General features: G+C 45.9%; 1 protein-coding gene across 2 annotated transcripts; it reads left to right on the forward strand.

Annotated features, from left to right (window-relative positions):
- Positions 1-19,525: 19,525 nt before the first annotated feature.
- Positions 19,526-198,413, forward strand: POLR2I (RNA polymerase II subunit I). Of its 2 annotated transcripts, none has more exons than XM_078661004.1 (6): positions 19,526-19,642; positions 64,039-64,093; positions 117,666-117,739; positions 127,152-127,226; positions 182,444-182,495; positions 198,102-198,413. In XM_078661004.1, the coding sequence occupies exons 1-6, from the start codon at positions 19,584-19,586 to the stop codon at positions 198,162-198,164; spliced, it is 378 nt and encodes a 125-aa protein (XP_078517130.1). In that variant the 5' UTR covers positions 19,526-19,583; the 3' UTR covers positions 198,165-198,413. The 2 variants fall into 2 exon arrangements, with proteins under 2 accessions (XP_078517130.1, XP_078517131.1); XM_078661005.1 differs by having other exon boundaries at positions 19,590-19,704.
- The last annotated feature ends 89,945 nt before the right edge of the window (positions 198,414-288,358 follow it).

Consider the following 288,358-nt stretch of genomic DNA (forward strand, 5'->3'; position numbering starts at 1 on the left):
GGTGGGTCCTAAAACACTTCCTCTGTCAAGAAACCTTATTGCCATGCCTGTAAGCAGCCTGGCCACTGGAAGACTGATAGCAGTTGCCCAAAGAATAACAATAAGGAGAATGTTCCTCCAAGTAATACTCCAACACCTCCTGTTACTGTTAGTAGTAATCCCCCAGGTGGTGGGAGTACCCCCAAGAATTTGGCTGGGTTTACTTTTGGAACTCATTTGAACTCTGGCCTAACCAGGTCCCCTTCTACAGCTACTCTTGTCTGTGAAAATGGCATGGGGTTTGCCAACTTCACTGCTTGCCCAAACACTTTGAGCAAGTACAGACAGGAGCCCCTCATCAATGGTCAGAAAGTTGGGGCCTACAGACACACAGGGGCTAGTATCACTATGGTGACTAAGAATCTAGGGCCAGATGTAGGTAATTCATATTTACCGACTCTTAAATACCGAATTTTACCGATTCAGTATTTAAGAGTCGGTAAATATGAAGGGGGGAGATGTAGGTATTACAGATTCTGTAAATACCGACTAGGTATTGCCCATTGATTCCTATGGGCCTTGAAGCCCATAGGAATCAATGGGCAATACCGATTCTGTAATTACAGAATCTGTAAATACCGAATTTGGCAAGGGTGCAGGGGGTGTCACTTTGACACCCTCTGGCACCCCAAAAATAGGCATGTGGGCCATGTGGCACACAGACATGCCCTAAGGGCATGTCTGTCTGTCACATGGCTAGGTGTGCATGCACACATGTGCATGCACACCTGAATTCGGTATTTTAACACCCAATTGGATTGTGTGTTAAAATACCGAATTTGTAGGGCCTTTGGGACTCAGAAGAGTCCCACCTACATCTGGAAGGTACCGAATCGGTAAAAATACCGATTCGGTATTTTACAGATTCTGTAAATTTACCGATTCTGTAAATATACAGAATCTGTAAAATCTGGCCCCCTACATCTCAAGATGCCAAATACCGGTCGGAAACGGCCGAATTCGGCCGTTTCCGACCGATATTTGCCACCTACATCGGGCCCCTAGTCCCCTCAAGGCAGCTTTTACCTGGTGCCACATACCAGGTGACCAATATTGATGGAGTACAGACAAATCATCCCATGGCAGTAGTAAATCTCAGCTGGGGAGGTGTCACTGGCCCAAAGAGTGGCAGTGTCCCCAACCTTGCCTGTAGATTGTCTACTGGGAAATGATTTAGAAATCTCAGCCTGGGCTGAGGTAGAACAAGAAACCCATTCTAAAATGGTAAATCTCCATGGAAATGTTAGTGGGGCTGTGATGGCCACAGCCCCAATCCAAGATGTCCTTCCTGAACAGGTTGGTAGGGCTGTGCCAGTCTCAGCCCAATCTCAAGCAGATTCCTTCCCTGAACAGGTTAGCAGGGCTGTGATGGTAACAGCCCATACCCAAACTGAGTCCCTTCCTGAAAAGGTTGGTGGGGCTGTGATGGCCACAGCCCAAACTCAAACAGATTCATGTGTTGTGGAGCCTGAAACTATGGATCACTCCACACAAACAGAGCATTGAGGAGGACGAGAAATCTCCCTCCCACCAGACTTTAGGAAAGGGTCAGCCTCCTCAGGGAACTGATCTTACCCCTTGTAAAGAAACTGCCCCAGAGGTAGTCAGGCCTAGCCTGGCAGAGCCCCTGATGTCAGTGGACCCTTTCAAGGTGGGACCCAGTCTGGAGCAGGTAACCTGCCCCTCTCTACCCTGCCTCAGTCAGCCCAGGGCTGCAGAGGTCAAGGAGGCCAGTGGACCCCAAAGGGCCCCCTGTCTAATAAAACACCCCCATCAGCAGATTAGGGGCACCAAAGCTAGCAGCCCTAGCAAAGTGGAAACTTTAAAAACTCCTGAGGGATCTCCCTTACACCCAATTAGGAACCTCCCCCAGATGGACACTGTTGGGCACAGCCAAACATGGGACCCAAAGGCCCCAAACCTGACCTGTCCCTCCAGTAAGCAAACAAAGGGGACCCAGCCTCCAGCTGTAGGCAGCCGGAGGTTGACCCTGAGAGCACAGTGCAACTCATTCATGGAAAGAAAGGTACCCATGGTGGATAGTGATTGGAGGAAGTGGAGCCCTACATTAGTGGAGCCTCACTTCAGGACTCCCTCTCAACACCAGCCTTTTGCTTTGCCAAAACACACTAAAGGTAGTAATTCCCTATGGTGGAGACCCTCTGATACCCCTAGGGTGAGGGATTGCTTAGTGGACCATGAGATAGGGGGTAACCATGCCAGTGCAGGTTCCTCCTTATATGGCCACTCAGGCAATATAGGCTTACCTGGTCAAGGATAGCCTTATCTCCTTTCGTTTGGGGGGGTTATGTAGGAGGATGGATATCTGACAATGGTTACCCCAGATTTTTTGCCTTGTGTTTAGCTGATTTTCGACTTAGTTGGCCTGGGACCCTGCTAATCAGGGCCCCAGGCTATCTGCTCTCTCTGTAAAATGGACTCCATGTACCCTAGGTACATAACTAATTGGGATTGGATCACCTTATGAGCCCCTGTACAGTGTACTATAGGTACCCAGGGCACAGGTGCATCCAAGGCCTACCAGGGGCTGGAGCATATCTTTTGCCACCCCTGGCTGGCCATCCAAACTGACACAACTGGCTGATCACTCAGCTGGGACAAGGTCGTGTAATCACCCCTTGCTTAGATATAGTATACCTATGTCTAAACCCATATCTGGACACATATGCACCTATAAGTCACTCCTGTGGCAGGCCTTAACAATCCTGGAGGCAGAGTGCTTGGTTTTATTTGAGATGGTGCTCTAGCATGAGCTGAGCCTGTCTGCAGCTTTCGGAACAATGTCCTTATAGCTGTTCCAGGGTATTGCCATACCATATAGTCTTAAGTGCATTATAATCCTCGCGGTTATTGCTAACTTTGGTTTGGCTTTATCAAAACATGTTGTGTACGGTGTCATACACTTTGGAATACTACCCCCTCGCCAGTTCTGGTGACAGGGGTAGCATTCCACCCTTCTAGAGGGAGAAGACATGTTACTTTACTTAAACGCTGTTAAATCTAACCAGAGCCTCAGCATCACAAAATGGATGGTGCTGCCACAGACACAAGTCTGGCCTCCTGCTGCTGACCGAAACTCCGGCAGGGGAGGCCTGGACAAATGGTATCCTGTCACAGGGAGGTGCTACACCACCCCAGACAGGAGATAGTGGATATAGGCAGGCAGGGCGAGTGAAACTAGACACTGCCTGGGGCGCACAAGGCTCCCCATGCATAGCCCAATTCAAACCGGTGCTGGGGCACTCCAGCCCCAGCTCTGGCACGAAACTGGACAAAGAGAAAGGGGTGTAACCACCCCCTTCCTGGGTCCCACCCATAGGAGGGACCTAGCAGGTAATCCAGCCCCTTGATTTGGAATAAAGGTAGGAGCTGTATCCATAGACTTTAGATATCCTGACTGAAACTTTGAAACGAAACTCTGGACCCTTCGACATCCCACTCGACGTGGAAGACTGAAGAATCTCCCTTGTGGTCAAGGAGTGACCACCCTGTGCAAACAGGCACCATCCAGCGCCCAATGGTTTGCTGTGTTGCAGCTCCCGCCGGTGCTAGAGCAACAGCGATCATCAAGATCCGGATTCCCAGACATCCAACAGCCCGATACACAGCCACAGCAATGCTGAGACACGTGGAGGCAACGTGAGACGTGGGACCAGTCATGTTGAAAAGACTGTGAAGTGCTTCCAGTGCAGCTCCTGAGAGACCCTCGAAGCTGTGCATTGGGGATTGAGAAGCCCCAGGCCCGAGTAGCTTTTGCACCAAAGATCACCCCTCCACACTCATTGAGTGCTGCGTGGGGCCCTTTTGCATTTTTCTGCTCGACACGTCTGTCCGGTCACTTGCCCGTTGGCTAGTGGTCACTACGATGAAGAATCTTTGAATTTACACTGCTGGTCTGGTTGTTCCAGACTGGCCCTTGCTCCTCTAAAAAGGAGCAGCCTCTCTGACCTTGCTGGTCCGAGTAAGAAGCGATCTTCAAATCCTGTGTGGGTTGCATTTGCCAAGGCCTGTTGACTCCGATCCAGAAGCCGACACCGCCGACAGCGAGAGCCTTCGTGGGACAGTCCGTGATCTACTCCTGGTCTTTGTCGATGCCCCCGAGTCCACATGGCAGCGGAGACAATCTTCTCGACAACCACCTGATTGCGCCAGACATCGCCTGGTTCCTCCCTGGTTCCCTCCTGGTCACTGGCTAGTGACCCAGACTCTGTCCCCTCTGCTTTCAGGTACTCTACCTCTTCGATCCACCCTTGGATCCAACCGTACTCTTCTCTCCTGGCCGCCTGCAGTATCTTCATCTCCAGGCTCATAGAACACCACGACGAAACCCGACACACTTTGACACCTATGCACCTGCTTCCTGTGGGTGAGGTAACGAGAGCACTCCGGTGCTCCTGTAGTGGTTTACACCTCTAGTGTCCTAGTTTAAAGTGGGGAAGTTCTAGTCCAGTGGGAAAACTTCTAAAACAGTATCTTTGTAACTTTTACGCACCATTGACTTTGCATTGATGCATGCGTGTGCTTTAAGCACTGCACCCGAATCCCGCGGGCCTCTCCCGTCCTAACTACTGTTAGACCAGTGTAGCCCCAGCGATTCCCAAGGCCCTAGGCCTTACCATTGTTCGAGACGTGGTACATACACCAATATTTTAGTATATGGTTTTAGTGGCCACCGGGCCTATCCATAATTGTGGAACTTTTGTATCTTTAACTGTGCTTTTGTTTAAACGCTTGTGCCTCTGTCCTCATAAAGAGTACAGAGGATTATTCTAGTAATAAATACATATATTTTTATAATATATAACTTGTGTGGTGTCCTTTCATTTGGTATTAAAAGGATTGCATGTGGTAAAACAGCTGGCTTCACATGCCCTCTGGAGTTAAGCCTAAAACTGCTTAGGCCTATGCTACCCCTAGGATAGCTTGTCTATAAGGTTGACTTACAACCACCACCATAAGGGTTGTTTGGACTGATACAAGGTGCGCACTAGAATAGTGAACATCATACATCAGGCCAACTTCTCACACCGATGTAACTTCTCAGTGCGCCAAGCATCACTGGGTCAGCAGAGCCTGTACTGTAGCTCTGCGTGACAAACTGCGAGTGGGGTGATGGTGCCACCAGCAGGGTTTGGCAGGTAGTGGCCGGCATGCAGGATGAGGACGCACTGCTCAGTAATAAAGGTTGTGGATTATGGTGACTCGTCTTAGAGTTCCTTGTTGCTCAAATGGGCATAATTTCTGAAATGTATTTGTTTGTCTTGTGTTCATTGTTAGATTTTGCTTGCGAGAAAGTGTCCCTCATAGCCGTTGAAATGTCACTCGTAATTACACTGAAATTGAGAAAATGTCACACATGGTAATCTGAAACCTTGGCAGCTATGCATATGGCACCAAGTGGGGTAATGTCTGATCTTTATCTTTACAAGCATTTTTTGCATAGTTTTAATCGCAATTAGGTTTCACACATAAAACATTGAATGTCTTACATAAACAATGGTAACGTAGGGTGACTAGACATCCCCGTTTTCCCAGGACGGTCCCCGTTTTTGGAGAAATGTCCCCGTGTCCTGACATTTTTCTCCAAGTGACTCAAATGTCCCTGTTTTCAAACAGTGTCCTGGTTAAACACAGAAATGTCCCTGTTTTTCATTGTTCCAGTTGAGCATGCACGCACATCCTCTCTTTGCACTGTTTACGGCGTGTGTCGTCACTGAGGTGAGCGCTGTAGCAGGAAGGGAAATCCTTTGAAGAGAGACCTTTTCTCTCGGGATTTCCCTTCTCTTTTTACACGCAGCGCCACCAAGGTCATAGTGCCAGCAATATTTGAACAATTACATATTATCAAAACTGAATCTTCGCTAGAGGAGGAAATAGTGATATTAAGGTGCAAACCCAGTTTATGAACTTTCTGAACTTCTGTGATCTGTTGAGGCTGTGTGTTTGCTGCTCCCCCAGATGTCCCACCTAGAAGTACACGAAACAGAAACTTTAAAGTATTTCTGAATGTTAGGATGAGTGCCCGATAATACATGTGGTGATGACATCCCCAACGTCCTTCTCAAGCTCCAACCATTCATTTCTACCAGTTGCAAGATCAGAAAAGAAATTCTGTGTTCTCCATTTCAAAGCTATGACGTGACCTTTTGACTGACCTTTCAGATCACGGCAAACTGTTTAGCTGGAAAGGACTTAAAGGAGCAGTATGAACGCCTGTGGAAGAGGCGAGCAGCGCTGCTCAAGCTTTTTGCTCAGGTCTTCACACTATTGCACTATGAGATTATACCAATGGCTAGAGTGCACTATATATACCCCAGTAAGGTAACATGACATCTCAGCAGTGACCACGCAAATGTGGGAGGACTGTGTGGTCGGCCAACCTTTGTGACCCTTAAGACCCTAAGGCAGTAATGCTATGATTACTTTAGGTAATCCCCATTACTCTTAGTCCTACTCGTCCTCGACCCAGTAGGACTATTTGACAGCTGTCATAGACATAGAAAAAGGACTACAATGACAGCTCCCTCCACAGACCGAGATGAAGCATTACCGATAGCAAATCTGAGGTCTTTTATTGGCAACCCTCTCCTTTACGCAGCAGCATTATTACTTTTTATTACATTTACACTTTTAAGGACTATAGCATATATTTGCCAAAAATCAATAAAACATTACAGGCTAGCAAACGCCAGATTTACTAGCTTTATCAATGCTCGTTTCTATAGCTGCGCGTCAGCACCACATAAAGCACAACTCACTAATGTTGCTTTGTTGCTCATGACAGAAAAGCATGGGAGGTAAATGCAGAATGCTAAATTGCCAAAGTGCAGCCATGGACCAATGAAAGAAAAACACTTCTCTCCAGGTATTACCTCTATGTCCCTCGTCCTCGACCCAGTCATCACTCATGAGGTATTCCACAAGACAGGAAACAAAACAGGAAACGCTTTTTAGACTCCACCCAACCTCCTGCCAGGTGCTATAATATACCTCACCACTAGAAGCACAACCTGACATACCAAACAACAAAGGCCTGGAAAAGGGAGGGTGGGCGGGAAGCATGACTGGGTCGAGGATGAGTAAGACTAAGAGTAATGGGGACTACCTGAAGTAATCACAACATTACCTCTACGTCCCTCGTCCTCGACCCAGTCATCACTCATGAGGCATACCAAAGCAACCCCCCATGAAGGCCTTTGGCACACCACACACTGAAATAGACCAGACACCAAGGAGTGCAGCAAGTGAAATGTTTAATAACATACAGGCTCAGACAGAGGGGGGAACCCCCACAGCTTGCCAGAACCAAAATTGGTCCGACCAGACAGAGCACAATTCAAGCGATAATGCTTCACAAAGGTGGACTCGGATGCCCAAGTCCCCGCCCGACAAATCTCCTCAAGGGGAACCCCATGGAAAGCAGCCCACGAAGCAGACACACCCCTAGTGGACCTCGCCTGAATCCCAGAGCCCTGATAAGCCAGCAAGATCACAGCTTTAATCCAGCGACCCAAAGTGAGACGGGAGGCAGCCTTACCTCTACCAGCCAAACCAAAGGTCACAAAGAGGGAGTCAGAAGATCGAAACTCAGCAGATCGAGCAACATTAACAGACAAGGCTCACCTCACGTCCAAGGAATGGAGCAAGAGGTCAGAAGGCGAGGAAGGAGAAGGACAGAGAGAAGGAAGAACCAACTCTTGAGAAGAATGGAAACGAGAACGAATCTTAGGCAGAAACCCGGGATCCAAAGAGAGGACCACTGCATCGTCCAGAAAACGCAAAAAGGGGGAAAAGCAATGCAAGGCCGTAAGCTCGCCCAACCTCCTCTCAGAAGTTACAGCAACCAAAAACGCCACCTTGAAAGACAGGAACTTGAGGCCCACAGACTCCAAAGGCTCAAAAGGAGGGAACTGCAAAGCACCCAAAACCAAAGAAAGATCCCAAGGAGGAACCGGAGAGCGGACAGAAGGAGCAGAGAGAGAGAAACTCCAAAACAGATGCGAAACCAACAACCCATCCGAAGGCAGAAGAGAAGCCGGATCCCGAAAAGCCCAAACAGCAGCCCACTGACCCTTCAAAGTGGACAGATCATAGTGTTCCTGAAAGCCATCCCCAAAAAATTTGCAGAACAGAAGAAATAGCACAAGAGGCAGGAGACAGGCCCAGGGCAGCACACCAAGAAAAAAAAGAAGCCCAGTGCTTGGAATAAGAGGCCAAAGTGGACTTCCGACGAGATGTCTGCATCACAGTGATGAGGAACCAGCAGGGAGGGAGACGGGGACCCCAGGGCAGATGGGCAGCGGGGCAGAATCCACGGAGGACCCACCGCCAGACCCACCAGCAGAGGAAACCAGTACCGCTTCTGCCAATAAGGGAGAACAGCCACCACCTGAGCCCCCACCCGCTGAACCTTCAGCAAGAAAGCAGGAATCAGAGGAAAAGGAGGGAAGGCATAAAGGAACCAAGAGGGCCATAGGACCGACAAGGCATCTGTTAGAAAGGCGACCCCGGGGGAGGCAGAAGATGTCTGACTGACCACCCCTAGGTCCACCTCTCCGTCAAGAAGCAGCCGAGCGTTACTGAGAGGCCTCCTGGGTGAGGGCCCTCTCCTAGGATCGCACAGCAGAGTAACCACACACTACAAATGGACACCACACCAGAGGTCGAGTTCGTAAGCTTTATCAGGAAATAAAGGCCGCTGGTTCCCAGCGATATGTACAAGTAGACCGAGGGGTCTGTAAAGTCTCGAAAAAGGGGGGTCAGGGAAGCGGGACAGTCTCGGTTGGGGTGTATGAAGGGATACCCTGCGCACAGCTCTCAATCCTCGAGCCGGGGGTTCCGAGAGGTTGAGCCGCGGCAGCGCCAGCAGGCTCTCAAGATGGTTCGGCAAAAGGTGGGCCGCGGCAGCGCCAGCAGGCTCTCAAGATGGTTCGGCAAAGGTGGGCCGCGGCAGCGCCAGCAGGCTCCCAAGATGGTTCGGCAAAGGTGGGCCGCGGCAGCGCCAGCAGGCTCCCAAGATGGTTCGGCAATGGTGGGCCGCGGCAGCGCCAGCAGGCTCTCAAGATGGTTCGGCAAGGGTGGGCCGCGGCAGCGCCAGCAGGCTCTCAAGATGGGTCGGCAAAGGTGGGCCGCGGCAGCGCCAGCAGGCCCTCAAGTTCTCTTCAGGTTCCAGGAAATGAGTTCTTCTGGGGTCGGCCGTGACAGCGTCAGCAGGGCTTTCCAGTCCAGGATACAACTGCCGTCCTACTCTGGGGCTGGCCCAGATATAGGACTGGAGTCCTTTGATGTCCGGACCCTCGCGCCTGGGGGTCAGAGGGGCCGGGAAGATGGTGTCCAGACACCCAGCAGGGGGGTGGGGCCAGCACCCAGGGATGCCGGGGGCGATCGATACCAGGCGTCCGGGGACGGTTGGAGGGTCATCGAAACTCCCCTCCTCCGGGATCTGTCGAGTGGCCACTCGACCACCTGGGTAGAGCTTGGCGCCTCGATGTCTGGGCTTCGCTGGGCCTGGGCCGGAGCCACGTGGTCGTGACGTGGTGGGCCCAAGATGGAGTCGGGCGCGGCCTCGTGCTTAGGTCGTGAGGGGCCCACGATGGGGCCAGGCCGGCAGGGGGGGGTCCGGGATGGTGACCGGACCAGCAATGTTGGGGCGTGCAGTGTCGGGCAAAAGGGCTGCCCGATGCTGGGTGGAGGGCCGATGTCGTCCTGGGCCCGCCATGCGGGAGGGGTAGGACCACGCCATGAGGCCGGGTCCAACAGCATCCATCCCCAAGCCCCCCTCTCCGGAGACCAGGAGCAGAACAGGGGAAGCAAGGCATTGGACTGGGAGCCAAACAGGTCCAGCACCGAAGTCCCGAACCTCCGGCAGAGCAACCAGGAAATCCGAGGGGCGAGACATAGGGAGAGAGAGGACGGGAACCTCCGACTCAAGGAATCCGCCACCACGTTGTCCACACCCCAAATGTGCAGAGCAGAGTGGGCCAGAAGATGAAGTTCTGCCCAACTCGCAATAACACTGGCCACCAGGTTCAGGGAAAGACAGCGGGTACTGCCCCGGTGGTTGATATAGGCCACTATCACAGTGTTGTCCGATCTAATCAAGACGTTGCACCCCTCAAGACGATCCAGGAAGAAGCGAAGCACCCTCTCCACGGCAGACAGTTCCTTCCAATTGGACAACTGGTGTGACTCCGACAGAAGCCAGCGAGCCTGCACAGCCCAAGGACCCAAAGTCGCACCCCAGCCCAACTCGCTGGCATCCGTGGTAAACACCAAAGGGGGCGGGGATGGATCCACATTTCCTTTGACAGATTCGAAGAATCCAGCCACCACTGTAGAGCAGCCACCAACTCCAGAGACACAGGCACAGGAACCGTGAAGTCCCAGACAGGAAAGCTGACCCAACGTTGAACATGACACAACAGTGGCCGAAGATGAACCCTGGCCCAGGGCACTGCGAAGACAGTGGCAGCCATGTGACCCTGAACCACCAGCCACTGCAGGAGAGGAGCTGTATCCTGGGAAAACAACCTCCTCAGCAACGGCTGAAGACGCAGAATCCTGGACTCCGGGAGAAACACCTTGCCCAGAACGGAGTCGAAAATGGCCCAGATGAAGGCCCTCCGAGTGGCAGGTACCAGGTGACACTTTGGCAAATTGATGAGAAATCCATGATCCTCGAGCGTACGCATGGTCAAGGAAAGATGGTGAGACATGACCTCCGGAGACGGAGCCTGGAGCAGCCAGTCGTCCAGATATGGAAACACAGACACCCCCAGGAGATGGAGGCTGGCGAAAGGACCGGGTATTCGAGAAGGAGGCACCTTTATGAGAAGGATGATGACGGAATGACAAAGAATGCTTCCGCTCTTTAAAAACCTTATGCAGCCTATCCTCCAGAGAGTCCCCAAAAAGACGAGTACCAGAAAATGGCAACCTCAAAGCCATGGAACGCTGAGCCGCATCCTTCTTCCAACCCCGCAGCAGCAAGTTCCGACTGGAAGCAATAGAGGAACCACAAGACAGAGCAGAAGCCCGGACAGAGTCAAAGGCGATGTCTGAAAGGAAATCCGTCTGACGTTCCATAGACTCCATCAAATCCGGACAACTGCCCCCCTCCTGCATCGTGGAAAACAAAGTCTTTAAGTCAGCCAGCAAAGACTGAGCGACATAGGCACCATACACCCCTGAACGAATAGCCTGGTGAGAGCCAGCATAGGATTTTTCAGTGCAGAGTCTATCTTTTTATCCACGCCATCCTTCAGGATAATATCATCCGCCATAGAAGGCCGACCCACCAGACTATCAACAATCGAATCCACCTGCACAGTATCGGGCAAGGCATCCTCCATATCCTGCAAAGGATAGAGCTTCGACATAAACCTGGGCATCGAAATATGGTCCGGGTCCTTCCATTCTTTTAGGAAAACATCCATCACAAAGGGGTGGATAGGCAAAGAAGAAGCAACGGGCTTCCGAAATTGCGGCAGAACAGAGTCCCGGGAAGTGCTGGGGACAGAGTCAACAGGGAAATCCATATTCTCCTGAACATGAGAAAGAAGGTCAGGCAACAGTTCCCTGGAAATATACTTACCCTTGAGATCCACCGCACCCAAGGAAGACTCATCAGAGGAACCAGACGAAGAATTTTCCGAATAAAGGTCAGCAGCAATCTCAGTGCGACCCCCAACACACTTCGCAGACGGAGCAGTCCCCACTGTCCCCACTGTCCGGAGGAGAAGAGGCAGACCGGAAAAGAGAGACATGCTTTCTCTTCCTGTGGTGCTTCCCCACAGTGAAGGAGGAACCTCTGGAACCAGCAATCCGAACAGACGTGGGTCGCACAGTATGCACCCTAAGCACACAACAGGCAATGAACAACTCTCCAAACTACCGCCAAATAAAGAAACTGCACTCACCCATCAGCTGACTCCGTAGCGTCAAACGACGAGGAAGAAGGAGGGGCGGAAACGAATGATAAGCCCCCATCAAGCGGCCGCCGAAGGTGAAACCAGCCTCAAGGCCCAAACTGATGACGTCAAACCAGCAAGACCCCGGGGACGTGAAGCGGCCCCAACAACCAACCAGGAAGACGAGCACGCTGGAGCCCAACCAGGTGCCCGAACATGCGAAAATTAGCAGAGGATCTCACGAAGGCGAAGCATCTGGTTCCGCTGCATCCAGAAAACAAAGCGACGACGGGGAAGAAATCCTAGAAACCCGTCAAGAAGGAGACAAGCGCAACAGGAGCCCAGATGAAACTGCGCCGAAATGTAGGAAGGAACCAGGAACCTCCCAATCCACAGCCCGCGCTGGAAAGAGAGGTCAACACACTTTCAGCAAGAAAAACGGGGGACCCGAGAAGCCCCGCAACCCAGGTCCCCCGCATCCAGGGCAAGTCCAGGAGGACCAGCAGCCCGACTCCCAAAATCCCACGACAGTCCATGAGCACCCCCAGAGCCCGAAAAAGGGGGAAACCACAGGACAAGCTTAGCAGGTAAGTGCCCAGCACTCACCCAAGCGTCTCCCATCAGTATCCACCGACAGGAAACAAAACAGGTTGTGCTTTTAGTGGTGAGGTATATTATAGCACCTGGCAGGAGGGTGAGTGGAGTCTAAAAAGAGTTTCCTGTTTTGTTTCCTGTCTTGTGGAATACCTCATGAGTGATAACTGGGTCGAGGACGAGGGACATAGAGGTAATACCTGGAGAGAAGTGTTTTCTTTCATTGGTCCATGGCTGCACTTTGGCAATTTAGCATTCTGCAGTTTACCTCCCATGCTTTTCTGTCATGAGCAACAAAGCAACATTAGTGAGTTGTGCTTTATGTGGTGCTGACGCGCAGCTATAGACCCAAGCATTGATAAAGCTAGTAAATCTGGCGTTTGCTAGCCTGTAATGTTTTATTGATTTTTGGCAAATATATGCTATAGTCCTTAAAAGTGTAAATGTAATAAAAAGTAATAATGCTGCTGCGTAAAGGAGAGGGTTGCCAATAAAAGACCTCAGATTTGCTATCTGTAATGCTTCATCTCGGTCTGTGGAGGGAGCTGTCATTGTAGTCCTTTTTCTATGTCTATGACAGCTGTCAAATAGTCCTACTTTCATGTCGATGGTTACTGCAAACTGTAGTCCTATTTCTATGTCCTGTCCCCATTTTTTGTTTTGAGAATGAAAAATTTCCTAGCTAACGTAACGGAAAGTTTCAATTCTTTTAAGGACTAGGAGGCGAGGATTATGCAGTCCTTTCTTCTCTTTATTATAACAGCAATTCAAAGAAAAAACCAATCACAATATAATATAGGAACTACAGCTCCCATGAGCACATGGGGCAAAGTGTCCATAGTAACCGCCAGCCAATGATGATGCCGTCCGCCGTATAATTGGCCGTGACGTCCCTTCCGCTTCCTCTTCTTCTCTGTGAGGAAAAATTCCAGGAACATTCATCACTCCTTCTGGTCGTGTCCTAAACCAACACAAGACAACAGTTATCTTGTTCTTCTGTCATGAAGAAAGCAAAGAAGGCAGTATACAGCACTTCCATGAAAAATACAACAGCATTGAAACATTTCAAGGAAAACTCAGTACACATAGATATTCTACAACCTTATTCGACCTTAACTCAATGCAGTAGCATAAACCATCGAAACCAACTGTAAGTCGTTACTTACTGAAGTACGAAGATTTACGGGAGGGTCGAGACCAGCAAGTCTCGGGAGGGATAATCCTCGCCTCCTAGTCCTTAATAGAATTGAAACTTTCCGTTTTTTTTAGAATTTTTCATTCTATGTCAGGACGGAGGCGAGGATTATGCAGTTTTAAAGCCTGTCCACCACCAGTTCTGCCGCACCATAGATGGGTTTGAAGTAAAACTTCTTGAACGTGGATTCGGAGGACCAATCCGCGGCTGCCATAATATCCTCCAGTCTACCGCCCACCTGTACGGCCTTAGAGGCCATTGCTCCTCTCGTGGAATGAGCTCCGAATCTGGTGACATCCACCCCCGCCTCGGTCATGATCCAACGGACCCACCTGGCGATGGATGGAGCGGAAACCGCCTTAAACGGCTTTTGCAAAGCAATAAAGAGCTGACGTTCTCCAGGAGGGCGATATTCCGCCGTCATATCCTCATACGTCTTGAGGCATCACACCACACATAGCTTGGGTTGATCTGGAAACGTATGGTAAGATACCGACCTGATATTAGTCTTGGTCCTCCTAGCAACCGTGAAAGTGACTCCCTCCGGAGTAAACATACGTGCCGTGATATCCAGCGCCCGCACGTCCGAGACGCGCTTGCACGAAACCAGACACAGCAGGATCGCCAGCTAAGCCGACAACTCCTTCCTGTTAAGATACTGATTATCCCGCCAGGAGCAGAGGAACCGCAGTATGATGTTGACGTCCCAGAGATTTTTATACCTGGGTTCCTGGGGTTTGGAAAGTCTGGCACCTCTCATGAGTTTGCAAACCCAAGGGTGTTGCCCGACCGGTTTACCATCAATGTGGGCATGTCCCGCCGAAATGGCGGACCTGAAAGAATTAATAGACCGATAGGCTAGCCCAGACTGAGCCAATTCGGCCAGAAAATTCAAAATGTGGCTAACGTCTGCTCCCACGGGATCGGCGTGTCTTCCCAGACACCAACGACGCCACCGTTGCCAAGCCGATCGGTATCTCTTGACAGTACCTGGAGCCCAGGCTCTACGGATGAAGTCCTTAGCGTTCGCCGAAAGGCGTCCGTCTTGCCAACGTCCCCTGAAATCCTCCACGCCATGAGGTGCAATGTCCCTTGAAGCAACAGCGGGTGAGGCTCCCCCAGAGGACCCGAGAGCAATGAAGGGAACAAGGGCAGTCGAATTGGACAGTCCCACGACAGTTCCAGTAGTGGGGGAAACCACGCCTGAGCCCGCCAGAAGGGGATCACCAGGACCAGGGACGCCTGTTGTCGGCGAACTTGCGCCGCTACTCGCGGAATCATGAGAAAGGGGGGAAACGCGTAAGCTTGCTCCAGTGTCCAATCCTGCAAGAATGCATCGAACGCCAACGCCTCCGGGTCCGGCCTCCAGCTAACGAACCTCGGGAGTGGACGGTTGAGTCGAGATGCGAACAGGTCCACTGAGCACGGCCCCCACCTGTCCATCAAAGCCTGGAAGAGCGCAAAATGCAGTCGCCAATCGCTGAAGTCGTAAAATTTCTGGAATGCCAGTCCGGAATCGAGTTCTGTGTGCCCGGAAGATACTCCGCTGACACCGACATTTGCCTCTCCAGGCAATAGTGCCAGAAGTCCTTCGCCAGGTCCGCCAAGGCCCGAGATCGAGGCCCGCCCAGGCGATTGATATATTGCACCGCTGACACATTGTCCATGCGTAACAGGATGCAACACGACACCTGGTTCTGAGTCAGGGACTTCACCGCAAAGGAGCCCGCCAGGAGTTCCAGGCAATTGATATGAAGCTGAAGCTCCTCCTCCGACAAGCGGCCTCCCATCGTGATGTTGCAGCAACGTGCTCCCCAGCTCGCTCTGCTGGCATCCGATTCGATGATCAGATCCGGGCTGGATCCGAAGATCGCCCTCCCGTTCCACGCACTCATGTGCTCAATCCACCAATGTAGCTCCGTCCTTGTCTCCTCGGTGAGAGAGATGAGTTCGGAGTACGTGAGTCCCTTCCTGAGATGTTGCGCCTTCAGACGCTGAAGGGCCCTGTAGTGCAATGGGCCCGGGAAAATCGCCTGAATCGAGGATGAAAGGAGACCCACAATTCGAGCCAGTTGTCGAAGGGAAATTCTGTCCCTCCGAAGGGTCTGGGAGAGCTCCTTGCGAGTTTTGCTCACCTTCTGTTGAGGAAGGCTGATACAAGCTGATTCCGAATCAATGAGGAACCCCAGAAAGGTGATCTGCCTCGTCGGAAGGAGCTCGGATTTCTGAGCATTCACCACAAACCCCAACTCCTGGAGCAAAGCAATAGTCATGTTCAAGTTGGAACGGAGCCGGTTCGGCGACTGATCCAGAATCAGAATGTCGTCGAGATAGATGATCAATCAAACGCCCCTCTCGCGTAGTGTTTCCACCACCGGCCGCAGGAGCTTCGTAAAGCACCATGGAGCCAACGAGAGGCTGAAGGGCAGTGCCTGAAACTCGAAGACCTCCTCGTTCCACAAGAACTGGAGAAAACGCCGGTGAGGCGGAAAGATGGGCACCGTGAGGTATGCGTCTTTCAAGTCCAGGCGAACCATCCAATCCCCCTGGAGGAGAATATCGCGCAGGAGGTGGATACCCTCCATCTTGAAATGGCGGTAGACCAGCCATTCGTTGAAGTCCCTTAAGTTTATGACCGGGCGAAACCCTTTGTCCTTTTTCTGGACTAGAAAGATGTTGCTCAAGAACCCCGAAGGGTGAAGGCAGGTCCTGTGGATCGCGCCTTTCCTGAGGAGTTCCGCCACCTCGTTGTCGATCAGAATCCTGTCCTCCGTGGAAAAAATCAATGGGCGAGGGCGTGTTCTCTGACGGGGAGTACCGTAAAACTCTATTCGGAAGCCCCTGACAGTTTGGAGAACCCAAGGGTCTGAAGAGATTTTGCACCAGTTGTGGAGATGGTCCCGTAACCGCCCCCCAGGACGGACGGGGAAAAAAGGGTAACACTCACCGGATGGACCTCCTGGTGCGTTGGCTCCACCATGATAGCCTTTGCCGCGCCCTTTGCCGGCGCCTCTACTGGGGTAGAAATTTCCCTGGCGGCCGTCGTTCCAGCCATTATTACGACGCTGCTGGTTCTTGTTATTAGGGCCTTGCTGGTACTGGCGGCCGGAGGAGCGACCCTGTCCTCTTCCGGCCCCCGCAAAAACCCGTCCGGGAAATATCTTTTTGATGGACGTCTGTGCTCTGTCTAAAGCGGAAAATGTAGTGACAAACTTATTTAGTTCCTTAATAAAGGGTTCGCCAAACAACTTGTCCTGTGTAATAGGCCCTGCTTCCGAAGTGGCCAGATCCCCAAGCCGATCTTGATGAGGAGTGACCTCCTCCGCTCAGCCGCCAACGCACAGTTCGCATTGCCCAAGAAGCATAGGGCTCGCTGTGCCCAACCTGCCACGACCACCGTGGACATCGCTGTCCCCGATTCCTTGGCCCTCTCGGCTAACTGGATGATCTGTGTCATGGGACCCACGGCGTCCAGGAGCTTATCCTGGCAGTTGCGCCAGGAACGATCTATGCCCTTTCTAGGGTCCTTCATGAACTTAGCGAAGAACGCACAGAGCTTCTCATCAATGTCTGGGGTGGCCGCCACTCTGCCCTCCAGTTTCGGACGAGGGCACTGACCCCGCATGCGGGTCCTAACCTCCTTCTCTAGGGGTTGACGCACTTTACCCGCCACATAAGCCGCTACTTTGGGGTCAGGGGTCCATTCCGACGATCTAGGGTGGTAGATTCTCGTCGGATCAAACATATCGGAGGCCTTGTCATCCACCTCCAGGGACCCCGAAGAATGAGACGCCGGGCGCCAGGGCCGACCCGTGTACTCATCTTCCTCCTCCGAGGAGACATCATCCTCTGTAACACCCTCTCCCTCCATGGGGAAACCATCCTCTTGGTCAGTCTCCGGGGCGACCTCGTCGCCATCCTCTCCAGGGTTAAAACCCTCCCAGCAGGGTACAGGTTTAAGCGTCCGCGCACTCTTGCGAAAGGAGTCCCTCAAGCGTTCGAACTCCTCCAGGTGCCCCGCGTGACGCTTAGCTGACTTCTTACCTCCCCCCTGCGCACCTTTGGGTCCGCGGTCAACAGGCACTGCATTACCAAACACCCCGGGGATGCTTTGGGCGAGGGCGTCCACTCTCTCCCGCAGGGGCGCTAGCACCGCGTCCAGGGCCTGAGAAAGCGCGCGACTAACCGCCGGCGGCAAGGGTTGGGTGCAGCATAACTCTTCCGCCTCCTGAATGGGGGGTTTGACTGTTCAGCAGAATGCATTCTACGAGGGTGTGAGCACTAAACACCTTAAACCTAAAATCCAAAAAGGGAGCCCCCTCGCCGGTGCTCCGACAGCTTAGCTGTCAAAATCTAGGTGTAGTACCTGATTTCCGCCACTAGATAGCGTCGCACACCACTGCGCGCTCGTTATCACCGAGCCGGTGTCAAAGGCGAGGGTTGGTGAGGCCGGGCAAAATTCCGCCTCAGCGCGCCACACAAATGGACAGAACGCCGCGAGCGCAGCCTTTTCCCCAGCGGTGGTGCCCCACAGATCCGGGGAAGCGCGAGGACGCGCTTCACACAGTCCGCGTTAAAGCGGCAGTGACGGCGCAAGCAGCGCCTGTCGCACGGCGCACTGCCGAAGCCCAGAAATGAGAAAGCGCACCACTGAAGCTAGCGCTATTGCACAGGCACAAAACGCTCAACAATTATAACGAAATATACACAGTACGTCAGAAAAATAGTAAAGTGACTTATCTGACGAGCAGAGAAGAAAGAGGAAGCGGAAGGGACGTCACGGCCAATTATACGGCGGACGGCATCATCATTGGCTGGCGGTTACTATGGACACTTTGCCCCATGTGCTCATGGGAGCTGTAGTTCCTATATTATATTGTGATTGTTTTTTTTCTTTGAATTGCTGTTAAAATAAAGAGAAGAAAGGACTGCATAATCCTCGCCTCCGTCCTGACATAGAATCTGGTCACCCTATGGTAACGTCACATATTAATTAGTGATCTGAAACTTGGCAGCTACGTGTAGTATAGTTACTAATGCAGTCAGAACAAGTTTACGGAGAAATCAGCTTTTCCGAAAATTACATTTAACCATTGCTGTGTGAATTTGTCATCACTCTGTTCTTATGAAAACACTTGTAAATATGGCGACCAACTCGGTAAAGTTTCCTGTCTTTAAAAGAAACTAACTTTTTTTCCTCCAAAATAGCATCACTGCAACGACTTTGCGAAATGAATGGCCAAAGTAAAACAAGAAATCATGTCTACTCGCTATTTTGTTAAATACATACAACGCATCCTACTGTCAGTAAATGTTACACGACAAATTAAAGCATCGCCCTTCCAAGATGTCGGTCGCAATTGAGCTTATATCTCTAGTTAAAAGGGAAAAATGACTAAAGGTGTAAATTAAACACGGAAGTCTCAAACTGAGAGAGCATTTGAGTGGTGTTATTAATTTTTACTAACGATACTCGTACTCACAAAAGTTCGGTGTTGAACATTGTTCTTTATATTCTGAAACACAATCATAAAAACGTGGATAGTTTGTACAAGAGTAGTACAGTCCAGTTTTCATAATGTGTTACTAAATTGCAAACCGTGCTTAACTATTTAATATAGGATAGGCGTGCTATATGAGATTCTTAAAAACAAGTCGGATTTTGTGAATCTCCCTGTCCCAGCAACAGTAATTGCACATCTCCAAGATGGCCGCTTTGCTATAGTCTCTCGGGCGAATCCCATGAAACGCCTGCTTCCCGAAACCTCTCCTACGAGTGCAGTTTCTAGTTGATAACTTCCGGTGCTCTGTGAAAACTCGAAAAGATGGAAGTCGAAGGTACTTACGAACCTGGCTTCGTGGGCATCCGCTTCTGTCAGGAGTGGTGAGTGTTACTGGTGTGCACAGGCCCTCCGATTTTACATCTGAAACTCAATTTTAATATTGGTGGGTTTCTAGAGCTGTACTCGCAAATTGTTTTATGTCAGGCGTGAAAATCTATCCTTCGTTCCATCCCTGTCCCTGCAGTTCGCCTTTTACGCATTTTAAAAGCTGACTTCAAATCTGTTCTGGCAGACTTGGTGGATAATAGACATGCTGCATTTATAATATATTTTGGACTTAGGGAGGCTGCTGTGGAGATCTTTGATTACGCAGCAATTCCCAGAGTATGGTAACCCAAAGATAACCATGGTGGAGACTGCACTTGATTGAGAGCTCTGCAAGCTTTCTTTTTTATGACAGGTGTGACTCATGAAATAGCATAGCGGACTTAGCGGTGATAACATAACGTGTAACCTGCAAATCACTGATGTGTATTCTATATTGGGAGCTTAGTGGGTTACGTATTGCTTTTGTCACAGAGACACCATGCTACCGGCAGCTCATACATTGTAACTCTTGTTGTCATAACACAGCGTGTATAAAACGCTATCTAAGAACCGCTTGCAAATTTATACTAAAACATAGACGTTCAGCATTCCAAAACAATGTCTCTGTAGCTGAACAATTGGACATCGCGTGTTTATCAACCAACCTCCGTACCCCATGAGTTTTTTTTAAAGACGAATACAAAATATGTAAACTTTAAAACATTTGTGTTTTGGTCGTTTGTAGTATGGACCTATCTGGTAGCATCCAACAACAAGCAATGGCTTAGCCAATGTGTATCACCTTTGGGACATTATAAGTGTTTAGCCAGAGCAGCGGGCGTACAGCATGTTGTAGAGAAGCGTGGCTGCTGTGCAGCATGTTTGAAAGTTATAATAAAAAATGGTCATAAGTATTTTTGTTACTATATATACAACAAAGAAGACATTATGTTCAACTGAACAACCCTATTAAAAAAAAAAACCTAGTTTTCTTCTTTCCAATGTTGGCAACTTCTTCCTGCCTGTTCTAATGCATGTTTGTTATAACTTGTTTTATGTGGGGGGAAATATAAACAATTGGAGGGTGGGGATTGGTAAATAGTACCTGAATTACAACATGAGCAGCTAGGGGAGAAACAACAGATGCCAGATTCCGAGGGCAGGCTGAGGTGGAGCTAAGTGATTATGAGGTAGTGATGTGCTGGTGATGCTGAGTGATACTGAGGTGGTGTTGTGCTAGTGCAGAGATGATGCTCAGTGATGCTTCTGAGCTGGTGCTGTGGTGGTACCGAGTTGCTGAGGTGGGGCTGCACTGATGCAGTGTGTGGTGCTGTGCTTTATGTAGAGGTGGTGCTGTACTGGTGGTGGTGAACTTATGAGGAGGTGGTGCTGTGCTGATGCTGAGAGGGTGCTGTGATGATGCTGCGCTGATGCTGAGGTGGTGGTGCTGCGCTGAGGTGATGCTGCAGTTGTGCGGATTGGCAATGAGGTGGTGCTGAGGTGGTAGTGTGCTTGTGCGGAGATGGTGCTGAGGGGGTGCTGAGTGGTGCTGTGCTGGTGCAGAGGTGATGCACTGGTGCTGGGCTAATGCTGAAGTGGTGCTTCCCTGATGCTGTGGTAGGGCTGCGCTGGTGGAGGCACACTTATGAGGAGGTGGTGCTGTGCTGATATTGAGATGTGTAGGAAGGGGGAGTCTCTGGTTGGCGCAGTGCAACACTGGCGACAAGCAGGGCCTCTCTCTTCCTCGTCAGGGCTGAGGGTTACCTTCAAGACAACCTCTGCTTACCCTCTAGGTAGTGTGGCTTAAGCAGTCTTAGGCTAATCTCTGGGGCATGTAGGGTTAAACATTTGCAATATTCCACCGTCACAACCAACCCACCACACAATGACACCAAACTGTATTTGTAAAAATATATTCTCTTTATATAAATTTCAAGCAGGCTTGTAAATACAGTCTTGGTTATTTCAAATGCAGATTCCAGTTACTCTTTATAAATGTCACAGTTCTTTCTCAGCTTGTCTTTCTTATTCCTCACATACGATATTGGGTGAGGCTTTCCTGTTCAAGTTTAGCAAAAACAAAGGTGGGGTTGCCTGCTGGGGGCCTTGGTGCACCTCCGATGACTGACTGGTCCCGACCGGCCCGGGCTCACGCGTCTAGCGGGAGCGGCGGCAGGTTGGGTCGAGTCCGCCTCTCTGTGCGAGCCGCACGGCTGTGCGCGACTGGCGGGGGAGAGGGCGGGGGCCCTGGGAGCGCTCTCCACGCGGCTCCGAGGACTTGGCGGATCAGAGGGCGGTGCGAGCGGGCAGGCCAGATGCTCGCACCGCGGGGGCAACAACAGTACCTTTGTCTTTCTTGAGCAGGATCGAGGCAGTCCGAGCGCAGGTCAGCGCGGTGATCCGCGTCGCGGTGTCTTCCTCCCGGGGTTGGAGCGAGCGGCGGCTCGGCTCGAGCTCGGAGGTTGGCGTTGCGGCGCGGGCCGGGCCACAGGGACAGAGAGCCTCGGTGTTTTCACAGAGGGGCACCCGCAGGGGGCGGCAATCCACAGAGCACACCACCAACAATCCAGGCGGCGTTCTTGTACCCCACGCAGCAGCTGTTTCTCGGACAGCGGCGGCGCGTTCAGGGGCACAAGTCACGGAGGGGTGCAAGCAGGCACCGGGCACAACCTTTCTTTACGTTGCGAGCTGCGGCTCGGGGTCAGTCACGGTGCTTAGATCAGCTGGGCTAATCTTTGCGATGCTTCTGGGCCTGGCAGGCAGCAGTCACGGTGTTCAGAACGGGGGCACACCCAGAGCGTTGCTGAAGAGCGCGATGGTCACAGCGCGCTCCGCTTTTCCTGGATAGGCGTGCAGAGGGAAAGCAGCGGTCCACAGTGGTTCCTCTGTCAGGGGGTAGCGCTCACTGTTCCTGGAGCGCTGGTCAGGGGGCAAGTTCACAGCAAGCCCTTGGAGATCTTTTCAGCAGAGTTTGGCACCAAGTTAAAATAAAAAGCAAAAGTCTCTTGTAGTCTTTTCTCTTCCTCTCCTTTGGCAGCAAGGCACCAGACACAGGCCAGAGTCAGCACTCCTCCTTGTAGTCCTTCCAGGTCCTTCTCTTCGGGCAGAGTTTCTCTTGTAGCACAAACAGGATCTAATTTACAAGGAGCAGGGCTCCTACTTTTATACCCAGTTTCTTTTGTTCTAGCAAGCCAGGGGGGCCTCTGCATAACTGCTCCAGTCTCTGAGTACTTGTTGTGGGTACTTATGACTTCTGCATTCAGTGTGAGGGCAGGCACATCAGCCGCTCCCCAGGGGGGCGGAGCCGGCATTGAGAGGGCAGGAGTGGCCTGAGCACTTTGTTTACAAGCTTCGGTCCTTCCTGGGCCAGGTGCAGGCTGAGTCATCAGTCGCTCCCCAGGAGGGCGGAGCCAGCATTGTGGTGGCAGGGGCACAGCCTGATGCATCATTCAGGGGAAACTCCCACCACCCATTCAGGGGTCCTCCTGCTAATCACTACCTGTCAACTCCCAGCCCTGTCACTCACACACACCAGACAGTCAGATCCACATCCAAGCAGAGGCGGGCTGAAATGGTTAGGCAAGCAAATGCTAACTTTCTAAAAGTAGCATTTGCAAACACAGGATATTAAAATAAACTTTACCAAAAGAAGTATTTTATTATTCTGAGTTCAGGCATACTAAACATGAATTTCTACCACGTTCCCTGAGCCTGCTGGGATTATAGAGTGTAATAATTCCAGCAGCCCATCTGGCCTAGAAGGGAACAGGTAGCCTTACAATAGTGAAAAACGAATTTGGTAGTAATTCACTATTAGAACATGCCACACACATCAGGGCATGTTCTACCTTACACTTACAATGCACCCTGCCCTCAGGCCTACCATAGGGGTGACTAATATGAAGTTTAAGGGAAGGTTTAGGGGCTGGCAAGTGTGTGCACTTGCCCAGCCAGTGTGACAGTACCAGACTGCACGTAGGTTCTGCAATGGCAGACCCTAGACACATTTTAAGGCTGCTTCTGTGGGTGGCGCAACCAGCGCTGCAGGCCCACTAGCAGTATTGGCATTCACAAGCCCTGGCACTCCTGGTGCACTTTACTAGGGACTAACAGTAAATCCAATGAACCAATCATGGACATCAATCACATGTACACTTTACAGTAGGGAGCACTTGCACTGCGGCACGGGTTGGCCGTGGCGCAGTGCCCTGAGTAGCAGACACCATCAAAACATTGGAGGCACAACAGCAAAAAGTGGAAGGGAAACTCACGCCAAGGTGCCAGGTCTAACACGTGTCCCCTCCAGCTGAAATGTGGGGAGAACTACCCTTCCCCAGGGAGTTCCTCATCACTAAGGCGGAAAAATCTGGACAGACCATCAGCGTTGGCGTGATCTGTGCCAGGGCGGTGTTCCACCGTGAAGTCCATACCCTGTAGGGAGATGGACCACCTCAACAGTTTTGGGTTCTCACCCCTCATTTGCATCAACCATCTGAGGGGCCTGTGGTCCGTCTGAACCCGGAAGTGAGACCCAAACAAGTAGGGTCTTAGCTTCTTCAGCGCCCAGACCACAGCAAATGCTTCTCGCTCTATTGCACTCCACCTACTTTCCCGTGGAAGTAACCTCCTACTGATGAAGGCTACGGGTTGGTCCCAGCCCTCCTCAGTCATCTGTGAGAGAACAGCCCCTACACCATGCTCTGAAGCGTCTGTTTGCACTATGAATTCCTTGGAGAAATCAGGAGCCAGGAGCACGGGCGCCGTGCACATGGCAGTCTTCAGGGTGTCAAAAGCCTTCTGACAGGTGTCAGTCCAAATCACATTCCTGGGCTGCTTCTTAGAAGTCAGTTCTGTCAAGGGGGTCACAATAGTGCCATAGCCCTTGACAAACCTCCTGTAATACCCAGTGAGCCCCAGGAAGGCTCTCACTGCAGTCTGGGTCTTGGGGGGTTCCCAAGCCAGGATGGTCTCAATTTTGGGTTGCAAGGGTGCCACCTTGCCACTCCCCACTTGGTGTCCCAAGTATACCACTGAGCCCTGCCCAATCTGGCACTTGCTTGCCTTGATTGTGAGGCCTGCCTTGCGCAGCGCCATCAACACTTCCCAGAGGTGCCGCAGGTGTTCTGGCCAGGTGCCACTGAACACTGCGATGTCATCCAGGTAGGCGGCACTGAACTCATCCAGCCCAACCAACACCTGGTTGACCAACCTCTGAAAGGTGGCAGGGGCATTCTTCATCCCAAATGGCATAACCCGGAACTGGAAATGCCCATCTGGTGTGGAGAATGCTGACCTCTCCTTTGCCCCATCGGTCAAGGCGATCTGCCAGTACCCAGACGTTAAATCAAACGTGCTGAGGAACCGGGCAGCCCCTAGCCGATCAATGAGCTCATCAGCTCTGGGGATAGGGTGCGCGTCAGTCTTGGTGACTGAATTGAGTCCTCTGTAGTCCACACAGAACCGGAGTTCAGGTGTGGCTCCCGGCGCAGCAGCCTTTGGGACCAAGACCACGGGGCTGGACCAAGGACTGCTGGAGGACTCAACCACCCTAAGAGCAAGCATCTTGGAGACCTCCTCCTTGATGCAGGCCCGTACCCTGTCAGTTACCCTGTAAGCCTTGTGCTTCACAGGTAAGCTGTCCCCTGTGTCCACATCATGGACGCACCAATCTGTGACACTAGGAACCAGGGAGAACAGGTCTGGAAACTGCCCCAGCAACTGGCGGCAGTCTTCCTGTTGCTCAGGGGTCAGGGTGGGTGAGAGGTTAACTCCATCCACTGACCCATCCTTCTCACAGGCCACTAAGAGGTCAGGAAGAGGCTCAGACTCCTCTTCCATTCCATCATCAGTGGCCAACAGCATGCCCACTTCGGACCTTTTCAAGTGGGGCTTGAGGCGGTTGACATGTAAGACCCTTAAAGGATTCCTGGGCGTCTTCATGTCCACCAAGTATGTCACTGAGCTCTTGCGCTCCACAACCTCAAATGGGCCTGTCCACTTATCCTGAAGTGCACAGGGTTCCACTGGGGCCAAGACATACACCTCCTGTCCAGGCTGAAGCTCTACCAGAGTGGCATTCTGGTCGTACCACCGCTTCATCTCCTCCTGGCTAGCTTCCAGATTTGCCTCAGCAAGTTGTCTGAAGCGCCTGGTTTGGTTTCTGAAGGCCAGCATGTAGCTATATACATTCTGGGGAGGTTTCCTGGGAGATTGCTCCCAGCCTTCCTTTACCAAACTCAGTGGTCCTCTCACGGGGTGACCATACAGCAGCTCAAAGGGGCTGAACCCTAGAGACTTCTGAGGCACCTCGCGGTATGCAAAGAGCAGGCATGGTAAGAGGACGTCCCACTTACGCCTCATTGGACCTTCCAGGCCCATGATCATGCCCTTCAGGGTTCGGTTGAATCTCTCAACCAACCCATTTCCTTGGGGATGGTAAGGTGTGGTGAACTTGTAGGTTACACCACACTCTTGCCAAAGGGACTTCATATACTTGGATATGAAGTTGGTACCCCTGTCGCTCACCACCTCTAGAGGGAACCCCACTCTGGAGAAAATTCCCATTAGTGCACGCCCCACCACGGGGGCCGTCACTGTCCTCAGAGGGATGGCTTCAGGGTACCGGGTGGCATGATCCACCAAGACCAGGATGAACCTGTTGCCCATGGCTGTCTTGGGGTCCAGAGGCCCAACAATATCAATACCCACTCGTTGGAATGGCGTACTGACCACAGGGAAGGGTTGGAGGGGAGCCTTGTTCTTCCCTCCGCTCTTCCCACTTGCCTGGCAAGTTGGACAGGTCCTACAATGAGCATCTGAGCTCTTGTGCATTTGGGGCCAGTAGAAGTGGGTGACAAGCCTGTCATAGGTCTTGTCCATCCCCAAATGTCCTGCTAAAGGCACATCATGAGCCAGTCCCAGTAGGAAGGCTCTGAACTTCTGGGGTACCACCAGCACACGGGCTGACCCAGGTTCAGCAGCCTTAGGCTCTGAGTATAGGAGGTCATTCTCCCAGTACACATAATGTGTTTTGGCCTGAACACCATTGGCCTGGTCTGCAGCCTGCTGCCGCATACCCACGAGAGAAGGGCATTCTTTCTGCTCCCTGCAGAATTCCTCCCTGGAGGGGCCTCCTTCTTGCTGCCAATGGGTCAGCTCAGGCAGGTCCCCCAGTTCGGCAATCTGTTCCCCAGTAGGCTCCAGGGCATCCCCCTCAAGGTCTGCTTCCTCCTGGACCGTGGGAACTTCAGGGGCCGGTTTCCCGCGCCCCCTGCGCCTTCTCCCTAAGGCCGGTTCCTGGGCCTCTCCTTCAGGCCCCAGGACCTCTTGATCACCCCTACTGGCTGCCATTGACCGGGTGGTCACGCACGCCCAGTCAGGTAGACCCACCATCTTCAGGTGAGTCGTTTTCTCCACCTTTTCCCAAGGGGAGTCCTCCAAGTCATTCCCTAGCAAACAGTCAACAGGCATGGCTTTCCTCACACAGACCTGCAGAGTACCAGAGACCCCCCCCCACTCGAAGGGAACTTGAGCCATCGGACACTGACTCTCTGAATTGTCAGCGTTGACAACCCTACAGTAGGCATGGGGTACAACCTGCTCCTGAGACACCAGGTGATGCCTCACTGCAGTCACACTGGCTCCTGTGTCTCTAAGAGCCTCAGCTTTCTTACCATTGATGGTAACCACCTGCCCATATTTTTTTGTGTTAGAGGGCAGGTAGCTTGTAGGGACCATCTCACTGTCTCCTAGTGAGACTAGGGTCATCTGAACAGGATCTCCACCCCCCGGGACCATCACTTCTTCTCCTAAGTGAACACTGGTCACTTGTCGGGGCGGAGCACCAGTGGGTGCTGGTTTTCCAAACAGGCGACACTTGGGGTCACTGGCTATGTGCCCCGGGTCACCACATTTGTAACAATTGAAGGGCCCCTTTGGAACAGGTCGACCTGTCGGGGCCCCATTCTGCTTAGGGGGTGGGGGAGGCTGAGAACCTTTCTGCTGGTCCCCTTGGGGATTACTTTGGGGGCCTTTTTGGAACCCTTTCTGTTTTCCCTTGTCCCCCCCACTCTTCTGCTGGGGACCCTGCCCACCCTTGGCGGAGTCTCCCACTGGACCCTTGTGGACCCTGGTGCTGAGCCAGCGGTCCGCCTCTTCAGCAAGTTTCCTCGGGTTGGACAACTTGCTATCAATCAGGTGCTGGCGTAACTCAGGAAAACATTGATCAGACAAGTGCTCCCATGCAATTAAATCAAAGAGACCTTGAAAATCATTCACTTTGTTACCCTTCACCCAACCATCCAGTGCTCTGCAAAAAAAAGTCACAAACTCCACATACGTATTCCCAGGCCGCTTATTACACCCCCTAAACTTCTGCCTATACATTTCAGGGGTAAGCCCATACCTGGTCATTAAAGCTCCTTTCATATGGGGATAAGATCTCTGGTCTTCAGTGGGCAAATCTAGCAGGGTGTCCCTTCCTTCGCTAAGGAACCTTCCCCATAACCCCGCTCCCCAATCCTTCTCAGGGACCCGGTGGGAAAGCATGGCTACCTCATATGCCCTAAACCACTGTCCTATGTCATCCCCCTTAAAGAACTCTTTAACTACATCTTTGGGGATGTGCACTCTTGACTCTACCTGCACCGGCGTTGTGCTGCCACCAGAGGGAGGACGATCCAAGGCTTTCTCTTTTAGACTCATCTCCCTCATCTTCATATCAAACTCAAACTGGAGTTTTCTTTCTTCCAGAGCCATTTTTTTGCTTTCAAGCTCCATTTGGCCCTTCAAATTCAATTCTGCCATCTTGATCTCATGATCCCTGGTTGCCTGTCTGTCTGCCAGCTCCTCTGGCGACAGGCCTCTGCCAAAGCTGTGGACGCTGTCTGGTCGCTCAGGTATCACAGGATCCACAGGCGCATCCCTTGATTCACTCCAGGCTTTCAGGGCCCTGTAGAAATCATCCTTGTTCCTGCACCCTGCATGGGGAACCTTGAACTTCTTTATAAAGCTCCACAGTTCTTTCCTCTTGTAGTCATCCAACTTTGATGGATCCCATTCTACCTCCAACACCTCAGAGGTCAGGGATTCCGCCCCATCAACGCTGTTTGTGCCAGGCATGCTTGCAACACTAGGGATCTTCTTTTTTTTTTTTAGCAGAATTGAAAAACAAAAAGTCTGTGGCTAAGTTACTGGACTGTAATCACTATGCAATGGTCAGTAGCTAAGGTAAAACACTGCAAATGTAAATTCGCGAATCCCACCGCTGCCACCAATGTAGGAAGGGGGAGTCTCTGGTTGGCGCAGTGCAACACTGGCGACAAGCAGGGCCTCTCTCTTCCTCGGCAGGGCTGAGGGTTACCTTCAAGACAACCTCTGCTTACCCTCTAGGTAGTGTGGCTTAAGCAGTCTTAGGCTAATCTCTGGGGCATGTAGGGTTAAACATTTGCAATATTCCACCGTCACAACCAACCCACCACACAATGACACCAAACTGTATTTGTAAAAATATATTCTCTTTATATAAATTTCAAGCAGGCTTGTAAATACAGTCTTGGTTATTTCAAATGCAGATTCCAGTTACTCTTTATAAATGTCACAGTTCTTTCTCAGCTTGTCTTTCTTATTCCTCACATACGATATTGGGTGAGGCTTTCCTGTTCAAGTTTAGCAAAAACAAAGGTGGGGTTGCCTGCTGGGGGCCTTGGTGCACCTCCGATGACTGACTGGTCCCGACCGGCCCGGGCTCACGCGTCTAGCGGGAGCGGCGGCAGGTTGGGTCGAGTCCGCCTCTCTGTGCGAGCCGCACGGCTGTGCGCGACTGGCGGGGGAGAGGGCGGGGGCCCTGGGAGCGCTCTCCACGCGGCTCCGAGGACTTGGCGGATCAGAGGGCGGTGCGAGCGGGCAGGCCAGATGCTCGCACCGCGGGGGCAACAACAGTACCTTTGTCTTTCTTGAGCAGGATCGAGGCAGTCCGAGCGCAGGTCAGCGCGGTGATCCGCGTCGCGGTGTCTTCCTCCCGGGGTTGGAGCGAGCGGCGGCTCGGCTCGAGCTCGGAGGTTGGCGTTGCGGCGCGGGCCGGGCCACAGGGACAGAGAGCCTCGGTGTTTTCACAGAGGGGCACCCGCAGGGGGCGGCAATCCACAGAGCACACCACCAACAATCCAGGCGGCGTTCTTGTACCCCACGCAGCAGCTGTTTCTCGGACAGCGGCGGCGCGTTCAGGGGCACAAGTCACGGAGGGGTGCAAGCAGGCACCGGGCACAACCTTTCTTTACGTTGCGAGCTGCGGCTCGGGGTCAGTCACGGTGCTTAGATCAGCTGGGCTAATCTTTGCGATGCTTCTGGGCCTGGCAGGCAGCAGTCACGGTGTTCAGAACGGGGGCACACCCAGAGCGTTGCTGAAGAGCGCGATGGTCACAGCGCGCTCCGCTTTTCCTGGATAGGCGTGCAGAGGGAAAGCAGCGGTCCACAGTGGTTCCTCTGTCAGGGGGTAGCGCTCACTGTTCCTGGAGCGCTGGTCAGGGGGCAAGTTCACAGCAAGCCCTTGGAGATCTTTTCAGCAGAGTTTGGCACCAAGTTAAAATAAAAAGCAAAAGTCTCTTGTAGTCTTTTCTCTTCCTCTCCTTTGGCAGCAAGGCACCAGACACAGGCCAGAGTCAGCACTCCTCCTTGTAGTCCTTCCAGGTCCTTCTCTTCGGGCAGAGTTTCTCTTGTAGCACAAACAGGATCTAATTTACAAGGAGCAGGGCTCCTACTTTTATACCCAGTTTCTTTTGTTCTAGCAAGCCAGGGGGGCCTCTGCATAACTGCTCCAGTCTCTGAGTACTTGTTGTGGGTACTTATGACTTCTGCATTCAGTGTGAGGGCAGGCACATCAGCCGCTCCCCAGGGGGGCGGAGCCGGCATTGAGAGGGCAGGAGTGGCCTGAGCACTTTGTTTACAAGCTTCGGTCCTTCCTGGGCCAGGTGCAGGCTGAGTCATCAGTCGCTCCCCAGGAGGGCGGAGCCAGCATTGTGGTGGCAGGGGCACAGCCTGATGCATCATTCAGGGGAAACTCCCACCACCCATTCAGGGGTCCTCCTGCTAATCACTACCTGTCAACTCCCAGCCCTGTCACTCACACACACCAGACAGTCAGATCCACATCCAAGCAGAGGCGGGCTGAAATGGTTAGGCAAGCAAATGCTAACTTTCTAAAAGTAGCATTTGCAAACACAGGATATTAAAATAAACTTTACCAAAAGAAGTATTTTATTATTCTGAGTTCAGGCATACTAAACATGAATTTCTACCACGTTCCCTGAGCCTGCTGGGATTATAGAGTGTAATAATTCCAGCAGCCCATCTGGCCTAGAAGGGAACAGGTAGCCTTACAATAGTGAAAAACGAATTTGGTAGTAATTCACTATTAGAACATGCCACACACATCAGGGCATGTTCTACCTTACACTTACAATGCACCCTGTCCTCAGGCCTACCATAGGGGTGACTAATATGAAGTTTAAGGGAAGGTTTAGGGGCTGGCAAGTGTGTGCACTTGCCCAGCCAGTGTGACAGTACCAGACTGCACGTAGGTTCTGCAATGGCAGACCCTAGACACATTTTAAGGCTGCTTCTGTGGGTGGCGCAACCAGCGCTGCAGGCCCACTAGCAGTATTGGCATTCACAAGCCCTGGCACTCCTGGTGCACTTTACTAGGGACTAACAGTAAATCCAATGAACCAATCATGGACATCAATCACATGTACACTTTACAGTAGGGAGCACTTGCACTGCGGCACGGGTTGGCCGTGGCGCAGTGCCCTGAGTAGCAGACACCATCAAAACATTGGAGGCACAACAGCAAAAAGTGGAAGGGAAACTCACGCCAAGGTGCCAGGTCTAACAAGATGGTGCTGTGCTGAAATTGGGAGGGACTGGGCCAACACAGAGAGTGATGGAGGGTAGTAGTATGATTGAATTACTAAACCTGTAGCAGTGGGAAATGAGTTTTAGATTACATGTACCTTACAATAAAATATATGAAATTCCACAATCTAAAATAAAATATGACACAATCCCACACTTTGATTTTCAATGCACATCTAACCCAGCAATTCATGTGCTTTTTACTTCCTGGTGACTTTAATGATTAGATGTGTGACCAAACAATCTAATTCTTATAAGATTTTAAACAGAAATAATCCTTCCTCACCTCCCGCCCTCTCTCATGTCTGAAAATTACAGACAGCTAAACAACTGTTACTCAGCCTTCATAATTACTTATCAAAAACTCTGATGTATAGCATCCTGGGTTAAATTGACTAATACAAAGTTAGCAAGGAGTATGTTATTACATGGGTAAAGTACAGAGAGTGCTTAAATTTATATCATCAGAAGGCATGTGTACAAAATTTCGATTCAGTCAAAAGGCAAACTGTTCGTGGCGACATTCAGAGCCTATAAAAATATCCCTGCTCTAAAACTGAGAAGGAAATTGCTAGAATTCTTTAAAAATGCAGCAGTTTCTCAAGGCAAAAAAAAATAAAGAAAAGCACAGAAATAGCTATTCCTGTAATCGTCTTTAAGTAGCAGCGAACAACAGCATAGAGGAGAAATCAGCAGCTAACGACAGTGAGCAAAGTTGAGAGATACATGGGTTGCAGCTAGTGGCGTGACTCCGGGGAGGAACATTTCCACCCCCACTAATGTACGTGTGTAGTTGATGACACTCTGAGCATTATGACTGTGCTCACAACTTACGGAGTCTGAGGGGCTTCATCACTTAGATACCTGTTTACTCTATGGCTGGGGCTCCATGCGAGCGGCAGGGTACCTGGAGGCGCTGTACTGTTTGACTACCTACGGTGGGAAGTTGCGGCCTAGAAGGGGAATCAACACTGGGTGAATGCCCAACCCCTATGCCCACGGCATCTAACGATGGACTGATGTCAGAGCAGGGACGAGTAGCAGGAGCAATAAAAGCAAGCGCAATACAGGACTCCCTATCTCGAACCGGGAAAGTTAACTCCAGGGAATATAGTTAACACACACGCTAAGTGAGCTTTTGCGAGGACACACGCTTGTTTTACAAATAATTCACATTTTGCTGCAGTTTAATTCAAAAGATTCTCTGACAGGGCTTGAAACTAAAAGTTTCATTTCCTTCTGTTAATGAGAACATTTCCAACGACAATGTACTATTCGGTTCCAGAAATATTTGTATACAATGTAAGAAACCCGACATTGAAACTCGGACCACACTGCTTATTTGCAGGGCCAAAATTAATAGGCAGGTCACATAATGTTTGTGCACAAGTGTCAGGGACACCCCTTTTAGAGAGAGAGAGGGGGAGGTGGGGGCTGTTCAGTGACGTGTGTTAATGTACACCCCAAGAAACAACCCCAAAAGGAATGTGTAATTTTGATTGTTACGGGCCTGAGCTTCTGTACGACACGAAATTGGAAAGTTAAAAAAAGGGGGTGGGGTGGCTGACAACGCTTGAGACATGCGCTGGGGCAGCAAAACGAAGAATGACACGGCTGTGATCCCTGTGGAGTGTGGCAGGGATTGCCAGATGGCATGTCCGTGAATCTCCCCTCCAGGGTTACTGTACACGCCCCCCAAAATAAACAATACTGTGGCCATCGAGTGAAAAGCGGGACGGGATACTAAAACAACAATAATAAACATGGAACAGGCGCATCAGGCACAAGGGTGGGGCATGCAGTGTCATGGAAGGAGTTGGGAGGGACAACTGCAGCCGAATAACACGACAGCTGAGGCAAAAGAATCAAATAGTCCACCAAAACGAACATAGATGGCCAAAGGTGAAAGCCTACAAGTAATAGGGCCAATAGCCATGTGCATCAACAACACACCAAGAGGTGGGACAAATGTAAACTATGCACCTTGGAAAACCAAGGAGTTCCAAATGGCACATAAAAGAACCAGTGACAGACGGTGGGTGTGCTCGAACTCCATAGAGAAGATTCAGCATGACTCGTAAGAGGGCGCATGCGCTGCCTAAGCTCGACCTAAAAAGGAGAGAAAATATGAATTGGTATTTGCAGTGAAAATGTAATTCGCTTGAACGTTGTCACAATGAACACTATTTGCTTGTGTGTATACAAGCAGGGTCATATCAAGTTTAGAGTTATTGCTTATTAAAATATATAGGTTAATTCCATTTAATTTATTTCTACTAGGCAATTTCATTACATTTTGATGTCGGTAATTGTGAGTTTGACAATAAAGACTGGAGAAATGTCATATTTTATGATATTTATTATGTAGTAAACAAAGTCGTCATGAGAGATCCATCATGGTTAGCCTTACATGACTTTTAATTTTTTTTAAAATAATCTTTTTATTAATTTTACAACAATTAGAGTTGCATACATTTTCCATTTAGCGTTACGAATAGTTGTACATTGTTTCATTGCAATAATTGAGGTGCGTGGTTACAATCATAATATGTCTATATCTCGCTCTCCTACGTATCGCATGTCCATGTCCATTGATGGGGATACACACAGGTTACCACGGTGTAGGTTCCATTTGCCCCATTTGTTATCTCATTTCTTCAGACACCCTCGTGATTTAAATACTTCTGTTTCTGCACTCATACACTTGTCGAACTCTTTTACCCACACTCGGGGAGAGGGCTCACCTGCCGCCCCCATCCCTTCACAATCTCACGTTTGACTAGGGTGTAACTCAGTGTGGTCTGTTGTTGTTCCACCTCTTTGAGGTCAGTCGGCTCCCATATGTTAGGAAGACCTAGTCTCTGTGTAAGGATTCATTCTTTTGCTAGGGCATTCTGGATATGGGTCGTGGCCCTTTCCCAAATTTGCTGCACTGCGGGGCATTCCCAAATCGTGTGATAGAAGGTTGCATGTTATTGGCAGCCCCTAAGGTCTAGTCTAGCCCCTATCTTCTCCAAAGTAACCCCTGTTAAGTATGACCTATGCAGGTTTTTGAGTTGTCTCAATCTGTAACGGAGGATAATGGCTGCTTCCTTACGGGACATTAGTGCCGTTTGCCAATCCTCATCGTCAATGGGTCCTAGGTCTCTTTGCCACTGCTCTCTAAGTTTGTGGAATGTGTCGGGTAGATTGTTACATAGTTTTTTGTAGGTCAGTGATATTGCTTTTGAGTGCAGTGGGCCGTCAAGCAGTCTGTCTTCTAGTGGTGATGACTCAGGTATGTCTGTAAGATCAGGTAAAGCTGTTGTAAGGGCATGTCTAACTTGCAGATACCGGAATACCTCCCCTTGGGCCATGTCGTATTTTTCTCGGAGCTCCTCAGACCTAAGGATTGAGCCCTTTTTTACCAAATCCCCCTGTGTAGAAATTCCTACAGTATCCCACTTATCAAAGCCAGGTTAGTGACACAGGTGTTCCAGTTTCTGTGTATACCACAGGGGCACGGCTTTTGTGAGGACATTTGACCATCCCAGCCGGGAGTTTGCCTGATGCCAGATTGTTATATTGTGAGATGTGGGCCCAAAATATCGCCCCTTACTCTTGAATACAATGCCACCAAATATCCTGTGTGTCCAGTTTGATATGTGTCCAGCAAATAAGCTGGATCTGTAGGGGAGCGATAGATCCAGTGATTGACTACCAGTAGTTGCGATGCCCAATAATAGAGCCTGATGTCTGGGATGGGCAATACCTCCATCTTACCACCCCTTTGTCAACTTTCTCATCGCAATGCGGGGAGATCCACCGTCCCATAGCAGTGTTCGGACTTTGCTTGCTATTCCTGAAAAATAGGCGTCTGGGACCCGTTGCGGACAGTTCTGAAGGATGTAGAGAGAGCGCGGGAGGGCCAATATCTTAAAAAGGGCAGCTCGGCCCACCAACGAAAGAGGTAAGTACCTCCAATGCTTAACATCTGCACGCAGTCTGGCCAGTGGGGGTACGAGATTGCGGTCATAAAAAAGGTGAGGATCCGGAGTCATATATATTCTGAGATATCCGAAGCCATCCGTGGCCACCTCTACTTTGCAGTCTGCAGGGAGTCGAGGAACCGGGCCTTGGAGCACGAATAACACCGACTTGCTACAGTTGATGGCATACCCAGAGTACTTTCCAAAGTTTGTGAAAATATTTAACAGCACATAAATAGACCGATACGGGGAGGCATGGTAGAACACAATGTCATTGGCGTCTAGGGATATTCGATTGACGTGCCCTTCCGCCCATTTCAGGCCCCTCACCATTACATCCCATCGCACCCAAGCAGCTAGCGGTTCCAACATGAGGGAAAAAAATCAAGGGTGACAGAGGACAACCCTGTCAAGTGCCTCTTTGTAATGAGAATGTCCACGACGTATAGTTGTTGACTCGTACTTGGCCCTTTATACCTGTTTAAAGTAGTTTTAACCAGCCCAAAAACTTTGGGCTGAAGCCCATTCGCTTCAGAACTTCAAAAAGGTATGGCCACTCAATAGAATCAAACGCCATGGAGGCATCTAGGGACAATACCACTGCATCCTCCTCTATGAATTCACAGCGTGCAAATACATTGTGGAGACACCGAATATTTAGTGCCATGTTTCTTCCTGGCATAAAGCCAGACTCGTCCGGATGGTCCAATGAGGAAATGACCGTGACCAGTCGCGAGGCAAGTACTTTCGCTAGAATTCTAGCTTCTACATTAATTAGCGAAATCGGTCTATATGAGCTGCAGCTATCAACTGACTTCCTTGGCTTACAAATGTAGACTATGGATGCCAATGCCAGGCGTTGATCCTCCGGCAGGATCCCCTTTTGGTAACTTTCATTGTACATAGCTCATAGTTGCGGGGCTACATGGGTGGCCACTATTTTTAGAAATTCAATGGGAGTCCCGTTGGATCCCATCGCCTTTCCCGTCTGGATATGACTTATGGCCTTCTGGATCTCCTTGTCCGTCAAGTCCTCATCTAGGGTGTACTTGTCGGTGTCATAGAGCGTCTGTATGTCACTATCGGAAAGGATTTGACGGGAGTCTTCCGCCGTGTATGTAGAAGAGGGGGAGTAGATTTGCTCTAAGTGATTTGTAAAGACTTCCGCTATGTCCTTTGGATGCGTGATCTGTGTGCCATCGTTGAGTCAGTCTTGGCACCCACCTTTCACCTTGATCTCTTTTCTCTAACCAGGCCAGGGTTTTACCCGCCCTGTCCCCTAATTCATATAGCCTATGCTGAGTATGGAGGAGTTTGGCCATCATTTGTTCTCTAGCCCTGATCTTATATTCCTCCTGTTTAAGTGTGAGGCGGTGGAGAGCGTCCTCTAAAGGCGAATTGATGTTTCCGACTTCCAATTGCTGGAGTTCGCTTTCCAGTTAAACTAGCTGCTGGTGTCTCTTGTTAATATACCCCGTTTTAAGAGACAATGCCAGTCCCTTCAGAACCACTTTAAAAGTTTCCCATATGGTTAGTGCCGAATCAACGGAACCTACATTTTCTTTAAAATAGTTAATGGTCTGCGTGTATAGTTCCTGGTGATTGTGGTCCACGGTTGGTAGTCACCATATGTAAATTCGTCCAACATCGTTGAGTGATCAGAATTACCCCTCAACAGGGCGTGAGGATTGCAAAAGTGGCCAATTGAGGCTGTATATGTTAGAAAATAGTCAATGCGGGATGAGCTCCTGTGTATGTTAGAAAGGTAAGTATATTGGGCGCCATCCGGCTGTAACGTACGCCAGACATCGGTCAGTCCCATAGTGGTGGTAAAGTTTTTTGTTAACACATTCGGTCTCGCCCCCGGCCTTTGTGGGTGTCTATCTCTTTGATCGTCCATGGTCATATTGAAATCCCACCCAGGATTAGGGTGCCAATGGGAAGACCTGTTAATATTTTGCCCAAGTCTGCTAGTGCCTCCTTACCTAGTGCTGGCGGAAGGTATAGGGAGATGATATTCAGCACCCTCCCCTCGCGCCTCTAGGACCGCAAATCTGATCCCTAACCCCCCGGGTCAACCCACGTATTCTTCACTATGAGCACCAGGTTCTTTTTAAGTAAAACACCCATCCCTCGAGACCCAGAGTTATATTTAGCACGTATCAGGAGCTCATAACCCCCCCTTGTAAGGGCCTTACTTTTATTCCCGACCATATGCATCTCCTGTCGTAACACCACATCGGGTGCCCGACGCCTAAAATATTGTTGGACTATTCCCCGTTTAATTTTGTCCCCTACATTCAATGTAAGGACAGAGAGCAACATTTCCATTCTACCCCCCATCATCGGAAGTTAGGACAGATGAATTGAGACAATCTAAGAGTTCTCCGGGCCCAACATCCCTGATCTGTACATTTGGTTTGCAGCGGCCCCTTTGTACGATGTAAGTATATCCACCCGCACTAGCCCAGGTCATGATTGTCTCCCCCCTGTGCCAAAGGTCAGCAAAGGAACATGTACATGACTCAATGCGATCTTTGATTGATAGACTCAATAAACCTTGAAAGGTTAAACTCCCCTCCCCCCATTCCCACCCCACCCCCTTCCCTGCCCGTGGATTTGGAATTACCCACTCTCCAACTAGGCAGAGTGCTTCTCCCCCCCCCCCTTAGTATACTAAAAGCCCTCCCACCCTTGCTCATATCCGTTTTACTTTGTTTCAACATTCATAGCCTTTTAGAAGTCCTACTGTTACGACCCATAGCTGGGCGGTGGTGGTAGTCCCAATCCTTGAATCGAGTCTGTAAACATCACCGAAGCAAGTAAAATCTTAAGAACCATCCCACTCACTCCCATTGAACTTATCTGTGCACACCCCAGGGTAGTCCGAGATCCATAATGGGGTCCTCTCAGCTATTCGTTCTCTCCCGCAGCTGCCGTGACCGAATCACCGCCCAGTTCAGTCCCTTGAGTGGACCTGTACGATTAGTGTTCTCCATTTCGGTCTCTGCTTTGGCCTCCTACTCTGCGCCAGCCCTCGAGCCAGTGCCAGGCGTCCTCCGGCGAGGTGAAGAACCATGTCTTGCCATCCAATTCCACTCTAAATTTAGCTGGAAATAGCATGGCATATTTCACCTCACGGTCGCGAAGCTCCTTTTTTACTGCCAGAAAGCTGCGCCGTTGCACCTGGACCTTGGCTGTAAAGTCCGGGAAGAATGTGATCACGTTATTGTCCAATTTGATTGGAGGATTGGATCGTGCCGTTTGAAGGATTGTGTCCCTGTAGTTGAAGACAGGGGCAATAAGTGGACGTTGGGAAGCCCCCGGTTTTGGGTGTGTCCCCGGTACTCTGTGGCCCCTTTCGATGGAGAAATAGCTTGATAGTCTCTCGAGCTGTAGATGTTTCAATATCAAGTCTTCTACATACAGGTCGGCTGCCGGGCCTTCAGCACGTTCTGGCACACCTAAAATGTGTATGTTGTTTCTTCGAGCCCTTCCTTCATACTCATCCAGTTGCTTTGACATCATTGCTTGTTGATTTTGAAGTTGAGCGACTTGTCGCTGGAGTTGAGACGTATCCGTTTGTAGTGTAGTCCTCACTTCGCCAAGGTCTTTCACTTTTTCGTTCATTTTGCGAAAGTCTGTCCGTAGTAGGGACACCACTCTGTTGACTGAGTCTATGTGGGCCTCTAAGGAGGTGCGCACTCCACGTATGGCTTCCATGATGTTGTGGAGTGTGCGGTCACGTTGTTGTTGAGGATTGTTCTGTAGGTCCAGAGCCTCCGTTTGTGGTTGTTCTCGATCCTCCCCCTGTTGATTCCATGCAAATCTGGCCAGTTTGTTGTGGGCAGTAACTTTGGTTCCCTTGCCAGACGCCATGGTTGGGTTGCTGTACGGTGAAGTTGATGGTTCCCCTGAGAGCAGTCCCGGCATTCGCCTCCGTCTGCCCAGCGAGGATGGTTGTCTCACCGGCGACCTGTCAGATTTCCCTGGGACTAGCCTCTTTTATCACACTCTGTCCTAGCTTTCCCGCCGCACATCCAAACTCTCAACACGCTGAGGATGGAAGCCCCTGTATGACCTGTCTTGTGTCAGATGGCCTCTCGTTTATTTGAGTCGGAAGGGAAGGCACGCTAGCTTCACGTCGTCTGCTCTGTTCAGCCCTGCGGTCTACACCTTGTTCCTTCTCCGTGGTCAATGCCCCTATATTGTCCTCTTTACGCTAGCCCTCTGTCATGGGTCAGCCGAGCCCACCACGGGCCTCCCCCGGTGTGTAATTCGGTAGGGGCGACATATTTTGGGCGGCTGTTCGCCTTCTTTCTTCGAACGCTCAATGGCTATTGGGGCGGAAAGTGTGTCTGTTATCCAGGGTATTTATGGCTTCTTCGGTGTGCCTTCTCCTTCAGGCACCTCCCATGAACATTTTCCAGCCTTCCTCCTAGGGCGTCCGAAGTGCTCACACCCCACACTTGTACCCGGGCCTCCCTGGCTTCTGGACTTCGAGGGTCCCAGGAGAGGCTAGCTACATTTGGCCCAGCTCAATATCCGGCCACTATTACACTTTACCTCCTATGTCGCACCTCTTTACCCTCTGCGGCGTGTGGTGCGTATCTCCATGCCCAATCCAGTCTGTCTGCGGCTCCGTGGGGATCAGAAAACTCCTTACTTGACTTTTAAACAACCAGTCAGTTTACTGGTAGGAGAGGAAAATATCTTGCTGGCTGTCTGGTTTGACTCATGTGCACTGCAACAGGTGTTTGGCCTCTAGGTTTTCAAAACAACAACCCGATGCAAGCAACAGATTTTTAACTAGTGGCTATTAAAAAAAGAAATGTACATGATTCTTTTGAGGGGCAGCCTTTTTTCATTTAATTGAGTTAATGGAATTAAGACAATACTAGTCAAACAAACAATGGAAAAACCACTAGGTCTCGCTTAATGTACCCACACATGCAAACTACATTGGTGCATGTCTGCATTTCCATGCATTGCAACATAAACTAGCTTTTGCTTTCATTTTATATATCATATATATCTCCAACATACTGTCAGTTGCCAAAAGGTAATTATAATTAGGACCTAGTTTCCATAGGAAAAACACTTTTGTCTTGCCTATTATCTTTGGCGCCGTTTGACGAATCTTTCCAAAATTTCTCCCCAAAATGTGACAGTCACTTCACCTGCGTTCTGTAAAGTTTTGGGGTGATTCGTGAAGCGGGGCTGATTAATTCCCATAGGGTATTTGAACATGACTACAGCCCGGACCACTAAAAGGAATTACACCGAATTTGGCAGAAATCTAGATCTTGGTCCAGAGTAGTGCCTTTTGGTAGTTTGGTGTAACTTCGTTCAGTAGTTTTAGAGATACTATTTGAAATCCAAATTTATATATCTAAGGGTGCAAATCCTTTGCGGATCTGACCGTTTCCGTGCTGAAATCTGATTGGCTACCAACACTTCAGTCAGGAAGTGTAGACAGCTATCTAGGTACTCGGCTTCAGCCTGACCCGCTAGGTGTGTTGGTGGCGTCCCACAGGGACCCTGCTGAGGTTTAAAAACATTATTCTTTTCAATTTTGCCTTGAAATCATGAGGTGGATCCATGTATTTTTGGCAAAGTTGAGAAACAAATTAAGCCCCTGGGTGGGCCAGGTCCCGGATCCCTGCCTGCTTTATTAAATTAAAGGAGGGGGCACACCTGGCTCTCTTCCTGGTGCATTTTTATGCCCGGGGACCACCACCTTCCCAGGGCTTATGTTTGATTACTGGGGGCCAGTGGACGCCACAGGCCGCTGGGATCAGCACTTCCCCCTCAGGGCTTTAATTTTTTTAATTGAGTGGTGGGCACGCCCTCCCAGGTCCAGGGGACCACTCCCCCCCTGGGCTTCAAAACAAACAATTGCGCGAGGGGGGCCACATGGACAGGGCTAGAAAAATCATTAACAATTCACTAGAACTGCAGGTCTAGTAACCTACAGAATCACCTCGACCTAAATGCAATGCACTTGACCTCTGACTCTGAAAGCAGAGCAAATGAGACCAGTTAACAAGATTTAAAAGCATTTTTATTGCTCCTTTACTTTGGGAGCAATAAAGATGCCTTTAAATCTTTCTATATTGTCACATTTCCTCTGCTTTCAGAGGCAGAGGTCAAATGTCAGTTTTTCTTCCTACTCATCAGAAAGGGTGAGTAGGACCTAAAAATAGCTCGTCCTGAACTAATCTAACTCGCAAATGCGAGCGGTCGAGTGAATTTTTCGAGCCCTGATGGACTCCCCACACCCGGGTCTTGGCGACCACCACCTCCACGTGGCTAAATAGAAAGAAATGGGGGGCCTCCTGGACCGCCCTGGGTACCACCACCTCCCTGGGACCAAACTAGCATTTGTAAAGTCCCCCCCCACCCAGGCAATATATGGCCCGGGCACCTCCACCTCCCTGGGGCTGGCCTGTGAACAGCCCCACTGGAGCCATATATGGCCCTGAGGACTTCAACTCCTCAGGGCCGACTCCTGCTACGTTTCGGGGTGCCCACCCTCGGGACATAGTTGTTTGCTCTGACTTGGCAAGAGCTTTGACAGCTCCCATCAAGTCATAGCAAACACAAACTCCTCTCCCAGCAAGCGAGAGCTGTGAGACCAAGTCCCCCAGTTTGCTGAGAGCAGATTTTTCTTCTGTTTCCCTGCCCGCTGTGAAGCACGCATGGTCCCAGATGAAAGGATTGCTCTCACCCAGAGGGAGCTGTATGCTTAGCAGCTCCCTGTATGTAAGAGCAATGCTGGTTTCTGTATGAGGTGGAGTGCCAGCAGGGACAGCGGGGGCATTCAGGCTCCCCCTGCAGTCCCCAACTGTGGTGACTGGGTGCCCTGGGTGGGCTCCAAGGCACCCAGCATTTGAAGGCTGGCCCCGGGGGATGGTGTCCCCGGGCCGAAATTGGCCCAGGGAGCTTCGACCTTGTGGCCCCCCTCTCCTGTTTAATTAAAGCGGATTCCCAGGTCCTAAATCAGGCCGGGCAGGGGCCACACAGCCCCCCTCCCTCACTCAATTAAGGCCAGGCCCTAGGGCTAAAATCGAACCGGGAGGGTGGGGGCGCATGGCCCCCTCCAGTGGTGGCTGCCAGCTATAGGTAGGACAAACTGCAGCTGGACAGATGTGACCTTCGACAGACAATTGTCAAAAGTTTAAGAACTGTCACACGCACTTGCAGCATTTGTCAGTTGCCAGAGAATGACCCAGCTGCAATTTGTGTCCTTGTCCCTGTGAACCCCTGTGCTTGTCACTGTCTAAAAAGAGCCCATTACTGGGGCAGTCCATATCAACACACACCAGAACAGCACCCTACTTCTTCACAGCAGAACCTGCATGCACCACAACTGATACCAGGTGAGCTGGTTGCACAGGGAGAGGTACAATGTGTTTCACTAGCTCAGAAGTTCACTATTGGTCTCTGAATCTTGTCATCAGTGTGGTAGCCCTGGCGGGCAGCACTGTTTTAGGGTGGTTAATGTAAGGGACCGTGTGGTGATAAGGAGCAAGAGGAAAGCTCTGGAATCTTTTATACCCTTTTTTCTAAAACCCACACCCTGGATGATGAGGCTTAATTCAAAAACGTCTGCAAGAACCATGACTTTGTTAAAATGACTACCACGAAAATAATGTGATCATCTATGAGGACAGTGCAAATGAAAATGGCGATTAGTGTTAAAGCGAGGACAGAAGCACACAATATAAAAAAAGTAACATGAAATATAATTACAATATAGAGAGCACACACAGACCCATGTAGACACTCATGCACTCACTTACTGTTGAAGGTTAATGGTTACAGTTAGGTAATACAATTCAACAAGCATTGGCATAGCCAATAGGTCTCGCTTTTGGGACCTTTTAAGTATTTAGTTATGCAGCACATTATTCTTGGTGCAACAACAGCTGTTGCATGGCTAAACACTTCAAAGATCCCAAAGGCGAGACCTATTGGCTATGCCAATGCTTGTTTTAATATATTTCTCATCCTCCTTATTTCCAACTCCTTATGTGGGTCAAACTCTGATTATGAAAAGGGATTGCCGGTACCAAAAAATGAGTCTGGGTACCTACCACTGGCACAAATTAAGCACTGTCAGAGAGGCGGTGGTGATCTGCTGTGTGAGGGGTTTGCGTTTTGTGGACCGCTGCGGCGGACTACTGTCGCCAGAGAGCAAGAGAGTGCACTGGTGACGGGTCATGGAGAGAATGTGCACTGATGGGTAGCCAGGTTACAAAAGCGCTTCAACACCTCGCCAGTGGTAGTAAGAGGTACATAAATGCAATTTACGATACAACACGATATGTACACATTGATCTGTCTTCAGTGGGAGGAAACCTATCATAGCGTGCTTTTATCACGCGGCAGCGCACATTGCCCCCGCCTCTCACCCGTACTTTCGAAGACAGGCGCGCCTCACACACACTGTGTTATAGTGAACAAGAACAATTATAACACGTTATTGGCGAGAGAGAGAATGTATGTTGTCTCATTGTTGACACCAGGCAGCAGGCAGCACATAGTGAGATCACCGGACTGGAAGAGAGTGCGCATTTTTTATGCAGGTGAAATGGAGACAGGACCCGGAAAGTAGGGGAGAGTGTCCAATAAGCTGGTTTAATGAAGAGCAGGTGAGCACGCTCCTAGTGAAGCCATTGAACTAGGGAGAGAAAGTGTGCAGTGTGACCCCAATGGAGAGACAATATATATAAAAGTGACTGACACAACAGACGAATGGATGAAGAGGGATGACTGACAGCTACTATATGTAAGTATAACTCCTTTGGCCGTGCGGCCGTAAAAGTAACGCCGCGCGGCAAGAAAAAAAAAACGCGAGTGGTGCGCATTCGTCGCGCATGCTCGCTTGTGCCCGTTCTAGCAAGCTGGTGGCCAGCAAGGTAGCGCTTTTTGAAGCCGCTACTAATTGTCTCGCAAGACAGCGCATGCGCTGACTCTAGCGAGACCTAAAAAGCTTTATAAATTCACTGAAAAAACCCAAAGTTTACAGGGATGTTAGTTAGGCAGCAACATAAAAAAAAACCTTAGAGATTAACTGAAAAAAACAAAGGCTAAAGCGACGTTATAGTAAGGTTCACATTTCTCTCGTACAGTGTACGGGTGAGGGAGTGGGTGTGTGAGTGCCTTTATGGATGAGTGAGTGGTTGTGTGAGTAGTTTTATGGGTCTGTGAATGGATATGTGTGTAGTTGTGTGAGTGGGTTTATGAGAGTTTGAATAGCAGCTACGGCGAGCTCTTGCTATTATAGTCTACGACTACTTCGTAAAATTCTCCCATACATGCCTACTAATCACCGTAGAACCTTGGTACAAGCAATGGTGATTAGCCGCTTAGATTATGGCAATGCCCTGCTAGCTGAAGTGGGTGAGACCCTGCTAAATAAATTGCAGGTGATCCAGAACACAGCGGCCAGAATGATTTTTACACCAGCCAGATGGCTCCCCCCTCTGACCCCCTACTAAGAGAACTGCATTGGCTGCCAGTAAAGTCAAAGTCAAAAGTCAAAGTCAAAGTCAAAAGTCAAAGTCAAAGTCAAAAAGGTTTATTTGTATTGGTACTCGACAGAGGACCACAACATTTTTACAATTTTTACATGTTTAAAAAGAATTCAATTATGTCAATATAAAGATAAAAAAGATTTAAAAAATGTATACAGATTGTAACAAACAAATTCATTCGAAGGTTGATTACAAAGAGCTAAGAAATCTCTCCCCATTGTAATTCTACAAGAGCGAAGTATAGGGACAAGGTATCTTGTACGAGCTAGGGTTACTTTATGATTTGGACATACGAATAGTACATGCTCTAAAGTCTGATCACCCCCTGCGCACAATGTACATATTGGAGATCCTCCCGGAAACCATCTTGAGGTGTATGCTAATACAGGTAAGATGCCCAATCGAATCAAGGTGATCGCCCTCCTTGCACCATGTGTCAAGGTGAACCCAATGTAAGACTGGCTTTGCTTGTATTCTAGCAGGTCTACGAAGGGTTTATAGGTGGCTTATTTGTTACAGTGTAGGGAGTCCAATTCGTAACTCAGTTTTGGGGTAAAACATTTTAAGAACAATTTTAGTTGTGCCGGTGACCAAGTTAGCAGCAATTCTGTATTAATATTTGCCATACGAAATGCTACAGTCATGTTCTCTAAAAAGATTTGTTTTTTAGCGTCAGTCCCAAAAGTCTCTTTTTGCAGCAATGACCTTAAAGTGTTCTCTTTCGCATGTAACAAATTATAGGCCCACCTAATTACATTGGCAATAGCTATAGCGTAAGAGCTTGTAATTGATAGTTCTAATCTCAATGCTTGAACAGGTACAGCATCCGAGACTTTCATAATCCTTCTTAAGATTTTTCCTTCTTTGCGATCCATAAAGACCCATTGCTTCATGGGGATGTACTCCGTCGCATAAGATAATACAGGTGGTATTTTTACTCTGTAAGTATTTAACAATGAGGAAAAATGTCTGTTCCCTGTTGCGCTATAAAGTCTCTGGAGGGCTGAAGCATGTATATCAGTTTTCCTTAATAAATTTGATACCTGTATTGTGTTTGTTAAGTTTTTCGAAAGGATCCTGCCAAGATAGGGATAATTATCAACCTCTTCTATCTTGTCTTCTCCTATCTTCCAGATATATTTGGCGCTTTGTTTTCTCCCCGAAAAGGCTATCACTTTTGTTTTCTTTATGTTCGGTACTAAGTAATTATCTTTAGAGTAGTTATGCAAAATATCCAATGATGCTTGTAATACGAAAGGAGTGAGGTCTAACAACACTATGTCATCAGCATAGAGCAATGAATGTATGCTTTGCGTAGCTATTTTTGGAGGTAAACTGGAGCCTAGTTGCAGGTGGTGAGGCAGGTCTCTTAAGTAGAGGGAGAATAGGATCGGAGCTAAGAGGCATCCTTGTTTTAATCCGTTCTCCGTTTTAATTCTTTTTGTAAGTCCTTTTTCTCCCCCATTTGGACTTGACACCAAGTATTGGTATGTAAGCTTACTATAACTTGTAGCAGTTGTTCGTGAATTCCAAGCCTCCTTAATTTTCTCCATAATGTTGGTCGATCTACCCGATCGAACGCCGTAGAATAGTCTATGAATGCAGCGTAAACGACCTGGGTTTTTCGGTTAATATATTTATCAAAGATAACCTGGATAACTGCAATATTGTCTGTTACCGAATGTTTGGGTCTGAAGCCTGCTTGAAACATGGGTATCAGACCCTGCGAGAAGGCCCATTCTTTCAGGCGGTCTAGTACCTCTGCTGCAAATACTTTTCCCACAGAGTCCATAAGTGCAATTTGACGATAGTTCCCTGCTTGAGTTCTGCTTCCCTTCTTGTGGATAGGGATAATAATGCTCCCCTGCCATGATTTTGGTACCTGACCAGTCTCAAAAATGTAATTGAAGAGGGGGTATAACAACTTACTCCATTCCTTCGGGGCAACTTGTAACACCTTAATCGGAATCTGGTCCGGGCCAGAGGCACCTGTAGTTCTTGCTTTACGAATATTGAGTTCAACCGAAATGGCTGTGGTTTTAGATAATGAACTCTTATCTTTTTCTTCGGTCATGTCCTCGCTACTTTCAAATAGTATTACTAACGAGAGCCAGTAAGGAAGAGATCCTTTTTAAAAAATCTGCTGCCTTACTTTTAATGCTCTAAATGGTAGAGGCCCTTACTATCTACGAAAGAAACTGGTAAAACACGTACCATGTAGAAATCTGAGAATTGGTACATTAGGACTTCTACAGGTCCCTCATACGCTTGAGCCGCACTGGGGGTAAAGATTTCTTGTATGTTGTTCCAAGTTACTGGAATAGACTGCCCAATGCCTTGCGGGAAATACCAATTTACAGCACCTTTAGAAAACAACTAAAAACCTTCTTGTTTTAAAGTCGCTGCTGACCTGTCTTTCAGCTATTAGGTATTTTTCTAGGCCGCGCCGAGATGCCCCAGGGTGAGTCGTGCGCTATAGAAGAATATATAACATAACAAAACAGTGGGCGAGTGAGGGCTTCTGTGGATGATGTCTTCAGTGATGTCATTTGAGATGTTATCAGTTATCGCCAGTGATGTTACTGACCATGTCATAAGTGACATAGTATGTGAGGTCATAAGCAGTGCATAGCGGGGGCGTAAGTCATAGTTATCTCGGGTAATTATAATTGCTGAATTTTACTGGTTTTGTACGAGTGAAATCCGAGCCTAACTATAACATTTGGTATATCTATCCCTCCCTTCCTGGCTTCCATTTTTGTCGCTTAATAACTTTACTCCATTTTGACAAGTCTTTGCAAAACGTTGCAGACCTATTGCCCTATTACACTGGTGAAAGGTTGAACGTTTGACGGCGTTGGGTTAAGGGGGGGGGGCAAAGAAAACCAGCATTGTCAAAACAAATAGGTCTCGCCAATGTGAGATCTATTAGCTTTGCCAAAGTTTCTCAGCCATGTTAAAACATGGCTGAAAGTAGCTGTATGACACTGCCAGTGGTGACCGTGTTATAGCTCGCTTTTCATTTTTTTTTTTTTTTTACTTTCAGCCATGCTGCACTGAAACCAGCGCTTCTGTACAGTATGGCGAAAGAAACATTGACAAAGCCAATAGATCTTGCACAGGCAAGACCTATTGGCTTTGCTTATGCTGGTTTTCTTTAGTTTTTTTTACATCAAGCAAACAAGCCTCTAGGAAATCATCGCGCTGTGTAAGTATTAAAATCATCTGCCTATGGTAGTGACTTTAATACTTTTTAATAATTTGTTGGCCGAATTCTCACACCTCGGGGTTATTTACGCCTGACCTCCCAATTTTTCCTTGGGAAAATGCTCCGCTTAGCAGTCTGACTTGGCAAACCTGTGTAATAAAATGGATGTTTGGCAAAGATTTTTTTTTGCATAGATGTTTTGTAGCAAAATTAAAATAGTAAAACATCAGATTAAAACCTAAAAGCAACACGTGGTAAAAATATGCATGCATGTTTTGTATATTTGGTGCTTAAAAGCCGCTACTTTAGCGAGTGCTAAAATTGCTATTGTTACAGCGTTTAACAGGCACTTTGCGCGTGCTGTGATGCGCAGCACAGTGCATGTGAACATACATGTATATGGGCGTATGGAGTCTGTAGGATGCTGGCTCTGTATATACTGTACCAAAATGAGGTATATTGTGCACAGAGTCCAGTGGAACCCCAAAGGTAGGCAGAGGTTAAAGTAGATGGCACCTTACTCTCTATTTGTGGTAGTGTGGGCGAGCAGTAAGGCCTTATCAGAGGCTAGTGTTAAGCATTTGTTGTACATACTCAATCAGCAAATGATGTCCGGCACTCAAAGACTAAACTCAGACCAATTTGATTTGTATAAAAATATTATTTAGTTATATTTATTTCCAAGAACCAAGCAGGCCTGGCACAGGTACGTGTATTTGACAATTTTAAGGCATGTTGAACAATACAAGCAAGCTGAATGAAAAAGACTGTTACAGGTTTGTAAATCTTTTCAATACAATGGAAATTCCTGTTGATTACTTTCTGGATTACTTTTTCTACTCAGTGTGATACACCTAGATATCACACTTGGACATTTCCTAGAGAAAAGATAATTAAGCAATTTTTAGTTCTTAGCAGTTTTTCAAAGTGCCATACAAAACCAACTCCACACTTGGATCATTTTTCAAGGAAAAACAGTCAATGTATTCATATGGAGAGAAATTAAGTTATTGGTCAACAGGTAAGTACTTTGTTGTGGGAGTTGGTATTCTGGGGTTAGAACCAGGATTCCCCCAGTGTCAAGGATACACTCTCAAAACACCCTCATCAGCAATAGGGCTGCCGGGTGCACACTGCTGAGGTCCAATGTTATCCAATGGGAAATAGGAGGCCTCCCGTTGGTGGCTGCTCACAAACAGGCCACAAGGTTGTGGGAGGAACACTCCTGGTGTTAAACTCAGGGCAAAGGGGGGTCCGGTTTAGCACACAAAGTGTTCCTGCAGCCGCTCAGTGGCAGCTGGGTGCAGGCTGCGATTTTGGTGTTGGGTGCCCTGTTGTTTTCAATGGGGATTCTTGGTTTTGGTTCTTAGCTGCAGGCTCGGTCCAGGAAGACTTCCAGGAGGAACCAACAGCTGGGCAGGTAAGTTGGAGGGCTCGGGACGTAGGTGCACCTCAGGTTCTTTTCTCTACAGCGGCTGGATGCAAGGGTATCTTTTGAGGTCGGGTTTCACCTTACCAGGCCACTCACGGTTGGGGGACCTCCGTGCAGAGGCTGTGGGCGACGTCGGAGAGTCCTGGAGGGGTCAACGCCCGGTGGTCTCGGACTCTGGAGCGCTGGGGGACCTTGCTGGAACCGGTGAGCCTCTCGAACTCAGGCTGTAGGCAACGGGTGCAGTGGTGGTTCCAGGCGTAGGGTTTCTTTGTCCTTTGCAGGCTCAGAGTCTTGCTTTGGAGATTCTTTTGAACAGAGCTTCTTTTCACAGGAGTTACGGTCTTTGTGGAAGACAGTTAGTCCTCCTAGGGGTTCTGGAGGTCGCTGGCTGCAGGACAAGATGACTTTTGGTCCAGGATCTCTGGGTACTGTAGACGGGCCGAAGGGGCTGGGTCCGAGTCTCTGCAGTCTCCGTTGCTGGGTGTCTTCTTTTGTCCTTCTTCTTCATAGGTTGCAGGAATCTGCCTTCTTGGTTCAGGGCTGCCCCCTAAATACTGAATTTAGCGGGCGCTTCCAGGGACTTTTGTAGCCAATGGGCTACTGACCTTAGGGTGACTACACCCTTTGTGTGCTCACTCCATGTGGGGGAGTGGGCACAATTCCTAGTCCTGATTGGAGAGTGCCTGACATCTGCAAGATGGGGGGCACTGAAGAGTGGGCTTCACCTCGCTTCCCCGACCTGAGGTGTGCGGTTGGCAAAGGTGGGCACACTTCCTGGGCTGTGCTAAGTTTCCCCGCTGAAAAGGAGGGGAGACAGGAAGGTGGCCTGTTCCTGATAGCAGGAGAGGCTGGAGGTCGCATTACAAAGGCAGCAAGGCCTTTGAAGCTCCCTTGCCACAGATGGCTCTTCCTGGCTTGGGGGAGGTGTGCTTTGTTTTAGAGCTCAGAGAGCGAAGTCTCCCACCCAGGGGTCCAGAAACATGTCTCGTGGTGGCAGGCTGGTGTGTACCAGTCAGGTCACCCACCAGAGGCTGGTCGTTTTTCAGGGGGCATCTCTAAGATGCCCTCTGAGTGCATTTTTGTTTAAATCCCACAATTGCATCAGTGTGGTTTTAGTGTGCTGAGAAGTTTGATAGTACACTTACCAGTTTTCAGTAAAGCCATTATTGTGCTGTGGAGTTCGTAATACCAGCACCATATACGCTTAATGGCATTACTGCACTCAAAATGTCTAATAATTGGTCTAGACACTGTAGAGGTACAGGGCTCATGCACCTGTACCCTCACCACTGGTATAGTGCAGCCAGCTAGAGGGATGGCTGATCTATGCCAGGGCAGTGGGTTGTAGATATGGTACACAGGGATGTGTGCCATGTCGACTCTTCACTTTGTTCTGCACCAAAACACGCAGCCTACAATGGCAATGTGTGTGTGTGTGTGTGTGTGTGTGTGTAGGTACATGGCTTCTGAGGGTGGCACAATAAGTGCTGCAGCCATTAGAGGCCTTCCCTGGCCACAGTGCCATTGGTATATTTTACAAGGGACTGGCATGTGGCCAGAGCGGTGCCAATTGGGGGGTACAAGTTACAGTTTTGGGAAAGAACACAGGCCGTGGGAACCTAATTGGCAGGGACCCAGGGCACATCAAATCAAAGTGCATCAGTAGTCAGGCAAAAAGTGGGCCGGTTACTGCTGCAGAAACCCAGCTCCCTACAGAGTCCAGCCTATGTTCTTGGTGTTCTGCCGTGCACCATCGCATGTGGCATAGAGTACTGTGTGAGATCCTCGAATGTACAACACGTTGTATATTTGCAAGAAGTTGCTTTTGTGCATTCCTGTAAACACTACATTTTTTTATGTATAATCAATTCAGTGCCTCAGTATGCACAGTTATGTGCATTGCACATGCCACTGACCACTTAAAGATGTACAACCCATCATATTTTTCACGAAGCGATGAACAGTCTGTTACGCACGCTATGTACTTGAAACCGACTACTGTGCACAGCACGATACCGCCTGACAGAAAGCACTAGATGAATCCTCCGGGGTTCAAAAATGCTTCTTGGGTTTGTGTAAAGTGCTGGTAGTGTCCATTCTGTGATGATATCCACTCTGTGCTGCATGATGAGCCGCAGCATGTGGCACATAGGCTTTATGCTCACAGTGAGACGTTCTATGGTTACTTAGAATGCAGACCGGGCCCTCAGTGCCAGGCTCACGCGAGACATACAGAAACCTATCATTGATAACTATCTCAGCTCTCTGCACACTAGTGTTCTGAACAGAAACACTCAGATGTACAACACATCGGTTCTGTTAGGACTACTAGAGCAAAGCAGTCTGGACTATTACCACTGACATGTCTACGTGTGCCCATGTACTCGACACTGCACAGGGGAGCGCATATCTCAGAAAAGAGAACCCAGTCCACTATCCGTGCTGTACTTTGGTATTACATATCCAGATTTAATCCTATAGCAGCGTTTCCGCCTGCATCCCTTATCTTTTGCATATGTGGATCAGGAGATAGTGTGAGTGAACCTGTGCGATTTGGGTCATGTTCAGTGCCATGTGAGTTAAAATGTACACCCAGAATGGCCACACAGAGTATAGAATGGAGAGACAGCTGACTGGGGAGCCAGGTTTGAATCCTGGCAGTGCTGAACAATCTGTGATTTTGAGCAAATTGCTTAATCGCCCCATGCCTAACCCCCCCCCCCCCAAAAAAAAACACATCCATGAATGTAATGTCCCCATGCCTTAATAAAAAAGCGAAAAAAGAATGTCATTGGGATTGTCAATGCAGGGGCGGCCGTCATAAATCGTGGGTGGGGGGGGTGGCGCAGGCAGATCGCGCGGGAAGCTGCACATTATATTAATAAAAAACATTTAAAGTTACCTTGCCCCTGGCCGGTTCCCACCGCTCTGCTCCTGCTCTCCTAGAGCACATCGAGGAACAGTAAAGCAGGCCCCACTGACCAATCACAATGCTGCAGTGTAGCGTTGTGATTGGTGAGCACCCAGACTCCCCATACCAATCACAATGCTGCAGCATCGTTGTGATTGCCTTTAAGCATCCTGGTTTGGCACTCGACCAGGGAATGGGGGCCTGGGCTTGTTCTCCATGCAGGGGAAAGTGCGCCTGACTGGTTTGGGCAGCCCGAGAGGGCCAACCAACAGTGATTGCGACCTTGAGTGGGCAAACTACTCCGTCCCTGCCCTGCTCAAAGAGCAGAGCAGCCCACTCACCCTCCCACAAAGCAGCAGGAAGCAGAACTAAAATGATAATAAAACAAAGTTATTATCATTTTAGGTTTTTACTTGACATAGCAGAGGAGCCGGCCCTGTTTAAATGATGTAAACTCAAGCGCTTTACAACACAGCAAAAAAAATTACATGCGTTCCTTTTTCCTATAAACACTTTCACTTTGAAGTCTGAATGCACAGTAAAAGTGACGAGATAAGAACAAGATTTACAGGCCTGTTTACAGAAAGGAAGCACTCAGAAGGATAAGATAGCGCATGATATTTGACCTTCATTTTTGAATGCCCAGCAAACTTGACGAGAGAAGAACAAGATTTGAAGGCCTGTTGACAGAAAACGAGTTTGTCGAAGAATACAATGAACACAGCTTTATCATCGGGTGGGACAAACTGAACCTGGACAGCCTAAAGAAAATAAAGCCAGCAAATGGGAAGCAAGAAGATGTGAGTTACAAATAGGGCTCCCGTTTTTATGGTATTTTTTTTGTCTTTTTTTGTTTGTATTTATCCATATTTATTTTTTGTCAACTTTATCTGAATTTGTCCGGTATATTTCCACATTTATTTAACCAATAAATATGGAGTCATGCTTGAATGCCTGCCAGGTTTCAGTGATATGAACACCCGCAGAAGATAAATCAATGCACTTATACGATAACATGCACATATCAGTATCTGCCTTGTGCATAGTTACTGCTGTTTAAGCCTCTTTACTAAAATTCCTTTCTTTTTTAACCCCCTTACCTATCAATCCACACATTTATTGGACAGGTAGTCATCGCAAAATGTATTTAGAATAACTCAAAAAGCACCCAATTTCTGTTTTTATCCACATTTAAAAATAAATACAGACAAGAAAAAAATGGGTTTCTGTCTGTATTTATCTGTAAAAATCAGTAAAAACTGAAAACAGGGAGCCTTACTTACAATCCACAAAGCCAATGGCAAGTGACGGGCAGAATGCATACCCGGGTCAACATTCGGAAGTTCCCCAAGATGTCTTTTGCATACCATTCAGCTGCGCTGCATGGTTGGCTGCGACCTAAAAAGGAGGTCCCAAAACACACTTGCACTTCAAAGCACTTTACGTATACTTTTGTATTTCACATAGCAGCAAGACGTCTGAACCGATTGTAATGAAATTTCACAGCAATGTTCGCTAGACTATGTTGATTATTCTGTTTCCTGTTGCAAATTGTTATGAAGAGGTCATTAAGTTGTAAGGGTCAACCACTTAATGATGTCTGTGTAACACAATACTACTAAAAAAGCCCCCAAAAAATAAACTAGACTGCATAGGTACATTTTCAGATTACATGATCAACTGAAAGACCCATTTATGGCCTCATCCTAATGGAAACCTATAAACAAATACATAACAAATAGAATACATCTTAATTTACATAAGTCTTTATGTGCTCTCTGGCTCACAAAATAAAATGATGCCGAACAAGCCAAACAGAAATCATCTTCCTTATGTATCTCTGTTCAACAAAATGAAAAAGTGACCTAGCACTGACCAACACAAACTATTTGGAGGACATGATAATTGGCGACAAGGAAAAAATAATAATCAACATTTTTTAACAGTAATGATAGTCTTACAGTCACTGAGCTTAATATATAGCACAATTCCACTAAAGGTAGCAAGGAAGCCCAAAAAAGAAACCAGGCTGCATATGTAAAGTTTAAGAATTACTACATGAACAACAAAAATAAACATGTATGGTCACATGATTTTGTAAGCAATAAACAAAATACATAACAAATACAATAAATAAAAAGAAAAAAAATCATATTAAATCTGATTGCTACTGTTTAGCGATAGTTAGTATTTCCAGAGATGGGAATACCTCGGGTCCACCACCTCCCCGGGGCTTTAAAACTTTTTTATTAACAAAGGAGGGCCGGGGGGAGCGTGATCCCTCTCCCAGGCTTTTCTCAGGGGCCACCACCTCCCTGGGGCGGTCCATTCTGGACTTGGGGTCACCGGCCCCCTTTGAGCTCACCTGTTGCTGGGGACCCCGGTTCCCACCAGGATAAGCACCTGCAGACACGACTGCAGAACAGGGCCACTTGGGGCAGGGCCATCACTCCAGTGCTAAAAGCACATCTGCAATCCACTGTCAATCAGAAGAGGAGTCCACAAATTTAAAAGCCACACTCATACAGCCACTCCGACAACCACTCACACACAGTTTGTCTCTCGGATGACCTACGTTAGAAATAGTATCACTAATTAGTTGCACAAAAATAATAGCCTTTACGTTATGCAGTAGCTTAATATATATCTTTGAAACTCAAATGTTTGTAAAACACTTACACGCATTGGATGATGTCATCAGTGATGTCATTTGAGATGTCATCAGTGATGTCACTGACCATGTCATGAGTGATGTAGTATGTGAGGTCATAAGCAGTGCATTGCGGGGCGTAAGTTTTAGTTAGCTCAGGTAACTAAGCTAACGTCCCTGTAACCTTTGTTTTTTTGCCCAGGGAATATATATATAGAACGTGTGTATATGCATGTATGACTCGCACACCATTCCTGATTAAAATATGAACAAAGTTTGCTTCAGTGAAAAAACAAGCATTTGCAATGCAATAGGTCTCGCATTTATGAGAGTTTGTGCTATTGGCATTGTATATGACAATACCTTTTATTTATCAGTTTTTTAAAAAACAGATAAATAAAAGGCATTGCCATTTACAATGTCAATAGCTTGAACTCTTCCAAATGCAAGACCTATTGCATTTTAGGAGAGAGGTGTCCTGCCTTTTCGTGCCGGCAAGAGCAGTCAGGAAAAGCTTTTTGAGAAAACAGTGCTCGAAGGCTGTAATTAAAGCCTACCGAGCAACAACACACGTAACAGGGGTTGCCCTCATGGGAGCTTACAAAATGGGAAAAGGTGGTACTAAGGAGGGACTACTAAGCCAATTGACTAATGAAAAGGCTCAGTTTACTATGGACAATGACACAAGCCAATAAAAAAACTGGGCGGAGAGTGGGTGGAGCTTCACGTCCATACCTTAATCCAGCATGCCTTGCAGAGCAGCAATGCGCTGTCCAGGTTCGACCTAAAAAGGGTCTTTCTAGGTTTGAAAGTATTTGCATTGCATACAGTCGGGTGAACATAGTGTCAAATTGTACTGGGATGTGCTTAAATGGGGACTGCTTCACAGTTGCTGGCAAAGGGGCCTCAGCAAGCCATGGGCTTGCTTTTTGCAGTGGCCCAAGACAGACATTTCTTTAGAAATACACATTCTGTCGAGCAGGATGTAAAACAGTTTCTTCATACAGGTTTAAATTCACAGATTGCATGCGGTCTCAAAAAACCTCAACCTGCTATAGTCCTTAAACTTATTTATTGAAAATGACCTTGACTGACTATTTCCAACCTTAATTTATTTTGAATGTACCCATGCTGTACTTCTATATGATTCCGATGTGTATAAACCACTCTAAATCTCATGCTGGTCTTACAGCTTTATTTGAAAATCATTTGCTTCTCGCATAATCCCCTCTTAAGATCACATCTGAGCCACTAATGTACCACACAAACTGATGCGTGAATGGCTTCCCTTAGAACGCAGGACTATCCCAGAGTGGCCAACTAACTTTGTGCTCCCGGATAGTGTACTGGTTGCCGTAAAGTGCTTCAAAGTCTCGTCAAGGATAGCAAGTGAAATATAATTTCGATTAAATCTCTATCCAAGAGCTAAGTGGATGCCAGCTACATAACAGGTAGCCTCTAAACACAGAGTAAATTAAATAATCGCTAAAAGAGCACAATGAGCACAAGCCTCATCTGTGTTTTGAAACTTTGATAGAGGACAGAGCTTCAGAAAGTGCCACAACAAAAACAAGATGGGGTCTTCTTTTGAGGAGTGTTGTGACATTTGGTCAGAATACAAAAGAGACGTATAGAAAAAGACAGTTGAGAGCAGAGAGTAGATGAGAAAGTGTTGGGACCCTAGGTAAAGGCAGGCTATCCGTAATCCCCCCTGGTCACAACTGGCCAAGCTCCAAATCGAGGCTGTAGACAGGAAAGGAGGGAGGGGACTAAGGCCTGGACAAAGAAAGAATCAAAGTACAGGGATTACAAGTAAGTAATCTAAACATTGACTCTGCATCTTTCTTCCACATCTTACAATGAGGACAGGCCTAAAAAGACAGGCACCGCACCAAATGAACCAGAGACAAAACTAAATGCAGCACCCAGGGCACTCTCAATGGCAGCAGTACAATTGCAGACATGCTTTGAGACACCAAACAAAACACCCACACCAAAAGTTACATCCACCTGGAAACCCACATGCAACCTGTAGTGGGTCCCTAAATAGAAAGTGTTGCCCAAGGGACTGTTTGGTAAATGTCAACAAGAGATACCTTTAAGTGCCCCCCACCCTCACCCCACGGGCTTCTGCCTATGCGACCACCATGCTCCTAGTGGAGCACCCATGAATCTGATCAGGCAAAGCTATACCAGAGACTAAAAATAGACCAGTGACTCAGAATAGGGATGTGCAATCTGATGAGATACACCAAAGGTAACAAAAATACAATCAAAGACATTCTATATAATTATATCGAGACAGCTCAAAACATATTCCGAGACTACAAATCAATCTCCTCAGAAGAGACGAGTATAATGAAAAACAGGTAGCACTTTCTCTGACTTCCTAGGACATTTACCGGTAACTTTAGACATAAACTCAGCACCCAAATGAAGAACAATCCGGTCAGAAACTATACGAAGTTCAGGAGTCTGATAAATCCGGGAGCCCAATTCACTAAGACTCCTATCAAAGTTGATAGCCACCTGCAAAAAAGATTTTGAGTGTCAAAAACTTTAATAATACTTCTGGTAAGGGCTCAGGCACGCAGATTGAAGCACATACAGCATTGAGGAAGGTCCCAGAGAGAACCCCCCCACCCCCCCACCCCCACTTAACAGAAGTAAGGACCAAGGCAAACCCCTTCAGAATTGAATAGGCAAAGGATTCAAATGACTGTAGCCCTCCAACCATCACCTCCCAGGATTCCCAATAGTCCCTGATGGCAGCCCAGTAAATCTTAAGTGGCAGGTTACGAGCCCAATGAAAAATCCTCTTGAAGGAACTGTAAAACCGAAATTGGATCCAATTTCCAAGGTAAAATGTTTATGTCAGAGCACCACATCTGAAAGGAAGCCCAATGTCAGCTGTTTGGGTTGAAAGTGGAGAGGTGTTTTGAAGCCTGAACTATGTAAGTGATCCCTTCGGGAAGTCCCAAACGCTCCAGCTGTGGGCTTCTACACCTATGAGCGTGTCCACTAAAAAGCGGGCACCAAGAGTAGTGTACAATGAAGGTGCAATGGGATTACTGGCATTCTCCTATCCAAGGCAGAGGAAATTTGCTAAAGCATGGGGAACCAAGACGTTGAGGCTAAAATGGAATGACCAACACCATCCCTTGCTTACATCCCCTAAGACAGGTCAGGGGACTGGGAATTACTGGCAATGGATTGAAGGTAAGAGACTGCAAAAAGGTTGTTGCCTGGATTTGTGAAAAAAAAAGCCCCACAGCCATGTCTAACCTTTCACATATTTCCAAGATGATAGTTTGAAAGTTTTAGGATGTTGTGTATATCGAACTCAACTAATCTACCTTGGAGTAGTCTACTCCTCTGAGGTGGACTGCCCTTAAGGATAGAAGATGATTTTCAGCCAACAGGCGAGTCTGAAAGGTTACCACCACCAACTCCATACACCGAGTGACCTCTCCAACAGTTCACTTATGCGTTTGATGCAGTGTTGGCTGTTCTCAGAAACACCAAACCCTGCCCTCAACTGCCTCGGTACTGGCAGGGGCACCAGAATGGCATCCCAACCACAATATGAGGCATCCATTGCCAGAATAACCTAATCGGGCCCTACTCTCCAGATGACTAGCATCAGCGAAACTACAGGTCAAGATACTCCACCATCGGAATCCTGCCATCATACAGTTGGGAAGCTGCACCTTACTAATTAAGGGTGTGGCTTGAGAACAAGCAAAGACCAGATGAGCCTGTGGTACCATGAACAGCGTTGAAGCCTGTAGAGGAGATCACAAAAGTACACACTTAAGGACCACAACATCCCTCCCTGTACATGGCCAGTTCCCTTTAAAAGGAGACACCATATCCCCCTCTACCTGCATCAGTCTGAGCAGATGCCGATGGCATGGCCAGGACCGACCTCAGATGAGTAAGTTTGGGCACTGCAGGATCCACGGGCAAGGAAGCCATGCCAGTGTATGTCTAGAATTTTGGACCAATGAACTGTAGACCTTGGGTTGGCTCCAACAGAGGGTGTGTAACATTGATCAGAAAATCCAGTGAGTCCCAACTTGGCTCACCACTTCCACATCCACCACAGTCCTGGTCTTGGAGGATGAGTGAATCAACAAGTCAGTGAGATATGGATGAAGAGGAATTCCTTCATTGTGCAACACACCCACCATCAAAGTCAGATCTTTGGAAAGCAGCCTCGGACAGGTTTCAATTTAGCAGAAGTGGGCCCATCCGAAAGATTGGAGTAGTCAGGGGTAATAAAAGGGCGTGAAGGAGAATCAGAAGACAGCTTTGAAGTATGACCCCAGTAGTTGATTTTAAAGTAACCTACTCTCCACTCTCACAGCATGTATTGAGCCCTCCTGGAGGATGATTTGGAAGCCTCTTCAGAATCTTTAAAATGCAAAGCATATTTTTGATTCATGAATGATTTAGGATAGGTATCAGCCAACCAGCGACCAAAGATTGTGACCCGAAAAAAGAAGACAAAGTATTGCCAATTTGTGAAGACCCTCAGCCTTCCAATCATGGGTCCAAACATGAAGCCGAGCAGCCACTACAGCACCAGAAGCAATAACAGTAGCACAAAGGGCATCAAATGAGGACTACACCAGGATTATTGCCCCATACTAGTGAGAATGTCCAAAAAAACATACCCCTTCCAGCATAAATAGAGGAAAGAGATTGAAAGCACCATACTAAACTCAGAGGCTCAAGAGGAATTGGTAGAGCCCTCGCTCGTAGCCAGGTTAAGGTAAGCGCACACTTTGTGAAGGGCTCCATCCATCCTTTTGTCAGTAGATCCTCAGGGATCATGCTGCCATGGTTGACGCTTGCGACAGTGTGCATCGTTTTATGTGGCTGATGATGGGTGATCCACGCTCTCTGCAGACGAAGCTAACTTTAAATTCAATGACAGTATGCCACCAGTGAGCAGCCCTACCTCAGTGCAAGTGCATTTGAAAAAAAGTGGCACTTGCTTCTAGCTCTTCATATGGCACGAAGTGGAGCAATTTCTAATATTTATCTTCAGTCACAATTTCCGCTCATAGTGTCACACATAAAGCATGGAATGCCACAGACAAGCACACTTAAACCATGGTAATGTCACACATAAGCAATCTAAAACTTGTCAGCTATGCAGTAGGTGTGATCGGGTGGGGCCTATAGCCTTATTTTGACAAATGTTTTCTGTACATCTCCTCACACCACACACTTAGGCAGGGCTTTAAGTGGGATGAAAAACTGGGGGGGGGCTTTCATAGGGGCTTGGCCAATGTAATTGAGGGTGTAGCTTAAAACACTTAAGCTAACAATCTGTACTTGGCATATTGTGCTGTCCCAATAGTATTTTGCTGCCTCTGTTCATTCATCCAGGTATATAACAACAATCAACATTACACCTACAACAAGACTGCACTATTGGCTTTGTCACTGGTTGTGAATTGCATATCTATGAATTTGCTGTATATTATATTGAAAACGCTTCTGTTCTTGTGAGGCAGGATGTGGCCTAAAGGCTAGAGCTGCCGACTTTTAAGCTGAGAAAGCAGGTTCGAGCCTGACATCGGCTCAACATCCTGCGACTCAAAACATGAATATGTCCTTGTGTAATGTAACTATGCTCATGTAAAGCGCTCCTAGTTTGCGTTTGAAAGCAGTGACGGATAGTACGATTGCAGAGTTAAGTTTTGTAATGTTTTTTTTCCTCACCCTGAGGGTAAAAATAGAGGGTCCGATATGCTTATAAGAACTGCAGGTGCTGAGCACCGGCAGGACCTGGCTCACTTAAAGCCTTGCACTAAGGTTGCCGTGTAGGAGTGACCACGAGCGGCATCCACCCCTTTATTTAACCCCTCAGGCTGACCCTAGGCCAGGCATGGATCTAGAGGGTAGGCCTGATGTTACCGGCCCACCAAAGGAAGAGCCATGGCTCACCCAAAGCCATATAGAGCTGAGAAAATAGTGTTTGTTCTTTTTCCCTAATGTTTCACAGAGACCTGCAGCTCTGCAGGCTCTGCTTAATCCGTTTAATCTTAATAATTAACACCACTGACTTGGACTACTATAATGCACAAATGAACAACATGGATATCCTGAACGTTTTTCATATACCAAAAGGGGCTAGAGACTCCCAATCAAAGATACTAAATGAAAAAATGTATTTTCTTCCTGTTGAATGGCCATTTCTAAGTTTCAACACTGTATGAACAAGCGTCTTCAAATAGGTCGTGCCTCCAATGAATGTCCGCTGACTCGCCTTCTAAAATGTTCAGTGCTGCACGTTTAAATAGAGCATGCCGCCCTAATTATGCAGCCTTTATGACTAATGAAGGCTGGTGGTGGCGCCAGTAATATGCCTGCTCAATTATCACAGCATGCCGAGAGGTGCCCCACACTGCTGGAGCACTCAACTGTGCATTAATTATAGTTGAGTGCTCCAGCAGCCTGAGGCGCCTGTTGACATGCTGGGATAAGTGGGTCTCATGCTGTGATAATTGTTGCTGGCGCCTGAGGAAGTGGAGACTCATGCTGAGATAATTGGTCTTGCGGCGCCTGAGGAAGTGAAGTCTCATGCTGGGATAATTGGTCTGGTGGCGCTTGGGACGCCTGACGTGCAACAAACGTGCACAAGCTGCTCCACTTTCAAGCGCGTTCACAGACCTGGGTCGGCTCGTGCCCAGGTCTGTATCTGCTCGCTCACTGCTCTGACTCCCTTGGCAGGGAGCAAGGCAGCTATAAGTCTCGTTGGCGGCAGGGCTTCGCCCTGCAACGCCAGCGAGACCTAATAAAAAGGATTGTTTTGTGTACGTAATGCATTCATAAGAGACAGAATATACCCTGATAATTTGGTGTATGTTTGAGCTGTAAAATCGCCTGTCTCTCTTTCATTGCATGCAAGCAATCCATAAGAAGTGGATTGATACATCAACAGCCAATGTTAAAATGTGAGAGAAAAATGCTTCTCTGTGCAGAACCAAAGTCCACTCTGTATATTTTAAAGAATTGGTAACAATAGGTCTGGAAACAGTTGCACAGTGAAGCCTGGTCTGAAAATCACCTTGCTACGATCCCCTGAATGCTCTGTAATGGAAAAGGAGACTTTGTTCCATGAGGGTTGTTTTTGCAAGTCTCCTGAAAGACAGAATGTACTGGCATAAGCCATTTCTTAGAAGAATGGGTTGAAGTGCAGGAATCAAGCCCTAAATAACAGCTTGTGGGAAACTAATGCACAATTGACAGTTCATTTAAAAAATGTAATGTATAAAAACATGTGTAAGGTACATTAATTGTGCAATTCAAAATACTTGCAACTAACTGAAGTTAACAAGGTAAGAAAACAGGATTTACATTTTTTTTTAAGAGTAACTTTCTTTTTCAGATTATTTTGTTCAGTATTAGGGTGTTTTACACATAACTGTACATTCTGTGTACTGTTAAGATTTGTATTAACTGTTAGCGTTATAATAAGAAACCTGAACAATACTAGTGCCTTAAATCCTGACGGAGTCAGTTCAACCCAGTCTAGTCATGTTAAGGATTCTGCATAGCGTTTGTTAGCCATTTCGATTATGCAAATAAGAATATGCATCTTTTAATAATGGTCGATCTATTCAGAACACACATCTTCCTTAAAAACTCACAACAAAGCACTGAGTTGATCATGAATTGTTTACTCTTTGCTTTTGGATCACGGACATTAAGCTTTGTAGAGCTTGATCATTTTGTATTTGAGTTTTTTAACATTAGTTGAAACACTAAAGCCTTTATATGGTGGATTTTAATTCATTTTTATTTATTTTTTCCACAAAAGATGAGGGAAAGGGAAAAAGGAAGAGAGAATGCCTGCACACCCAGCGTTTTTATATTTCAGGCATAATATGCCAGCTATTCTATAGGGTTTTGCAAGGAATCATTATTCTCTTTTGCCTTTCAATATTATGTTTTTTTCTTTTTAATGTTTTCTAATGTCATGGTTTTAAGTAATCTATACAATAAACTTTGTATTACTTACTACACACCTTTTATCACATTCAACAATTGTTTGCAGAATGTCGTCGGTGATTCTGAATTAATTAAAAAAATTCACAAACATGTGTAATTGTCATCCTGATCAAACTATTACTCTGAGTTCTAGAATTGTTCAGTATACAAACTGTGAGAAATTAATACAGTTGTTAACATTCAAAGAAATATAAAATAAAGGACTGGATAAACTGGCGTATGTCATCTCTGTTTTCATTTGACCACGCAAGAACATTCAGCAGTACCAAAACACATTTTAAAATTGATACCAAACCACAAACCTTAAAGCCACTTAAGGAAATATAATTTAGGAGCACATTACACAATCCATTTCCAAAATTCCTGCATAGACTGGGACATTTGAAGTTTCTGGCACAGCCTGTGGTACTTCTCAGCTCCTGGTAAAGAAACAAGCATTTCTGAGATCATTGCACAACCATGGGCCTTGAGCCCCAGTGCGAGGAATTGGTGATGCTGCTACAGACTGAGTGTTTGCATGTCTCTTGACACTCATCAGTCGGACGCAGTACATAGAATGAGGATGTAATTAATTTTTTTATTTAACGTTTCATCCTGTTTTACATATATTTCCAGTTTTTCTTTGAAAAGGCAATGTGCTGGGTTTTCCAGTATAGTGTGCCACTTTTCACATCCTCAAGTTTGATTGTTTATTCTCTTTTACTCTGTGTATTTATTGGCTTAACCAGTAGCATTTTAATAAACTTCACTTTTCATTTCAGTAACAACATGTTGTATCCTAAAGAAGATAAAGAAAACCGAATTCTACTTTATGCAGTAAGTTGTTCCTCTAGTTCTTAGTACAGTCTTCAGTGTTTAAGATTGGAAAGCCTCTGAAACATAACGTTCTGCTAAAACCACATTTAACAAAAACTGTTAAGAGAATATTTGATTAATATTTAAAAAAACAAAAAAGTATTTTTGCTTTTGTAATCTTAACACGGTTAAATGACCAGATCAAAAAGAAATGTTGTAATTTGTGAAAATGTAGTTAACATCTTTATTATATTTTATTGCTTTGAATATTTAAACCAAGGATAGTAGTCTTTTCTGCTCTTTTTTCATTACATGTGCACCGAAAGTTATAAGTGGTTTAATGATTGTACATTGTTTGCCTTGATAGTGCCTCCAGTGTTAAGGCTTTAACTGCACATTTAATTTCATAGTTTCATCGTTAATTAAATTAATCAAAATGCAAAGAACACCAAGAAAGAACACAGGAATTAACTCCTTTTTTTTATACTTTATTTTTCATTAAAAAAAAATGGAGTCATGTCCATAAGCCAATGTCATATACGTAAACACAAAGAATATGAATATATCCATGCATCACACACATTTCACAGGGCGATATATACAACCTACCATAAGTACAGGGAAAGGAAACATGTAGCACATCATAGCGATGACATCCCATTATGGTGTTCCCGTCTGCTGGAGTGATGGCTCCTCCCTTGTTTGCCCATCTGGGTCGGGGTCTAGCATGAGAAGATAGGATTGTAGTGGCTGCCAGATATCTCAGGGTCTAAAATTGGGGGTTGTAGAGCTGGGTAAATCTCGCTATTGGTGTTGAAGTGGATCAGGCTTTTGATCCATGTGTGTTTGTTGGTTGGGTGCTTACTGCCCCAGTGTATGGCAAGTTCCCTTAATGCCAGGAGCATTGCTACTTATCTGCGGGAGGTTTTTGGGGATAGTCTGAACATAACCCAAGAGTGCCTGCAGTGGGGAGGGTTCAATAGTGAGTTGTCATACGGGATATGGTTGTGAATATGTCCGCTAGTACGGTCAAATGGGCAAAATTTGCCATGGGCTCATGGCACCTGGGACAGTCGGCTGGGCGGCTGAGGTCATGTCGATGTAGTTTAGCGGGGGTGCCAAATGCGTGCCAGAGAACTTAAAAAGTGTAGTAATTTATGTTGGTGGTTCAAGGACACTAGTTTCATTTGCGCACAGCATGCATGCCATTTCTGATCTGGCAGAGGGTATCCCAAATCCTACTACCATCCGTACCTTGGCATTGTGAGTGGGGGGGTAATGCTAGGCTTGCATGATGTAGTTTAGAGATGAGATGGTCCCAACTTGTGTCAGTTATAAGCATGGTCAAAAGTGGGAACACTTCTGGTTCTAATGGGTACGTTTGCATCTGATCCCTGATCGCTCCTTGTAGTCTGTTGAGGACGAAATGGTCTATCTGGGTGGAGGGGGCATTTTGGAAGTCCGCGTCTTCAACACACGAGAATATATATCTTTCTGAAAAAAGGTCCCCAAACATTTTCAAGGAGTACGGTTCATTGGACCAATGCTTCCTGTGCAATGGGCACTCAGGGGTTGACTGCTAGTGGAAGTGCCGGGGAGTACCACAGGTGTGCTCCAATCATGCGCCGCAGTCTCATCCATGCCAAGCTACTTGTAGATACTGTTGGGATATCTTATGAGTCATGTCACAGGCCCGCCGGCAGTATAGCATCCAGCGCTGTAGGGGAAGCTAGATCTCCCTCCGTTTTGGTGTAAGGTATACGAATATCCGGGTGCTACCAGTGTCTCGCGAAGCAGCACTGGCCCACTAAGTAACAAAGATGCAAGTTTGGCACGTCGCAGCCTTCATAATCATATAATTAGAGAAGAAGCGGGGTTGGCCCCATGCTGAAGCAAATGTGTGCGATGATCTTAGGGTGTAAGTTTACCTCCTGTTGAAATACTGTGTCAACCTGGTGGCGTTGCAAATAGCGCATCACCTCTTTGCCGTTACGTTGGTTATTAAGCTCCTGAATATCCCAGGTTGCCAGTGTGATGTCTGCAAATAGGTTTGTGTTATCGCTCCTCGACATGGTATAATAAGTGGTGTGAGAGATGTAGTTGTGGCTGAAGACTCTGCTCCAGTAACATTAATGTAATTGAAAAAGGGTTCCAACAAAGGACAACAACCCATTACCCCTCCCATCCCCAGATTCCGTATTCTGAGGACAACCCCCCCAAAATAGAAGCAATACAAACATTGTCATTCATAATAAAGCAAACGTGTTCACTCTGGTTCTGTATGTAACTACACCCAGGAGTGGCAACACTGTGCCGGCCCCCCTCCATGTGATGGAGTTGTGTTCTAAGGAGAAGCATCATGTTACGCCACATCCTGAGTCCATTACTGCGTTCTGTAGTATTTACATGATTCCTGCACAGTGCCCCAAGTATCCGGGCATCAGACCGGGTTCGTTCTCTCTGCAGGGCAGCCCATTATGTAATTTAGACAAAGTCAACACCAGCATCAGACTGAGCAGCTGGTGGCGTGCCCCCAGGTGATCCACACCCCGGCAGGAGACGTTCCAAAGAATACAACCAGCAGAATTCCGTCACCTCTGTGGAGTTGTCAAAGATGGGTGGTTTGCCATTCACGTCCACCCGGAGCCGGGTATATCATTCCGTAGTGTAGCCACAGGTTCCGGAGCGTAGCCTTACCTCCTGTGTGTATACGTCGGGCCTCCTGGACCAATGCCGTGAAGTCAGGGAAGAGGGTGTGTGTGAAACCCTGTCAGTTGAGTGGTCCCTTTTCTTGCGCCAGGCTTAAGGCTGTGTCCTGGTGCTGAAGTTCAATAGGCAGGTGATGAGTGCTCTCGGTGGGCAATTGGGGTTTTTCCTCGGTCCTAAAGAGCGGACCATCTCCACCACAAATGTAAATGTGAAGGATTCTCTTCCGAAGGGGTCTGCTAGCAGATTCTACCGTGAACTGGTCCAGCCAGTGTTTGTGGTCTCGGGGAATCCAAGAATTCGGATATTATTCCGTCTGTCCCTCGCTTCTAAGTCTTCGTATAGAGCCATTGTTTTCAAGACTTTTTCTAGACTTTCCGTCATCATCATGGCTTGTGTTACCCCGTCCTCCAGATCTGTTATCCTGCCCTCAGCAGCGTCCAGTCTGTACACATGGCGGTCTATATGCTCACCTTTGCATCTATTCTCCTGTCTAAGACGTGGAAGTAGCCCCCCATTGCTCGGAATCCTGATCGCAGTTCACCCCTATGGGTATCAGTTCCATTTGACTGCACCATGGAGGCCTCAGGCCCCCCCCCCCCCCTACAGCCATTGTCGGTGTTGGTGTGGCACTTGAGGCTTTGGTTTTATCGAAGGTCAGGCGACGTTGTTTGTGGCTTTTGTGCATGGTAGTTCGAGCCCATGGGGGGGCGGCAATGGGGGGCAGTATTTTGTAAGGCAGTTACTGCAGCTCAGATACACAGAGATGATATTTGCAGCACCATCAATAACCTAGTCTCTTTCCAGTGCGACCACAGTAGGTTTCCCCATTGCGTCCCAGCAAGTCAGATTCCCTGATATCACTTTTCCCAGGGGGTATGTTCGTCAACACCCTGTGCACTGATCTCTCCGCCTGTCTGCCACTGATAGTTATTTGTCACCAATCTACGCCTCACTGTCGGGCTGCACCATCGATTACTAGGCAAAATGACAGGGTAATGATCCCAAGCGGCCAGAGGGTATGTGGGCCAGTAGTTCAAGGTATGTGTGTCTAGATTGCTTGGGGGGGGTGCCCATTAAGGTGCACACCAACGCTTCAGTAAATGTGGTGGATCGCACAGGTGCATTAAGTAAGGAAGATATCACAGTGCCAGGGGTAGCATCACAGCCGGGTCTCAGTCTGGCAGATGTGCTCTATCAAGGCAGCGCCCGTTCATGGCGCCACAGGCCCAGGGCGTTCCTCGAACTCTGCAGCAGCCCTGGTCCCACCCAATGTCAGTAGAGGAGGGCGCAGCAGGTAGGGAGCAGCAGAGAGCCGCGCAAAGCAGGCCTGTCGCGGGCCAGTCGCGGCCAGGTCGGCCGACTCCCCAGATTCACCGCGGTCCCTGTCACCGCGGGGCCTCTGTGGAGAATACCCGCCTGACTCTCCTCTGTCCTCGGCAGTCTTCAATAGTTTTGCGCTGCTGGCAGATTTTGCAGCTCCCTCCTTTCGGCAGCAGGGCCTCCGTAGACCCAACCTCCATCTCCTCACTGCCTGCTGCCCTCAGCCACCGCAGGGCACTGAGCCCACTTCCTCTCCCTCGGCGGGGCTCCGATGAGGCCCAGCATGCCGGCCCATCGTAGAGTGCACCTCCCTACAGCAATGCCTTAGGCGTGCCCGCTCAACAGCGCCTCAGCGGCAGACCCCAGGCACACCTTGTCGGGTTTCCGAGGGTGCACCGCATGATGGCGGTGTAGGGGCTGTAAAGATGGCTTTTTGGTCTCATGCGCCTCAGCAGTCTGCTTCCTGCTTGGGTCAGGAATACTCTTCAGGACTATATATTGTGTTGCTAGTCATGTGGGAGCTCAGGAGGGGTTAGGAATTCGGGGGATGCCGGTGGAGCTGCAAGCCTACGCGGCCATTTTGGTCGACCACTTTGTCCGGCCCCCAACTCTTAAATCCTTAATTAGAGAAAGGGTTATGAAAATGCACCCAGCATAGCATCTTTGGGGAAATATAGCACCCATGTAGTGATGATGAGCAATTATTATTTGCAGCTAAAGATTTATAAACATCTGATGTAGCAAGTTAAGCAATCTTCTTTGTGGCATAATCAGTGATTGCACTGATTCCCGAAAAGAGAGAGACATTTTTTGAAGAATTCTTTTCTCCTGAAGAATTCCCATTACAATTTGCTGTTTGGAAGGTGCGCCCTAAACTCGCCCCTTCTAAATAGAGATTTGGTATGTACTCTCAAACCCAAATTGAGATTCAGTAATGTGCTACCGAATTGCGATTGGGGTTTTGTACATATGAAAGGCTGTTTTGTGGTCACAAAGGCACAGTCTTTGACATTATGAGCATTTGCACTTGCAAAACCCCTTTGTACTTCTGTCCCCAGGTATGGCCAGGTCAGTGGCGTAGCTAGACCTTGTGCTGCCCGTGGCAGTCACTGCGTTTGCTGCCCACCAGCCGCATAGAAGAGGGTGGGGTACTGGTGATTCCCGCAACGGTCGCAGTTAAGAGCGGGGGGAAGGAAGCCACCCGCAAAACTCAGGACTGGGCCAGGTAGCCGAGTTTGTTCTCAAAGCTTTGACCAGTGATCTTCAGCATTTGATTGATAACACTGGGTTGCAACACATTGTCTTTAAACATTTCACTGGCAATGCCAAGAGAGAAATCCTGATCTGTGGTAACATGCAGCTTTATGCTGTGATTTCTGGCCCAAATTATTGAGGCCCTTTCCTGTTCCATCAAGACTTTGAGTAATTTTGTAATTACTATTACTGATGATATGTGTTAGGCCAAACAAATGGGGCCATTGTTAAAACCTGTGACTTTCAGCTGCTGATAGTGTGCAGAGATTTTCCCTTTTTACCAGTCTCAAAGAGCTATTTCAGCGCAGGAGATATTACTGCCTCCTGGTGGATTGGTGTAATGTCTCATCTACAGAGCTTACAGAATACATTAGTCCTCTCACCACCAACTCTTGCCATGTTCAACACATCCCCTTATTTGTGTTGGCTCCCCTATGGCCATTGCATAATATTCAAGATGCATTGAATTGTGCAGGCCTTATTTGGTAGTTGTAAGGAAGTGCCCCTTTTTTGCATGGCTACCCCTAACTTGACTTGAGTGTGTGCTGGGACCCTGCTAACCAAGCCCCAGCTACTGCGTTCCTTTCCAAAAATGTACCTTTGTTTCCACAATTGGCACACCTCTGGGCATCATGTAAGTCCCTTGTAAAAGGTACCCTGGTACCAAGGGCATTGTAACCACAAAGGGCCTCTGATGGCTGCAGCATGTATTGTGCCACCCTATGTGACCCCCTCACCTTAACACACACACACACTGCCACTGCAGGCTGTGTGTTTTTGTACAGACCAATGTGAAGAGTCGATATGGCACACGTGTGCCATGCTCACCAACACTGCCTATGGCTTGAGTAAGCCACCCCTCTAGCAGACCTCACAGCCCTAAGGCAGGGTGCACCATACCACAGGTGAAGGCATATCTGCATGAGCAATATGCCCCCTACAGTGTCTGTGCCATTCACAGAAATTGTAAGTGCAGTGAAGTCATTTTGAGTACATGGCCTGGAAGTTTGTCAACCCAAACTCCACAGCTCCATGATGGCTTTACTGAAGACTGAGAAGTTTGGTATCTAACTTCTCAGCATATGAAACCCACACTGATGCCAGTGTTGAATTTATTATAAAACACACTGCGAGGGCATCTAAGAGATGCCCCCTGAAAAACGACTGACCTCCAGTGTATTGGCTGATTGGTTCCCGGCAGCCAGCCACCACCAGTAAGGTTTCTGACGTCATGGGGTGAGAGCCATTGTGCTCTCGGAGGTCAGAAATACACCCTGCTCTGGGTGGAGGTGCTTCACACTTCCCTCTGGCAAGAACAGCAATACTTGGCGCTGAGCCTCAAAGGCTCTTACCTTGTGATGTACTGATTTGGGCAGCTCCAACTAGTGCCTGCCCCCCTGTCCAGACCCCTCTTTGGTGGAAGGACATGTGGCAAAATAAGTAGGCAGATTAGGAGTGTCCACCTTAGCCTGGCCACCCCTAGGAGTTGCCAGGAGTTGAGGTGAACCCCTCTCTTAGAAATTCTCCCTATTGAATTGGAGAATTACGCCCAATAGGAACAGGGATGTGCCCCTCTCCCTAAAAGGAGGGGGCACCCAAAGGATGTAGTCCCCCTGGAGATGGTAGCCCTTGGCTACTGCCTCTGACCTCAGTAATGCCCTTAAATCTAGTATTTAAGGGCTCTCCTGAACCTTGTTCCTCAGATTTGACGACCTAAGAGAAGGACCGAAGAGCCATGCATGAGAAGAAGACGCCTGACTCGGCCCCAGCCCCACTGGCCTGACTCCTCCTCCAGCCACCCTGCTTCCAAAAACTGGCATGGCCCGCAGCCATCAACTTCAGATCCCTGTTGGACCTGTGCTTTCTTTGACAGACCCTTGTCTCCTGTGGACACTGGATTTGTCCAGCAAAGAAACCAACTTCAAGCCACCGTATCCAGCCAGATCGGCAACAGTTGCATCTCTCTGCACCCGACTCCCACGACCAGAGTCCAGGTGGCCCACCGACCCAGTGAATTCTCCCCAGCAATCCTGACCTGAGATTCAGTGCTAGACAACCTCTCCTGACCTCCCCCTCAACGCCTGCAGCCTCAACCTGAAGGGTCCTGCAACCGTAGCCGGTGAGAAAACCTAACGCCAAAATACATCCCTGCACCCCCAGTCCTACGGCCTTGGTGTACCCAACCAATGGTGTCCTAGCATCCTCCCAGTATCCAACTTACCTCTCCAGTTGTGGGATTCCCTAAGCCAACCTTCGGAAGCAAGCTTCCAGCCCTGTTACCCGACCGAAGATCTCCATTGGTTCCAACAGGGCTCCCAGCGCCTCCTATGCACTCAGCACCCGGCTGCCCCTGTGCCGCTGGTGATGCATCTCTGTTAGCTTTGGTAGCCCCTTCAGTGCTGATCTTCACCCCCGGGGCCTGTGTCCCAGACCCGCAGGTACTTACCTGTAACCAGTGCCTCTTTGAGGTGCCCCCCCCTCCTCCATAGGATAACATTTAGCACGGTGACCTCTGCACCCGGCGGCCCTAGTGCCGCTGGTGCTGCAATACCTACCTTGGTCAGACCGGGGCTGAGTGTTGACCCAAATACGAGACTGAGCTCGAGAACCTCTTATTTACCTGTAAGTTACGGACCTGTCTTTTCCCTATAGGATTACATTGGTCTCTCACTGTACTGTACAAAGTGTGATCCTGAAAACAAAGTATCTTTTTCTGTACTGGAAAAACATTTCATGCACATGCAAAGTATTGATTGATGCTATATACATCTATTGCCGGTATTTGAAAGTATTGCCATTGAAAACTTATTTCTAGTAATTGAGTTAAGTAAACAAACATTGGCCTGAAGTCAGTCCTTGAGTGTGTTCCTGTCTTGGATGAGTATGTACACCAAATGCATTCACACTACCCTCTGAGGAGCCTAACTGCTTAGCCAAGCTACCACTAAATTGAAAGTAATGTATTACCTGCTTTAACCTCTTCATATTTTTGATAAATAGTATACAAATTCATCATACTATGTGGAAAAATAAATCCAGTTCCACAAGATTGGTTTAATTCAATATAATTTCAAAATAATTATGATTACTAATTGTAATAAGAACAATCTAGTTCTTGAAAATAATAACAATAAAACGTCATTGTATTCCTCATGTATTGATATAGATTGTATGCATAATTTTCACTTACAATTTTAAATAATAGTTGGAACATCGTACATAGGCAATGTATGTCATGAGTGAACATAAACACAATTTTAACATTTACATTCATCATCCTCTTCATCTGAATAGGTGTCATCATTCTCTTTGTCTGTTTGATTTTCACAGAAGTCTGCACGTCGGTGCACTTGTGGTCATTTAGACAGCAGACACATGTTGACAGTTTGCAGTTCCAAGCTAGTAGATCCAACACAGCCTGAGGTGCTGGCTGCCCCTCCATCCAGTCCGATACAAGTTGTTATGCTCCCTTGTGTTTTTCCAAATTCCTTCCTCCCTCAATTGGACTAGGATTCGGTGGATCATTTAGAAGACCTCTCTTGCTTATAGCGACGTGATTATTTGCACATTTGGCATGTTTCTTCAGACAGTTCCTGCAAGGTGGAAGTTGATGACTGTCTATCTCACCCTTCTTGAGCAGAATAGGTGATATCTACCATACCAGGTAGGTCACTCCCCCTCTGCACAGCACCGCCTGTGTCTCCCTGCCCCAGCTGCCGCTGCCGAGGGAGTTCGAGGCCCTCCACCACCCGCAGGCTACCACCTGCGCCTTATCCCTGGTGGCCAGTGGTAGGCCATAGGTAGGTTTGTTCATCCTCCGCTTTATTGCTTTTATTGTATTGCCTGTATTTTCATTGTTGTGTCTGTGACTGCTGATGTCTGTCTTCCCCCGCTGCCTGTACGTGGTCCATGCCCCTTTTTCTTCCCTCTGTTCCCTGAACTCCCACTGCACGTTTTTTCCTTCTGTACCCCTCGCTGCTCCTGTGTCCCTGCCCGGTTTTCCCTTCTGTTCCCCTCGCTGCCCCCGTGCCTCTCTGCCCGTTCAGCCTTCTGTTCTTAGCTGCCCCTGTATTTCTGTATTTTGTCTCTGTGCCACTCGTTTTTCAGGTATTTCTCTGCCCCTTTTGCCTTCTGTGCCACTCGTTTTTGTGCCCCTTTTGCCTTCTGTTCTTCTCGTTTTTTGTGCCCGTCTGCTTCTGTGCCACTCGTTTTTGTGCATCTTTTGCCTTCTGTTCCACTTGTTTTTTCTGTCCTCTGTTCCACTCGTTTTTTGTGCCCTCCGGCCCTCTGTGCCACTTGTTTGTCCCTCGTTTTTTCTGCCCTTCTGCCTTCTGTTCCTCTTGTTTTTTGTGCCCTTCTGCCCTCTGTTCCACTCGTTTTCCCCTTGTTTTTGTGCCCCTTTTGCCTTCTGTTCCACTAGTTTTTTGTGCCCTTCTGCCCTCTGTGCCACTCGTTTTTCCCTCCGTTTTTTGTGCCCTTCTGCCTTCTGTTCCACTCGTTTTTTGTGCCCTTCTGCCCTCTGTTCCACTCGTGTTTTTGAGCCCTTCTGCCCTCTGTGCCACTCTTTTTTCCCTTGTTTTTGTGCCCTTCTGCCCTCTGTTCCACTCGTTTTTTGTGCCCCTCTGCGCCACTCATTTCCCCTCGTTTCTGTGGCCCTTTTTCCTTCTGTTACCTTTGTTGTCCCTCACCGTCCTCGCCGATGCGTCCCTTGCGGCCCCGCCCCCTGACTGCCCACTCGCTGCCCCCGCCTCCCAGCTGCTCCTCCCTCTCACCTCCCCATATATGCTGGCCGCTAAAGGCAAGCCCGTCTGGACCGCGCCCAGCGCTGGAACCTGGCCCCCGCACCCGCCACGACGACCGCCGCCACTACGATGCCAGCACTCTGCACGCTCTCAACTCCGGACGGAGCAACACCTGCTTCAAAGCCGCCCCGAAACGCACACACAGCCCTTCACCTGCTGGAACTGCAGCTACACCAGCCTCAGAGCTGACGAACCACCCGCCAAGAAAGACCCCAACCACCTCCGATGCATACTACTGAGCACTCACTCTGCACGCAAGCATGCCGTCGAGCTCTGGGACCTGCTCGACACAACATCCCAGGATGTCGTCTTCCTGACAGAGACCTGGTTTAACGACGACTCCACACCCGATATCGCCATAGCCATCCCAGACAGCTACAAGATCACCTGCAGAGACCGCACCAACGGAGTCGGAGGAGGAATCACCATCGTCCCCAAGAACAGCATCAGGGTCTCGACTTGCACCGACGAGGTGCTCAGCACCGCCGAACACATGCATTTCCAGATCCACACAGACCCTAACTCCACCCTCAGAGGCACCCTCGTCTACCGATCCCCCGGACCCCGCCCCCAGTTCAGCGACTCCATCGCCGACTTGATCAGCACGCACGCCCTGACCTCCACGGACTACATCCTCCTCGGAGACCTAAACTTTCACCTTGACGACGACAACTCCACAACACTGATCGACAACCTCGGACTGAAGCAACTCGTGACAAAGTCCACCCACTCCGGGTCATCGAGAAAACTGTCAACAGACAGCTAGCCCGATACCTCGAAGAAAACAGAATCCTGGACCCTTCCCAGTCAGGGTTCCGCAGCAACCACAGCACTGAGACTGCCTTCATCGTCACTACCGACGACATCAGGACCCTGCTGGACAACGGCGAGACCGCAGCACTCATCCTCCTAGACCTCTCTGCCGCCTTCGACACAGTCTGCCACCACACACTACGCTCACGCCTCCACGCCGCAGGGATCCGAGACCAGGCTCTGGATTGGAACACATCCTTCCTCTCCGGCAGAACCCAGAATGTCTGCCTCCCTCCATTCCGTTCCAAAGCCTCCGAGATCATCTGCGGCGTACCCCAAGGATCCTCCCTCAGCCCGACGCTGTTTAACATTTACATGGCCCCGCTCGCACACGTAGCCCCATTGCACGACCTCATCATAATCTCCTACGCCAACGACACTCAGCTGATCCTCTCCCTCACCAAGGACCCCATCACCGCCAAAGCCAACCTCCATGAAGGAATGAAGGCCGTCGCCGACTGGATGAAGACCAGCCATCTGAAGCTGAAGTCGGACAAGACGGAGGTCCTCATCCTCGTCTCCAACCCTTCAGCCTGGGACGACTCCTGGTGGCCGACGGCACTGGGGGCAGCCCGACACCCACCGACCACGCACGCAACCTGGGAATCATCCTTGACTCAACGCTCTCAATGACCAAGCAAGTCAACGCTGTCTCCTCTTCCTGCTTCAACACCCTCCGCATGCTCCGCAAGATCTACAGTTGGATCCCGACAGATACAAGAAAGACAGTCACCCAGGCTCTCGTCAGCAGCAGACTCTACTACGGAAATGCCCTCTACGCAGGAGCCCATCAAACGACTCCAACGCATCCAAAACATCTAAGCATGACTGATCCTCGACGTACCACGCCACAGCCACATCACCCCCACCCGAGAAACCTGCACTGGCTCCCCGTCAACAAGAGTATATCCTTCAAGCTCCTCACCCACGCACACAAGGCACTCCACAAGACTGGCCCAGCCTACCTCAACAGACGGCTCTCCTTCTACAGCCCCAACCGCCAGCTACGGTCCGCCGACCTCTCACTCGCCACCGTCCCGCGCATCCGAAGAACAACCACCGGCGGATGATCCTTCTCCCACCTCGCCACCAAGACATGGAACACCCTCCCACTGAGCCTACGACAGACCCAAGACCTGCTGACCTTCAGGAGGATACTCAAGACCTGGCTGTTCGATCAGTAGCGCCCCCCAGCGCCTTGAGACCCTCGCGGGTATGTAGTGCGCTTTACAAATGATTGATTGATTGATTATCTCAAATCATTCACATGATGAACCAAAGATTTTGATGCATACAGCAAGCACAAGATTTGTTCCAAGTTGTCCATTACTTTTTCAGAGAGATCCCATTTGTGTCCGAGCTGAGAAAATGTTTCCTGTGTATGTCTGTTGGTAGACAGTATTTTGAATGCACTTACGCTTCCTTTTCCCACAATTGCGCTTACTGTGTCACATTCGGTAAATGTATGAAGACCTATCACAGCTCGACAAACTTTTTCACCAAGAATTGCAGCTATTATCCCAATGTCAATGACTCGCATACGTATTTTAGTACCACATTTCAGAAACAATTTAGTCATAATTCTGTCATGGAAACTCAAATACATAAACACATTGGCGTCATCTGAGTTTAACATTACTGCCTTATAACCCTCATTAGCAGAGTGTTCAGCATGCAGCAACAAACGACCGTCTGCTTCTTCGTGTGTACTGTTGAGAATGGGCACTTTGTGCCTCCCTTCAGATGTGATTTTTTTAGCCTTTTATCTTCACAGTTCAAGAACAGTGGTTTATTCTCAAGTTTGACAAAATACTCTGGTTTCCTCCATTCGTTAACAAGTAATGCGATGAGAGTTGTTTTACTCCTTACGTGGCTTAGGAATTTCCTCCACTGTCTGACAATCTGGGAAGGTGAGAAGCTCTGCAACTGGGGCCCAAGTTCTTCCCCTCTGATTGTCCTTTCGCTGTTATTAATAGACGTCTCATTGTACATATAAATACAACAGTGATTCTTTGACTCCTATTTCCTTCCAGCAAAGCCATGGACAAGGCAGACATAGCCACCTCACCAAAGTTTGATTCTTCTCCTTTTACTCTCTAAACAAGAACCATACAGTCAATCCGCATGGCTGAATTTCCAGGTGTTTCCTCAGCAGGTGTAACGTTTTTCTGCAAGTATGTTGCTAAAAAAAAGCTTTGTATGTCTTTCGCAACTGACCTCATGGAGTTGCGAAAACCCTTGTGAAGGTCCTAAGAGATGAGAGAGTACATCCACTATTTGAAGGTTCCGAGGCCCTCCTCCACCCGCAGGCTCCTGCATGTGCCTCATCCCTGGTGGTCCAGTGGGGGAGCACTCTGCTCTTCTGCCTCTCTTTCATCTTTCTATTTTCATCTTCTCTTCTGTTTCCTTTTCTTTCTGTTTAATCTTTTTCCCCTTTTCCTGACCCATTTTTCCCCCGGCTTTCCCCCCCTTCCAGTGTGGTGTTCTAGCATCCCAGTGGATTCCCTACTTAATGGCGGCCACTGCACGCCAAAGGTGCGCCAATGGCAAGCCCTTCGTGGCCTGTCAGCGACCAGCGCCAGGTACCCTGGTCCTCCGACCCTCCTCCACTACAACTCCAGCACCCTCCACGATTTAAACCCTGGACTCAGCCACATCTGCCCGCTTTCGACACCGAGCAACACCCAAGGCCTGGTCTCTGGTCTACACTGCAGCTGTACCCTCACCCACCTTCGTACCCCGGCAGCAGCTCCCAGCCTTTCGGACTTCACTGCTCACAAACCACTCCATCGTATCCGCCTCAACGTGTGCTCCATACACCAGCACCCAATAGAAATCCTGGGACATCCTCAACACCTAAGCGCCCGACGTTGCCTTCCTCACAGAAACTTGGCCCAACGCCAACTTCGTGCCTGACTTTGCCACCGCCATTCCTGATGGATAGAAGATCTTGCGGAAGGACGGCCACAGCCGCACAGGGGGAGGCATTGCCGAGGAGAAGAAAGCACCCACTTGGAGAACCGCAGCCTTAAGGCCCGGTGGCGCAGGGTACGCCTGAAATCCCCGGGATTCACCTGCCTTGTCAAATACAGAGAACGGACTCTTCGTCTGGCGTAGAAGATGGTATTTATTAGCTGCAGCTAGCACAGTGGTCTTAGAAGTTGTCAGTACAACGAGGTTCAAAAGAGACTGCCACTTAACTCCATGGCGCACAGGTTTATATATGGTACAATACAATGCAAAATACGATCACACAAGAGCAGGAGACATAAACAAATGTTATAAACAATGCCTTAAGCCCAAAGTAACTCCAGTTTCCCGGTTGCGTTTGTTACTCGACCCCTTAAGTAAAACATCGAGCAAATCCACACAATCTAGTTTACAAGCAGAGAAAACACAGTTGTATGTGTTAGAAAAACAGTCGTGAAACAGGAGAATACATGAGACATGTAGCGAAGGACAGCAGATAAGATAACCTGCAGGAAAGAATGGTGTGAGCCAACAGATAGTCCGGACGGGGATTTAATCAGCTCAGACAGGAATTAGTGTACTCGGCCAGACCCTGACACTCGTTAGCAAACATAAGTGAAGAAGCCACCTGACACGTGAAATGCAGGAAACGACAAAAAACATTGCGTTCGCCGCAATGCCTGAGTGAGGGCAACACAAAATGGCGGCGATTACAAAATGGAGGCTGAGCACGAATGAATTCGTAATTTACAGAACCTCAGACCCTCCTTTTGCCATTACTCAGGCAAGAACAAACCAACTCATGCTAATCTGAGTCAGACTCAGCATCGATGTTCATAAAATCTTCGAGCTGTTGCTGCACCATCATCCTAATATTCTCTGTCCTCTGTGTTGCAGGACGTGGGACGCATAAAGTAGCCAATAGGCCACATACTGCGGGACCACATTGAATGCACAGACAACAAGAGAATATGATAGCCAAAATTGCTCCCAGGAACGTTAGGACCTTCCATCTCCATGTTGACAAAAGTCTCCAAAACCATCCCATAAAAGACCAATCTCCTTCGTCTTGATGAATCGACTCGGAGATGGTATGCAATTTGGAAATGGCTTGGTATACTGCCGGAGCATCATCTGGAATATAAATGCAGCAACTAGATCCGATCAATCTACAGACACCTCTTCGGTCTGCTAGGATCACTTCTAATGCAATTCGATTTTGCAACGTCATAAGACGATCAGCCTGAAGCTCTGCTGTAATGTTACCTATTGCGCCTGCAGTAACATTAATGGTGGTCTCGACCACACAAACCAATTGCCTGATGTGTCTGCTGTTAATCATCGGACCCCAAAAGGGGAGGAATCCTTTAAGGAAATCCCCTCCTTCTTGGGCTGCCGTGTCCTTGGTGTCAAATATACCTCGGCTATATCTAAGTTTATGGTGGTCTGATGAAGCCGAATACGTAGGGGGAAGAAGGAAAGCTACATAACAGGTTCCAGAAAAGTTAGAAGGGAGCCAGGTGTAAGCTCTGTCTTTACAGACAAAATATGTTCCTTGAGATGGAACCAATGGAGGGAAATCAGGGGATGAGAAAATGTAGGTGTGTAAGCAACTCTGCTTATTGTCAGCTTTCTTGCTGTTTACTTGGAGACAAAGATTACCTTGATGGGGTAAGTCCATACAGGAGAAGACTCACCCTTTTTGGGTTTCGCCTGCCGAAGGCTGCGCTCTGCGCAGCTTTTCGGCGCAGGTGAAATCCTATGTTAACCATAAGCACTTCGGGAACGTCCCCCGGCTCTCATTGGCTAGCTCCATAAATGGAGGCTAGCCATTGAGTGCCGGATCTGTCCGTCAAGGCCGGACCAGATTCGGGGGCGTTCCAGAGATTTTTTCCCAGGGCGGAGTTATTTTTTTTCACGTTCCCTCCCCTCACTGAAAGTCTGTCTATTCCCGCCCCCTCCGTGTGCCTTTCCGCCCCCCCCCTCGCTGTCCTGTGCACGTTTCCCGCCGTCCGTGTCCTCTCCCGCCCCCTCCCGCCGTCCGTGTCCTCTCCCGCCCCCTCCCGCCGTCCGTGTCCTCTCCCGCCCCCTCCCGCCGTCCGTGTCCTCTCCCGCCCCCTCCCGCCGTCCGTGTCCTCTCCCGCCCCGAGTCCCGCGTTGGCAGGGTGTGTGCGGGTCCCCTCTGTTGTGTACACACACCGCTGGGCGGAGCCGTAGTAGAGCGCAGTTTAGCCGGATTCTCGCCTGTGCCAGCTTTCAGAGTAGAAAGAGCGTGAGCTGCGGAGAGAGCCAGAGACCCCGGGACCCTCTGGCCATGGATGCGCTGCTGGGGCCCTGCCTGCTGATGCTGCTGACCCTCCACGCAGGTGCGAGCTGCTTGTTTTTCCTGTTCTGAAGGCTGTAGGCTGGGTAACATTTCCTGTGTTGTTTCCTGATGGCTCCTAGGTTGTATATTTTTGGGAAGGATCTCCTGCACGGTCTGCATTGTGTGCTCGAGCGTTCTAAAGGCCAGTAGGTTGGGTGTTGCTTGGTAACAGGTAACTCTCGAGTTAGTTGTTGAAGGCGTGTTGCCTGCTTCACAAGGGTCGGCTTTTATCCTGGGCGCGCTGGGTCCAGGCCAATGGCGACAAACTTCAGAGAGGGCGTATGGAGCGGTCTGCGTTAAGGTCATGCCGACAGCAGAGTGCCTGACGCCTGGCTTCAGGAGCTCCAAGCGCCCCTTATAACACTTTCTTATCCTCCCATCACCCTCTCGCTCTCTGCTGCCACACACTCAAACCCCACCCCCTCCAACAAACAACGTGCTCCACCAGCGTGAAGAGTTAGATAGGCGCTGGAGGACGTGTTTGTGTTCTGAGGCAAGTAACAATTCTGGTGTAGTGTAGACGTATTTGGCTGACCCCTGAACACAAACAGTGCTCTCTGATGCTCGTTGTATTCACGAGCAGCAGCGAGAGCGCCAAATGTCTTTCCGCCCAGGGCACTATTCTGGCAAAGGCCGACTCTGGGTTCCGGTGTTGGTACAATAAACGGGTCTGAAATAGTTTTCAGGCAGCGAGCTGGTGGTGTCTTAGTGTTGCTGCTTGGAATGTCTTCTCTAGGAGCCGTAAGACCTGTCCCCTGAAGAGGTTGTGAATGTGTCCGAGGGTTTATGCTCAATGAAACAGCAGTTCTGTCACCCCACGAGCGCACGCGTGTTTATTTTGTAGGTTACACCGTGTAGTAGTTTGCAAGGCGCACACTGTGAAACAAGCGGTGGTTTCTAGGCTTGCGTGTTTTGTGCTTTGTTGACCGGCGCTGCGAGATAAGCGCCGTTTCATGCGTGTGGTGTTGCTATCATTGTGTTTTTCTCTGCATTTCCTAGCTGCCCATTCGTTTTCTGGTTATCAGTAAAAAAAGCAGCAGGTGCCTTTCTGTTCTGACTAATGTGTTGCATTGTCCAACTATGGAATGTCAGAGTGTGTGATACAAATACGTAGTGTTCCTTCCAGTGTGTTATGTTGCATTTTCCCAGTTATCTAATGTAGCTTCTAAGTACTATTTGAATCCACCCGACTCTGTACATCCAAGTGCATCCCCCTGTAGGTTGCATGCATGGCTACTTCTGCTATTTATTATACTGCACGATGTTACTAGTGCATTGATCCCAAACTATATGGAATATGTGAGCTGTGTTGGTTGCATAGGCAGAGTAGTGTCTAATGTGTTGTCCGGTGTGCTTGTTGCTGAGAGGAGCAGAGTAATACCAACCATCATAGTATGTATACACTATGTTGGATGTGGAATCAGTGTTCTGTCTAATGCTTTCTGATGGATACAGAGGTTTATTTGGTGTGGCTTATGATGCAATGGAGTATTGGGGACCGAGCTACATAAACCTACATATTTTCAATTTCAGCCATATTGTACTAAATGAATTTGCCCAGAATACACATTTTGTAGTGCAGTGGCAACGCTGGGATTAGAAATACCACCCCCACCACGTTTCCCGGGTCAGGAATTTAGTTACCGTGACACCTGAACTGAGAGGAATATCAGACTTGCGGGGTCATGCCCAGGCTGCCAGATGTCTCACTATCATGGGGATACAAAAGATCCAGGACGTCCCTGTGTGTGTGTGTGTGTGTGTGGCTCTGGGTGTGTGTGTGTGTGTGTGTAGTAGTAATTGCTGTCTGCTGAGCTCGTCCGTAGGGTACAATAGATCTCACAGTTGCGAAAGATTAAGCTAATGACAATGTAAATGACAATGACATTTATTTATCTATATTCAAAACCAAATCATAAATACAAATTTTAACATTTACAATGCCAATAGCTCAAACTTTTCCAAAGGCGAAACCATTGCATTGTAAATGCTTGTTAGTTTTGTCACCAAGACTCGAAACATAGTGCGTGACATTCCATGCATCATAAGCTCTCTTCTCATCTACCGGAATTTTTCCTTTTTCTACAATCTTAGCCATCACAACTATACCTTTTATTAAAGAGCTGTGGCTGAAATCTAATCCAGTCCCAGAAGTTTTAACAGGATTTCTAAGTCGGTTGTGGTATGCAGCCGAAAACATAGCCAGGTAAGCCCAAGCCGAACCTTCATATGAAAAAGGGAGGACCAAATAAGGCATTCCCTTCTGCGTATTATGTGGCATAAGACCGCACACCCAACAGTCCGTTATATTGATGGCCAACTGGTGTTGGTGCAACAACTGAATGAATGTATTTTTCATGTATTCAGTTCTCCTTATCTGTTCATGAGGGGGTAAAGTATGCATTTTATGCGTAAAGACAACGCCGAGAAGGCAAAGAAGTAGTAGAATTAACAACATTTCACGGGTGCAGAATATGAACGATCCAACCTATGCAGGCTAATAAAATACACAAAAACATAAAAATACACAAAGTTACGCCAAATCGACTACGCAATGATTTGCAATATTTCAATCTCATTTCTTGTTTCCTATTTTCCCTACCTAAGGTTGGTGTACCATCCATCTTTATCTAAAAAAATTGTCGCTCACGGCAATCTTCTTCAATCACTCAGCTACGTACGTCTATATATCCTGGGGCGCTAGCCACTTACTAAGAGAGCAAAAAAAAACAGGTTACAGTCTGAGTCTCCTACCGTGACCCTGCGACGGAGACGGATGGCACATCTAATACTAAATATCGCACAAAAAACAAGAAGACAAGAAATCAACACGTATAAAAATGTCTTTGAAATAATAAAAAATGTTCAAAACATTCAGTTCTTCTGGTCAGCTCTCGACCTTAGATTGTAGAGAGTTTTGCTCGGCACTGTCTGGTCCTTGAATAATGTTTTCGGATCTGTAGTGTCTATTCGAAGGTGGTCGGCACAGCAACTTGGAGAATGTCGTCATCTGCTTTTTCAGACTGAGTTCCATAGATTTGAGCATCACTGAAGGGCACAAAACAAGGGACGGCTGCAGTATCCGATTCTCTCATACCACTACGAATCCACTGCTCAAAGGGCAATGGTAGTGGCACATTTTTACAGTGCACTCCATGCACCCAGTTCCGTTTGCCGACCACTTTCACGGCCGTGCGGGTGACAAGCAAAACTTGCGTAGGTGTAGACCAACGAGGCTCCAAGTTTTTAGTCCGTTGGAAATTCTTGATGCAGACCCAGTCACCGGGCAGGATGGTGTGACCTGGGTCCGCGGAGGCCTCTGACAAAGCACTTTGTACCTGTTGACGAATGACACTCAATTTAGTAGTCAAATCATGCAAGTAGTCAATTAGCAAAGGATATGGTATATCCGAATACTTTTTGGGGCGGCGGACACCCCAAACGTTTGCTGGGCGTCCAAATACCACTTCATACGGGCTAAGTCCCATACGAGAGTGTACAGTAGTTCTGGTTGAGAAAAGAGCTAGGGGCAAAGCGTCTGGCCAAGCAAGACCCGTACTGGCTTGAATCTTGGCTAGTTTAAGCTTGAGTGTACCATTATAACACTCAACCAAACCTGCTGACTGTGGGTGGTTTGCCGCATGAAATTTCTGTCTGATCCCAAGACCAGAACATACTTTCTGCATAATTTGACCCACGAATTCACTGCCGTTGTCACTCCAGACAATTCGCGGCAAATCAAATCTAGGGAAGAACTCTTTAATCAACACCTTAGCAGTTGACAAAGCAGTGTTATCTTTCAAGGGGTAGGCCTTTATCCAGCGGGAAAAGGCACATACCACCACCAGAACATACTTCAGATTGTTGCATCGATCCATATGAATGTAATCAATCTGCAACACTTCAAAAGGATATGACGGGGGAGCAAAATGACCTGCTGGAGTTGGGGTACCCTTTCCTGGGTTATGCATTAGACAAACAATACAATGCTTAACCACGTTATCTGCACATTTTGGAATTCCTTCATTCTGCCACACCGGAGCCAAGCGTTTGCAAATACCTTTTGCACTAATGTGGGCTGGGCCATGAGCCATAGTTACAACCGGCCATACATAAGCGTCCGGTAATAACCATCGCTGATGTTCTGACAATTCCGTCCAACAACCCGACGAGTCTAACATTCCTGTACTTTCTTTCCACGTTCTTAATTGTTTCTCAGTTGCTTCTCCCTGAATCGTTTTCACACTCAATCGTGTCTTCACACATTCCAATTTCCCTAACCCAATTTGCAGGACCTGCCACATACATTCGACTAGCTGTGTTTCTAGCTGTAGTTCTTGCTACCTCGTCTGCAAATGCATTTCCACGACCCACATCATCTGTAACTTTCTTATGTGCGCTGCACTTTATGATTGCTATCTGTGCAGGTAAAGTAAGTGACTCAAGAAGATCAGTCACTAATTGACCATGTTGGATCTTTGCCCCGTGAGAGGTAAAGAATCCTCTCTCTCTCCATAACCTGCCAAAACTATGAGCGACACCAAAAGCATACTGGCTGTCCGTGTACACATTCACTCTCTTTCCCTTTGCCAACACACATGCTCTAGTCAAGGCTATTAATTCAGCTGCTTGGGCTGAATTATGTCCAATACGTGCCGTCTCAATAATTGTGCATAAGGTGGTGACAGCGTAAGCAGAAGTAGTCTCACCATTCGGAAGCTTGAAACAAGAACCGTCCACCCATAGGGTCCCATCCGGATCCTTGAGCGGAGTGTCCTTCAAATCAATCCTACCCTTCGTTTCTTCTTCCGTTCGAAGAAAACAATCATGTTTTTCCTGAACATCTTTCTCATCTGGCAGTGGCAACAGTGTAGCTGGATTTAGCGTGTTAAATCTTTTAATGTATACATGACTCGCTAGAAGTGTCAGCTCGTATCCAGACAAACGAGCACTCGTAAGATGCTGTGTTCTGGTTCTGTTCAACAAGGTATCCACTGCATGTGGAACTATAACAATGAGTGTGTTATCTAACACTAATCCGGAAGATTGTCTGATAGAAATGGCTGCAGCTGCTGTAGCTCTGAGACAACTAGGCAAAGCTTTAGCTACTGGGTCTAATGTAGCGGAGAAATAGGCACATGGCCTTTGCTTATCTCCCAATAACTGTGTCAAAACCCTCTCTATCGTGAACATACTATGTAAAGGGCTTGCTATAATCTGGGGTACCCAACACAGGAGCAGAACATAGAGCAGTACGTAGGTCAACAAAACTTTTCTGACATTCATCCGTCCAAGGGAGCGGATGTGGGGTATCTTTCAACGTTAATGCCAACAACGGTTTAGCCAAAAGTGAAAAATTAGGAATCCGTTGTCTACAGTAGGAAGTGATACCCAAAAAGGCACGTACTTCTCTCTGCGTGGTGGGTACAGACATCCGTGAAATAGCATGAATGCGTTCTGGGGTCAATCGCCTTCCCTCCTTCGACAAGAGATGACCGAGGTAGGTAACCTCTTGGCGGACATATTGCAACTTAGAGGGAGACACCTTATGCTGTAGTGCTGACAAATGGTGTAACAACGCAACAGTCACTTCCTTACACACATCTTCCGTGTCAGCAGCCACCAACAAATCATCCACATACTGAATAAGTGTAGCGCCAGGAGGCAAAGAAAGAGCATCAAGTTGTGATTTAAGAGCCTTACTATAGATAGAAGGAATTTCACAATAGCCTTGGGCAGCTCTCTTAAATCTAAAACTTCGGCCTCCGAGAAAGAAACCGAATATATCTACTTTCTTCAGCAATAGGAATACTAAAGAAAGCATTCTTGAGATCAATGACCGAAAACCAGGCTGCTGAAGCAGGAATCATTGTCAACAAAGCTGTAATGTCCGGAACAACAGGAAACTGTGGCACCACAATTTTATTGACTTCTCTAAGGTCAATAACAAATCGATAGACAGGGGGCTGTGAAGGATCAGTTCTTTTAAGGATCGGAAGAACAGGACTATTACAAATATTTCCTCTAGTTTCTTCAACCACACCTTTCTGCATGAAATCATCAACAATAGCCAAGAGTGCTCTCTCTCCATCATTGGAGATACGATATTGTGGAATGCGCGGCATTTTCACATTTTCTTTCACAGTAACAACATACGGTGGGATCTCAAGGCAACCTACGTCATTGGCGCCTGTAGCCCAAAGACTTTCAGGAAGAGAAAGCAATTCGGGTGGGAATTGATCTCGAGATAGATACATGGAAGACGTCAATTTCTTACCCAACGTTAAATGCACACCAGAAGGAGAACAATACAACGTTGCGTGTAGCCTTTTTAACAAATCCAAACCTAGAAAATGCTCACCGCAACCAGCTGTCAAAATAAGCGAAGCATTCAAATCATAGGGACCAATCGAAACAGGCAAAGGACAAGAAACCGGATTACGAACTGGGGCGCCAGAGAATCCTACAGAAGTATTGATTAAGCCAGACAAAGGTGCCCCAGGGAGTTTAGCATGCATAATAGAACTTCTCATCGCACCAGTATCCAAAAGAAATGGTTCTGAAACACCCATAGTATTGATCGTGACATATGGCCCATTTTGATCTACTGGAATCGACACAACTCCCTCACTTCGTCCATGGCTGTCCTATTCAGTCTGAAAATCATCAGTCCTATCATCACGATAATCGTCATTATAATACTGTGTGGACTGAACTCTCTGCTGATCAAAATAATTCGTAGTAGAGGGAACAGTAGAACGCTGTTCCTGAGAGGACGCACCTCGTCCTCTACCTCTAGGTCCTGACTGAGAATTTCCACGTCCTCGTGGAGCAGACATTCCATTATTACGTTGTAATGAAACCGGACAACTATTCTTAAAATGTCCCTCTTCTCTACAATACGCACATTGATTAGGACCCAACAGAAGACGTGGCGTGAAATACTCAGGTTTCTGAAACACCTTCTGAAACTGTTGGGGTTGAGAAAACTGAGGCTGCGTAGATCGCGGAGGATAAGCTTGCTGCAAAAGCACCTTCGTTTTCAAATCTTTATTTTTCTTCTCTTGTTTCTCTTTCTCCTCCTTATCTCTATTCTCATAATACTGTGCAGTAGCCAGTATTTTAGCAGGGGACGAAACAGCCCACGCACTTTCAGAACTCTTCAATTTGTTTGACAATTCAGGGTGTAAGTTATATACAAACTTGTCCACAAACATCCGCTGGCCACCCTCTGTACTCAAATCCTGACCACTATGGTCAATAAACCTTTCTTCAAAGCGAGTGAAGAAATCCAAAACGCTTTCGTCTTTCTTTTGCTTGCACGCGGCCAGCTTATCCCAGTTAACTCGTACAGCGGGCATCATAGTTTTCATCAATTCGATTATTCTGCCTGGTAGGGCCGTGATCAGATCATTGGGTTTCGCACCACCTACTTGACCTGCATCCGCGGCTCTAATAGCAGCCCAATCACCACCAAATTCAGCATTATGATTTTCCTTACGAATCCGTGCCCATAGTGCTTGCGGAACAACATTCCCAAACAACATATCAATATCGCAAAAATTCATAATACAAGCGTCAACTGTTTGGGACAATTCCTTATGATATCCAGCTGGATTTTTACGCGGATCTGGAAGAGTTTGTTTAAGTGCCAACACCTCAGACCTTTTCCAGGGTTCATGGAGACCCATATACGTTGGAAATGGGCAAGGACAGCAGGCGGACCAACTATTGCGTCCCTCCATACGGGAGGAACTTCACGCATCGGATAATTCTTAATGCCTTTCTTTTTGGTAGGATCAGTCTCGGAAAGAGACAAGGGCAGAAACATTGTTCGAAACGCAATGAGTTTATTCACCGCATCTTTAACTTGTGGCCCTACAATAAAGCCTTTATCGAAATCAGCTTGCAACTGCAATAGCTCAGAAGGAACTATATCTAATTCCATATCTTCCCAACATTTAATGAGAGTCTGACACATAACATAAAAAACATATCTCTGTGTGGGCTCCACCCATTGATGAAAAGAACTCATAATATCATCTGTACTATAATCTGGTCCTTTCTCAATCCAATTACGAGTGAGGGAACCCAAAACTACTTTTTCGCTCAAAAGAGGAAGTTGACAACGGGATTGTCGTCTAGAAAAAGCTGGAGACAGATTCAACGATCCGAGAAGAGAAGAAAAGTAATTGGAGACAGCATCAGCTAATCTCCTATGCGACGTAGGGGAATCCCTCGAGAGAATGGGAGGCAATACAGATGCAGAAGATGACAGAGACTGAAATGGAGTTGGCTGAGGAATAAGAGTGGGGATCGGTAGGGGTGGGGGCTGAATTGTAGGCTGTGAAGACGGAGCAGAAGCAAGCAGGGGAGCATTAACGGGCTGAACCTGTTGCTGAATAATCGGCAATTGAGCAACCACTGGTTGAGCAATAGGAGGGGGCAATAACGGTGCAGTAGGATTTTGGGCATAGGGTGGAGGTGAATTCAATAAACAAGACATCAGGGAATCTTCTTCTAATTCCTTATTTTTAACTGAAGAGGAAGTAGGCAACACCGGATAGCATCTATCTATCGCCATGCGATGTTGTCTTTCTAACACCGCATTTGCACCATCTGCTTCATTCTCTTTAAATTGTTGAGCTGCCTCTATAATGGACATATTTTGTGCTTTCTTATCCTTTTTTGCTTGCTTAATTTCCTTTTGTTTGGCTTCCTTACGCCAAAGGCGGAACGAGTCAAACATTGCCGGTCGGGCTTTTCTTCTAAACAAAATTGTTTCCAAATTATCTAGTATGGCGGGATCAAAACTACCATTTTGGGGCCAACTCAAAACTCCACTATTTTCCGTGTATCGGACCCATGTCTCGTTAAAGGTAATGGGACCAATACCATGCTTAGAATAGAGCTCATAAGTGGGAGTTCCAACTGGAGAAATCGGACACGAATCTTCCAACTAGGAATCCCTCGTACAACCTATACAACAAATTCTTCTGAACTTACTTAACCCAGGCATCGTTACTTCTCTAGGTTATTCACAAACAACAAGGGGTATAAGTCAATAAAACAGTACAAACGTACTCACCCCTTGGCTTCAGTAATTGCAATGACTGAATCAAAAAACCCAAAAACAAAGTAAAGCAAAGGATTGTGGGAGCGACCCACGAAATACTTAACTAAGGATCATCCTACACCAGCGAAGGTCCGTCTATCGTCTCGCTTTACCAAACATCATCAGAAGGGTCCAAGGCAGGGCGACAGTCCGGGCAGCAGTCTTCAATAGCCGTCGGAAAGGAGTAGCCGCGCTGTCAAAGACCTTCGGTCCACTTACGACATACAGGGGTCGATCACGTGGTGCGCGTCCTCCAGAATTTTCTTGCGGGGCTCCTCACGACCCTCAGGCTTAACCGCTGCCTCTGAAGTCGCCGCACGTTGGGCGCCAGTTGGAGAACCGCAGCCTTAAGGCCCGGTGGCGCAGGGTACGCCTGAAAATCCCCGGGATTCACCTGCCTTGTCAAATACAGAGACACGGACTCTTCGTCTGTCGTAGAAGATGGTATTTATTAGCTGCAGCTAGCACAGTGGTCTTAGAAGTCGTCAGTACAACGAGGTTCAAAAGAGACTGCCACTTAACTCCGTGGCGCACAGGTTTATATATGGTACAATACAATGCAAAATACGATCACACAAGAGCAGGAGACATAAACAAATGTTATAAACAATGCCTTAAGCCCAAAGTAACTCCAGTTTCCCGGTTGCGTTTGGTACTCGACCCCTTAAGTAAAACATCGAGCGTTATCCACACAATCTAGTTTACAAGCAGAGAAAACACAGCTGTATGTGTTAGAAAAACAGTCGTGAAACAGGAGAATGCATGAGACATGTAGCGAAGAACAGCAGATAAGATAGCCTGGAGGAAAGAATGGTGTGAGCCAACAGATAGTCCGGACGGGGATTTAATCAGCTGACAGGAATTAGTGTTCTCGGCCAGACCCTGACACTCGTTAGCAAACATAAGCGAGAAAGCTGCCTGACACGTGAAATGCAGGAAACGACAAAAAACATCGCGTTCGTCGCGCTGCCAGAGTGAGGGCAACACAAAATGGCAGCAATTACAAAATGGAGGCTGAGCACGAACGAATTCGTAATTTACAGAACCTCACACTGCATGATGATCACCGGTCTGGACAACACTATGACCCTCATGGAGCATCTTCACTTCCAAATCCAGACCAACCTTCAAACGACTCTCCACGGAACCCTCATCTACAGGAGGCCCCGCCCCCACGCTCCTTTTCATTGACTCCATCACCGACCTTATCGCACCCCACGCCTCCACAGACTATATCCTACTCTGAGTCCTAAACTTCCACCTGGACAACCATGATGACCCTAACACCACCTCCCTCCTAGAGAGCCTTGCCAACATAGGACTGAAGCAACTAGTCACAGGCACAACGCACATAGCAGGATATACACTCGACCCCACCTTCTCAGAAGGAAACGCAAAAAGAACAATTGATAGACAGAATGCAGAACAATGTCATACGTTCACCATCTTCAAAAAACCTCAGTACATAAACATGCCCACCTCCTCCCCCTTAGCTGGAACAAAGTCACCGAAGAACAGCTCACCTCCACCCTCATCAGCACTCAACCTCGACTACGCCAGACGCTAACACCGCAGCACGCAGCCTCCACCGCTGGATCACAAACTGCGTCAAAACACTCACTCCCCTCAAGAAAGCCACAGAACGACACAACAAGAAAGCAAGCTGGTTCACCCCTGCACTGCAAGAATCCAAACGCTGCTCCAGACAACTCGAAAAGACATGGAGGAACAACAAAACCTCAGAAACATGCGCCGCCTGCAGAGGAGCCACCACTGCACACCATCAACTCATCAAATCCACAAAGTAGAAATTCCTTGGAGACAGAATCCCCACCAACGCTCATAATACCAAAGAACTCTGCTCCATCATCAAGATATTTGCCAAACCCTACAGCGAGATAAGACTTCCCACCCTCCCAAGACCTCTGCAACAGACTAAGCACCTTTTTTGACCTCAAGATTAAGGTGATCCACAACAACTTCAATAACCAAGACCTCCGCACTGCTTCAGCTCACCCCCTAGCGATGCCACCCAACAGACCTTGCCCAATTGGACCCCACTCATGACAGAAGACACCTTAAAGTCCATGAAGTGCATCCACTCTGGAGCACCCTCTGACCCCTGCCCACTCCACATCTTCCACAGAGCCTCCACGGCCATTGCACCCGAACTACGCTGCATGATCAACTGCTCCTTCGAGACCGCCACATTCCCCGACAACTGGTAACACGCCGAAGTCAGCCACCTCCTGAAAAAACACTGCACAGACCATTCGGATCTCAAAAACCTCAGACCCATCTCCCTGCTTCAATTCACAGCCAAAGTAATTGAAAAGGCAGTCAACATTCAGCTAGCAAACTTCATCGAAGCTAACAACATTCTGGACATCTCCCAATCTGGATTCTGCAACAACGTGGGCAGCGAGACCGCCCTTCTTGCTGCCACTGAAGACATTGGTTCCCTCCTCAACCAGGGCCAAACGGCAGCTCTCATCCTCCTGGACCTCTCAGCTGCCTTCTTAACTGTCTCCCGCCCCACACTAGCCACCAGGCTCCACGACACGGCATCCGCAGAAAGTCCCTCGGCTGGAAATGCTCATTTCTCAGTGACAGAACTCTGTGAGTCCGACTCCTGCTTTACATCTCATAACCAACAGAGGACACCGTGGAGTGCCCCAGGGATCCACCCTCAGTCCCACCTTCTTCAACATCTACATGGCGCCCCCTCACAGCCATCGTTGGAAAACAAGGGATCAAGATCGTCTCCTACGTCGACGACACCCAGCTTATCCTCTCCCTCACCAACGAACCCAAAATCACACATTCCAAGAAGGGATGAAAGCTGCTGCCACCTGGATGAAGAAGAGCTGCCTGAAACTCAACTCAGAGAAAACAGAAGTCCTCATCCTTGGTTCCACTCTCCTCGCATGGGACGACTCCTGGGGTCCCCTGCCCTCGGAAACACCCCACCTGACGGGCCACGCACAAAACTTCGGTATCATACTAGACTCATCGCTCACAAAGAACCACCAGATCAGCGCCTTATCCTTAGCTAGCTTCAACAGCCTCTGCATACTCCGAAAGACGTTCAGATGGAACCCACCTCAGAAAAACTGTCACTCACCCCGTCATCAGTAGCAGACTGGACAACGGCAGCGCTCTCTACCCCGTAATCATAAAGAAACTACTTTGCAAACTCAAGACCGTCCAAAATTCCTCTGCCAGACTGATCCTAGACATCCCCCGTCGCAGCCACGTCACCCAACACCCTTGCGATCTCCACGGCTCCCTATCGTAAGAAGAATAACCTTCAAATGCCTCACTCACGCATACAAGGCCCTCCACAACACCGGACCAACATACCTGATCAACCGCCCCTCCTTCCACGCATTCAAAAGACCACTCCGATCAGCTGACCTCTCTCTGGGCACCGTTCCACGCATCTACAAAACCAGACGGGAGGAAAGTTCTTCTCCTACCTCGCAGCCAAGGCCTCCCCCTCCACCTCCGGCAAGCTCCCACCCTGCTCCAGTTCAGGAAGGACCTCAAGACCTGGCACTTCGGAGGACCCCAGAACTCAACGGAGCCGCCACCCCTCCCCCTAGCGCCTTGAGACCTCGCGGGTGAAAATTTGCACTTTATCAACCCCTGATTGATTGATTGAAATATCTGTCCGTTTAATCAAACTGTATTCCCAAACACCCCACCAGGAGTATGGAGGAAGCTGGAAATAACTTTTTTTAATGGAATGTAACAATGGAGAATGAGGAGGAGCTCCAAAGACTGCTGTAGTAGTATGGTTAGCTCATGAATATTGTAATGTTCACAAAACAGGTTGAAAAACAGGATGGAAACATAAGTAAAAGTTATTTTCTGGTTGTGCCACTTTTGTCGAAAAACACCTTCTGAAGAGACTGCTTGTGACTGATGTCTCATTATTTGCAGGATTGTCCCGCATTTGGATGGTCTATACCCATTGCCCACACTCAGCTGCAGCAAATCAAAAATCATGCTCTTTGGTAAAGCTGCAGAACATTGGGCTCAGGATTGGTGGCCAACTAATCTGGGCAGCTGTCCAACTCCCAAGGAATCAGTGCGGAATCTGGGCTATCACATGGACAATAAATTGTCCATGATGAACCAAATAAATCCTATCGTAGGCACAGGCTTTGGACTTATGCGCAGCCTTAGGAAAGTTTTCAAGTGGATCCCCGCTGAGGCCCGGAAACCCCCAGTTCAGGGTCTAATCATAAATAGAATGGACTATGGGAATGCGCTCTTACTAGCCATAAATGTACATCACCTAAATAGACTACAGGTTCTTCAGAACACTGCAGCTCGGTTGGTTTTAAACCTACCACGAAGGTCTCCATCGGCCCCATGTTTGAAGAGCCTTCATTGGCTCCCAGTAAAAAAACAAATCCGTTTTAAAACGCTATGCCTAGTCCACAAACACATGTACGGAAAGGGTCTAAAATATTGGTCTCAAAAGCTCACATGGTATGTGCCCCGAAGAGAACGAAGATCTAGCGCCGAGTCTCTGCTCACTCCCCTCAGAATGCAAACCTCCAGAAATGGTGGTCGTTCCTTCTCTTTCCTCGCCCCTGCCCTGTGGAATAAAATGCCCATCAATCTCCGCGCTATCTCTGAACACAGCTGCTTCTGTAAGAAGTTGAAGACCTGGCTTTTTGCAAACTATGCCTCTCCCTTTCTCGTCAGAGCCGTCTGCAAGCGCCATGAGACTCTTTGGATGTGATATGTGCGCGATACAAATGTTTTTGACTTGACTTGACTTATCTAGGGGAGGGATGCCAAACAACCCCCTTTTTGCTTCTTTAAAATTGCTGTCCGGCACGGTGCCCCATCTCACTAAATCAGTCCTACATGAGCTGTTAAAGAGGTAACTGTCTGTTGCTTGGAGGTAGGAGCTACAGCTTGCAGGGTCCTACACAATGCATCGTCCAGGACATGGTTGCCTTTAAAGATGCCAGTAGGGAATGTGGAGACCTGCAGTTAAACAACCTTGAATGTGTGATTGGCAACTTCCCTGGGGGCACCTTCTACGAATAGGACCTCGATGTTTATTTTTTCCATTAAGCTTCCATCATGGTGCACACACATCCGATCAGTGGACAAGGCCATAGAGAGATTATGATTTGCCCAGGATCAGCCAGTTTGGTATAATTGAAGACCTGTAATTGTAATGCAGTACTGCTTGTTCCAACGGCTATTACTTTACCACCAGAGTACATTTTGGTGAATAGACTGTGAAGGGCCACTGTTAATCCACCATCCCGAGGTACATCAAGTCCGAGTTTTTCTTATTTGTTTTTAACACTTCAAACTTACTAAAAGCTTTAAAATTAATTCCAAACCCACCCAATATTGGATAAAATTGAGGACAGGAAGATAACTTAAAAAGGTCATTGGCCAAGAGCACATAGTTTAACCAAAGGGTGGTTACGATTAAAATCTTGCCGATGGAGATGGAGGAGGCAAAATGGCGGCCGCTAGGCTAGCGGTGTGAGTCGCACTCTCCTCAACTCCCGACTTGGAGAAAGGAAAGGAATGGCGCAGTAACAATTTAACCATTGATTATCGTCACTTTTACTCGAGAACGGGCTGCTCTATGCCTAATCGAAACAACTCATCTGCGCTGGATTTTTTCTTCGTTACTCTTACCGACTGCAGGATTTATGGCACTCCATCTTTGTTGGCTGCCGATTAAGATTTTCTCTGCGTCTCCAGCATTGCGCTCAGAGACTGATTAACAGCCGATGCAGCTGCTCCTTCTACAGTTTCCCCGGCTCGTACATCGATCTTGGCATTTCCTACCTCGGCGGCTCGGGCAATCGCTTCTGGGCGTTTTCTTCCATTCAGTTGCAATGCCGCCAAAAAACGCCAGCGCCAACGCCCAGGTGAGGCTCCCTAACACTCGGAGCAGTAAACTGAAATCTACAGTAACCGATGGAGATGGAGCCGAAGAAATGGCAGTCGCTGGCTCAGCGCGGGGCGCTTCTAAAACCGGTGAGTTGGCAGCCGCTTTATTAACTAAAAGGGGAGTAGAGCACTCCAGCAAGAACTTAGCACACACTTTACCTGCTTTATTTGAAAAACAAGCTGCTAAAAATGCTCTGGTGCAGCGCTCACTAGTAACTTCGCTGGTTTATTCTCATCCTGATTTGGAACGTCCCTCGTGAATAGCGTATTATTACCTGCTCCAGAGGGTTCAGAAGGTCCAGAGGGGCCCCTTCAAGACATTGGGGTACCCGGGGATAACGAATTTGGAACTGAAACCACACTAGAACCCGAATCATCTTCAGTTAGAACTCTGGAACTAGAGTCCGGGCCAGAATCTGAATCATTAACAAATGGCATTCTGGGACATGTAGTGTCCGTTGAGCTTAATGGAGTTGCTGGAACTGAAATTTCCTCCAAAAACTTTACTATATCTCAGGAAAATTTAACTAATCCAACACCAGAATCTAGCGAAATCTCTAACCAAGACATCACACAGGAGGCTAACGAGAAATTCATTTCCATGTCCGATTTAACATCCGATGAGAGTCTAGATAAGGAGTGGGCTGATTATCCTGTAGAGGATGGTAGTTTGGAAGAAGATGATGAAGGGGCTAGTGAGATCTCGCCTGGCTCAACCATTACAGTTAAGAAACACCGACTGAGAAAATCACCGGCTTCTAGGAATAAATCTAGCAGCTTGGAGCACCATTTGTCGGCACAATCTTGCTCTACAAATGAACAAGTATTTTCTGAAACAATTGATTCTAATTCTGGTCCGGAGGTGACTCTTTCTATGATATACCAAACTATGCTTGCACATCGGTCTGACACTAAAACGGAGATTGCACGTGCCCAAGCTACCTGTCAAAAAGTAAAAAATGCTGTTCGACGTGTCACCAAAATATGCACTGATATGTCGGCAAGGGTCTTAGAAGCCGAAACTAGAATATCCACCCTAGAAGATGAAATTGCCGCTCAAAAAAACAAACTTTTGCAAGTCAAAGCACAACGGGACGATATCAGCTTTAAACTCACTGAGCTTGAAAATCAATCACGGAGGAATAATTTACGAGTTTTAGGGGTACCAGAAAATCTAGGCGGATCAGATGTTCGGAAATTTATTTGCGCATTTTTTTCTACAGCATTTCCTGAACTCACTTCTTGGGACTGGTCCGTGGTAATCGAACGTGCTCACCGTTTTCCCTTTTCTATTAAATCCAAATCAAAAGAAGGAGATTACCCGAGAGCGATTTTGGTCAGATTTAACAATTTTTTGGCTAGAGGAGCGTTTTTTGATTTAGCCAGACCTGATAAAGAGCGTTCTGCTGAAGGATGTAATTTTTTTGTTAGACCCGATTTGTGTCAGGCAACTGTGTCTAAACGATGGCATCTTAGGCGGCTGATCGCTGGATTTCAAGAAAAGGGTGCTATAGTATCCCTACAGAACCCAGCCAAACTTAAAGTTACAGTGAAAGGTCAAACGAGATTTTTTTTATCGGAAATTGTTGCTAAAGAATACCTAGCTTCTTTATGATTATATGTAAGAAATGTATAGCTCTATTTCTAGTGTAATTTAGTATGTTGATATTTAAACTGCTAATAGGTTGGTTTAGACTGTATATTGTTCCCTTTTTCTCTTTTCTTTCTCTTTTCTTTCTTCAAGTCGTCTGGGAGGTGGGGGGGGAGGCACTCTGTGTTCCCAGGGACTGCCTGTCCCTGTGCCTCATAAGGTGGGTTGGGGGGTGTGGGTGGGGAAGAAGGGTGGGTGGTGATGGTGTGTGGGGGTGGTGGTGGGGGCGTAAATCAACAACAATCCGAACTGAGCCAGATTTGTATATGATGACACCTACTTGGTACGTTATTTTTTCATTAGATAGCCTAGATAGTTTTATTAAAGGCTTTAATTTTAGTAAAGCAAGGAGATCCTTACTGAATAAACCAAAACACAGTGGAATAAGGAACGCCTGGACTTTTGTGATATTTTGTCGATGTTCAACCTTCATTTTTTCTGATGGGTAGGGAAATCAGAATTTGTACCTTTAATGTCAATGGTCTTAATGATGGCAAAAAAAGAGGAATCTTGGCTAAAATTATATATTTGTTACAAATTGGCATTCTTTGTCTTCAAGAAACGCATGTTTCTTGGGAAAAAAGAGACCTCTTAAAGAATTTAGGATTAGATTTATTAATTTGTAAACAGACCGGAATTAAACGAGGGGTAGCTATATTTATGCGGCGGAATCTAGGTATTGCCCTTAAGACATCAGCTGATAAATGGGGCAGGTGGGCTTCGGCCGAAATTCTAGTTTCTCAGAACAAGATTATGATCTATTTTGTCTATGGCCCTAATCTGGACGACTCTAAGCTATTTAATTCTTTAAATCAGGAGCTCGCATTATGCAATATTCCTATTATCTTTAGTGGTGATTTAAATATTCACATTGAAGCTAGCTTTAATATTAGACAAAACGAAAAATACATAGGTCTCAAACCTCGGACGTTTAAGGCTTTGAGGTCCCTGGTAATAGATAATGGCCTTTTGGACGCTTGGCATATTTTACATTCTGCGGCTCCTGGTTATAGTTTTTTCTCTGCCCCACACAGGAAATTTGTCCGCCTTGATTACTTTTTTTTATCTCAGTTCTTCTTTGATAAAATAAAGATAGAAGTTCTTCCTAAATTGTTATCAGATCATAATCCTGTTTGTTTAAATCTCAATCTGCCATTTTTTGGGCCACGTCCGCAATCAACTTGGTCGTTTCAGAGGAACCTGTTATCACAACGAGATTATATACTTTTCATGACCAGTATTATTCAAGAATTTTTCCAGATTAATAATGAGACTGCATCAGTCCCAATAGTCTGGGATACATTTAAATCTATTATAAGAGGAGAAACGTTAAAGTATTCGAACTTTCAACAGAAAAATAATCGTAACAAATTTAAAAAAGACTGTGATATGGTCTTAAAGGCAGAAATACGACTAGCTGAAAACATTAAAACAAATAAACACATAGAAGAATCTCAAATCGACTTATCTATTAAACGCAGCCGAGTTTATTCTCATATTGCTGATCAGGTAGCTTTACGTTTTACTCCACATCGGACAGAAAGCTATGAGTTGAATGAACAAACAGGGAAAGTTCTGGCCCAAAGACTTCGTCAGCGTGCAATGACTAATGAGATCTTTAAAATTCTTGATGGAGAGGTGAAAACCTCTAAGGGGGATATACTGGTAGCATTTAATGAATTCTACAAAACAATATATAATCAATCTGATCAACCACTAGATTCAGATCTAAATCAATATTTTGAAGACATTCATAAAACTGAATTGTCGATAGAACAGAAAGAGCTACTTAGTGCCCCAGTTACTTGGGAAGAAATTGAAGCAGCTATCATGGGTTTAGCTGCCGGTAAAGCAATGGGACCGGAGCACGTTCCCTTAGAATTTTATCGTGTCTTTATGAAAGTCTTGAAGCCAGAGCTGATTAAGATCTTTCAATCTGCTTTTGCTGGTTATCCACCAGCTTCATGGTCACTTGCTACAATAGTCATCTTTAAAAAGAAAGGCAAAAACAGTGAAGAGTTAGGTTCATATAGACCTATCTCTCTCGTAACGGCTGATAGCAAAATCTTTTCTAAGATTCTAGCTAACAGAATAAATACATTAATGCCATCACTTGTTTTTATCAGACAACATGGTTTCATTTTTAAAAGAGACACTACCGACCATGTTAAAAAAATAATAGCTTTGTTGGATTGGGCACAGGCCTCTGAATCTCCTGTTGCGGTGGCCCTGTTGGACGCAGAAAAAGCGTTCAACAGGGTCACCTGGGGGTTCTTATGGTCGGTATTGGTCTGGATGGGATTCCCACATTCATATATGAACGCAGTTAAAGCTCTGTACTCTCATCCAAAAGCTGTTATTAGGATAACAGACTCTCATTCTGAAGGATTTTCAATAACGAGGGGGACAAGGCAAGGCTGCCCCTATTGTTTGCCTTATATCTAGAACCTTATCTTCGTAAATTATCTGTCGCAGTTGACATTACCCCTGTGATAATTGGTAAGAATCATTTTAAAGTATTCACCTATGCAGACGATGTCGCTATTACGACCGTAGATATTAGACGGGCACTTCCAAAAATAATCTGTTTAGCCGAAGAATTTGGAGCACTTTCAGGCTATAAATTAAATATAACCAAAACTCAATTGATTCATTCTGAATGGAGACGACCTAATGAAATAACTTTTGTTACAGAAGCCCAATATCTTGGGATAACTATATCTCCTAGGATTGATGATATTATATGCCTGAATATTGAGCCCGTCTTAAAATCTTCTAATAAGGTTTTGGAAAGGTTAAATAACTTACATTTCTCTCTTTATGGCCGTGTTAATATTATCAAAATGTTAATTTTCCCAAAGTTTTTTAATTTATTTCGAACAATACCTCTTTTATTTTCATCATTTTATTTTACTAAAATCGATAGAATGATATCTAGGTTCCTCTGGGGCTATCATCGTTTCAGGCGCGCCTTAAAATGGTGTGTTCTGCCAAGAATAAAAGGTGGTTGGGGAGTCCCTAATTTCCGGTTGTATTATTGGCTTATCTTTTTAAGACACATGGGTATATTACTTTTTATGGATACCATCACTGAAGAATCAGTATATCCGTCAGTCTATGAATTACTGCTAGGTGAAGAAGTAACTCAATGTTTAGTAAAAATCATAGAACCTAGTTATTATAAAAAAACTAAATTAATTGTTATAGCGGCATTTGCCGTTTGGCGGCAAATAAAGAAAAAAATTGTATGTTTAGATGGAATCCATTATTATTCTCCTGTTTTAAATAATCATATGCTACCAGCAGTCTTTCATGACCAAACTATAAAAAGATGGTATCTTTCTGGAATTCACTTACTAGGTGACCTATATGAAGATACTCAATTTGCCTCATTCTCGGATCTCCAAACTAGTTATGGTTTACCTAAAAATGATTTTTTCAATTATCTTCAGATTCAGAGCTTTTTAGAATCTAAAGGCCTTCTTGATCATAGTTGTATGAGTAAAAACATCTCCTTTTAGAAATTAGTAGGAAAGTAAAAAAAATAGGTTCAGTTTATGTTACTGCTATTAATCAAATCGAAGATGATCTCTTGTTAGTAGAGAGCAAATGGCAAAGGAAACTCGAACTCGAGAATGTTGATATGGGAAGATCTATTGAATTATCAATTAAGATACTTTTTAATGGCTCACTTCAAAGTCAACACTATATGTCAATCTTTGATCTTTATTATTCCCCTATTAAAATAGCGAAATGGAAAGTAGGCAATGGAGATAGATGTAACCGATGTGATGAGATTGGTGCTGATTCTATTCACATGTTTTTCAAATGTATGAAACTTTCCCGTTTTATTGCAGATATAGAATCTTTCATAAATAATAGTCTAGGGATTGTTGTAAATCTAACTCCTGAATTAGTTATTTTAGGCATTCAAACGGACCACATCGGAATTAGATCTACTGTCGTAGAAGCCTTCTTTTTTATTTGCATGTCAGTTTTTCGCTTCTGTATCACTTCTCGCTGGATTGATATTGAGCCCCCAGTTTTTCATCAATGGCAACTTAAAATGCTTTCTATATATCGATTATAAATGGCAATGTATAAACTCAAAGGGACCAAAAAAAGGAAACAAGGACAAAAAATATGGGATCCAATATCTAAATGGATTTAATATGACTTGTTTATCCTATGTGATGTCATTTGCTCTCTAGAGGAAGTATTATATATTTTGTGATGTTTCTTTTTTACTTTGATCCTTTTTTCTTTTTTTTTGTAATTTGTAATTTTTGCTATGTATCTTGCTCATTGTTCGACTGACTGCTGAAATAAAAGCTAAATAAATTTTAAAAAAAATTAAAAAATGGATTAAAATCACGCCATCTGGTTCCAAAGTTTCCAACTAGCCCACTATGCTACAATTCGGGTGGCAGCAATTCTGATGCAAAGGCCAAGGCACTACCTTGGATGTATGACGTTACAACGCATACTTTTACAACGCATACCGTTACAACGAATTTTTTACAACGCAAAAACTTTTACAACGCATACCATTACAACGCATGTTTTTACAACGCAAGTACTTTTACAACGCATGCCATTACAACGTAAGTATTGGTAAGTATATAATATATATTTTTTAAATTAATTGTAATTAATATAATTTAATTTAATTTAATTAATTTAATTTTTTTTTACCCTGTACCCCTGTACCCCAAAAACCCAAATTAACCCAGAACCCTAAAAATACCCCTGTACCCCAAAAACCCAAAACTGTCCCTGAACCCTAAAAATACCCCTGTATCCCAAAAACTGAAAACTGTCCCTGAACCCTAAAAATACCCCTGTACCCCAAAAACTGAAAACTGACCCTGAACCCTAAAAATACCCCTGTACCCAAAAACTGAAAACTGACCCTGAACCCTAAAAATACCCCTTTACCCAAAAACTGAAAACTGACCCTGAACCCTAAAAATACCCCTTTACCCAAAAACTGAAAACTGACCCTGAACCCTAAAAATACCCCTGTACCCAAAAACTGAAAACTGACACTGAACCCTAAAAATACCCCTTTACCCAAAAACTGAAAACTGACCCTGAACCCTAAAAATACCCCTTTACCCAAAAACTGAAAACTGACCCTGAACCCTAAAAATACCCCTTTATCCAAAAACTGAAAACTGACCCTGAACCCTAAAAAATACCCCTTTACCCAAAAACTGAAAACGGACCCTGAACCCTAAAAATACCCCTTTACCCAAAAACTGAAAACTGACCCTGAACCCTAAAAATACCCCTTTACCCAAAAACTGAAAACTGACCCTAAAAATACCCCTTTACCCAAAAACTGAAAACGTAAAAAAAAAAAAAACATATAAAATATTAAATATAATTATATACTTACCAATACTTACGTTGTAATGGCATGCGTTGTAAAAGTACTTGCGTTGTAAAAACATGCGTTGTAATGGTATGCGTTGTAAAAGTTTTTGCGTTGTAAAAGTTTCGTTGTAATGGTAGTGCGTTGTAAAAGTTGTGTTGTAAAGGTTGTTTCCCCACTACCTTCCCAGGGAAACATCACGGTATGGTGCCTGGGTGTGTAATTCAGCGTTGATTTTCAGAATATGTAGGCAAAGTTCTAAATCTGCAATTAAATGTTCAGTGTAATGGTGGTACTTGTCGACTCCAGTGAATTCCCCACTGTGTTAGGGTCGTTGTTAAAACCTTTTTACCAGCCCTAATGGAAGAACATCACTACTTAACTGATCTTTTATGGTCAGTGAAGTGGATTTGTACAAACATTTTGCTGTCCACATCTAGAGTTCTTTCATTTGATTTGTCTGTGCTAGTGAAGTTGCTTCCTCTATTGTCCTGATGAAGATCCGGTTACAATTAGCCTAATAGGTCCAGACGTCAGCGTACTAACTTATTGACGTATGTACTTCAGTGCAAAATCAACCTCTAATTTGGAGTCCTTTTTCATTTAAATTGTAACACGACTCAATCAACATAGTGATTATTTTGTAAGTCACACTAGCTCACTTGTATTAACTCTTGTTACTGGTCACTTTCACTAAGCCGCTTATTGGAGCACCTATTGTATATATTCTGCCTGCTTAGCGTGATTGTGCAGTAATTAGATACACTGTCTAACTGTATTCAGATTGATTGATATATTTGTTCTGCAGTAGAAGCCTAGGCTCTAAGCTTCTCCCAAGGGAACCTTTGCTCCTTAAAAGTGGTAGTCAGTCACATGCTTACAATAAAAAAATTAAATAAACAATATAACTATTCTGTATAATTTAATGAAAACCATGCGTTGCTTCTGAAGTAGGCAAGTGTTCTTAATGCAGGGATAAGATGCCTTACTAGTTTTAATGCACATTTGAGGAAAATATAATTCTTCTTTACTATAAGAAAAGGTACTATTGTCGTGCAGTTACTGTAACTTGAAGTCCTAGTATAAGCAACACGAGGATGACTTAAAGAAAAATGGAATAAGCATTTGCAGTGCTTATTGGCCTTACATTGGTTACCAGCATATTGTTTTTTAAATGTTTATGTTAAATCTTTAAGACTGCTTTAAGCAAGCATGCTTAGGCAAGGGTGCCCATCTTAGAATGGTTTAAAACCATTTGCAAAGATGACTAACGCATGCTGTGCACGCGTGGGTTGCGGCACACCGCAAGTGGCAGCATTGGCCCACTTACAGTGGTTGTGGAGCTGTTGAGCTCTCACAAAATGTTAATACATTATTAGAAAATGTAAATTCAAATAATGGTCTACAAGGCCCTGGAAATAACGGTGACTACTTTCTGTGTGAATGACATCATTATGCTTTGAAAGAATGCAGTCACTAACACCATAAGCATTTACAGTGCAATAGGTCTCGCATTTGTGAAAGTTTAGGCTATTGGCATTGTAAATGACAATGCCTTTCCTTTATCTGTTTTCATAATTAACACATAAATAAGGCATTTTCATTTACAATGCCAATAGCTCAAACTCTTGTAAATGCTAGACCTGTTTAGTTTCAAAGAAGCAGCTGACATATTCCCTGGCTACTTGGAAAGTGAAAGCGCGCATGGTGTGCTGAATGTTGAGGGAAAGCATGTCGTGCCTGAAGTAGGAGAAACTCTTTAAAGAAAATAGTCCATACAGACTAAATAAGACATACCTTGTAAAAACAGAAGTAAAAGGGCCAGTCATCATGGGAGGTTACAAATCAAGATAAGGCGGTACTAAGGAGGGACTAACAAGCCTATTAACGAATCTGAAGCCAGCATTTACTTAGGACAATGACACAAGCCAATGAAAAATATGGGCGGAATTGTGGGCGGAGCTTCAGGTCCATACTCTTAATACTGCATGCCTCGCAGAGCAGCTGCCCAGGCTTGACTTAAAAAGGAATCAATGACTGAAGTGAGCTGATTACTGCCTCATGCTGTTGGATATTGTGGGCAGAAAGGGCAGAAACTAAACTGACACTACAGCAGACAAATGGATGAACAGGGCTAGCTGAAAACTCTTATAGGTATATATATTTTCAGTAAAATCAAAATGTATTTGCCGACGTCGGACCTGAAAAGGAGAACTGGAAAATAAAACGACATTGTCAAAGTAAAGTATTGGAGTTACAAAGACAAATGATGGAGTTAAAGATAAATGAGCAGCCCACGTTACATCCTATGAACAACTTGATGGCCCTAATGAGAGCACTAAAAACATAGGTTTCTCAATTTTTGTTATACCCGGACTTCCGTTTATTAGGTACTTTTAAAAAGCATTCTGATCACTAATCCACTCAGCATGGCATACTTTATCCTTGTGGGCTAGTCCGTGCTTGCATCAATTTTCATTGTGCTCACCATCCGCTCTTTTTGGGAGGAGGTGAGTGTGGAACATATTTAAGGCTCTGCTGCATTATAACAAGGCAAAGTGAAATAAGACGTGATTAGTATAAATAAAAATAAACTTATTTAGTGGCCAGTGCGTAGCCTAAAATGGTTTGTGTTACGTGTCCGGTATTTCATGGGATTTAATTTTCCAGAGAATGATCCCAGTAAAAGCTGCTCACCTCCATGCTTTTCTGTGCAATGCATGGTGTCAGAAATTGACGTTTGGTTTGGGATCCAACATTTTTGGTTGTTATTAACACTCTGAGGTGACCACTGATACCAAGGTAGGGTTCAAGTAGTTTATTATTCGCAGAAAGGATTGTACCTCTCTCAACAGGGGCCAGATGACAACTGCTGTGTCTGGAATACCATGGTGACGACCAGGCATTCCATGACATACCTGCATTATTACTCAACGCCACACTTCTCTCCCTTTTACAGAGTATTGCAATTACAAAAACTAAAGAATAAAAAGAGAAGAAAACATCGTACCAACATCACTATTCTATTGTTAAAAAAGAAAACTATATACATGAGCAGAGCACCAATAAAATATAAAACAAAAGTATAATACTGTATAGTAGTGCGATTTATTTGCAAACAAAATCTTTTAATTTGTAAGTAATAATCTTTATTTAGATATAAAACAATATCTTTAAAAGTTTTCCCCCAAATCACATTGTGTACAATTTTGTATATAAAATAGTTAAAAACAAAGAACCCATATGGGCACAAAAGACATTAAAAAAATAAAAATTTAAACTGTTTTGTATAACATGACCTAGCGTCTCTCGTGCAGCTCCCATTATATTCAAATGATAAAATCAAACCATAAGCATACATGCCACAGAATTTCAATTTGTGTTACGACCCTCATAATCGTTGGAAATTCTATTACAGTACATTATTTGATCTAAATGGTGGGTGGCAAAGCCAAGCCAGTTTTCTTTGTATTAAAATTGCGATACGCTTGCTTGATAAATTTAGCAAATTTTATGTTTAAAACAGTGTTGTCCGTAGACAGGGCGGCAATGATGGCATGCCTATAGGTCCGGACTCCCAGCCTATTCCATTCTGACCTGAGCATACACCTGCGTTGAGAGTTGAAGGTGGGGCAAATGCAAACCACATGCATGATTGTTTCTATTGTTAACCCACACCCTCTACAGGTTGTGTCCTCCTCCGTACGACGCCAAATGGGTAGATTTTGAAGGAAGCGCCAGTCCCCCAATCTTAAGGCTATAAAACTGCGCTTTAAATAGAGTGAAAAAGTGGTGGAAAAATACATAGCGGGGGATAGCCGTTTGTAGGAGTTGACTACTGCCCAAGAATGGCTACGTTTCGTAAGGAGAGCTTTGTCAGTGGCGAGAGATGTCGATCTCACACATTTGTTAATTGCCTTTTTGAAGGCAGACTGACTATGATTGAGGGCCCAGAGGTCAGCAGCTGACATTTGGTGGATATAGTCCTTAAAAAGACAGCCAAATGATCCTCCTGGGTTGCTCTCGTTGATTTCTTTCCAGACTAGGGATTCTAGTGTGCCTGGTTCAGCCTGTCTTAATTTGTGGTAAACCTTAAGGTATGTGCCAACGTTAGAGGCTTCGTAATTTGTTAACCCCAACTCTAATCTGATCTGTGCAGGGGATGCAGAACTTGGCAGATGGAGTACCTTTTTGTATATTTTGGTTGTGTTTATTTAAACAGTGTTCATTTTACCTTTGAAGATCTCTATACCATATGATAGAGTGGGGCCGATCTTTGCTCTTAAAACTTCCAGTAGGGGAGAGAGGGTTGGACCAGAAAGTTTCTTCGACAACTTAGACAGTGATACCACAAGTGCCGTGGCTTTTTCTGTGATCACATTACTCTGCTTTATAAAGTTGCCCCTGTAATCCAAACAAACGCCTAGGGATTTATATGATTGGCCGGTGGTAAGGCTTGCTTTGTTAAGTGACCAGCCACCACCGCCGTAACGTTTCTTGCCAAACGGGACTATCAGGGTCTTTTTCATGTTAACTTCTAGTTGGTTGGTGGTCGTGTATTGCATTAATGAGTCAAGGAGCCTTTGTAACCCTACCCTTGTGAGGCTAAACACGGCCAGATCATCGGCGTATAAAAGATTACATAATGCCGTACCTCCTACTTTGGGCGGGTGACTGTTTACTTTGTCTAGGGTACTTGACAGGTCTGCTATGAAAAGATTGAAGAGAAGGGGGGCCAGCACGCATCCCTGCTTGACGCCTCTTGAGGTCATGATTTTTCGTGAGAGATGCGTGCCAGACCCTAACTTCACTCGGACCCAGGTACTGGTGTGCAATTAGATAATAGGGTTCAGAATTCTATCTGGAATTCCCCACTGCCTCAGTTTTTCCCAGAGTGCTGCCCTGGGAACCCTATCAAATGTAGCTTTGAAGTCGACAAAGCAGCAAAATGCTGTCCTGGATGATGAAAGGGCTTTGTCGACGATGGTAATAATAATAATCCACATTTGTAAAGCGCACAATCACCCGTAAGGGTCTCTAGGCGCTGGGGGCCGTCGGGAAGATTAAGCAAGCTATTGCCCAGAGTCTCATGGTGCTGGGCTAACCTGCCGCCGGAGCCGGGGATGAGACTGCTAATAGATTTGTCATGGTTCCTGAGTTGGCAACAAACCCTGTTTGATTCCGTGGTATGAGATTGTTGTCCTTTACCCATTACCCAAGGTCCAAAATCTTTTAGTTTCCCTGTAATACTCTTATGACAAACACTTCTTCTCACTGAACCATCTATGTTCCCTTTGAGACTCTTCCACACAAGTTTTCACATGAAGCACTACCCCCAAAATGGCTGGGATCTACAGCAATGCGAGCTGTACTCCACCAATTCCCATCTGCCAATTTGACTGAGTCTTTCCATACGTTACATACTTGTTTTGGCTCTTTAAATTTCAAAGAACCTTTGCTCACAAAATTGGATTTTTAACACGCACTATACCTACCTTCACTGTACTTAATTTTTCTTTTTCACCATTCTTTTTGCCAATGTTTATCAAATCTGAAGTTATTTCAAACCTTAGGGTAAACTCTTCTCCTTAGGCCAACCTTACTCAAGCCAGTGTATGACTTCTTTCAAATCCACATCTTTGTCAACGGCCTTAATCCAATCCTCATCACTCTTGCAAATGCTGATATCACCAATGTGTGCTATAAAGCATTCATCAATTTCCGACTCCCATTCATACTCACCAGGATCCTCAACAGGGAGTCTTCAAAGGCAATCAGCCTTGCTGAAACGTAAATTCTAACAATCTGGCAGACAATCTGGCAGTTCTAGCAGTGGATCACTTCAACTTCCTACCTGATAAAATGTCAGCCAGAGGATGATGATCAGTCCTCAGCACAAAAGGCCTCCCTCACAGGTATGCTCGGAACTTTGCCACACTCCACTCACACGCCAATAACTCCTTTTCTAAAACTGAATATTTACCTTCTGGTTGGCGCAGTGTTCTCCAAGCCTATAGTGCTCTCACGATTGGCATTCGATTGTGTTAGGACCGCCCCTAAACCATAATGGAACGCATCCACTGTGAGAATTGTTTGCCTGCCTTCTACAAAGGATTGTAAGGCTTGTGCTGAAGGTATTTGCTATTTGGTACTTTCAAATGTATTCTGACGTTGTTCAGATCAAATAAACTCTGTTCCTTTTTTTTAATAGTACTTTGAAACATTCTGTGATATTTGCAAAATTACTCATACATTTGGCGTAGCAATTCACACAGACCTAAGAATGACAATAATTGATCTTTGTTTTTCGGTGCTGGGGCATCAACAATACTTTTGACCAAACTAGGTTTGGGTTTGACACCACATTCAGAAAACACATGCCCAGGGTACTCAATTTCTTTGGTTTTCCGAATACATTGGTCTTCCCACAAGGGCACCTCTTCTCTCTAGTGCATAAAGAACATCATTTAAAATGCATTCATGTTCCTCTTCAGTGTCTGAGAAAATTAAAATGTCGTCTTGAAAAATTGCAGCATTTGTTATGACCTCAAACATGTCAGACATCAACCTTTGAAAAACTGCAGCAGGGCATCCTTCAAAAGTGAAACACCCCATCCAGAGTCACAATCGTAGTTAAGTGACGAGACAATTCATCGAGCTCAACCTGGTGGTAGGCTAACCTTCAGTCCAATTTACTGAACAGGGGTGTGGAATTTAATAAAATATGTACTTGTGCATGGGGCAGGTTGCTTCATAAATGTACTTGTCCTGTAACAAAATCCACTTGTCCCTTTTGTGCCATGTAATGCAGCGACAAATTATGGCAGTAATCTCTTTATCTAAGAGCTCTGACATAGCCTCTCTGATTATGCCAGAGCTAAAACCATTGTAGGGTTTTAATATTAACCATTCCCTCATGTTGTCACGTTTCCGCAGATCGACATACTGGGACTTATGGCAGTGTTAAGCAGTAGTTCCACGGTGGGAATGCCCTATTGAGTCGGTGCAAACCTACTAACTTGCATGTTTGAAGGGTTTTCACCAACTCTTCTCTAATCTTTTCTTATACTGAGAAAGGTTGAAACTTTACTTCTGATAATGGCAGATGTGAAACTTCTTCCAAGGTTGACAAAAAGTGGTAAGAGGGAGAGTAAATTTGCAAACACTGGTATGATCAAATTAATACATGCATATTGTTTCATGCTTAAATGCAGTTCACAAATATGTTCTAGGAGTACTATTTCTTGGCCTACTTTTATAAATTATTCTGAATTCACGAAAGTTGTATATCTGGCGTTAACCATGACCTTTTGTGTTTATTAAAATTCTGTCTCTCTCGCTCCATCGGCTGGCTTCACTTTTAATGAAAGCATTTTGGTCTTTCACAAGGAGCATATCGACACACAAAGTAGTTTTGCTCAGTGCTAGAAACTACTAGAGTAATATGTACTTTTTGAGACCAAAAACAATTTTTGCTTTTGCCAATGTTTGTTATGTTAATTGGTATTTATAATGCGCGTAATCACCAGCGGGTCTCTTAGCGCTTAGTATAATGGCGATGGCCCGGCAGCTCCCACACCATTGAGGATTTACGAAAATTATGCCAAAACAAGTCACACATTGACAAAACCAAAAAGCTGACCACCAAGTTCAGACCTGCCGACTTTGCCAATGCTTGTTTATTTTGAGGTTTCCCATAATTCAGTAAAAACTGGTTGCACTGATTTTCCATTATTGAATATCTTTGGGAAATACTAGCATATATCAACACTTTTTACCAAATGATACCTCAAATAAATGGTACCTAAAATGTTGCAGTAGTTTAGCTAAATGATTTTTTTTCTACTTGCATTTTTGTGTGAACATTTTATTTTGAAAGCAAAGAGTCATCAATCTTGCTTTGAAGCTTCAGCAAATATTTGCACCTAATCAGAGAGCATTTTGGAACCATCATACATAGCCTCATATTGCTAAACTTTGAAAACGTGTTTACATATTTTGATACTGGATCCACTCTAAGTGGTGCAGTTCGAGCCTACAACATTTAATAAGAGCGCTCACATTCAAGTTTGAACAGCATTAATAGATGGACACAAATGATACCTTAACTGCTGACAATGCCCTTCCCTGGTCCATAATTTGTTACTGTAAACTGGCAGTCATAGGGTTTGTGCGGTAGGTGTTTGGGTCTACTTGCCCCAAGGACAAAATACACATTAAAACTTGTTGCCCTTGAACCCAAATAATATGTTCAGGGCCTTGGGCTATAGGAATTCCACATCCCTGCTGAATCAACTGGCTTGGCCAATTTTTGTGATCAAATCCTCAATCCTAGGTAGAGGATAATTGTCCAGCCATATAGCGCCGTTGACACTCCTTAAATCTACACACATGCAAACTTCGCCTGACTTCTTCTTCGCTAAAACGATGGGAGACAACCACAAAGTAGCCTCTGTCTTATCAGTGATACCCTGGGGACACATATCTCTTAACATTACAGAGAGATCTTCTCTCACACTAAGGGGAATACCTTAATAATGTAGATGAAATCCGAGACTTTGCCCTACTTATCTTTGAACACATTACTAAACTACATACAGATCCTACCCTACTTTTATCAATTGTAACGGGTTTATCTGATCCTGGTCACTGATGATACCAAGTTCTGCTTGGTGGCCCCTTCCAAGAACATTGATGCCTTTCTGACTTTTCCTTTGATTGATTCACCCAAAACACTGATGGGGGCCCAAACAAAAACCTATTATGTCCACTTTACTACCTTTAAAGGCCACTTGCAAAATATCCGGGGGAAGTAAAATTCTACTGGACCAACACTTATCAAATTTTTCCTGAGAAATTATGGTGATGCGTGCACCTGTATCAAATGAGAGTTTGATGCCATGCCCATCAATGATGACATATACATCCAGGTCTGCACAGTGTATGCCATCATCAAAATGAACATTCCTCGCACCCAAAACTAGTTATTCACAGAATTCACAACTTTCCAATGCACTAACATCACTCTCTTCACTAAGAACACAACAAACACTGTTCTTCTTACCACCTCTGCAAATTCTGGAGAAATGGCCCATTTTCCCACACTTCTTACATTGTTCACCCAGTGCCGGGCCAAACCTAAAAGATGACACATGGGATGAGGAGCCACATCTGAAACAATATCCAGTGAAAGTTTGTGTAGAGATGTTAGATTTGAATGATGTTTTGGGTTTACTGTAACAAGAATCTCCCCTAGAAATAGGTTTACTGACCACAGCTCCCGAAATGGAAGTTTTGGCTAAGGATTCCTCTAAAAGATTTGCTTCCTTGGATGAACCTTCAATGCTCTTAGCTATCTCTATTGCTTCATCAACGAAGGATTTTAAACGCTAATATACGTCCTTGAATTTTTTTTAACACCTTGCTACGAATTGATCCCAGATCAATTCTGCTGTAAACGCGTCAAATTCACACTTGGCTGCTAACATTTTAAATGCAGTAATTGGGTTGTTGAGTCCTAGTGAAAAAAATAAATCTGTGAACTACCATAGTTTTTGTCTTTGAGAAATACTTATTGAGTTGTGCCACTGCTTTATCAAACTCATCTAAGTCTTTGTCTTCGGCCGAAACATGTTCAGGTAAGTGATCAAAAGCATTTTGTCATTCAACCCCTAGATAGTAATACATTAAACTCTTCCTTCTTTCAGCTCTGAATTTTTGAGCATCAATTGCGCCAAGATAAGCATTAAAAGAATGTAGCCACCAATTCCATTCCAAGGTTGGCTCACAGGGATCTTATAGAAAAGGTGGAGGTGGTTGCACACTTTGCATAGTGACGATAATATAAAACAAAGAATAGAATTAATGCAAGTCTACTCATCAGTACTACTAACAGCTGTGCACATCAGCGGGAAATGCAATGAGCGCTTACTTTACTGGATACAGCCAGTGGTGACTGTGCACATCTGCAAACAATGTATACTAGAGTAGGAAAAATCAGAGGAAGTTTGCTTTTAAGCAACAGTGGTGAACACGATGTACACTTGTAAAGTAAAATGATGAGCAATTATTACATAGGCCAAGGATAGCTGTGTGCATCAGCAGAAGACAGGATGTGCACACATAAAAATCAGAGAAGGTTTGCTTTTAAACAGATGTGTGCATCCGCGAATAATGCGAAGGGCACTTCAGTGCTGCAGCCCAATCCAGAATTGCTTTTATTAAATATGCCAAAGATAGATAGTTGTGTGCATCAGCGGAAGCCAAAATGTGCACACATGAATGACTGAAAACAAACTCTTGAGTAGTCGTGTGCATCAGCGAAGAATGCGCTCCGCACATCAGTGCAGTGGCCCAATCCAAAACGGCGATGAATGCTTACCTTCAGGAAGCTTCAGAACAGCAAGACAATAGCAGTGACATGCAGAACAGGACGTGAAAGACATGTCGCATCAAGAACGACCGCGCAGAAACATGATTGTCTGGGTGTGCTAGTCAGGCAAGCGCGAAACAATACATCCAGCTGCCCTCATGTAGTGCCTCAGCAGATACGCGCAAGCGAAACAAAACCAGCCAAGTAGCCCAAATCTGACCTGAATTGGCTAGAAACAAGGAAACTCAGACAGCGCAAAGCCTCCTCCGTCCCTCCGCTCTTGAGGCGAATGTCCAAGGAGAAAATAGTGATGAGTCTTCAGTGGTTGTGCTGATTCCTGTTGCTGTTTGAAATGCGCTTGCAGAATCCGACAACACACATCAGGGTGGATTTTGCATCCAGCTTGTCGCCAAAATCTTGAGGTGACCACTGACGCCAAGGTAGGGTTGAAGTAGTTTATTCTTCGTGGAAAGGATCCTGCCTTTCTCAACAGGGGCCAAATGACAACTGCTCTGTCTGGAATACCATGGTGACGACCAGACATAGCTGCATTCTATATTACATATCACCACACATTCTAAACCATACTTTTGATTTTGCATCCCTTTTCTTCTTTCACATAATGCTGCTTTACTCCTGCTCACTCTGCTCTCTTTGTATGTGCATGGGCCTTATGCATAGGAGGAACAGGCCATTGCAGTGTAATGACGAGCTGAGAACGCTTGTTGAAAAATATCATGACTGCAGAAATGTAGGACCAAAAGTATATATCACAGTGATTTGCCAGCAATATGTTATGCTGTAATGTAAAACATGTGCCACAGGAAATATATCACCATCTAAACGTTATAGCAAAGTATAAGTTTGGCTGAAGTCATGCTTTGATTAAAGCATTTTCTGCAAACCTAAGAATCTTAACGTTCTCCACTCATTGTCAGCGGAATTATTTGTTGGGATGGGAATGTTCCCTGCTTGTTTCTGGACTTTGTGCTTGATCATGACATGACCAATCTATCGCCTAAGCTGGTCCCTGAGAATGAGAGAGCGGTCCAGAACCTGTTATGTGATCTGAAGGGGCACACCAGCTTACTCTCATAGTGGACATTGAACTACTTACCGTACCCTGGGTCAATCCGATAAAGTGGTGGTGGCAGGGTACTGTGTCTTGTGAATCAGTAGTATGCCCAGACCTTTTTCTTTGTGTCAAGGGGAGGCAAGCCTTCTGACTTCTCCGAGGTAAAGTTCCGCTGTTAAGTGAAACCCAGAACTTTGCACCACTGTTCCATGTGCTTCTTGAGTGGTTGTATGTGGAGTGGGTGTGCAGCACACATATATGGTAGTGATTGTGAAAGTGAACTGCATGTATTCCTGTGACTGGAGGGTGAAAATCCTGACACTGAAGTGAGGAGAATAGAGGAAGGGCAAGATTTAAAAATTAAAAGAGGAACTTGTTAGCAAAGGACCATGGATCTTTTCTTTCTGAGCAAAGCCATTGGTAGATGGTAGGGGTGAAGAGTAAAAGTGCAGTTTCTGTACAATGTCAAGAGGTTTTCTAGGGAGGCCCTTCCATTGTGTCTGTCCCTGATTACTTCTTCAAGAAGGCTGATGATAGCTAGGTGCAGAGATTTCACTCTACAATATGCCATTGTTTTGGACAATCCTGCTTGGAGCCAGTTCCATTGCTACCTGCTGTGGGAGCTATCACCTTGCGCAAAAACGGTGTCTAAGGAACAGCTAAAAAATGAAATTTTATAAGAAAACCATCACAATCCGCTTTTAAAGCCTTGCACAACAGATCCACATCTCCTGTCTGCAAATGGATATCAAATTGGAATCCAAACCATTCCAATTTATGACCAAGAAAGTGGGTGCTCTCCAGAATAATTGAAGGATGTCTGTGTGACAAGGGCAGGTGCATGCCTTACAACCAGTCTCCTAGGGGGTGAGACGATATCACCTGTAGCCTGCACTATCTTGAGCCGAGCTGCGCCCCTGCGCTAGAACAAACTTCGAACAGGTACAGCTAAATAGCAGGTACGGCAGCACTTAGCCTGCGATTGGAACGAGGGACTAAATGTACTCAAAGGAATCTGCCATGAGGCCTTGCTACTTTTTGACCAAGTCGGTGTTTGTAGCGAGAACTATTTTACTGACTAGATCTATCCAGTGCGGTAAGTAGTAATGATCTTTATCTATGCCTAATCAATGCCAATAGCCATTTAATCCTGGGAAGCTGTAGACTTTAGAGATCTCCTAGTGTAGTGTAGTTCCTATATTCCCAATAGGCTCTGCGCATTGGAATAATATAAACAGCAGTGTAGACGTAGGACTGAGGTCGACTAGGTCTCTACTGACTATATTAGACATAAGGTTTGCCAGATAGCTCAGAGGTCACTAGAAACTTTCTCGAATAAACGAGGAGGAGTTTAACCTCCCTGGATAGACAAGAAGGGATTAGCTTCTGACAACCATAAAACATGACAACTTTGCTCCCTCAGAATAAGAGTGTATCTCTAGAGTCGTGTGAAAACAATAGACAGCTATTTCACTCAGTCAAGTGTACATACTTAGTTTCACCAGAGTGCAGAGAATAGAGAGACGGGCGTTTTCAATAAAAGGTGTTATTTATTGAGCAGTCTTCTTTCTCATGCAAGAGAAATGAATTGCCACAATTGCAATACTCATAGTAAAGTAAAGTGCGTACAGTAAAAGGAGTATTATGAAATAATACTGTAAAAGCATTGATATGGTTTCTTAGCCATAAGATACTTTAAAATAGATAAAATATATGCATACATATATACATTGACTAACGTACTCAACTGGTGCTTCTAAATACGCCTACCCCGGTGTACCTGACCTAAGCCTAATACGTGGGAAAAAGTAAGTAAGTAGCAGCTTAAGTTAAGTTGGTTTTGCCAAGAATCTGACTCAAGAATTCTCTTTAAGGGTTTAGTCAGCTCCGTACCTGGGTAATAGAAAGCAGGAGGTCTGGTATCTCTCTTTCAGGACTCGATATCCCAGTAACCCGCGAGGGTATCTGGAAACACCGGAGCTGGATTTCTCGGCAGGAGAAAAGACAGCGTCTCTCTCAGTGCGTCAAAGGGGAGGGGCGGCGTCTGTGGGCTCTCGCATCAGCTGGGCTCTCGGGCAAGTAGATAGCCGCTCTGCTCCAAACCACCGTGTGTTTGCTTAAGGCAGCGTTGGTATATTTATACCTGAAAGGTGCCGGGTTTGACGTAAGGTTGGACATAAGACGTCAATAAAGATGTCACTAAGAAAGATGTCACTAAGAACTGGCCGTTCTTACAGTGCTCACAGGAGTTCTAGGACGAAATCAAAACAAAAGTAATGGGGATTTCCCAGGTTGCTGGAGGTTTGGTTTGTTTAGAGAACTCGTTGTGCTTTCTAGGAGTCCGGGGAAGTAGCCTTGCTTAATGTGGACTGCATGGGCTACGACTAAATATGGATACGATTCTTATGCCTTTATAAGGATATTATTGATTATAACCGTACAAGGGCATAAAATAGAAATATCGAATTAGGTTCCTAGATAGAAACACAATTGTGTTGTATTGAAGAACATAACAGATTACAACTATGTAACTTAGATTCTCATTGAATTGTGTAGTATTTTTTTGCAGTGAGATTACAATACTTACTTTTATAAAAACATAAAGATTGCCCTGAACAATACCTTGTTGTCTATTGGTTGACTGTTGAGTTCTTCTCCCCGACACTGCAACCCAGGGAAGCCTTCGACTGCTCACCCTCACTTCCTTGATAGTCAAGTTTGCCGAGCCACAGATTAGCGGGCCCCAGGTCTGCAGTGGCAAATGACCTTAACACAATGTTTGTGGTCCAGTGTCTGACACTTGTCCTTCAAGAATGTATGTTCAGCTTGTGATAAATGCCTACCAGCTACCTAATCTTCTGTATAGTAACACATGCAGTTCTGGCAAGTGAAAGACCATCCTAGGGGGAAAAAATAATCTGTACGATTGTAACTGCTAATAATATAAAATGAACATGCTAGGGCAGAACAGTCTGCAGGGAAACAAACACATGTGACTTGTAGAAAGACATCATAATGTGCATGGTTGCCTACAGACAAATAGAAACGTACAAGGTATTCCTCTTTCAGGAGAGACATGGGAATACTTGTGGGCTCCCCTAAAAAGAGCCACCAATTTATGATGGTTGGGCTGAAATCCTGTTCATATTTCTTCTAGATTGTAATAGTTTTACCTCCTTAGGGTCAAGGTAGGAAATAACCTGGAAGGGATACCAGCTCCATAGGATGACTGTACCCTTTTTGCATGTATGTTTACTTCCAGGCCCAGTCTGAGGGTCATATGGGGCACCAGAGATTCCCTTCAGTTTCTTGTAGCATCTGTAAACATTGCTGGCGTCCTTGTGGCCTATTGGGGGAGAAACTGCCAAGTAAGAATATTAAAATGATCCTGCTCAGTGCTTGGCAGAACTGCTAGGGAGATCCCAGTCTCAGATGTCCCATATCGCTTAACTTGTCTCAATTAAATAAGAGAAAAAACGCAAGACTGGCAAAGTGTCGCTTGGAGGGGGTCTACATCAGTCAGATTGCCATATCTGTGTCTTAAATAGTTGAAGGGTTCTGTAATCCCCATGGGCATGCCCGAAAGAGGCACATGGGCAGCAAATGTTAGCCTATAATGTAAGCCTATCTGCTAAACTAATCTAGTGCTCTGTTCATATAAGTTGCAGGTTAATATTAAAATGGGCTCATAGAATCACAATGTGCTGCTCAAACCCAGTAAATAAAAGTAACATTAAACTTGTCATTGCTTAGTTTGAGAAATCAAGATTAGTTAAAATAAATGTTCTTATAAATATGAGTGCTTAACATACTGAACCTTTCTTTTTCAGTGTAGAAACTGTGACTACCAGCAAGAAGCCGACAACAGTTGCATATATGTCAACAAGATCACGCATGAAGTAGAGTAAGTAAAATCTGTCACTACATTCACACATACTTTTAAGAGTACAGTAGCTTTGAGCTTTTGTGAGTTTTTTAGGTCTCGCCTGAGCCAGCGCATGCGCTGTTCTGGCGAGACATTTATTTATTTATTTATTTATTTTATATTCTTATAAAGCGCCAGATTAGACTCCCGAAGGGGTATCTCCGCGCTATTGCTGTACCACAAATTTGTGCAATTACGAGAGAGTGGTTAATATAGGGTAGCGAGGCAGGGAAGTAATTTATTTGTCAGGATACAGATAAGTTTTTAAATTCTTCCGAAAACTCAGATGGCTGGAAATTGACCTGAGTTCTTGAGGCAGAGAATTCCAGAGTGTTGGGCCGGCGTGAGCTAATGCACGGCCACCTTGTCTGGTCTTCTTTACTCTTGGTATCTGCAGGAGCTGCTGTTGGCTGGAGCGCAAGTGTCGTCCCGGGATGTAGGGCTGGAAGATCTTAATCATATATTTCGGGCCCTCCCCTATCATGCTCTTGTGAATGGTGCATAAGATCTTAAATTGGACTCGCTTCCTAACTGGAAGCCAGTGGAGTCTCATCAGCAGGGGACTGGAAGGGGTCCTGGCTGGGGCATTCAGGACAACCCTTGCTGCTGTGTTTTGAATTATTTGCAATTTACTGAGCTGCTCCTCGTTAGCTCCGAGGAGCTAGTGAGTTAGTGAGTGAGTTAGTGAGTGGGCTTTAGAAATCTGACCACATGCGTTTCCTTGTGGCCTAAAGCTTGCGGGTATGCGCGCGGGCATGCGCACAGCCGCCATTTGGCTTTCCTCGCAGAACCCTTACAGCGCGTGATCAGGCCCCATCTGGCTTTCCTCTCGCTTGCTGTCCCAAGCGCCTCGCTCCGCCCCTCCCCCACCACAGTGCACGTCTTGTGGCTGCACGTCTTGTTTCCTTCCCTTTCCTGCCCATGCGTGCCTCTCAGTGGCTGTATTATTTCCTGCAGCAATTTCACTCTTTCTACCTCTGCCAGTAATAGGGCCCAACCCTCCCCCCCGTATTACCGTTTACTGTGCCCCTGCCCGCACACTACTTGGCACTTCTCGCTTTCTACGGTGTCTGGCTGCCACTGTTTTGGTAGACTAACGTGGTGCACATCCGTGCACTGTTGCACCCGTACAGCTGCGCCCTGGACGTTACCTTCTGCATTCACTGTCCATTTGATCGCTGTGTCTGGCCCTGTTCTTTCTTCCTCGCTCCCTCTTTATTCTCATCGCTCTAATCTGTCACAGTCCCTAATCATTTCCTTCCTAGTAGCTTCTTCCCTCAGTTTACACGTTCCCCTTCTCCCCCTCTCTTTAAGCAATCTTTCTTTCACTCTGTCTTTGCTCTTTCTGCTCTGTCTGTACTTCCGCAGAGCAGACCGTCCCATATGAAGCACAGAACGGACATGGGTGGGGAAACTCAAGTGGAAACAATGCATCTTTCTTAGTCCCCGTCAGACTCCCTCCTCCTCAGTTTTCTCCTGCCAAAGGTTCACCGACTGCAACACAGTCCATCCAGAGGGGTACAGAACTGCACCCTGAATGGGGAAGCGCAGCGGGTTGCACCTTTCTGTGGCTGAATGTGTGGGCGCAGGTGTTCGCTCCTCTCAGACCTGAATGCACAGGAGGCAACCAGTGCATCTGCAGCATTCTTTACTACCCCCCATCCTTGCTACTCATATACTTTTGCCCGCATTAACACAAACTATCACTTTACCATACTGCACTTCTGCTTTCTCCCTCCCAACCTCCCTCTTTCTTAAGCCCCTTTCTGCTTTAGCTACATGCTACTCCAATTTGCTTGCCATCTTCCGCGCTCCTAACCCTCCCTTTCTCCATCAGGCCCCTTCTGTTTTTTACACCATACCAATTGCACACAATACTAACTTACACTTACCCAACTGCTACTCGCTCGTTCTCTCCATCCCTGTCTCTACAGCATCCATTTTAATATAACAATTTGGAGCTTTACTGCAACTATTGTATTTCTACTACTTATCTTTATTGTTTAATTGTTTTTATATGTTATTACCATCAACACCACCACAGCATCACTGAGCACCACAACAGGATCACTCAGGGACACAACAATACCACTCAGCGCCACCACAACAGCGTCTCACAGCACCACCACAGCATCACTCAGGGCTAGCACAGCATCGCTCAGCACCACCACAGCATCAGTATGCACCACCACATCATTATTTTGAACCACCACAGCATCACTCAGGGCCACCACAGCATCACTCACCTTCACCGCAACAACACTCAGCGTCACCACAGCATCACTCAGGAACCCCACAACATCACTCAGGAACCCCACAACATCACTCAGTACCACCACAGCATCACTTTAAAGCGCAACAGCATCAATCAACATCAACACAGCATCAGTCAGCACCACAACAGCATCACTCAGGGCCAGCACAGCATCACTCAGGGCCAGCACAGCATCACTCAGGGCCAGCACAGCATCGCTCAGCACCACCACCACAGCATCAGTCTGTACCACCACATCATTACTCCGCACCACCACAGCATCACTCACCTTCACCACAACAACACTCACCTTCACCACAACAACACTCAGCACCACCACAACAACACTCAGCACCACCACGGCATCACTAAGTACCACCACAGCATCACTCTAAAGCGCACCAGCATCAATCAACATCAACACAGCATCAGTCAGCACCACCACAGCATCACTCAGGGCCAGCACAGGATCACTCAATGCTACCACAGCATCAGTCAGCACCACCACAGTGGCAGTCAGCACCACCACAGTGGCAGTCAGCACCACGACAGTGGCAGTCAGCACCACGACAGTGGCAGTCAGCACCACCACAGTGGCAGTCAGCACCACCACAGTGGCAGTCAGCACCACCACAGTGGCATTCAGCACCACCACAGTGGCATTCAGCACCACCACAGTGGCATTCAGCACCACCACAGCATCAGTCAGCACCACCACAGCATCAGTCAGCACCACCACAGCATCAGTCAGCACCACCACAGCATCAGTCAGCACCACCACAGCATCAGTCAGCACCACCACAGCATCAGTCAGCACCACCACAGCATCAGTCAGCACCACCACATCATCACTCAGCACCACCACATCATCCCTCAGCACCAACACAGCATCCCTCACCTACACTGCAGCATCCCTCACCTTCACCACAGCATCGCTCAGGAATACCACAGCATAACTCAGGAACACCACAGCATCACTCAGGAGCACCACAGCATCACTCAGGAGCACCACAGCATCACTCAGGAGCACCACAGCATCACTCAGGAGCACCACAGCATCACTCAGGAGCACCACAGCATCACTCAGGAGCACCACAGCATCACTCGGGAGCACCACAGCATCACTCGGGAGCACCACAGCATCACTCGGGAGCACCACAGCATCACTCGGGAGCACCACAGCATCACTCGGGAGCACCCCAGCATCACTCGGGAGCACCCCAGCATCACTCGGGAGCACCCCAGCATCACTCGGGAGCACCCCAGCATCACTCGGGAGCACCCCAGCATCACTCGGGAGCACCACAGCATCACTCAGGAGCACCACAGCATCACTCAGGAGCACCACAGCATCACTCGGGAGCACCACAGCATCACTCGGGAGCACCACAGCATCACTCGGGAGCACCACAGCATCACTCGGGAGCACCACAGCATCACTCGGGAGCACCACAGCATCACTCGGGAGCACCCCAGCATCACTCGGGAGCACCACAGCATCACTCGGGAGCACCACAGCATCACTCGGGAGCACCACAGCATCACTCAGTACGATCACAGCATCACTATATGCTACCACAGCATCACTCTGCAGGGCCACAGCATCAATCGGCATGGCCACAGCATCAATCGGCATGGCCACAGCATCAATCGGCATGGCCACAGCATCAATCGGCATGGCCACAGCATCAATCGGCATGGCCACAGCATCAATCGGCATGGCCACAGCATCAATCGGCATGGCCCACAGCATCAATCGGCATGGCCACAGCATCAATCGGCATGGCCACAGCATCAATCGGCTTGGCCACAGCATCAATCGGCATGGCCACAGCATCAGTCGGCACGGCCACAGCATCAGTCGGCACGGCCACAGCATCAGTCGGCACGGCCACAGCCTCACTCAGGACCGCCTCAGCATCACTCGGGACCGCCTCAGCATCACTCGGGACCGCCTCAGCATCACTCGGGACCGCCTCAGCATCACTCGGGACCACCTCAGCATCACTCGGGAACACCACAGCATCACTCGGGAACACCACAGCATCACTCGGGAACACCACAGCATCACTCGGGAACACCACAGCATCACTCGGGAACACCACAGCATCACTCGGGAACACCACAGCATCACTCGGGAACACCACAGCATCACTCGGGAACACCACAGCATCACTCGGGAACACCACAGCATCACTCGGGAACACCACAGCATCACTCGGGAACACCACAGCATCACTCGGGAACACCACAGCATCACTCGGGAACACCACAGCATCACTCGGGAACACCACAGCATCACTCGGGAACACCACAGCATCACTCGGGAACACCACAGCATCACTCGGGAACACCACAGCATCACTCGGGAACACCACAGCATCACCCGGGAACACCACAGCATCACCCGGGAACACCACAGCATCACCCGGGAACACCACAGCATCACTCGGGAACACCACAGCATCACTCGGGAACACCACAGCATCACTCGGGAACACCACAGCATCACTCGGGAACACCACAGCATCACTCGGGAACACCACAGCATCACTCGGGAACACCACAGCATCACTCGGGAACACCACAGCATCACTCGGGAACACCACAGCATCACTCGGGAACACCACAGCATCACTCGGGAACACCACAGCATCACTCGGGAACACCACAGCATCACTCGGGAACACCACAGCATCACTCGGGAACACCACAGCATCACTCAGTACGATCACAGCATCACTATGTGCTACCACAGCATCACTGCAGGGCCACAGCATCAATCGGCATGGCCACAGCATCAATCTGCATGGCCACAGCATCAATCGGCATGGCCACAGCATCAATCGGCATGGCCACAGCATCAGTCGGCATGGCCACAGCATCAGTCGGCACGGCCACAGCCTCACTCAGGACCGCCTCAGCATCACTCAGGACCGCCTCAGCATCACTCAGGACCGCCTCAGCATCACTCGGGACCACCTCAGCATCACTCGGGACCACCTCAGCATCACTCGGGACCACCTCAGCATCACTCGGGACCACCTCAGCATCACCCGGGACCACCACAGCATCACCCGGGACCACCACAGCATCACCCGGGACCACCACAGCATCACCCGGGACCACCACAGCATCACCCGGGACCACCACCGCATCACCCGGGACCACCACAGCATCACCCAGGACCACCACAGCATCACCCAGGACCACCACAGCATCACCCAGGACCACCACAGCATCACCCAGGACCACCACAGCATCACTCAGGACCACCACAGCATCACTCAGGGCCACCACAGCATCACTCAGGACCACCACAGCATCACTCAGGACCACCACAGCATCACTCAGGACCACCACAGCATCACTCAGTGCTTCTTAAACTTTTTAATTACAACTTCTCACCATGCTGCACAGCAGCCACACTTCTCTACTGCACAGCTTAGAAACATTGGCAAGTCAATAGCTCTTCCTAAACACTTATAAGGCCCCCCGATGCATAGCCGATAGGTCTCGCTTTTGGGACATTATAAGTGTTTAGTTATCCAACACAATATTCTTGATTAAACAGCATCAAGTGTTGCATGGCTAAACACTTATAAGGTCCCAAAAGCGAGACCTATTGGCTATGCCAATGCTTGTTACATTTGGCTGCAGACAGCTTTATTTATTTTTCAGATGCCTTGCCGTAAACACTCAAAAAATAACAGCAAAAAGAAATACAGAGGAACAGTGGGTTTTGGGTTCTCTCTCTCGAACCACAAGTTTCCGTGAACCATTAGCCTTTGCCAGGATGGCATGCTATCATGTCATGGATCATTCCATACCATTTTGATGATGTTCACAATTAACAAATGATATTTCAGAAAAGTGGAATGGTCACAGTGTAAGCCTGAGGCATCATAGCACCTCCTGCTTGCAGTCAATAAAGTCAGCGAGTCAACTGTCTGCCTGCGGCAATGCCCAGCTTAGATGGGTAGATTTCCCTTGTCTGCTTCTCATTCTAACAGCTCAGATGGCAAACTGATTCTGGGAGAATCCCCTCCTTTAAGATGGATGCAATCAATGTCATAACGCAGCTGCAATTTTATATGAGGGGGTATCCCACGTCTGCTGTCTCACTATAAGCTGACCTATTCAAATTAGAGTTGGTATATGCATTCTCACCAGGGCACCTGGTTATGGGCATCATATACAAATCTGCCTCCTCTGCCACAGCCCACAATATTTAACCCTCTCCCATGCTAATGTAGAGAGGCCAGGTTAAATGACTGGCACTACAGGAGAGGGGCAGTCCTTGAGTGGCTGATCTCCGTGATACTTGGGTCACACACTCACCTCAGGGTCCTTATGGGCCACTGCAGCATTTCAGTATTTGGTGTCCACATCTCTTGGCACGATTCTTGCTCCATCACCCCTGCGTCCTCACACTACTTTGGGCATGGCGCAGGAAACAGAGAGGCCATTCACCCAAGTAGCATCTCTGCCCCTTACTCCCCTCAATTTAGCATACCTTGATAAACCCCAGAAGAACCACATAATATCTACCAAAACTAGGATTCTGGTGACAGCTGTCTGTGCTGCTGCTGGGGAAAAGCTTCTGCCCCACTGATGATTTGCTGCCCCAGAGTTCATCCAGGCAATCTTGAATGACTTTGTGCCTTTTGCCGCCTCCTGTGTCAGGCACCACCGAACCACGTTCACTAGATGTTCCTTAGGAACATCTGACACTCCAGTAGGTACTAGTTTAGCAGTCACTCTCCTAGTGTAGCTCTGAACCCTGCACTGTTACCCTACTCTGCTTTCTCCCAGCACCTTGCATTGCCTCTGTAACTTGCGCTAACCATGTGCTCCTCTCTTCATGGCTTTCACATTAAGTCTTTCTCTCTGGCAATCTTATTCCTTGCCTCATTTAATGTTGTTAAAATGTGTAGTTTTAATTTTCGGAAGATTTGTTTGCTAAACGTATCCAGTTATTTTAGTTATCTGAATTCAATAATGATGAAAGATTCTCTAGCTATAAGATCCTCGGGGACTAGAAAATTTAGTGTCCGTGGGATCCCATTCCCAGGGACATTGCTGTTGCCTGGCGAGGAGAGCATTCCCTTCCCACATACTCCCAGGCATGGAAAATGGAACACATCTTTGCTGCCGTCCACTGGGAGAACAAATAATGCTGCTGCCCAGGATGGAGCAAAGGAATAGAGCTGGCTGGGGGACTGGCAGGGGCCTGTGTGCCAACCTTAGCCATTTTGGGTCTGCAGCCTGTCTCTGAATCACATGACTGGGTATAACTTTGGTATTCCTCATAAACAGTCGCACACAATAGAGAGCTTAGGTGTGCCTGGATGGGCCATCCCTGGCAGGATGGGAGGGCAGAGCTGGGCCCGGCCCTCTTTATACTTGAATAGGTTGTGTCCTGCCTTCACACAAAGGGCTGCCTACCCCCTGTAGTTAGTTTGGAGCCAGGGCAGGTAAGGCAGAAACACCTTAACTTCAGAGAAACCTCTAGAAGCTTCTCCCACTTCAAAGGAGGTACCTGGAATAAATATTTGACCTCAGACACCAAATTTTCAGTACACTTCTGGATCTTCTGAAACTCTGCCAGGAAGAAGGATTGCAGTGCTGGTGAAAGGAATGCTGCCCTTCTGGACTGTGGCCCTGCTGTATTCCTGCCAGAGTCTGGGGGACTGGACGTGCACCTGAACCCAGGACTCCCAGAGTGACTCCAAGAGGTAGTCTGCTGGCCTCCTGTAAAGAGCCGCCACAGGGGCATAACAGGCACACAACCACCTGAACCGGCACCCAGATCCAGCTGAAGCAAGCCCCTACCCCAAGTGATGCCCCTCAGATCCTGGAACCTTGGTGTGACCTCAAAGCTGAATTAACATCTATGGGCAACCAGCCCCAATGGAGCCAAAACCTTGTCGCTGGCACAGCCTGCAAGGTTCAGTCTACCCGATTCTTCGGGCTGCAGCATAGACACTTCTCGTAGAGTGCCACTGCGAAACTCCAGCCCACACGCTTGCGACAGCAAAAGGATCTTTGCGCTTCAGCAGTGACCATCCGCCAGGCCTGCTCTTCATGCTGTATCGACTAGCATATGCGACGCTCCTCTGATCCTCGCTTCCCCCTCCACTGCAGACGAGACTCTTTGTGCTGGACTGAGAATGTGCATTTTCAGCAAAACAGAGGAAAAGGCTAAAAGTTTGGGGGAAGGCCACCCTACGTCTGACAGGTCAAACAATGGGCCTATTAGTTTCGTTTATTGGAGATTTAATTGTTAACTTCACACACACACAAGCTGCCACACCTACTCCTACGGTGGAAGAATACAAATCTCTTCCGTGCAGTCTGCATTCTAATGCATTGAGCGTTTAAGCTGCATAGTCATAAGTCATTCACGAATTTGAAACTTAAATCTCGTGATAAACAATATGTAATATTCCAAACCCAGCATTGGATGCAGAATAGTGCAACTCGTGTAATCTACAGCACAACCATCTCAAACAGTTGGTTCAGCTAAGTAATATTTTCCTTTTGTAGGCCTGTATTACTGGGGCTATTACACTGTCTGAAATCTAGAAAGTGGACACATGGAAATGGGCTTATTCCTTCTAATATTATAGCATGATGAATTTTGGACCAATGCTTAAGGACAATTACAGACAGTCACCTTTTTTGTGCGGTTACATTTCTATACTGAAAATCCAATGCGAGAGAAGTTAACCTTTTTGTTAGTTTTTTTCCAACATATTTGTTGTTAATGGATTTAAGTGAAACATTACTTTCTTCAAAGCTAACAAATGCTAACAATACCCTCTTTCCAGTGTTTTGAATGAGGTGCCATATTATCAGATTCATGCTCCAAATGTGACTCTGTGTGTAGCAATAGGAAAATGAAATAGCACTATTCTACTCTTGGGCCCTTCCTAATGATGTGGAAAAACTAATATACATGTACTGAATATGTGTGCTGTCCACCCCTAAATGTGGTAAATGTTGAGTATAATACTTTCTTCAATAGAAAGATGCTATGCTGGTGTTATATTGTTGTACATATTCAAATTGTTCTAGTGCTCATTACCTTCATCAGGTATTTTAATATGTGTATGCTGCTTTATTGCTTTGCAGTGAGTTGACACAAATCATCGCTGATGTCTCTCAAGATCCAACGTTGCCAAGGACAGAAGATCATCCATGCGCAAAGTAGGTAGCAGCATATACATTCACATGCAGTATAGCTTTAATTGTAAGTTCAACATGTCTTTTGAGTTTAAAGACAGAAAAATAGAAAAAAATATCAAATGTAAGCTTTGGAATAAAGTAGAGTGGCATGGATGGACAAATGATTTCAAAGGCCTCTATTAACATACACTGTGACAAATCTCATAATGCAGCTTTTGACACCTTACATGACTGGGGAGAAAGAGCAACCCTGCTGAGTACTCTAACCCAGATAGTATGCCATTAGTTCCAGCCCTTGCCTGTGAGCAGGCATAAAGATAGCTGGAATATGAGTGTCTTGTGGTGCACCCCACCCACAGGCAGTGAACCCTATTACGGTGGTCCCTCGCCCAGCATTTCTCAGAACACTGCTGGATTTGTGAAAGGAAACTAGGCTGACTGAATGTGCTGCACTTGACATCTGTGAGAAGGACCTGAGGAAGTTGGGCCCATGAAATCCAAGCACCAAACGTTCTTCAGATATCCCCTGATTGGTTTCAGAAACATAAAAAATAGGTGAAGAGGTAATTCCTGTGAAGAATCCCAGTGGCAACTGGACTAGGACTAGATTTTGCTGTTAGCATCTGTCTGATACCCTGAGAGTGTTTTAAGCGCTTTCCCTGAGGTTCTGGAGGCTTTAGAAGTGTACTTCTGTAATTGTGTACTAGAAGAGAGTTTAGAAACTTTTGAAAACATTTCCTCTAGAGGTGCCCGCTGGATAAAGTATCTGACTAGAAATTCCACAGTGTCAGAAACGATTTCTGCCTTGCCGCGCAAGGAGAGCTCCACACACGTGAAAGAAAAAAAACGAGTTGCTTTGTGATGCCCCCGTTTGTCGACGCCGACCCACCCCGACACGGAAGCCAGGGGTTGAGACAACAGATTTGCCGCTCCTCCGCCACCCACCCCCATGCCTCCTCTGGGGTCTCAAAAAAATGTGATGTGAATTGTGGGCCACCTTCAATTTTGATGGGAAGATGAGCGTGTACCGCAAAAACATTCCTCTCACTTTTGCTTTAAGGGCATCGAAAGATCTGCACTACTTCTGGATCATCTTCGTGTAATCGGAAAATACAATGATGCTATGGATCTTAAGTGTATGGCCCCATATGTGCGTGCCGCACGCAGTATACTGTCACGGTCCCCGTAATTCAATAGCCTGGTAGTTATGGGCCATAGCGGTGCTTCCGGAGGAGGGAGTTTGGCTAGGGACTGGTGAGCACGTTCCACCATGAACCACTGAGACAGTGATATACCCTTTGCCTGTGTGACTCTTCAGGCTACATTACAGAGGTCCTGGAAAAGGAGGGATACATCAACTCCCACCTCCAAAATTTTAGTTTTGGCTGCTTCACGAGAGGTCTGGTTGTCTTGCAGGATTGTGGCTCCATCTGTGTAGTCTGGGCCCCCCTGCAATTATGAATTTGCGACAGCTGATCGCACTGGCTCCACGGAGGGGGTTGTGTACGTCAATCTTGGACTTAGCATGCAACTGCAACCCCTTATCCTTGCCCATAGTGGCCCAAGGATGAGTGACCCTCCGACTGGCGCGGAACCGGATCCTCCCATTGTCCTCGGATGTACAAAATCGGTGATTCCTTCAATGAGGTTCCTAGCAGCTGCCACCGTCACCCAGCACTATAGTTTATTAGTAGTAATAGCCATGAGCTACCTGATCGCATCAAAAGACCGGCTAGGACTGGAGGAACTTTGGGCAGCACCAGGGTCCTAACATTGCTTTAAACAGATTGTAAATAAAACAGTGAAAAAACTATCATTACTAGAAGACAAGGCGGCCCTCACAGAAAGAACCCATGGATTATTCGTTATGCAAAGCTATGTCAAGCCCTCCCCGCAACCCTATCTAGGTGTAGGATTTAACTGGAGGAAAAAGAAAAATATCTTCGCCTCCGAATGGGCGTTTAACCAACATTGCAGCACCTTCCCCCTTGCAAAAGACCATCGGGCCAGACAACATGCCGTTATGCAAGGAAGCTAACAAAAGCATAATACACCTTTTGTGCATCTGCAGGGAACTACAAGAGGAACGACAATATTTTCTGAAGCCACATTTCATAAGCGAGGGGATGAGAACTTGTAGGCAAGCAGTAATGGTATGCCTCAGAGGAGGCAACGTCCAGCTGGCGTGTCGCTTCGTACAATTCAGGGAAGCAGCCAGGGTGAAACTCTGCCGATAAACCACTCGAATCACCCTCCACTGCATTATTGTTCAGTTCTTCCTGCTCAACAAACAAGACACACTCAGAATGCCCCTCTTCCGGACAACAGATGTTCCAGCTTGTCTGTTAATTGAAAATTACTTCTACCACAGGCAACAATAAATTGGAATATTGTATAACCACTCCTCTAATCGAACTGCGGATGTGTCTCATTATAACTTTTAATCTTTTAGCCTTATTTCTCTCATAAATATGCTTAGGATCCGAAAATCCGCCAAGAAACGGAATGACTAAATCTCTTATCAATGTACTGTAATTGACACAACTGCGGACACTTGTACTAAAGATGTAAATACAATGCATGGATGTTTTATGAAATGACATTATTGAGAATTTTTAAGTCATGAATCTTGCAGCTGTAATTTTTGCTACTTTCTTTTAAAGAGAAATTGTAAAGGTTTTAATTGACTGGACAATAAACTATTAAACCAGCACTAGGCTCATCGTGGACGGTGCATGCTCGATGTCGGACAGTCGGCAGGAGGTGTGCCCCACAATAATCGCACCCTCTGCACAATGTACTGGAGTGAGCCTGGCTGCTTACACACCCCTCTGGGAGCTTGCATGGCAAGGTCGACGGTGTTGGGCAGGCAGGTGAGGCTGCGATTACATCCAGCTTTACCTGAAAATGCCTACCCAATCACAGTGAATCTATGGTCTTATTACTTGAGGACATTCAAACATGAATGTCACATCCCAACCCGAAGCCTAACTCACTAGTTCCTCCTGCTTTCCCCGTATCCCAATTGAAATTTAACTTAACTTACTTACGGTATTAACACTTCAATCGGGCAATCTCAAAAATCTCTTGACCTCTATTTTGACAAGACGAAAAACCACCACTGGGTATGGGCTCCGAACAGCAAGGCCAAGCCACTGACTACTGTCAAACAAAAATAGTGCCAATACTGTTCTCCTTATTCTTGTTCAAATTCACATATGATTTAAACAATATGTGTCATCACAGCTTATTTCCAGAATAAATCTTTTTTCTTTTTCTTTTTAATTTTGATTCATTTTGGTTAAATTTGAACCAATTTCATATTTCAAAAACGACTGTACAAAACACACAAAACATTGATCGAATTTTTCTAAAACATTACCCTCTACACATTCATATTCATACTCACAATGACTTCATCCCTCAATCATACTATCTCTCACATACATACCACAATGTTATTTACACTTGAAATACACTATTCACAAAATGCCATAGACCATTTAGTTTTTCAGTTTTACAAAGATTGAAGAGCATTTAGATAATCTTATGGCTTAACACAAAGGTCTACGCGTTTCGAACTCGCAACTGGTTGTGGGGTTCTCATCAGGACCATGAGCTTTCTTGAAAAAGGCTTGTATCTTTGCCGTATAAACCGCGACGCTGAACACTTCGTTTTATTGAAAGTTAGCAGTCAAACATTGTTAGTTACCGTGACCGGCCTTTCTTTTTGTCGGCCGGCACCATGTACAGGGTTTTTTTGATGCTTGTCAGCCGCCTTATTGGGGCGCCTGTATTGCCGGAAGATCAATCCATGCTCGGCAGTGTTTTGAAGTCAATTATTTTGGCCCATCATTGTAATGGCAAAGAAAGGACTATGAGACTCCTCTGCATAATCAAACCTTTTATCTCTGATACAACTTATAAGTATATATTGTCGTTTAGATAGCGTGCAGCTAGCTTCCTAGCTTTGAAACAACGGAGCGCTACATATTACATAATGGGTTAGGAGATGATCGGCAAGACCATGTACATCAAGTAAGGATTACACTGAGATATGTAGTTAAGTCAGTGCCAAACTGGGTCAGGTTGATTAGTTTACTAATGCATCCAGTGCATGAATATTCAACCCCATCGTGACCTGTACAAACCCCAGCAGATCACTCTCAGCTTTAGATCATCCAGGGATTAATAAAATAAATACTATTAACTGGGGTAACAATAATCTTTCAGCTGCTAGATACTGGTTTGGAACGAGTGCTTTACTAGTAAATGTTATGATACATTATTTTTTAAACTGGACTGTGGAAAGTTCAGACTCGTAGGAATTACAAAATTGCATCTTGCTTCCTTCAAAGCAGCCAGATAGGCAGCTGCCAGGCACAGAAACTATGACCAAATCTCACCTAATTTGGTATCTCTGACATGGCTCACCTATAGAAACGAAGAGCATCATTAATGTAGCCTGCATCATGCACATGCCATGTTTTTGGAAACCCTCGCAACTGCCGTGGCCAGAAGCTGACCATCTTGGAGGGACAATACCTCCTTCAAATACTAGAAAACTACTTGTTCAAAGAACAAGCTTGTCTTAACAAGACAAAAACTCAAAGACAAGAATTCTCTGGAAGGGAACCAAGGAAATCGGAATACCTTCCCTCCAGATATTAAGATCATTCCATCCTGTATTATCTAAAAAATAAAAAAATAAAAATGAGAAACCTGTTACTTCAGCTCCAATTCCAAATCTGAAAAACCTTTTTCTTTGCTGAAGTAAGGGGTATTGTGTTAGCCACTGTTTGTTACCCTAATACGTATTTATTTTTTATTTTTACCATAGTACATCCATACATATTGTATGAAATATCATATTATATCATTTCCTGGTCTGTAAAAAACTTCCGAGCTAAAGTGTTTTTCAACCTAACGCATCTTGAACACTCTCCATAAAATAGCTAATAAATACTGAAGGTAGAAAATCGTTAGATAAATGATGGTATCACAGCATAACATTTGGTAACCTAAAGAGTTTTGCTATAAGTACATTTTTTGTGTACAAACTCATGCTAATATGTCATTATATTGAGTCAAAATCTCATCAGTGTACCAAACGTGTGATGCTGCCTCCTAATGTCCTACATGAAGTTAATGTTGTGACCAAACTGCACACATAAATGATGCAAGTCAAACAAAATGCGTAGCTCACACAGTTTTATTGTAGTTCCAGCTCACGGGCTAGATATAAAAGCCTATTTAAGAAGAGTTATGATGTTTTCAGTAGGTCTCATTCACACGCTACCCTAAGGGGTTTTCCTTTACAGTAGCAACTGTATCACATGCACTAATCAACTAAACAGGCATGCAGTTCATACACGCCCATATGAGGCACCTCTTCATAAAAGGGATCTGCTTGGTTTCTTAATAAGTTGTTATTAATATGGGGGGTAGAGGTGCACACCTATTTATGTCGTTTTACCCCAAACTCATGTACTGTACAGTTAATCTATGGGTGCATCACCTCGGCGCGTGTTGACAAAACGTGCGGTTATAAACCAAAAAGCCTTATCCTCAGCTTGCCTTTTTCACAATTCACTTGAATCAAAAAAATATGTTCAGATCCCGATACAGCAAAATCTAAGATTTGTGAGTACAAACAGAGATTTACACAAAGGAGATATTTTACAGGCAAGCATAACTAGACTTGAAGGCAAAGAACTGGCGTCTTTATTTACTACGTCTATTGAAATCAACAGGAGTGCACCGACTTTTGAGTCCAAATACTCTACATGTTCAATTCACATAAAGCGGATAATTAACAACAGATGGGAACTTCTCAAGAATGAATCTGATTTTAAGGGACTATTTAGCACTAAGCCGACATTTGCTTATACTAGAGGAAATAATTTACAAGAACTTATTACAACTCCGGAAAGACGTTCAGAAACCAAACAACATAAGGGCATGTCTAAATGTTTTAATTGTATCCATTGCAATAGCATAGTTGTTGGAGACACGTTAACGCATCCAAATTCGGACAAAAACATACAATTGAGACATTCTTCAGATTGCAACACAAATAATGTCATCTATTGTTTAAAATGTCCATGCGGGAAGGCCTATGTAGGCAAGACAGAACATTTCTTAGACACTCTAGCCCTGAAAGACAGGGTAGACATGAGCTGTTTCCTATGAAGCAGATAGGTGTTTGTCTATTATGAACAATATGTTCACATGTAATAAGAGCTTACATTTGAATTTCTAGGGTTCTTTTCTTTCTTTTTATTTTTCTCACTGGGAGTTCTTTCACTAAACCTTCTGCCTTGTGCCTCTTTTACTTTTACACTATGAGCATCACACTTACACAAGTTGTCTAATCAATATATATATATATATATATATATATATATATATATATATATATATATATATATATATATATATATATATATATATATATATATATATATATATATATATATATATATATATATATATATCTCGAATCCTGCATGTCCAACAGTACCTAAGAATTCCTGTACTTTAGAACAGATTACAGTAATAAGTCAAGTAATATTTTTGGACTTGTTGATAAAAGTAAAATCCGGTTCACCTAGGGATTGCTGCCCCCCCTTAAATCCTAAGGGAAGCCTTTGCTGCTCTCCCTTGTCCAGCTATATCCCTTCTGAACGAGTCCCTGTCTTAGGGTTATGTTTTAAAACACTCACTCTCTGTGCACTTACGCTCATTCACGGAGCTGCCAGGGGCATTACGGCTCATTTAGGAAGTCTGTGCTCAGTGTTGCAGCCTGCCCGCCCCGACTCGGTATCCAATACCGTTGAGCGGACAGGTAAGAGCCAGAGAGACACGCCCAGACACTTCCTGACAGTTGAGCGGTTAGCGCTCTAGCCTTCAAGCTCAAATGGCTATTTAGGCTGCGAGGAGGCGAAGCTGATTGCGGTAAAGGTAGACAGTGGCAGTGTCTCCCGACCCCGCTTGCCGCCAGGTAAACATTTGCAGAGCAGAACACTCTGTTGGTTTTGTGGATCTCGTTTAAAACTTAAATATCCCGCTTTTAAAAATTGATTGCGAATTTTTAAATCACTTACGTCGTGTTGGAATTGATTAATAATTTTAAAACACTCACTCTCTGTGCACTTACGCTCATTCACGGAGCTGCCAGGGGCATTAGGGCTCATTTAGGAAGTCTGTGTTCAGTGTTGCAGCCTGCCCGCCCCGGTCCGACTCGGTGTCCAATACCGTTGAGCGGAGGGCGGGACAGGTAAGAGCCATAGAGACAGTTCCTGACAGTCGAGCGGTTAGCGCTCTAGCCTTCAAGCTCAAAGGGCTATTTAGCCACTCGTCGGCACAAGCACGCAGCGGTTGCGCGCAGGGGGCACCTAAGTACGCGCCGAAGATGTGCCAAAGACCAGCCCGTCTGCGCCCGTCCGCGTCCGGACGAAGCCTGAGGCCATGGGGGCTATATCTGCATACCTGGATTTGCGCTCTACCATGCGGACTACCTATTCACCACAGGTACTCCTAAAACTACGAGATAAACCGTTACAGGGATGCATAAGCGGGGAAAACGTTTATGTAGAGGAGCCTTTTTCCTGCCGTCACTGCCGCACACAGTTTAACATCCATAAGGAGGACGCTAGCCCTACTGGTCACACTTAACAGGCACCACCCAACCCCCGTTAGCAATGACATCGTTAAGGCTTCTATGAGGAACAAGAATCTCCTCTGTAATATTAGATCACTATCAAAACATACAGCCGAGGTATGGGATCTAATCTCTTCCAGAGAACCTGATCTGTGCTTTCTTACTGAGACATGGTTAAAGCCCCATTCGACTCCCGCCATAACTTTAGGAATCCCGTTCATAAACAAAGGAATTGTTATTACCATATCAGAGGAACTTAGCACACCCGAATTAGAATTACTGATCTTCAAAATTACCACTTCTCGTAAGGAAAGCCGAATGGGAGCGCTGGTGTATCGCCCTCCTGGACCATGCACAAACTTCTCTAACACACTGATTGAAATACTTGCCCCATATGTAAATGATGACAGCGATTTTCTATTAGTAGGGGATTTTAATGTGCACAGCGAATTACAAGATTGTTGTGAGGCACAGTCTTTACTGACTGATTTGTCCCTACTGGGACTAATACAACGAAATTACGGGCCAACCCACCAGGCAGGTCACACCCTGGATCTGGTCCTATCCAATTCCCCTTCGGTCCTTTACCTGCCTCCAACACAAGTTAAATGGACAGACCACTTTATTATTGAATTATTGAATTCTATACTCCCCACTTTAAACCTACCCCCTCAGGCCCGATCTCTCTGCCCAATAAACGAAGACAGTGGCACAAAATCAATAAAATCTCATTTAAAGAGAGGTTGTCGAACCCTCCATCACTTCCTCAGAGAACGTCGAAATTGCTCTACAGAAATTCGAAAGGGCAACTAGGGCAGCCATAGATGACATAGCCCCTCTGAAATTGTTTACATCCCGACCAGCTCACAAACAAGAAGTGTGGTTCTCAGAACAATTAAGAACGCTAAAACAAGCCGCCAAAAAACTGGAAAAGAGGTGGAGATCGTCCCACCAGGCGGATGATAAGAATCGTTACTGGAACTCTCTGTCCATTTATCATAAAGCCATCCGTAGAGCACGCAAAATGCACATCACGTCCCAAATTACAGCTGCAGGAAATTCCCCTAGGGTTTTGTACCAAATCTTACAATCATTCGTAAAACCAGTGGCGTGTGAAAGCTCTGAGTCGTCATTGCAACAGTTATGCGATGAAATTTCTCAGTTCTTTACCAAGAAAATAGACACAATTTACGAGAAAATAACTAACTCCAACAGGGCAACTAGTACAATCCCATCACTCCCTCTGACTAATGATGAACCGAATCAGATTACGCATACCCTGGACTCTTTCCCCCCCATCACTGCAGAGGAGGTATCATCGCTATCCACACAGATTAAGAGTGGAAGCCCGGACGACACAATCCCAGCCAGAATAATGCCCACTCTTACTGAAGAATTATGCCCTGTGATTAAGAGGCTCGTGAATCTTTCACTAACTTCAGGTGACGTCCCTAGGGAATGGAAACGGGCCCTGGTAAGACCAATCAGGAAAAACAGTGCCATACCTTGGACCGAACTAACCAATCTTAGGCCCATTTCCCTACTACCATTCTTAGGGAAACTGACCGAAAAACATGTTAACCATCATCTGTCTAACTACACTGAACTTGCTGGTGGCCTGGACTATTCTCAATCAGGGTTCAGGCCAAAGCACAGCACAGAGTCCACCCTTCTATCAGTCACGGACGACCTGCATATGTATCAGGACAAAGGCTACGCCGTAATCCTGGTACTATTAGATCTGTCAGCAGCGTTCGACACCGTGTCACACACCATCTTAATTGACCGGTTGGCTAACATTGGACTAAAGAACAAAGCCCTCACCTGGCTAAGGAGCTTCCTATCTAATCGCACCCAGAGCGTCATCATGGGTGCTTACCGCTCAGAGGAGGTGGAGATTTTGAAAGGGGTGCCACAGGGCTCCTGTTTGAGCCCAACCCGTTTTAACATCTACGTGGCACCCTTGGCAAGAGTGATGCGTATGGCTTCATCCCAGTGTCATACGCGAATGACACACAGCTTCTCTTTCCTTTCAAAACTCTCTCCACTGAAGTAATAAGCTCCTTCTCATCAGGCATGAAGGCTGTAGCACAATGGATGTCCTCCAACTGCCTCCAGTGCAATGTTAACAAAACAGAAGTCATGTTGTTCGGGGAGGCCAAAATGCTGTGAACTCCTGACTGGTGGCCACAAGACCTGGGAGCAGTTCCAGAACCCAAACAGGTCGTTAAAAATCTAGGGATACGTCTAGATCAAGAACTATCGCTGAAACAACACAGCAACTTTGTCATAGGCTCTTGCTTCCACACTATTAGCCTGTTGCGCAAAGTTTTCCCCCTGCTCCCAGATTCTTTCAGGAGAACTCTAGTACAGGCTCTTGTGTTAAGTCGGATCGACTATTGCAATGGCCTACTACTTTCTGCAAATAAGGGTGTGCTGGCTAAGCTCCAAGTAATCCAGAATACGGCGGCCCGTTTAGTCCTGAATGTCCCCCCCCAGAACGGCATCTCAACCTCTTCTGGAACAACTGCATTGGCTCTCAATCCGGCAGAGAACAAAGTTTAAAATATGCTGTTTAATACATAAGTCTTAACGGACAAGGGCCTGCCTACCTGGAAAAGAAATTTACCCCATATATTCCGACCCGTTCTCTCAGATCCAGCGACCACCTTCTTTTGGTGGTACCCCGTGCTAGAAAGGCCAGGCATGGCGGTAAAGCTTTATCTATAACGGGACCCTCACTGTGGAACAAACTCCCTTTGTCCCTCAGACAGTGCTCAGAGCATCTAAAATTTAGAAAGCAGCTCAAAACCCTGCTGTTCAGTAATCAGATCTAGATTCTGCGGTTGTCATTCTGTTCTCTTTGTTCTTGGCTCCTAAGCGCAGAGATAATCCACTGGGAGTCGATTCAAGCGCTCTATAAACCCGCAAATAAATAAATAAATAAATACAATGTACCTGACACCTTTAAGGAGGCTATTGTCATCCCCCCTCCTGAAGAAGCCAGGGGCGGACCCTAAAACTCTGACCAACTACCGCCCTATTTCCTTGTTACCTTACCTGGCTAATTACTCAAAGCCCATGTGGCCAGAAGACGATCTGCCTTTCTGAAGCGGTCCGAATATCTGGACCCCCATCAAGCAGGGTTCCATCCAGCCCATTCCACAGAGTCAGTTATACTGACAGTATCGGGCACTCTTCAGGAGCAGGCTGATAGGGGCTCTCCACAGGTCCTGGTGCTGCTGGACCTCTCCTCAGCATTTGACATGATCGACCATATTATACTGGTCGACCGTGTCAAGGAAGCAGGAATCCAAGGCTCAGCCCTTGAATGGATCTGCTCCTTTCTAGGAAACCGATCTCAGGCGGTCCGCCAAGGCCAGTTCACAACCCCCAAGAGTACTACTTGTGGTGTTCCACATGGCTCCTCACTTTCCCCTCCCTTGTTCAACCTATACCTTCTTCCTTTTATCTATGCCCTGAAAGAATGGAAAGTTCACACTTAATTATGCGGACGATTTCTAACTTGTGTTTTCCATCAATTTCAAACTACGTTGCTGTTCATCCACGACTGGATGAACAGCAAACATCTGAAGTTAAATCCAGATAAGACAGAAGTGATTTTAACAGGAGGTCCGTTAAATCCTTGGAGTCCCTGTTTCTGGCCTAAAGAGCTGGGACAGGCCCCTACCCCTTCAATCTCTGCCAAATCACTGGGGGTCATAATTAATAATGACCTCACAGTGAAGACTCTAATAGGGTCTGTAATCTCAAGGTGCTTTTTCCAGTTGAGAAAAATAAGGACAATTAGTAGGTTCCTTACACAGGAAGCTAAAATACAGGCAGTCCTTGCTGTGGTGATATCCCATATAGATTACGCCAATTCTCTACACTTTGGCATTCCTGCTTATCTCACCCACCGTCTTCAACTGGTACAGAATCAGGCAGCAAGACTGATTCTTCAGGAAAATAAGCGTCAACATGTCGCTCCCCTCCTGCGGAAGCAGCATAACTCAGAGATGCGCCTTTAAGGTGGGATGCATTATCTTTAAGTCCCTGAATGGTAGAAGCCCTACATTTTTTGACAGTCTTATTGAAAGATACACTCCGACCCGCAATCTGCGATCTGCCCATATGCATTTCCTGACTCTACCTTCCTTCAAACTGAAGCATTTCGGTGGAACAAGGTTTGTCATACCAGCTACAGAAATTGGAATTCCCTGCCTCTAGAAATCAGATCCTGCATGGACCTCATGAGTTTTCGAAGGCTCCTAAAGACATGGGGCCAGAAGTAGGTGGCCATTTACCGGCCGGTAACGGCCGATTTCGGCCGTTACCGACCGGTAAATGGGTTTTTGGGATGTAGGGGCATCATTTTACAGATTCGGTAAATTTACCGAATCAGTAAATTTACCGAATCTGTAAAATACCGAATCAGTAATTTTACCGATTCGGTAAATCCAAGATGTAGGTAGCACTGTTTACAGTGCTACAGGCCTTCAGAATTCGGTATTTTACCACACAATCCTATTGTGTGGTAAAATACCGAATTCAGGTGTGCATGCACATCTGTGCATGCACACCTATGCCATGTGACAGACAGACATGCCCATGTCTGTGTGCCACATGGCGCACATGCCTGTATTTGGGGTGCTGGAGGGTGTCAAAGTGACACCCCCTGCACCCTTGCTGGAATCTGTATTTACCGAATCGGTAAATACCGATTCGGTATTGCCCATTGATTCCTAAGGGCTTCAATGCCCATAGGAATCAATGGGCATTACCGAATCGGTATTTACAGAATCGGTAAATACCGAATCTTAACGATTCGGTATTTACCGATTCTGAAATACCTACATCCCCCCCCCCTCCATTTTACCACTTCTTAAATACCGAATCAGTAAAATTCGGTATTTAAGAAGTGGTAAAATAGAATTACCTACATCTAGCCCATGGTTATTTAGACAGGCATACGAGTAACATCCCGGGTCTAAGCACCCTTTTCAGTAGCGCCATGAAACCAATCTGATGTACGTGCGCTTTACAAATAAAGTATAACATAACATCCTTGGGGTCCTTGACCAAGTACAAGCAGAGAGCTCACTGGAATGTTAGCATATTTATTTTGTCTGTTCCAGAGTTTAGGAATCACACACTTCAGTCTTTTCATTATATCTCTTCTGCTCATGTATATATTTTCAGGCCACATTGAGTAGCAATTCCCCAAAAACATTTTACACTTCGGACTACTTTATTGGTTTCTCGCTACACAGTAACTAGACTTCTCTACATGTCTTCTCAATCTCTAACTTGTCCGCTTTCTATCCATTGCTTGGTACGTCGCGCAGACGTTTATATATCGCCTTCACAATTGCAGCAGTTCAACTTGCCGCCAACGTTTGAATCGTTTTCTCCGGAAACCGGTAAGATTTACATCACCAGTTCCTCGCATCCAACTTTCTTCAAGCGTCCTATTTTTAGTCAGCTTTGAGCATTCCTTGATTTATCTGCATCATTTTTGCAGCCTTTGAAGCCAGTACGTCACCCACGAAATTCGTCGGACCCATTTTGAAGGTATCAGCCGAGTGCCTCGCCGCATCTCACTGCGTGTATATGCTCCTTATGCATGTTACGGGGCGAGGTCAGGGCCTCGCACGTGGTCATTCACAGCAGCGCTGGAACAAAGATACACGGACACACTATTACCAGGTATGCCGGAAAGACCCCGAGCGGTCTTCCGCCTGTTTATTTTATACCCCGAGGCGAGCCCGCCCGAGGGTGTGGGGATGCATGTGTCTTGTGGATACATTGTGTGTGAGAGGCCGGGTGGCACTCTACATCCCTCCTTCAATTCAGTTCGTTGGCAGACGTCCTTCCGCTACGGCCAGGTCCAGGCGAAATCTCTTAGCCTCTGGCTCGGACCTGGATTGGGCCTCAGATGATATCGGCGATTCCGGCATGCGGGGGGAGTCGGCGACCCCAGCCGGGATCACCTCGCCTCTCCGCACAGGAGACAGGGGGCCTGACAGAGTACTTGGAGATGAGTCCGGTTGGCCGACCCCTCCGTCTGGCTCTTCCTGGGTTGGTCTCGGGACCGGGGTTTCGGTCCACAGTCCGTCTCCATCTTGGCTGTCTGGTTCGGCACCCACTGCTTCCGTGATGTTAGTCGGAACGCCTGCCAGCCCTTCTGCTTTCTTGAAACAGGATATGTTGCGGGTGACTGTCTGGCGGCCTCGGCGCGCTGTTACCATGGTTCCTTGGACCTTTTCAACTGTCCACCTCTCAGGTTCGAAAGGGGTCCGGAATTTCCACCCCGGATGTCGGTCTAGGACCACCACAGCGTCTCCTTCTCGTATTCCAGGTTGCTTCGCATGCCGAGTATCGCTCGCCTTCTGGTTGGTTATGGTTCTCCGCGATTGGATCTCTTAGCTATTCCTTATCTCCGGTGTCCAGTTGGGGGCTGTCGGTATATTGCCTCGTGGTGCTTTTTTGAACAGGGCATGTGCTGGGGCGCATTTTGTAGTGCTGTGTGGGGTCTGTCTATACTCGCTTAGGAATTGGTCCAGTGCAGCCTCGGGGTCATCCCCGCCGTCGACCGCGATACGCAGGGCTCTGTTAAGAGTTTGCATAAGTCGTTCTACTTCCCCGTTGGCTTGGGGCCATAGCGGTGTTATCTTCCTGTGTCTTATCCGGAGGTTGTCTAGGTAAACCTGAAAGTCTCTTCCTTGAAACGGGGGCCCATTATCAGACTTTATTTCTTCGGGGAGCCCCATCCTGGCGAAAATGTGATCCAATGCCTTCCTGACTTGGGGAAATGCTATTGATGGGATAACTTCTACCACGGGGAATTTCGAAAATGAATCTACCACCACAAGCGTGTGTCTGCCATCGGGGAAGCTCCCGAAGTCGATGCTCAGGTAGGTCCACGGGGTTTGAGGCGCTTCTTCCGTGATGATTGGGGCTGGCGCCGGTTCTAGTCCTGTTATGGTGCAAGCGTGACAAGAGCGTACCATCTCATCTACCATGCTGTCCATGGAGGGGAACCATACCTTATTTCTTAACCTGGCCTTTGTCTTGGCCGTCCCTTGGTGGCCTGCGTGTGCAATGGTTAGCATGTGTCGTTGGAGGCTTTTGGGCACCACGATGAGGTGTCCTCTAAGCACAACCCCTGCATCTCCTACACTCAGCTCATTTCGGATCTGCCATATTTGTTGTCGGGCGTGGCGCACCTCCGGTCTCAGACCTTGGACTCCGTCAAGGAATCGCGTCCAGCTGTTGTCTTCGAGGGCTCTTTTGACTCGAGTCAGCGTCTCATCAGCGGTGGTGGCCTCTCCCATCTCCTGTAGAGTCAGCGTGTCCGGGCATGCTGCTAGAGATATCATGTGAACAAATTCCTCTGCTCCTTGTCCACCCGCGAGCGGGAGTGCCATCTTTGTCACATCTGGGTGTCGGGACAGGTAATCCGCCGGATTGTGTGCTCCTGGCCTGAACACTAAGTTGAAGTTGTAGCCCTGAAGTTGAACGGCCCACCGCTCGATCCGCGGGGAGCCAGCCTGGAGGATCCGGTGAAGAGTGGCAGTAGTGGTTTGTGATCGGTCACAATGGTGAACTCCTGTCCGCAAAAGTATAAATGAAAGTGTTGGCATGCCCACTTTATGGCCAGGGCCTCTCGCTCGATCTGGGCATATCGAGTCTCTGTGTCAGTGAGGGCTTTGCTTGCATAGGCCACGGGTTTCCATTCGTCTCGGCCGTATTCTTGTAGTAACACAGCTCCCAGGCCCACCGGGCCTGCGTCCACGATCAGTTCTGTCTTCCGACGTGGCTGAAAGTATGCCATTACCGCCTTGTCTAGAAGGCTTGCTTTGATGTCCTGGAATGCTTGATTCGCTGAGCATGTCCATTCCCACTCCTGATCATGGCGCGTGAGTATTCTCAACGGCTCTGCCAGGGCCGCTAAGTTGGGTATGAACCGGCCACAGTATGTGGCCATTCCGAGGAAGCTCCGCACTTCGGATGGATTCCGTGGAGTGCTCGCGGTCCGGATTGCCTCTGCTTTCTTCGGGTCTACCTTCAGGCCTTTGCGTGTGAAAGTGTAGCCGAAGAAGTCGACCGCTTCTTGATAGAAAGAGCACTTCGCTCTATGCAGGGTCAGTTCATGCTCTTCCAGCCTCTGCAGTGTGGCTCTCAGGTGGGCGTGATGTTCTTCTAGCGTGTTGGAGTATATGAGGATGTCATCGCTCAGGTTAATTACCCCACTCAGTCCCGATAGGACCTCCCTTATTGCATTCTGGAACACTTCGGCGGCAGATGACACGCCGAAGCTCAGTCTCTTGTATCGTCGGAGTCCGACGTGAGTCGAAAAAGTTGTTATATACCGACTTTCAGGCTCAAGCTCCAGCTGGTGGTATCCTGCGTTGAGATCCAGCTTGGAGAACCACTTTGCGCCGTTCAGGTCAGCGACGATGTCATCCATAGTCGGGGTGATATGGCGCTCTCTCTTCACTGCGACATTAGGGAGCCTCATGCCGACGCACAGTCTGATGGCGCCAGGCTGCTTGGGTTTGGGCGCTACGACCAGTGGGGACACCCAGGGAGTTGGTCCAGACACTTTCTCAATGACGCCCAGATCTTCTAGTCTTTTGAGCTCCGCCTCTACCTGCGGGCGGAGATTAAAAGGTACCCTCCGGTGTCGTAGAGCGACTGGACGTATGGAGGTGTCAATGTGTAGTCGAACCTTCTTTCCTTTGAGCTTTCCTAGGCCCCTGAACAGCGCTGGAAAGTCTTGCAACATGCTATCTGCATGTGATTGGTGGACTTGGTTTGCGAAAAACACTAGTCCCAGGTCTTCTTCCGTGTGGCAGCTGAGGAGTGTGCCTTTCTTCCCCTCGGTAATATGGAACCGGGCTTCTGTCGAATATTCGCCATTGACGATGGTCGTGCTAATGACTCCTCTCAGCGGCAGCGGGTCAGTGTAAGTGTAAGTGTAGATGTGCGCGCTCGAGGGAGCAAGCGCGGGCTTGGGTGACATTTGTTCGTATTGTTCGGAGTCCATCACATTGACTGACGCCCCGGTGTCGATGAGCGCCCTCATTTCTGTACCTGCAACCGAGACCGTGCACATGGGTGGTGGTCTCCTTTTCGTGGATATTCGGCTCACATACGATATTACGTATACTTCGTCCTCGTCGTCATCTTCGTAGCACGGCCTTCTTTCTTGCGCTTGGCTGTCGGGTGGTGGATGTTCTGGCTCCAGCGAGAGTTGCCTCACCCTTTGAGTTAATGACCGGGGTCCATATCCTCCCCGCGGCCTGGGGGCATTTGGTCTGTATCTCCCTCCTTGGCATAAAGCTGCAAAGTGGTTCAGTCTGCCACACTTTGAGCACGTCTTTCCTTTTGCGCTACACATCGCTGTCATCGGATGATCTCCACCGCAGTAGGCGCACTGGGCGTCACGGGCTTGCCATTGGCGCGGGCGAGCGCCCTGCGGTCTTCTCTGCAACGCGCCACCCTTTCCTCTTTGATTGGCGCCATCTTGGGAGTGGCCGGTGGGGCCATGGTTGAGCGTAGGTCCAGTTCCATCTCATCGGCTCTTGAATCCGACAGTTCATGGGAACGAGTGAGGACGAGTATTTCGTCCAGCGTGATCCCGGGTTGTCTGAGGATGAGTTTTCTGAGCAACTTTGACCGGCACCCCACGATGATTTGGTCCCTGATTTCTTCCCTTGGGTTGGTGAATGGGCAGCTACTTGCCGGTGTAATCTGGCATAATACATGTCTACTGACTCAGCTTCGGTTTGCCAAGCCCTCTTAAATTTAAATTTCTCATAGTCATTGTTTAGCTGGGGGTCGAAATGAGCATTGAGGGCGTCGACCGCCGCATCATAATCATTTTCACCACCAGTGTCCGGGAGGGTCTCGAAGAGGTCATATATCTCAGGGCCTCCATAGAGAATTAGGAGAGACCTTTTGACTGTGTTGTCTGTTTCACGGGTGCCTTTAAAGTAGAGGTTAAGGCGGCCTAGCCACGCCTTCCACCGCGGCGCCGCAGTCGCTGGGTCGGCCGATTCACTGAAAGGGGGAAGGGGGGCAGCCCCTGTGTGGGCATGGCTGATCAGCTGCGGGCCGGTGGCGCGGTTCTGGGGCTGGCCACCTGGGCCTGGTTGTGCTGTGCCTGTGGCTGGCGCTGCCGTCGCGCCTCCCGTCGCAGGGTCTGACATCACTGTGGTCGCGTGCATGCGTTATTCTCCCTCCAGAAGAACTGATCGAAACAGATTGTGGGTACCACTGGTGGCCGTGTGCAGAAGTGCAGAGATCAGACAGGGCAGAAGAAAGAGACACTTGGGTTGGCCAATGCTTGATTGATGCCTCGACTGCACCGTGACTGAGCCTGAGAAGGCCTTGGATTCGCCAATGCTTGATGCCGTCGGTGCGGCGATGCAAGGGGCGGAGCAGGCTGGAGGGCCAAGGCAGGCCCGGAGCAGACGTGCACCGTCGCTCCTCTTCACCTCTCCCGGGCAGCGCGCACAGGCCACGCGTCTGGGGCCGGGAACTGAGAGGCAGGCCCAGAGTGTGCGGGGCGCAGGGGGGGGGGGGCGGCCTCGACCAGGCGCAGGCACGCCGCGCGGGCCACAGCGGGAGCACTCACCCGATCTTCGCGTGAGGCAAGCCCCGCCAGCTGAACAACTCCGGTGGAGGAGGCGCGTGGGCGGGCCTCGAGCTGTCACGCAGGCCAGGGACAGATGAGCGGCCGCAGCGGGTGGGCTCCGCAGCCAAAGCTGGAAAGTGGCAGGCGGCACGATTGGGGCGGCGCCAGTTGACGAAGGCCAATGTCCGCAGCAGGTGGCGGGGCACGCGCGAGGACTGTACCGGCCTCGTCGCCAATGTTATGGGGCGAGGTCAGGGCCTCGCACGTGGTCACTCACAGCAGTGCTGGAACAAAGATACACGGACACACTATTACCAGGTATGCCGGAAAGACCCCGAGCGGTCTTCCGCTTGTTTATTTTATACCCCGAGGCGAGCCCGCCCCGAGGGTGTGGGGATGCATGTGTCTTGTGGATACATTGTGTGTAAGAGGCCGGGTGGCTCTCTACAATGCATACAGTTTACAATGTAAACAACCGTTACCTTTCACCGTTTTTACAGATAGTAGTTACCCCCTCTTGCATACCACGCATACCGAGTCAACTTGGGGCTATCCTGTATAAGTACAAGCTGTGAGCTTTCACGAGCATTTGGCTTACAATAATAACTGGCTATTAGCAGCAATTGATTATTTATCCGGTACAATATTCTTTACTAGGAGGTCGATTTTATGTACACATTCTTCCCATGTTTCAGGTACGTGTTTTTCATGCGATTCACTTTCATCAAGGGGTGCACCCTCTCTACTATTATTTCTAGCATCCACACTGAATTGGCCCCCAGGGGCAGGAATGATCGATTCCTTTTACACCTTTTTACATCGCGTCAACACATAACTTTTTCGACCTCTGCCACGAACACACAGGATGCCTGTTTCAAGCACTTTTAAATTGTATTACTTTTCTTTGTTTTATTTCATTTTGTTTTTGCACTTTAACTTCTTCAATTTTCCTTTTTGGGGATTATTTTACAGCACAATAATGATTGTGAACATATTGGCAAATTGTTGGGCATAGAGATTTCTCCATGTAAATATGTACATAATTTAATAATTGATAATTCCCCTGAGGAAGGGACCACAGAGTCCCGAAATGCATTGGGCTTAATGTTAATGGGACGACAAAAGCCTTTTTTGCAAAGATTGTAACATTTGTATAAATTTTGTTTTTGATTGAAAATTCAGCTTTAATTCAATGTACAACACATAACTTCATTGATAAAAGTACACTGTATGGCGTGTTTAATGTCATTAGTTTAACAATAATAATTGGATTATGATACATAAAACAAGAGACACATTTTTCACAAATTGATGGAATTTATTTAATTTGCATTTTATATATATATGGAAATTGTTTTAGGCGAATTCAGAAGAGTATAGAACGTTCAGTTCATAGTGAACAGTGCTCACGACATCCAGGCCTTTGTTCCTGTTAGACTTTTGGCTTCTTAATAAGGCCACAAGAATCTTAGAGACGGGCGGACCCTGTAGTCACACATTCATCAAAGGTTTTCACCCGCAAAATACCTAAATCGATGTCTCCAAGCTCTGGATACCAACACTTGATTAGCAAAAAGTGTGCAGCAGAATTATTATTAATACATGGTTACTTTTGTGCTATTAGTATTAGTGTGATGGGTCATTCACCCTGATGAAAGTCATTTGGTCTTTTTTGGAGATCTGGAATATATGGCTGAGACATGTAAACCTTTCTGGATGCTGTGGTCCTATGAATTACTCCACAAGCATCATCTGTTTTGTTTTAATCTTGCCATGTGATACCACTATAACCTTTTCTTTTGGGGGTATTCTTAGAGGCAATTTATTTCACAAACCTACCCTACCCTCCCTATCACAAAAGAACTACCTTGTGGTTCAAGGTTGAGCCCACCCAAATGCAGGCCGTATCTAGTTGAGGACTCAATGATGAAGCATGGCAATGGAATTTCTAGTGATTGAGAGAGTCCTTTTTAGGTTTCGCCTGCACAGCATTTGCGCTATGCTTGTGAAGTCTTTTTTTTAAAGTAAAAGGATTTCTTCAAAGGGGCTTACGGCCTGCATCGAACGTTCTATTTGTTTTCCTGCTCGCCACTCTTTTTTATCTTGCTTTTTATTTTATTTCCTGTTCGTTTCTGGTTGATTTCGTTTGTTTTCATGTGTTTTTGATTCTGTGGAGCGTTTCCCAAGTACTCCTTCCTGTTGCAGATTTCATCCGCCTTACTCGAGCTACTTTTTTCTTTGTCATCCAGCTCTATTGTCGGCTCTGCGTCTTTTTGGGAGCTGAAGCTAGTAATCGAGTTTGTTCATCCACTGCATTTAATTGTTTGTGCGGTTGTCATGTTTTTTGCAAGACATCCCTTCTGTTACATTGCATATGGAATTTTTTTTCATAATACATCTTTTTGGGGGGTGGGGCTGCAAATTCAGTTTAAAAATGCACTTGTTCGTCCACTGGGAGCTGTGTATGTTGAGCCTCCCATCGAAACTCAAGCCTGGTTCCCCAGCCTCAAAGAGGACTACTCCCGCTGTTACGCAACATCCTTTGACTTTGTACACACACTCCATACGAGTGCGTGCGTTTAAACTCTGTCTCCTCTTTCTTTAATGTTTTATTTTGCACTTTAATATAGCTCAAACTCGACCTGAAGGTTTCGGAGTGCTTTACATGAGGAGCCAGTTGCATTACAGATGGGCACATTCATTTTTAGGTACAAAGAAAATAAGTCATTTGCCAGAATAAAGGATATTGTCCCGCCAAGACTTGAAACCGGTTTGAAGAATAGGGTCTGTGTGTGTACCAGGAGCGGGAGGAAGGGGCTGCCACATTGTTTATTTTGTAAGCAGAAGCTGCATCAGTCATGGCGAAAATACCATCTTTTGCAAAAACATTTTTGCGCTCTACAGTTTGTTTGCCCCTAGCTTGAATTAAGCACAAATGTAAATTGGTTGATGGCTGCGCAAACTCGCTCATAGTGGCAATTACTACTTGCGTCTTCACTTTAAAGCATCGTGACGCCCCTCTAATCAAGGTTGTTTTTCAAATATCCACTTTCTTATGCTTTGACACAGAACATGTTAACCTAGTTCTGGTAACATGTTGCGGTTTGAAAACCTGCTGTGAAAATGCAATTACTAGGTTTTTTCTTCAAGCATGTCTTCACATGCTGGTAAATATAAAATGCCATGCGTGCTGTAAATTGAACATGCAACCCCTAAGGTGGTCTCCCTCAGATAAGCGGCATGACCTGGTCTTTCTAACACCAACCAGGAACATCATGGCGATTAGCTATTGATTTTCACAACAGCAAGACTCTGAGGGCTCCCAAGGGGTGGGATCACACACACCTTAACATTTCAGTTAATTGTCGTGACACTGGGAAAACATTAAAGTCTAGAAAGATAGCTATTGCAAATTACAGCGGACTCACTATATAGCTTGATGAATGCCAGCATACTAAAATTACTTAGAAAGATCCTTCCCTTTATTCCTGTGAACTTGTGGAAGTTAGTGGTCTCGGCTCTCGCCCTATCCAGAGCCGACTTTGCAACAGTCTTTTCAACAACCTACGGAAGAAATGTCTGACTAAGTTGCAGATTGTGCAGAATGCTGCAGCGTGCTCTTTGCTGAACATTCCTAAACATAAATCTGCCTCTGCAGCGCTCAAAGAGTTACACTGGTTACCAGTGAAGATACGGTTCGAGTTTAAGGCTCTCTGTATAGCATTCGAAGCAACTCACGACATAGGACCTGTCTTTTTTTTTAAACTGAAATTTCAGCTATAAACTCCTGCTCTCCATCTTTGCTCAGCTCACAATCTGGTAATCCCCAGGTTAAGAAAAAGTTCCTGGGGTGGAAGAAGCTTTCTGGTCGGTACGACCAGACTCAAACTCGCTTCCACAGAATTAAAAAGATGAAACTCACGTGTTTGCCTTCGGAAGGCGTTGAAGACGTGGCTGACGTGGCTTTTCAATCTCTGATTTTGTATTAAGATCGTCCGGGATTTTTCACCTGATTAGCTAGCGCCTTGACACCTTCGGGTAACTGTACCTCTCTTTATAAATTTATTTTAATTTCATTCATTTCAATAGTTTTCACTTTAGTATGCTTGTATTGTGAGGGGCTAGCATGCCACCATTTCAGAAAGGAAACTCCTGCTGTCTGATAACTCATGCACCATTGCAGGAAAATGACGACATTTAGAGGTGCTTGCTGCTCAGGTTGGAAGAAGCTGGACACTAAGTTAAAAAGAATGATAACAGTATTAGAAGCTGTTTTATTTATTTTCGGCATATAGTGTGTTTAAATGCAAGCATCAGGAGCTTTAGTTATGCACGTACGTTTTTGTCCGTATTTAAAGATCTCCAATTAATTAGTTGTTTGTATTAACATACCCTGCAACTTTCCAGCCCCAGGACCTATAAGCCATCCCGGATAGTACGTTTTCCTCTTTTCCTTTTCCATCCGCCCCTCCCCTTTTCTCCCCCCTCCTCCCTCTTTCCTCAGTCTTTTCCCCCCCCCCACTTCTCTCTCTCCCCTTTTTTTTCAACCTTCCCCCCTTTTCTTTTCCTTGCCCTTCCACCGGCCTTCTCCCTCTCTTCCCATCTTCTCCTCTCCCCCCCTTACGCCCCCCTTTTTTTGTCCCTTCCTTCGCCTTTGTCTCCCCCTTTCTCTCTCTCCCCTTTTTTCGTCCCACCCATCCACACACTTTCTTGCCCCCCTTTTTGTTCCTTCCTTCGTCTATGTCTCCCTCTTTCTTTCTCCCCCTTCCTTCATCCCGCCCACCAACACTTCTTCTTACTCAGTTCCCTCTGTTCCCTTTAGACCCAGCCCGGGCGCGCATATATTCCCCTGAGTACCTACGTCCCTCCACCCCGGACTATTGACGGTGTGGCCCCAGACTCAGTGATCCACTTGGCAAGACCATTAGCGCTTTTCTCACTTCTTCTCCTTGAGTCTAGACATACGGTATTTTCTGCGGCGCTTTTCTTCTCTGTCCCCTTTTGACTCAATTCTCCACCCCATACTCCTTATTCTTTCACCTTGGTCCACTCCTGAGTGCTCAAATGTATACACATACATGTGAATATCCCTTTATTCCAAGCACTGCAATATAAATTAATGTAACCTGGTCCTGATGATGGCCTAACATTCCTACAGGCCGAAACGTTGACTTCACAGCGAATTTCCCGGCGCTCCCCTCATGGATACCTACACAAATTACTTGTATATTACACTTTGATTGACTGTTTGGGTATCCTGAATTTGTACAATTTTAAGTTCACTTGTTCGCCGTTGCGCCCTCCACAGTCGCTGTACATACCACCTCACGTTGTCACTTGAGCCGTCACAATCCTTCACGAGCACTTGTGCACAGTATCCAACAGGTTACATGCCATTTAATGTAACGCAGCACAACTTTTCTGTTTGACCATATGGAATTGAATATGTCAAATATGTGAATATACTATTTTTGTTTGCAAAACTTTTGGTTTCTTCCCTTTCAGGATTTATCCTTCAGTAACTGTTAGTACTAATTTTATTGTCCCTCTATTGACACCTCTTTGAGATATTGTTGAATGTTACAAATGTTTGCCCTCTTCTTATTAGGGTTTATGGGCTACCTCCTGTAGTCCGATATTATTTATTTAGTCTGTAAGCACTATTTTCTTTGAGTTTCTCTTACTGCAGTCAGGACTTTCCTTACATTCAGCTCGCCATGCGCTCTTTCATTCCAAGCAGCCCCGGACAATGGCGGCCGCTTCTTTGAAGTAAAATAGTTCTCGCATTTACAAGAGTTTGAGCTATTGCCATTGTAAATAACAATAGCTTAAACTACCGTAAATGTGAAACCTATTGCATTGCAAATGCTTGACTTAATTGTTTATATAATACAAACTTGACCCAAGCATTTTGTAGTGCTTTACATGAGCGCCACTTACATTTCACAAGGACACATACATTTTTTTTATAGGCACAGGATGTTGAGCCGATGCCAAGACTCTGACCTCGTTCCATAGTTCAAAATTCGGCAGCTCTGGCCCTTACGCCAAATCCATAAACCCCCCCCCCCCCCCCCCCCCTCCGGTTTCAAATGAGATTACGAACTGACTTGCGCAACAAAAGATCTGGTTTGATAATTATAAATTGCTCTATGGTTTTATTTTGCACTGCTTGTGCCGTAATATGAAGATGTTAGTCTGTGATGTTAATTATTGAATTGGAGCTTTTCCGGGTTGTGTGGTCATTGAAATTGTCGTACACAGATGTTTTGATTGATGGTCCTTCCTATACTATGCTGTTTAGTAACAGGGTTATTTCCACAAGGCAGCACCATTTATTTATAGCAATAAGTATTTCATTTTCCTACGTGTGTGTTCTTTCCTTGTCGATATTAGAATCGTTTGCCCTGCCTCATTTATCAAATGTACACAACTGTAGGACCGAAACATTTTAATTAGATGGTTCTTGTGACTACACTTCATTGACGAACTGGCATATCAAACGTTTTTGAATTTTTTCAGTTGGTTGTTTGTAGATGATGATGGTCCTTTTCAAAAGAGTGTTTGATTTGGCACAGACAGAAAACCATTCCAATTTGTAATGAAGTGGCTGACGGGTTCACCTGTTCCTTAGTGCATAACTGTAGTATAATGTTGCCTGTGTATTCAGTTGGCACACTTAAACTTGTGCCTTTATTTTTCACACGACTGGCATGCTTTTGACCTTTTATGTAGGATGCTGAGAAAGTAAACCGCTAAAGTGAACTTTGGCCCCATCATAGCACTTTTTATATTTACTTTAGGCCATGTTGCACAGCAACGTGTGCTTCTGTGCAACTTGTCTGAAAAACAGTTGACAAACCCCCAAAAATCTTGAATAGACTGCTTGTTTAGTAGTACAATATAGCAATAATCTGTGTCCAGTGGGTTTCCTAGACCTTTTAACCTCTGTGCCACTGCACCTACTGCACCATTCAAATCAAGACCCTAGTGCATGCTGGGTAATTACACATGTGACTGCTAGTTTAGTAGTAAATTATAGCAATAATTGGTGTTTTGTTGGTTTCCTAGACCTTTTGGACCCGTGCCACTGCCCCTGAACTCTTCCCTGCTGCACTCTACACAACACTACTCTGTGCCACTCCAATCTATGCCAATCTACTCTGCAACACTTCACTCTGCCTCTACACCAATGCACTCTACTCTGTACCACTCCACTAAAGTGCACTCTATACTAATCCACTCTAACAAATCGAATGCACTTTTGCCAATCTACTCTCCCAGCACCACTCCACTCTAAAACCATCTACTCTGCGCCACTGCACCCGAATCTGCGCCACACTCTGCTCTGCACTCTACCCCACTCTGCAACACTGTACGCAACTGCACTCTGTCATTGTACTCCGTGTCACTGCAGTCTGTGGCTCTATTCCACTCTGCACTCTACGACAGTTTAGTCTGCAACAATGCACACACTGTCACTGAACTCTACACCACTGGACTCTACTCCGCACCACTCTACGCCACTCTGTCAATGCACTCTACAACACTCCACTCAGCATAACTATACTCTACACTAATCTAATCTGGAGAAGTGTGGCTCACTGGTTAGAGGAGGCAGACCCTGAAGCAGAGGTCAGACCCGGGACCAGGGATCAATTCCCGACGCAGCAGGGTCTTGAGCCCAAATATCCACGGACTCGATAATTCTCGTTTCGGTGCCTACTCGAGTCATGGGTTCACACTCTGCAGCTCTGGGCATTAGCTTGCTTAATCTCCACGACGGCCCCCCGCGGCGGGATGCCTGGCTTTCACCTTGGGGATGCCCAGTACGGGTATCTCACAGGGAAAAGCCAGGACGGGTTCCCAAGGCAAGCGCCGAGATGCCTACGGGTAATCGAGCGCTATATAAGAACGCTTAATAATAATAATAATAATAATTCTCCACTCCACTCTACACCACTCTTCTCTGCACCACTGCACTCTATGCCACTACACTCTACTTTGCACCACTGTACCCAACTTTTCTGCACTGCACGCCAATGCACTGTATACCACTACACCATTTTACTCTGCATCACTCCACTCTGCACCACTGCACTTTATGCCACTGCTCTTCACGCTACTCTACTTTGCACCACTCTACACCATTGCACTCCATGCCAGTGTAATCTATGCAACTCTGCTATATAATACTGCACTCTTGGACAGTCTACTCAGCAAGACTGCACTCTACACCCCTACACTTTATTCTGCACCACTCTCCGTCAATGCACTCTACGCCACTACACTCTGCATCCTTCCACTCTACGCCTCAGCACTCTATCCTGCACCGCTCCACTCTACGCCTCGCCACTCTTCTCTGCACCACTGCACTCTAGGCCACTCTACTCTGCAACACTGCACTCTCCGCTATATTACTCTGCAACACTGCATTCTCCGCTACTGAACTCTACGTCATTCTTCTCTGCATCATTGCACTCTATTCCACTGCACTATATTCTGCACCACTCTATGCCACTCTACTGCACTCCATACTAATGCACTGTACACCACTACGCCATTCTACACTGCATCGCTCCACTCTACAGCAATCCACTCTACAAGCCACTGTAATCTTCACTGCACTCTACTCTAATCTACTCTACATAACTTTAGCCCACTGCGCCATTGGACTCTGCGCCACTGCAGTCTACACCACTTTTAGTCAAAACCAGTACAGTCTACGCCACTGCACTCTACATCAGAGTACTCTGCACCACTGCACTCTAGGCCACTCAACACTGTTGCACTTTGTCACTTTACTCTGCATCACTCTACGGCACTGCACTCTACAACACCACTCTGTAATACTGCACGCTCAGCCACTGCACTCGGTGCTACTCTGCGCCACTGCACTCTATGCCACTGCCCTCTTTTCTGCACCACTCTACTGCACTCTCCAACTATGCACTCTATGCCAATACACTCTACACCACTCTACTGTGCACCACTGCTGCCCCTCCACTCTGCGCCACGTCACTCCACTCTACCCTGCACCACTCCATGCTACCCAGCACCACTCCATTCTATCCTGCACCACTCCTCTCTGTGCCACTTAACTCTACTCCGAAACAATCCGCTATGCCACTGCACTGTAAACTACTCTGCACCACTCTACTCTGCACCACTCTACTCTGCGCCGCACCACTCTGCGCCACACCACTCTACGCCGCTGCGCTGTATGGCACTCTCCAACAATGCACTCAACACCACTCTACTCAAAACCAATGCATTTTACGCCAGCTACTCTGCACCACTACACTCCAAGCAACTATACAACACTGTACGCCTCTCTATTCTGCTCTGCTCTACTGTACTCTACTCCCCTCTGCAACACTGCACTCTACAACACTCAAGGTACACAATTGTGCTCTACCTCGCTGCACTCTGACACTCTATTCTACTCTGCACCTCTGTACGCTAAACCACTGCACCACTCTGTGCCAATGTACTCTATGCCACTGCACTCTGCAGCAAGTCACTCTACGCCACTATCCTCTGCATCACTCCACACCACTCTAATCTATTCTGCACCACTGCTCTCTACACCATTCTACTCTGCACCTCTGCACTTACCCTGCACCACTCCACTCTACTGTGAAACAATCTACTCTACGCCACAGTACTATACACCAATGCAGTCTACTCTGCTCCACTCTAAGCCACTGCACTCTATGCCAATGCACTCTACGCCAATGCCCTCTACACCACTTTAATCAAATCAATGCATTCTGCGCCAATCTACTCTGCCTCACTGTACTTTACGCCACTTCACTCAAAGCCACTCTACTCCACTCCACAACATTACTCTGTTACTCCACTTTGTGGCGCTCTATTCCATTAAACTAATCTCCACTCTATAACATGCTACTCTATTCCACTCCGCCACTCGACTCTACAACACTCTACTCTGCCCGTCCACTCTCCTACACACACCTCCACTGTACGACTATATACTCCCCTCAATGCCACTGTACTCTACGCAGCACCCTCTGCGCCACTCCTTTATGCTCTCCACCACTCCAAGGCACTCTATGCCACACCACTCTTCGACACTCTACTCCACCCTGACACTCTACCCCACTCTAGGCCCTTCCACTCTGACTCTACTCCCTTCTCAACACTCCACGACACTTCACTCCACTCTACTCAACTCTACTGTAAACCTCTGTGTACTACTCCATAACACTCCACTATACTCTATAACACTCCACTCCTCGACACTCCACACCACTCTCCTTTCCCCGACTGACATTTACTCATGCTGAACAGCAGCCACGCTGGTGTGTGACATGACAAAAACATATTGGCAAAGCCAATAGCTCTTTCATATGCGAGACCTATTGGCTTTTCCAATGCATGCCTCTTTCTGCTTCTTTCAGTCACCTCTCTTCCTCCTTGCCTCTCCCCCTCAGGGATGTGGAATCCCTATAGCCCAACGCCCAGGACATATTTGTTGGGGTCAAGGGCAACAGTTTTCATGCCTTTATTATTAGGGTGAGCGCTTTAAGTACATTTTGTACGTTCCGACTGCACTACTGACAGTGTTTCCAGTATAAAAATTTGTACACATGTTTTCAAAGTTTAGCAATGTGAGGCTATGTATATTGCTCCCAGAATGCTCTCTGATTTGATGCAAATATGTGCAGAAGTGTGAAAAATTGATGATTCTTTGCTTTCAAAATAAAATGTTCACAAAAAATAAAAGTATGAAAAAAAACATTTTTGCTAAACTACTGTAAAATTTTAGGGACCATTTCTTTGCGGCATCAATTTAGTAAAATGTGTTGATGTAGGTTAATGATTCCAAAAATATTCTAAATCGAAAATCAGTGTAATCAGTTTCAATAAGATTATAGGAAACAAAAGTAATCAAGCATTGGCAAAGCCAATAGGTCTGAAATTGGTTCAGCCTTTTGGTTTTGTCAATGCGTGACTTGCTTTGGCATGGTGTTTGTAAAACCATATTAGCGTGGGAGCTGCCTGGCCCTCACCATTATAACAAACATTGGCACAAGCAAAAATAGTTTTAGGTCTCAAAAAGCACACATTGCCACAATAGAGCATGGCACTGAACAAAACTACTGTGTGTTCTTTTATGCTGCTGAGGTTCCGTGGTTTTCGGGACCGGACTCCATTTTGTTTGCGTTGTTTGAGATGCCATTTTATGTTGCCCTCACGTAGGCCTAGGTGCTAAACGAACGAACAAAGTTGCATGGGCCTCGTTGTTCATGTAAGCATTAACAGGCCCTTTTCGACTTGCGAGTGAACTGCAAAGATGCTGACCCCGTCACCTGAAACTGACCCTTTGCAAAGCCAGTTCTCCCTAGTAGATCGTTGTCTGAGATTGGCAATCAATGTTCAGGATATCGCTAACTTTTAGTTTCTTGCACATATCTTATCCTACTCAACATCTGAATTGTTTCTTTCCTTACGACTTTTCATTACATGGGTAGTGCTTTTCAATTATGGGTTTGTCCGGCTCGTGGTAATCAAATTTGGGACAGTCCTAATAATTAACTTATGGGTTGGTACGATGTAAAGTGAGCTTTTTGGAATGTAATATTGTATGTGAAATGTGTTCTATTGGTCAGAATTTGCCGCAGCGGGTGTGCATTTGTAATTAATTGAAAATACCACAAAAAGAGATGTCTTGCTCTACGAAGGTTGAGCAGTCTCCTGAGTTGTACACCGTGTTGTATTGCTTGGTTTACTGTTACTAGCTGCAGCTAATAAATTTGATCTCTGACGCCACCTAGAAGTATTCCGTGTTTCTGGATACCAAGACAGGTGAATCCGAAGACTTCGGGTGTGTCCCTGGCACCGCTGGGTTTTAAGAAAACCCGGTTCTTCAGTTGGTGCCCAACGTGGGGCGACTTCAGCGGTACCAGTCCAAGCCTGAGGATCGTGAGGAGCCACGTGAGAAAATTCTGGAGGAAGGCCGCCACTTCATCGACCCCTGTATGTCGACGTGGACCGAAAGTCTTTACTGCGAGGCCTCCTGCTTTCCGACGGCTACGAAGGACTGATGCCCTGACTGTCGCCCTGTTTTGGACCCTTGATTGATCCTTTGTAAAGCGAGACGATAGACGGTCTTCTGGTGGCGTGACAGATACTTTGGTTAAGTATAAGTGGGTCGCTCTCACGACTTTGTTTTGGTTCTTGGTTTTGATTCGGATGTTGCAATAGCCGAAGCCGAGGGGCCCGTATATTTACGAGTGTATCAATAGTTGATAACCCCTTGAAGTTTGAAGCTAGACTAGTGAGCTATAAGATGCCTGGTCTTAGCAAAATTAGAAATGGTTTAGTTGTGGTTGCAACAGGGATTCCCGATTGGAGGATTCGTGTCCGATACCTCCGGTTGGAACTCCGACTTATGAGCTCTATTCAAAACACGGAGTGGGTCCTATTACTTATAATGAAGTATGGGTCCACTATACGAGGAAGGATGGTGTCTTACGATGGCCCCAACATGGTAGTTTCGAATTAAATATTTTAGATAATCTGGAAGTTGCGCTATTTAAGAAAGCCCGTCCGGCAATGTTTGACTCTTTCCGCCTCTGGCGAAAGGAAGCCAAACAACGAGAAATTAAGCAAGCAAAAAGAGATAGGAAAGATAAGAATATGTCAGTACTACAAGCTGCTAAGCTGTTTAAGGAAGATGGAGAAGAGCGTGCGAGTGAAGTTTTAGATAGACAACGTTGCACGGCCATAGATAAATGTTATCCGGCCTTGCCGTCTTCTCCTCCGAAAAAGATTGAAGACCCTGAAAAAGATCCTTTGATCTCTCATTTACTGAGATTGCCACCCCCTTATGTGCAGGGTGCTACTGCGCCCACATTACCCCCGGTTGTTCCACCCTTTGTTGTTCAACCTCCTGCTGTTGTTCAGCCACCCGGTGCTCCACAGATGGTTTTACCTCCTACTGCGCAACCCACTCTAGGGTCGCAAGCTTTGCTACTAGCTTTGTCTCAAACTCCTTTGCCTTCTACTTCTGCATCTCAGACTCTTACTGCTCTTGTTCCTACTTTGCCTCAAGATATTCATTTTCCTGTTTTTACGCCTACTTCTTCTCCTCGAAAACGAATGACTGAGACTGTTGTTAATCTGTTGTCTCCATTGTTTGGGCCACTGAGTATGACCCCTGTTTCGGAACGTAAGCAGAGTCAGCTTCCTAGTTCCGAAGAGCAGGCGGTGTTGGATTTATTGGCTCGTAGATGGATTTTAAATGCTTCTAGGTATAATTTGCCAGCGGTTATGGATGTTTTCTTTCAGTGGGAACCGCCAAAGCAAAGGTATGTTTTTGATCTAATGTGTACGTTTCTGCGTCAGGAATGGGAAGATAATGAGTTGGGTCCGATTCCACAGGAAGTGCTTGATGTTCAGTCCGAGTTTGCTAAAGGGACGATAGTGGAATCTGATGTTACTGATGCCTTAGAGACGATACTTGCCTTTAGGACTAGACTACCGTCTCAGACATTGTACGAACCTGATTCTTCTGTTAGGAGGAAAGTGAAGCAGTATCCCCCTGTATGGAGAGAGGCAGTTGCTGCTAATGTTAATCAGGGTATTCAGGCCGTAGAGGCCCATTTTCAGCGAGTATGGGTACATGTCCCTTGGAAAAGAGCGGAGGTCTTGGCTCTTAAGCAGACCTTACCTGACCCCCGTAAGAATCCTGCTGGTTATTACAAGGAGTTGTCCCAGACAGTTGAAGCATGTATTATGAATTTAGCGGACATAGATATGTTGATGGGGAATGTAGTTCCGCAACCTTTGTGGACGAAGATTCGTCATGAGAATCATGCGGCAGAATTAGGTGATACATGGGCTAATATTGTTGCTGCAGATGGTTGACAGGTTGGAGGTGCCAAACCTGAGCCCTTAGTTGCAGAATTACCTGGTAGAATTATTAATCTAATGAAAACTATGATGCCTGCTTTGCGAGTGAATTGGGATAAGTTGGCAGCATGCAAGCAAAAAAAAGACGAGAGTGTGTCTGATTTCTTCACGAGGTTTGAAGAAACGTTTATCGATCATAGGGGTCAGGACATGAGTACGGAAGGTGGTCAAAGGTTGTTTGTGGACAAATTTGTCTTTAATTTACTTCCCGAGCTTTCTAATAAGTTAAAGGACTCTGAGAGTTCATGGGCTGTTTCTTCGTCAGCCCAGATATTGGCTACTGCACAATATTATGAGAATAGGGATAAAGATGAGAAGGATAAAGCAGAGAAGAAGACTAAAGATCTCAAGACGAAAGTTATTTTGCAGCAAGCTTACCCGCCTCGTCAGAATCAGCCTCAGTTTCAGCAACCTCCACAGTTTCAGAGAGTGTTACAGAAGCCTGAGCCTTATGCTCCGCAATTCTTTCCTGGACCTAATCAGTGTGCTTATTGCAGAGAGGAAGGTCATTTCAAGAATAGTTGCCTGGCTTTGTTACAGCGTGCGAATGGTGTATCTGGTCAGAGAGGTTGTGGTGTTTTCCAGCAAGCTCCTAGGGGTAGAGGACGTGGTGTGTTACCCCAGAATGAGCGTTCCTCTTCCCTTCAGAATTCTGCAAATTATTTTGACAGACAGAATGTTCCTACTGGTCAGTCTGCACAGTACTATGTTGATGATTACTATGTCGAGAGCGAGAGTGCTGGATATAATGATAGTTAGGATAGCCATGGGCAAAGAGAGGGAGTAGTGTCCGTTCCAGTAGATCAGAGTGGACCAGGTGTGCAGAACCTTTTCTTTTGGATACTGGTGCGACAAAGAGTTCTATCATGCACTCTAAACTTCCTGGCGCACCTTTGTCTGGCTTGACCAATGTTTCAGTAGGATTTTCAGGCACCCCAGTTTATAACGCGGTTTCTAGTCCTTTGCCCCTTTCTATTGGTCCTTGTGAATTGGAAGCTCCCCTTATTCTGACGACTGGTTGTAATGAGAATCTGTTGGGTTTGGACTTGCTGAAAAGATTGTATGCGACATTACATTGTTCTCCTTCAGGAGTACATCTTACCCTAGGTAAGAAAGTGATTTCTCCGATGTATTTGTCTAAAGATTGTCTTCCACTGGAATTGCGTTCTCTTCCTGATACGCTTTGGGCTACAGGTCCCAATGATGTTGGTCTCTTGCAGATTCCACCCTATGTTGTCACCCTCAAGTCGAATGCTAGGCTACCTCGTATTCCACAATATAAGATTTCTAGTGATGGCAAGAGAGCTCTTTTGGCGATTGTCTATGATTTTGATGAGAAGGGTGTAGTTGAAGAAACGAGAGGTAATGTGTGTAACAGTCCTGTTTTGCCTGTCCTTAAGCGTACTGATGCTTCTCAGCCACCTGTGTATCGGTTTGTGATCGATCTTCGGGAAGTGAATGAGATTGTGGTACCACAGTTTCCTGTTGTCCCGGATATCACTGCTTTGTTAACTCTGATTCCTGCTTCGGCAGCTTGGTTTTCTGTTATCGACTTGAAGAATGCTTTCTTTAGCATTCCGATTGCTGAGGAGAGTAGAGATATTTTCGGCTTCTCATTAGGAGGTCGAAGCTTCCGGTTTAAGAGAGCTCCCCAAGGTTATTGTGAAAGTCCCTCCATCTATAGTCAGGCGGTGAAAACTCAGCTTGATAGTTTTGTGTTGCCTACTGGTGCTACCCTTATTCAGTATGTTGATGATTTGTTGGTTACTGCTGATGATGAAGAGATTTGTAATGGGGCTACTCTCTCTTTGTTACGACATTTGTCTGACCATCATAAAGTATCACCTTCAAAGTTACAGTATTGCTGCCAAGAAGTAACCTACTTAGGTCATCTCTTGTCGAAGGAGGGAAGAAGGTTGACCCCAGAACTAATTCAGGCGATTGCACAAATGAGTGTGCCATCCACACAGAGAGAAGTGCGTGCTTTCTTAGGTATCACCTCGTATTGTAGACAATGGATCCCTAATTTTTCCCTGCTAGCGAAACCTTTGTTGACATTGACTCTTAAAGATACTCCGCATCCTCTCCCTTGGTCTGATGAGTGTCAGAAAAGTTTTTCTGAATTACGTGATGCATTGTGTTCGGCTCCTGTGTTGGGTACTCTGGACTACAGTAAGCCTTTCACGTTGTATGTGCACGAGAGAGAAGGTTGTGCATTGTCAGTTTTGACGCAACAATTCGGAGATAAGCAACGCCCATGTGCATATTTTTCAGCGACGTTAGATCCGGTAGCTAAAGCGTTGCCGAGCTGTGTGAGAGCTACAGCGGCAGCGGCTGTTTCTATCCGACAGTCTGCTGGTTTGGTATTGGACAATACGTTGATTGTGATGGTCCCACATGCAGTGGATACTTTATTGAACAGGACCAAGACACAGCACCTTACTAGTGCACGTCTGTCAGGTTATGAGTTGACTCTTTTAGCTAGCCATGTACACATCAAAAGATGTAATGTGTTGAATCCAGCTACGTTGTTGCCGATTTCTGTAGAGACAGATGCTCAAGAACAGCATGATTGCTTCCTTCGGACAGAGGTAGAAACAAAGGCTAGAGTTGATTTAAAAGATACTCCTCTTACGAATGTTGATGGTACATTATGAGTAGATGGTTTGTGTTTCAAGCTTCCGAATGGTGAGACGACTGCATCATATGCCGTCACTACTTTGCATACAGTTGTTGAAACAGCACGCATAGCACAGAATTCAGCTCAAGCAGCAGAGCTAATAGCACTGACTAGAGCGTTTGGGTTGTCAGAGGGAAAGCGAGTGAATGTCTATACCGATAGCCAGTATGCGTTTGGTGTTGCCCATAGTTTTGGACGTTTGTGGAGAGAAAGAGGATTCCTTACTTCTTATGGGATGAAAATTCAGCATGTGCAGTTGGTGAATGAACTTTTGGAATCACTTACTCTCCCAAACCAGATTGCAATTGTGAAGTGTAGTGCGCATAAGAAAGTTGTGGATGATGTAGGTTGAGGGAATGCGTTTGCGGATGAAGTTGCGAAGGAAACGGCGAAAGACATGATGAGCCGTATGTATGTTGCAGGCCCTGCTAATTGGGTCATGGCTAGTGGAATGTGTGAAGACACAATAGAAAGTGTGAAGATGATTCAGGCTGAAGCTACGGAAAAAGAAGTGAATGTGTGGAGAGAAACTACGGGTATGTTGGATCCGACAGGTTGTTGGGTTGAGTTATCAGAACACCAGCGAGGGTTGTTGCCTGATGCGTATGTGTTCCCGGTGGTTACTATGGCTCATGGAATGGCTCACATTAGTTCGAAAGGGATATGCAAGTTGTTGGCTCCAGTATGGCAGAATGCTGGAATTCCGAAATGTGCTGAGAATGTGGTGAAGCATTGTATGATTTGTCTGAAGTATAATCTTGGCAAGGGAACTCCAACTCCAGCTGGTCATTTTGCTCCTCCGACCTATCCGTTTGAAGTGATACAGTTAGATTACATACACATGGAGAGATGTAACAATTTGAAGTATTTCCTTGTGGTTGTTTGCGCCTTTTCCAGATGGATAGAGGCTTACCCCCTAAAGGATAATACTGCCTTGTCTATAGCCAAGGTTTTGCTCAAGGAGTATTTCACTAGGTATGGATTGCCGAGAATTGTATGGAGCGACAATGGGAGTGAATTTGTGGGCCAAGTTATGAAGAAAGTGTGTGCTGGTTTGGGAATAAATCAGAAATTCCATGCTGCGAATCACCCCCAGTCAGCTGGCCTGGTAGAGTGCTATAACGGCACGTTGAAGCTGAAACTAGCTAAGATACAAGGGAGCACTGGTCTTACATGGCCAGATGCTTTGCCGTTGGCTCTTTTGTCAACAAGGATGACAGTGCATTCTCGTGTGGGACTTAGCCCATACGAAATAGTTTTTGGTCGTCCAGCGAATGTTTGGGGTGTGCCTCGTCCTAAGAAGTACAGTGAAATCGAGTACCCTATGTTGGTGGATTACTTACATGATTTGACTGCTAAATTACGTGTTCTCCACCAAAAGGACTATGACAGTTTGCCGACAGCTACTGCAGATCCAGGCCATACGATCCAACCTGGTGACCTCGTATTAACGAAGAATTTTCAACGATCCAAGAATTTGGAACCGAGATGGACTGGACCGTATTTGGTGTTACTGGTTACTAGAACTGCTGTTAGGGTAGCTGGTAAAAAAAATTGGGTGCATGCCACCCATACGAAAAAAGTTCCTTTGCCCTTACCGTATGATAAGTGGGTGAGGGCTGGAATAGCTGACTCAGAGTGTGAAAGGATTCCTAGATTTGTACCTTTTAGTGATGCGCATTTGACATGGACTCAGTCAGAACGAGAGGATGATGATGTTCTGCAAGCTGCTGTGCCTTTGCCTTTGAGACTCGACACGACGAATCCGGAAGTCCTTTTTAAGGATCACACTGTGCCTGGCAAACAGCGCTACAATTTAAGATTGAGATAGACTGAACCTATGGACAAATAAAGATTTAATTTTTTTTTATGTAGTGAATTATACCTTGTCAGATCGAGAAACTTTTTTGCTTTTTCTTTTTCGAGTCACCATCTGGACTCAGCTGCAGGGTCGCGGTACAGCCTTAAGGGGTGAGCCGCGTATTGACACAAGGTCTGTGGTTCAGAGTCGTTAGTACGATCTTGACGCACACTTAAGTGAAGAAGGTAATAGCCGTGAGCAGCACGTTAGAGGATGGAGTTTTTTGAGTCTGATAAGAGTATTAAGAGAGTCGATTTTAGAGCGAAAATGTGTACATTGATTTGTAACAAATGTTTTTTGATACTGTGCTTTCTAATGCTTTTGAATATTACGTTGGTTTGTGTGGGTTGGATTTTCTATGCTTCACAACAGACTCTTGCATCTACCTCCCAACCTACTCTTTCTTTTTCTACTGTTTCCCCACATGAGTTTCATACGTTGCCTGAACATGAACAGACACGAAGACTAGAATTTGTGAATAATTCGTTTATACAGATGTTGCATCAGATAGTTGTAAATACCACGAATTGTTGGGTGTGTGGTCTTATGCCACATACGACTGATAAGGGAATGCCATATTTGGTTTTGCCTTTTTCGCCTAATGGGTCAGTATGGGCACTCCAATCAATGTTTATTTATGCGAATGAAGCATCTTCTGTACGTTCTGTCAAAGATAATGCGAATAATAATGCCTTGATACAGGGAATAGTAGATATGGTCAGAGATATTGATCCATATAATGCTATCCCTAAAGATGAGGTACGAGCATATATTGGTTGGAACAAGACGAGATATAGCATTAGTCTGACAGAGAAAGAGAGACAGAAAAGGTCTCCTCCTATTTGGATTGTACCCCACCGAGGTCATCTTTGTCTGCAAGGTAATGGTCAGAATCCGAGAGCTCAGCTTGGTAAGAGTGTGTGTGTTCAAACCTATGTCTATACGTCCCAGAAATCTCCACCGTTCGTGCCAGCTCAAGGCACGTATTTTGACGACAGAGAATATACATAGTTGCCTTCTGATTTTTCAGGCACATGTTATGTGGCATTTTTGCTTCCCCCTACGTACACAGCTGCTTTCAATTACCATAAGACAAGATGTGGTAGAGGTGTTATCGATGCGAAAGATACTGTCGCACAAGAAGTTGGAGACTTCTTTAAGGGTTTCCTACCCTTTTGGGGTCCTATGGCTAATAGTAGGACTATTCGTCAGCTTACAAGAGTGGTCGAGGCCACTATAAATGAGACTGCAGGTGCCCTTAGCAATATTACAGCTGAGCTTCAAGCGGATCGCCTTATGACATTACAGAACCGCTTTGCTTTAGATATTATACTTGCAGATAGAGGTGGAGTATGTAAATTGATCGGGTCTAGTAGCTGCGTTTTCATACCTGATACTGCCCCGACAGTGTACCAAGCCATCTTGAGGTTACATAAGTCCGCTGAGTCTATACATGTAGACGAAGGGAACTGGTCGTTCATAGGATGGTTTTGGGAACTGCTGTCCAAATGGGGATGGAAGATTCGGATGTTTCTTGGTATGGCTTTAGCAATCCTTTTCTCGTGTTGCTTATGCATCCAGTGTGGTCCCGCCATTTGTGGCCTTTGTGCTACGATCTGTGTGAGAAGACCTGTCCCGAGAGAAGTAAAGGATAATAAGATGATGTTACAGCAACACCTTGATGACCTGATGAGAATAGATATAGACCTGGATTCAGATTGACTTGAGTTTAGGTTATTGCCTACGTAATGGCAAAAGGAGGGGCTGAGGTTCCGTGGTTTTCGGGACCGGACTCCATTTTGTTTGCGTTGTTTGAGACGCCATTTTATGTTGCCCTCACGTAGGCCTAGGTGGTAAACGAACGAACAAAGTTGCATGGGCCTCGTTGTTCATGTAAGCATTAACAGGCCCTTTTCGACTTGCGAGTGAACTGCAAAGATGCTGACCCCGTCACCTGAAGCTGACCCTTTGCGAAGCCAGTTTTCCCTAGTAGATCGTTGTCTGAGATTGGTAATCAATGTTCAGGATATCACTAACTTTTAGTTTCTTGCACATATCTTATGCTACTCAACATCTGAATTGTTTCTTTCCTTACGACTTTTCATTACATGGGTAGTGCTTTTCAATTATGGGTTTGTCCGGCTTGCGGTAATCGAATTTGGGACAGTCCTAATAATTAACTTATGGGTTGGTACGATGTAAAGTGAGCTTTTTGGAATGTAATAATGTACGTGAAATGTGTTCTATTGGTCAGAATTTGCCACAGTGGGTGTGCATTTGTAATTAATTGAAAATACCATAAAAAGAGATGTCTTGCTCTACGAAGGTTGATCAGTCTCCCGAGTTGTACACCGTGTTGTATTGCTTGGTTTACTGTTACTAGCTGCAGCTAATAAATTTGATCTCTGACGCCACCTAGAAGTATTCCGTGTTTCTGTATACCAAGACAGGTGAATCCGAAGACTTCGGGTGTGTTCCTGGCACCGCTGGGTTGTAAGAAAACCCGGTTCTTTACTGATTGTGAAAGAGCAGAATGCTGTTACAGTGAAGCCAGCCGATAGAGAAACATAATTTTAATAAACACAAAAGGTCATGGTTAATGCCAGACCTAATTAGGGGCCTAATTATTAAAGAAAGTCTTGAAAGTGCACCCATGATATATGCAGTACAAATATATGTCTTTCATGAATTCACAAAAATGTACAGAAGCAACCCAAGAAATAGTACTCCTAGACAATATCTGTGTACTGCATTTTTAGCATGAGTAAATATGCATGTGTAAATTTGCTCATGCGAAAATCTGAATGTTTGCAAGGTCACTTTCCCTCCAACCACTTTTTTCCCCAACCCTGGAAGACGTTTTACATCTGCCATTATCAGGAGAAAATGTTCTACATTTCTCAGTATGGGAAAAGATTGAGAAGAGTTTGTGAAAACCCTTAAACATGCAAGTTAGTAGGTTTGCTCAGACTCAAAAGGGTATTCCAACCCTGGAACTATTGCTTACCACCACCTTCATTCAGCCCCAGTATGCAGATCTGCGAAATGTGGCAACATAAGGAATTACTAGTATTCAAACCCTACTATGGTATGAACAATTTTTTAGAAAGAAGGAGGTAGGTTCTTGAAGTATGGGACTGGCTGAACCCTATTATGAATACAAAAATATATATATGCCAACCCACTCAGTTCAGTATCGCTCTAAATCATCAGCAACAGATCAAACTTAATTTTGATTTGTTCGGTATATTTATTTTTACCTTTTCTTTTAGATACACTCCATAGAAAAAATCAATTATTTCTATGTCAGAAAAAACAACACAACATATACAACAATTATACACATTAACTTATACATACCATTTATCAAAAGACACATTACTTACATACATATAAACATTCACTGTACACTATACACTAGGTTTTCGTTATATACAACCTCATTTATACACATCTGTTTTCAACTGTTCCTTTGGCAAATATCGGCTCTTTGCCTTTTAACAATCAATGAAATCAAATCAGAGGAACAATAGTAGACAAAGTCATAATTAGTCGGAGATAACCTTTGTTATCAATTCAATGAATCAGTACTTATTAATATTTTGAACAAATTGTATCTCCGTTTTGCCGACGCGTTTCGAACAACACACATAAGTTGTGAGTTCTCCTCAGGGCTTTGTCACTTCTATCTGCAAGTGTATAGAAAAGAAGAAAAGCACCAAAAGGTGTTTCAGTGTACATTCTCTAGCCTCAATTCGCTACATTGTTTACATTCTACAACGTTTAGTCCATATTACCTTTCAAGTGGCTGGGATAGTCCTACGTTCGGTATTATGTTCGTTTTTTTTTAAAAACACTTTAGAGCTGCAATCTAAACAATAAATCTAGATTAGAGCCAAACTCAGTCTGAGCCTTACAGTTACTTTCACAAAACACTGCGTGACGTACCTTTATTTCTATTCGATCTTGTGAGTCTGCCTATGGGCGTCTCCCTATTCCTCGGACACACTTTTCACCTATAAGTAATGCAGAGGTATTTTAATATATCCAGGCTTGTATCATCTCTGAAGTTCGTGAAGCAGTTCGCAACTCTAATCCTACCTTCATTAGGTAATCCGATCTCCTCAGGAGCATGTCACTCCATGTTTAATTTAATTTCTGGGCACGGGCAATCTGTGGGGGAAAAAAACGATTCTAAGTGCACTGGTCATTATTCGGGTGGAAGCTGATTCCGCTTCGTTGGTGCTCAGTGACTGACCTGGTTAGTGTTGAATCTCCGTTTGTTTACAGGCGCGCTGACAGTTTCCCTTCACCTCCGTTCTAGGGATTTCACTGTTTTGAAGACAAAACAGGGAGCGCATTAATTCCACCCTTCCTGGCACGTTTCCTTCCCAACTCGTGCCTACCCGTCCCAAGCCGGTTCTCCTTACCTCCTCACAGCTCCTCTGCAGCTCATCCACACTTCAATCTAGAAGGCGGCGGCCAAGTAGCTTGCTTCCTTATTGTAACCATGTGACTTCAGGAATTCTGGGTGTTGTAGTTTGACTACACTCGCCTCTGTGTTTACATTTAATGGATTACGACATGCTCTCTCATAAGGCCCATAGATTGGTGCCTTAATAATGATTACTCATTTCTACACTAAGAGTCAGTCGTATCTCGTGGAGCCCCACGTAAACCTCCAAATTTACAATCTTGAAACCTCGGAAAGGGTATTTAATCCATTTTGCGCACTGTTAAATTTTAAAATCAGGTACGCTTCTTTTCTCAGCAGTGTATCCTCGATGTCAATCGGACCTTTGCCCCCTGATTGCACTATGGCACACAATATAGTCCATTTAAAGTCCATTTCGCTGTGGTTCGAATCCATAAAGTGTTGGACCATTGGCGCACTAGCTACCTTCTTTTTAATCCTTGACCTGTGTTGTGTTATCCTGCTGTTGGCTTGCTGTGTGGTTTTCCCAACGTACATTTTATTGCAGGCACAAACTACTGCGTACACTACATTCCGTGTCCTGCAGTTCGTAAATCCACGGTTTTTCCATCTCACGCCCCTATGTTCAAACTCGATTCCCTCAATTGTTGAGTCACATGAGACGCAATTGCCACATTTGTGGTGGCCCTCGATTGGTTTAAGGCCCCATCTAGAGCGTAGGTCACTTTTAGGTTTAGCGGTTGCCACATCCGCCCGGATTAAACACTGGCCAATGCTCCTATTCTTTCTATATGCGAAAATGGGTTTTGGAAAGGGGCATTCAAGCCCCTCCAACAAATGCCAATTTTTCAGAACCATTTGTCGTACTTTGTGCGTGTCAGGCCCGAACGTAGTTACACATACCAACCTATCCAGATCTTGTTTCACTTTACGTTCAAGTAAGCACTCCCGTGGTGTGTAGTGCACCCTCTTTTTGGAGTTACTTAGCAATTTTTTGTGGTACCCTCGATATCTCATCTCCTCACAGAACCTTGTGGCATGTTTATCATACTCAGTTACCTCCGAGCAGTTCCTCCGAATCCGAAGCAGCTGCCCATAAGGTAAGTTATCCTTTAGGCTTCTGGGGTGTGCGCTTTGGTGGTGCAGGATTGTGTTTTTATCCGTCTTCTTCTTAAAAAGTGACGTTTTTAATTGTCCATCCATATGGTTTACTTCAAGATCCAGAAAAGTCATCTTTTCATTACTGGACTCAATGGAGAACTTGATATCTTGGTGTCTCCTATTGAGCCATGTGTGAAAGTCCATCAACTCCGTGCGACTCCCCTGCCACAGGAGCCACACGTCGTCAATGTACCTCCACCATTGCTTAATGTGTTTGCTATAGGGGTTGTTTGAGTAAACAAATCTGTTCTCATACTCGGCCATATACAATATGGCCATCTCCGGCGCATAGGGACAACCCATGGCTGTCCCCTTGATCTGCATATAGAATCGGTCATTAAACCGGAAGTAGTTTTTTTTCAATGTCACTTCTGCTAGTTGCAGGATGAACGAGGTCGGGACTTGATGTGGCCTTTCTCTTGTCCAGGTATAGTTCTAGTACCTCTAGCGCCTCGTCTTGCGGAATTTGGGTGTACAATGACGTGACGTCCATTGTCACCATCAGTTCCGTTGACGGGTCGAACTGCATTCCATCAATTTTTAACAAGAAGTCTGTGGTATCCTTCAGGTAGGAGGTTACACTTCCAACAAAGGGCTTAAGAAAGAAGTCTATATATTTAGACAGTGACTCCAGACAAGATTCACAGCCTGAGACAATGGGCCTTCCAGGAGGCTCCTCAGGGTTCTTGTGGATCTTGGGTAGAAAATATAAAATAGGAGTCCTTGGAAATTTCTTAATCAGGAATTCACTTTCTTTCTGGCCCACGAAACCATTCTCCCGCCCGTTTTGTATAATTCCACCGATTTGCCCCTGGATCTCTCTCACAGGGTCCTCGGTGAGTTCCCTATACCATTCCACGTTGTTCACCTGTACTGCTCCCTCCTTAAGATATTTGTCCTTTGGCCAGATCACCACCGCTCCCCCCTTGTCAGCGGGTTTAATGACCACGGACGTGTCTTCCTTCAAATTTTTGATGGCAATGCGTTGGCCTTTAGTGATATTCTGTTTGACGTATTTCTTAGTTTTCTCAAGTTTGTTTATGGATGATAGCATGACTTGCTCAAATGCTACGACCTGTTTAGGTATATTTTGATATGGAATAAAGGTCGATTTGTTCCTCAGGCCTGTTACTTCTACGTCAACGGCCGATGGTTTATTTGCAAAGAAGGCTCGCAGTCGGATTCCAGTTTTAATTTTGTAAAGTCAGTCTGTTGGCTAGGGACAAACTTCAAACCTAGGTTGAGAACTGATTCCTCGTCCCTGGTTAATATCTTCGTTGATAGATTAACAACTGTGGATGGTGGGGCTTCTACGATTTGTAGTAATTTCTGCGTGTGCGCATTTCCCACGCGGGTTTGAATCGTGTTTTGGCTTGTTGGCCCTTCTCTAAAAAAGCCACCTTCTTGTTCGGATTATTACCCCTCTCCTCTGAACCTGATGAGTTGGAGGAGGATGTATCAGAAAATGTTTTGAATCGGTTTCTTGATCGCCCCTGAAAATTAGATAGGGCTCCACGAGATTCCGTCTGAGTGTAGTAATCCTCCTTGAGGAATGGGTAGGCCCTTTCTAGGGTAAATGCTTTTGAATCCCTCTCGTACTGTGCCGATTTAGAATTGATGGTAATGTCTTTAAATGTTAAGATATCTTTCTCAATTTTCTCAAGCAGTGTTTTTGCGTCAGCAACCGCTGGGCTCTCCTGAAGGCTCTTTGTTAACACCTCAATTTCTTCTAGTTCTTTAAGGCAGAGTCTCTGAGCTGTCTCGATCGTATGGACCATTAGGTCCCGACTACATTTCGTGTTTATACCACTAGAGCCTTTCTTATATTCGCTGGCCTCCGTAAATATAACAGGGACATTTTTAACCTGAAGACCCCATGGGATGGTCCCACCCCTGAGGTGTTTCAGGAGAAAATGCCCGTGAAGCTCTGTTCGAATATGTTTCTTTTTGAGTCTAATGAGTTTATCCGACTCGTTTTGTTGCTGAGCGGAGGTGCTCAAAGTAATATTACCAAAAGCGGCTGAGGCTAGTAAATTTTGAATGTGTGATTCTGAAAAAGACAGTGTATCTTTTTCCGACATCACCTCGGAGGGGCAGAATGACCCTCCGCGTTTCTTATGATGAGTGAGGTGGGACCATCCCATGGGGTCTTCAGGTTAAAAATGTCCCTGTTATATTTACGGAGGACAGCGAATATAAGAAAGGCTTTAGTGGTATAAACACGAAATGTAGTCGGGACCTAATGGTCCATACGATCGAGACAGCTCAGAGACTCTGCCTTAAAGAACTAGAAGAAATTGAGGTGTTAACAAAGAGCCTTCAGGAGAGCCCAGCGGTTGCTGACGCAAAAACACTGCTTGAGAAAATTGAGAAAGATATCTTAACATTTAAAGACATTACCATCAATTCTAAATCGGCACAGTACGAGAGGGATTCAAAAGCATTTACCCTAGGAAGGGCCTACCCATTCCTCAAGGAGGATTACTACACTCAGACGGAATCTCGTGGAGCCCTATCTAATTTTCAGGGGCGATCAAGAAACCGATTCAAAACATTTTCTGATACATCCTCCTCCAACTCATCAGGTTCAGAGGAGAGGGGTAATAATCCGAACAAGAAGGTGGCTTTTTTAGAGAAGGGCCAACAAGCCAAAACACGATTCAAACCCGCGTGGGAAATGCGCACACGCAGAAATTACTACAAATCGTAGAAGCCCCACCATCCACAGTTGTTAATCTATCAACGAAGATATTAACCAGGGACGAGGAATCAGTTCTCAACCTAGGTTTGAAGTTTGTCCCTAGCCAACAGACTGACTTTACAAAATTAAAACTGGAAGCAATAGCCTTTTGCAGAAAAATCCGCCTGCGAGCCTTTTTTGCAAATAAACCATCGGCCGTTGACGTAGAAGTAACAGGCCTGAGGAACAAATCGACCTTTATTCCATATCAAAATATACCTAAACAGGTCGTAGCATTTGAGCAAGTCATGCTATCATCCATAAACAAACTTGAGAAAACTAAGAAATACGTCAAACAGAATATCACTAAAGGCCAACGCATTGCCATCAAAAATTTGAAGGAAGACACGTCCGTGGTCATTAAACCCGCTGACAAGGGGGGAGCGGTGGTGATCTGGCCAAAGGACAAATATCTTAAGGAGGGAGCAGTACAGGTGAACAACGTGGAATGGTATAGGGAACTCACCGAGGACCCTGTGAGAGAGATCCAGGGGCAAATCGGTGGAATTATACAAAACGGGCGGGAGAATGGTTTCGTGGGCCAGAAAGAAAGTGAATTCCTGATTAAGAAATTTCCAAGGACTCCTATTTTATATTTTCTACCCAAGATCCACAAGAACCCTGAGGAGCCTCCTGGAAGGCCCATTGTCTCAGGCTGTGAATCTTGTCTGGAGTCACTGTCTAAATATATACACTTCTTTCTTAAGCCCTTTGTTGGAAGTGTAACCTCCTACCTGAAGGATACCACAGACTTCTTGTTAAAAATTGATGGAATGCAGTTCGACCCGTCAACGGAACTGATGGTGACAATGGACGTCACGTCATTGTACACCCAAATTCCGCAAGACGAGGCGCTAGAGGTACTAGAACTATACCTGGACAAGAGAGAAAGGCCACATCAAGTCCCGACCTCGTTCATCCTGCAACTAGCAGAAGTGACATTGAAAAAAAACTACTTCCGGTTTAATGACCGATTCTATATGCAGATCAAGGGGACAGCCATGGGTTGTCCCTATGCGCCGGAGATGGCCATATTGTATATGGCCGAGTATGAGAACAGATTTGTTTACTCAAACAACCCCTATAGCAAACACATTAAGCAATGGTGGAGGTACATTGACGACGTGTGGCTCCTGTGGCAGGGGAGTCGCACGGAGTTGATGGACTTTCACACATGGCTCAATAGGAGACACCAAGATATCAAGTTCTCCATTGAGTCCAGTAATGAAAAGATGACTTTTCTGGATCTTGAAGTAAACCATATGGATGGACAATTAAAAACGTCACTTTTTAAGAAGAAGACGGATAAAAACACAATCCTGCACCACCAAAGCGCACACCCCAGAAGCCTAAAGGATAACTTACCTTATGGGCAGCTGCTTCGGATTCGGAGGAACTGCTCGGAGGTAACTGAGTATGATAAACATGCCACAAGGTTCTGTGAGGAGATGAGATATCGAGGGTACCACAAAAAATTGCTAAGTAACTCCAAAAAGAGGGTGCACTACACACCACGGGAGTGCTTACTTGAACGTAAAGTGAAACAAGATCTGGATAGGTTGGTATGTGTAACTACGTTCGGGCCTGACACGCACAAAGTACGACAAATGGTTCTGAAAAATTGGCATTTGTTGGAGGGGCTTGAATGCCCCTTTCCAAAACCCATTTTCGCATATAGAAAGAATAGGAGCATTGGCCAGTGTTTAATCCGGGCGGATGTGGCAACCGCTAAACCTAAAAGTGACCTACGCTCTAGATGGGGCCTTAAACCAATCGAGGGCCACCACAAATGGGGCAATTGCGTCTCATGTGACTCAACAATTGAGGGAATCGAGTTTGAACATAGGGGCGTGAGATGGAAAAACCGTGGATTTACGAACTGCAGGACACGGAATGTAGTGTACGCAGTAGTTTGTGCCTGCAATAAAATGTACGTTGGGAAAACCACACAGCAAGCCAACAGCAGGATAACACAACACAGGTCAAGGATTAAAAAGAAGGTAGCTAGTGCGCCAATGGTCCAACACTTTATGGATTCGAACCACAGCGAAATGGACTTTAAATGGACTATATTGTGTGCCATAGTGCAATCAGGGGGCAAAGGTCCGATTGACATCGAGGATACACTGCTGAGAAAAGAAGCGTACCTGATTTTAAAATTTAACAGTGCGCAAAATGGATTAAATACCCTTTCCGAGGTTTCAAGATTGTAAATTTGGAGGTTTACGTGGGGCTCCACGAGATACGACTGACTCTTAGTGTAGAAATGAGTAATCATTATTAAGGCACCAATCTATGGGCCTTATGAGAGAGCATGTCGTAATCCATTAAATGTAAACACAGAGGCGAGTGTAGTCAAACTACAACACCCAGAATTCCTGAAGTCACATGGTTACAATAAGGAAGCAAGCTACTTGGCCGCCGCCTTCTAGATTGAAGTGTGGATGAGCTGCAGAGGAGCTGTGAGGAGGTAAGGAGAACCGGCTTGGGACGGGTAGGCACGAGTTGGGAAGGAAACGTGCCAGGAAGGGTGGAATTAATGCGCTCCCTGTTTTGTCTTCAAAACAGTGAAATCCCTAGAACGGAGGTGAAGGGAAACTGTCAGCGCGCCTGTAAACAAACGGAGATTCAACACTAACCAGGTCAGTCACTGAGCACCAACGAAGCGGAATCAGCTTCCACCCGAATAATGACCAGTGCACTTAGAATCGTTTTTTTCCCCCACAGATTGCCCGTGCCCAGAAATTAAATTAAACATGGAGTGACATGCTCCTGAGGAGATCGGATTACCTAATGAAGGTAGGATTAGAGTTGCGAACTGCTTCACGAACTTCAGAGATGATACAAGCCTGGATATATTAAAATACCTCTGCATTACTTATAGGTGAAAAGTGTGTCCGAGGAATAGGGAGACGCCCATAGGCAGACTCACAAGATCGAATAGAAATAAAGGTACGTCACGCAGTGTTTTGTGAAAGTAACTGTAAGGCTCAGACTGAGTTTGGCTCTAATCTAGATTTATTGTTTAGATTGCAGCTCTAAAGTGTTTTTAAAAAAAAAACGAACATAATACCGAACGTAGGACTATCCCAGCCACTTGAAAGGTAATATGGACTAAACGTTGTAGAATGTAAACAATGTAGCGAATTGAAGCTAGAGAATGTACACTGAAACACCTTTTGGTGCTTTTCTTCTTTTCTATACACTTGCAGATAGAAGTGACAAAGCCCTGAGGAGAACTCACAACTTATGTGTGTTGTTCGAAACGCGTCGGCAAAACGGAGATACAATTTGTTCAAAATATGAATAAGTACTGATTCATTGAATTGATAACAAAGGTTATCTCCGACTAATTATGACTTTGTTCACTATTGTTCCTCTGATTTGATTTCATTGATTGTTAAAAGGCAAAGAGCCGATATTTGCCAAAGGAACAGTTGAAAACAGATGTGTATAAATGAGGTTGTATATAACGAAAACCTAGTGTATAGTGTACAGTGAATGTTTATATGTATGTAAGTAATGTGTCTTTTGATAAATGGTATGTATAAGTTAATGTGTATAATTGTTGTATATGTTGTGTTGTTTTTTCTGACATAGAAATAATTGATTTTTTCTATGGAGTGTATCTAAAAGAAAAGGTAAAAATAAATATACCGAACAAATCAAAATTAAGTTTGATCTGTTGCTGATGATTTAGAGCAATACTGAACTGAGTGGGTTGGCATATATATATTTTTGTATGGTATGAACAATGGCATAATCAGAAAGGCTATATCAGAGCTCTTATATAATGAGTTTTCTGCCATAATTTGTCGCCAAATTACATGTCACAAACGGGACAAGTAGATTTTGTTCCAGGATAAGTAGATTTATGGAACTACCTGCCCCATGGACAAGTAGATGTTTTATTAAATTCCACACCCCTTCCCCCTCCTTGCCTCTCCCTCTCCTCTAAGCCCTCTTGTCTCTTCTGTCTCCAGTGTTGCACCTCGCTCCTCTTCCTCAAGATCTGTCTTTCTGAACCTCTCAGCTTTTTCACTCCTTCCTCTTGCTTTCTTCTCGTCGCCACCCTCCCACCCTTTCTTCTTGCTCGACTCATTCACTCAGGGTCTGGGTGACAGAACATGTTTGCCCACATCATGACTGACCAGCTTCCAGAGTTTAGGAAGAGTGGTGCGTTGAACAACCCAGGCGGTACATGCTCTGCCATGACAGGGAGGTCTATGCAGTAGTAACCTGAACAGCACAATATGCTGCAGGAGACCTACACCCCAGTGAGAAGCCTCTTGACAACTATCACATTTTGTTCTTATATAAACTATACCTTTAATAGAGAGAGAAAAACATATTGGTTATTTGCCAGTGAATGCACTCATTGCTACAGTTCACCAAGGACACTTGACCAACCACCATGAGCCAAAGTCAACGACGTGCTTTACGAGTGATGTGAATAAACTGCTCTATTTTACACAGGCAAGAACATGTGTTCCGAAACAAACAGCAGACTAAATTTGTATGGTGTACACCTACCCAGTCAGTCACTTGTTTTTTCAAAATACTTTCATGTTTCAAATGAAGCATATTTCAACCACTTTTACCCCATTGCCACACCCATAATAACCAAGCTCTCAGGTTTCCTTGTGTGTTTCACTTATCCAGTCCTGTGGAAAGGTTAAGCCTTCTAGACAGCACAAGCTATCTCATCCTGTCGTGGACTTACCAAGAAGTTGCAGAGATTTACAGCCTGTCCATTGCTAACCATTGGTTGGCTTTATTGTTCCCTCCCGTTTACTTTCTTCTTATTTGATGGCTTTCCTTTCCATCTTGTGTTTGTCCCTCCCCTGGAGCTTAAACTCATTACTGTCCACTTGGCTGGCTGACTTGTCCTTCCATTGCTCACCTTTAGGGAGCTGCTTTTTTCTTTAAGTACTCCATGAGAGAGCATATGTTTTCTTGCTCACTCTTGTGTGCTGCTTCCTCGAATTCTAGAGTTAGTGAAAGTGGATAGTAAGGCTTTTGTTTTTTATATCATCTTTTATTTGTTTTTTCTTGGGCAGGAGGCAGTATTTTACACTTGCATATTTAACAGTGTTTCGAAGTTTTTTTTGCAACATTTCTGTTTGGGATACTGCAATATCTATAAATGCCTATGTTGGAGAAGTCTGTGCCCGTTTGTTTTGAAATACATGCCCTTGCATTAGTCAAGCTGATGTGAATTCGAGTGCCTCGGTGCGTTCATCATCATAATGTTGTATTTGCTGAAAAACAAGTTGCGTTGTATTTTCTAAGTCTAATGCAGCTGAGAATTGCTTTTTTTATGCATAGTTCTCAGAGAATTCAGAAATCTCGTCTTGCACTTAGATTGAGATTCTATGCTCTGCTTCCCAAAACTGAGCGTTTTACTAAAACATTTCAAAAGAGGCAGTGCTGGTAGTTGAACATTAAGGAGATGATTAAGCAGATTCCTCTTAGCGCAGTGGAATGGTTTGGACATAGAAAGGCCTTTGAGCAGGAAGCACGCGCATTAGAAAACAGACCCCAGTGGGACCCACCCACATGTTTGTGGGCGGCAGACCTGAATTCTAACTTTTGTTTTTTTAAATATTGCCCCTAGCGAGTACTGCTGCATGCCCATGGGCGGCAATCCAGAATTTTATTTTCTTTGAGAAAAAAAAAAGAAAAAGGAAGAAACACATGTTGACCCCTTAGGCCCGCCACATTGTGTTTCTTACCTCTCCTTCAGCAGTCATACTATCTGCTTTCAGCCCATGGATGGTGGGGAGTGCTTAGGGCAGGGTAGAAGGAGCTGAGAAACTGACTTGCCGGACCGGGACAAAACGTACCTGCTCTTTGGTGTCCCAGTCCAAGCAGCACCAGTTCTTTCCTTATTTTTCTTCTTCTCTCTTCCCTTCTATCTTGCTTTCTATCTTCTTCTTCTGTGTTCAGCGGCAGGCTTGCCCTAGGCACCTCCAGGCAGGGGTATGCGACGCAGCAGCAGGCAGATGAGTAAACAAACACATTACCTGCCTGCTGATCCCCTCCTTTTGTTTGGCTCATCGATCAACGTTAGACCAATAAAATGCACTTTGCAGAGGATTTTATACTCATTTTATACATACGTTTTTTATTTATGTTGTTTTGTAATATCATTTAAAATGGCACTGCTAGCATGGTATGGCCGATGCAAGGATGTGCTGATTTCCTTTCTCTCATGGCCCACTTTCTGAGAGTGGAAAGGCGGGGATGAGAAGAGTGCAGCAATAATGCACTCCTCCCTCCTCAATTTAACACACAAAAGTCGGCTCTGTCTAGTACAACTCCAGCGACACACACTGAGGCCAGTTGAAAGCACCTTCCTCACGATTCTGTTTTTCAACACTTTGTTGAGCCTGTATTCTTCCTCCTAAGTGCCTGGATACCCTCTCGGGTGATTAGTGTGCTATGCAAATCAACATAACATGCGTGCACACTTCACAATAAAATCAAGCCAGGAATTGACCAGGAAAGAAACATATTTCATATTATTGGCTTTGTGAATGATTTTTACTCATTGTTGTGAAGGAAATATGATACCTCAGTGCAGAGGTCAAATATGTGCCTTAGGACTCTGGATCCTATCTTATGTGCAGCATGCATTTGATTATCTTTCAGGTGAAAGGTGAGAGTACAACTAAACACCAGGGAGGAATGGGTGGGGACAGCCCACTTAGGCATTGGTCCCAACTCCACCCATAAAATGGCCCGTTACAGTCTTTCTGCCCCCCACTACCCCCCAGGGGGCAGATGAGAAATCTTTACCTCCAATCTTCCCCGATGGGAGGGGCAGAAAGCCCTCTAGATACCAGGGAGCTTTTTTTATTGCTACAAAGTGTGAGGATGGCCTTCCCACCAGCCCACACATTGGACCTAACCTCCACCTAAAATATGACCACAACAGTTTTTTTGCCGCCCCCTCTGGGGACTAATGCATCTCCATCTTTTTGGCAAGAAGGAAATTATGGTTTTGGATGCTTTTAGAAAACAATTGTAATACATAGGGGTAGTAGAGTTGGGCTATGTCTCATTATCATCCTACTTGTATGCTGAATGGCTGCACTTTTTGGGCTCGGTCAGCTGCCACCTGAGGATATCTACCAAACCCAGACATTTCTGAAAACAAGACATTCGGGGAAATCCAAGGTGGTATGCCTTGCGTGGATCACATAATGTTTTCTTACCCGCAGTGCCCTGCATACCTCAAATTTTGCCTAAAATTGCGCGTTTACTTTGGATTTCTGGGACGTACAATTTTTGAATCAGCAGGAAATTCACAAAATTCCTACCACCCAGCGTTTCCTCACTTGTCCCAATAAAAATGCTACCCCTCTTGTGTGACTGGGCCTACAAGTCAGGGCCAATGAGAGTCACTCTGGCACAATCCCATTAACCTTGCTTTGATGCTTGCCTGTCCTATGCACTAGGCTCACGCACACATGCATGCCTGAACAGCCAACTTGAAATGCTCGGTGACCTCTAGGATTCCCCCAGGTGTCTAGTTTTCAAAATGTCAGGTTTGCTAAGTTTTCCAGGTTTACATATGTACCGGCTGAACTAGGGCCCAAAATCCACAGCGACCCACTTTGCTAAAAATGTGGCAGTTTGAGTGGAAAAATGTGATGTATCCATGTTGCGTTTTGCGTTGTTGACTGTCACATGCACTAGGCCTACCCATACAAGTGAGGTACTCTTTGAATCAGAATACATGTGGGAGCATAGGATAGTAGTATATGTATTATTGCCAGTTGCATTTTGCTGCATTTGTGCCTTAAAAATCTAAGACAGTGTGTAAGAAAGAAGATATTTTGAAAATAACTTTTAAATCATATGCTCCTACTGTTACCCACTAATTCAGAAATTTTCAAATAACCCCTCCTACTAAGCTCCAAATCTTGTACCCATTTCAGAATCACATAGGTTATCTTAATACCTATTTTTCACTCAACGTATTGGACCCTATGAATTGGCCTATACTCCGTACACAATGGAAAACCATTGTACAATGCAGCTCAGTTGTTGGCTTGATGTACCTCTGGTTCTTGCAGAACCTACAAACCCTATATTTCCCCTCAACCAAAAGGGTCTAGCAAATGTAATGGTACATTGCTTTTGTAAATCAGCCATTGTGACTAAAAGTTACATATGAAAACACTGTAGTTGTGTTTTCCTACTTGTTTTCAATATTTCTTTATTTCAACTGTTAATTTATCTGTAAAAACCTTGAGCGATGTACACATAAACCCCATTCTGAATTCAGAATTTTGTCTAGTTTTCAGAAATATATAGCTTTCCTGAATCACCCATGGGTTTCACACTGGTTTGCACCACAAACTGGAAGAAGGATAAAGGCACAAAAAGTAGGAAAAATGGGCTACCACTTTGAAAAATGGCAAAACTGTGGTAAACAAAATTGTTTTTTTTATTCAGCTCTGCATGTTCCTGAAAGCTGGGAAGATGGTGATTTTTTCACATCAAACCGTTCGTTGATGCCATTGTTATGAAAAAACATACTTTTATCCAAAGCACTTTTTCCATTTTTCCCCCCCAAAACTCAAAATTTATATTCTGGCTATTTTCCAGTCTCCTCCAGGGGAATCCACAAACCCTGGGACCCTTTAGACTACCCAGGATTTTGTATTTAAAAAAAGGGCGCAAATTTAGCATGGGTAGCTTATGGGCAAAATGTTATGGAAGCCTAAGCACTAACTAACCCAAATAGCCCAAATAAGTCTTATCGCAGTGTGGGAGGGGGTCAGTGTAGCTGCAAACAGATTAAAGGCAAGACCTATTGGCTTTGTCAATACTTGTTTTACTTTACATCCGTGGGACTTATAGTTCTGATTTTACAGTTGGACAGACAGGACTTTAAGTCTGTTAATATTTATTTATTTAAATTTGTATAGCAGCGAACACCTACCCCCAAGGGTTTTTCTGGCGCCGACAGAGAACAGCAGAGAGAGGAGAGGCCTATTAGCTAAAGAGCCATGTTTTGAGGGATCTGCGGAAAGACAGAAGGTCAGGTTGTAGGCGGAGGGGCAGTGGAAGAGCATTCCAAAGAGTGGGGCCATGGTAAGAGAAGGAGCGCCCTCCCATACGAGAAAGTCTCTCTCGAAGAACTCTGAATTTCTCTTGAGTAGAGGATCTGAGAGTACGGGGGACGTAGGGGCAGGCCAGCTGTTGCACATAGTCAGGGGCCTTAGCATGCTTAATGCGGAACATGTACGTAAGGACCTTGAACTTGACCCGTTTCTCCACTGAAAGCCAGTAATACAGAGTAAAACCCCGGATTTGAGAGTTTTGTAATAATTTAAATGGAGCAATTTACCTTTTACTCCCCCAATACGCACATTCAACCTTATCCCTTGACCCCTTATAGTTCAACTGGTTTTGTGTTTTTTTGTTGTTTTTGTTTTCTTCGGTAGCTGCATTTAAGTTCTCTTGCTTTTCATCCTCAGTCTGTTTTTGTCTGACAGCCACCTAACTGCATAGTGTTGTGGTTTTAAGATCGTATTTTGAAATTAGGGCTCGATATAAACTTGGTAAACAAAGTCCTATGTTTCTCAAATGTCACATGTTTGAATAGTGTTCGTAGAAAACAGTGGCATATTGGGCACAGTCGGTGCCCTGTGCCTGCCTACAAATAGCCCCACCATAACTTAAGTGCTTTTGAAAGCAGTGTTCAGAAAATAACACTACACTATCTACTAGGGTAGAGGAGGGACATACATTCTAATCATCATAACTGGATTACATTCATCGCATTACTATTCACTCTCAAAATGCTTATAAAAGAAGTTTATTTGGTTGCACAAGTTTTCCTTAAAACATGTTTCTGTGTTAGCATTTGACAAAAACCCACACACATTTCCCCCAAAGAGCGTATGCTTATTTCTATATGCAAAATGGTAAAATAATACATTGTATATATCACTCGGTTCTTGAACAAATAACTTTCAATCACCTGAACAATGTTGATGCAAAAATGTTCAACAGTTTTCTCGTATTGATCGATGAGCACTGTGGTTTGTTGCTTTTGTTCTGACTCAGGTGGTCTGTGCCTTGTGTTGTTGCAGGTGCGGGCACAAAGAAGCTGTGTTTTTCCAGTCACACAGCGCAAAAGCTGAGGTAAAGAAAACAGCAGCGTCCTATTGTTTGACTTCATTGTTCCTCTCTTTCTGTCAAGTCAGTCTTGTTTACAGCACAAAATAAATGCTTTCACATCTCATTGTAGATTTACTTGGGTTTTTGCTGACAATAGGCAGGTATGTAAATGCTAGGGAAAGTTACTGAACGAAGGACAGATTGGTTTTTGAAACATTTGAATAGTTTGTTTCCTCCGTTTATCACTCGTCTTTCCTGTAGAACTGGATGGTTCAGTGGTGCTGCAAAGGATAACTTTCAGTTTCCCTGCTAGCTCGCTTATTTGAAACTTACCTTGGGCTGAAGTTGTAACGCATTACCCTTTTAAATTATTTTCCAGCCCATTACTGACTTTTACAAATCAGCGCTAGATTTAGCATGTGGTGTTAATTTACTGAAATGGCAGGTTTATGTTTTTTTGTGAAGGGTGGTAAACATATTAAGCAAAACTCAATTTTAGGTCTCTCCTTTTAACATGCGCGGTCTGTTGCCAGACGAATTGTCAGCTTGCAGTGGACATAAAGCCCTCCTTTGGTTGGCTTACTTGCCTCTCACATTTACTTCCTTCTTATTCGTTAGCGTTGTGGGCTTTCCTTCCCTTTTTGTTTGTCCCTCTCCTGAAGCATGTATACATGTACTGTGCTCTTGCACGGTTTGCTTTTATCAGGTGCTTTTTTGTATAAGTATTCAATGAGAGTGCATGTTTTTTCCAGCTGTCTCCCTAGCGTGCTTCTGTTGCCCTCTGCGAGATTCCCTCCCCCTTGTGTGCTCCCCTGCCTCTGTTACTTCCTCCCCACATCCTTTCCAAAGAGAAAAAAAATGCTTTCACTTTTTTTCATTTTATTTGCTATGAGTGAGATCTGCAATTAAAAAGAACAAAAAGCCTATTACATCAATTTGTAGGCACACGTGTATGTGCCTATAACATTATGCAATCACCTTTTATTTCCCTTATTTAGCCATGTTGCATCTCTAAAAGGTACCAGTAAAGCCAATACTTCCCAAATGCAATACCAATTGGCTTTGCCAGTGCTTGTTTAAATTGAGGCTAAAACTTGTACCCATAAAAAATACTTCCAAAATACGTAGAGCGGTCTAAACTATTCTTAAATTCATACAAACTTAATAAAACCAGAATTTCAGTGGGGGCGTGGCTTGGACGGCGTTGGAAATGGCCGCCTAGCTCGTTCGCTGCAATGCAGGAGAGCGGACCTTCAGCCCTAAGGGACGAAATATCATCGCTACGATAGTGGGAGTGGAAGGCTTTCCCTCCAGACTGCCTGGAGCACTCTCGGTGTAATTTTGAGCACTCAGCACCCAACGGAAATACCTTTACAGGAACCCGACAACTCACGAGAAGAGAAGTGCGGAGGTTCGGCGCGCTAAGGGACACCCACCGCATGGCGTAAGACGGAATCCGCCAGGGAGTCAGCGGAAGCGCACACGGCAAGGAGGTGAGCCCAGATGTATGCGCACAGCGTCGGCTGACTATCGGCAGCATTTGTAGCCCTTCAGAATGAATGCTTCTGTTTTTCCACCCCGGAGCCCGGCAGCTCGCCTGACTTAAAGATGGCCGCCCGCTACCTAAATCGCGCCTAGAGCGCTGGCAAAGATAACGCTCCACTGCCATTAAGAAGCGTTTTGCCTTACAAAAACGAAGTGGCTGCCCTACACCCTCAAAATAAAGCCCCACAGGAAAGGGGATATCTTCCCCCATCAACGACTGGCCTGTAAAATGAACGTGATCATTACCACTAGCGCCTGACCTAAAAATGGTGTCTGAATGTGTACAATTTGTCATTTTTCGGCGCGAAAATTGAGGATTATAGGAAATATATGAAAGGTTGATGGAAAAGCTTGTCTTCTAAAGCCTAAATCTATGAAATACTGAATTCTGCCACATACACACGCATGGCTCTACCTTTTTTCAACACTGCTATGTCTACAATTGTTCTGGTGAAAGGAGTCATAATCAGCGCAAACCTGGTGTAAAACCTCTGTTAAACTCTGCTAAAGTCTCTGTGCCAACCTGAGATATACTAGCCTACCTTACAACGCAACAGGTAGCCAAAGCCCTAACGCAAAAGATTGAGCCCTCCTCGGGAAGTCACCGACAACGTCAGCCAGTACCCCATTACCCCACGGACCTTCTGGTAGTACAGAATCGAAACTCCTCAACATGGCGGACAGAGACGAGAAGAAGAACGCAAAAAAGGTAAAACCGGCACCCTCTCTGTCAGATTCTCCCATCAAGGCAAAGGCAGACGTCAACAGTACCCTAGAAGTGATCCTGTTAAAACTGGCAGAAGTACACGATCTAGCAAAATCAACCAAATCCAATACTGACGCTATGCAATTGGAGCTCACTGCAATTAGAGCCGACATGAGCTCGGTCCACAAAAGCATAGATGAAGCGGAGCAAAGGATTAGCGACTTGGAAGATAAGACCAAAAATGCCTCCGCATCCATGCGGCAAATTCAGGGATCAACGGACCAGCTCAGACGCCAGGTATCGGAGTTGGAAGACAGAAACAGGAGGGGAAATGTGCGCATTTTTGGAATCCCGGAAAATGCAGAGAAAGACGCGAATTCCTGTGTGGACTTTTTAGAAGCTTGGATCCCGAAAATAACAGGAATTTCCTTCCACCACGAATTTGAACTCGACAGAGCCCATAGGGTGCCGAGCTATATCCCTCATGGTTACAGAGGTCCGCGCCCACTGATCTGCAAACCATTAAGGCATCAACATACAGAAGCTATACTGCAGTTCGCGCGGCGAAACCATAAAATCACTTGGGAGGGCCACACTATAACTTTCACCCAGGACTACTCGAAAGACACGCTTGAAATCAGGAAGGGCTTCCTGGCCCAAAGAGAAAGACTAAGATCGAAAGGAATTCAATACTCTTTCGCTGGCCTGGCAAAATTCAAAATCACCATTCAAGGCAAACCGAAATTCTTCACGAGCCCAAATGCATTGGCGCAATTCATTGGAGAATCCACTTCACAAAGCATGGACTTGTCAAACAACCCCTCGAATAAACGCAAGACGAACTCGCTAGAAAATGTGAACTCAGACTCTGGTCATGGCTGATCCCATCGTTCTATTCTCATACCTCAAATGTGCTGTCTTATTAATACAGCGTCCAGGTTTTGCTCCTGGAATTGGATAGACAAGCTAATACTTACCTTTTGGCAAAATCATTTTCTTGTAGACACTTCCATCTTAGTTTCAAGTAACATTGTGTTCTGATGTGTTTGTTGCCATCAGGTATGACCACTCAGGGTACGGATCCTAGTTCACTCATGGTAAACTGGCGTATTCATTGAACCTCCTATCACGATACATAGCTCCTAGACCACAGCTTAATACACGTGTTAAGATATGTTTTGTAAACCATTAATGGAACAAAATGTTTTGCGATATGATCCCTATCATTACTTCATATAGATCTTTAGAGATCACTCGAGAGAAAGATCATTTTCTGCAGAAAATCCTCTCCTGATTACCTTGTTTCAGAGCACGTCTGTTTTCACAAACTACTCCTTTACAGTATATACAAATCAACAGTCATGGAGTTACAGCCTACTCCTATCTAATAAGCTTATAAGATATACTATCTCAGACAATTTTATGTTCTCCCTAAGGTTCACTGTATCACAACTTTCTGTGTACATGCTTATTATGTTTAGCTGAACCTGACTGTTACTTAACAAAGCGCCTTAAGCGCAGTAAGAACTTGATGTTACTGATGTTATTCCCTGTTATATCTATCATTCTCAAACCTTCCTGCGTTGCAGATGGACGGCAATGCCGTCGCAGCTCCTAAGTTCTTTTGAGAGGGGAGGGGGGAGGGGTGGGGAGAGCAGGGGGGAGGGAGGAAGGGGGGGAGAGAGGGGGGGGAATGGGGGAAAAAAAATCTGGATTATTTCAGCATGTGTTCAATGTTTATGGTTGATGATTCCACTCACCTTTTTAGCTTTAGAAGTAATGCTAACCGAGACCTTATTAGGTGCCTCAATAGCCACTCAGTGCGCTCTATCTTTCCACTCTATAAATCTATTCCTTATAACTGACCACGGTAGCACATCAAACACGATTTCAAGACACGATAATCCTGCAAAAGCCACTACAGATGAAACTCACGCGAGGCAGAAACTTACTAAGGGAACAAATCGTTCACCCATACTTGACATCCACTTGATATCCTATAGCTTAATGGTCACGGCTCTACCACTTGATCAAGAGCGACGACCTAGCTATCAATGACCCACAATTCCTCTATCACGGAGGGCCTTAACATTGTCTCCTTTAACGTTAAAGGACTCAATCACCCAGTCAAGAGGAGAAAAGTTCTAGAATATCTGTCAAAATCCAAGGGCGACATCCTCCTCTTGCAGGAGACTAAATTATCGAAGGATGACGCTGAATTGATAAGTCAACATTGGATCTCACACACTCTTTGTTCGCCAGCAATTGGCAAAAAGCGTGGCGTCCTCACCCTAATAGCTAAAAAATCCAACATCTCTGTAATATCGCACACTCACGATGAGGATGGCCGTTTCATCATGGCTCATCTACAAAGAAACGATGACCATATCCACGTCATGAACATTTACGGTCCCAACACTGACGACCCAGAATTCTGGGACTCATTGGCCCCGACCCTAGAATGTGTACCACAGGGAGAATTACTGATAATGGGAGGCGACTTTAATTTACCCCTTGACCCTATAACGGACCGCCACTCTACCTGTTCCTACCAACCGACCCGCTCACATACTAGTCTACACCGCTTATGCTCCAGATTCAACTTACACGACTCATGGAGACTCCAACACCCAGACGGCCGCGATTACACATTTTACTCACCTCCTCACAATTCCTACTCAAGGATAGATTATATCCTCGTCAATAGCCCCTTCACACACCTCATAGAGGAAACCAGCATTGCCCCTAAGTTGATTTCTGACCACTCAAGCATTCAGACCAAATTAGTGGGTTCCAGGTCCATTCTCCCCCCTAAAAGATGGAGGTTCAATGACGAAATATTTTCTGAACCAGAAAACAAGCAAAAGATCGAGAATGCCATCCGAGACTACCTCACCTTAAACGACACCCATGACTCGGACATAGCGACTGTATGGGAGGCGCTTAAGGCCACCCTGAGGGGTGTAATCATAGGAATTAGAGCTCATGCTAATAAAAAACTAAACAAGGATTTAACCACTCTAGAAGTCAACATTAAAAATCTAGAAGCCACTCATATCGCAAATCTCCAAAATCCTATGATTTTAAACGAACTTACTAAGCTGAAATATGAATACAACTCGATACTCAGCAAAAGAGCGGGGGTCTGGGTTAACAAGTTCAAGGCTCTTAGGACATGCGAAGGTAACAGAGCTGGTAAAGTCTTGGCGTCATACTTAAAACACAAACAAAAACAATTCAATATCGCCTCAGTCAAAGATAGTAATAATATCGTCCAAACAAAACAGGACCTAATCTTACATACCTTTAAATCATTCTATCAAGACCTGTATAAAAATAATTTGACCTTTGACTCGGAAGAGTGTAATAGATACCTAAACTCATTAGGCCTACCTAAACTCAATGACACGGATAAAGCCACTCTGAATTCTCCAATCACCCTACAAGAGGTAACAACATCTATTAAAACCCTTAAATGTAACAAGGCACCTGGCCCTGACGGTTTCTCCGCCAGTTTCTACAAAGAACTAACAAATTCGCTGAGCCCGACTCTCTTAAAACTGTTTAAGTCCTTTAATGTAACGAAAGGAATAACAAAATCGATGAGTGAAGCCACCATTATAGTCATTCCTAAAGAAGGCAAAGACCCACTGTTAACCAAAAACTACAGGCCGATTTCCCTAATTAACTTAGACTGCAAGATATATGCAAAGATCTTAGCCACACGACTAAACTCGCAACTACCAAAACTAATTAGTATGTCGCAAGTAGGCTTCATGAAACAGCGCATGTCTAACGATAATACAAGATTACTCTGTCACGTCATTGAAAAAGCCAGACTGCTCGCAGACCCCGCAGTTGCTATTACTCTCGACGCAGAAAAGGCGTTCGACAGAGTGTCCTGGCTTTTCCTTAAGAGCTGTATGTCCGTCTTTAACCTTGGGGACACATTCACTAACTTGGTAATGGCCCTGTATCTCTCACCTACCGCACGCATTGCCATAAATGGCTCATTATCAGACCCTTTCTCCCTTGAGCAGGGGACGAGGCAGGGCTGCCCCCTTTCCCCTTCGCTCTTCCTATTAGCAATGGAACCCCTAATAGCTAATATAAAAAACAACGAATCCATTAAAGGTGTGAAATTTGGGAATAAATGCGTCAAACTTGCCGCCTATGCGGACGATATCCTGATTGTGACAGAATCACCAGATACCTCTATCCCTGCACTAATGTCCACCATTGACAGATACTCCACATACTCGGGATACAAGCTCAACCGGGATAAATCTGAGGTCAAACCACTCAATATTTTAACAGCCAAAGAGATACTAGGGAACTCAGGGCTTTGCTGGCAAACAGAATTTGTGAAATACCTTGGTATTGAATTCGGCGACTCCCTTATGGAGACCCTCCAACGGAATGAAAAATTAACCTTAAACAAAATCAAAACCCACTTGGAGGGTTGGTCCCCTCGCTTCATTACGTGGTGGGGAAGAGTGGAGACCATCTGGTTAATTACCTCATATCTATGCTCCCTCTTACTCTTACGCCTGACTTCTACCACAAACTAGACATGACTATATCAAACTTCCTTTGGAAAGGGAAAAGAGCCAGAATCAGCATAAAAAAACTCCGCTTAGACAAAACCACTGGTGGGGTCAACCTACCTGATTTCAAAAGATATGAAACCGCCTTTCTCGCCAAACAGGGAGCCCACTGGCTCTCGCCTTCACCTGACTATACTCCAGTTTGGCTAGACATTGAGAACGAGATTCTAGAGGGTATCTCCCCTAGCGCGGCCCTCTCATCTAATTTGAATAGGCTAACCCACTCCAAATCAATATTCCATAACACAAAATCTGCTCTTCTAAAGTTTGACAGACTCCTGGAAAACAGCATTCGGGGATCACGCTGGGAATCCTTATGGGACAACCGTAACATTTTATATAAAGGTAAACCCCTACACATTACATCATGGATCAAAAAAGGCATACTTTTTCCGTATCAGCTGTTTACGGGATCATACCCTGTCCCATTCAGTGACCTACAAACCAAATACGACCTCGAACCAATTGAATTTTATAACTTCCTTAACGTAAAAACAGCACTGTCCAAAGACAAACTCTCCCGAACTACACCCTCCCTTCCATCGTACCTAGCCAGGGTGAACAGGTTGGGACACCAGGTTTCCGCCCTCTATAAACTTAGTCGCCCTCAACATCCTAGCCTCATTACCCCAATTACACAATTCTGGGACAACCTTGCGTCCAAGCCTATTACAGAGATGGATTGGATCAATACATGGATATCCTGTATGAGAGACAAAATTAGCCCCACACTTTCGCAAACAAAATAGGGGCTCTTGCACAAGGCCTTCTGGACACCGGCGCGATTATTCGCACATAATATCACCACAGACGCCTTCTGCTGGAGCTGCAAACACGCGGAGGGTGATCTATCTCATATTATCTTAGAGTGCGACTGCGTAACACAGTTTTGGGAGAAGATATTTGAATTTATATCAAAATTATTCCACATTACACCGATTAAAGAGCTCCCCTATCTTGTTTTCGGATTCACCCAAGACCCTTCCCTTGAAATAGAAGATAGGGCCTTACTCGACCTCCTCCTCACGGCGGCGATCAAGACAGTCCTTAGTAACTGGAAAGATACCAATAAGGCCAACTTCGCAGGGTGGTTGAATTGGATAATCAGTCTACGCGGTGCAGATAACATCGCACTTCAACAGACGCCGTGGCGTCCCCCCCACGAGAAAACTGTGGTCAACCCTTGATAATTACTTTACGACGCATAAGCCACCTTAATATAGTCGACCACTGTTTACTTCACAGGCACTAGCACTTGCATTATCCCATCACCGTATTGCCTTTCATGGTATCCTTTTCCTTGTAGCCAGTGACGCACAATATCTGTCTCTAAATGCTTGTTGAGTGTGCGATACATGTTCTGCTACCTCCGACGAGAGTTATTGGTTATTGTACTCTTGAGTTTTCCACTGACTACTGATGTAACGCATTATATGGCGCTTTTAAACTGTACACTTCTGAACATAAATGTACTACTGGATCTAATTACTGTTTGTTACTGCTGAAACAACCAATAAAAACTTTTTGAACAGAAAAAAAAAACAACAGAATTTCAGCGATAAAGCTAAGTAATGACGAATTTGCACCAGTTTTAAAGCAGGTTTCTGCAGCTACCACAAGCTTAATTGCATTGCCTGATAGCTGGCAAAGCACAAAATCTGAGTTTTAATAGCTGTTCTGTTGGCAATACTTTTTCACCATTAATTAGCTGGTAAGCTACATACTAGCACAGTTGAAAGTATGTGCTACTGGGTACAGCATTTGATCTCCCAATTTTTTAAAGTGCACTTAGGGCCAAATGGGGATCCTGGAACTTTTACAGTATGGAAAATATACAACTTATTGGTTTTAGTATGATAAATGTGCATACAAACTTAACATTGTAAAATTCACACATCATCCATGTTATTACCTTGTACTTTGATCTCGTAACCTTAATTTCTAATAATGATCAGATTATCAGAAATGCTGAATTCTAGCCAGGACTTTAGCAAATTAATTCTGGTAACTTTTGTTCTGTGTCTGCATTCTAACATGTCTCTTGACATTGTAGTACTTCTCGAAGTGTAGTAAATAATTTAGGGATCGGACTAGAGAAGGTGAGATTCTGGGATTTTGTGAAACATCTAAAACACACACTATCTCAGACTGACTCAGTTGTTTAGTGAATCCTCGATGGAACTGCATTTAAAAGGCGTGCTATGTCGAAAGTAATATTATGCCAAGGAAGCTGTTGCAACATTGATTATTTACGGTTTCAAAGCACTCTTTCCACTGTTCTCTCCAAAAGTGACCAACAATAATTGACAAAACATCGCAGGTATTTCCATAGAAAAATCTACAACAGGATCAAATGCCTTTATCGCTTTGATCCTTAATACTTCTAAGGACTGTCTTTCACGGAAGAGTGCTATTGATCATTGTGTTCAGAAAATGAGTCTTGTGAATTTGGACATGACCTACAGGGCACCCTTGTTGAGCTTTGTGCACTGAGACAGGTGTTATCTGAATTCATAGGTTAACAAAAATGCCCTAAATATATTGTCAGCCAACATTAATGTGAATGCAAAAGTCATAATTTGCACAATCCTTACCGATTTAAAAAGCGTTAATAGTCGAATTCTTCTTTGAATCAAAATCCTCTTGGAGACAGTACATTCTGAATTTCTAGGTGAGGCCCCATCCAGAAGCATATACTAGCAACCCCGGATTGGGTTTGGCCTGTGTGGACCTTAATAGTAAGGTGCATATTGAAACCTTTGGTACCTTGAGCACGGGACCCACATCTGGTCATATCCATCGCAGTTATGGCATCAACTGCAACAAACAGGGTGATTGATGGAAAACTTTTTTCAATCTCAGCCACTGGCATGGCGGCGGCATCGCACTCTCAAACGTCCAGGCTTATTACTGGGCCTCTCATTTGGCCGTCATTAACCAATTTTATTTATTTATTTAGAGAGGTTTTATATAGCGCTGGCTGGACCCAGGGGTATCAGAGCGCTTTACATTTTTGAGACAAGAAGGTCAGTAAGACATGGGTCATACATAGCATAAATGAGTATAAACAACATATAAGTCTCCGCCAGACATATTTCAAAATGATAAATATGGGAAATAAGAACACCGAAAAGTGGGAGATGTGAACCAATGGCTCCACTCACCCCAAACCGAACCTGCTTAGCGGCTAGACAGACATGCCCTGGTAATGGGGGGAATCAACTAAATTCTCTATAATGAAAAGCGAAAAACAGACCTTCTGGGGCCTACCGCACATACCGTCCAATTGTGGTACGCGGTACTGAGAAATCTGTGTTGGAACGATAAATTAACACAACAAACCCCACTGTGGGAAACCGTCAAACTGGGCAGGAGTAAAGGATTTAGACAATGGGACGCAATAGGAATTTCACGGGTGGGTGACCTTTGGAAAACAGGGAAAGTCATTACCTTTGCTCAACTGCAAGACCAATACAAGATGTTCCGTTACCTACAGGTTAAGCATGCGCTAGAAGCGGTCATCCTGCCTGACACCGTCCTTCTGGAGGCCTTCCTATTGGAGGATAGACTCCTCACGGAATATATAGATACTAAAGCCATATCCCTAACGTACAGAAAAATCGTCAACAATCAGCCGGACCCTACACAATTACTACAGGAAAAATGGCAGAACATTGTAGGCGACTTAGACAACACTTACTGGCAGGAAGCACTTGAGTCCCCTAGGGAGGTGGTGGTATCCTCTAGGTTACACCTGATACACCTTAAAGTGCTCCACAGGACCTATTTCACAATAGTGACATTATGAAAGATAGGAAAGGCCAACGACGAACTCTGCCTGCGACAATATGGTGAAATAGGCACCTTTTATTACACAATATGGGAATGCCTGGTGATTAAAACATACTAGGCGACAATTATGAGCACAATCACACAGGATAGTGAAGCTCCTGTACCACCAGACCCTACACAATGTCTCTTAAACCTCTTAAACGTCTGGGAAGAAACAGACCTGAATCATTTGGCCCAAGCTTGGGCTACATTAGGTATGGTAATAGCAAAGTGAAACATTGCCAGACAGTGGGGAGCACGTATTACCCGAATACTGGGAGAATGGTGTAAAGATATGGACATGGCCGTAGTGGCTGAAAAGCCTACGTATATTCACAGAGGGTGCCCCAAAAAATGCGAGTGGATGTGGGGAAAATTGAATACATTTAGGGGAGGCATCTGTAGCCCACCAGCTATAGAATCATTCTCAGACGATGATGAACGAGTTGGAATACTATGCACTCCCCAAAAGGCCTGCGATGTATATATGATATAATGATTACCAGCGGTTGAAAAGGATGTATAATGAAGAACAAACTGTCAGGTTAATGTGTCATGTCGCAAATGTTTCTACTGCAAGTCTTGTACCTAACAAAAAAAAGTTTTAACAAAAAAAATCTCTTCCACTGGGGATTGTATGGGCCACATTCTAGCCCATCGTTTTTCGCTTACCGTGGCATTGCAAGCAGAGGTATGCAAAAATATAATGACAGATGTTCATATGTATAGGATGGCTAGATACCTTTTCAGACAGATGGGGGAGTCATTCCTTATTTGGAACAAAGTAAGTGGCTTTGTTTGCTTTTCTGGCTTTCGTACTTTCTTATGGTAAATGAAATTCAGACTTTTTGCTCTGATATAAAGCTGTTAACATGTTAGTCATTCTTTGGGCTACTTCTAATGTTACTAAAACCCACCATATTCTTCTTTTCACATCAATTATGTATTTGCTGGAGTTTACTTCTAGAGCTTATACTTCAAGTAAGGAACAAAAGTTCACAACCTGGATGATGGATAAGAGCTTTACATTTCTACCTAAACTTTCTGGATCTACTATTCTGCTGTTAGTGATTATGGAAAAGCATTTAAGGCAAGCAGGAAAGAAGGGCACTACTTACAGGTAGATAGCTTATTGTATTGAACATTATCAGCGGATCCTGAAACAGTTTGTTGTAGAATGTGTTGGAACTCAATTAAAAAAACATTACTACTCTGTTTTCCAAAACATCCTTTTAATAGCAGTCTATTGTAGTAGCATATAGGTTGCTGCAAACCTAAATCAAGTCCTCTGTTGTACATCCAATCAAGAAACACACTGACCTCACTATTTTGTTTTTCACATTACATTTTACTTATATATTATTTCTGAGTAACTAGGTTCATGGAGTGGGGATTACATATAGTGTGGTAAGATATCACAATGACTATTTGAAGGGGTCCAATTCTTACTGCACAGTTGAATAGAGTGTGCCCTGTAGGTGTTTTGACTGAAAAGGCTAGTTTTTCTTTGGCCTATGTTATGCTATGTTGTGGTTTTGTAAAGTGCATGGTTCCCTATAAGGTATCTGACTTTAGGAACTTAGGTTGATGGCAAATCATTTGAAAATAGTTCGGTACTAAACTTTTGGAAGCCAGCAGGAACCAGCAAATTTGAGCAGTGTCCGCTTTTGAAGTAGCGAGCAAGAGATTTCCAGAGTTTGGCTAAGGTGCCAGAGAAAGCCCACCCAGCCTGATGCATCAAAATCCGGCAACCACCAGCGGTCTGGAAGTAGAGGACCTTTGGGCACTCAGGAGAGCGGTATAAAGCTTAAACATCTTGAAAAGGTAGCTTAGGTTTAAATAGCTTTGGCCACTGTATTGAAGGTTTTGAATGCAATTCTTTGAGATGTAAGTAACCAACCAATGTGGACTTTGTAATGCCATTGTGGCAGGAGATCAAAATGGAAGGTTGAGAGCCAGTTATTCTGTAGGCACTGCAGGTGTATGATGATACAATCAGAAGCGCCTAGGTAGTGTTCTACCTAGACCATTGATCGACGTGACAGATGAAGGTGATGGGGCAATGACATTTGCAGTAATCTGTCAATAAGAAAATAGGTGTCAACTGTTTTTTTTACCTGCGCCTTTAAGGAAGGGTCATGATCAAAAATGATGCCTGAATTTCTTACGGAGGAGGGAGGAACAGTGATTGGGCCTAAATTAGAGGACCAAAGGTTAGGAGTCTCAAGGCCAAGAGAGTTCCCAATAGAGAGAAACATTATCTCTATCTTCTCTGTATTGAGTTTTAATGAATTTTGTGACAACTTCTTTACAACCACGGTCATGCTGTCCCTAAAATTGGGGGAGCCCTGGTTGAATCTGTGTATCAACTGCATAAATCAAATGCCGTAGTCCAAATGATCTGATAATAGTGCCAGTAGTATTAAAAAGGGTGGGGCTGCGAGAGGAGTGACAAAAAGACAGCTTTGTAACAGATTGTGAGTTAAGATTTTAACCAGAACAAAGCAGGACCCTGGATCCCGACTTTAGAGAGGCTACACAGCAGGACAGTATGGGAGACTGCATCAAAAACCCAAGAGCGGTGAAGAAAGACAAGGACAGAAGTTTTGCCATGGTCTATCAGCATTTAAAGATCATCAAGGACTAAGATCAAAGCTGTTTCAGTGCTATGGGTCAAAAGCCAGATTTAGTTTTGTCAAGTTTGATGCTCGGGGAAATGAGAGAGATCTGTCTGTTGATAACTTTCTCCAAAATATTTATGGGGGTAAGGTTGAAGCAGAGTAGGGTGAAAATTGTTCAAGACTGCTGGATCTATAGTCAGATTTTTCAGTAGGGAAACAAACGACTAATGCATTTTCCAGACTTCAGGAACAAATGCTGTGTCAATGGACTTGTTCCAAAGATTTAGAAGGCTGGAAGTGAGGATTGGTTTGGCAGATTGAAAGGCCACTATGGACTCAAATCTCTTTTATTCCAAAGACACTTTCAGAACTAATTCCCTCCTTCTCAGACCCCACCAGGAAGTTCTTTAGTCATTGTAAATTTGTCACAAATATTACATCCTGTGCTTGCTGTGTTTGATATTGTGTTCCTTTTGCCTGCGTTGTTTTGATTCTTTGGCTGCTATTGTTCGCCAGGAAGTTCTTTATTCATTGTATAATTTGTCATATTTATTCTTATTTTTGCTTGTACAGTCTGTTTATGCTGTGCTTGAGATTGTGTGCCTTTTGCCTGCATCGCTCCGATTCTATGGCCTGCTATTTTTGTTTGTTTTATTCCCGCAACAGTTCTCTCATGTAACGTAACTGGTTCTATTGTACAGTGCTCTGACACCTTGGGGTAAAGTCCGCACTTTATAAAAATGCATTAAATAAAATAAAAAAAAATAAAAAAATACTAGGGTCGGTTGGGGTATCAGATTTATGGCCAATAGGATACTGGGAAATGTATCGAGGGAAATAAAGTTAAACCCTTATTCTTCATTAAAATGTGTAGCCAAAAAATCTATTATTAGAATGATTACTCAGAAAAGGAGTGTAAGAAATGTTGTGGGTGCTAGAATTGTTCAGTGAGGGAAAGGCCATACAGTAGAATTTATTTTATCTGCGAAAACGTTTGATAAATTATAACACAGTTGTTGAGAAGGCCAACTGTATTGAGTTAAATAGCACTTGAATAGAACTGCGGTCCTTGAGGATACCAAAAATAGTCTTGTTTGTTTTTTAATATCATGACTTTGTAAGCGCAAAGGGCTTCTCTTAGTTTGCAGTCCTCAGAGTAATCTCGTCTCCACTTGCACTCAATATTTTGCAGTACTGTTAATTAAGAGCTGGACCAACGGGCTGAGGGTCAGAGTCAATGTGAGGAGGAAATGCTCATTGTAAGAAAGTGTTGAGTGCTGCAGTGCTCCAGTTATTGAAGTTCGGCATACAAGAGTCTGATGAAGTGGAAGTTTTAGGAGAGGGGAAACTGAGTTTTAAGGCGTGCTCAAAGGCTACAGGAGAAAGTTTATTCCATAGGCGCTTTGACGTCATTGAAAGTGCATGATTCAACCAGTCAGGGTGTGGTTAGGAGAAAAGATCTAAAATGGGACCAAAGAGTTGGCCCTCAGACTTGGGAAATGGTGAACTGCAACTCATAAGTTAATTGAGGGCAAAAACCTGGTCCACAGTGTGTCCTCCCATGCAAGTGGAACCAGACACCAGCGGCTCTAAAGTCATATTCGGGGGAGAAGTGATTAGAGTTCTTGCCACAGCTTCCTCAAGAGCTTCTACCCAGATCCTCAAATTATCAAGCAGGGACCAAATAATGTATTAAGATTTAGGTTAATGAGCAGATCTGTAGCGTTGGTGGTATGTCTTACGAATGAGCGGACATTAATGAGAGAGCAGGAGAGAGCTTTGAGGAAAGTTGTAAATTCACCAAGTAATTTTAGGAAGGGTTGAAAAGTAGTAAGCATGAACTGAGGGCGCAGCTCCGGGCAAAAAATAGGATTACCCGAGAAGAGGGCTTGGGTAAAAATATGTCTTTTTAAAACGCATACTGGAGTGACTTATGCAGTGGAGGAGAGGCAAATACCCTCTTACCGTTATGAGGAAGTTTTGCTTGTTGAAAATTATCCGAGTGTCGAAAGGCAGTTGAGTTTCTCTGGTGCAAAAGAGACGAAGATGTCTTACTGAGTTGGTATCCCACCGCCGGGGGCTAGGGCAGTGTAGCTGTTGCCTTCCACCACAGGGCGCAGGCAGGCGAAAGTGTCATGTGTGGCTTCTTCCTATATCTTACACGAGCATTTATGTTCTCTCATCCATTATTGGTGCTCACCTTGAAATCTAAATTTGATAGGTTAAAATATATTAAATGTACTTTGGTGGGAAGAGAAGGATTGAAATATGTTTTCGCTAAAATAAATTGAAACAATAATTGTCCTATTTTGTTTTCCAGGATGCCATGCGGCTATATTATGTATGCACAGCTCCACACTGTGGGCATCGCTGGACAGAATAAAACCTCTCGCTATTGCTACCTTGTTGTTCTGTTTTAGTACCCCCGTCTACCACTTGTTCATTACTCTGTTCGCTTGCCTATATTGTTAAATACATTTTTGGGTTTAAAATCACAAATGTTTATTTTTGTAAGTAGCCTTGAAAAGTTTGATTCCATTGGTCCTTGAAAAGTTTGATTCCAGTGGTGTCTGCTTTTCTTTTTAAATGTCTGACTTTTTAAAATGTTTTGCAAATAAAAATGTGCATCAGAGTTATTTTCTAAGTTGTTCCCTTTTTAATGTGAAATGTAATAATTAATTGTGTACTGAATTGTCAGAGGCAGGCTTATGCGAAGTATCATGTTGACACTGTTAAAACAAAAGTACAGAATTATGGCCAAAGAGCTGTGTTCGAATGGTGCTGGACATTCCTGTAGTAGGCAGAAATTAAATCATTTAATTGCGAACAAAATTTTGAAACAGGATTGCTGGCTACTAGACTTATTAAACAGAATTTCAAAAAAGCTGGCAAGTTCAAAGTATAACGTAGTCCAGTATTCCATATGGGATCTTCGTTGATAAATAAGAACATAGAGGGACCGAATTATGTGCCATTTCAGCTGTAAATACAACTCCTTCCGAAAATGCCTCAATATACCCCTGTCTGGTATTCCTATTCACCAAAGAATAAGGAGCAAAGGTAAATGGGTTTACTACTGTGTAATTGTATGCTAGTACTACGAACAACCATATATTAATAAACCCCACACAAGGAATGCTGGGTGGGCAGAACAAGGCATGCTTTACCTTAATCATTCATAAATGTTTACAAAATGGAGAGTTGGTGGGGCTGGTGTAAATCCTATACCACAGTCTCAAGGGGAAGGAAACTTCTCCAAATCTGAGAGCTAGCCAAACCTGCACATATAAAACGGCTGCTTGGACATTTTATTTGTTTAGCGACACTACGGCCAGCAGAAAGGAGGATAACTAAACCACCCAGCTGCAAACGTATAATCACAGTTTCCATTATCCTCTACTATAGTACTCCCAAAACTGTGACCCATTTTTTTTAGTGCAACAAGCTTTTGCTACCCATCTAGTTTTTTTTTTATTTTATAACCAAGTTTATTGTACTTTCGACAAGAAACTGTATACACAGTTGCTGCTTCTCTAGTCATCCCTCGGCCCCCAGACATAATCTTATTTATTTTGAAAGTTTTATATAGCGCGAACAAGATCTTTGCAGATATCAGAGCGCTTTACAAAGCGGGGAATACAAACGTGAGGGTGCAAACAGGCCATTCGGTATAGCGCAATTGTAGATAATAAGTAGGTATATGAGGGAGCATGGTAAAGCAGGTACATTAATAATGCAAATAATACATAAGTGTGAGTAATACAAATCATCGAAGGGATCGAGCAAATAATACAGATCGGTGCAGAGACTTTAAGAATCACGTTAATAGATCAAGTGTGTTTGGCTATGAGGATAGCTTTTACTTCTTTCTTAAAGAGTGCGATGGAGGAGATGAGTCTGGTTTCAGGAGGGAGTGAGTTCCATATCCTGGGTGCCATTCCTGAGAAGGAGCGTTTATACGTTTTTTCCTTCCGGAATCTTCGAGGTTTTAGCAGAAGAATATTTGTGCCTCTAGTGTTTCTAGAACCGCCAGAGATTGTCAGCTTCTGGGTGAGGTATCCGGGTGAGCTCAGGTGTACAGCCTTGTGTGTCATGCAGGCAATTTTCAAATGTATTCTGGCTTCAAAAGGCAGCCAGTTCAGAGATTTAAAGTCAGGGGAGATAATCAGAACAGTTTCCATCCATTGTCAGCTATCCACCCCATTCATCCAAAACATGGTATTCCCATAATTTGCCCCATATCTTCACATGCTTTTGTGGGCAACCCCACCCTTTATAAACAGGCTTTTCCTGATGGGCGCACCAGTCCACCCCCGCCCGCCACTCAACAATTGTAGGGGGTCTCACTGATGTCCACTTACATGCACTATCCCTCTTAGTGACCAATGTTGCTATCTCAAGGAACAGACGTTCCGCCCTTGGTCCACCCAAGTCCTCCCATCAGGCTCCCCACCTTGGCCGTGAGTTCCAGTTGTCAATTCAGGATGAGTGAGAGCTCTCGCTCAACCCTCCCGCAGTATTGAACTGACACTGGGTAAGACCACACCCCCATGAAAGAAGATTGCATCTGGTGAGCGACACCGGAAGCAGGCTGCCTGTGAAATCATGCCCGCCCGGTGTAACCTCTGAGTGGTCATGTATGTGAGAAGCAGGCATTTGAGATGACCCAGTCTTAGGCTTGTGGATAAGGCCAACTCTCAGGGGACCATCCTGGCCTCTTGACACTTTCTCTCTTCCATCTCGCCACCCACGCATGCCACTTCTGACTTAGTCTGCTGAAATGGTCCATCCAGTCCTTTGAAGTCTAGGGTGCTGTAAATCTGGGATATGGTTCCCCTATGGAGCTTCCGGTTTAGGAATTTAGCCTTAAACTCTGGAATGTCCATACTCAGTGGAATGTTGGCCAAGAGGTTGTGTCTCAACTGAGTATTTGTGAAACTGAGTGTGTGACAGTGGAATTGCTGTTGGATTTCTTGGAGCATTTGTATGTGGCCACCCGTCTATACATCCTTGAGCTGTGTGATGCCTATGGCGTCCCACTTTGAGATCCCCTCTAATCCTGCTGTGTGATGTAGCCATTTCCCCCTGCAGAGGGTGGCCATCCTCGTCCGTCTACCATCCCAGCCTAAGAGACGAAGCGCCACTCTCCAACTGAGGAATAGCATCTGGGTCATTTCCAACTGGGCGTGCCTGAACAGGGCACCATACAGTTTGGCCATCGTATCCATGCCCAGTAACTTTAGTTTCACTTGATACGTCGGATCCCCCAGGCCCCTGTTAAACCAGTCATTTATTACGATAAGTTTTGATGCTACGTGGTAGTACTGGAGATCTACCATTCTCAATCCGCCATCATAGGGGTACTCCCTACAGTTGGCCCACGCTACGCGAGTGCATCAGCCCACCCACAAAAAATTCCATAGCATGGAGTTGAATTGCTGGAACTACTGCTTAGAGATTGGAAGGGGAAAATTCTGGAGGACATAAAAGAAGCATGGCGACACAATGATCTTAAAGAGGGCTATCTGTCCCATCACATGTAGTGGGAATTGTTTCCACTTCTGTAGATCCCTCCTCATATTGCTCAAAAGAGGAGTCAGGTTAAGACACCATGTCAATTCTGGAAGGAGGAATGTATGGATGCCTAGATACTGGAATGACAAACAGGGTTCGCAACCACCAGTCACATGAGCTCAAGTACCCCTACAATCTGGACCAGCAGGGATTTCGCTTTATTCACTTGGAGGCCCGCGGCCTCTTCGTAGATTTTGGGTAGCTCTAGGCAACACAGGCCGAAGGTTTGTGGGTCCACAAAAAAAGGAGAATGACAGCCATGCATAGTGCTGTCCCTTCCTTGGAGCCCATGCTGATCCCTGTATCCTCTCATCGCAACGTACAAGTGAAGCCAAGAAGTCGATTGCCAGCGCATATAGTAGGGGAGGAAAGAGGCAACTTTGCTGGGTGCTCCTATGGGTAGGGAAGAGAAGAGGAGCAGTTGATCAGTTCTTGAGCAGACTGGTAAGAATAGGAGAGTTTGGCGAGGCTATGGAGATAACACCCTAGTCTGACCCTTTCCAGTAGAGCATCAAGAAAAGACCAGGCAAGCATATCAAAGGCCTTCTCAAAATCAGAAGCAGGGTGCGCCAGGTGTTGGAGGGTATGTGCTTGAGAAAGAGCCACTTGGCGACTTCGAATATAGTGGCGGGTGCTCAGAGCTGGCATAAAGCAACATTGAGCCGGGTGAATTAAATAGTGTAGGGTCCGTCACAGACTTTTGGCCAAAATCTTGGAGAATACTTTGATTTCCACATTAATGATGGAAATTGACCGATAGGAGGCACAATGTTCAGGTGGATGACCTATTTGGTGGATCATCACAATGGTGGCCTTGCCTAGCTCTAGGGGAAAGGCTGCAACCTTAGCTGCTTCCGTATAGAAAGCTAGCAGGTGTGATAACAGGAGGGCGCACAATTTCCAGTAGTACTGAACTGGAAAACCATTGGGGCCCAGAGTTTTTCCTGGGGACATATTAGATAATGCTTCCTCAATGTCTTCAGCTGTGTTTGGTTGATCTAGTTCCCTGGCTAGGGTCTTGGGAATTGAGGTCAACTAGATCTCCCTCAAAATGGGGCAGGTGACTGAGCAGGGTCGCCTTGGCATACACTTGTGCAATGTCCAGTAGTAGTCCGTGAACATTCCCACAATTTCAGCGGTGTGGGTCCGCGTTCGTCATCCCATAGGGCTCTTCACTCAGCCCCACCCTGTTTAACTTGTATGTACGCCCTCTAGCAGAAATTGTTTAATCACATGGGCTTTGAGATCATCCTAGCTCTTTCCTCTAATACCACCCAAATCACCACCTAATTAAACTGCTGTCTTAAGGCGGTTACATATGGGATGACTAGCAGTAGGTAAAAGCTCAATGACGAGAAAACTGAGGTTCTAGTAGTAGGCAAGAATAGCCTTGGTGGCTGAAACTCTCATGGCCAGAGCACTTGAACGATCGTCCAAAACCAGCACAAGCAGTAAAAAGCTTGGGAGTCTGGATTGATGACAAGCTTACTATGGAGACTCAAGTAAAGAAACTAGCAGTCTCATGTTTTGGCATTCTGCAAACTTTAAGGAAAATACTGCAGATGTTACCATCTCCCACTTGAAGAAAAATGGTGCGGAGTCTGATAAACTCTTGCCTTGATTATGGCAACTCACTGTATCTTGGGAGCCCAAAATGCATGATCAAAATGCTCCTAACTGGTATAAAATGCTGCCACAAAAGAATCCTTAACAAAATATCAAAGCATCAGTCAGCCACTCCTGCTCTGGTTGCCTTGCATTGGCTGCCAGTTCATAAAAGAATGTCAGTTTAAGGCTCTCTGCATGGTGTACCGGGCCATTCATGGAATAGGCCCACATATTATTCGCTCTCTGCTTAATCCCTATGCTCCAGGAAGGGCCCTTTGCTCTAGCAATCATGGACTCCTGGCTGTGCGCAACAACAAAAAGGCAAGAAGTGGAGGCTGCTTCTTTGCATTTCTCATCTCCAGGCTCTGGAATGCTCTTCTGGCTTTCTTAGAAATCAGCCGCCTGAAGCTTGCTTTAGGAAAATGCTGAAGGCACACCTATTCTAAAGTGGTTAAGGAAATGCTCAGTTGGATTGAGTGGAATGGTTGTCTGTCACCTAACGCTGGGAGACCTGTTGGGGTAGCTATGCGCGATACAAATACAACTACATTGTATAGAATCCTGCATCACTGATCCAAGGGACCACTCTAAGTGAACTCTCTGGTGGCCAGCCAGTAGAGCAGCTTCCCAGATTTATCCCCGTGCTCATAAACCCACTAAGTTGATGCTCTCCAGCCTTGGAGCGCGTTCTCCAGCGAGTGTTGCCTTTCCTTTGCCCTCGCCAATCTCAATTGCTGGTCGAGCTCGCCAGATGAATTCCTCCGCATCTGGCGCTCCAGGTTAAGGATTTGGCCTCCAGGGCTGTAATCTGCTCTAGCTTGCTTTTCTCCCTACCTCGGATATGCCCATTTAGTTGACCTTTTGGTGCTGGTTTGCTAGCTGCCCACAAAGTGCTAGCAGACTCCACTGTCCCTTTATTAATCTCAAAGTAGGAACGCATCTCCGAACCTGAGGGGAGTCGATGATTTTTGTGCAGTTTTTCCTTTTCTTTCTCGGCGGAAGCGAATGAGAGAGTATGGAGGATCTAGTTCTGGATTCAGTTCCCCCAGGGGTCTCCACACGTCGGAGGTCCTTTCACTCCTCCACCCACTCCCAGACCTGCTCTTGCGTCTCAAAAAAGTTAGTTAAAGAAATGAAGATCACCTTCTGTTTCGAAGGAAAGAGCATCATGTACTGATGATTGAGAGGACGAAGCTTCTTTTTACCTCATCACAGGAGCACCTTCGTTTCTGAGCCACCTGCATGTAGTCGGGGAAGATAAGGATGTGCGAGTTCTGAAATGGAAGATTCTTTCTCAGCCTGGCCTCTCTAAGAATGGCGTCTCTGTCACAGTGGTTGAGTATCTGGGGAGGCCAGAGGCTCAGCCGAGGGGCACTGACCCAAAGACCTTTGGGCTCTATCCACCGAAAACCATGGCGACAATTTATCAGCCTGGACTCAGGACCTTATCCAACATTCTAGAAAGGTTTTTGCACTGGAAACCTGCATATCCTCTGGAAATCCCACAAACCTAAGTCTGCGGTCCGATCGGTTCTGGCACCCAGTCTCTTCCGCCGCCACAGGTCCACCACCAAGCGCGGGCTTCCATGTTGGAAAGGCAGTCTGGGGCATCGCTTCCTAACTGCGATCAGTGTCCGATCTGGCAGCAGCCCTGCTCTACAGTGTGTCCACAGAATCTGCACTGGCAAGGGTGGGGGTCTATGTGGCAGCCAACTGCTATAGATGATGATTGATTAATGAGTGGGTCGGAAGCAGCTCTAAACTGCAATCACCATCTTGTCCGCCTGAGCCACACCCCACAACCCACCTAGCCGTAATGGGCATGAGGTGGGTGTTTCTTTTTAATGTAACTAAAGCATCATGTTGGTAGTGCACTGTCATTTACATACAATACATTTTCCAGTGAAATGGGCACCAAATTTGCACATACAGTTTTACTGATAAAACAATATTGCACATAAATGATGTGTTGAAATCGGGTTTCAGTGAATATTTATCATTTCGTGCACCACCAAGTAAAATGTCTTGGTTTGTTTTGATCATAGTAAAATGTTCGTTTCCATCACACTTCTGAATTACAAAAAAAGTGGTTCATTTCTGCTTTCCTAACTGCTGAATGTTTACAGTTCATTTGCAGGTTATTTATATTTTGTTGTGTGTTACAAAAACATGACATCATACGTCCTTTCCTTTCACACACCTGTTCCTTAGCAAGATTGTCGGATAATTCACTTTACATTTATTTCTCGGACTGCAAAATGAGAGGAATTGGGAAACAAAATCCCATGTTTAGATTAAAAAAAGCACTTTTTCAGAAGACATAACCTGATATTTGACCTCTGACTTTGAAGCAGCAATGTGACCAGAAAAATATAGCATTTAAAGGGATCTTTATTTATTGCGAGGCTTTTGCAACTCAGCTCACAACTCACCAGTGGGTCACGACCCACAGTTTCGGAAGCACAGCTCTACTAGTTACCAGTGGAAATAGAAAAACACATCACAGTCATGTCTACACCACATAAAGAGGTTACATAAAGCTGGCACAGTATTGGTTACAGTTTCTTTAGTAAAAATATCCCTAAGCACCTCCTTTTTTATGCTCGCAGTCTTATTTCAAAACATTGCCTACTGAAAAGCCAGACTAGGAGTCAGTGTTCTCTTGATACAGGCATCTGTGCTATTGAGTACTTACAGGGAAAATACTCTATGCAAAATCCAGCAATATGTGTTGTAGTGTCTCCCACTACAGCAGGTACTATGAAAGTGTGAAAATGTTGCTACAGGTGGAGTGTCCTGCAATGGTCTGGAACACTTTTTTTTTAACCCACGAAATTCCCATAGCATGTGTTTCTGTAAAACCCATAGTCCTGATAATTTATTACTAATATTCACAATGATTAACTAATTAAGTTTTTCCTGTTAGCTACACCAAACCGTGGATTTCTCAAGCCTAGAATAGTTTCCAGACACTAGACTAGATTTGAAGATTTTCAAGCAATAGATCTCACATACTGACAAGTGGCCCTACAGGTCTCCACTGCAACCTAGTGGAAGTGACGGATCAGAGCCGCATATAATCGCCACCCTTGCATGCTGATGACAATGTCCATTCCTTTCTGCATCTCTCAACTATGCTGTGGCTGCAGGAGAAGATGTTGGTTTTGGGCTACCAACGACATGTGTCTATGACTCCTGGACTCAGGTGCCACATAAAGTCATTTAAAAATGTGCAACGTCATGCACCATGAGATAGTGGGAAGCGAACCAGTGTCACGTACAAAGAGGTCACATTGGAACCAGTGGTCCCACTCCCAGTAACAGCGCCTCTCCAGTTTGCGAGGCCAGTAATGCTCTAAATCTTGACCCCACTCAAAGTCCCAAGGTAAGTCAAAATCCAAAGCGTGTCATAAGTGCAAGCATGTAAAGTGGGATTCAACCTCTTCTCGCCCGTCAAAGGCAGGCCCTACACAGCTGTCACTCCAAGGGCCTTTTGCCTCCAAGGTGTACAGACTCCAAGCCTGTCCACAGTTGGTCTGGCACACCCAGAATTCCCCAGGCCATTGTCAACCCTGCAACAGATAGGGGCCTTCAAGGACACTGTACAGCATGATTTTAAGATACTACTGGCTTCCTCTGAAGTGTCTTTGTGCCCCATGGAGCCGCACTGGTTTCAAGTTGCACTTCAGTTGGTGAGTCCTTTCCTGGCACTGATAGTTCCCATAGGACCTGCCACCTCAAACCTGGATCCACGCCTTTCCTTACACTACTGGCACTGTTGCCAATTTCACCGGCATCAGTACCAGACACAGTGCAAATGCCAAACTCCAAGAACCAGCGACGGACGGCACCAGACCTATGTCATGGTACTAATTCAGCCAACCATGATTGAACCTGACTCCCAGTCTCATTTAAGCCATCAATATTACCAGAGTCTAGAAGGCATATTCTGCTCCGATTCGGATGCAGTCCGTTGCTTTAAAACATGTACCCCACAATGGTGATAATGAGGGTGACACACTGCTCCCACCTCACTACACTGATAAAGGGCCGTTTTTAGTACTGGAAGAATGCAATTGGGATTGGTCTTCTCTCCAGAGACTAAGCCTGACTCACCCCCTGGTCCAACAATGGAGAAAAGTTCTTCCTGCGCAATTGTGATGTACTGAGCATCAGATAAGCTTGCCTTACAGCTACCTTCTGTCGAAATTACATCAAATTTACTGACAGAAATCCTCCATCAAGGGCCAGCCTGGCTGAGACCCTGTTGACCTTTAATGAGGCACTAACGTACACCCTTTTGGGCTACTTGGACAAAATCAAGCTCAGTCCCTCCAGTCAGTCGGCCTGTTGCCAGAATACACATACTGACCCAAATTTCCTCACACAACACCCAAAACTGGAAAGTCTGGTTCTCCCATATTGGGGTGTCTTTCATAGATTCACATGCTTGAATATTCCCCGTCATCGAAGTGGGAGCCCCACGGTAAATAAAATAGCAATAAACCAATAATATATGTATATAAAAACATAATTACATACATTCCAAAACCATAAATGCTTATAAGTACTAAGGTTAGCATTAACACATAGGAATACATAGAAGACAAGAAAACCTTTATAGTATATCCATGTCATTATGTTAGTCCAAACTACAGCTAATCAGGCGCCAGGACCCCTCAAGAACCTTCTCCTCAGAGGCTCAGGTCCTCAGATTTTCTACCGCACGTCGTGTGAAGGGAGTCTCCCTGAGCTCTGCTCAGTTTTCAACTTCTTTCACGATTTCTACAGTTTTTCTGGGATGTCTTCAAGTAAGAAGTCTTTGTTTCGACCATGTGCTTCTTGTGGGAAATTGCGGCTCTTCTCAGAGGACCCTCACACGAAGTGTATTTACTGCCTCTATCCAGAGCATGAGGTAGGAAAATGTAAAATTTGCAGGACTTTCTCCACCAATACCCTTAAGGACAGAGAAGGGCGTCTCCTCCTGTGGTTGCAGAGGTTGAAGGATAAGGATTCACCTCTTTCTGACGCACAAAGCCTTCCGTCAGGTGTGTCTAGAGCCGCTTCTAAACGTAGCAGTGTGCAGGATTTGCCATCTCCTTTCCTGAAAAAGAAGAAACTTCAACTTCAGAAGGCTCCTGCTGTGTCTTCACCTCCTCCTACTACGCCTACGCCCCGAGATCTGACTCTCAGGCATCCACGGCTCCTTCTATGCATGTTTCCATTAAAAAACGTGCAAAATCGTCGACGGTCATTCCGACGACGAAATCTGCCATCTCCAGCTCTCTGACAACGACGGTGATGACGACTTGTGCCAGTGGCTCGTCGACGATGGTGTGTGTGTGAGCTACAAATCTGTCTCGTCGACGATCCCAATCTCATAGTCGACGTCTAAGAAGGCAATCTCGTCGACATCAAAATCTTCGTCGGCGCTTACTGTGAAGAGATCCTCTTCGGCGGCGGCTGCTCCGCCTGTCGACTGTGCTCCGCCGACGGCGGCTTCGTTGATGGCTGTGGTCTTGTCGTCGACGGCTGCTTCGTCGACGGCTATGGTCTTGCCGTCGACGGCTTTGTCGGCGGTGGTTGTCCCATCGACGACGATAATGTCGTCGACGTCTACCTTCTCATCACTGCCTCTGGTGCCACTTTCTTCACCCGGATCTGGGGTTTCTGCTGTTGACCCTCTGCACCTACGGCGACAAGTGCCTTTGGATCAGCTTCCATTGCCACGCCATTCTCCGCCTCCGTCACCTTTTTGCCACGGGTTCGGAGCAGGACTCTGGTTCTGATGAGGAGGAAGATGATGGTTCTGGGCAGCTCGAAGCCCTTTGGAGCTCATCATTAAATGTCAAGACTATGAGGATGATCAGGTAGATCCTTATTTTCATGAGGAGGAACCTTCTGTTCAGGTTCCCACCGCTCAAATACCACTCTCCCTCATTTCTAATCTCCAATACATGCCAGAAGATTATAATAGACGATTTCCACCGTCTCACCAGGGGTCTCCTCCACCTACGGGGCCTGCAGCTACCGCAGCTCCTCCCCCTGCTCCACTGCCAGTCAGTTGCGCCCTCTGCAGCACAAACAACCTCTATTCAGGTCCATGCAACGGTTTATGAGGATGATGATGTTCCCCCAGATCGGGAAGACGGCGAAGTAGATGATGATGGGAACATAGCGGACTGGGACGACTATCAGATTCAAACACAGTCTCTGTCACCTTCGGGTCCAGGGGATTCTTCTCCCGTGGATATAGCTGGTTTTCACCAACTTATGTTATGTTATAAGCTGTTTTGTAACGCGCTCAATTAATACCGGAGTATCCTGGCGCGGTATACTGCTGGGGAACCCGTCCTGGCTTTCCCTGTGGGATGGTCCCTACTGGGAGTCCCAAAGGTGAAGCCAGGCATCCCCGAGTTGATGGGGCCGTTGTGGAGATTAGGCAAGCTAATGCCCAGAGTTGCCTGGTTAGAGTAGGCACCGAGGCGAGAATTATCGAGTCCGCTGACCCTGGTCCACGACCCTGCCGCGTCGGGAATTGAACCCTGGTTCCGGGCCGACTCCTGCTTCCGGGTCTGCCGCCTCTAACCAGTGAGCCACACCACTCCACTTATGGAACGAGCGGGGTAGCGTTTTAAACTTCCTATGGTTCTGAAGGATGAGGAATGTTTTCTTTATGATTTCAAGAGTCAACCCTTTAAACAGGTCCGGACAGTGCCCATAATTGACTTCATTTGGAACGAGGGTGTCAAACTGATGCAGACGCCAAACTCTATTCTGGCACTTCTTCCTCCTTTGGAGAAGAAATATAGGGCGCCCCAGGGTTCTCCAACTTGCTTGGTAGGGCAGCCTAAACCCGATTCCGTGATCACCCAGGCCGCACAGCACCGTTCCAGGAACCCGTCTTCTCCAATAACCGCTCCTCCTGACCGTGAGGGACGTCGTCTTGATGCCATTGGCAAAAATGTTTCCACTATGGCTTCTACCACCGCTCCGAATTCTCTGGCCATTCTGAGGCGCTACGACCGCCAGATGTGGTCGGATAGGTTTTCTTTTATCGACCTCATCCCTGAGCTCTCCAGAGCAGAGGCTCTCAAGATTCTTCAGGAGGGAGAGAGAGCGTCATCAGAGATTATCGACTGCTCTGTGGACATTACGTGCACTGGTTTTCGTCAGCTTACGGGGGCACCTGTTTTACGTCATCAGGGCTGGCTTCGTTCCACCTCTTTCCGCCAGGAGGTTCAGGCGAAAATCCTCGACATGCCCTATGGCGGCGAATCGCTTTTTGGCCAGCATGTGGACGACGCACTTCAAACAATAAAAAAGGACACCGAAACGGCTCGTGCATTAGGAACTTTGCAATTTCGTGGTGCGTGCGAACGCGGCACATCCTCTTCTTTTCGCGGCGGATCCAACCAGTACCGCTCCTACAGCCAAGGAAATCAAAGATATTCCTCCCAGTCACAGCAGTCCTATCAGCAGCAGTCTACCAAGTCTTACAGAGGAAAGTCTTCCTACAGAGGCTACGCTTCTAAGAAGCAATGACTTGCCTTCCCCGCTCAAAGTTGGAGGTCGAATCTCCCTTTTCTTTTCCAATTGGTCTTCAATCACCTCGGACCGTTGGGTGCTGGACATTGTATCAAAAGGCCATGCTTTGGAGTTTGTCAAGTTCCCTCCAACCACACCACCAACTGGTCCACCTCCAGCTCACCTCAGGGAGCTCTTTCGACAAATTCGACTCATGATTCAGAAAGGTGCCATCGATGTGGTTCCCAAGTCTCAGAAGGGAATGGGATTCTATTCCCGGTTTTTCCTCATCCTCAAAAAGTCTGGCGAATGGCGTCCGATCCTCGACTTAAAAGCCCTGAACAAGCACCTGAAGTGCCAATCCTTCCGCATGCTCACACTCGCGGAAGTTCTCAGTTTTCTCTCGAAGAACGATTTGATGACCACCATCGATCTCCAGGAAGCTTATTTCCATGTGCCGATACTTCCAAAATATCGGAAGTACTTGCGCTTCTGGGTAGGGCGCAGAGACTTTCCATTCAAGGTTCTGCCTTTTGGCCTTTGCTCCACCCCTCTCGTCTTTACGAAAGTCCTGGCCCTGGTGGTGGCATATCTACGTTTGAAGGGAGTTCAAATTTTTCCCTACCTGGACGACTGTCTCATCAAGTTGCAATCTCGTCATCAGGCGTCTCTGGACAGTCGATTCTGTCAGACTTTATTCCACTCCCGCGGTCTCTCCATCAACACAGAGAAGTCTCAGGTCAATCCAGCTCCATGCAGCATCTATCTAGGGGCCACTCTGAATACTTCACTGGCGAAGGCATTTGTGTCTCACGAGCGTCAGCTGCGCATTCACCGCCTAGTGGCTCTCATCCGTTCAAAAGGGTCCGTTTCAGTTCGTGTGTTGAAGTCTTTTCTTGGGATGGCGTCCTCCTGCATCTTCCTGATCCCAAATTGCAGGCTCAAGAGTCGCCCAATTCAGGAGGAACTGAACAAACAGTGGCGTCAGGTCACCAGTTCTTTCAACGATCTGGTCCTGGTGACCGCTCGGATGAGATCCGCTCTCCAATGGTGGGCTCAACCATCAAACATCGCTGTCGGCACTTCTTTCCTAACCATCGCTCCGGAGCTCGTCCTTACCACGGATGCCTCCCTGGGGCGCACATCTTCAGGGGCTATCCATAAAGGGCAAGTGGACCCTGTCTCAATGTTCCTGGCACATCAAGAGACTGGAACTAATGGCCATTTTCCTGGCGCTCAAGTCTTTCCATCTTCACCTCCAGGGAGAATCAGTGTTCATTCAAACCGACAATACTACCAGTATGCACTATGTAAACAAGCAGGGTGGCACCAAGTCACCACTCCTTTCTCAGCTGGCACAGAGCATCTAGGACTGGGCATCAGCCCACTCTGGACTTCATCTTTCGGCTGTGGGGTCGCCAGGACATGGATCTTTTTGCGAGCCCTGTGAACTGGAAATGCCAGTCTTATGCAAGTTGGCTTCCCCATCAAGGGTCGTGCGGGAATGCCCTTTTGATGGACTGGTGCAATCTATTCGCCTACGCTTTTCCGCTGATTCCGCTGGTTCCTCAAGTGTTGTGGAAGATGCGGAGACAGCCATGCCACATTCTACTGATCGTTCCCAGATGGCCTCGACAAGCGTGGTTCTCGGAACTGCTGCTTCTCTCACAGTGCCAACCCATCCTCCTTTGTCCTCGAGCGAATCTCCTCACAATGGACAAGGGTCAGGTCTGTCATCCGGACCCCTCCTCTCTCAAATTGTCGGCCTGGAACCTGAACACCTTGAATTTGCCCCCTTGAACATTTCGCCAGCATGTAGAGAGGTTCTGGCCAATGCGAGAGCTCCGTCCACAGTAAAGACTTACAAGCTAAAGTGGAAAAGGTTCTGACACTGGTGTGCATCTGCCAACATCCATCCCGTGCACTCCTCTCCCGCTCAGCTTCTGCTGTTCTTTCTCCAGTTGGCTCAATCAGGACTTTCCCACTCCACCTTGAAGGTCTTCCTAGCGGCAAGATCTTGTTTTCGGCAGGTGGATCTTCCTCTCTCTACTCTTCCAGAGTTATTCAGCAGTTTTTCAAGGGGCATCTCAATGTTGTTTTGGCGCAATTGATGAAGGCGCCTTTTGAGCCAATCCACAAAGCGGATTTGAAATTTTTGACCTGTAAGGTGGCCCTTCTTCTTGCTTTGATCTCCTCACGTCGCATGAGTGATATCCACGCCTTTACCATTCAGCCTCCTTTCCTTCAATTTAAATCGGACTGTGTTGTACTTAGCACCAACCCGGCATTCATGGCTAAGGTGCCAACTGATTTTCACCTCAATGAACCAGTATTCTTAAAGACTTTCTTTGCTAATCCCCTGTAGTGTAGCTCCTATTTTCCCAATAGGCTCTGCGCATTGGAATAGTACCTACAGCAGTAAAGGCCTAGACCAGACGTTAACTAGGTCTACTACTGTCGATACTAGACTTAATTTTTGGGTTTGCCAGCTAAGCTCAGAGTTCGCTAGAAACTTTCTCGAATGTTCAAGGAAGGATTAACTCCCCTGATTAGACAAGAAGGGATTTAGTTTCTGACAACCATAGAACATGACAACTTTGCTCTCCCCTAATCAAGAGTCAATCTCATGAGTCGTGTGAGCACAAGGCAATTATTTTACTCAGTCAGTACGTGCATTCTTAGTCTCATCAGAATGTAGAGAAAAGGAAGAGACGGGCGTGTTCAATAAAAGATGTTATTTATTGATCAGTCTCTTTTCTCTTACAAGAGAAATGGATCGATATTATTGCAATACTTATAGTTAAGTAAAGTGCATACATTAAAAGCAATAGTATAAAATAATACTGTAAAAACATTGATATGGTTTCTGAGCCATATGATGTTTTAAAATGATTAAAATATATTTACATACACATATACATTTGACTAAACGTACTCAACTGGTGTTTCTAAATACGCCTACCCCGTGTACCTGACCTAAGTCTAATGCGTGGGCGGGAATAGAAAGTTACAGTTTAAGTTAAGTTTGTTTTTGCCAAGTGAATAACTAAAGAATTCTCTAGGAGGGGTTATTCAGTTCTGTACCTGGAATTTAGGATGAATGAGGAATGGTATCTCTTTCTCTGCTCTCGATATTCCAGGCTGCCTGCGAGGGCTGCCCGGAAGCGCCGGTGCTGGGTCTCTCGGCTTGAGATAGCAGCGCGTCTCTCAGCGCGTCAGGAAGGCGGGGCTGTTGCCTGCGGGGTCTGCTTCTGCTCTCTGCTTCGGCAAGTATGGCTGCTCCGTCTTGTCACCACGCGTGTGTTTGCATAGGGCAAGGTCGGCAATATTTATACCTTAAAGGTGCCGGGATTGACGTAAGGATGGACATAGGTACGTCAATAAAGATGTCATACGACTTGCTCGTTAGCACATTCTTTACTAAAGTTCTCTGTGAAATCAAAACAATGGCCGCACGGATTATCCAGGTTGTCATAGGTTTGATTTGTTATGAGAACGTCGTATGCCTTATCAGGGGCTGGAGGAATGTCGCTTGTCTAATTTGATCTCAAGCGTTATGACCTAATCAGATAACACGTTCCTGTGCCGTAGTGTGACTGCGTCAGATAACGGTATCTGCATCATGGGGGATTTCTTGCCTCATGGGCTGACTGTTAGTTAACTAGCTAGGTAGGTTAACCAGAATATGGTCAGGAATAGGGGGATCGATTCAGAACCTATAGAAATACACGACACCCACTCCACGCTAACTATGGTCATATCTACTAATCTATGCATAGTATAACATAGTACAACATACTATAGAGTATAGTGTATACCTTACCACCCCAAAATACATAAATGCATTTTGAAATTTTCAAATATACTGAAAAATTGCAGTCATATATATATAGTATGCACTTAAGCTATGAATTAAATGCAAAAGTAAACATGCATTGTTATGCATTATTGCTTTTTGGTATATGAGAAATACACATGAAATGGCTCTTAATATGGCTATACAGAAAAAAAGTCGAAACCATTTCATCACATAAAATATATTGTGAACATACCAGCGGGCAGCTAAAGTCTATATAAAGTCTATAAAGTATCTAAAAAAAATAGAAATCTTAGTTCTCTAGGAATAGTTTCTTACTTTAAGCAGAAGATCAGTGTCCCGGGGAAAAATATATAGAAAAATATTTTAAGGGCTTGCTGAAAAAAGTTGCTGTCCGTGAACTGGATTGTAATTGTTCATGTGACTTTATTTTTTAAGTTGAAGGCCGGATTCAGGGAACGCCGTGTGCGAGTTTACTCAAAAGTCTCTATTTCTGTTCCGGAGAGAACATCATATCATTCAGGCTTTCGAAAAAACTGTCAACAGCTTCATGGGAAAGTTCCACTAAGTCGGAAATAGGTGTAACCATGCATTCATGCGCATGATTGTCTGCATTGACATTCTGATTTGCATTGCTGACAGAAGGTCGTACCTGTTCGATGCTGCTTTCATCTTGAACTTCACTACTCTTCAATCGCAGTGGTGAAGATTCCAGGAATGCCGTCATCAGAATTGGCAGCCTTTGAGGGCAGCACAGTGCGTGAACCTTGGTAGGAACCAACAGTGTATCTGCATCCACCGGCGCATCCGATTGTAGCGTCAGACAGGTGTCTAACACGCATTCTTCTCCGCATAGCAGACACCTTAGTACAGGTAAAACACACCTTTGCCACATTGGTCGAAATGATAGAAACCAAGTCATGTTTAGGTCTCTAAGCCGGGAAAGTCCCAGGATTTTTGATATCCGGTCCCGGTATCCAATGGCTAGGATCGTATCTTCCATTGTCGTGAGAGTTTGTTCTGTGACATGGGTTGCCATAACGAAAAATAAGGACTAGGAATAGGATTCCTGCAATTAGTCCCAGGATCAGGGGAAGTCCGCCAAAAATCGAATGGACGAAATCTGGAAAAATACCCAGTATGGCTTTGAATGGTGTTAATGCCATCGAAAATACTGTCTTAAATACCTTTGAGACCCCAGTGGTATCAGAAATATTTAAGATTTCGCTCAGGATTTCCGCGAAATGTACGGGGGAATTAGTTGATAATAATGTATGTATCTCTGCAGTCGTCCTTGCGACTTGTAGATCATACGTTTCTTTAGATGACGTGAGCCTTGTAGGCGTCTGAAGAAGCACTGTTTTCATTCTGCTTAAAGTGTCTATTCGAATAGAAGTAATTTTCAAACTGGGCCATGCCCTCGCCTCCCTGTCTGGAAAGGAGCTGGGGAACAAAGAACGTCCACAGCACTTGACCTTCGCCGTCGTAGTGACGAGATAAGGAGTCCCGGGCATAAGACTACAGCATCTGCGGTCTACAATAAGAATGTAACTCCCATTATAGAGTCTTTGAAAGAATGGTTCTATTTCAGTTGCAGGTGCGCCTTGCTGGTGACATGAAAGGTTGTATGAATTCCCTTCACAGGCTCCGTGCAAACTAATACCGTTACACAGAAGCGTGCCGCTTAGTGACATAGCACAATTGTTGCCACTAAGAAACACTTTCTGTCCTTTGTTACTGACACATGCATGTGAATAGGGCAGGTTCCAAGTTGTTTTAAGGTACCCCTTTCCCAATTTTTCGTACATGCCAGCCTGTATATATTTTTGGCAGTATTGAAACCTGAAGGTTGAGATTGGAATATTTATGATTCCGTGGATTATCCATTCACTGACAGGTCGTTCTGACATTGTCAACTGTAATCTTTCTAGTTTTTCAATGCTCAAGATTGTATAATCAGCACCCTTCTGCGCCATACCGATTTGTCTATCAGTAAGGTTAAAGATTTGGAATAGTGACGTTGTGTTGATTAAACGCCAAGGCACATAGCCTGAACGCAGATTTTGTAACGTCCAGCCAAGCTGTACAATAGAGCGCAATTGTGACTGACCATGTTGTAATAACAGTAAGTCTTGCGATAATATATCGATTGCTGAAGACACAATGCTGTCCAATGAAAATATTCTGGAGGACAGAGTCATTAACCCATTGTCCACTACAGAAAGTGATTTTTCCAAATTGATACGGTCAATTTCCCGTATTCTTTCTGCTGTCTCAATTTGAGTAACCTTCCAGGCCTCATTGTATGCTGCATATACAGAGGCTGCTATGAAACGCTTTTGACGCTGTTTGCGTGGTCCCATTATGAAATCACGCAAGTCAGCACCATCAGTAAGTAAAGTTAGGTGTTGCTTAATTTCAGGCAGTGTGGAAGTTTGTAGCCATTGAAGGCATAATTTGCCCACACTGTAGGTTGTTATTATCCCTGGATGATGTCTTTGGGGATATCTAGGGTCTGGCCTGGTCATTTTGAAACCCTGTGTTTTATTCAGGAATCTATCTTGACAGTTATTTGTATCTGTGGGCCAGATCAACCATTGTTTCCAATCAGGATTTGTTCTGTTTTGGTTAAGTATATGGTTTATGTCTATTCCTTCATCTGTATCAGAGTTATTGCTAAACATTGTTGGCTTTGGAATAGACGGGTTATTTAAATCTTTGATTTTGGCTAAGCCAAGACAGGTGGTTTGTTGAACAGTGTCATTTAAAAATATCATTTGTTCTGGGATCGTGCAGGCTCTAAACAAAGCTTCTAAACCCTGTACTTGCCATTCTTTTGTGCCCCAAACACTTTTCAAATCAACATTTTTGTCCCAATAATCGAATCCAAAAGTATTCATTTTTTCAAAGAATGAATCAGAATAAATCAATTTTGTGTTGGTTATCATGGTTTTGGTCCCTGTCTTGTTTGACAATTTGTAATAAAATGTTTCAGCATTACTAGTGTTAAAACCTTGAAAGTATGAATATTTGTCATAAACGGTTCTAGAGCTCCCTTTTGGAGGTGTAGCACAATGTTCCCATTGATTAAAATTTAAAACATTTCTAGGTTGTGCAGATTTATGCAAGAAATGGTTACCATAGTGGTTATAGCAATACATACTATCATAATTTGTAGAACCTTGCAAATAATCATGTTTTGTAAATTTAGCAGACATTACTAAGTCAGACATCATATTGTTTATACTTTCAAAGTCCCAATCATCAGCAAATGAGTTTGGTTTCGCAAAGTCACTCAAAGAGATCTTAATTTGGTGTGGATATTTCAGGATCTCGACCGGACCATAAATTTCATAGTCAGTGTTGTCCCAGGCTACCCCACCAGGTATTGGAATTGCTGTGAAGTTGGCTGAAGAAAGTTCTGAAGAAAGTTCTCGTTTCTCGACGTGTGAAGATGTGTGTGGTTTGAGGACCAAGTTGATGTTCTGACTTGCTGTGTCCATTTTAGCATATTTTCCCTCAATGAAGCGTCCCAAAGTAAATACCATGATGAGCCAAAGTATGAGGATAAATGCACCAAAACCCACCCAAAATTCAATCCATGGAGAAATCAGATATGTTTCTTTTAGTTGTTTCAAAAGTTCCTTCGCTTTGTCTTTAAAGGATTTTGATGATGGCTGTGTCTTTTGTTCGCTGAAGCCTTCAGAGGAATCATCGAAGTTGATGAAGTAACCGGATGCAGTTCTGTCAATTGTTCCAATTGGTTCAGGATTTTTGTTTTTTGCATTTTCACTTGGTACTTCAGTATAGATTGGTGTGTCTCTGCTAAATGTCTTTATTTGGGTTTTCAGAGGTCTAAGTTCTATTGCATTGTTGCATAGTCCTTGTTGTTCTTCTGTAGGCGTTTCGAAAGTGATGAGCCTCTTTGTTAGGACCTCTGTACTGGTAGCAAACCTTGGTGTTCTGCTACTTATTGGGAGTCCACTTGGCCTACTGTTTGTTATTGGCCACATGTTGTGGTTTTACCAGGTCGATTGATACAACTCGGTTCTCCTTTTTTCCAGCAAGTGGCGGTAGTACAACTGATCTTGTCCCGTTGACAGACAAGACAGGAACTGCTTTTCTGTAAGAAGGCCCAAATTCCTTCTTTACCGCGATCTTCTCCCTGACTAGATCCCCGACTTTTGGAATCCAGACAGGTCTTGCTGGGACAGGTGGTGATTCTTCAGTGGTTGTTGGCTGTTGTTTCAACTGTATGTTGCTCAGGTCTTTTCTTGTTTTGTTTAAGTCCTGCAAAATAGCCAAACGGTCTTTGACATCAAAGCTTTTTTCTGTTACCACTGAAGTCTGACTATCAAGGTCAGAGATCAACATCCTAGTTCCGAATAATAATTCGTACGGACTGAATCCCTTCAGAGAATTTCTTGGCAAGTTATTTAGACTACGTTGGACACTTATTAGATGTTTGACCCACCCAGCTCCCGAACCTAATACCTTTGCCGTTATAGATTGCTTTATGTCACGGTTTTTTCTTTCAACAATTCCGTTCCCCTCAGGGTGAAATGGACAAGAGTACCGCAATTGCACGCCCATGCTGACCATGGCCTCCTTATAAGCCCGAGAGCTAAAAGCAGGACCATTGTCCGAATGCAGAATGCCAATTGCGTATGTGCCGATAAAGACCCGCAAATCTTTTATAACAGTTCTGGCGTCAGCCGTTCGCTGGGGCCACATCCATATGAATCTCGTGCATGAGTCCACTGCGACCAAGATATATTTATAGTTACCATCCCTTTGTAAGGGACCGCAGTGGTCTAGATAAACACAGGCTAATGGTTTATCCGAGATTAGAAGGGGCGTCTGTGCTGGACGTCTCACAGTTGATACTTTCATTTTTTGACATATTTCACATGCTAGAACATAGTTCCTTGTTTGTCTTCTCATTTGTGGCCACCAGTATCTCTGTTTTAATAATGATACTGTGGCTGAGACGCCAGCATGGGTAGAAGCAAGCCCTTCGTGTGCCGCTATTATTAGTCCTAACCTATGTTCCATGTTTGGAATTGCCCTATCCCCCACTCCAGGGATTTGAGCAAAAGGAACATTGTTTGCATCAGTTATGTATGAATACTTTACTGGAAAGCCTTTAGGGAGTGGTTCTATCGAATCCTTTTCTGAAGCGCTGACAGCTTGTAATATTTCACTGTCTATTTTTGTTTTTGACCGGGTGACGGCAGCTACGGAAGCCGTTTGCACAGCTGCCTTCGCGGCCTCATCAGCCAATGAATTCCCTGCAACGTGAACGCCATCACGTTGATGACTCAGTGTATGTATCACGTGAGTCTTTGGTAGTTCTTTTTGTAAAAGAGCTACTTGTTCCCAGAGCATTTTGTGCTTGATTGTGCCACCTTTCGCATCCTTGAAACCATTTTGAAGCCAGATCTGCAAGTATTCATTGTAAGATTGAACGCAATAATACGAATCGCACACTATGAGTGTGGGGAATTCTCGATCCGTATTTTCAAGCGCCATCTTGAATGCTAGTAGTTCAGCTCGCTGAGCTGTACAATCTCCTAGAGATTGTGTTTTAGTTAGGGTTGGTTTAAATTTCCCTTCGTGCCAACGACCTTTAACAATCGCGCACGCAGCACTGTAAGCTTGTTTACCCCCTACTGCGGGTTGTGCTGATCCGTCTGTATATATTATACAGCCGTATTGGTCTAGAGGCAGAATTTCGGTTGGCAGAGGACATTCGAATTCATATTGTAGAAATTCTTGTGTTTTTAAGTAAGGATCAAATTCGTACACCACGTCTGTTGCAGCAAGAGAGTTAGCCCATTGTATCCATCTCGGATGGAGTGCTTTCGCATTTGGAATGCTTGCCTTTGTTACCGCCTCTAAGGCTGGTATTGGTGTCACGATTATTATTCGTTTACCTTGTGCCAGGGCTCGTTCTTTTGCTATAGCTGTCTGTGTTGCTGTAAGAATTTTTTCCGTTGGGCTAAATTTCATTTCAGCCTTAGTGTACAAGTGTGATTTGAATGCAATTGGTACCTTTTCTCCCTCATTAGAGGTCAGGTATGTGAATCCGCATCTCCCTGGGATGACTCGGATCACAAGGTTGCGTGTATTATCACGGGTTTCTAATTTTGTTTTAATTAGCATGTCTGTTTGTAAGGTTCTCAAAATTTCTGTGTGTGTTTGAGTCCAACTGGATTTTTTAAAGTCTGGTTTAATTAGATCGTAAAGGGGTTTGACCCTTTCTGCGTAATTTGCAATGTAAGTTCTTCCGAAATTTAGGAAGCCTAGAATTGACTGTAGGTTTTTTAGTGTTTTAGGAGCTTGGATTACGGCACATTTCTCTAGGAAATTGTCCGCCAGGCTTTTGCCTTCACTTGATAACTCATATCCTAAGAATAGGACTGTCAGATGGGCAATTCTGGATTTTTTGAAGTTGAATTTGTAACCCTCTGCAGCGAAACCAAGTATTATGGTGTTCACTCTTTTCAAGTGAGTTTCCAAGTCATCATCTGTTAAGTAAATGTCATCGACATAAGATAATGCTTCATCATCATATTGTTGTAGTAATTCTGTTACTCTCGCTGAGAATACCCCCGGGCTATTCTTGTACCCCTGGGCTAACCGACAGAATTGTTTTTGAGTGCCATTTACTGAGAAAGCTGTTAAATATCTGCTCTCTGGTGCTATGTTTTGACAAAAGAATCCGTTGGAGATGTCCAAGGTTGTTTTGTATTTTTTGCGCACTATGTTATTCATTAGTGCAGCACTGTGTGAGTTTTGCACTGCAAAAGTTTTGCAACATGTGTTAAGGTGTCGGTAATCCAAAACTAGACGATATGAATTGTCTGGTTTGGAGACCGGAAACAAAGGGTTGTTCATTTGTGAGGTGCAAGTTTCAATCACCCCCTGGTATTCTAGCTGATCTAGTATTTCATTTACTTGTTTTTTAGCTTCTTGCTTAATTGGGTACTGCCTTTGTGCAGTTGGTTGTGATTTTAACTGGATTTTGTGAGGAGGAGAATCCTCATCCCATCCTACATGATTTTTATATAAAGCAGGTGCTAAGGCCACTGCCCACTTTCTAGCAAGTGTGTATTTTTTATGAATCGGGATTTGATTCGAGAAGGCAGGCATAATTACTTCTTCGCCATGAGGGCACTCCCTGACAAACTCTGGTGGCCAGTCTTTTTCAGCTAGAAGTATGTCATAACCCTTTGAGAGGTTATCCCAAAATAGTCCCCTTATTTTCCTAGTCTTATCTCCCTCTATACGTAATGTTATCTCGTATATTTTGTGGGGCTTGCTAACTCTGGTATCTGCAGTTTCCACTTGAAGGTATTCATTCGTGTCCACTGTCTCCAGATGATTCATAAGGACTTTGCGAGCTATGCTCACCTCTGCTGCGCTGTCTAGCATTGTCTGAGCCCATTCTCTGTTTTTCAGTTGTGTCCTCAGTATTCTCGGCATTGTTAACTACCTTGATACTGGCTACCTTCTTTTTTGGAAATTGTGATTTCTTTTTCAGTTGAGCAGGTTCCTTGTCTTTGGACTTGGCGTGCTCTTCTGATCGTCCTCTTCTTTCCGATTTCTGCGAGGAATTCTGAAAAGATTGAGAGGGACGTGTATCAATGTCTTGATATCTATCAGGTTTTTTAATATTATCCCTATTTCTAAGGTTATATCTATTCCCAGAGGGTTCACTCTGAGGTGACCTTTGTCTTGGGTTTGGAGATTTCTCTCTTCGCCTAGGAGACCTTCCTCTGGACTGGAATTTCTTTTCTTTTGGATTGGATTGTTTGTTCCCATCCCAGTTCTTTTTTGGTGAATTATTATTATTATTAAAAAACATTTTTTCTGGACTTGTAGTCAGTTGCGGTTTTACTGGTATTCCACCTAGACTATCTCTGCCTAGTTCTTCATAGGATTTTTCTATGATTCTGGCAATTTCAGCTGGTTGGTCTGCTATATCTGTCTCTTTTAACCTCTGGCGGATCGCCACGTTTGCTGCTTCACCCTTTATGTTGGCTAGTAATATAGCCGAGACCTGCTTGAAGTCTTTTAGTAATTTCATACCAAGAGTTAAAGCAGGTTCTGGACCGTATTCATCTTGAATTTGTTTTAGCACATCTGGTATTACCGAAATGGATGGAACACCGTGCGTTTTTGTGTAGATGGAAGCAAAGACTGTACCCCAAGTGTCACAGTCCTCAATGTGTGGTGCGATTCCCATTGGGAGACATATAGTCAGAATCCTGTGTTTTTCCAGCGGGGTGGTGTCAGGAAACACCGCCTCTATTTGGGTAATTTTCTGTGCCAACCAGAATGGTATCTGTTCCCGTTTAGCTGGAACTTTACCTAGGCAGGATTGGATGTTCTGTGGTGTAATTTTATTTGTGTTCCCCTGGTGAGGGGTCAGCTGTGGAAGTTTAATCGCTGGCTGAATTGTTGAAGTCCGCATTACATACTGAACTAATTGTCTGTGAATTTTTAGTAGTTGTTTTAGCTGTATTAACAGCTCTGCTGCAGGCATTCTTTCGATGTCTGGATATGGTGTGTATCCGGCTAAGACCGGCCACGTTGCTCCTGGTCTTCCTAAAGGACCGAGCCTTGTAATGTGATTATTATGTTTTAGGGCGCCATCAAATAAGAGCAAATGCTCTTGGAATTTGAGTGGTACTTCCACCTCCTCGAAAGGAGTGTACTCATTAGGAGGTTCCTCTACTTTGTAATAGTGGAAGTACTTTGTTATAGTATTAGCTGCTGGAAAATGTATCCATGTATAGTATACCTCTGTCTGCCGATATTCGTGTGCCTCGATTACGAATATGACTGTGCCACCTCTAGGTGTCAGTCCATTTTCTATAAGTTTTAAGGTTATAGATCTCCTTTTGGCGACCGGAATGAGTATTATATCCGCGTCTGCTGCTTGCATGGTAGCATCAGCATCTGCTATTTCAGTAGCTAATCTAGTAACCTCTCGTTCTTCATCGCTGTCCATTTTGCTGACAGGATGGTATTATGTTTATTTGCAGATCAGGTTTCTTTATGGAAACAGAGATTAGATGCACAATATTCTGGAACTGTTTTATCCTTCAACGTTGACTAGACCAAGAACCATACATAGGAGTTCCCTCCTGCGAGGTTTTTGGAGGATATAATAACCTTTCACCCACTCCAGACGTCTTTGGAGTATTTGGGAAAAGGGGTCTGAGTGAGAAAGCACGACTGAGTTACTCTAAATGTCTTACGTTAGTTTTATCGCCCTTTCCAAACGCGTTGGGCGCCATGTAGTGTAGCTCCTATTTTCCCAATAGGCTCTGCGCATTGGAATAGTACCTACAGCAGTAAAGGCCTAGACCAGACGTTAACTAGGTCTACTACTGTCGATACTAGACTTAATTTTTGGGTTTGCCAGCTAAGCTCAGAGTTCGCTAGAAACTTTCTCGAATGTTCAAGGAAGGATTAACTCCCCTGATTAGACAAGAAGGGATTTAGTTTCTGACAACCATAGAACATGACAACTTTGCTCTCCCCTAATCAAGAGTCAATCTCATGAGTCGTGTGAGCACAAGGCAATTATTTTACTCAGTCAGTACGTGCATTCTTAGTCTCATCAGAATGTAGAGAAAAGGAAGAGACGGGCGTGTTCAATAAAAGATGTTATTTATTGATCAGTCTCTTTTCTCGTACAAGAGAAATGGATCGATATTATTGCAATACTTATAGTTAAGTAAAGTGCATACATTAAAAGCAATAGTATAAAATAATACTGTAAAAACATTGATATGGTTTCTGAGCCATATGATGTTTTAAAATGATTAAAATATATTTACATACACATATACATTTGACTAAACGTACTCAACTGGTGTTTCTAAATACGCCTACCCCGTGTACCTGACCTAAGTCTAATGCGTGGGCGGGAATAGAAAGTTACAGTTTAAGTTAAGTTTGTTTTTGCCAAGTGAATAACTAAAGAATTCTCTAGGAGGGGTTATTCAGTTCTGTACCTGGAATTTAGGATGAATGAGGAATGGTATCTCTTTCTCTGCTCTCGATATTCCAGGCTGCCTGCGAGGGCTGCCCGGAAGCGCCGGTGCTGGGTCTCTCGGCTTGAGATAGCAGCGCGTCTCTCAGCGCGTCAGGAAGGCGGGGCTGTTGCCTGCGGGGTCTGCTTCTGCTCTCTGCTTCGGCAAGTATGGCTGCTCCGTCTTGTCACCACGCGTGTGTTTGCATAGGGCAAGGTCGGCAATATTTATACCTTAAAGGTGCCGGGATTGACGTAAGGATGGACATAGGTACGTCAATAAAGATGTCATACGACTTGCTCGTTAGCACATTCTTTACTAAAGTTCTCTGTGAAATCAAAACAATGGCCGCACGGATTATCCAGGTTGTCATAGGTTTGATTTGTTATGAGAACGTCGTATGCCTTATCAGGGGCTGGAGGAATGTCGCTTGTCTAATTAGATCTCAAGCGTTATGACCTAATCAGATAACACGTTCCTGTGCCGTAGTGTGACTGCGTCAGATAACGGTATCTGCATCATGGGGGATTTCTTGCCTCATGGGCTGACTGTTAGTTAACTAGCTAGGTAGGTTAACCAGAATATGGTCAGGAATAGGGGGATCGATTCAGAACCTATAGAAATACACGACACCCCAATCTCCAGCGGAGCAGCATTTGCATTCTTTTGACGTTAGAAGATGCCTTAAATTCTACATCGACAGGACAGCACACTTTCGTAGACCTGATCAACTGTTTGTTGCTTATGGACGCATGCCCAAGGGGCGTGCTGTTACCAAGCCAAATATTGCACATTGGATTTCCTCCACTATTTCCTTCTGTCATCAGAAGGCTGGCAAGCCTCTTCAGTCTACAGTGAGGGCTCATTCCACCAGGGCGATGTCATCCTCTACTGCCCTGTTTGCTGGTGTGCCGATTCATCAAATATGTCGAGCAGCCACGTGGTCCAGCAGGCACACTTTCACGAAGCACTACTGCCTTGAGACGATCAACGAAGCTGGTGCAGCAGTGGGCCAAACGGTGCTTCGTAATCTTTTTAAATAAGGTGAGCCTCTTTCCTTCCCTCCGCCTGTACAGTCTTTTTACTATTATCGGTCTGGCAGCTTATGTAATTTCATTGCATTTTCATGATAATGCACTGCTATTTTGTCTTGCGGCCAGCTATTACTGCTCACTATTCTATTCAAACATGTGAATCTATGAAAGACACCCCAATACTGGAGAAGAACAATTGTTGCTTACCTGTAAACGGTGGTTCTCCAGTATTGGTGTCTTTCATAGATTCACATGCAACCCACCCACCTCCCCTCAGAGGCTCGCTTCTCCTCCTAGACTCTTTTGTCACTCTTGTGCTACGAAAATCTGAGGGCCTGAGCCTCTGAGGAGAAGGTTCTAGAGGGGTGCTGGCGCCTGATCGGCTGTAGTTTGGACTAACATAATGACATGGATATGCTATAAACATTTCTTGTCTTCTATGTATTCCTATGCGTTAATTCTAACCTTAGTACTAATAAGCATTTATGGTTTTGGAATGTATGTAATTATGTTTTTATATACATATATTATTGGCTTATTGCTATTTTATTTACCGTGGGGCTCCCACTTCGACAACGGGGAATATTCAAGCATGTGAATCTATGAAAGACACCAATACTGGAGAACCACCGTTTACAGGTAAGTAACAATTGTTCTTCTACAGCCATTGACCACTAAGGTGAATTGTAATACCTTTTCTACCAGTTCTCCCCATAGATAATCATATTCTCTATGGGGAGATCTGTTAAGCACCTATTGACGCCTTTGTGGAAAAAAGATGTCTATTTTGGTCAGCCTATCCTTGCTCTTGATAAATGCATTTCACCTGCTGATCAGGTACACTCACTTTGTAGCACATGGTTCGCGAGTCTTGCCGGCCGTTCCAGAGGACCTCAAGGCAAATGTTTCCCAAATGTTCAGGATGGAAGGGATTCTGTGAAGTGCTTGCTGTCTTTGATGCTGCTATTACTGTGTGTTGCACCATAGGCACCAGCCTAGTGCTCAGGCCGCATGCAACTGGATTTTTGGGGGCTATCCACGTGTACCTGATGGCTCAAGAGTTTTCGGGGAGAAGGCCATCTCAACCGAGAGATTCAAGAAGAACCATGTTTCAGCCCATACCCTAGGATTGCTTTTACCAGTCATTTGATTTCACTAGCAACACAAAAAATGAAGGGTCTTCTTGTGGTCTGTCATACAGGAAGTGACAACCTTCCCGGCCTGTACAGTAGCAGGATCTAAGTCTTCCTGCCTGGCTTAGAGTCCATCAGATCAGATCAATGAGTATTGAAAATCATTTAGAGGGGCTGTATCCTACCGTTCATTTCATCCCACTTCATATTCCCCTGTAACAGGTCAAGTCTCATTGGACCATGCCACAATTTTGATACAGGAGGTCAAACGTCTCCTGGCCGAGGGTGCCATCAAGAGGATGCTGGAAACAGAGAGGCAAAGGCTGATCTCTCTACTAATGTATGATATTGCCACTTCCTAGTACCTTAGATTGATGGGGTTCTAAGTCCCATTCTAGACTTTTGACCAATGAATTTATTTTCGTGGCTGGACAAATTCAAGATGCTTACTATGGCTCGTCTAATCTGCTCTGGACACAGGAGATTGCCTAATATCCGTGGATATATATCATATGTGTTTTCCTTTACCCATTGTGCAGTACAGTTTACTGGTCTACATTTGGGCCTCACCTTGTCCTCTATGGTGCACGCATATTTGATGGGGGTGGCTGTAGCCCTTCTACAGAGGTTGTGGATACATGTCTTTTTTTACCCCGATGACTAGGTACTTAAGGCGGGCTTGCTACAATCAGTCAAGGACCATCTCTAAACTTTTTTAGGCTATCGTGGACGCAATGGCAATTAAGACTTTCCCACCACAGCAGCGATTCTTGGGCATTCAGGATATAGTCTCAATCTTTCAAAATCAATCCTGGGTCTTGGGTAGGATGGTTCTGAGGCTCCTTGGACTACTATCATCATACATTCTCCTTGTCCCGTGGCCTAGAGGGCACATGGGGGCCGTTGTAGTAGACTATTCCGTTTCAATGGACTCAGTACCAGGGTGACATGTCTGACCTCATCCACATCTCAGAGGAGGTGCCTGAGACCTTCGATGGTGGCAAACGGGCACCAACATACCCTGCAGCAGGCCCCTTTTGCTCACTCAACTAAAGTTCATAGTAGCGATGGATACAAAGTCCTTGTGCTTGGGGGCCATCTGGGAGAGGTGAAATCAGAGGTCTGGGGTAACAGGCAGAGCACAAGCTCCACATTAACCTATTGGAGCTTCAGGCCATCCAATTCACTTCGAAGGCCTTCCTGCCAACCATCAAAGGGAGGCTTGTACAAGTTCTTATGGACAGCACAACCCCCAAGTGGCTCTGCAATAAACGGGGTGGAGAGAAGTACTGGATCCTGTGGCAGGAAACTCTATGCCTTTGGAGTTGGTTGAATTGCTAGGGAATCTCCCTCATGGCCAAACACTCAGCATGGTCTCTTAAAGCGATAGTGGAGAAGTTGAGCAGGCGTTTGCTGGTGTACCACCAATGGCGTCTCCATCCTGAGGTGGCTGAAAACATCTTCCATCAGTGGCTTTTGCCCTGGTTGGATCTTTTCAACAATTTTGAGATTGTGTAGTGTTCAGACTATTGCACGCTGGAGTACCCACCAAGGAAGTCATTAGAAGATACGTCCCACCTGCAGTGGAACACAGGTCTCCTATGTTTATTCCTGCAATTTTCTCTTCTGCCTCTTGTTCCTAAAAAAGTCAGGGCACACAAGGCCCAAGTCAAGAATTCCGGGTGCCAAACGCTGCTGGCCAATCCGATCTCTTAAGCCTGAGCATTTGCCATTCGATTCAGTTACCTCTTCTGTCTCAGCAATAGGGAAGTGCCCTGCACCTGAAACTCCAAAACCTACACCACCATGCATGGTGAATAAACGGCGGCATCTGAATAGTTTTGATTAAGTAGTGAACCTAATCCTCACAGCCAGAAGTCCTTCACCCAAGTTCTATTCTAGATGCTGGGGATGCTCCCCTCGAAAGAGGTAGAGAGACTTCATTGGCTTGACCCAAAGAGAGCCTTACGCTTTTACTTTGAACACACAAGTGAGTATTGTGTGGATGTTCAGTTCTTCCTGGGGTTAGCAGGTCTAAAAAAAGGAGAGGTGGCACAGAAGAGAACTCTTTCAAGATGGATCATCCTGAGTATGAAAATGTTACGCCCGGGCCTAAAAGGAATCCCATGTAGCCTGCATGCTCATTCCACTAGAGCAAAAAGCTGCCACAATTTAATTAGCTAGGTGTGCTCCTAAGGTAGACTGCTGCCATGCTGCAACATGGGAGTCAGTGCACAAATTGACCAAACGCTAGTCTCGACAGCCAGATCCGCAGAGAGGGCTATTTTGCCCACTCAGTCCTGCAGGACTTTTTAATTTGAGTTCATTTCTCAAACCCTCCACCTTGTGAGAGGTACTGCTTGTTTATCTATTCTTAGACTGAGAAATCTGTAGTTGGAAGTATCCATCATATGAGCAAGTTTCTTTCCTTCAGTAATGTTCCTTTTGGGAAAAACCCTAACTGCAGGTTCTCATCCAGGGGATACTCATCAATAGTCATAATTTATGAATAATCCCCGCCCATGTGCGGGATCCGGGAGCATATAGAAAATACATATATATAAATATATATACATATATGAGAACAATGTTCCTGTTCCGCCACTGCACGGTGGAAACAAAACCAGGTGCAGACCTCCAAGCCAACTCGTCTCTGCAGCTCGTAGCGGTTCAAAAAGAAGGTACAAATCCTCAAATGGATAGCAGAAGGTAAGATTTTATTTAATCAAAATCATAGGACCAGTGTCCATCCACAATGCGTTTCACTCCTCTAGGGAGCGTGAAACATATAACTGCAGCCTAAAATGTTTCCAACCTGGCAAAAAAAGTACTGAAATTACATAGGTTTGTATTGTAGACACCATGCCTTCCCAACCCATAAGGAAAAGCAGGAGCAGTAAACATTTGTCATACAAACAATGCTTTATTGCCATAGAGAAAACCTGTAATTGCAAGCATTTGCCAGTGGGCTGCAGCAGTAGGAAACCAAGAAAAACTGGCACCTTGCCTTTAAGGCATTAGAGTAAGGGTACCGTGCCTTTAAGACCTGCAGGAGACCCCTTGCTCCCATGATGCACCACAGGTGACAGTTGGGTCAGTTCTTTTTTCCGGCTCCTTCTAAGAGGATCCTGGAGCTTGAGCTCTTCAGTTTTTGTGACTAAAACTGATTTTGAAGAGTTTTTTTCAGAAAATTTGAAGTTTTCTGATTTCTAAAGGCTCCTTCTACTGGTTTTGTGGTCTTCCATAAATATTTTCCAGTCAGAATGCCAGCCTTATTCAGGAAATGTCCTTCCTGTGACAAGAAGATGGCACTGGCAGATCCACACTCGGTGTGTATTGTATGTCTTCCATCCTCACACAATGCTGACCAGTGCCACCACTGCCAGAAGTTCTCCAGGCGGACCCTGTATGACAGGGAACGCATAAAACTACATGCACTGCTGGAAAAGGACAAAAGCCATCAGGATGGTGGCCATGCAGGCCTCAGACCACCACCTTCCAGCAAACAACATCGGAAGTGGCGACATTCCACCTCTCCTGACCCAAAAAAGAAGGGAGCAGGAGATTCGCCGTCGAAGAGGCCCAGATACTCTTCAGCGTCGAGGGACAGAACACCATCTCGACGTCGAGAGTCTCCGCCGCATGCAAGTAAGTCGGCATCAAGGCACCACACCTCGGTCTCGAAGGCTGTGGATGCTGAGAGACCTTAGAAGTCTCCGTCGACGTTGAGGCTTCCGTCGACGTCGAGACACTCTCCGCCGCCCTCGAGGGGGTCAGTGTCAAGAGTCGTGACGGCAAACATCTCGCCACCAGTGAGCATGCCGTCGTCGAGAGCGTCGTCGAGGTCCCACCACTCGACGTCAAGAAGATCACCGTCGACACAACGCATGAAAGATCGCTGTCGACACGACGCAATGGCAGAACGACGTAGAGATCTCCAGGATTATGCCGAAGGTCGATGTCGAGATCTCCTCATCGCCGTAGATCTACGTCAAGACCACTGTCGAGACCTCACACAACGCCGATGGTTACTCAGACCTCATTGACGTCGAAGCACTTGACGTCGAGAGAAAAGATTGTAGAAATCACAGAGGAGTCCCGGCTGCAGTCAGTTTCAAGGTCCAGATCATCATCTGGAGACCACTCATCTCCAGGACTGCATATTGTGCAGGTATCACCCGAGGTATCCCCCAGACCTGCAGAGGAGAGGGCCTACGGTCTGTCGCCTCGCCGTCCGCAAGGTGCCGGGACATGTGACCACAGTAGTCCGGGCTTGGATTACTCGCGCACATACTCGCCATCCAGGACTATTCCTCGGAGAAGCGCTCCTGCTGGACCCTCGAAGTCTCCCCCTAGGAGACCAAGATCGCCTTCCAGACCAAGATCACCCTCTACATGTCGGTCTCGGTCCAGGGGTCGTCACAGCTATCATCACAACCAACCCCATAAGAGGAGGCGCACAAGATCACCCACATGGTCTTCCTCTATGAGATCTTCGGTCCGGGACTACTCTCCGACCTTCTCCTCAACTCCTCCATCGTGGGTGTCTCCCATCGATGACATCATGACTTTCTCAGATGTTCTGGGTAGGGGTGCGAAGAAACTCAACATCACTTGGCATACCCCGGTGGTTCCCACATCTGTCATCTTTGATATCTTACATTACCGTACAGCTCCTAGACCGCTGCTACCGCTGGTGCCAGGATTTTTGGAATCGGCTATGGCCACCTTCCCCACCCCTGCAACGGTGGGTTCTGAACAGGTTTGTCGAAAAGGAGAAATTTCGTATGCCAGCCCTGCATCAGATCTTCCCGCACATTCACCAGGGAGACATACCTGTTTCAGTGAAACATCGCAAATTTCTCAGGTTTCGGGTCTCTCGTCACCACTACCAGTATCGAGTGCTTCCGTTCGGCCTCAAATGCGCCCCGCGGACATTCTCCAAGTGCATGGAGGTGGTGGCTGCCTTCCTCCGCAGGCAGAAGATCTACGTCTACCCATATCAAGATGATTGGCACCTGAAAGCTCCACACCTGCTCTGCTTCATAGCCATCTCTCATACTGCCTCAACCTGCTGCATTCCTTGGGGTTGCAAGTCAACTATAAGAAGTCGGTCCGTAACCCCACCCAACAAATTCATTACCTGGGTGCCTCCCTGGACTCGTCACTGGCAAGCGTGTGTCCTTCGGAGAAGAGGTTGTCATCAATGCTTCTCAACACCCTTCTCGACACCGCAAGTCCCACAGCCAGACAAGTGTCCTCACTAATTGGGTCGATGGCCTCGTGCATCTACATTGTGCCCAATGCACGCCTTCGCATGCGGCCTCTTCAGCAAGCACTCGAGGATCAATGGTCTCAGAGGTCGGGTCACTGGGAAGATTGCGTCTCTCTCCACCAAGTTGCCAGGGACTCCATCAGATGGTGGATGAAACGCTCTCTCACCTGTTGCGAGGGGTACCCTTTCATCAGATGCCTCCAAATCAGACAGTGGTCACAGATGCCTCAATGTAAGGCTGGGGAGCTCATATGGGCCAGCTTCAGGTACAAGGTCTCTGGTCCGAGACAGAGAGAAGTTATCACATCAACTTCTTGGAGCTACGGGCAGTGCATCTAGCTCTAAAGTCCTTGTATCCGTCTCTTCAATCCAGCCACATTCAAGTTCAGACAGATAACACAACAACGAGGTTCTATCTGAACAAGCAAGGGGTCACCAGATCACGAGTCCTGTCTCTGGAAGCTCAATCCATTTGGCAGTGGCTACTGGCGAGGCGCCTCTCAATCGTTGCAGTCCACCTTCCAGGAACCCTGAATGTTCAGGCAGACGGCCTCAGCAGAGACTTCGTAGAAGCGCACGACTGGGTGCTCAACAAAGACGTAGCTCAGGAAATCTTTCAGCAATGGGGAGTGCCAGACATCGATCTATTCGCAGACACGGCAAACACGAAATGCCCCGTCTTCGTGTCCAGACACCCCCAGCAGGGATCACGGGGGAATGCACTTTTGATCAGCTCGTCGCAGATATTGCTGTACGCTTTTCCTCCGCTCCCTCTGATCCCGGCGGTGATACAGAAGTTCTACAGGACCAACACCAGAATGATCGCGCCAGAGTGGCCATGCCAGTGGTGGTACCCGATCTCCTCCAATTGTCAGAGGTTCCTCACCGGAGGCTGCCCTGCCACCCGGACTTACTGACCAAGGACGAGGGAAGGGTGTTTCTTCCCAATCTCCCTTCCCTTTGATTGACTGCATGGCTCCGGAGGTCATCCAGTATGGCCACCTAGATCTTTCGCCTGACTGTATGGACATACTTAGAGAAGCGAAGAGACCATCCAGCAGAAAGTCTTCTGCTTTCAAGTGGAAGAGGTTTTACCTTTGGTGTAAGGACAATGCTCTTTATCCGGTTCAAGGTCAGGAGCAGGTGATTCTCCCATACTTATTACACTTGGCAAGGTCAGGCCTGATTTACCCCTCCATCAGGGTTCACTTAGCTGCTATCACAGCGTATAGAAAGTCTCCTTCCCAGATCTCATTCTTCTTAATGCCTGTGGTTAAATATTTCCTAGAGGGGCTTAAGAAAGTGTTTCCACCAGTGAGGTCCCCCTCTCCTCCCTGGGAGTTTAACATCGTACTTACCAAATTGATGGGTGCTCCTTTCGAGCCTATTCATAAGGCGTCTTTGCAGCACTTGACCTGGAAAGATGCTTTCTTGGTAGCCATCACCTCAGCCTGCAGGGTGAGTGAAATTCAGGCCCTGGGCTGCAAGGAGTCTTACACGGTCTTTCATGCTAATAGAGGGGTGCTGCGGACTCATCCAAGCTTCCTGCCCAAGGTGGTCTCGGATTTCCACATCAATCAGACCATCACACTGCCTACTTTCTTCCCTCAGCCATCCACTCCCCCAGAGAGATCTTTACACTCCCTAGATCTCCGGAGGGTTTTGAAATTTTACCTGGCTAAGACTCTTCCACTTAGGAAGTCTGACTGGCTCTTTGTCAATTATGGTTCAACTAATACCGGTGTGGCAGCTTCAAAATGTCTATCTCTAGATGGATCGTCTCTGATGCTTTCCCTATTCGAAAGAATCAAATTAGTCCTTGAAAATCTGGGGAAGCTGGAAAATATTGTAATGTCTAATACTACTGTCTTGGAGAAGTGTGTGGGCTGTTCTATGGTCCCCAATAGTGTATTTAAACGAGTTGTACCGCCATTTCATATTGGTAACTCTGCCGTTAGCCCCATTACAACACACCCCAAACCTCCCAGGCTTCCAAGTCAACAAGATGACAGGGGCACTCCAGGGGCACATAAGACAAGTCACACCACCAGTAAGAGAGTTGAAGTACAGGGGCGGGAGGGTAAGCAGGTGATAGAACCCGGCAAAGTGGCGGTAGAGTCATTCCCTAAAGAGAAGGAGGTTGCAGTTGCAGAGTATAGGAAGAGGAAGCATCCCTGTATTTACCTTCCCCCAGACTCAGAGCCTTACACTGTGATAATGTATGGGGTACCCGAGCTACAACAGGATAAACAGGAAAATCACAGGGAACTGAAAAATAAAGTTATTTTTTGGCTCAGCAACTATAGACCACTCCCAGGCTGAGTTGGTTGGGTAGCAGATGTAAGGACCTGGCAGGGGACTGTATAATTGTAAATTTCAAAGACTCCAGAGCAGTCAGGTTCATCTGCGGTGGGAGGGAATCAAGAGGGGAGGGTGGGATCCTAACACTTGATCTGAGTTACTTTTATCCTCGACCTACCACAGGTATTCCTCTGTTTTCTCGTAATTGGTATGAAACTCCCTCTAGACATCCTATCTCTGGATTTACGGTGGAGCGTCATCTTCCCTGGGCTCATCAATTGGACACCCCTTTCAACCACCCTATCTATACACATAACCGATTTGCTCCCCTATGCACCCTAGAGGAAAATGATTGACTTGGGGATGGTAAGGACTTGCATAGGTCACCGCCTAATGGGGGTCTGTTTCAAAGTTTAGAGGTTTCTACCAGTAGCAAAGTATCACCGCCTCATGATCGTCTCCCTCCCCAGCCCACCAATCGTATTAATACCAGCGCAGTCACGGGGAGTTCTGTTCCTCGTCACACGGGGGGAGGCCGGAGGTGAGTTCTAGTTCCGAGGTCCCTTTGGTGAAGGTCTCCTCATCGAACATTGCGGGCCTAGAAACCAAATTACCCTTACCAGATTGGGCTACTTTTATCGACGAGTCTTTTCAGGAAACCTGAGCATTAGCCCCTCTCTTTCGCACTGGTTATTTAAATGTTTCTAAACCAGCAGCCAAGGGTAGTAGGGGAAGACCGGTTGGAGGCTTGTCGATATGGGAACGTCAACGTGAGGGCGTCTCTGTGGTTGAGATCCCGATAGACAGCCCGGATATTATGGCAATAAGGATTACCTCCACAAAGGTTCTCAACCTCATTATTATCAACATATACATTAGGGGGCTCCCAGGCGGGAGATGCTCTCCAACAGCCCTTTTATTAGAGGAATTACTTTGTACCACTTCTAATATTGGGAATAGGGTTGTGGCTGGGGATTTCAACACCTGTTTTGAGCCACTTGGTATGGTTGATGGGAAGCTTTCAGAGGCAGAGGATTCTATGTGGGGTATTCCTCAGTAGGAGCTGGCGCCCATTAAAAAATGGACGCAAGCGGCTCTGTTTATGAAGGGGTTGTGTCTCGAAAAGGGCATGCGGTCTGTTAATGGCAGAACAAAGTCAGACAGGGCAGAGGCAGTTACTTTTGACAATGGAAGATCTGGGTCTCGCATCGACTATATACTATCCAGTTTGGAGTTGTGGTCGGTTATTGCTGATATGGTGGTCACGTGTAGATCCGAGAGTGACCATAACCCCCTAGTCCTGTCTCTGACAGATAACAGCTTTATTGCTACAATCATGGTCGATGTCCCTATTGTTCAGGGGAAGGTAATCCTAACTAACGATGAGAGAAGGGTACGTTGGCATAAAATAGCTACGAATTAGGGCTCTTTGTCTAAGATAAGAAATTTGCTCACTAGCACGGTGGACAGAATAAACAGTCTTGAGTCACAGGTTGAGATCAACGGAAAATACCCAGAAATCCACAATGGTTTATTCTCTGAACTTAAATCCCTTTTTGTTAAAAGTCTACCCCCAACAATAATAATAAAGAGTGGAGACCCTGCTCCTGGTATGATAAAGGCTGTAGACAGGCACAAAGAGCTCTGCTTACAGCCATTAAATCTAGACTACCAGAGGACATTCGTAGTTGTAGGGCTACTTACAAACTCGCCCAACTAACTGCTAAGAGGAACTGGGACGAGGATCGCTAGAGGGGGTTGCTTCAGGCCTGCGAGGGCCGGAACTTGACTCAGTTCTGGCACATGCTCAAATGGGGTAATCGCTCGCAGGACTTGGTTCCCACAAATCATGTGGAACCACAGGCCTGGGTTTCGTATTTCGAAAACCAGTTTAAACTGAAGAGTAGGTCCACAACTGAGACACAGACCCCTACGAGTGAGGAATCCCTGCTATTTGTACCAAGTGAGGTAAAGGCAGTCCTAAAGGGCATTCCGAGCGGCAAAGCACCTGGGCCAGATTGTATCCCTGCAGATCTATTTAAACATGAGCAAGATCTATGGGTCCCATATTTGACCATGTTAGCCAATGCCCTTGCGAGTGGAGCATTAGTTCCCGATTCTTGGCTAGGGGCAGAGATATTGTCTATCTACAAGAAGGGCGATCGCTCTGCCCCGGCCAACTATGGTCCAATTAGGCTATAGACGCGGTACAAAAAATTGTGGCCCGTCTTCTTTTGGGTCGCATACAGGGTTGGATGGCCGATTTCGATGTACTAACAACCCTTCAGGCGGGGTTCCGGTTCCGCATTGGTACCCTAGACCAAGCATTTAGGGTTATGCTCCTATATTGGAAGGAGCTTCTCCTGGGGGGTGGCATGCTTTTTGCCGCCTTCGTGGACCTAAGGTCCGCATTCGATCTTGTCCAGAGGATCAAGCTGTGGGAAGTATTATTGGGGATGGGTATGCCTAAAGAGTTGGTAGTTCTGCTCATCAACATGCACGAACACACGCATGCTAGAGTTCGATGGGGCAAGCCTGGGGAGGTGACCGACAGGTTTGTGGTCTCTAAAGGGGTTAGACAAGGGTGTGTGTTAGCAACTACCCTGTTTTCCCTGTTTATAAACGGGGTTATGAACTATTTTTCTAACCATCCGACTGATGCACCCTCCCTTGCTGGCAAGAAAGTACCACTGCTCATGTTCGCGGACGACACGCTCTTAATTTCTAAAACGAGACAGGGGTTACAGTTTGCACTGTCTCGCTTTGAGCTTTTCTGCCGCGAACATGAGCTGGAAGTCAACGTAGGGAAGACCAAATTTATGGTCTTCCGTGGTCCAAGACCAGTCAAAGCTAGGGTTAAAATGGGTGGGGTCATCCTAGACCAGACAGCTGTCTTCACGTACTTGGGAGTCACTTTTAGTGAAAATCTAAGTTGGAAACCGCAGTTAGACCTCCTCACTCTTAAGCATGCCCAACTTGGTGGTGCTTTGCTAAAGGGGCACAGAAACTCCCTAACCAAACCTCTGGCTCCCTTGATAAAAATGTATGGTTCTAAAATATTACCGGTCATTATGTATGGAGCAGAACTGTGGGGGTTTAGCAACACATCTCAACTTAAGGTCGCACAGAACAAATTTCTCAGATCGGCAATAGGGTTACCCCAATCAACACCCCGTATTCCCTTATTATATGACCTAGGATGTAACCCCATTGAAGATGTGATTCGGTACAGACCACTGGCGTTTTTGCGGTGCCTGTGGACGACACCGGAACTGTCCATGTACGCTGAGGCCCTTTTGGAAGTAAAAGGGCTTCGGGCGCATCCAGGATTCCATGGTTATCAGGTCTAAAGGCTTGCCTGATGGATATGGGGTTGGGGTCCTTGTGGGTTGATCCAGTTACTGCCGTCTTCCCCTCAAAGAAGTTTCTTAAGGAAATTTATTGGAGTAGGATCAGGGAAAAGAGGGTGGGATCTGCTAAGGGAAGTTGTATGACTGCTTTATTCCTTGTTATCAAGGACGCTCCCCATTATGAGGAATATTGGGACATTATTACAAAATCGTTAGATCGCAAACTTTATCATCAGCTAAGAGTAGGTTCCCTCCCGCTTAGAGGGTTAACTTGCTCTTGGAATACTGCTAGTACTGACAAATGTCCCTTTTGTGTGGAGGAGGTGAAAACAGTTGACCACTTCCTCTTTTGCTGTCCAATGTACACACAACCCAGACAAGCATGGCTGAGACCTGTATGTCGCTCGTTTGGCACCAGATCCGCACAGGCCACTAGAAGAATTTTGCAATCTGACACCTCACAACTTATTGTTATATGTGTATCTAAATTTGTCAGTTGGGCCTGGTCAATTCGGATTGGGAATATGAGATCTTAATATATTGTGTACACTATGAAGTTGGCGGGTTAGCATGATTGTCTACTCCATATGAATTTGGTTTTTAATCTTTTTTATGTCTTACTGATTGCTTCAGTCATGAGTCTTTGTATATACATTTAATAACTTTTTATTCTTGTTTTTAGTATGTTTGTATTTATCGATTTTATCAGGATATTTTACTAGGGTTTGTGCTGTATTTGTATAGTATGTCTTTTATGATGCAAATCGAAATAAAGACCTCTTTGACTGACTGACTATCTCTAGATGGATCGTCTCCTGTATAGCTATGTCTTACCAATTAGCTAATAAAGCTTTACAGGGCAGACCACGTGCACATTCCACTAGAGGGAAAGCTTCTACCACAGCTCTCCTTTGCAACATTCCGTTATCTGAGATTTGCAAGGCGGCTACATGGCGCTCAGTGCATACCTTTACCCGCCATTACTGCCTAGATTCAGATGCACAGGCCGATGCCCAATGGGACAGGCCTCTTTGAGGAATTTGTTTGCATAACTGCATTTTAACTGTAATATTAATTCAGGTTTCTGTGTACTTGGTTGCTCGTCCGCGAGACTTTGGGTATCGTCTTGCTACTCTATTCATAGATTATGACTATTGATGAGTATCCCCTGGATGAGAATGATTAGTTACTTACCTGTAATCCTAGTTCTTATCCAGGGGTATACTCCTCAAAGTCATAGGCGACCCACCCACCTCCCCGGACGAGCATTACTTAGAAGTGTTTTGTTTAATGATTATGGATCTGCACAGGTGCATAGGCACCTCCAAAAAGAACTGACCCAACTGTCACCTGTGGTGCAACATGGGAGCAAGGGGTCTCCTGCAGGTCTTAAAGGCACGGTACCCTTACTCTAATGCCTTAAAGGCAAGGTGCCAATTTTTCTTGGTTTCTTAGTACTCTGCTGCAGCCTACTGGCAAATGCCTGTAATTACAGGTTTTATCTATGGCAATAACGCATTGTTTGTATGACAAATGTTTACTGCTCCTGCTTTTCCTTATGGGTTGGGAAGGTATGGTGTCTACAATACAACCCTTAGTAATTTCTGTACTTTTTTTTGCCAGGTTTGAAACATTTTAGGCTGCAGTTATATGTTTCATTTGTGCATATATATGTATTTTCTATATGCTCGGGATCCCGCACATGGGCGGGAATTATTCATAGATTATGACTTTGATGAGTATACCCCTGGATGATTGTAAAAAAGGTCACGGACAACTGATGAACAAAGATCTTTAAGTATTGCCCGGCGGTGTCGCCGCTAGAACCCACAGAATATTAACCAATGAAGAGGCAGGCGCTGGAGGCGGGAAGGCAGGAAACAGGGTTTATTCTCTCCGGAGGAGAACACATCGGTTCGGACAGCAAGTATCGTCACGAGGTGCTCTAACTGCATCTCTGAGGCCTGGCCTCTTATATACAGGTTTATAGCTTTATTACATATAACACATTCTTGGTAATGCTTTGATGTGTACGGAAAGACATTCTCGGAATCCCCGCTCCAAGCCCGTTCCCACACACATTCACAGTTGAAGTCCCCACCCCGGTCACAACAGGTGCTGATTATCGCGCAGCTGGATATTCCGCCGATTCACGGAATGTGGGGGGTGCGATCGGATCTCATAGGGTGGGGGCTTTGATCAACTCGGGGGTCCTTTGATGAGGGAAGCTTTCTACTGTTCGGGGAGGGGCAATAGACAGTGTCGGCAGAGCTAGGTGTCGGCCTGGGAACGAGGAAGACAAACGGGCACAGGAAAAAGGGTTTCTTTTGCATCAAAGGGCCTGGGACCGTGAAAGGAATGAAGGGAGGTGTCGCGCCGGGAACAGGATGGGGCTCTGAGGCAGAGCTGCGCTAGAGAGGGGTTTATGACCCAAGGCATGTGAGAGCGGGGGGTTGTCAGCGTGCGGGCTGTGCGAGGGTGAAGGGCTATGCTGGGAGCCAGTGGCGTGCAGAGGGTGGTTCTGATCGAGGCACCTAAAATGGCGGGTGCGCACGACAAAAGTGTGGCATCCGGGAAAAGGGCAAGATGGCGCAGATAATGTTTACCAAAACATATTAATTTTCCACAGTCCTCCCTTTAACATATCTAGCCACCTTGTCTTACTCAATGTCAATCTTCATCAAATTCTTAACCTCGGCATCATATAAAGCCCCCATGCGTTCGTTTCCAAAGTCCACAGTCTTAGGGCAAATACAGTTTGCGCATAATGAACACAGGGGTGGCAGACATTGGATTCCTAAGCACAGACCACATATTACAACTACAGGAATCAGGATAATGGTGAACAGTCTCCAGCCCCAGGTCTTAACAGTGTTCCAGAACCAACCACCAAGCGACCATTCTTCCTGCTCCTGGTGGACTTCTGAAGAGAGTCTGTGAAGATGTTCGATGGCCTTGTATACTGAGGGCGAGTTGTCCGGTATGTATGTACAGCAGCTGGACCCAATAATGCGGCATGCTCCACCACGGTCCGCTTTACCACATCTAGGATAAGGCGGTTCTGGAGGGCCACCAAGCGGACCGCTTGGAGTTCGGCGGTGTTGTTGGCAAAGATACCAGCCGTGATGTTCATTGTTGTCTCAACTGCCTGAGTTAGATGTCGGATGGCTCGGCTGTTTGCCATCGGGCCCCAAAGAGGAACGAGTCCCTTCATAGCATCGAGGAACTGCGCCCCAGTCGAGTCGGCTTGCTCAATGTCCTTGGCTCGTTTTTGTCTATGGTGATTCGCTGGAGCCACATAAGTCGGAGGAAGGATGAAAGAGATGAAACAAGTGCCCCCCCAGCCTTTGGGGAGCCAGGTGTAGGCTTTTGTGCCACAGACGAAATACATGTTCGGGACGATACAAAGGAGGGTGGATCTATGGAGTCCAAAGTTCTGGTAAAACGGCAAGCACTGTGACCCACCAGCTGTGTCCCAAGTCCTTCTATGCACAGGTGGCCTGTGACGTTGATGACTGACAGAGCTACAGTCAAGGTGGCGGCCGTTCGTTTCCGCAGATAGGAGAAGGTGGGCCTGGTTGGATTGTTGAACACCTGCATTTCGACTCGCTCTTTAGCAGGGATGTCCATTTGGGTTGAGTCGTTGGAGGTCTGTGGGCAGAAGTGTGTCTTTGTTCTGTTTCGCCTGACCCCGTGAGAGAAATGCATTACGGTTTTGCTGGAGGTGGTATTGTCCTTATAGCTTTCTTGCAGGAGGATCAGCCAAGCAAGGCAGGAGCCATGAACTGAGAAAGGTGAAGGGATGAATGGTATCGAGTGTCCAGTGGCGTGGGGTAGCAACCCGCAGATCCAACAGTTGGTGGCATTGGTGGCGAGATTGTGCTGATGAAGGAGCTGCACGAAAGAGTTATTCCAGAACTCCTTTCGCCTTTCTCTGAGTTGAGGAGAGAGCGAAATCAGATAATGTTCCTTTATGGTGGTAGGCTGAGCGGTGGTCAAGAATGTTTCGTGAGCTGGTGCATTCTCTTCCGCAATCCAGAGTGTGGTCATGAGGAGAAAGCAAAAAAGGATGGTGATGAAGAGTGCGATTGTCTTTGAGCTGTGGAGTCTGTCTGTTCTTGGGTTTCTGTAGTGGGTATTTCCTGCTGTCTCCATCATCTTCTTATTTGGCGCTTCCATCATCTTCTTATCTGGCGCTTCCATCATCTTCATCTTCAAGGTGCTCGGTAGTGGGCAGAACCACAGACTTAGTTAGCTTCTCTCCAGGTAACCCTTGGTTGCTTTGGGTCACCGTTCTGAGATTCAACTGGGTTTGTGGTCTACTTAGCCGAAGCTCCTTCCTTTCGACGCAGGAAATACCCTTCTCTGGATGGCACGGTGGGATCAGAAAATCTCGAAAGTTCAAGTGTCTCGGTATCAGGATAGCAGGTTAGCGACGGTTGATCCTTGCTCAGGAGCTCTTCTTGGTTGTCGAAGTTGTCTGTCGTGGCCAGGGCTGAGGAGACCTTCTTACAGTGGTGTGCGTGCAGCCAATGCCTTTTCCCCTCCACACGAAGAGCTGTCCGGGTGGTGATTAACACTTGCCAGGGGCCCGTCCACCGGGGTTCCAAACTCTTCGACCGCTGAAAATTTCGGATCAGCACGAAATCCCCGGGTTGGATGGTGTGTCCCGGACCCCTGGAAGCATCGGGGATGGCCTGCTGCACCTGCTGATGAATGACAGACAGAGTTTCAGTCAATTTGTACAGATAATCAGACATTAGAACGTCCGGGACGTCATGAATGGAAGTCGGTTTCGGTGCTGACCAGACGCTCATGGGTCGGCCGAAAACGACTTCATAAGGTGTCAAGTGATGTTTGGTGGGGGTGGAACGCATCGATAGCAATGCCAGTGGGAGGGCGTCTGGCCACTTCAGACCTGTGGTAGCCACTATCTTGGCCAGTTTAAGCTTCAGTGTGGCATTGTGTCGTTCAACAAGTCCAGCAGACTGGGGATGGAAGACTGCGTGGAACTTCTGTTTGATGCCCAACCCCTTTAAGATGAGTTGGATGACTTCGGCTATGAAGTGGGGGCCATTATCGCTCCATAAAATACGACAAAGGCCGTAACAGGGAAAAAACTCCTTTAACAGTACTTTTGCAGTGGCCATAGCAGTGTTGTCACGGGTCGGATATGCTTCCACCCATTTGCTAAATGCGCACACCACGACAAGTACATATTTCAGGCCTTGACATCTGTCTAGTTGGATGTAGTCCATCTGCAGGACTTCGAACGGGTGATCTGGGACCCCAAAACCCCCCCGGGGTACTACAGTTCCCTTCCCGGGGTTGTGTTGCAGGCATATCAAACACTGTTGGACCAGACGTTTGGCGGAATCTGTGATTTTATCATTGTGCCAAACTCTGGAGACAAGTTCAATCATGGGGGCTGATCCTATGTGGGCAGGGGAGTGTGCCATAGTCAGTATGGGAATCAGGTACGAGTCAGGTAGCAACCATTTGTTCGTGTCTCTTGTCCGCCAGCAGCCTTCATCGTCTTTTAATCCCACCCGTGTCCATTCAGTCAACTCGTGTTGCGTGCTAGCTGTTTGAATGTCTCTGATAGTGTCTCTAGCGTCAGTCCATTTTTCTGCTTGTGACCTGGTCACGTACATATGGGTTGTCGTCCTATTTTCAGCTGTCGTTCGGGCAGTGATGTCGGCTAGCGCATTTCCCTGCCCAATAATGTCTGTCACCTTTTTGTGTGCCTGGCATTTGATGACGGCAAGCTTCTTGGGGAGGAGGACAGCTTCGATCAAGGCGGAGATTAGATCCCCGTGTAAAATGGGGGTGCCGTGTGAGGTCAGGAATCCCCTTTCCCTCCAAAGGAGCCCAAAGTGGTGAACCACCCCAAAGGCATACTGGCTGTCGGTGTAAATGTTCGCTGTGGTTCCGGCTGCCAGAATGCAGGCTCGTGTCAGGGCAATCAGTTCCGCTGCCTGGGCAGATCGTTGCGTGAAGCGGGCTGTCTCGACTACAGTTCGAGCCGTGGTGACCGCATAGGCAGCGGAAGTGGTGCCGTCAGGGAGTTTGATGCAAGAACCGTCCACCCACAGCTCCCCGTCAGGGTCAGGGAAGGCCGTGTCTCTGAGGTCAACCCTACTCCTAGTTTGTTCGTCCGTAAGGGTCACGCAGTCATGCACAGGGTGCACATTGGGATCGTTCTCTGGCAATGGTAACAGAGTTGCCGAGTTCAGTGTGGTGCATCTTTTCAGGGTGATATGGGGTGCAAGCAAAGTCAGTTCGTATCCAGTCAGTCGTGCACTCGTTAGGTGTTGTGTCTTGGTTTGGTTCAGGAGGGTGTCAACTGCATGGGGTACCAGTACCGTGAGGGAGTTCGACAGTACGATCCCCTCACTCTGTCGGATAGAGATTGCAGCAGCAGCTACAGCTCGAAGGCAGGCAGGCAAGGCTCTGGCTACAGGGTCAAGAGTGGCAGAGAAGTAAGCACACGGTCGTTGCTTTGGGCCGACGGCCTGGGTCAGGACAGATAAAGCACACCCCTCCCTTTCGTGAGTGTAAAGGAAGAAGGGTTTTTTGTAATCGGGGGTACCTAGGACAGGGGCCGAACAAAGGGCATCTCGTAGTTCCGTAAAGGAGGTTTGACACTCCGCGGTCCAAGGGAGCGGGAAGGGGACGTCTTTACCTAGCAGAGAAAGCAGCGGTTTAACTACAAGGCTAAAGTTTGGTAACCATTGTCGGCAGAAGGAGGTGAGGCCTAGTAGGGAGCGAACCTGTTTCTGGGTCTTAGGGACAGGGGTTTCGAGAATGGTTTGGATTCGATCAGGGGTGAGTTTCCTTCCTTCTTTGGACAAAAGGTGGCCTAGGTAAGTGACCTGGGGTTGGCAGAATTGTAACTTCTTCTTGGAGACCTTGTGGCCATTTTCCGCAAGGAAGTGTAGGAGTTGGATGGTGGCCGTGACTGCTAAGGGAGCGGTGTCGGCTGCCAAAAGGATGTCATCGACATATTGTACTAACACCACTCCGTCGGGTAACTGGACTTGATCCAGTTGTCTCTTGAGGGCCTGACTGTAAATGCTAGGGCTTTCTGTGTAGCCCTGGGGTGCTCGGCAGAACCTATATGAGCGATTTTTCAGGGTGAAGCCGAAGAGGTATCGGCTATCTGGGTGGATGGGGATGGAAAAGAATGCGTTTTTGAGGTCAATGACAGTGAAGGTGGTGGCAGTAGAAGGAATCAAAGTTAGGATGGTGGTGATGTCTGAGACCACAGGGTACTGGGGTACTACCACTTTGTTGATCTCTCGAAGGTCGATGATAAAACGGTATGCCTTCTCATCTCCCTCTCCCTGTTTCTTGATGATGGGCAAGATAGGGCTATTGCAAACGTTGCTTACCACTTCCTCTACCACTCCTGCATCTATTAGTGACTGAATAATCTTTACCAATGCCTTCTCGCCCTCGGACGATATCCGATATTGTGGAAGTTTCGGGAGTGTTGCATCGGGTCGGACAGTAATGTGTACTGGGTCAATCAACATGCGCCCTACGTCCGAATCCGTTTTGGCCCACAGATACGGAGGCAGGGTGTCGAGCAGGGATGTGTCGGCATCGGTGATGGAAAACATGCGTCGGGGAGGGCAATGTCTAAGCAGAACGGGGTTGTCGTAAAGGAAAACTCGAACTCCGTCTTGGGAACATCTGATTGTCGCTCAGAAGTGTTTCAATAGATCAAGTCCCATAATGGCGTCAGGGCTATTTGAGGAAAGCAAAAACGTGGTGTCAGTGGTGTTATTTTCTACGTCAAAGAGGATCGGGGCAGACAAAGGGTTAGTGGAGGGCGTTCCATCGAAACCTGTCGATGTTATAAGTGAGCCAGACAAGGGTGCCCCCGGAATCAGTCGTTTAGATAACGCACTACGTGTTGCGCCAGTGTCTACCAGAAATGGAGACTTGGTACCCAGGACCTTAGCAGTGACGTAAGGGCCTTGCTGGTCAACATAGAGCTCGACTGGATCCCTCCCTTGTCCCTGGCAGTCCTATGCAAAGTCGTGGGCGTCATCGTAGTCAGATTGCTGGTATTGGTTCTGTCGGGGTCGATCAAACATATTTGGTCTACCTGATCTGTCGTTAGTCGTGTCATTTGGGGGCCCTCGCTGTTGTCCCTTACTTCTCGGTCCGCTTGCTACGTCCTTGGGGTCTTTGTTCCTGATTATTTCCAGAAGAACTGGGCATTGGGATTTCCAATGGCCGGTTCCTTTGCAGAAAGCACACTGGTCCTGTCTAAGGTCTGTACGTCCACTGTGGGGAGTCAAAGTGCGGTCCTGGGGAGATGTAGCCTTAGGGGCGTTCGTCTGGTAGTTTCCCCGGTATTGGTCTCGCCCTATAGTCACCCCTTGCAGTTGGGCCATCATCACCCTCTCTTTCAAGTCCTTCTTCTTTTTCTCTGTTGCCCTATCGTTCTCATTTTTCTGATGTTCATAATATTGGGCCATCTGGAGGATAGCCATAGGTTTGGAGGCTGCCCAACTACTCTCGCTAGCCTGCAGTTTCTGGGAGACCTCTGACAACAGACCCTTGACATAATTCTGGACAAACAGATGGTGTCCGGTTGCAGTGGTCATGTCCTGGCCGCTGTAATCGGAGAACACCGTTTCAAACCGGGAGAAGTATTCGGATACATCCTCCTGGGGTTTCTGGCGACAGGCCGTTACTATCGACCAGTCCACTTTCTTTTCTGGGATCAGGGTTTTTAATTTCAGTACAATTTTATCTGGGAGGTCTAGGATGGCTTTTAAAGGTTTTTGTCCAGGTCCTCGTTGTTTATCGAGGGTATCGAGTTGTGTCCAGGTGTGTCCGAACAGCTCAAGGTGGTCGACTTTCCGGATTTGCTTCCACACATCAGCTGGTAGACATAACCCAAAAAACAAGTCGATGTCAGCCAAGGTCATGATTGTTGAACCTAGGGCTGTACCCAATTCAGTATAGAAGGCGGTGGGGTTTTTTCGCAGGTCAGGCAGAGATTTTCGGAATGTCAGAATCTCTTGCCGGTCCCATGGCTGGTAGACCCAGTTGTACACTACCCTTCCTATTGCATCTTGATGGTTCGCGTCATCGTGAGTCCCTGCACCTCGTGGTGGAACCCAATAAGGGGCAGCCTCTCGTATCGGCATCATGGTGTTAGATTGCTCAGTTTGTGGCTCGGTCACTACGGAGGTCATGGGTTTAATCCCCGACTCTCGTTCAGTGAGGTGGCGGAAGACCTCAAGCGTACGCATAAGGAGGTCCGTCACATCACACTCGCCCTCATCCCCGATATCGACCTTCCGGTACAGAGTCGTAAGGCTCTCGGGACCTTGGTCTCGATATCGGTCCTCGTATGCGTTCAAGACATGGTAACACAGTCGTACGGTAAAATGTCGTCTGTGACTCCCAGTATACGATTTAAACATATCCGTGATGTACTCTTCACCTTCCTTCCTTTCTACCAGTGTTCTTACTATCTTGTCGATCCCTGTTAGCTCATCTTTGCTTAGCCTGTTTGTTCTCGCGGAACCGATCCCTCGGGTCTCATGGTCGCCTAACGTTGTCGTTTGTGGAGTATTTGGTGCAAGGGGTTCGGCCGGCACAGAGACCATGGGGGCCGAAGCTGTGGTACTACCTTCGTTTGTACCTGGGGGTGGTGAGTGTTGTGCTAAGGGTTGGGAGGGGGCATATGGAGGGGGCATGTAGATGATCGGAGGACCTAACAGCAGATCATCGTTGGCTCGTTGTTTCGAGGGTAGATCGGGGTAAAGCGTGGAGGACGTTCTAACCGGGCACTGGCTTGAGGTTTCCCTTTCTAGTTTCTGTTTGGCTTTCTCCCTTTCCTTTATCTCTTCTTCTAATTTCTGAGCAGCTAGGTGGGCTGCTTTTCGCAGCTCTTTTTCCAACCTACTCTCAATTTTCCTTTTACGTTGTTCGGTTTCTTTGCGCCACATGCCGAAACTATCGAGCATAGTGGGTGTTGTCTTGTTTTTACCAAGGGCTGTTTCTAGCGCATTTATTTTGTCATTATCGAAGGATCCTATCAGTGGCCACTGACTTTCTTGATCCTTTTTCGTATATTTATGCCACAGTTTGTTATAGGCTATAGCGATCAATCCATGCTTCATGAACATGTCCTTATTAGGGGTGCCTTCCAGTGGGGCCGGATGGTTCACCTCTAATAAGCGGTCCGGGCTAAACAGGCTACCGATCAGTGGGGAGAAGACAGACATGACGGAGCAAAATGGGGACAAAAAGTCAGCACTGCCTATCTTATCACTGCGTGCAAAGACTAGTCAGAATATTCCTATTCTACGTTGTTTGCGGGCAGTGAGTACCTCATGAACCAATATCAAATAATCAATGTTCGGTAAAAAATAATTCAGTGGGGAGAATAAGTAGGTCCGCAAAGGTCTGCGTTACCTTACCCTTTCGCTATCTGCAAAAAGGGGAGGGGGGGCCTTTCCTGTTTGCAGACAGAGAATCTCCAGAAAAACGGTCTGTGAACAATAGTTCAGTTTCAGATAATTAATCAGTGGGGGAGAAAGATAGGCGCGGCGGTTGCATTACCTATCCTCTACTGCTTGCAAAGAGAGAGCCTGTTGTTTCTCCGTTTGCAGACAGTGGATCTCCAAATAACTTAACAAATGAGTAATACTAGTATATTCTAAACAATTCAAATAATTATTTCGCCATTCGTCGTGTTTACACGACCTTACCCGGACCGCATGGACAGTTTCCTGTCTTCCGAATTCAGCGCCCGATCGTCCTCTTTTCCTCGTAATCTTCGCGGCACTCCTGATGGTTCCCAGTCAGGACCGTAGATCACTCGAGAGAGGTCTGTTCGGAACCAGTGAAGTTCGGATGATCGGCTGTCAGACGAGGGTCTATCGGACAGGTGCACTTCCCGATCGTTGCAGTCGTTCACTCCGTCGTCAGGACCTCTCCCACTGGATCCACGAGTCGCTGATGGGCCCCACGTTTGGGACGCCAATTGTAAAAAAGGTCACGGACAACTGATGAACAAAGATCTTGAACCCACAGAATATTAACCAATGAAGAGGCAGGCGCTGGAGGCGGGAAGGCAGGAAACAGGGTTTATTCTCTCCGGAGGAGAACACATCGGTTCGGACAGCAAGTATCGTCACGAGGTGCTCTAACTGCATCTCTGAGGCCTGGCCTCTTATATACAGGTTTATAGCTTTATTACATATAACACATTCTTGGTAATGCTTTGATGTACGGAAAGACATTCTCGGAATCCCCGCTCCAAGCCCGTTCCCACACACATTCACAGTTGAAGTCCCCACCCCGGTCACAACAGGTGCTGATTATCGCGCAGCTGGATATTCCGCCGATTCACGGAATGTGGGGGGTGCGATCGGATCTCATAGGGTGGGGGCTTTGATCAACTCGGGGGTCCTTTGATGAGGGAAGCTTTCTACTGTTCGGGGAGGGGCAATAGACAGTGTCGGCAGAGCTAGGTGTCGGCCTGGGAACGAGGAAGACAAACGGGCACAGGAAAAAGGGTTTCTTTTGCATCAAAGGGCCTGGGACCGTGAAAGGAATGAAGGGAGGTGTCGTGCCGGGAACAGGATGGGGCTCTGAGGCAGAGCTGCGCTAGAGAGGGGTTTATGACCCAAGGCATGTGAGAGCGGGGGGTTGTCAGCGCGCGGGCTGTGCGAGGGTGAAGGGCTATGCTGGGGGCCAGTGGCGTGCAGAGGGTGGTTCTGATCGAGGCACCTAAAATGGCGGGTGCGCACGACAAAAGTGTGGCATCCGGGAAAAGGGCAAGATGGCGCAGATAATGTTTACCAAAACATATTAATTTTCCACATGAGAACTAGGATTACAGATAAGTAACTAATCCTTCTTCTCCAGCCTCCTGCCTCACCGATATGTGGAGCGTACATCTACACATTCTAAAAAGGTCTCAAGTTTGAATTCTCTACACGTTCATGTGCAGTTTATCTTAGCTGATCCACGCCTGAGAGTGCGGATAAAGAATAATGCAGAAACTGATGTCACCGCTTAGGGGTAGTAATAGAAATTGGGTTTCTGGTGGGCAGAGGTTTGCAGCCTGTCCAAGCAGGAACCACAATCTTAGTCAGGGTAAGTCACAACACACCCTAAATGATCCTGTGCTCAGCCTCTGGTGACTTTGCATAGAGCAGTCAGGCTTAATTTAAGAGGTAATGTGTAAAGTATGTGTGCAACAGTAACAGTGAAAACACCACAAAAAGACTCAACAACAGGTTAGAAAAATAGAACTAGACCAAATGACAAAAATCCAACACGCAAAAGTCAAGAAAATAATTTTTAAAGAAAAAATTACTGCTATGGAGCGTGGGCCAGACGCAGGGACTCACTTGGGCCCGCTGAATAAAAGTACCCTGAACCTGGTTTGCGTTGATGTCGAGGAAGAGGCGGGGTGCAGCCGAGGCAATGCATCGGTTCTGATCTCGCAAACAGAGGGAAATGTGCTGGTTTTCCCTACGTGAAGGTGGCGTTTCATCAGTTCCGAGGACGATTCACTGGTCCTGAATGCGATGCGCCAGGTTCTGCTCTTGTAGCAGAGGATACGTTGACCCGGAGGGCAATGCACTAGATCCAAACGAGGTGTGCCGGGTCCGTTCCACACAACAGCGAGGACGCGCCGGTTCCGAACCCCACAAAAGCAAAGATGTGCCAATTATGATCCCTGCAACACCGAAGATGGGCTGGTTCCAATGAAAATGCATGGGTTTGGCTTAAGAAATACCTTAGGCTTCATTTCCAAGGGTCCAGGACTGGAAAGGCACCACTTGGCAGGGCAGACACCCAGATGGCAGAGTCTAGGTGTAGATGCAAGTTGGTTTGAAGTCTTTTATATCCCTGAGCCTTCAACCAGTAGGCAAGCCCTTGCATTCACTCTGGGTTCAAGTAATGCCATCTAGTCCTTCTCAACCAGGCAAGAGGGCAGCCCAGCAAAGCAGGAGTCCAGCAGAGTAGCAGTCCAGCAGAGTGGCAGTCATTCAGCAGCACAGCAGTTCTTCTTCCTGGCAGAGTCTTCACTGGTCCAGACGTGTACTGAAGTGGTGGTCCAGTACTTTATGACTTCATAGAAAGAACTTTGAAGTGCACAGAAGTCCTTCCTTCCTGCCCTGGCTATAAACAGACTACGGGGGGGGGGAGCATATGCACCCCTTTGTGTGGGGACCGGACACAACATATTCAGGTGTAAGTGTGAGGATGTGTCCAGCTCCTCCCATCCTGCCCAGGATGGCCTATGAGGAAGCATATGACTCATCAGCCACACCTTTGTGTATGGCTGTCTAGAGAGACTGAGAGAATTCACAAAGCCTAGCTGTCACCCACCCCAGACGTATATTCAGAGACAGGCAGCAGGCACTGAATGGCTAAAGTAAGAAAATGCCAACTTGCTAAAAGTGCAATTTGTAGACCTGCAATTTAAAATCCAGCTGCTCTATCAGTTGTAATTTTAAATTGCGAGTCCAGAGACACCAAACTTGAAAAATCTCTCTTCACCCATGGGAATTACACTTAAAATATGTATTATAGGGGCGTGTCCAAGATAGCGGCTGAGTAATTCATGTCTCTCGAAGCTCCGCTGGACACATTCTGTTTAAGGACAGAATCAGAAGTCCAAGGGGGCACCTAGTGTCACATCCTACCCCCTCCAACACCGGGCACCTGTACTCACTGCTCAGAGCGGTAGTTGCCACTGAGGGAGTGAGGAGTCCCAGATCTTGGCAGAAGTGGTGCGGCAGAGCGAGAGGCAGTGGATGCGACATGCAGGAGCTGAGTTGGAGGAGTCTTACGGTGGGTTTGCTCCCCCTGTATACGGGGCGCTGTACCTCTACATGGCATTGGCGGTGCCCCCTGGTTCACTTGTTGGTGAGTGAGTGGGCTTGCAGGCCTGGGGAGGAGTGCAGTGGTTGGCGGCTGGGGCATACCTGTGTCTGAGGTGCACTGTGCATGTGGTGCTGGGATGGTGGCCTACCTGAGTGATCGGTGGCCTCCTGGCCCTCCGGCTGCCTACCCAGTTCAAGGACGGGCCTGTCACCTCTTCACCTTCCTCCCTCCCCCTCCCCTCGTTTGACTGGGGAAGGCACATATATATTGCTGATCTCTTGCTTGGGCCTAGACGGGGTTGGTCCTGGTACATAGTGGCGTGGTGAAAATCATGCAGCTCCTGCTGCTGTGATTCTGCTTCCACCTCTGCTTGACTTTCTTACTTCACTGGAGGAGAGGCATGAGATGAGGGTCGGCTGCCATAGACCTTCTGCATCCCACTGACAGTGGGCTGGCCTTCTACATAGTCTGCTTCCCTCTCCCCATACTGACTCTCTTGATGCAACTGAGTCACTCTGGTACGCTGGTCTGGAGCTGAATTGAGTACACTCTGGGGGAGCTGTGTACTGTGGATAGTACAGACGCTGGTATTGGTTACTGGTGCCCTGTCGTTCCTGCTGGAGATCGCATTGGAAGGGGGAGGCACCACATTTAAGATTGTAAGGTCCCGTTGGACGGAGGACGATACCTTGTGGTTCCTGGCGTGAAGAACTCTCCCCATGCCTTGCGTTCTCCTGTCCAGCTGCATTAGTTGTGACATTTGGCCCACGCCCTGCAACAGTGAATTCCCAGTTGGGTGTTTGCTGAAACTCCTGAATGCAGGCCTGAGCCGGGTAAACGTACTTGGTCCCCAGGAGCTCTAGTGGCACACTGTGGCGGCCTTTTCTGACCTTAGGGGCTATTATTTGTCTTTTCATGTCACTGAAGGATCTTTTTAACAAGAACACCGCGAAGAGAGCAGACCAGACGCCTGAAGTCACTCTATCGACACCTCCCACTAACTGTGCTCGGATGGACGAGACGACCCATGGAGAAGCACCCATACCTAAAGCGTTTCTGGAGCAGCTATTTAAGATGACTTCGCTGGCCTCAAGCAGGACATAGCCACAGAGATTAAAGACATTCGGCGCAACGTGGAGGATCTGAGCCAGAGGGTGGCCTCGCTGGAGCAGGGACAAGATGCTCCGCAGGAGGAACTAGATGGCCACCGTTGAGAACTACTGGAATTACAGTATCCGAATCTAGAATTATGTTATCAGCTTGAAGACCTTGAGAACAGGTCCCGGCGGTCAAACATATGCCTTAAGGGCATACCTTTGCAGGCAGTTCCAGGCAACCTTGAGGAATTTTTTTTCTGTCTCTTCAAACATCTGGCTCCATCGCTAGGGGCTTCAATACAGAGGGGGACCCCACATCGATCTAAGGCAGGTAGACGGGGAAAGAAACATCCAAAGCAGAACGGGTACCTGCCCTATGGATTTGAACAAAAAGGCCTAGGAGAGGTCCAAATATATTACTACAAAGACACCTAAGCCCAGGCAAATTACACCACACAAACAGGTTTATTCATTTAGTATCAAAATTTATTTTTCAGGAATGAATTTATTTAAGGGATTGCTTTTTTTGCTAATACATAAATATGTTTCGAGAATTAACCTACACCGAAATAAATAGACACTATAATAAAAATAAGTAAATGGTGGTTCAGATTCCGCTCTAGCATATCAACAACATTCATACAGCATTCATTCTCCGATCAAACAGCACCAAGCGATGATGGTTGTAGATAACGTGGGGACCGATGGTTCGAGGTCCGGGTAGGTTCTGAGGGTTCCTAAATAGGAAAGAGCGCCTACGCGCGTTTCGGTGTATGGTCCCGTCCGGGACTACACCTTCATCAGGGCACAGTGGAAGGGCGGAAGGGGAACCACAAACAGGTAAGATTTCTGTGAAATAAATGTTAAAAACAAAGGTTAGGTGTATGTCCATTTTTGCGAGGGTTTAGGTGTAAACAAAATAGGCTCACATCTACATTCAGACTGTGGACCTCCAGTTTGTGGACGGTCGGGACTAGACTTGCAGGACACCTTCATAGTATCATAGGGGTATTAATTTCCACACAGGGGGGACAATGGAATAACAGTTTAAAAGCAATGCTTTACTGGGACTGCTAGTGGGCACAAAATATAACCGGGAAGAGGGATTTGACTGGGGGCTGCACATTAGTTTAATAAAGAAGCTGAAATTGAGGATGTAAGGTATTTAGAAGTGTTTACCTGACTCGGGTATGATGAGGCAGAAGGCGTTCTGGTGCAGGTCGAAGGCGTGGAGACCCTGTTGAAGAACAGAGCATGCTCATAAAGGTGCACAGTGCCGGAGATGAGAGCATGGGGCGCTAAGTTTAAACAATCGCGCAAAATAGGGATGCACAGAGGCGCAATTTACCAGCGGTGGCAGGAGGTTCTCTCCTCAGTCGATTCTCAGGAGGTGTGCCCCCGGGAAAGTGCTCAAGCGGGGCGAAGCAGATGGAATCCTGGGGCGAGTGGGATGCGCAGAGACCCTGTTAAAGGACAGTGCATACTCAGAAGATTGCGCGATGACAGTTAAAGGGAGCAAGGAGCGCTGGATTTAATCAATCACGCCAGGTGGAGAGGCACACGGGCACAGTTACCTGGGGTGGCAGGGAATACTCTCCTCGGTGGTTTCTCAGGGAGGAGGGAGCGCGCCGCCGACCGGTACAGGGATGAGTAGAAACCTGTACAGAAAATATATGCACAAAAGATGGTGCAGGTTTAAGGAAGGAATTACACAGTTTAGGAGCACTGGCGCCATAGGTGGAACTGAGAGGGAGGGGGGCGCAGGCTGAAAATCTTACCCGAAATCGATGATTGGATCCGCCTTAGAGCCACTATCCAAGTACATTGATAGATTCCTCCAGCCCCTAGTGGGAACCTTGGAATCCTACATCAAGGACACAGGCCACTTTATTTCCAAGGTGGAAGGAATTACCTATCAGCACAATCGGCAACTCCTGGTCACCCTGGATGTGGAGTCTCTTTACTCCAACATCCCCCAGACCGGAGCTCTGTCCGTTGTACAGAACATCCTAACATCTAACCCCCAAATCGAGAATGCCAGCTTCATCATGGAATGCCTAAAAACGGTTTTAAAGGAGAACTATTTTGAGTTCAACAACAATTTTTACCAACAAACAGGTGGAGTCAGCATGGGAGCCGCGTGTGCACCCAGCATCGCCTGCCTGTACATGGGAGAATTTGAGCGAACCCATATACCCATGTACAGGGTCTCTGCGCATCCCACTCGCCCCAGGATTCCATCTGCTTCGCCCCGCTTGAGCACTTTCCCGGGGGCACACCTCCTGAGAATCGACTGAGGAGAGAACCTCCTGCCACCGCTGGTAAATTGCGCCTCTGTGCATCCCTATTTTGCGCGATTGTTTAAACTTAGCGCCCCATGCTCTCATCTCCGGCACTGTGCACCTTTATGAGCATGCTCTGTTCTTCAACAGGGTCTCCACGCCTTCGACCTGCACCAGAACGCCTTCTGCCTCATCATACCCGAGTCAGGTAAACACTTCTAAATACCTTACATCCTCAATTTCAGCTTCTTTATTAAACTAATGTGCAGCCCCCAGTCAAATCCCTCTTCCCGGTTATATTTTGTGCCCACTAGCAGTCCCAGTAAAGCATTGCTTTTAAACTGTTATTCCATTGTCCCCCCTGTGTGGAAATTAATACCCCTATGATACTATGAAGGTGTCCTGCAAGTCTAGTCCCGACCGTCCACAAACTGGAGGTCCACAGTCTGAATGTAGATGTGAGCCTATTTTGTTTACACCTAAACCCTCGCAAAAATGGACATACACCTAACCTTTGTTTTTAACATTTATTTCACAGAAATCTTACCTGTTTGTGGTTCCCCTTCCGCCCTTCCACTGTGCCCTGATGAAGGTGTAGTCCCGGACGGGACCATACACCGAAACGCGCGTAGGCGCTCTTTCCTATTTAGGAACCCTCAGAACCTACCCGGACCTCGAACCATCGGTCCCCACGTTATCTACAACCATCATCGCTTGGTGCTGTTTGATCGGAGAATGAATGCTGTATGAATGTTGTTGATATGCTAGAGCGGAATCTGAACCACCATTTACTTATTTTTATTATAGTGTCTATTTATTTCGGTGTAGGTTAATTCTCGAAACATATTTATGTATTAGCAAAAAAAGCAATCCCTTAAATAAATTCATTCCTGAAAAATAAATTTTGATACTAAATGAATAAACCTGTTTGTGTGGTGTAATTTGCCTGGGCTTAGGTGTCTTTGTAGTAATATATTTGGACCTCTCCTAGGCCTTTTTGTTCAAATCCATAGGGCAGGTACCCGTTCTGCTTTGGATCCATCGCTAGGGGACCAGGAGATTGTTCTAAACCGCATGCACCGGGCTGGGTGCCATGCCAGTGCACCGGGCCATTCTTAGGACATACATACTTGCCTCCACTTTTACTGCCAAAAGGATGCCATTATGACTGTGGCACGCGGCAAGACAGTGATTGAATAGGGGGGGCACCAACCGGAGCTTGCAGCGTGCCGTGAGGGAAACGGCCCAGCTCCTCATCATTTCCCCAGTCAGCCAGCGCCGTGAGGGAAACTGCTGTAGTCGCGGACTACACATCCCAGCAGACCCGGGGAGGACGCAGCCCAGTGACGCTTCCAACGCGCCCGGAGGCGCCATAAGTGTTCTGAGCGCCGAGCGCTCTTGGGGGGCACCAACCGGAGCTTGCAGCGTGCCGTGAGGGAAACGGCCCAGCTCCTCATTTCCCCAGTCAGCCAGCGCCGTGAGGGAAACAGCTGTAGTCGCGGACTACACATCCCAGCAGACCCGGGGAGGACGCAGCCCAGTGACGCTTCCAACGCGCCCGGAGGCACCATAAGTGTTCTGAGCGCCGAGCGCTCTTGGGGGGCACCAACCGGAGCTTGCAGCGTGCCGTGAGGGAAACGGCCCAGCTCCTCATCATTTCCCCAGTCAGCCAGCGCCGTGAGGGAAACGGCTGTAGTCGCGGACTACACATCCCAGCAGACCCGGGGAGGACGCAGCCCAGTGACGCTTCCAACGCGCCCGGAGGCGCCATAAGTGTTCTGAGCGCCGAGCGCTCTTGGGGGGCACCAACCGGAGCTTGCAGCGTGCCGTGAGGGAAACGGCCCAGCTCCTCATCATTTCCCCAGTCAGCCAGCGACGTGAGGGAAACGGCTGTAGTCGCGGACTACACATCCCAGCAGACCCGGGGAGGACGCAGCCCAGTGACGCTTCCAACGCGCCCGGAGGCGCCATAAGTGTTCTGAGCGCCGAGCGCTCTTGGGGGGCACCAACCGGAGCTTGCAGCGTGCCGTGAGGGAAACGGCCCAGCTCCTCATCATTTCCCCAGTCAGCCAGCGCCGTGAGGGAAACGGCTGTAGTCGCGGACTACACATCCCAGCAGACCCGGGGAGGACGCAGCCCAGTGACGCTTCCAACGCGCCCGGAGACGCCATAAGTGTTCTGAACACCTCCCGCCCCGCGGGACGCGCGCGGGCGGCGCCGGGCTAAGCCCGGGCAAAGGGCGGGCCCTCTGTGGCCCTCAGAGGCACATAGAGGCCGGGACGGGCCACCACCCTTTCTACCCCTCTCTCATCAAACAGGTACTGTGATTCTCCTTACCATTTCTATTAGCCCATTGTTTTGGTATTTTGCATCATACCATCACACCATGTCTATCTGGGAGGAGCTTAATGCCATGTGTGGAACTCAATACATCCCTGACCTTGTACCCTCCATAAGCACAGAGACCAACCCAGACAATGTTAACGCCACCCTGCAGATGTCTTCTCCTTGCGTTAATAAACCCCAATCTCCACTCAAAGCACCACCACTGGGTGGGCAGAACACCAAGAGAAAGACCGATGATGTCATCATCAACGGGAAGCCTGCCATTACTCCTAAACTTTACCCCAGTCCCTCTCAGCACCACGCCAATGTTAGCTCTGTGTCGGAGGATATGGAGCATGGAAAAATGGAAAACCCCCCATCACTTCCTCAACCAACTCTACTTTCCCAGCTCGAGCACCTATTAACCTCCCTAATTTCACCACTGATGGAAAAAATCAACGATCTGGGGGACAGGATTTCTAACATTGAACGGATAGTTAAAACTCACATTCCACCAGGAACCAAACCAGCATCACCAGACCCGCCTATCCCCCTCACTGTTCTGGAAAAACCTAAACTGAATTCCCACAGGAATGCGCATTCTCAAACTATATCGTTGGTTCAAACAAACCACACGGAGGCTAACATTGAACCTACTAGAATGCCACGAATACACCTACCCCCCGAAGCCGCCCCCTTTGTGACCGTTGTCTCCGGGATACCATCACTAACCTATGGAAAAGTTGAAACACGCCAAGACTTATTACATAAGGCCATGTTTTGGTTACAGACTCATAGGCCCCTGCCACCTGATCTAGATGGGGGGATCTTAACTGTTAGGAGGGTGGGGTGGTTGGGCACTTTGCCAAAAGACATTCCAGGGGACTTGGTCCTAATTAGATTCAAGAAAAGGAAAACAGCCCCTTACTTACGATCTTGCAAGTATAAGGAGGGGGATGGCCCAATTCGTATCTGGGACTTACATGACTTTTATCCGAGGTTTATTAAAAGCAACCCAATGGGGATTTAAAAGAAGTGATTGTTTACTAGCTAGGCCCAGTTTTCTGCTGAAATATGTATGGATTTGAGCGCTACTGTAAATTCGGTAACTTCGTAATAAGAAGCTGATTAGCATGTTAATGATTTAATACTTGTTTTAGATGTCCTTATATGTATTAATTGTATTTTATGTCTTTTATGATGAGCTAATCGAATAAAGACTTCTGAATTGAATTGATTGAATAGAGGTCCATAGACTGTGGATTTACCAAGACCTCTATACGCTTACATTATAGCATCAGAAGGCCCTTCGGCCATTGACTGACTTTCTCCGGGATAAGAACATCAGATATATAAGAGGCCACCCCTTAAGCCTTCAATTTGTGTGGCACGATGAGGTTCCCGTGATTGTCACTCTTGAAGATTTGGTTCTGATTCCTTGCACTCCACCCGATGCAGGAAGAAACTCATGAATATCTCCTCTGAAGCTGGTAGTCGTAGGGAACATGTCCGGCTACTCAGGCAGCTACAACATGTGGACGACAACATGGAAACGGATGGCGACCACTGATTTCCTTTTGACTTTGCACCTGTTTAAGTCAGTCTGGAAGGTCTTCCCCGCTTAGTTATTGGATGTGTTTTCAAGCAGGCTAGCAGCGACCCCTTCTGTCTCCAGTCTACAGGTTTTGGCGGTGGAGTCCCACTACGCTATGGAGTGATTGCTCGTATAGTGTTCTCGCTCAAGACATGGGCCCTCGTTTCCTAGTTATTGTTGTCCCCAGACGAAGGACGCCTTTGCTTCAATGTTCTCCCATCCTCTCCCTTGTCTCCTCCATCAGCGGCTGGAGGTCTGGGAGTCCCGAACCTACAATGCTATTATTAAGCCGCACAGTTACGATATATGATGGAATGGTCCCGTTCCTATACTGAAAAACACTGGTGTTTTATCGACCAGGCGGTAGTCGGTATCCACATTTGTAAGGTGCCCTGGCTCCCAAAGCCTCATAGGCCAGTAGAAGTCTAAGTCTCCTCAGTGGTGCGAGCCACTTTTGGAGTTTGGGATTGAGTACAATTTAAACATGGCATGTCTACTCCCTTATCTCCACAAACACTGTTGATAGTCAATCCAGATTTCCCACTGGCTGCAAAGGGGGCAGTGTTCACAGTTTGGCAGGAGGCTAACTGCAAGCGAATAGGAAATCTGTTTGATGTTAATGGTCTCATTGACTTTCCAACGCTTCAATCAGCTTATGGTCTCCCCGACACGGCACACTGGCAATATTTAGCAGTCTCTCATTGTGTGATGCAGCTCTGGCTTGGCCCACATGCTAGCCGGTTGCTCTCGCCATTAGAGAAGTGGCTTCTCATTCATCCAATAAGAAAATCCTGTCTGATATATATGCCTTTCTTCTTACTCCTCAGACTCCTTTGAAATCTACTGCCTAAACCAGATTATAGGGGGAGTTTGGGCGTACTTTTACAGACAGGCAGTGGAATAATATTTTACACAGTGCTAGAGATTCCACCCTCAACATCACTAGTAAGGAGATGTTCCTGAAGATTGGCCATACTGGTATTTCACCCCAGCCAGGATTGACGTATGGGATCCTAGGAAGGATGGAAATTGTTGACGTCAGTGTGACCAACGGGGATCCCTCATGCATTTGCTATGACAGTGCCCCAAACTGGAATATTTCTAGGGCCTGGCGGTACTGGACACAGTGCTCACTATATTCAATACTGATGATTCTAGATTTCCTAGCTAAATTCCTCTGGGTCTCCCTAATCCGCTTACATATCCATTGAAATCATGTAGAGGTAGACCAATTTTACTGGCACTGGGAGCCGCTAAACAGGTTCTCCTCTCTAAATGGGGCACGGAGGTCATACCTACACACTTAGATTGGTTGCACAAATTATGGGAAATATTGGGAATTGAAAAGTTAACGGCAGTCGCCACATACTGCCTCCCTTTATTTGACAAAACGTGGCAACCTTGCATTCAATACCTGAGGAATTCTGCAAACTGTCCTGCCCGCTCTATTAGCTGATTCTCCGATTAACCTCATCAGGTGACCCCTCTTCACAATGAGTTGCCTTTGTGACTACTCTTTCACTAATCTTTGCCAGTACAGACCCTGAATGTTATCATTCCCCTTTCTACACTCAGAATTCTTGCTGTCTTCCCCCTTCTATCTTTATCACTTTTGAATCCTCCCTTCCTATGATAAATTTATGCCTTAAATGTTAACTGAAACACTACCAGCCAGTGGATGTAGGTGGGCTGCTATTGTATCTCCTACCCTTTCAATTAATAATAACAAAAAAGATCTACAACTGAAAAGATGTATTAAGTAATCTCAATGTTAACCTATGGGTAAGGTAGGCCTTGCAGTAGTGAAAAACGAATTTTGGGGGGTTTTCACTACCAGGACGGGAAAACTTAAAAGTACGTATCCTGCCTTTTAAATACATTGCACCCTGGATTACCCAAAGCCTACCTTAGGAGTGACATATGTATAAAAAGTGAAGTTTTATGCCTGGCAAGAAGTTTATCTTGCCAAGTTGAAATGGCAATGTAAACTGCACAGACGGGCAGGGGCAGCTCCTTCACTAGGGCGGAGGAACATTGCCCCACTGCTGAGAGTTTCAGTTTACCAACAAATAATTTACCAAAGTAGCTGTTTTGAATGAAACAAAAACAACCTGCTTACAGTATAGCAACATGCGAGATTTATTCTCATTTATAGAATTTTTTACCTTTTGTAACACTATTTTTAGTGCATGGAAATACAAAGAATTTTATATACAATATATACATCCACGAACATAAATCACAATAAAACATTTACAAATTTCATACACACTTGGCCATTCAGTCATACAAAACACATTCACGCAATATAACCTCAATGTAATAGAACAAAAACAATAAGTCCACGTATCGGTAGTAAATCAATGGAAACGATCCTTTCGTGATTTTCAATTCTAAAGTCTGTACAAATCACAGTTCTAACAGAGTGTCCACATCTCTTGTAGCAAGTTAAAGGGCCGTTAAAAAACACCAGTTATAAGCCAGATACGGGACTGGGTCGGTCGACGCGTTTCGAACCCCTGTGTAGTGGTGGGGTTCTCCTCAGGACCGGAAGGGTTCTTAAGGCAACTGTCGAATAGTCAAAACGGTGAAAGAGTAGATTCCAAACACGAAATTTTACAAGTATTTCCAAAGGAAGAAGTGCTCGCGGGGGCCGCTAGAGTTACCGCTTCTAACTCGCTGGCATCTTCGAGTCTCTCCTTGTTGCTTGAGAGTGGCTGGTCCTCCGCGATGGAGAAAAGGCGTCCGTCCTTCACTCAGGTTTGGGGGATCATTCACCTAGGCTGGTTGTGTAAAAAATTCTATAAATGAGAATAAATCTCGCATGTTGCCATACTGTAAGCAGGTTGTTTTTGTTTCATTCAAAGCAGCTACTTTGGTAAATTATTTGTTGGTAAACTGAAACTCTCAGCATTGGTCTTTGTTTCGTTATATAGATTTGGTTGGACTCAGCCTTGCTGAGTGAGGAGTCAAGGCCCTTCTGTGTTTTTTGAGTCCTGCTTTTTGATTGGGCAAGACATTTGGCCATGCCCCTTCCCTCTTAAGTTTCTGCATGCCAAACACGGCAAACAAGTAATGGCAGCCATGAATGGATAGGAATTGTAGCTAAGACCGAATACATGTCCGCGGTAAGTGGAAATTCTGCAATATGCGTGATTTTAAATAACATTCGAGCGAAGTTTTTTGCATAGACTGAACCGCGTATCTCCTTTCAGGAAATACAGGTCTACACGGTAAAGCTGGAAGCATTCTAAATAGTACGCTGTCCGTGAAGATTGAATACACAGCTAAAATGCCAGTTACAATGTATCCGCTAATGGACAGAATGTAGCGTTTGACTAGAAACAAAATGAAACAACAAAACCTCCCGTCTTTTTTTGCAGCGAGTAAAAGAAATAACAATGCGATCTCACCGATAGAAAAAGAGACTTGAGAAAGTACTTGTCTTCCCTCTACTAACAGGTATTGCATTCACTTTTACCGATGTTATGGAAACGGTAAAATGTTTGAAACCCCGCATTAAATATCGTCTTCATATTAATTACAGCATCCAGTGGCCACAATACACTATAAAGACGTACAGATTTTTAGCCTGAACTGAGAGAACAACATACAGGTAGGCTACCATCTGTGAAGAGAACATCAATAGGATTGTCAATACGCCCTAGACCTCAAATAAATAAGAAATATATATTTTTTAATTGTTTCAGCAAAGTTGGTAACAAAAGGAGCGCGGATTTCTTTGATCCGACTTTTACATCAGTGTGAAGGTGCGGACCACACGACTTCAGGTACTCTATGCGGTCTATAATAGACAGCTCAGATGAAAATTGAATAGAAAAGGGGTCAGACAGTAAAATTGTTTTATTCTATAACCTCTTTGTAGATCCAAAAGAAAAAGCCCTGATGAGAATTCTGTGAAGAATTCAACAGAATTCTAAACGCGTCGGCATACGGCTTAATTCCATCCTAATTCATGGAGAAATACTATTAATGCCCATAGCACGTTGTCCATTGCAGTCTCTAAAATTAAAAAAACACTCTGTGGACATTTAAGAATAGGGCATTATTTTGTAAAATACCTGTGTTATTGTAGTATATTTGTCTTCCATAAAGTGTTTGTTATAGAAATTGTCTATTTGAAATAGTGTTTTAGGTTTTTTGTCAAAATTCGTCAAAATTGATTCATGGTTGTTTTATTTGTGTAAATGTTGTATATATATGTTTTTTTGTATTATGAAAATCGCAAGACAATCTTTTCAATTCTCTATGTGATTCAAATGTAAGAATCTAAGGGGAAAAAAGGGAATAGAGAGGCAACACACAATCAAGTACGATACACCAAAAACATTTTTTTTAAGAAAAGTATTTATCGGCATTCACAAATGAGTGGTGGTCCTTCATTGATGTTCATCAGATATTTTTATTGCAAGCTTCATAAAGTATCTTGAAATCAATACAGCCAACGCGTTTCGCCCAGATCGGGCTTCCTCAGGGCAGATAATTATAAGCGACGAAAGCATGAAGGTAGGGCACTTTATGGATGGCGCAAGTGGATCTCTGTTTCAAGGTTTGAAACTGTCTACAAGTTAGGGTATCCAAGAGCTTCTTGTTTTCACTAAGAACAGCAGTGTACACTAAGCAAAAATGTAGGCCTTTCACGGAAGTGGAGCTTTCATCGGTACAGTCCTTTCAACTTGGTATCAAATTTCAATGTTTTGAAAGTGAGGTTGAGAAGTGTTGTGATATTGATTGGAGAAGGATTTAGGTGTAAGGGGTTGGTTTGAGAAGTGTGAATACTTTTAAGTTTAAAACCTGAAAAAAATATGGCATTGATTTGTGAATTGAGGTTAGAGAGGTAGCGAAATCATTGGAAGATTTAAAATGACATAGGTTATGTCGTGGTTGGTGCAGAATATTGTAGTCTAAAAATAGAAGAGAAAAATCTAGGGGAAGGGCTGGAGTCGTGCATGGGATGGTATCTTAGGGATTTGGTTTGTGTAGTGAGGATACTGTAATGATTGCAAGTAAAAAAATGGAAGAGGAACTGTTGTGCACAGTATTGTAGTGTAGGTTGAAGAGAAACAAAGTGAATGAGAGAAGAGAGAGGATAGAGGGTAGTTTCATTATCTGCACACATGTTCAAAATATAAGGGTCGTTGTCGAGTAGATTTGATGAATAGCATGATCTAACGTGAGCAAATGAGGTGCCACAGTGCTGTTGTGTTTTAGAATCAAGACACTTAATATAGAATCGTAAAGGAAATATTTACTATTTAGTACTTTGACTATTGTTAACTAAATTTACTGGCTTAAAGCTGCTGCAGAAAACAGGCCTTGGTCAAAAACCCACATGCAATTAGTATTTGGGCTCGCAGTGCGGGCAAAAGCACCCAAAGGTGTCCATGCCCGAAAAGTAAAGCTGTTTCTAAATGAACACAGGAAGAATTTACGCTGAAAATATCTCTGGCCTCCTTGAAGTCCATCTCTCAATCCAATTCGAGGACTCAGACCTGCTCCTGCTTGAGAGACTTCAAACGCAAGAAACATTCTTCCCGGACAATTTGCTCCCCTGCTGATTTTATTATGCTGGATTGTGACCCTAATTTCGCATTCAGGTACTTGATGTGCACATTCTTCGTGCATAAGCAGAGTGGTTTTTTGAGAATCATGTCCATTAAGACAGTATTGCTAATTGCCCATGTCAGGGTGGTACAAGCTGAGTACAACTTCCATATACCATCTTCTTTCCTGATAAGTTGGTGCTGTGAACTTGGGCCTATTTTCTTGAAATGGTGGTGTCACCCTTCCACCTGGGACAGTCTGTTTCTTTTCCAGCATTCCTTAATGCACATCACCCCCTTAAAGAGGTGGAGTAGCTGCACCTACTAAACCCAAAAGAGATCTTTGTTTTTATATCAAGAGCATAAAGGAGAACAGGATGGTAAATCAGACTTTTATTGGCATTGCTAGCGCTAAAATGGGTAAAATGGTCCAGAAGCTAACCTCGTCTACAAGCATCATTATGTGCATAAAAACATGGTATATCATGGCTTAAAAAGCGGACATGCTGAAGCACTTGAGGTTCATTCCACCAGATTCTAGGTTGCTACAAGGAAATAAAGATGTTCTTTTTGTATTTATCATGATGTTAAAGCATATGCATTTAAAAAAAACAATTTGGAAATGGTGAAAAAGTTTATTTATTCTCATATCAGATGAAAAGATTGAAATTTATTTATGACATGTTTTTCAAAAAACAAGCTTTAATATAAAAGTAAGAAAAATTAAACCTATTTTCAATTTGCAGTTTGATTAATTAAAAATAGATACTAACTGTAAGGATAGACAATGTTTAAAAAATGAATTAGGAGTAACATCAACAATTCATGAATATGTAGCATAAACATTTAAAAAGATGGGTTTTGTTTTTTAAAATAATGTTGAAAGATAAATGTTTAAAATTGTTAAAAAGATTGATTAATAAAATTAATTAGTATGTTATTTTTAAGAAAGTGGAATGTTGAAATATTTGAATAAAAAGATTTTTTTTAAGAAGAGAAGGACACATTTCTTTAAAATTTTTCAAAAATGGAAGGATTTTTCTTGTGGATCGTATACAGATTGGAATGCATCGCTGGATTAATTTTAAACATTTTTTATGAAAAAAAGAAAATAAGGGAAGATACAAGAAAAGGAAGTTTTTATGATGGGTTTGTTCAAAAAATATTTTATGGTACAATTTTTTATTATTTTTAAAAAAATTAATTTTTATGATGAATCGCATTAATAGTGGATTGCATCGCTGGAATATTTGTTGTGTTTATTGAGACGAAAAACATTTTTGGGATTTTTTTGGGTTGCGGTTTTTTTAGGGAATTTAAAAATGTAAAAAAAGAAATTGCAAGCTTCAAAAGAAGTGTTTTGCAAATTAAAATTGAAAAGAAATGTGTCCTATTAGATTAGAAATTTAGGCGGGAAAAGAAAAAAAGAATATAAAGAAAATAGAAAACGAAGACAAAAAAGACAAAAAAAAGGTAAGGAAATTTAAGTTATTTGTTAATTGAATGTAAAGATGTTGTTATTAATAATGGAGTATATATGCAAGATTAGCAAGGTAGTCTGAAGCCACCATCAACGAAAACTGTTGAAGAGTTCCCAATAGTCTCTCAGACATTAATTTTGATCTTTTTGATATACGTGGGTTCAAGCTTCCTGTTAATGCTTGAGAAATTCTCATTTCTTGGAAACTCTGCTCCTTCTTCAGAAAATCCAAAAAATGATAGAAATTAGGATGAGGACGTCTAATTGATTTGTTGAAGGAGTTATGCCAACCCTCAATGGCATTATTTGTTTTAGCTCCTCCCTCTAAGCAGGTCGAGTAGCAGTTCCACCACTCCACATGGAATCGTGGCTTCCTCCTGCGACCAGACCTGCTAAGATGGCCAATCCATGTGTCTTCGAAATAATTTAAAAGTGGCGTCAATTTTTCTTCGTTTTGAGTAAAATAGTCCGAATCAGTAATAGATGTGTAGTACTCATCTACACTCTCAGGAGGAACAAAACAAAGAGCTGTTAGTTTCTTAAGTTCAAATTATAGTTTACTGTCAGAAAAATAATCTTCAACTAAGGTTGTTTTTTTAATTCTACGCCAAAACGCCTGTGAAAAGTGGAAAAAACAACCTTGAATTTGGGTATCCATGTACAATTTTGTAATCGTGTTAATCATCGGTAATTCAAAATCAATTATCACTTTTCTAGGACTTGAGTTCAACGTTTTAGATTTAATCACTGATAATAATTCAGTGTATGTTGAAGTATGCTTATCTGGCAGTAAACTGTACACCAAGGGTACTACATTATTTTTAATGTAAGCATGAATTGTGTATATTTGAGTAAATGGATGAGGCGTAGATTTAAAAGTCCCATCCATTAACCAAATATCACTGTTCTCTAATCTAGTAAGATTACGTTGCGTGCTACAGATAAGGATACGTTTAAGAGGGTTTTTATTATCATGTAAAAGGAAAGGTTCATTAGTTACAGTTAAAGAAAGTTCATGGGGAATGGTGATGTCAGAGAAAGATTGGGGTGAAGCAGGCAGAGGGTTAGTTTGTTGTTTTTTTCTCTGAATTATTCTTCTTAAATTAGGGATAGGAGGCATTGAAGATGCTACATGTTCAGGAATGTGTTGAGAAACCTGCCTTAAAACTGAGCCACAGCTGTCATTGGAAGTGCTGGCCAATTCTTTCATTTTATTTAAATTTTGATGTACTTCAATCTCCGTTGCAGAGGCAGAGTGGTTATGCTCTGATGTACGTAATACTTTTTCACCAAGAGTTACTGCTCTGCCTCTGCAAAGGGTAGATTGAAATTGGACGCATCTCCAATGGCAGCGTGGCTCAGTATGTCTCTCCTTACAGTAAATGTATCCGTGGTGTTGCAGTAGTCTGTTGCCTCTTTTGGATTTGATGTATTTGGCAATGTTTCCATCAGCCATTATCTAGAAGAAAATGAAAAAGACAAAAATGATGGGTATTTTTTATTCTTGAAATTATATTAAGAAAGTTTAACGCATACTCAATGTTTATTTAATGTTGCTGCTCACTTTAACCCCTTTAATGCTGATGACGGAGCGGTTCCGTCATCAGCATCGGTTGGGCTGTGCTGATGACGGAACCGCTCCGTCATCGGCACAGCCCTCGGGGGGAGCGCAGGCGCTCCCCCCCCGGGGCATCGATCTTGGTGTTTTTTGCAGGGGTGGCAGCGGAAGACTTTCCGCTGCCACCCCCGGGACCCCCCACGCTTCCTGGTAACATCAGCACGCACAGCGCGCGCTGACGTCATCAGGAAGCGCTGGACGCGCTGGAAGCCATTTCTTTCCAGCGCGTCCAGGCATAGGAGGTAAGTTTGGGCCTCCGGTGGACCGGGGGGGCTGTTTCTCTGTGCCTTGAGGCATCGGGGGGAGGAAACACTGTTTCCTCTCCCCTGATGTCCCAATGCAGGGCATTCCTGGTGCAGGATCACGCACAGCGTCGCGATCCTGCACCAGGAATGCCCCCACTAGCCACCAGGGATGTCTTTTTTCAGCAAAAAGGAAGCGGCCCCTTGGGCAAGGGTCGCTTCCTGGGGACATACAATTATTCAGACTTTTCTGCCCCCCCCCCTGGGGGCAGTTCAGGCGTTTTTTTGCCGAATCTGGATCCAGGGGGGGGCAGAAAAGCCCATAAGACACCAGGGATTGTTTATTTTTTTTAAAGGAAGCGACCCCTTGGGCAAGGGTTGCTTCCTGGGGGCAAAATAATTATTTTAGACTTTTCTGACCCCCTTGGGGGCAGATCGATCGTTTCTTTGGCCGATTCTGGACCCGGGGGGGGGGGGTAGAAAGGCCCACTAGACACCAGTTGTTTTTTTTTTGTAAAGGAAGTGACCCCTTGGATAAGGGTCGCTTCCAGGGGGCATTGTAAATATTTTAGACTTTTCTGCCCCCCCTGGGGGCAGATCGGCTGTTTTTTTTCCGATTCTGGACCCAGGGGGGTAGAAAAGCCCACTAGACACCAGGGATTTTGTTGCTCTTCAAAATGGAAGTGACCCCTTGGCCAAGGGTCGCTTCCTTGGGCCCATAGTTTTTATTGAATATATTCTGCCCCCCTCTGGGGGCAGATCAGTGTCTTAATTTGGCCTTTCTGCCCTCAGGAGGGAGCAAAAAACCCTACTAGACACCAGGGAAATCTTCTTTTTTTTAATTAAATGAAAGCGATCCCTTGGGCAAGGGTTGCTTCCAGGGGGCCCAAATTTAAAAAGATTTATATTCTGCCCCCCATTGGGACAGACACCCCCTTTGTGACATACCCTGTGACATAGCCTGTTGTAATGTGTATTGTTTTTTTTTGTAAAGTGTAATGTTTTATTTTCTCTTTAGACTGTTGCAGTGTGCGGTTTCGTTACTGGTGGTTCTGCCGTTTGTGTAGTTGCATGTTTTTGGTAAGAGACCTTTTTTGTACAATTTTAATGTAAATGTTGTTTTTGCAAAGTGTGTAGTAATACGAGTATGTTTGGTTTCTCTTTTTTGTGCTTGTGAAACATGTTTTGCATTTGTGCTTGATGTGTATTTTGCTTTCTGTAGATGTAAGTTTTTTTTTCTTCTTTCTAGTGGGATATCGTTGACTATTTGCTGTGTCTTTGCAGAGTAGGTGCTGGTGAGTGTGGCTGTATTTTGTAAGTGAATTGTATAGTTTTTCAGTATATAGATCTTTGTGATAAAGGCTTACATTTTTTTACCTACTTTGCACAGTGTTGGCTGTTGAGTTGTTTGTGCAGTCTCCTTTCTTAGTACGGATAATGGCTAGCCGCCGGATTACTCCTCAGCAAGTTGTTTGAATGCTTTTTGATTCTTCCTCTGACCATGGTGCAGAGACTGACTCTGAGGCAGACGTGGGAGGTGAAGATTCTGGTAGTGAGTTTTCTCTCCACATGGCATCGTCTGATGATGAAGATACTCTGAGTGCTGATGAAGCTACTTTTGGTGTGGATGAAGTGCCTGTGTTAGGGGAGGACATTGCTGTGCCGATAGTGCGGCAAGAGGCATCTGGGGTGCAGCCTGGGGCTGCTAGACTTCACGTTGGTATAGTGAGGCAAGAGGCAGCAGGGCTGCAGCAGGGGGTTGCAAGTCTTCCAGTTGAAAGTTCTGACCTCTGGGTTGCCCCAGGCATGGTGCAGCCAGCTTTGCCAGACTTTACTGGTGTAGGGTAAACACTGAAAACTTTTTGCCGATTGTTTTATTTCAGTTGTTTATGGATGATGTGTTTTTGGCAGAGATTGTTGAGCAGACTAATTTGTATGCAGAACAGTTTTTGAGGGAGAACAGTGCCAGCCTTAAGCCTCACGCTAGAGCTACCCGGTGGACTCCCACAAATTTGGAAGAGATGAAAAAGTTTTTCGGTTTAACTTTTTTGATAGGCTTGCTTAGGAAACCATCAATGGCTTCATATTGGTCTACTAGTCCCTTGATGGCAACTGCTATATTTCCGGCAGTCATGAGTCGTGATAAGTATTTGCTTCTGCTTCGGATGATGCATTTTGTTGATAATGGTTTAGATTTGCTCCTGGGAAAGAAATTGCAGTGGATGAGTCTTTGGTGTTGTTCAAGGGCCGCTTGGTATTTAGGCAATACATTCCTAGTAAGAGGGCACGCTATGGAATTAAGCTTTACAGGCTGTGTGACAGTCAGACTGGATATGTCTCTAATTTCAGGGTGTACACCGGTAAGGAATCCAGGATTAACCCCCCTGGTTGTCCGTCCACTTTTGGAGTGGCTGAGAAAATTGTGTGGGAACTTGGTAGAGGATTTTTTAACAAAGGCCATCATTTATATGTAGATAACTTCTACACTAGTGTGCGGTTGTTCAGGGAATTGGCCAAAGTGGACACTGTTGCTTGTGGCACAATCCGCTCTAAACGTAAAGGTTTCCCAAAAGAACTTGTTTGTCAAAAGCTTGCTCGGGGACAGTGCAGTGCATTGCGAGGAGCTTCTAGCTGTGAAGTTTTCAGACAGGAGAGATGTCTACATGTTGACTTCCATACATGATGAAAGCACTGAACCGGTGACTGTTTGGGGTCAGGTTTCAGAAGCACGCAAACCTGTGTGCATTTTAGACTATAATAGGTACATGGGTGGTGTTGACAGAGGAGATCAGAGGTTGGAACCGTATGCTGCTCTTCGTAAGGCTTACATTTGGTACAAGAAGTTGGCTATCCATCTTTTCCACTTGGCAACTTTAATGCTTTTGTTGTGTTCCAGCAATCTTGTCCTCAGTCAAAGATGACTTTTGTAAAGTTTCAGGAGTCTGTAATAGGCAGCCTTGTTTTAGTGGAACAGGCAAGTGTTCCTAGAGTTGGAGTGGTGGAGGATGTTGTCAGATTGAAAGATTGCAACTTTCCTGATCAAATTCCTCCTACTTCCTCAAAAGACTTTTCCAGTCGGAGATGTAGAGTCTGTTGGCGAAGAGGTTTGCGGAAGGAGGTTCGTATGTACTGCCCCGACTGTCCTTCTAACCCTGGGCTGTGCGTACCTGCTTGTTTTAGAATGTACCACACGCAAAAGAATTTTTGGGAGCATCCATGAGTGGTAAAGGGAACTGCCTGGTCTCTATTCTTTAAAACTTATTGTTCAGTTTCAAAGTTGGCATTTGTGTAGTGTATTTAGTTTTAGTTGTTGGGTTAGTAGATTTGTATCAATTTGCAATTTGTTTTAGTTTTTTTATTTATATTGCAAAAAAACTAAAGTATGATGTTGGTTTGCGTGTAGTGTCGATTGTCTGCATGGTCTGGCGCTTGGCTGGTGGTGTCTGTGGAGTGGTGCTTGGCTGGCGGTGTCTGTGGACTGGTGCTTGGCTGGCAGTGTGTGTGAACTGGTGCTTGGCTGGCAGTGTGTGTGGACTGGTGCTTGGCTGGCAGTGTGCGTGGTCTGGTGCTTGGTTGGCGGTGCGCGTGGTCTTGCGCATGCCTGATGGTGTGTTTGGATTGGTGCTTGGCTGGTGGTGTGCCTGGGCTGGTGCTTGGCTGGCGGTGTGTGTGGCATGGCGCTTGCCTGCTGGTGTGTGTGGACTGGTGCTTGGCTGGTGGTGTGTGTGGTCTGGTGCTTGGTTGGCGTGTGCGTGGTATTGCGCTTGCCTGGTGGTATGTTTGGATTGGTGCTTGGCTGGTGGTGTGCCTGGACTGGTGCTTGGCTGGTGGTGTGTGTGGAGTGGTGCTTGCCTGGCGGTGTGTGTGGACTGGTGCTTGGCTGGCGGTGTGCATGGTCTAGTGCTTGACTGGCGGTGTGTGTGGTCTGGTGCTTGGCTGGTGGTGTGCGTGGATTGGCGCTCAGCTGGCGGTGTATGGGGAGTGACTTAATGCTGGTTACTACACACAGTGCTAGCTGAGCGCCACTCCATGCAATCCATGAGTTTGTGTAGTTGCTGTGTCAGGAATGTGGACGTGTGAAAGTGATGGGCCCTTGAATGGCGTTGTCTGCTGGTGGAAGTGTAGTAATGTGATGGGTCCGCGGCTGGCGGTGTGAATGTTTTGTATGTGTCACATGTATGAAAGGTGTATGAATGGCCTGTAAAGAGGTTTGTGCCTTGTCGTGGCTTTACAGCTCACGAGCTGTGAGTCAATGGTTCAGTTTCTCGTCCTTTCCATTATTAACAGTGCATTTCATTTTTTGTGAAATGATTTGCTAATACAATTGTATATACTGAACCATCACTCACCCTCATGCCAAATCCAACCAGTATGTGTGTGTGTTTGAGGACTTGATGTCTGTGTAGTAATTGTTTTTTTTTTTGTTTTTTGTTTTTTGAAGCAGGGCGCACCTTGTCACTTTTTTGTAAATGTTGTGATGAGTTGCTTTTGTGCCTGGTGGTGTGAATGGTCTTCTGTGTGTCAGGTATGAAAGGTGTGTTTATGGCCTGTAAAGCGGTTGGTGCCTTGAAGTGGCTTTATAGCTCACGAGCTGCGAGTCATTGGTTCAGTTTTTTTGTCCATGTAATTGACAGTGCATTTCATTTTTGTGAAATCTCTTGTTAATAAAATTATATATACTGAACCATCACACAAATTTCTACCCACCCAGCGTTCCCCCAGGTCTCCCGATAAAAATGGTACCTCACTTGCGTGGGTGGCTCAAGGACCCGCAACAGGCAAGGGCCCAAAACCTAATGAGGCGACATCAAAATTACCTATCACAAAGCAACCTGGTTTTGCAAGGGAGTTCCCATGAGTTTTTGGCCCGGGGCTCGGTGGCCATATAGGGAAACCTACCTAACCCACACATTTCTGGAAACTAGACACCCGGGGGAGTCCAGCGAGGTATCATCCTTCTCCTACCCAGAATCCACTGCAAAGCTCAAATTTTGCAAAAGAAATAGCTTTTTTCTCATGTTTCTGTGTGGTAAAGTTGTGGAATCTGCGTGAATCCTCAAATTTCCTCCCACCCAGCGTTCCCCCAGGTCTCCCGATAAAAATGGTACCTCACTTGCGTGGGTAGGCATAGTGGCTGCAACTGGAAAAGGCCCAAATCGTACGGTGGAGACTTAAAAATTACCTATAACAAAACTACCTTATTTTTAGGGGGGGGCACCTGAGTTTTTTGCCCCGTGCTCGGCGGCCATCTTGGGAAACTACCAAAACCAAACAGTTCTGAAAACTCGTCACCCGGGGGAGTCCAGCGAGGTATGGCATGCAAGGGTCCCCCAACGTTTTTCCTACCCAGAATTCCCAGTAAACCTTAAAATTAGTTGAAAAGGGGCAGAGAAGCGGACCAAGGGCGTGATACAGCCGATCACCGAAAGGAAGTGGGAGAAGACGAAGGAAACGAGGAAGACGCCAGAAGATGGACTGACCCCGGAAAAATAGACGAGGGAGACCAGGACGAGAACGAGACGTGGAGCGAGGAGTGGTGGTCCCTGCAGGAGGTGGCTGAGGAGCGGCCGTAACTCAGAAGAGTTACGGCAGAGCCGGTGAGTCTCAAAAACAAAGCGGGAGGCTTGGAGTGTATAGGAGGGCGGCGGGAGGTTCAAATGGGTATCGGGGGGAAACGGGAGACAAGGGGCACAAAAGTAAGGAAACCGTGAAAGGCGTGGAAGCCTAAGTCATTTTTCTGTTATGTGGAGTGTTTCTTGATCCTCCTTTTGCTAAGATTGATTTTTAAGCACCTCAAGTATATTCGGGGCACTACCCGTTTTTTTAGGTACCTCTGAACCCTGGCACTATACCCTCACATAGGTCGGTTCCCCGGCACGTTCCTCCTGAGACCTCCCTTGCCACAAGTATTAACCCCCCTCCATCACTTTTGTTTGAACCGAGTATTAGTTTGCACCAACTGGGTGTGGTGGCAGAGACCTTAGTGTCTACAACGTGCTATCTTAATCCCTATAAACATTGACGGCTCCCTTCTTTTCTCTCCTATTCTGAGCCTCCTGGGAAGGACCAACCATTGGAGGAGACAACCCAAGACAAAGGAGAACAGTAACCAAGACCCCGGAAGAACCGTGATTGGGCGCCCAAATGTTAAACAGGACACTACCTTCATACATCACTGTTTCTTGTTAAAATAAAACCGTACTACTGGCCCACTATTTACAGCCTCCACGTCTATTTATCCGGCCTGCCCTCCCACAAGTGGTGTCAGAAGTGGGATCAGCCGGAGACATGGAGGCCGCACTAACCCGAATGGCAGAGAACCAGGCTAGCCTAGGACAGGCTATGGAGAAATTCCTAGCGGTCGTGGAAGAAGACCGGGGAAAATTACAAAGGGCTATGACAGAACAAGGACAGTCCCACGACACAGCCATGGGAAGACTTGTAGAGGCCTTGGGACAACAGAGAAGACACAGCACCCTACCTTCGGTAATCTTACAAAAATATGTGGAGGGGGGAAGACCTGGAATATTTTTTCAATAACTTTGAACGTATGGCTCGAGCGGCCGCATGGCCGTCAGAGAAATGGGGACAGTACTTGGGACCCTTACTATCTGGGGATCTACAAGCCTCATACCAAGCTGCCAATATTCTGGGTACCACCCCATATGAAGAAATAAAACAATGCATATTGGAACGACTAGGGATAGATGACGGTACTTATAGGATGAAGTTACGCCAAAACAAAGAAGGCCCCCAGGAAACCCCTAGAGCGTTATATTTCCGTGTGAAAGACATGGCCAACTGATGGTTAAAGCCAGCTACTGCCACTAAAGACGAAATCATGGCCAAAGTCTTATTGGAACAGTACCTATCCTCGCTTCACCCCCGATACAAAGATGGGTAAGACAACATGCCCATCTCACACTGGAAACAGCGGTGGAAATCGCTAGTGCATATAATCGGGCTCAAGAAGTACAAAGAGGACGTGACGACAGTACATGGAGGAGTAACCCGGGGGGGGCCCACTGCCCTACGCGAGCACCTGTCCGGAAACCTGAACCCGTGACCCTCATCCCAGGAACCGCAGTGTTTAGACCCCCACTAGTCCGACCTCCTGGACCGGCCATGCTGAGGACCCCTACCCCCGGCCCACAGTGTTACAGTTGTGGTGGTATGGGACATATAGCACGCTTCTGTCCCCAGAAAGAAGAACCGATGGAAATTGATCTTGCACGGAACTATTGTTGTCTTAACCAGTCCTTACCACCACAATCCTATCGATGTGATGTAACAGTAAACAGACATCCTTTGACAGCCCTCGCTGACACGGGTTGTCGACAAAGTGTGATGAGACCCCCTGAGTTGGGAGACAACCACGGTCATGTAGACGGTGTTGTGCACATTCAGTGCATCCATGGAGATACTAAAACGTATCCAACTACTCAGGTCCACATACAGCATGCCATGGATCCAGGTTCTAATTTAAAGGTGGGTCTCATCCCACGCTTACCAGAACAAGTGATATTAGGGAGCGATTATTCTCACCTACCCAGGTTAACGCAAGAAAACAAGACCAAGGAAGAAGATTTGTGGGGTACTGCTCCCTTTGCCCATGACGAAGATCCTGAATGGCCACCCTCTAAACCGAGGAAACCCAAAATCCAAAGACGAAGAGAGAAGAGTCAGTTCTCCGGAGCCTATCCCGCAGTCCCAGGAGAGAACCTCTGGGAAAGTGATAGACATTTCCAAACCGCACAAAGAGAAGACCCGCTTCTGCAAGAGGCAGGGAATCAAGCCATATCCCAGGAAGACTCCCTGCATGTATGTCCTTATTTTTTTGAGAAAAATGGACTGTTATACAGGAAGGCAGACGACACCAAACCCTCTCAGTTGTTAGTCCCTACCCCTTTTAAGTACTCTATATGGCTCACAGTCATTTGTTGGGAGGGCATTTTGGGGATGAAAAGACCGAACAGCTCATAACCAAGCAGTTCTATTGGCCCGGAATCCACCATAGAGTAAGGACTTATTGTCGTGAATGTCCAGTATGTCAAAAAAACTGTAGATATAGACCTCCTCGAGTACCACTCCATCCACTCCCCATCATTGAGGAACCCTTCTGTAGGATAGGAATGGACATTATAGGCCCCCTCTTGCCTTCTCGAAGCGGATGCCACTATGTGTTGGTCCTCGTAGACTACGCGACCCGTTTCCCTGAGGCCATAGCTCTACGCCATCCCGATGCAACCAACATAACCAAGGGTATGATAGCTGTGTTTTCCAGGGTAGGGTTCCCGAAAGAGATCCTGACGGATCAAGAGACCCCTTTCATTTTGAAATTGATGAAGCAAGTGTGTTCTCAGTTGGGTATCAAGCAAATACGAACCGCCGCGTATCACCCTCAGACCGACGGGCTGGTCGAGCGCTACAACGCTACCCTAAAAACCACATTAAAGAAACTTTTGGCCCTAGAGTCCAAATGCTGGGAGGATATGTTGCCCCTTGCATTATATGCCATACGATGCCAAAGCCAGAAAAGTACAGGGTTTTTCCAGTTTGAATTACTGTATGGTCACCAGCCTCGGTCCTTATTAGACATGTTACGGGAAACCTGGGAAACAGAACCCCACAGCACTACTCCCCTGATAGATTACGTTAGTACTCTAAAAACCCATATTGGCCAGATAAGAACCATAGTGAGGAACAACCTGGAAAAAGCACAAGAGTCACAGAAGAGACAATACGACAAAAACACAAAGGAAAGGTCCTTTTCAGTAGGAGACTACTTATTATTGATGATGCCCTCGTCCGACCATAAACTGTTGGGACAGTGGCAAGGTCCATATACTATATTAGAAAGAGTGACGCCAGTCACCTACAAGGTGGAAATGGACAAAGACAGAGGTACCACTCAAGTCTACCATATTAACCTTTTGAAAAAATGGGAGGGACCACTTCCAACCTTGCTGGCACGTACAGAGAAAGACCATCCCTTATTTCTTCAGTGTTTTGACCCTGACTTGCCTTCCCACCTGAAAAACCACCTAGCGGATAGACTCTTACCTGTACAACAGGTATTTTCCTTGACACCAGGAAAAACTGCATAAGTGGAACATGCTATTAAGACTGTTCCTGGGAAAAGAGTACGACTCCATCCCTATCGTATACCCGAGGCCCGTCGACAAACCATCCGAGAAGAAGTTCAACAAATGTTGATGATTGGGATCATGGAACCCTCAGTAAGTGAATGGAATTTACCCATTGTACTAGTGCCGAAGCCAGATGGCTCGGTACGATTCTGTATCGATTTTAGAGTGGTTAATAAGGTATCCGAATTTGACACCTATCCACTACCTCGAGTGGACGAGATGATAGAACGCATTGGGAAGGCCAAATATATCAGTACTCTGGATTTATGTAAGGGGTACTGGCAGATCCCACCTTCGGGTACAAGACCGCGAGAAAACTGCATTCTCCACTCCAGATGGGTTGTTTCAATTTGTCGTGCTTCCTTTCGGACTGCATAGGGCTCCGGCTACTTTTCAGAGGGACATGAATATCATACTAGGTCCCCACGAACAGTACGCAGGAACCTATATAGACGATATCTTCATTTATAGTGACTCTTGGGAGCAACATATGATTCACCTATATAAGGTGATACAGGCTTTGTGAAATCAGGGTTTCAGAATCCATCCCGCCAAAAGTCACCTGGCTGCCCAAAATGTAAAATACTTGGGTTATGTGTTAGGAGAGGAGACGATATGACCCCAACATTCCAAACTCTCTGCCATAGCACAAGTACCCTGTCCACGTGTGGTACTGAAAATTTGGACCCTGATGTCATCCCGATATCGAGGTCCAATACCCGTGTCACAAAATATCAACGTACCATGACGAATTTGGTGTCAGCGAACCGATAATGATTAGGGCATCATTCCCATGCATTTGCGTCATAATCGAAGGTCGCCAACACCCCCAAATCATAGTTTCCGTCCCAACCCCTTAAACTCCATTTTGTGAACGGCATCCATCTTACGTCTTGCCCTCATGATAAGTCAATTAAAGGTCGAGCTTGATCTAAAAGGACACGTCCTCCTTCTCTGACTCCCCCCTGACCTGTCCCAACTGACTCCATCGCCTTTAGCCAAACCTGTCTGCGCAGCCCCTCGCCCAGTGGCCAAATGCGATAGCATCGATACATAACATTCCTCAAACCATTCACTACATACAAACCATGCTTTCTACAAACACACACCTGTCCTGTTCCCTGTTTATGACCAGTTTTATGACTAGGAGGTGCCTTCCTTTATTGGGGTTTCATCGATATCTGATGGGAGTCCCGGGCTTGGCTGAGTAATCTATCACGCATTGGACATCTAAAATACGGGCTTGCCTACATGACTTCGCTCTTTCGTATTATTGTAGAAATATGTGTATAGCCATATCATAAACTCAAGAATTCTTGCTTGCAGCTATTATTTCTGTATATAAGGAGAAGGCTGGTTCTGTAAAAACGAACAGTCTCCTGAGAACACATGACCCGTGTTTGTCGTGCTTCTAGGACACCTGTTACTTGGTAGCTATCAATAAAACTCGATCTCTGACTCGACTAGAAGACTCCGTGTTTCTGTGGTCCGGAACAGGGAGAACTCAGAGGTCTTCGGGTGTTACCCCCTGGCACCAAACGGGTTCTTAAAAACCTGTTACCTCAGTTGGCGCCCAACTCGGGGCGGTATCAAGCGGCGACGGTCCAAGCCAGATGTTCGTGAGGAGCTTCGTGTGAAAATTCCGGAGGACGGCCAGCCACTTCAGCGACCCCTGTATGTCGACGTGGTTCCGAAGGTCTTTGCTGCGAGGTTCCCCGCGTCCCGACGGCTACGAAGGACTGCTGCCCTGACTATCGCCTTGTTTTGGACCCAGTGATCCTTGGTAGAGCGAAACGATAGACGAGTCCTCTAGCGACGTCACCGATCTTCAAATACTTCAGTTAAGTATAAGTGGAGCGTCTCCCAGTCCTTAGTTTGTCCTTAGTTTTTGGTATCCTTGAGATACGCCTTGATTTGGTACTTGCAAGCCCCAAAGCCGAAGGACTTGTGTATTCACGAGAAATATCGTAACAGATAATCCTTTGAAGTTTGAAGCTAGACTAGTGAGCAAAGATGCCTGGTTTTAGCAGACTTGGAAACTTGTTTTGTCTTGGTTATAGTAAGGACTCCCGATTAGAGGATTCCTGTCCGGTTCCTCCGATTGGAACTCCAACATATGAGCTCTACGTAAAGCACGGCGTAGGCCCTATCACATATAATGAAGTATGGATAAAATACACCCGCAAGGATGGTGTTTTAAAATGGCCCCAATATGGTAGTTTCGACTCAGAAATATTAGATAACCTAGAGGTCCAATTATTTAAGAGAAAAGTCCGGCCGGCGATGTTTGACTCTTTTCGCTTATGGCGCAAAGAAGCCAAACAGAAAGAAATAAAGTTAGCGAAAAAGAATAAAAGAGGTATGTCGATGGTGCAAGCTGCCGTTGCATACAGAGATAACGAGGAAGAGCAAGAAAGCGAATAAATACTTAGGAGCAAGAAACTAGCAGTAGATAAATGCTACCCGATGTTACCAAATAAGGGACAAGGTCAAGAGGAAAGATCCGAGAAAGATCCATTAATGTCCCACTTATTAAGCTCACCTCCACCTTATGCGTTAGACGCTACTACAACGCCAAAGCGTTTTTCTATACCACGCCCCGGCGCACGAAACACAGCTTTTGCACACACGCCAGCTACTGTTCAGCTGGTTCCTACTTCTCCGGCGCAGCCTTCTCAAGGGCCGCCATCAATGCTACCTACTCCATCTACTTCCACGACTTTGCCTACTGCTCCAGCTATTGTCTATGATACCGCGTCTGCTACTACTTCAATCTCCTCTACTATTGCCTCTACTTCTTCTTTGCCTCAGCCTATTTTTTCCACTGCACTTGCTCCTCCGCAAGCTTCTCCTTCTATTAGACAAAGAGTGACAGGTACCGTCACTGGTCTACTTTCACCTTTCTTCGGGTCGCCTAAGACGACCCCTAAAACAGAAGATAGACAGTTACGTAGTCAACTGCCTGATTACGAGGAAAGAAAAGTGCTAAATGAACTAGCCCGTAAATGGATTACGGATACTGTTAGATATGATGTTCAGTCTGTTATGGAAGTTTTCCGTCAATGGAATGCGCCCACTCTGAGATACGTATTCGAAGAAATGTGTGTATATCTGGGCGAAGATTTGGAGACAAATGATCCCAAGTACACAATGAACGAACTATGGCGTACACGCTTTAAGTTCCACGAAGGCATGATTACAGGCAGAGATGTTGAGAAAGCGATAGAGTTACTACTCTCTTATAGGAGTAAAGGGAACGTCTCCAGATCATTGTACAAAGACGACGTATCAGATAGGAAACGAGCGAGACAGTACCCCATGAGAGAGGTTCCTCCGGTTTGGAGAGAAGGTGATGCGAATGCGAATCCACCGATTCTGCCTCATTTCCAGCGTGTATGGGTACATGTCCCCTGGAAAAGATCCGATGTCTTAGCGCTCAAGCAGACATTGCCTGATCCTCGTAAAAACCCGACTGGGTATTATAAGGAGTTATCGCAAACTGCAAGCTCATGTATAATGAATTTAGCGGACATAGATATGCTGTTTGGGAACGTTGTTCCACATCCTCTATGGAGCAAAATACGTCATACGAACCATGTCCAAGAACTAGGTGACTCATGGGCGAACATTGCTGCTATAGATGCTAGACAAATTGGTGGTTCTAAACCTGAGCCGTTAATAGCTGAACTTCCCGGTAGAATTATTGCATACATGAAAACAATAATGCCTGAAGTACGCGTAAACTGGGACAAGTTATCTGCATGCAAGCAGAAGAAAGATGAGAATGTGTCTGACTTTTTCACAAGATTCGAGGAGACTTTCACCGATCATAGTGGTCAAGATATGGCTACCGAGGGTGGTCAAAGATTGTTTGTAGACAAGTTCGTACATAATTTAATTCCTGAACTATGTAATAAATTGAAAGACTCAGAGAGTGCTTGGGCTGTCTCTACGTCAGCTCAAATTTTAGCTACAGCCCAGTACTATGAAAATAGGCGCAAAGACAAGCTAGATAAAGTAGATAGAAAGACAAAGGATTTAAAAACTAAAGTTCTTCTCCAGCAAGCTTATCCGCCTCGTACGGCTAGTCAGCCCAGTTATCAACAGCAACATCAGTATTCTAGAAACGCGCAAGGAAACGAGTTTTCCCACCAGCGTATTGCTTATGGCCCGAATCAATGTGCATATTGCAAGGAAGAGGGTCACTTTAAAAGTAATTGTCCGGCTCTTGCGCGACGTTTGAGCGGTGCTTCGGGTGTAAGGGGAAGAGGTGTTCAACATGCCCCTAGAGGTAGGGGCCGTGGAAATTCCACGCAGAATACAACTTCTTTTACGCCTCAGAATTCAATGAACAGCTTCGACCAACAAAATAATGCGTCGACCAGGTCAGCTCAGTACTATGCTGACGACTATTACACCGAACATGAATACGAGGGTAACGATTGCTAGGACAGCCATGGACAAAGAGAGGGAGTTGTTTCAGTTCCAGTAGATCAGAATGGACCTTATGTCGAGGTAATAGCCTCAGGAGTGTCAGAGCCATTTCTGCTGAATACTGGTGCTACAAAAAGTTCTATCATGCACTCGAAACTTCCTGGCGCACCTTTGTCTGGCGAAATGAATGTCTCAGTAGGTTTCTCTGGCGCCCCTGTTAGAAACCCGATCTCCAGTCCTGTATCTCTTTCTATTGGCCCATGCAAATTAGAGGCACCCCTCATTCTTACAACAGGTTGTGGTGAAAATTTGTTAGGATTGGATTTGCTAAAAAGGTTATATGCGACTTTGTACTGTTCACCATTAGGAGTACAACTTACTTCATTTCTCCAATGTATGTGTCGAAAGAAAATATTGCAACTGAATTGTCGAGTCTTCCTGATGTACTCTGGGCTAATGGTTCTAATGATGTAGGTCGTTTGGAGATAGCACCATATGTCATAACATTGAAAGCCAACATTAGGTTGCCACGTATTCCCCAATACAAAATATCTAGCGAATGTGAAAAGGCGTTATTGACGATTGTTTATGACCTGATTGATAAAGACGTCATCGAAGAAACAACAGGAAATGTTTGTAACAGTCCAGTTTTGCCCGTCTTAAAATGTACCGATCCTTCACAACCCCCTGTGTATAGGTTCGTGATCGACCTCAGAGAAGTGAACAAGATAGTTATCCCACAGTTTCCAGTTGTCCCCGACATTACTGCTTTATTGACGATGGTTCCAGCTTCAGCAAATTGGTTCTCGGTGATTGACCTGAAGAACGCTTTCTTCAGTATCCCGATTGCTGAGGAGAGTAGAGATATTTTCGGATTTAATTTAGGAGGACGAAGTTTCCGCTTCAAGTGCGCTCCTCAAGGCTACTGCGAAAGCCCATCAATATTCAGTCAGGCCCTGAAAACACAACTAGACACGATTGTTCTCCCAAATGGTTCAACTCTGATTCAGTATGTAGACGATCTACTGATCGCTGCAGACACTGAAGAGATTTGCAAGAAAGCTACGTTATCATTATTGCATCACTTATGTGACATGAAGCACAAAGTGTCTCTTTCCAAACTACAATTTTGCCGACAAGAAGTAACCTACTTAGGTCACATCTTGTCGAAGGAGGGAAGGAGACTGACACCAGAAAGAATACAGGCAATCGCAGAACTAAGTGCCCCAAGGACACAGAGAGAGGTTCGAGCCTTCTTGGGCATTACATCGTACTGTAGACAATGGATACCGAATTTCTCACTACTAGCTAAACCCTTGCTGGCACTACTCTGTAAAGACACGCCAAATCTTATGCCTTGGTCTGAAGATTGCCAGACGAGTTTTCACATGTTGCGTGATGCATTTTGTTCGGCTCCTGTGTTGGGAAACCCCAACTACAGCAAGCCTTTTACATTATATGTCCACGAGAAGGAAGGTTGTGCATTATCAGTTTTAACACAACATTTTGGGGACAGACAGCGCCCATGCGCGTATTTTTCGGCAACTCTAGACCCTGTGGCTAAAGCCCTACCAAGTTGTCTGAGGGCTACCGCCGCAGCAGCTGTCTGCATCCGACAGTCCGCTGGATTAGTCATGAATAATACTCTGATCGTTATGGTTCCGCATGCAGTAGACATTTTACTAAACAGGACGAAGACACAACACCTTACTAGCGCTCGACTATCCAGTTACGAACTTACGTTGCTAGCAAGTCACATCCACATAAAGAGGTGCGATACACTGAATCCCGCAACGTTATTACCCATTCCGACAGGAACAGACGAGATTGATAAACATGACTGCTGCTTTAGGACAGAAGAAGAGACAAAAGGGAGAGTAGACATACAGGACACTCCCCTTCCTGAATGCAATGATACTTTATGGGTTGATGGTTCATGTTTCAAGCTGCCGAATGGTGATACGACTGCAGCATATGCCGTAACGACATTACACACCATTATAGAAACTGCGCGCATTTCCCATAATTCTGCACAAGCTGCAGAGCTAATTGCGCTTACCAGAGCATGTGTGTTAGCGAAAGGAAAACGAGTGAATGTGTACACTGACAGCCAATACTCCTTTGGTGTGGCTCACAGTTTTGGGAGATTGTGGCGTGAACGTGGGTTTCTTACGTCACATGGTGCAAAGATACAACATGGTCAGCTAGTTAATGAGCTCCTCCAGTCACTGACCTTGCCACTACAAGTTGCCATTATAAAATGTAGTGTACACAAAAAGATTCAGGATGATGTTGGTCGCGGGAATGCATTTGCAGACGAGGTTGCGAAAGAGACTGCAAGGAACACAATGAGTCGGATGTATGTTGTAGGTCCCGCTAGATGGATTATTGATGTAGGAATGTGTGAGGACACCATTGAAAGCGTGAAATCTATACAAGCCGAGGCAACTGAGAAAGAGGTGAATGAATGGAGAGAAAGTAAGGGTAGATTAGATACGAATGGTTGTTGGGTCGAATTGTCAGAACACCAGCGATGGTTATTGCCTAACGCCTATGTACTTGCAGTAGTAACAATGGCTCATGGATTTGCACACATCAGCTCGAGAGGAATCTGTAAAGTATTGGCCCCAGTATGGCAAAATAGCAACATCCCGAAATATGCAGAGAATGTGGTCAGAAACTGTATGGTGTGTTTGAAGTACAATCCCGGTAGGGGAACCCCAACTCCAGCTGGTCATTTTGCGCCTCCAACATATCCGTTCGAGGTTTTGCAGCTCGATTTCATTCACATGGAGAGATGCAACAATCTGAAGTATGTGCTCGTTGTTGTTTGCGCTTTCTCCAGGTGGGTGGAAGCGTACCCCCTTAAAGACAATACTGCCTTGTCAACCGCCAAAGCCCTTGTCAAAGAGTTCTTCCCGAGGTTTGGCATGCCTAGAATTGTCTGGAGTGATAATGGAAGTGAATTCGTAGGACGCGTGATGAAGAGAGTGTGTGAATGTTTAGGCATACAGCAAAAATTCCACTCTGCGAATCACCCCCAATCAGCTGGATTGGTAGAGTGCTACTGTCATGTATTCCTATAGGTTCTGAATCGATCCCCCTATTCCTGACCCTATTCTGGTTAAACAAACTAACAAGTTAACTAGCAGTCAGCCCATGAGGCAGAAAACCCCCATGATGCAGATACCGTTATCTGACGCAGTCACACTACGGCACAGGAACGTGTTATCTGATTAGGTCATAACGCTTGCGATCTAATTAGACAAGCGACATTCCTCCAGCCCCTGATAAGGCATACGGAGTTCTCATAACAAATCAAACCTATGACAACCTGGAAATTCGTGCGGCCATTGTTTTGATTTCACAGAGAACTTCAGCAAAAGAATGTGCTAACGACCTGGTCGTATGACATCTTTATTGACGTATCTATGTCCATCCTTACGTCAATCTCGGCACCTTAAAGGTATAAATATTACCGATCTTGCCCTATGCAAACACACGGTGGTGACGAGATGGAGCAGCCATACTTGCCGAAGCCCAGAGCAGAGCAGACCCCGCTGGCAACAGCCCCGCCTTCCTGACGCGCTGAGAACGAGACGCGCTGCTTTCTCCTGCCGAGAGACCCAGCACCGGCGCTTCCGGGTAGCCCTCGCAGGCAGCCTGGAATATCGAGAGCAGAGAGAGAGATACCATCCCTCATTCATCCTAACTTCCAGGTACAGAACTGAATAACCCCTCACAGAGAATTCTTAAGTTAGTCACTTGGCAAAACCAAACTTAACTTAAACTGTAACTTTCTATTCCCGCCCACGCATCAAGCTTAGGTCAGGTACACGGGGTAGGTGTATTTAGAAACACCAGTTGAGTACGTTTAGTCAAATGTATATGTGTATGTAATATATTTTATTCATTTTAAACATCATATGGCTTAGAAACCATATCAATGTTTTTACAGTATTATTTTATACTATTGCTTTTAATGTATGCACTTTACTTAACTATAAGTATTGCAATAATATCGATCCATTTCTCTTGTATGAGAAAAGAGACTGATCAATAAATAACACCTTTTTATTGAACACGCCCGTCTCTTCCTTTTCTCTACAATCTGATGAGACTAAGAATGCACGTACTGACTGAGTAAAATAAATTGCCTTTTGTTCACACGACTCTCGAGATATACTCTTGATTAGGGGAGAGCAAAGTTGTCATGTTCTATGGTTGTCAGAAACTAAATCCCTTCTTGTCTAATCAGGGAAGTTAAGTCCTACCTGAACATTCGAGAAAGTTTCTAGTGAACTCTGAGCTAAGCTGGCAAACCCAAAACTTTAAGTCTAATATCGACAGTAGTAGACCTAGTTAACGTCTGATCTAGGCCTTTACTATTGTAGGTATTATTCCAATGCGCAGAGCCTATTGGGATGATAGGAACTACACTACATGGCGCCCAACGCGTTTGGAAAGGGCGATAAAACTAACGTAAGACATTTAGAGTAACTCAGTCGTGCTTTCTCACTCAGACCCCTTTTCCCATAATACTCCAAAGACGTCTGGAGTGGGTGAAAGGTTATATCCTCCAAAACCTCGCAGGAGGGAACTCCTATGTATGGTTTTTGGTATAGTCAACGTTGAAGGATACACTGTTCCAAATTATTGTGCATCTAATCCTTTGTTTCCATAAGAAACCTGATCTGCAAACAAAAAAAATAACCATCCTGTCGGTAAAATGGACAGTGATGAAGAAAGAGAGACAGTTAGAATAGCAACTGAACTCGCAGCAGCTGATGCTACTATGCAAGACGCAGACCCGGAGATAATACTCATCCCGGTCATCAAAAGGAAATCTATAACCATAAAACTTATAGAAAATGGACTGACACCTAGAGGTGGTACAGTCATATTCGTAATTGAGGCACACGAATATCGGCAGACAGAGGTATACTATTCATGGATAAATTTTCCAGCAGCAAATCCTGTAACAAAGTACTTCCACTATTACAAAATAGAGGAACCTCCTGAAACGTACACTCCTTTTGAGGAGGTGGAAGTACCACTCAAATTTCAAGAGCATTTGCTCTTATTTGATGGCGCCCTAAAACATAATAATCACATCACCAGGCTCGGTCCTTTAGGTAGACCAGGAGCAACGTGGCCGGTCCTAGCCGGATACACACCACATCCAGACATCGAAAGAATGCCTGCACCAGAGCTTTTAACACAGCTAAAATAATTAATAAAAATACATAGACAATTAGTCCAGTATGTGATGCGGACTTCAACAATTCAGCCAGCAATTAAAATTCCACAGCTGACCCCTCACCAGGGGAACACAAATAAAATTACACCACAGAACATCCAGTCCTGCCTAGGTAAAGTACCGGCTAAACGGGAACAAATACCATTCTGGCTAGCGCAAAAGATCACCCAAATAGAGGCGGTGTTTCCAGACACCACCCCGCTAGAAAAACACAGGATTCTGACTATCTGTCTTCCAATGGGAATCCCTACCACACATTGAGGACTGTGACACTTGGGGTACAGTCTTTGCTTCCATCTACACAAAAACGCACGGTGTTCCATCCATTTCGGTAATACCAGATGTGCTAAAACAAATTCAAGATGAATACGGTCCAGAACCTGCCTTAACTCTTGGTATGAAATTACTAAAAGACTTCAAGCAGGTCTCGGCTATATTATTAGCCAACATAAAGGGAGAAGCAGCAAACGTGGCGATCCGCCAGAGGTTAAAAGAGACAGATATAGCAGACCAACCAGCTGAAATTGCCAGAATCATAGAAAAATCCTATGAGGAACTAGGTAGAGATAGTTTAGGTGGAATACCAGTAAAACCGCAACTGACTGAAAGTCCTGAAAAAATATTTTTTAATAATAATTCACCAAAAAAGAACTGGGATGGAAACAAACAATCCAATCCTAAAGAAAAGAAATTCCAGTCCAGGGGAAGGTCTCCTAGGCGAAGGGAGAAATCTCCGAACCAAAGACACAGGTCACCTCAGAGTGACCCCTCTGGGAAAAGATATAACCTTAGAAATAGGGATAATATAAAAAAGCCTGATAGATATCAAGACATTGATACACGTCCCTCTCAATCTTTTCAGACTTCCTCGCAGAAATCGGAAAGAAGAGAAAGAAGAGGACGATCAGAACAAAGAGAAGAGCACGCCAAGTCCAAAGACAAGGAACCTGCTCAGCTAAAAAAGAAATTACAATTTCCAAAAAAGAAGGTAGCCAGCATTAAAATAGTTAACAATGCAGAGGACACAACTGAAAAACGGAGAATGGGCTCAGACAATGCTAGACAGCGCAGCAGAAGTGAGCATAGCTCGCAAAGTCCTTATGAATCATCTGGAGACAGTGGACACGAATGAATACCTTCAAGTGGAAACTGCAGACACCAGAGTTAGCAAACCTCACAAAATATACGAAATAACATTGCGTATAGAGGGGGATAAGACTAGAAAAATAAGGGGACTATTTTGGGATAATCTCTCCAAGGGCTATGACATCCTTCTAGCTGAAAAAGACTGGCCACCAGAGTTTGTCAGGGAGTGCCCTCATGGCGAAGAAATAATTATGCCTGCCTTCTCAAATCATATCCCAATTGGACTCAAATACACACAGAAATTCTGAGATCCTTACAAACAGACATGCTAATTAAAACAAAATTAGAAACACGTGACAATACACGCAATCTTGTGATTCGAGTCATCCCAGGGAGATGCGGATTCACATACCTGACCTCTAATGAGGGAGAAAAGGTACCAATTGCATTCAAATCACACTTGTACACTAAGGCTGAAATGAAATTTAGCCCAACGGAAAAAATTCTAACTGCAACACAGACAGCTATAGCAAAAGAACGAGCCCTGGCACAAGGTAAACGAATAATAATCGTGACACCTATACCAGCACTAGAGGCTGTAACAAAAGCAAGCATTCCAAATGCTAAAGCGCTCCATCCAAGATGGATACAATGGGCTAATTCTCTTGCTGCAACAGACGTGGCATATGAATTTGATCCTAACTTAAAAACACAAGAATTTCTCCAATATGAATTTGAATGTCCTCCGCCGACCGAAATTCTGCCTCTAGAACATTACGGCTGTATAATATATACAGACGGATCAGCACAACCCGCAGTAGGGAATAAACAAGCTTACAGTGCTGCGTGCGCGATTGTTAAAGGTCGTTGGCACGAAGGGAAATTTAAACCAACCCTCAC

Source organism: Lissotriton helveticus, chromosome 9, assembly GCF_964261635.1.
Source record: "Lissotriton helveticus chromosome 9, aLisHel1.1, whole genome shotgun sequence".
Classification (NCBI taxonomy): Eukaryota; Metazoa; Chordata; class Amphibia; order Caudata; family Salamandridae; genus Lissotriton; species Lissotriton helveticus.

Bases quoted from the DNA above. Each gene is read 5' to 3' on its own strand.
- POLR2I (XM_078661004.1), top strand. From the start codon at position 19,584: ATGGAAGTCGAAGGTACTTACGAACCTGGCTTCGTGGGCATCCGCTTC. The intron at 117,740-127,151 runs GTAAGTAAAATC...ATTGCTTTGCAG, and splicing joins AAGATCACGCATGAAGTAGA to TGAGTTGACACAAATCATCG. The intron at 182,496-198,101 runs GTAAAGAAAACA...TTTGTTTTCCAG, and splicing joins CACACAGCGCAAAAGCTGAG to GATGCCATGCGGCTATATTA.